A 288358-nucleotide genomic window follows, 5' to 3' on the forward strand; every position below is an offset into this window, starting at 1 on the left:
ATCCTCTTTTAGATATTTCCTAGTTCAATAAGAAAGATGCCCTGGTCATTATTATGGTCTCAGAAGCCAGCTTTGATCGCCACACTGTGACAAGACTTACTTACAGTACGTCATGAGGCCATTTCATAATGAGCACTGTACTCATTATAATTTGTTTATTACTAAGAACTTTAATAAAATCCATCAGGCAAGACTTTTACCTGAAAATCCTTTTATCCACTGTCATGTTACCCTTGAATTTTAGGCTACATTTCTTTAGTAATATTCTATAATCCAAAGTGCTCATACAATCATGCAAAGATGTGTATTGAATGTTCACTGCTTAAAATATATCTGAAGTATAAATTTTTGCTAGGCTTCTGATGTAAGAAATCTAAAAACCTTTCAAAGTCAGTGTTTTCCAAAATCTTCTGAGCATAAAAAAATTATCTGGGTTACTTGTTAAAAGTAAAGGCTCTTAGCCCAAATAAGACCTCTGTGGGAGGGGCCCTAGGAATCTATATTTTTAAATAGCACCCAGAACTGACTCATTGAAAAAAACCCTGATACTGGGAAAGATTGAAGGCAGAAGGGGATGACAGAGGATGAGATGTTTATATGGAATCATTGACTCAACAGACATGAGTTTGAGCAAACTCTGGGAGATGGTGAAGGACAGGGAAGCCTGGTCTGCTGCAGTCCATGGGGTCACAAAAAGTCAGACACAACTGAGCAAACGAACAACAAGGAATCATACAATTTGGTAATTTTGGAAATAGTGCCTTAAGAGAATGCACTTATGTGGGAGGCTATGAAAGATATCATATTAAATTATTAATAGATTTGATACCTATCTTTCAAAAGGTTGTTGGATACATGCAGAACACTTAGAAGAGTTTCTGGTGCATAGTAAGCATGAAAGTGTTAAATATTATAATTTTCCCCTTGTCCCAGGTGTAGATAAGGATTATAATTTCACAAGATCAGCCTTCAAAAATCATTAGTCTTCTCAGTCAGTGACCCAGAGCCTTGTACTTAACTGCATCCATGACTCTCCTTCTTTTTCCTCAAGTATTTGACAAATTCCTGTCTTGTTTTCATTAACTCTCCTATTTTGATTGCTTTCTTATCTCTTCTTTTAACTGAAGTGTTCCTCCTGATACTGACTTTTCCAGGAGTCATTTAATTCTTTATCTGTGCAGACAAGGAATCCTTCCTGGGAATTCTAACATTCCATTGATAACCATCAAGGTGTGTACCTTGATCCTACCCTCTAAACCCAATTTACCTGTGCCCTGAGCTTTCTGAGGATCTGTGGGTCTCACCCTCTTGAACTAATGTCACCACAATCCACAAATATTTGAACATTAATTTGGAATGTTCCATTTGCGCTGTCTGAGCCCACACCATGTACGTGACATAGAGGTTATGTTGAACTTCAGAGCAACCCAGAAGACATATTGATTTTTTTCTCTAATTCAGAGGAAATCCTTGTGCTCATTCACTGATTTATCCATAACTACAGCTTACATTCTCTTTTATATAATGCTTGATACAATCATAAGCAAGAAATAGGAAAGGCTGTATATAATCACTGTCCCTTTCCATATTACTCATTATTGCAATTTTTCCTAAGTAAAAGTATTTGCTACATAAATCAGACATGTAAAATCTATTCCACTGAGCTAAAGAAAAAAAGAAAAAGCAGCTTTGCTTCAGCTCATGTATGTTTAACCTTTGCATCTAATATCAATATTCCTAGGCTGGATTTTATAATAGAAATATCCCTTCACATGTTGTGAGGAATTCAGGTATGTATACAAATGGATTTATTCACAAAGATAATTTTTTTTTTCTTTCTAAGGAATAATTTCATTCTGAAGTGAATAGGAAAAACAATCACTTTGATTTTACCCACTGATTCTCTCCTTTCAGATTGTAATGAAATGTATCAGTGGCAAGTTTGGAAATTCCTAAATGGTCACAGAAACTACCATTACTCTGTGTTAAAAGAGGTTAAACTGCCCAAAGCCATAATTTCGAGTCTTAATTGAATGCTAGCAATTCAACCGTGAGCAGGACCCCAGAAGAATGGCGGAGTCCTCTGTAGGCTTCCCACAATGGGGATGCGTGGGTAGATGCCATCTGCAGCTCAGGGTAGGGGAACAAAAAGACATTTGAGGAAGAGGGGATTTCTTACAGATATGATATAATGGGAAAGAGCTGAAAGTCATCCATCATGACTCTGACATACCTTACACCCAACAACAGCCAAAAGCCACAAGATGTCACGTACCGCCTGCAGCGTGTCAGGCCTTCTGGCATCAGCACTTTTGTGCATCCTGCCACTTCCCCTTTCTTGCTGTCCTGGCCGGGGAGGTTCAAGAATGCCTCTGCCCATCCCACCCCAACGTTTGCTAATGCCGTCTTTATTATCACACTCCACAACAACCACTCGGGACAATTCATCTGGTGACAGAGAATGACAATCAGAGCCAAACAAGGATGCCGATGCCACCAGATGTTGTTGCATCTCATAAATTGGGTTAGCGCAACCATGCTGTTCCAGGAGGTCAGAGTAACAGGGCCCAGGCAAGGACCCATGGGTGCTCAGAAGAACTCATGGGGACAACTGCTCAGAGACACAGAGAATAAGCCCAGGTTTACTTCCTCTACTCTCAGTTTTCCTTAAAGTACTCATCTCAAATATATAAAATACGGATTGGGTTAAGAGGAGCAAGAAAAATAAATAAGCTATGGTTTCACATCACTTGTATGATGGCAACCTGTCACGTACATCAAAGTGCTTTTTCATTTAATTTAAAAGTACCACATGGCCTGAAGACACACACACACACATTTAACATTAGAATTAGTTATAGTTAAATTTCTATGATCTTCTCTTGTTGTTTAACTTCTGTAAACAATTTGTTTTTATCTCATCTTACCAACAAAATTACAAACTCTCCAAGTGCAGAGGCCATGGGTACTGGTGCCTCTTTGTCCCTCACAGGGCCTAATTCAATATTAAAGCGTAAGTTGCTTAATAACCTATTAAAAGCTTTTACTTTCATTTTGTTTTTAATATTTCCTAAGACTGTATAAGAAAATTGAAGACAACATGCAGAGTGAAGAAAGAGGTTGGAAATTATTGATTAGCTCATATCAAAAAAATATAAAGCTAAGCAGTTCAATTTTATCACTTAAATTAAGGGTATCAGTAGCCTAAAAGTCCTATGCTTGTTCAGAATGATTTTGCACGTTAACACTCTGAAAGCTGGGCTGACACTTCATATTGTAGGCTTATTTATGTTGTTTAATCGCTGAATGGTGTTTGACTTTTTATGAACCCATGTACTATATCCCGTCAGGTCTCTCTGTCCATGGAATATCCCAAGCAAGAATACTGGAGTGGGTTGCCATTTCCTTCTCCAGGGATCTTCCAGACCCAGGGATTGAACCTGAGTCTCTGGTGTCTCCTGCATTGGCAGACTCCTGGATTCTTTACCACTGAGCCACCAGGGAAGCCCAGGCTTGTTTATACCATAGTATAAGTAGCCCATCTGCGGCACATCTAGGTATATTTGTTATTAAATCATAGGAATCCATTAAATTACAAATAAAGGACAGTTCTCCAAAGCAATAACTTGTTTGAATGCAAAATAACTGGGACTCTGACTGACTGAATATAATGTAGTGTTGGGAAACAATCCTATGAAAATACCAACCCTATCCTGAAGCTGACACTTCGAGTTTACCTGGGAAAATATGCAATTGCATAGTTCAGTGTTTTCATCTCCATTCTCACATTTTTTGAATATGTCCATATTAATCACTTTCTTCCTAGGTTTTAGCTATTCTTGTTTCTTCTTTCATTTTCCACACACATACAAAGAGTTAATTTATATTGTAGTCAAGTTATTGTATCCATTTCTAAATATATTCTCTAGTTTGAGTTCCCAGAGTTGGTACAATGTTAGTATTGTATTGCATCCTGAAACAACTCTTATCTGGGGGCATTGATTCAATAAAAATATTTTATATTTATCATGGATATTAATGGTAGAGATTACCCAGTGGAAATGACAAGTTCTTACTCTGCTTGTTGGAAAATTCTGATTTAGTGCTCATTTATGAATTGTGGACCAAAATGTAGGTTGGAAAAAGGAGCAAAGCAAAATCAAACACATGATTATTAGTAAGTATTAAGAACATATTGATGTTATTCAAGTTACAAAAATAGTGTATATAACCCAGTTCTTAAAATATAAGTCAAAAAAATATGAACCTAAGGTCAAAAAAATGGATTCAATACATGTTTTCTATAAACCATATTTTCTTGTTAGAATTAAACTATAATTTAAATAACTAGATCAAATGCAAGTAAGAGGTTATGCTAAAATAATCAATATTTTAAATATTTCTTCCTTTTTGACAAGGCACTAGGAGACTGACATTTTAACTTTGTTCAGTAAGGGTTTAAGTCAGCATAAAGAGTATGAAAATGTAATTTATACATTGCATATGTGGACACTGAGGATATACTAGAGAACACAGCCCGTATATGGATATACTATCTCCTGAGCTGACTTCTCTGACATCTTATCTTTGTAACAATAATTTGGCTCCACCTTCAGCTGCCATTGCCTTTATCACTTATTGCATGATGGGATTTGTTCATTCACTTTATTGTCCCTCTCCCCCACTAAAAGTGGCCTCTAAGGGGACAGGGACTTTGATACTTAGTCCCTACAGTAAGTATTCTTACTGCTTCACATAGTGCCTGAGACTCAAAGAAAAAAAAAAGTGCAAATGTATATGAAATACACATGTTCTTTTGAAAACAGATAAAAGAAGAACACCAAGAAGACTTTTCATATGTGTAATTATGATCTTCTAACGTCAGTTGTAATGTAAAATATTTCATTCAAATTAAGTGCTTTACACAGAGTATCTTAGTATGCATTGCACAAATAGTCTTTTTCAGTAACTCATTTTCAATAAGTACTTTTCCATAGAGTGGCTGAAAAGAGAGTTTGAAAGAAGGTTATAGATAAAACATAATAAAGCTTTATGATTAAAATTTCTGAAATCCTCAAGGTATTATTCCATGACTCAAGAAATAAAGGTCCTTAAAATCAATTAAATGAAACCAAGTTCAGCATGTTGTAGTCAATACTTAGATTCCTGAATTTTATATAATGTTAACATTTGCCAAAAAGGATGCATTATTAATGCCTACATTAGATTTGCTGTGGGTAAGCAACTTCAGTGATGAATGGGGAGATTTTCTTGCATATACACTATTTTTAAAGTTTCAGTGAGTGTGCATAATTTTAGAAAAACTTACACTAAATTAAAACAATCTGAACATTTTTATGTAGTAAACACCTCTAATTCTAGTTAGCTCTAAATGTATAGATATACGAAAATGTTGATAAAAGCAGAAGGTAAATTTCCATAATGAGTGATTTCATTTGTTAAAAAGTCTTATGGGGAACTTAGGATTATACTTTGAATAAAGTAAAACAAAAAAGTAGATGATTCCAAAACTTAAAAATCTCCTTTTCTTCCCAATTATAAGAGGTACTCCCCTTTAACACACTTACTGCTGACACTATGTTTGTCTAACTTCAGCATCCAAACAACATGCATGCATGCTCAGTTGTGTCCAACTCTTTGCAACCCTATGGATTGTCATCCACCAGGCTCCTCTGTCCATGAGATGTTCCAGGCAAGAATAATGGAGTGGATTGCCATTTTCTCCTCCAGGGCATCTTCCCAATCCAGGGATGGAACCCGCATTTCCTGTGTCTCCTGAATTGGCAGACAGATTCTTTACCATTGTGCCACACGGGAAGCCCCTAGACAATTGGTAAAAGCCCAATTTTTGTACAATCCCATATCCACAGATAAAGTGTTTTTAAAGTTGTGCCTGATGTCATTCTAGGATTCTCTTTTTTGAAAGAATACCACAAAAGTGTATGTGTGTATATATATATATATATATATATATATATATATATTTCTTTTTTAACCCTGAGTTATTACTTTTCTGTTTTCCTCAGGTTTCCCACTTTATCCACTATCCAGAGTTTCACTTGAGTTCTTTTCCTCGAAAATTTCTGTTTACTGACTATTTTCTTTATTTCTGTCACCACAGTATTTATTTGCATGAAAGCACTTAGTTTCACTGCTCTCAACATTCAAATCTCTTTTTCCCTCTTGGTTTGACACTCTGCTGCTAAATTAAATTTCCTCAAATACTTCCACATCAAAGATGTTCAAAGACAACTTTCTAGAGCCCCTTTGTCTTAAGATTCCTTAACAATTGAGCCCTTACCACCATCTTCCTTTAAGGCTCTATGTGAACTCCCCACTCTGCCAAATTGGCCTAGTCTGTATTCCATTGTCTCCTCTAAATACTGTAACTGATTAAATAATTCCACTGGATTAATTAGTAGTTCTACTGAATAGACAGAAGAAGAAAAAGTTGATCTGTTAATCATTAACAAAAATTGGTCTACCTCTTTGAAGATTCTATCTTAGATACTTTAAAACATATTGGAGAATTCTGGAGCCAAGCTAACTGGAATTAGTTCTTGTCTCCACCACTTACGAACTGAGGTGAGTTACTTTATTTCCCCATCTGTAAAATGGGCTAATAATAATGGTTACCTTATAGAGTTGCTGTGTAGCTTAGAACAGTCCCTAGCATGTAGTAAAGCACTATAAGCACTATAATCTTCTCTACTATTTTAAAAGAAAAGAGTGATATATTATTCCTTTATAAACCCATATTTGCAGCTATTACTGATGTACACTGTTAATATTATTGTACTTATTGGTATGGTAGTCAAAGTGATACACCCTTTCATACATATCTAATTGCTTTATCAGTTGCTGAATATTTTCTGAAAATAGCAACTTGATATATATAAATATGCATATATATATAATTTTTTTTTTCTGGGAGACCTTAAAAGATTCTGGAAACCTAAAAATTCCTACAAGATGCCAAGCCTCAGTATATTCACTGTTCCTACATCAACCAAGTTCTTCTTGTTTCCAGGGTTATCAAGTTTCTAAAGTTTAGCATTCAACTGGTTCACTATTAATTAATACACAATTCTGATCTACTTGGGGAAACTGTAAAAAGCAATTAAGAGCAAACCAGACCCAAGAAAAAGACAGGCTTTCTTTCTCCATTTTATCTTTTCCCAGAGTTTCAATATTTTTCAATGTAGCTCCCCATGGGTGGGTTGAAAGGTGGAGCAGTTAGTAAGCAATTTATTTTGAAGTTGGTGAGGGGTAGAAAAAGGGGTTGTCATTTCTCCCTAAACCTGGCCTTCCTGTGAAGTTGCTGTTGTCTCCTTTTTCTTTGCCTCTTTACCCTGGGTGGTCTGTCTCTCCCTAAGTGATGGTAACATCAGGAAAAGCAGAAAATATGGGACAACACAGATATGTGGCTACATGACTTTGTTGCCTGATGTACAGACTCCAGATGACCATTTTATTTCATAAGTCAAATCTTTTTCTGTTGACATCTCCTCAGTGTGGTATCAAACTCTCCCCAAGTATTCTCTCAACCACCACCCCTTTAAGCGGAGCTAGTAGAACAAGCAAGGATCTGCCTGTAATTACTGCTTAATTCATGTGCATGTGGATGTTCTCATTATAATGTCATTAGCATGGGGAGGGAGTCTGGTTGCCAAAGCAACCAGGAGTGGGGCAGGTGCAGTTCAGCCTCAAATGGTTGTTTGGTCAACCTCCACCTGTATTCCTGGCTCTTATACTTCTTGTGGTTGCCAGAAGAAAACATCCTGCAGTTTTCCCTTCATTTTGGCCGTGTTTTTGGAATGTCTTGGTAACGTGTACAGTGCTTCCTGATTTTACTAAAAACTTATTTTACTTTAACTAGCCATGCTTAGGGATTTTAGCTCCCAATTGCTACATATGGCTTTTGAGCCCTTAAAACGAGAGTAGCTGAAACTGAGATGTGCCATAAGAAGCTGTAATATATGCAAAGGTCTTCAAAGAGGTTGCATGAATAAAAGAGTGTTAATTATTTCAGTTAAGTTTAAAATTTGGATTCTCTATTGAAATAGTAATATTTCAGACATCTGGGATCAAATAAAATTTATTATTAGCTTTTTTATTTTATAAACTGTCTACTAAAACATGTAAAATTACATATGTGGCTCATACGTGTGTTCCATATTATATTTTTATGGACAACACTGTTCTAGATGATAGATTTCTCTTCTAAATCTCCCCTCTGATCAGTACTGCATTCTTAATCCTTACAGACATTTACAATAACTGGCATCCACACAGAATTTCCATACCTAATTCTTCCTGGATTGCCTAGCAATTTGCTTGTTTTAGCCATCATTTCATAAATACTCTTCAGAGTTAAAGAATTCAATTTTCCCGTCAACACAGGAATTCCCTCTTAAAGCAATGCTGATGGAGGATTAACCAGGTTCTGCTCAAGTCTTTCCTTGGGGGCCCTACTTTACAGAACATCAGATAAAGAAAAACTCAAATTATAAAACTGCTTTTCCTTACATTGGCAAGAAATCAGCTGCCTTCATAGAATCTATTCACTAATCTTAGTGCTGCCCTTGGGGAAAAAGTAAAGTAAGGGTAGTTGTCTTCCACATGATAGCCTTCCATTTACTTGAAGACAACTGTCATGGTCTGCTAAGCTAAGCTTCTTTGTTAAACATTACCCACTCCCCTCAACAATTTCTCATAAGTCATGGCCTCAAGGCTCAACCATCCTTGCCGCCCTCCTCCAGACTTTCGTCATTTGTCAATGTCTCTGCAAAAATGAGGAATCCAGAAAAGAACCTCCAACTCCAAATTTGGTGCACACTGTGTAGAGACAGTAAGCCTCTTGCACCTCTTCATCCAGACACAAGAGTTTGGTTTCTTCACGCTACTTCTTTGCTTGTGTCATTACCTTCTCTTTCCCGTTGTTCACATATATTGAATTTCTCATCCACTCAACCTAATAGATCTTTTTTCACATAAACTGTTAGGAAGTCATAGCTTCTTTATCTCAGACTTCTATAACTGATCTTTTAAAAATCAAAAACCCAAGGCTTTATGTCTATATCTGTAAAATTTTGCTTGTGTGCTTTATTCCAAGGTAATTTTCCCTGGTTCTCACTCAGTACATTAGCCATGCTTCTCAGTTGTGTGCCAGTCAGAGGCATGATACACCTGCTTTTAATGCCATCTTACTACTGATAAATGTGTTGAACTAGACAGGGCCATCGTGTCCATTAATAAAGAGACTTTGTCAACTGTCTTTCTAAAATCAAGATGCACTGTGCACTATGGCGTTATCTGATCAAACTATTCTACCAGAAAAGAATAGCAGTCAATAGTCAATAACTGTTCATTGTGTGCCTACAATGGCCAGATATCTTCTAGGCAATGAGGTATGATTTGAATTCAGTGAAACAGTTCTGAGGCCTAGTGATCACCTCTTCTTTCTCTATACTTTCCCAAGCTATGTTTTTAACAACCTTTTAGGACTATATTAGAACATTTTTTCAGAGTTCATTATTGGTCTTACTAGTTTATAATTTCTGTTCAACCTTTTAACTTTTCAAATACCAAGACATCACTTGCAGCTTGCCACTTTTTTCATATCCCATCCATCCTCAAGGTGTCTTGAAGGCTATCAGTCATTATACTACAGTCATACCTGTGAGTTATTTTATTTTCCAGCAGAAGAATTGAACTGTACTTGGAGATTTATAATTACCTATAGTTCTTATTTCTTTCCCTCATCCTGGGAAAATTGTATATGCCTTAGTTATCATGGTAGCCTGGCACCTAATATAGAGACTAATTAGATGTTCAATCTTTTTTCTTTCATTTTCCAGTTTGAAAGTTATCTCTTCATCTCAGTCAAAAAGAAGGAAAACTAAGCTCAACAGGTCTTCTGCTTTCTTTCTTTTAATATTAATATTAAAGCATTTTCCCAGGCATGATCAACAAATATGTTCTTTATTTTCCAAAGGTACAACTCATTTTATATATAACTTTCATCAAAATAATGAGGTTAGATTGCAGAAGTCTTTCTCAGTTTCTGAGCTTGAATTTACTAGTAGATCATTTGGAGATTTGTATACTTGTTCTTCCATTTTATACTATATTTTTAACTGACAAAGATGTAAAAATATCATCAATTAAAATGAAAAATTACACAAATTATCACCAGATTTGTTATAGAAAAATTCCATTGAATTTCTAATTTAGAACTGATTTTTTTTTTTTGTAGCTTCTGCAGAAGCATGCATTATCCTGACATTATTAAATGGACTGATAAAATATTGCTTAACTCATTATTCATTCAATTCCTAGGCCAATTTTTGCATTAACTACATTTCATGTATTTATGTGCCACAGAGGCTGGCAATAGTTGTATGGTTATAATGGTCTAATGTTACACATTGAAATCTTTTGTATAGCCATGCTACACGGTCCCAGAGAAAAAGTTCTAAATAGGTGCTTTCGAAAAAAAGAATGACAAATTATTACTATCTATGTTGTCAAAAAGTAAGTGATTATATATAATTGGATGAATCTTGAAAGGTACTGTAAGCTATGAGTTTAGTGTTCTGAATTTATAAATGTTACATCCACACTTAGATTGTATGTAGTCATGTAATGAGAAGGCAAACTGTGAAAGAGTAATTTGACTAATTCAGTCAAAATTATCATATCAATCATTAGGATATTTCAGAAGAAAGTTTTAAGTGCCTAAATTATGGAAATAATTACTTCACTTCTCCATTGCCCTTATCCTGTGCATATGAAGAGATAATCTGATAGACTGTTTTTTTCTTATTATAAAAAGACAGCTTTTAAAATTGGGAACCACCCAATATAATCTCTGAAAACCTTTCACAATTTTTCATCTGGCTTCTTTTGATGAATATTATCTTCTCATTTTTACAGCAATTTTTCAAAAACAAAGAGCATCTTTTTTCTCAAGTTATTTGTTAGTATAATGCAAATGAAAAATTGAAGCATAATATTGTAAATTATTCTTTACAATATTGCAAAAACAGCCTTGAATTGAACTAGATCATACAGGCTTACTTAACACAGTGAAAATCTGTAAACATGAAAGAAACTAGATTCTGATGGTAATTTTATTCATGTCTCAGATTTACAATAACCTCAAATTATTTTGTTTGATTTGTTTTTCCACCAATAATTTAGTTTAATTTATCACCATAGAAAATGTGAATAGGTTATCAAAGTATTGAAATATTATTCTTTTAGGAAACCTGTCATTCTGAGATTGTTCTTATTTTTGCTCCCAATAAAAGATTTTGTTACAACCTACAAGAAAATTTTCTAACTAAAAGATAGCAATAGATTGACTAATTAAAAATTCATCCATCTGTTGGTTTGCTTGTTGCCTTGCTATTTGAAAAATGCAGATCTAAGTGGGTTGTTTTATTTATGAAGACCCTTAACTGTGAAGAGTTATGAATTCATAAGCTTGAATTATCAACACAATAAAGGTTAGCATTAAAACAAAAGTTAAATATACAGAGTGTTACATATATTTCTTTAATAGGTTTGAATTTTTAAACATGTAATTTTGGAAAATAGAGCTTTTTTAAATAAAATGCAAAACAGGTTTTAACAATTCTCCTTATGGAATTTTTATAGAAATTAGGATTTACAAACAAAAGCATCAAGTTGCATATGACCCATTCGATGTTTGCTTTGTTTATGAACAGTAGATAATTACTTTGAAGTGATTGAATATGAAGATTTAGTCTTCCTCAAGGAAGAAGTGTGAAAATTGGTACAACTAGGATTATATTATTTTAGCATTGAAAGGAACCAATGAGAAAAAAAAACTGAGGCATCAAGAGATGTAATTATTTGTCCAATATCCAAAAATCCAGAGTCTAAGATTCTTGCTTTTCTTAATATGGCATTTCTTTCACTGATGGTTTTCAATGGTAGTTTTCAATGGTAGTACCCTGAGTTAAATTGTTTAATTTTTGCTCTGCTTTGTTAAATTATAACCAGTCTCTTCATTCCATTAGTTAAGATTTTGTTATCTGTGTTTGGGAGAGAGAAATTTTGAATTATATCTTTACTTCCATGTAAATGTCAGACATAAGAAAGAAGTCTTAACTCCAAAGGCAAAGAAGCAGTTTGTGTGTGTGTGTGTGTGTGTGCGTGCGCCTGTGTGCATAAGGTATTCTTATGTGCATGCATAAAGTATTCTGCTTATGACTGAGTATAGAGCATCTCACTGAATCCCTATAACAATCCTGAAGTGGGCAATATTATTAGTTCCATTTTACAGATGAAGAAACTGAAGCTTTCACTGGAGCATCCATTTCCCGCCTCAGTTCAGTTCAGTTCAGTCGCTCAGTCGTGTCCGACTCTTTGCAACCCCATGAATCGCAGCACGCCAGGCCTCCCTGTCCATCACCATCTCCCGGAGTTCACTCAGACTCATGTCCATCTAGTCCATGATGCCATCCAGCCATCTCATCCACCGTCGTCCCTTTCTCCTCCTGCCCCCAGTGCCTCCCAGCATCAGATCCTTTTCCAATGAGTCAACTCTGCATGAGGTGGCCGAAGTACTGGAGTTTCAGCTTTAGCATCATTCCTTCCAAAATGTGATAAATGTAGAGTTCCTGTGTGTGACTTGAAGAACAGAAAACATGAGAGTTGAGATGAAGTTGAATATTGATGCACAGTTAGAGTCTTTTTACTAAATGACTCTCTTGCTTCAGCCATCAATGCATTAGTTGAATTTGGGTCTCAGTAAAGTTACAAATCACATCATGGGCAGTCACGGTTACTCTGAAATGGTCAAACATTTCAATGTTAAATCTTTCTATAAGTCTGTTATGCTACATCCATGAAGAAATAGATTTTTATACAATGTTTAATTCTGACAGTATTTTTCAAAGGTCAGAAAATTCTAAATTTTCTTTGGTTCCTGACAAAAACAGAACAGGGAAAACGTGTAAAAGCATTAGTTTCCCTGAACTTCATTTTAATCACTAATTTAAATGTTTTGAACCATCCAAATTTTAAGTACACTTGCTAATAGCTAAGCTATTTGTGTTTGTTTGGGGTTTTATTCCTTTCTATGTTGGGGGCAGTCAAATAATCATCTAAAAGGAGAAGTTAGTTTTGGAAGCATTTGGAGAAACAGGCTTCAAGCTCTTGAAATCAAAAGTAGACTACAGAGACAATGGGGAATGTGATTAGATTCTCTGTTTACAAAAGTGTGCACATTTGTCCAATTTGGTCAAAGACCATTCATTTTGGTTTGGCAGGAAGCAAATAATTGTGTAAAAAAATTTGCATTTATTCCCCAAATGGCTATTATTAATGAGACCCATAAGGAAAGTCAATATAAATCCTATGTTGTCACAGAAAAGAAGTAAACTTCTAAAATTTAGGGAAAATTTTTTACCATCAGCTAGTTGCATTTTATGGCATAGGTTAATTATAACCTGATTCACTGATGAATATATATATATATGAAAACACCACTCCATGCACAATATGACTGTCTACTGAAATTCATTTTTATGGTTATTATTTCCCAAATTAAATACCTTGAACATAAATGGAAAATGTAAGTTTTCCATGATGAAGAAAGAATTAAGGAGAAATTCAATAATATGAAGTTGAAAGAGAAAATCAATAACTTATTTTGAAGTTTCAAGAAGCAATTTTATACAGATGTCAATTTTTAGGGAGTTTATTTTTTTTCTTTAACAATCAACCATCCTTCCCTCTCTTTACATAAATTGCTTTTATTCTGAGTTAGAAGGCAAGATGGTATTACTTGAAAGCATGTTCTTTAGAGATAATGAATCTAATGGCTTGCCAAGAGTATTTCTGGGTTTCTGTGAGTTTGTGCCTATGTGTGTGCATATGTGTGTGTGATATTTGTACAGATAATCTCCAAGTACACTTTGTATTAAAATACACCAAACCAACCCAAATTGAATTCTAAAGACCAATATTATTCTTGGTATTATCTTACTAAGAAGACAATTTACTAAAAGCCTATTTCTATTCACAAGCAAGTGTAATTTGTTGCGGGTTTCCAAGAGCATTAAAATATTAATTCTAAGTACTACTTCATTTGTTCTCACCAATTAAATCAATTTGAAAATTAATCAACTGTCAAAAAAGTTCAACTCTAAGTGATATTAGATTTAAATTATGCATGTGTATTTCATCAGAACATGAAGAGCAAAACATATTACAGAATTATAAATAGGTAAATTATCTTTGAATGAGGATGTGTATAAACTGAGAATAATCAATAATATGACTTTAATTCAAAAGTTAAAGACTTTCCTACTTTTGAAACTCCTAGTTATGTGTATGCATATTTTATGAGAAATCTTTACAGTTAGATTAGTTTTTCTTTTTATACTGAGTACCAAAATAAGCACTGTTTTTGAAGATTAGCTGTGTTCAGAAAAAAGAATCACAAAATTATTTTCTTGGTAATTATTAGTTTTGCACTCAACAGGTTTAAGGCATTGGTGAATCAAACATTTACTCAAACATTCCCCATGGATTTGCCAACCATCTGTGTTAACATCCTAAATAAGCTCCAGGGTTATAAAATTATTTGCTCAGGTTTATTGGTTACACTCTTGCCCCTTGAAAAACTACTGCCTGCCTTTTCCTGGTAGACCAGAAACCCAATTGTTACAAGTGACTGTGTTCTGGGAACCACAACAAAATAGATCATTTATACATGATGATAAGCCATAATATTCAAATTTATACCTTCCATGCTTTTTACTTTTACATCTTCTTATCTCCCAAAAAACAAAAGCTAAAAATAGACACATAGTAAAAGTAAAACTTGAGTATAACTAATGCAAAAGTGAACTATAATAAATTACCATGTATTTTATATTTATATTTAGTACTATAATTTATTAAGTATTTAAAATGTTAAATATTTTCTTAATTGAAACACAGACAAATATACTTCATTTGTGTGATAAGGTGAAAATTAATCTGCTTATTTTTAGAGATTATCAGGTTTCCTAGCAATGTTATTGTAAACTTGAAGCATTTTGTTTAAAGATTCTGCAACTTTAGTTGATCAGGAAATATGTTGTTAAATTTTAGAAACTCATAATCAGAATGCAGATGGCCCCAAACAGAAGCACAGTAATTAAAGTAAGACATCTTAACCCAGGCATTCTTTCTAGAGATTGGAATTGTAATTTGTACTAATAACCTATCTAACTTTTCGGAGAAGTAATCTAATGGATAAACAGAAACATCTCAATGGCAGGACTTCATATTGTAGAACGCAACCTCCTTCCAATATTAAGACATTACATTATACAAGATACAGTCTGCGCAAAGTCACAAGCATAAGATTCCTTCAGCTACTTTCCAGTTAGCAAAAACAAGTGTTCCCAAGTAATTTTATGAAGAGATATCAGTACTTACAGGTCAGCTAAGACTCAGTCAATCCAAGAAAGGAAAAGCTAGACCCTCTGATCATTCATACTAAGAGAGAAACTATTGCACCAACCCCCGATAAAATTCAGCAAAGGAGCTTTATTCTTTGCATCAACAACCCTTGGAATGTTTGCCTTCCCAAAGTGTTTGACATCACATTGGATGCTGGGCTACAGATGTGGGAGTTTGGTGTACGTATGTGCTTGCATTTTTGCCTGTGTTTGAGAAAGCAGTTTCTGTAGAACTGTGGACCAAATCCTCCCTCTGGTAGTCTCTTATCACTAACTTTTAAAGAAGAATTAGTTACGTCTCCCCCACCCTCCCCCTGACAACACCACCACCACCCTTTTCTATCTAAATGTAATTCTGGGTCTCAGGAGGCCTTAGCACACAAAGCTTCCATCCAAGGCTGTCACTTGACTGACAGCAAAAAGGTTGCCAGGAGATGGACAGCTGTGTGTAGGTGGACATGGAAAAAACAGAAGAGCTGAGCAGATTCATTCAGAATACTGCAAGAGGAAGGTTCTAAATCACACCCTTCCAGGCTTAGCAACCATGAGAAGCTTTAAAGCCAACTAGTTTTATTTTTAATCAAAGTCAGGTTTTAAAACAAGTACCCAAGTTTATAAATAGATGGATATCTATAACATAAAAATATATATTATAAGGTGGCACAAGAACTGTTTTGCTAAAGAAAACTATAAATGGCAAGACCCAAAGCATCTTGAATTTCCTCATTGCCTTAGTTGTTCAATCTGTGCAGTTGTTTCTGCATTGTAAATTTAGTTCTCAGAGTCACTTAACCAGGGGGACCTGCTAAGCAGTACAGATACAACTAGGCATTTATCAAAGTATTTTAAAAGATAATCTGATTGAAAACTATAAAATTTCAGATGAGAAAATAGTGAGACACGTGGAGGAAATGGGGCCCAACTTTACTGAACTGTAGTCAACTGACTATTTTATGTAAGGGACTTGAATAATTTCCTGCCAATGATCAATTACCTAGGTACCTAATGTCATATAAATAGGTAGGTTAAAGCTGCTGCAGTGGGACCTCACTCTCAAAGTTCATGCATATTAGAACACCTCTCATAATCACCTGTGCATGTTTTGGTTCAAATTTAATTCAGAGCTACAAGAGATAAAGACTGAAAAGTCAGGTCATACATTTTAACCCACATGTTAATCCTGAATGTCAAGAGTGGAGCATCAAGTCTCAGGAGATAAATCCTATACTATTTATCAAGTACAAATATTCTATATAGAAGAAAGATTTATCCCACACTGGGACAACTTAGTCTCCAATCCAGCTAGAGATGCTTAAGGATGTTCTTCCAAAATGGATACATATATATGTATGGCTGAGTCCCTTCACAGTTCACCTAAAGCTACCATGACATTGTTAATCTGCGGCTATTCCCCAACACAAAATAAAAAGTTTAAAGTCTAAAAGGCAAAAATTTAAACAAGAAATGGCATGGGACTACCATTCTCTGTGTGGTAATGCCTAATTTTTAATTTTTTTCTGATTGCACCACTGAAAGAAAACCTTGGATATGTACATATAGAATTGAATAAGAAGAAAAACAAATGGTCCAATTGATATACTTTAAATGTCATTTTGAGTCAAATGATCTGTTAATAACTGAATTTCTTTTCACCTCCCTACTTCAAATAACTCATTGTTAGCCTGAATTTCAGCCAGTTTATTTGTGCAGATACAGGCATGATCTAAGAAAAAGTGATTCCACATATAACTAAGTGGATGAGGTCTGCTTAATATATTTTAAAGTTGTATATGATGTAGGTTTGTGCATAGACTCCTGAATTAGCATTTATTTCATATGAATTTTTCATTGTTTTTAAATATTCTATGTCCAAATAATGCCAATTCTAATTAAATCATGTTTATGAATCTCACTTCTGTATTATATTTTGTAAATATTTTATGTTTCTTTACCTAGGGAATTTGGTGGTGGTGGTGGTGATGATGATAGTTTAGTTGTTAAGTCATGTTGAACTCTTTGCGACCCCATGGATGGTGGCCTGCCAGGCTCCTCTGTCCTTGGGATTTTACAGGCAGGAATCCTGGGGTGGGTTGCCATTTCCTTCTCCAGGGGGTCTTCCTGACTCAGGGATCAAACGCAAGTCTCTTGTGTCTCCTGAATGGCAGGAGAATTATTATTATTATTATTATTTTACCACTGAGCCACCTGGGAAGCCCAAAATAGGCAGTTTACTAGCATACAATTGATTTTAATAAGGTTTTAATGATTTACATTAGGCCTCAAGTAATTCAGGGGGAAAAAAGTCACATACTGTTTCTTGGAGTTTTTATTGAGTTTCCCCTTTAGTCCTTTTGAATAAATAGCTAAGAGGCATAATCTTTAGGGAGAAGGTTTTCCATATTTATTAATTAAAACAAATGATTAGGTTAAACAGATAAAATATAAACATAATTTCAGAAGCAAAATTTCCTTCATAAATATGCTTATAAAAGTTCCATTAATTAAATAAACAGTGTCGACTAAGACACATACACACACACACAACCTAAAAGCTGAGAATCCTGTTTTATTTGGGGAATTACTAAGAACTATAGGCTGGGAAAGCGACCTTTTCAGAAAGCTCTGAGGAAATGTTACAAAGAGGTAAGGGAAGAGCCAGAATATATAAGAGTTTTTCTTGAAACAAACAAAAAAGCAAAAAAATGAAACATTTTGTCCAACATCAAAAGACTACTGCTAATCACAAAACCCAGACATCTTGAGTTAATCATTTTATTTTAGTGCTTTAGTGCTTTTCTATGTACGGAAAGATGCAAGATCCTGTGCAGGTTGAAATTATTCCTTTGATATGCATCTGAACTACCTAGGGCCAGTCTCCTGCTTTTTTCTTTTCTTTTCTTTTCTTTTTTGCTCTGTGCAAGACTCTCCTTTTTTAAATATAAATTTATTTATTTTAATTGGAGGCTAATTACTTTACAATATTGTAGTGGTTTTGCCATACATCAACAAGAATCCGCCACGGGTGTACATGTGTTCCCCATCCTGAAGCCCCCTCCCACCTCCCTCCCATCCCATCCCTCTGGGTCATCCCAGTGCACAAGCCCCGAGCATCCTGTATCATGCATCGAACCTGAACTGGCGATTCATTTCACATATGATAATGTACATGTTTCAATGCCATTCTCCCAAATCATCCCACCCTCTCCCTCTCCCACAGAGTCCAAAACTGTTCTATACATCTGTGTCTCTTTTGCTGTCTCTCATACAGGGTTATCGTTACCATCTTTCTAAATTCCAAATATATGTGTTATTATACTGTATTGGTGTTTTTCTTTCTGGCTTACTTCACTCTGTATAATAGGCTCCAGTTTCATCTACCTCATTAGAACTGATTCAAATGTATTCTTTTTAATGGCTGAATAATACTTTATTGTGTATATGTACCACAGCTTTCTTATCCATTCATCAAAGCAAAATTTAGGTTGCTTCCACGTGCTGGCTATTATAAACAGTACTGTGATGAACATTAGGGTACATGTATCTCTTTCAGTTCTGGTTTCCTCGGTGTGTATGCCCAGCAGTGGGATTGTGGGGTCATATGGCAGTTCTATTTCGTTTTTTAAGGAATCTCCACACTGTTCTCCATAGTGGCTGTACTAGTTTGTATTCCCACCAACAGTGTAAGAGGGTTCCCTTTTCTCCACACCCTCTCCAACATTTATTGCTTGTAGACTTTTGGATAGCAGCCATTCTGACTGGCATGAAATGGTACCTCATTGTGGTTTTGATTTGCATTTCTCTGATAATGAGTGATGTTGAGCATCTTTTCATGTGTTTGTTAGCCATTTGTATTTCTTCTTTGGAGAAATTTCTGTTTAGTTCTTTGACCCATTTTTTGATTGGTTCATTTATTTTTCTGGAATTGAGCTGCAGAAGTTGCTTGTATATTTTTGAGATTAATTCTTTGTCAGTTGCTTCATTTGCTATCATTTTCTCCCATTCTGAAGGGTGTCTTTTCACCTTGCTTAGAGTTTCCTTTGTTGTGCAGAAGATTTAATTTTAATTAGGTACCATTTGTTTATTTTTGCTTTTATTTCCAATATTCTGGGAGGTGAGTCATAGAGGATCCTGCTGTGATTTATGTCGGAGAGTGTTTTGCCTATATTCTCCTCTAGGAGTTTTATAGTTTCTGGTCTTACATTTAGATCTTTAATCTATTTTGAGTTTATTTTTGTGTATGGTGTTAAAAAGTGTTCTAGTTTCATTCTTTTACAAGTGGTTGAGCAGTTTTCCCAGCACCACTTGTTAAAGAGGTTGTCTTTACTCCATTGTATATTCTTGACTCCTTTGTCAAAGATAAGGTGTCCATAGATGCATGGATTTATCTCTGGGCTTTCTATTTTGTTCCATTGATCTATATTTCTGTCTTTGTGCCAGTACCATGCTGTGTTGATGACTGTGGCTTTGTAGTAGAGCCTGAAGTCAGGCAGATTGATTCCTCCAGTTCCATTCTTCTTTCTCAAGATTGCTTTGGCTATTCTTTTTTTTTTTTTTTTTTTTGTATTTCTATACAAATTGTGAAATTATTTGTTCTAGCTCTGTGAAAAGTACCATTGGTAGCTTGACAGGGATTGCATTGAATCTATAGATTGCTTTGGGTAGTATACTCATTTTCACTATATTGATTCCTCCTATCCACAAACACGGTATATTTCTCCATCTATTAGTGTCTTCTTTGATTTCTTTCACCAGTGCTTTATAGTTTTCTGTATATAGGTCTTTAGTTTCTTTAGGTAGATATATTCCTAAGTATTTTATTCTTTTCGTTGCAATGGTGAATGGAATTGTTTCCTTAATTTCTCCTTCTATTTTCTCATTATTAGAGTATAGGAATGCAAGGGATTTCTGTTTGTTGGCAAAGTAATGTCTCTGCTTTTCAATATACTATATAGGTTGGTCATAACTTTCTTTCCAAGGAGTAAGCGTCTTCTAATTTCATGGCTGCAGTCACCATCTGCAGTGATTTTGGAGCCCCCCAAAATAAAGTCTGACATTGTTTCCACTGTTTCCCCATCTATTTCCCATGAAGTGATGGGGCCAGATGCCATAATCTTTGTTTTCTGAATGTTGAGCTTTCAGTCAACTTTTTCACTCTCCTCTTTCACTTTCATCAAGAAGATTTTTAGTTCCTCTTCACTTTCTGCCATAAGGGTGGTGTCATCTGCATATCTGAGGTTATTGATATTTCTCCTGGAAATCTTGATTCCAGCTTGTGCTTCATCCAGCCCAGCATTTCTCATGATGTACTCTGCATATAAGTTAAATAAGTGTTGGATCTTCTCTAAATTTTTGGTAGAATTCAGCTGTGAAGCCATCTGGACCTGGGCTTTTGTTTGCTGGAAGATTTCTGATTACACTTTCAATTTCCGTGCTTGTGATGGGTCTGTTAAGATTTTCTATTTCTTCCTGGTTCCATTTTGGAAAGTTGTACTTTTCTAAGAATTTGTCCATTTCTTCCAAGTTGTCCATTTTATTGGCATATTGTTGCTGATAGTAGTCTCTTATGATCCTTTGTATTTCTGGGTTGTCTGTTGTGATTTCTCCATTTTCATTTCTAATTTTATTGATTTGATTTTTCTCCCTTTGTTTCTTGATGATTCTGGCTAATGGTTTATCAATTTTATTTATCTTCTCAAAGAACCAGCTTTTGGCTTTGTTGATTTTTGCTGTGGTCTCTTTTGTTTCTTTTGCATTTATTTCTACCCTAATTTTTAAGATTTCTTTCCTTCTACTAACCCTGAGGTTCTTCATTTCTTCCATTTCTAGTTGCTTTAGGTGTAGAGTTAGGTTATATATTTGATTTTTTTTTTTTTTCGTTTCTTGAGGTATGCCTGTATTGCTCTGAACCTTCCCCTTAGCACTGCTTTTACAGTGTCTTACAGGTTTTGGATTATTGTGTCCTGATTTTCATTCGTTTCTATACATATTTTGATTTCCTTTTTTATTTCTTCTATGATTTGTTGGTTATTCAGCAGCGTGTTGTTCAGCCTCCATATGTTGAAATTTTTTAATAGTTTTTCTCTTCTAATTGAGATCTAATCTTACTGCATTGTCGTCAGAAAAGATGCTTGGAGTGATTTTAATTTTTTTGCATTTACCAAGGCTCTATTTATGACCCAGGTTGTGATCTATCCTGGAGAAGGTTCTGTATGTGCTGAGAAAAAGGTGAAATTCATTGTTTTGGGGTGAAATGTCCTATAGATATAAATTAGGTCTAATTGGTCTATTGTATCATTTAAAGTTTGTGTTTCCTTGGTAATTTTCTGTTTAGTTGATCTATCCATAGGTGTGAGTGGGGTATTAAAGTCTCCCACTATTATTGTGTTATTGTTCATTTCCTCTTTCATACTTGTTAGCATTTGTCTTACATATTGCTGTGCTCCTATGTTCAGATCAGTCACTCAGTCGTGTCCGACTCTTTGCAACCCCATGAATCGCAGCAAGCCAGGCCTCCCTGTTCATCACCAACTCCCGGAGTTCACTCAGACTCACGTCCATCGAGTCCGTGATGCCATCCAGCCATCTCATCCTCTGTCGTCCCCTTCTCCTCCTGCCCCCAATCCCTCCCAGCATCAGGGTCTTTTCCAATGAGTCAACTCTTCGCATGAGGTGGCCAAAGTACTGGAGCTTCAGCTTTAGCATCATTCCTTCCAAAGAAATTCCAGGCTTGATCTCCTTCAGAATGGACTGGTTGGATCTCCTTGCAGTCCAAAGGACTCTCAAGAGTCTTCTCCAACACCACAGTTCAAACGCATCAATTCTTCAGCACTCAGCCTTCTTCACAGTCCAACTCTCACATCCATACATGACCACAGAAAAACCATAGCCTTGACTAGACGGGCCTTAGTCGGCAAAGTAATGTCTCTGCTTTTGAATATGCTATATAGGTGGGTCATAACTTTTCTTCCAAGGAGTAAGCATCTTTTAGTTTCATGGCTGCAGTCTCCATCTGCAGTGATTTTGGAGCCCCCCAGAATAAAGTCTGGCACTGTTTTGCATAGGAACCTGGAATGTCAGGTCCATGAATCAAGGCAAATTGGAAGTGGTCAAATAAGAGATAGCAAGGGTGAACATCGACATTCTAGGATTCAGCGAACTAAAATGGACTCCAATGGGTGAATTTAACTCAGATGACCATTACATCTACTACTGCAGGCAGGAATCCCTCAGATGAAATGGAGTAGCCATCATGGTCAACAAAAGAGTCCAAAATGCAGTACTTGGATGTAATCTCAAAAGTGACAGAATGATCTCTGTTCGTCTCCAAGGCAAACCATTCAATATCACAGTTATCCAAGTCTATGCCCCAACCAGTAATTCTGAAGAAACTGAAGTTGAACGGTTTTATGTAGACCTACAAGATCTTTTAGAACTAACACCCAAAAAAGATGTCCTTTTGATTATAGGGGACTGGAATGCAAAAGTAGGAAGTCAAGAAACACCTAGAGTAACAGGCAAATTTGGCCTTGGAATGCTGAATGAAGCAGGGCAAAGACTAATAGAGTTTTGCCAAGAAAATGCACTGGTCATAGCAAACACCCTCTTCCAACAACACAAGAGAAAACTCTACACATGGACATCACCAGATGATCAACACCAAAATCAGATTGATTCTATTCTTTGCAGCCAAAGATGGAGAAGCTCTATACGGTCAACAAAAACAAGACTGGGAGCAAACTGTGGCTCAGATCATAAACTCCTTATTGCCAAATTCAGACTCAAATTGAAGAAAGTAGGGAAAACCGCTAGACCATTCAGGTATGACCTAAATCAAATCCCTTATGATTATATAGTGGAAGTGAGAAATAGATTTAAGGGTCTAGATCTGATAGATAGAGTGCTTGATGAACTATGGACTGAGGTTTGTGACATTGTACAGGAGACAGGGATCAAGACCATCCCCATGGAAAAGAAATGCAAAAAAGCAAAATGGCTGTCTGGGGAGGCCTTACAAATAGCTGTGAAAAGAAGAGAGGTGAAAAGCAAAGGAGGAAAGCAAAGATATAAGCATGTGAATGCAGAGTTCCAAAGAATAGCAAGAAGAGATAAGAAAGCCTTCTTTAGTGATCAATGCAAAGAAATCGAGGAAAACAACAGAATGTGAAAGACTAGAGATCTCTTCAAGAAAATTAGAGATACCAAGGGAACATTTCATGCAAAGATGGGCTCGATAAAGGACAGAAATGGTATGGACCCAGAAGCAGAATATATTAAGAAGAGGTGGCAAGAATACACGGAAGCACTGTACAAAAAAGATCTTCACGACCCAGATAATCATGACAATGTGATCAGTAATCTAGAGCCAGACATCTTGGAATGTGAAGTCAAGTGGGCCTTAGAAAGCATCACTATGAACAAAGCTAGTGGAGGTGATGGAATTCCAGTTGAGCTGTTTCAAATCCTGAAAGATGATGCTGTGAAAGTGCTGCACTCAATGTGCCAGCAAATTTGGAAAACTCAGCAGTGGCCACAGGACTGGAAAAGGTCAGTTTTCATTCCAATTCCAAAGAAACGCAATGCAAAAGAATGCTCAAACTCCCGCACAATTGCACTCATCTCACACACTAGTAAAGTAATGCTCAAAATTCTCCAAGCCAGGCTTCAGCAATACATGAACCGTGAACTCCCTGATGTTCAAGCTGGTTTTAGAAAAGGCAGAGGAACCAGAGATCAAATTGCCAACATCCGCTGGATCATGGAAAAAGCAAGAGAGTTCCAGAAAAACATCTATTTCTGCTTTACGGACTATGCCAAAGCCTTTGACTGTGTGGATCACAATAAACTGTGGAAAATTCTGAAAGAGATGGGAATACCAGAGCACCTAACCTGCCTCTTGAGAAATCTGCGTGCAGGTCAGGAGGCAACAGTTAGAACTGGACGTGGAACAATAGACTGGTTCCAAATAGGAAAAGGAGTACGTCAAGGCTGTATATTGTCACCCTGCTTATTTAACTTCTATGCAGAGTACTTCATGTGAAACACTGGGCTGGAAGAAGCACAAGCTGGAATCAAGATTGCCAGGAGAAATATCAAAACCTCATATATGCAGATGGCACCACCCTTATGGCAGAAGTGAAGAGGAGCTAAAAAGCCTCTTGATTAAAGTGAAAGAGGAGAGTGAAAAAGTTGGCTTAAAGCTCAACATTCAGAAAACGAAGATCATGGCATCTGGTCCCATCACTTCATGGGAAATAGATGGGGAAACAGTAGAAATAGTCAGTTCAGTTCAGTTCAGTTGCTCAGTCGTGTCCGACTCTTTGCGACCCCATGAATCTCAGCATGCCAGGCTTCCCTGTCCATCACCATCTCCCGGAGTTCACTCACACTCATCACGTCCATCGAGTCCATGATGCCATCCAGCCATCTCATCCTGGGTCATCCCCTTCTCCTCCTGCCCCCAATCCCTCCCAGCATCAGAGTCTTTTCCAATGAGTCAACTCTTTGCATGAGGTGGCCACAGTACTGAAGCTTCAGCTTTAGCATCATTCCTTCCAAAGAAATCCCAGGGCTGATCTCCTTTAGAATGGACTACTTGGATCTCCTTGCAGTCCAAGGGACCCTCAAGAGTCTTCTCCAACACCACAGTTCAAATGCATCAATTCTTCGGCCCTCAGCCTTCTTCATAGTCCAATTCTCACATCCATATATGATCACAGGAAAAACCGTAGCCTTGACTAGACGGACCTTGGTCGGCAACGTAATGTCTCTGCTTTTGAATGTACTATCTAGGTTGGCCATAACTTTTCTTCCAAGGAGTAAGTGTCTTTTAATTTCATGGCTGCAGTCACCATCCGCAGTGATTTTGGAGCCCCCCAAAATAAAGTCTGACACTTTCCACTGTTTCCCCATCTATTTCCCATGAAGTGATGGGACCAGATGCCATGATCTTCATTTTCTGAATGTTGAGCTTTAAGCCAACTTTTTCACTCTCCTCTTTCACTTTCATCAAGAGGCTTTTTAGCTCCCCTTCACTTTCTGCCATAAGGGTGGTGTCATCTGCATATCTGAGGTTATTGATATTTCTCCCGGCAATCTCTGATTCATTTATTTCTACCATTCTATCTTCTACCTCACCAATCCTAATCCTATCTTCTACTGTTGGTTCCCTCCAGAGTGATTTTGATCTCATTTATTGCACTATTCATTATATATTGACTCTTTTTCATTTCTTCTAGGTCCTTGTTAAACCTTTCTTGCATCCTCTCAATCCTTGTCTCCAGGCTATTTATCTGTGATTCCATTTTGTTTTCAAGATTTTGGATCATTTTCACTATCATTATTCGGAATTCTTTATCAGGTAGATTCCTTATCTCTTCCTCTTTTGTTTAGTTTGGTGGGCATTTATCCTGTTCCATTACCTGCTGGGTATTTCTCTGCCTTTCCATCTTGTTTATATTGCTGTGTTTGGGGTGGCCTTTCTGTGTTCTGGCAGTTTGTGGAGTTCTCTTTATTGTGGAGTTTCCTTGCTGTGGGTGGGGTTGTATGGTTGGCTTGTCAAGGTTTCCTGGCTAGGGAGGTTTGTGTCGGTGTTCTGGTGAGTGGAGCTGGATTTCTTCTCTCTAGAGTGCAATGAAGTGTCCAGTAATGGGTTATGAGATGTCAGTGGGTTTGGTGTGACTTTGGGCAGCCTGTATGTTGAAGTTCAGGGCTATATTCCTGGGTTGCTGGAGACTTTGCATGGTATGTCTTGCTCTGGAACTTGTTGGCCCTTCGGTGGTCCTTGGTTTCAGTGTAGGTATGGAGGAGTTTGATGAGCTCCTGTTGACTAATTTTCCCTGGAGTCAGGAGTTCTCTGGTGTTCTCAGGATTTGGACTTAAGCCTCCTGCCTCTGGTTTTCAATCTTATTCTTACAGTAGCCTCAAGACTTCTCCATCCATACAGCACTGATGATAAAACATCTAGATTAAAGATGAAAAGTTTCTCCACAGTGAGGGACACCCAGAGAGGTTCACAGAGTTACATGGAGAAGAGAAGAGGGATATAGAGGTGACCAGGAGGAGAAGAGGGGGAAATCAAAAGAGGAGAGAGCAAGCTAGCCAGTAATCACTTCCTTATGTACTCTCCACAGTCTGGACCACTCAGAGATGTTCACGGAGTTACACAGAGGAGAAGAGGGAGGAAGGAGACAGAGGTGGCCAGGAGGATAAAGGGGGGAATCAAAAGTAGAGAGATCCAGCCAGTAATCAGTTCCCTAAGTGTTCTCCACAGTCCAGAACACACAAAGAGATTCACAGAGTTGGGTAGAGAAGAGAAGGGAGAGGGAGGAGATAGAGGTGACCTGGTTGAGAAAAAGGAGAGTCCAAAGCGGGAGAGAGCAGTCAAGCCAGTAATCTCATTCGCAAGTAAAAATGGGTACTGAAGATTGGATTCTTAAAGGTACAAAATTGATAACAAGTACCAAAAAACAAAGATTAAAAACCTAGAGTAGAGGTTGGATTCTCAAAAATACAATAATAAAGAAAAAAACAAACTCACAAAAATTATAAAATATATATAAAAATATATATATGAAGTTTGCTTTAAAAAATAGGGTCTTTTTTTTGCAAAGTAATAGTAGGTTATAAAAATGAAAATTAAAGGATTCGGACACGACTGAGTGACAGAACTGAACTGAACTGAAGACTTAAAAAAAAAATTTAATTTAAAAAATGATAATAGTAAAAATATATCTAGGACTTTCTCTGGAGTTGTTGTGGACAGTGTGGGGTCAGTTCATTTTCAGATAGTTCCTTGATCTGGCTTACACTTCTCAAGATCTATAGGCCCCTTCCTATGTAGTCAGTGCTAACTACAGGGTTTTGATCAATTGCACCTGTCACTTCCAAGGCGGTCCCCTTTGTTTGTTTTAGCTTCTTCTGTTTGCTGGTCTCTTCAGTGTCTAATTTGTGCCCTGACACAAGGGGGCTGTGACGGGCACTTTTTTAGGCTCACTTGTTTAGTCATGCTGTGGGGAGGGAGGAACACTGCAAACAAATAACACTGGCATGTGCTCACAGTGTCTCGGCCACACTGGGTTTGCCCCTGCTCACGGCATGTGTGCTTTCCCTGTCTACACTGCCTAGGCTCTAGGTTTCTCTGCTGGGAACTGTTTGAGACTGGCCCTGGGTTGTATGCACTTCCCAGGTCTGAGTCACTCAGGTTCAGGTACTCAGGTACTCCACAAAGGTGCAGACTCGGTTGGGCCTGTGTTTTTTCCCCTTCCTAGGTCCGAGTAGCTCAGGTGACCAGGTGCTTGGCAAGAGTGGTCGCTGCGACTTATCGCCTCCCCTGTCCCTGCCACTCAGTTTTCTGGGTGTACAACTGGTGCACCTTCTCAGGTGTGCCGTGTGTCTCTGAGCTGATCTCTGGCTATGACCCTCCCAGTGGATGTTTATTGTCCAGAATCCCAAGAAGTCTTGGTTAGCAACAAAGCCTGCTTGCAGTTTGGTAGACGATGCCTCTCTGGGGCCGCAATTGCCCTCTTCCAGCTCTAGCTGCCCTCACCTGCCTGTCTCTGGCAGGGGATAGGCCAGTCCGCAGCCAGCTAGCTCTGCTCAGTCCTTTGTTCTGTGAGCGGGCCTGGCAGTGTCTTAGGTTAGGGCTTTTCCTGGGATAGCTATCCCACAGTCTGGTTTGCTATCTCCAGTTAGTTCCCTCAGATTGCCCCCAAGGCATTCAGGCCTGGTCCTTACTCTAAGCAATGCAGCCCACGCCTCCCTGCCCAGCCCCCACTTGCTAGTGGTGGATGCAGGCTTCTGCACTGCTTCTCTGTTGGGAGTTACCATTGGGCACGTATTTTGTGGGTTTTAATTATTTATTTATTTTTCCTCCCAGTTATGTTGCCCTCTGAGGTTCCAAGGCTCGCCACAGACTCGCCAGTGAGAGTGTTTCCTGGTGTTTGGAAACTTCTCTTTAAAGACTACCTTCCCAGGACGGATCTCCATCCCTACCTCTTTTGTTTCTCTTTTTCTCTTTTATATTTTTTCCTACCTCCTTTCGAAGACAATGGGCTGCTTTTCTGGGTGCCTGATGTCCTCTGCCAGCATTCAGAAGTTGGTTTGTGGAATTTACTCAGCGTTCAAATGTTCTTTTGATGAATTTGTGGGGGAGAAAGTGGTCTTCCCATCCTACTCCTCTGCCATCTTAAGACTGCCCTCCTGCTTTTTTCTATCCTAAATCCCCCACAGGGTGTGCCCTTGGAGGCAGCTTTGTGGCTGATGACTCAATGGCCAATGACATTCATTTTTTACTGAATTGGCAGCCAACAGTGTTTTGTTCACAGTATATAGCTGACATTTTAGACATCTTTAGAATATGCAGAGATCTTTTGAAATTACAAAATAAATATTTGGAGTACCAGCATTATACAAATGTTTTAGACGCTGATGGAGGAAAAGAGATTTAGGTTTCCATACTTACATTCTCATTATACACTAAATCATACATTATATTTATGATCCTACTATTTTTCTTACATGCAGCATTTCACTGCAATTACATAGTTTTTCAGAAATAAATATTTTTTTAAAAAGGCAAGGGAGGAATGGCTGTTGCTGTACTTCCATAAAATTGGTTCTTTAACCAGAAAATTAAAATTACTTCTCTTTTAAAACAGCTTTAAAAAAGTTCCAGTTTATGCTAACCCAATATTTTTTAAATTTGTTTTTAATTGGAGGATAGTCCTATATATACTGGGGCTTCCCTGGTGGCTCAGCCAGTAACGGCTCTGCCTGCAATGTGGGAGACCCTATATATTATTATAAGTTTTTAATCATGAAACACTTTTAATTCCAAAGGCTCTTTTAATAATCACAAATCAACATGGTTATTAAACATTATAACATTTAATAGCTAAAATATTTAGTGATTGTAACTTACAGCTTTACATTGGCATTTTGAGTAAAAATGAGTGAACACCATTTCCAAGGTATTTTATCAAAGGGGTCCAAGTAAAAAGCATTTTCCATTTCTTCCAGGGCATGGCTTTGATGCCTGAAAAATAAAATAGTTTTGATGTTTGACTTATGTTCCCAGTGCAGCCAAAAACGATGCAAATGATCTGCTCTGCATTCTTCTGAAGAGAGGTGAATTGTGTCTGAAAAATATTTTGGTCTTGGCCTCTAGAGTCGCTGTGGAACTGAACTGGGTGTCTTCCCCTTTCTCCACCTCACTCTCTGCAGCTCCCAGGAGAACAAAAGTTCCCTGATGGTTTCTATTGGGTTCCAACTGGGTTCCCCCACCTCCACGTGTGGGTGCCATGCCTGCTCTGGGCTGAAAAGACAACTTTACATCTTAAACATGTGATCTTTGGCAACTGAGAAGTGTTCATTAGAGTTGAACACAAATTCAGATACAGCACCAGACAGAGTTTCAGAAAAGTCTTGACCCTTGATTGCAGAGTTCCAAAGAATAGCAAGGAGAGATAAGAAAGCCTTCCTCAGTGATCAGTGCAAAGAAATAGAGGAAAATAATAGAATGGGAAAGACTAGAGATCTCTTCAAGAAAATTAGAGATACCAAGGGAAAATTTCATGCAAAGATGGGCTCGATAAAGGACAGAAATGGTATGGACCTAAGAGAAGCAAAAGAAGAAGAGGTGGCAAGAATACACAGAACAACTGAACAAAAAAGATCTTCATAATCCAGATAATCATGATGGTGTGATCATTCGCCTAGAGCCAGACATCCTGGAATGTGAAGTCAAGTGGGCCTTCAAAAGCATCACTAGGAACAAAGCTAGTGGAGGTGATGGAATTCCAGTTGAGCTATTTCAAATCCTGGAAAATGATGCTGTGAAAATGCTGCATTCAATATGCCAGCACATTTGAAAAACTCAGCAGTGGCCACAGGACTGGAAAAGGTCAGTTTTCATTCCAATCCCAAAGAAAGGCAATGCAAAAGAATGCTCAGACTACCTCACAATTGCACTCATCTCACACGCTAGTAAAGTAATGATCAAAATTCTCCAAGCCAGGCTTTAGCGATACGCAAACCGTGAACTTCCAGAAATTCAAGCTGGTTTTAGAAAAGGCAGAAGAATCAGAGATCAAATTGCCAACATCTGCTGGATCATCAAAAAAGCAAGAGAATTCCAGAAAACATCTATTTCTGCTTTATTGACTATGCCAAAGCCTTTGACTGTGTGGATCACAATTAACTGTGGAAAATTCTGAAAGAGATGGGAATACCAGACCACTTGACTGCCTCTTGAGAAACCTATATGGAGGTCAGGAAGCAACAGTTTGAACTGGGCATGGAATAACAGACTAGTTCCAAATAGGAAAAAGAGTATGTGAAGGCTGTATCACTCTGCTTTTTTAACTTCTACACAGAGTATATCATGAGAAACGCTGGGCTGGAGGAAGTGCAAGCTGGAATCAAGACTGCCAGGAGAAATATCAATAACCTCAGATATGCAGATGGCACCACCCTTATGGCAGAAAGTGAAGAACTAAAGAGCCTCTTGATGAAAATGGCAGAGGAGAGCGAAAATGTTGGCTTTAAACCTCAACATTCAGAAAACGAAGATCATCGCATCTGGTCCCATCACTTCATGGGAAGTAGATGAGGAAACAGTGGAAACAGTAGCTGACTTTATTTTTCTGGGCTCCAAAATCACTGCAGATGGTGATTGCAGCCATGAAATTAAAAGATGCTTACTCCTTGGAAGGAAAGTTATGACCAACCTACACAGCATATTAAAAAGCAGAGACATTACTTTGCCAACAAAGGTCCATCTAGTCAAGGCTATGGTTTTTCCAGTGGTCATGTATGGATGTGAGAGTTGGACTATAAAGAAAGCTAAGTGGAGAAGAATTGATGCTTTTGAACTGTGGTGTTGCAGAAGACTCTTGAGAGTCCCTTGGACTGCAAGGAGATCCAATCAGTCCATCCTAAAGGAAATCAGTCCTGGGGTGTTCATTGGAAGGACTGATGTTGAAGCTTAAACTCCAATAATTTGGCCACCTGATTCGAAGAGCTGACTCATTTGAAAAGACGCTGATGCTGGGAAAGATTGAGGGCAGGAGGAGAAGGGGACAGCAGAGAATGAGATGGTTGGATGGCGTCACCAACTCAATGGACATGAGTTTGGGTAAACTCCGGGAGTTAGTGATGGACAGGAAGGCCTGGTGTGCTGCAGTTCATGGGGTCGCAAAGAGTCAGACACAACTGAGCTCCTGAACTGAACTGAACTCAAAACTCCCATCCTTTCTCTCTTTTTTTTAAAAAAAACTTTTTACTTTGTATTGGCATATAGCCCTTTAAAAATGTTGAGATAGTTTCAAGTGGACAGAAAATGGACTCAGCTATACACATACCTGTATCCATTCTCTCCCAAACTTCCCTCCCATCCAGGTTGCCACATAACATTGAGTGGAGCTTACTGTACTATACAGTAGAACTTTGTTGGTTTCCCATTTTAAATACAGCAGTGTCTACATGTCAATCTCAAACTCCCTAACTGACACTTCTCCCTATCGTTCCCCCTGGCAACCATGAGTTCTTCTCCAAATCTATGAGTCTGTTTCTGTTTTGTAAATAAGTTCATTTGTATCATTTCAATTTAGATTCTGCAGTAAAGGCTGTCATATGGTATTTCTCCTTCTCCATTTGACTTACTTCAGTCAGTATGACAATCTCTAGGTCCATCCGTGTTGCTGCAAATGGCATTAATCATTCTTTTAATGGCTGAGTAATAATCCCCATCCTATCTTTCTTGTCTTTTTCTGCTTCAGCGATTCTGAAGGTCTTTTCCTGTGTCTTGGTTTCTCACCCTTCTGAGCAGTCAAGACCTGAGCTCTGTGGCTCACTTTCCCCCTCGGGTGTCAAGGGCTAACAAGAAATAGTATCAAAGCCTTGACATCTAAAGATGAAATCTCCAAAAAAGTTTCCTGGGAGCTTTAGGAAGCCCGTCAACTGGTGTTTCAGGTCACTATATTTCAGGTGTTGGTGAGGTTTGGAGCACTTTTTTCTGATGAAAGTGGATATTTCATTAGAGCTTAGGTTATTTAATATCACCAACTTCTTGACTTGGTGGTAGCATTTTTGATTCCTTACACCTTGTTTCATTTAATTATTTTTGAAATATTACCTCTGAAGACAGCTGCAATCCCTAGATTCAAATCCTGTTAAATCATGTAGGGATACAAGAGTTAAGGGGCTTCCCTGGTAGCTCAGCTAGTAAAGAATCTAACTGTAATGCAGGATATCCCACTTCGATTCCTGGGTTGGGAAGATCCTCTAGAGAAGGGATAGGCTACCCACTCCAGTATTCATGGGCTTCGCTGGTGGCTCAGACAGTAAAGAATCTGTCCCACAATGCAGAAGACCTGGGTTTGATCCCTGAGTTGGGAAGGTCCCCTGGTGGAGGGGATGGCAACCCACTCCAGTATTCTGGAGAATCCCTATGGACAGAGGAGCCTTGCAGGCTACAGTCCATGGGGTTTCAAAGAGTTAGACACAACTGAGTGACTAAGCACAGCAGTCAAGTGTGAGCTGTAATAAATCAACAGTGAAAGAAAAGGGAACACTTAGAATTTATTTCCATACCTACTCCAGGAGTTGGTGAAATAAAGCCTCCTCCCCCCATGGGGAGCAAAAGATAAATCACAGAGCTTGGTTTCCTCGTGGAAGAGAAGGTTCAAGATGAACAAATGATTGCTCATTTAGTAAACAGTAATCCTTACTAATGAGATATTATTTGAAAGTAATAATAGCTACTGACCACTAGCTCAATACCATACAATCTGCTCTACAAAAGTTTTTCAATTTTCAGAAACATCATGTAATTATCTCCAGTTCACAGATAAGAAAACCATATCTCAGAGAGGTTAAAATAACTTACCCAGAGACACACAGCTAGTAAAAGAGCTGTTAGAATGCCAAAATAAGGATTTCAGTCTTGAAAATCGTGGTTCTGGCAATGACAGAAAGTCACTGGAGCACTGTTGGAAGCTCCATTTTATAGTAAACGGACTGAAGTCCAGGGAAGTCCAGCTACACTAGCTAGATACTCTGGCAGAGCATCTAGTAAAAGGCAGAGTGTATTTCTATTCTCATTCTGACCTTTTCTCTAGCCTTCCATGCACTTTCTTTCTTGTTGCTCATTTGTCCAGAGGTCTTGTTACTTTGGTAAAACTGGCCATACACTTAGAGATAGAAATTCTAAGAGACCTGGTATTATTTTAAAATGTCTTTACACATTAAAGATACTTTTGAAATTCAATCTTCTTTCAAATAAGTGTTTAAAACATACTTTGTAGCTCAAATTTCTATGGTAGGCAATAAAAAAAAGAGAAATTTTATCAAAAATTCAAATTATTGAATTATTATTTTCATTAAGCTTATAAGACTATATATTTTGACATATTTCTTATTGTACTCAAAATATTCTCAACTTCTTACAGCAGTTAGGAGGCTAGTTGTACTCGAGGCAAGACAATTTATATTAAAAGCAGGTGATTCTAGGTGATTTTGATGTAGTATTCTATTGTATGCTTGTGACTCCATTGAATGATTGATTTGTTATAAGTACTCTCAAGTATCTGAAAACTCCAAGGTGTTTTCTAATAAAGTAGGGGGTTTGCATAGAAGGTGGATGGACCAACACCATTTGGTCCATTGATGGACTAAGACCCTATCATTTTTCATTGTTGCCCTGTTTTTTTTTTTTAAGGAAGAATGATGTCTATTAGATTAGGACAATTTTCCTCTAGGTTGTCACAAGAGTAATTTGGAAGATCTCCTGGAGAAGGGAATGGCTACCCACTTCAGTATTCCTATCTGGAGAATTCCATGGACAGAGGAGCCTGGTGGGCTACTGTAGTCCATGCGGTCGCAAAGAGTAAGACACAACAGAGTGACTAACATTTCTTTTTCCTTTTTTTTTTTTTTTTAATTCTACTACAACTTTTTAATGGAAAACACTGAATAAACATAAGCATAGAAAGGATAGTGTTATGACTTCACGAGTCCCGTTATTCAGCACTTAAAAATACACCAAATTTTCCAATACTGTTTTATCTGTTTATTCCCTTATACCTTTTCTTTATTTTCCATTTTTTTTAGTTGGAATGTTTCTAGAGAAAGCCAAGCTATCATATACTTTTATCCTAAATACTTCAGTATGCAACAGCTCATTTCTGATCTTCAGCCCAGAAATGTTTTAAAGAAAAAGTTATAGTTCAGTTTTTCCGAGTTAGCCTTTCCTGTCTCTTGGGTTTCCAGATTATTGGGCTGCTTTGGGTCTTGAAAAGGGAAACGGGAAGTAAAAAGGGGACCGAAGTCACTGAATGTCCTCTAGCAAATGAAGCCTTGCTTTCAGGCAGCTGTAGCTAGAAACATTTTAAAATTCAGTGTGCATATAGGGTAGGGGGGAAGGGTTGGTTCAAGTCTTAGAAATGTTACTGTTTTTAAGAAGGCAGGCAGTCAATTTCCCATTTCAACTACCCATACATGCAAAAATCAAATCTTGCAGAGAGGCAACTAGCAACTATTGTTTCAAAAACGTTTTAAAAAGAATTCAGATTGCTCCTTTTATCTACTGCATCTGTGTATAGAATGACAGGGATCGATATTCATCTCCTTTTCCTAGAAACTCAGGGCATGAAAGAACCTAGAAATGCATTCCTTTAAAGGGCTTCGTATAGTTGTTAAATAATTTATATATATACACACACACACACGTATATCCCAAGTGTGCATTTCTTTGCTCCCTTTTACTTGTGTAAAATCAGTAGCTACAATGACTGAAATCCACTTCCTCAGACTGTGACATTTCAGCAGGTCTTTCACGGAGAAATCAGAACGTCTGCAGCCGCACGAGCTGTCCCTCCAAGCCACCAGGCGCACAAAGCTACTGCCCAGCGCCTCGCCCAGCAGCGCTCAAGGAAAAGTTGCTCATCTTATTATTCCGGGTCTAAATTTTCACAAGTGGAGACACGATGTGCTCCGAAAGCCGATGACCTGAAACCGTGGACGAGATCTCCTCTCTCCTGCACCTTGCCTTACACCCTTCCCGCTTTATCTAGGATTTTTCAGGGATAGCAGCTATTCAGGTTACCCCTGGGATACTGACTACGAATTTCTCCTTGAAACGCTTTCTGATTTCGTCTTCTGCCATCCAGCTGGCGAGAAGTGCGACAGGATTCCCGGGTCCTCTCCACGGCCTCCCGTCACAGCTCCACAAGTGTGGCCTGGGGGCTCGGGACAGGGAAGGGTGGGTGAAAAGATAGCCTACCGACATACCTACTCTCGGCGGGCTACGTGGTGCTGTCTTTGTCCGCTTGCCCTTCCGGGGGCGGGAGTAGGGGGGCTGCCGCGCATTTCCTTTCGTGGCCGGCAGGTGGCGCGGTTGGTTCACGATCAGCCGCCACCGGAGAGGAGAAAGGCGCTTCCACCCCCCGGCGGTCACCCTCCCGCTGGGACCCAGGCTTGGGAGGAAAACCCGGCCTCACCCCACGGAGAGTCAGAGGAGGGGCAGTTGGTAGGAAGGAAGAGGGGAGAAGTCGTCAGGAATCGGGGCGTCTTCCAACGTCCAGAGAGTTGCGTCGGGGGCCGGGCACCAGGCCGCCTGCTGCGTTGCGGTCTCTGGGCAGCGCTCGGTTTTCTGAGCCCGCGGCCGGGGCATCGGGGAACAAACCTGGGCCCAGTGCTGCCAGCTCCCCTGGAAGGGCCACAGGGACACTCGAGCACTCCAGCAGGGGCGGCTGCGCGGATTTCTGCGGCTCCTTGTCGCCCACAGCGTCTTCCTGGCGGCGGCGAGAAGTGTCCGGACCAGCGCAGGGGAAGCGACCCCGAGCGCCGAGCCGCAGCCAGGGCTCGGGCCAGATCCTGAGCTCGGGTGGGCGGCCCGTCTGCACTACAGTTGGTCCCCGCACTCCCTCATCAGCTCTTCGCTTCAACCCCTTGCGCCCCAGACTTGCTAGGCCCGGCTCCAGGGACTCCTCACCGGGAAGCACGCAGTCGATTCCCGGCAGTAAAGGCCACCTCCGGGCGTCTTGCCGGGGTGGGGAGTCCTGTCCGGAGCCGGGGCGGGGGTAGGGGGGAGCCTCTACGGCTGAGTGCGGAGATGCTTCCCCAGGGGACTTCTCCGTTGCTACGAAGTCTTTCGTTCAGCCCCCGGAGACAAGGACAGAGCCTTGCTTCTGGCCGAGCGCCGCGCTCGACGTTGGGGACTGATTAAGTCCAGCTTTCCAGGCAACTAGGAGCCTGGGATAAAGGAATAACCCAGTCCCAAAACTCTCCCCAAAGAGCATTTCTTATGGAGATGCTCCCCAAAGGCACGAAACGGGGCAAGGTAGCAGAGTGGCAGGGGTGGCCGCGCACCGGAGTGACTGTGCAGTCCTAGTCGGGGTGCGCGGGACGCGAACACTTCAACCCTCAGAAAAAAGCAACAGTAGAGGCAGGTCAACTTGATACTTTTTTTTTATGGCAATAAAAGAGCGTTTTCCTCCATCTCAAACCGCCCGAGGAGGGACACCGGGTGCCCAACCTTTCTTCGGACCTTCCCCCCACAACCAATTCAGAGTCTCTCAAAGCTCCTTCCGCCGCTCAGGGGCTGGAACCCTGAGAGGCGACCAGGGGACCCCGCTGTTTCCCTCCAGCGGGGGAGGGCCGTGGCAAAACTCTCCCCCTCAGTCGCGGGGAGACTGAACGCCCCGCCGAGCCCAGAGGGGGCGGGGCTCCGGGACTAGCTCTGCTCATCAGGGGCGGGGCCAGGCAGCGCCGTCTGCGCTACCATTGGCCGAGAACCCCGGACTGGCGGGTGCACGTCACGGGTCGGGCCCACCCCCTTGGCAATGTCTTCAGCCTGCTGCACTCCTAAGTTAAGCATTTATTCCACTGGGATAGAAGCGGTAGGAGCAGCGTTGGCATCGACGAACCATGGCTGGGATTTTTTATTTTGTCCTCTTTTCGTTTCTCTTTGGGATTTGCGACGCTGTCACCGGTTCCAGAGTGTATCCCGCGAATGAAGGTAAGAGCGGGGCGACCTTTCTGCGGTTTGGGACAGAGAAGCGACGATCGGCGGTTGACTGGTCCCCGGGAGTGCGAGGCCGGAGGGTGCGGGGGGATCCCGGAGCGAGCAGTGCGCCCTGACTCTGGAGAAGGGAGCTAGAGCGAGGGGGAACCGCTAAGGGACAGCGGGAAGCGGCCGGGCAGCCTGCTGCGGGGCGGTGACCCGTGCGTGTGAAGGGGTTGCCCAAGTTTGGAGCGAAAGGACGAAGTTTATCGGCATCCACAGGCGAGGGCAGCCCGTGGATGCGCCCCGAGGGGACGCACAGGAGACAACGCCAAGATAATAAATAAATAAATAAATAAATAAATAAATAAATAAAATTTGTGGACCTATTCCTACTACCACTTCCCAACTCCGCTCAGGTCGAGGGGGAAAGGAAGCCTAGAGCTCCTTGAGGGTATCGTGGTGCTCTCGGGTTCTTGCGAAAGCCTTACGAGCTCTGGTTTCTGCAAAGTTTCTCAAGCCCTGCGCTTCCCGGGACCCGGCTTCCGAGCCTCCGCCGCACAGCGGTCGTGGCGCCGCTCGGCGGGCGCCGGTGACCTGATTTCTAGCACCCGGTGTTAAACACCTTTCTCCCCATTGGGGCCCCTCGCCTGGGGGGTGCGATTGTCGGCCGAGGGGGCCTCAAGCTACTTATGTCATCCCCAGACCCGGGGAACCCGCTGGCAAGTTGAATGTACTCGAGTTTTAGCTTTTGGCCCCAAGAACTGTACCCCGCGTTAGTTTGGAGGGAACGTGCGGGACCGACTGGTTCCGTGCGGGTGCTCAGTTTTCTGCGCGTCGGTTTGGACGTGCTGGGAGGACTGTGTGTGCCTGTGTCGTGGAGGTGGGGGTTGATCATTTAGTTTCCAATGATCTCAGAGAAAGGCGAGTTGCGTGCGCGTGTGTGTTTGCGCGCGGGCGCATATGTGTGGATGTGGCTGCGCGAGTGCCCGCGTGGACGCGGACAATTGTGTGCCTGTGCTCGAGTGCCCCGATTGGGCGCGCGTGTGTTCTGGTGATGCTCGCCCTCGAGCCTGCGCGCATCCGTCTCGTCTACTCCTCCACCTCCCCACCCTCCCCCATCCACCCATCCGTCCATACGTCAGTCTGTCTGTCTCTCCTGGATCCGTCCATCCGTTCCTGTACGATCTATCGTTTCCCTATTCCGAAGGAGGGAGCCAAAAACCAACTTAGAGCTTCATCTGGGCAGCCGGTACCCAGAGCTCGCCAGACGGAGGCTCCCAGAGATTCACACACCTGCCGGCAGACACGGCTCGGCTTGGGAGGAAAGGGGCACTCTCTTACCCTCCTGGTCTCCTCCCTCCCTCAGAAGGGCCGTCTTGGTCGCTCCTGCCCCCTCGGTCCCCAGAGGCATTCCTCTGAGCCGAATCCTGGATCCCGCGTTCTCCTGACTACTTCGCACTCTTGTTAGGACGTCCCTCAAGACCTTTTTGCACCAAATGTAGAGATTCCCGCGGCCCCCCCCCCCTTGCTTTTTCTTTTGGAAGGAAAACTTGGGAAACCTAGACAAAAAAGGCGCTGATGGAGCTGTAGGCTGCTGTCGAAAGGGGGGGGGGTCACCCCCTCTCCGACCCCTCCTCCCCCTTAAAAATTAATTCATTTTGTTGCTTTTTATTCCCATCACGTTTTCTTTTCTCCCTTTTACCCTCCCTTTCTACTCCCTCCCTTTTTTTGTAAATTGGGTCTTATTGTTCCCTTTGTGTCCCTAATCCACCTTACATAAATCCAAATGGATGTAGCGGGCTTTTCTCTAGGGACCGAGAGGAGAGAAAGGAGGGGGGCGCAACTCCGGGCTGGAGCAAACCAGGGAAAGCTCTACATTTTAAAATAATTAAGAGACCCTAGGAATTCAGACTTCTCGAGAAAATCAGGAGAAAGGCTCAGTTTAACTACTTTGACGTCGGGGTGAAATGAATAGGGAGGTGGGCAGAATTCAGGAGCCGGGGGGCAAGACAGAGTTGGGGTGAGCTGGAGCAAGAATGAAGGGTTCGCATTCCCACCCCTCCCCCAGACCAAAGAGCTATCTTCGCTGATCAAATTAATAACCCAGTGGTTTCTTTGAGATAGGCCTTTCGACCCCAGGCCTGCAGCTCTCGGTGGGAAAGAGAGTGTGGAGAGTTCAGGAATTCATGGCGTCCTTTTCAATGCCCTCCGTGCCTAGGACTGTTCCAGCTTGGGCGGGGTGCGACGGCTGTGTAGTCGACGTCCGGGTCGTCCTAAGCTTGGATGCATGCTCATAGGTGTACCACAAGCACAGTAAATCTTTTCGGCAGCTCTCCTCCACATCTCAAATTTAAACCAGTGATTTCCTCCTGGAGGAAATCCTTCCTTCCAAAGGAGTCGTCTCCAATTGTCCTCAAAAAGACCTGGGAAAGCGAATACTTAAAGTGTATTTGCATCCTAAGTCCACACGTCTGCCATCCCTCCCTTCTGAAACTTTGATATTTGAAAAAACAGCGGATACCACATCCAGAGCCTATTTATTTGGTGGTGGAGGAGGGAAAAAATGGTAAGAGAGAGAGCCTTTTCATGACCCTTTGAGTACTCTCTGATAGAATTCACTTGTGGCTCTGTCACCATGATGATGAGTTATGCGGTCATCTGAAACTTGGAAAAACAAATAACTCTAGTAGATACCAGACAGAGATGAATGCAGATTTTGCTCTGGAGTGTAACTGCCTTACATAGGTATATTTATTTTTTGAATTGTACTTGAGATTCTCTATTCATCCTTTTTAGAAAATGAATCAACTGAGTCCCGGGATGGAATTTTAAATGCTAAGCAAGTTAAATAAATAAGAACCTGCAGATTTAAAGAGGGGAGAAGATCAAGTGAGTAATGATTATTTACATAAGTGAGACCGAGTTTAGGTTTTGATCAGAGCTGGATATGCACACCCTCGGCACATATGGAAACGCTCAGGCAAATGGTTTTTTGTAGTATTGGCTTTTTGCAATTGGAAATTAATCTATTTTTCTTTGGTTTTCCTTTTTTTTTTTTTTTTTGCAGTTACCTTATTGGATTCCAGATCTGTTCAGGGAGAACTTGGGTGGATAGCCAGCCCTCTGGAAGGAGGGGTAAGTTTTTCGAATTGCTCTCTGATCCACAGGGTAAAAAGGAGTGATTAGCAACTTTCTGAGAGTCCTAATGGCTTGATTCTTGTTGATTGTGGCCAGGGGGTCAGATTTCCACCATGGCCTGTGAAGTGAATTACGCTTTGTTGGAGAAATCCTATACTCCCTTTGGATAGCTCTGTCATGGCAGAACTGGAATCCAAAAGGGCAGAAAGGGGTTTCAAAACTAGGAGACTGGTGGAGGCATCGCCTTAGATGCCCGTTTAAAACTAAAACACTGACAAGAAACATGATCTGGGGACCAAATTAGAATTTATGCCTATTCCTGTGATAGCTGTGAAATCCTGACAGGGTTAATTTTAAAGCAATTGTTATGTTCCAGATGAGGAAAATGAATAAATAAAGATACCAGAGAGAAAACATTTCCAATTGTACCAGAAGCAGGTTTAGTTCTGTGTGTGAGCAGTGGGGGGCTCTGTAACTTGCTATGAGGACCTTAAATCAGCTGCTGTTCACTTGCACACTGAGAGAAAGCCTTATGAACCTGCATAGGTGTTGCACCAGGGGCAATGTCTATGCAGAAAAAAAAAAAAAGCCCCATGTTTGTGCATTGTTGGTACTAAATGTGACAGTTAAAAGTATTTGGAATCTTGGATCTTTGGGGTTCAGGGAGACTGGATTCTTAAAGTATGAGAGGGTGCATCGCTGTTCATTTCTTCTTGAATTTGCCATCACTGCCTATATCAGAAGATTCTGAGAATAGAATTAGGTCGATAGTCACATTCTCCTACCCTATCCCCTTGTCCCCAACACCTTAATAAGAGGTCAGAATGAATCAGCTTTGGAAAGAAATCAGTACAACGTGTAACTCTGGCTTCTGCCAAATTGAAATAACTCTCAAATGTTTTAAGAATTAAGCATATCATCCTACCTTTACATGCTTGATAGTCTGACTCAGTCATTTGATTAAAAGCAGTGGGGGGCGGGGTGAAAGATTAGGAGTTCTTATCAGGCAAAAATTGCAATGCCAGCGCACAGTGTGGCGCTTCACACCTAGCCATTGAATAAACAATAAAGGATTGAAAAAAAAAAAACAAAGATTCATAGAAACTTTTGGAAGATAGGTGTCACAAATAAGGCAAGAAAGCGGACATGAAAAAGGAGAATTTTAGGCTGTTTTTTCCAAAGCCAGTCTTGGCATCCATTTGAAATAAAAGGGAGATTGCCCTGCTTTCCTGTTTTTCAGCCTGAACTTGACTGCAGTTGGTTTGGTCTCTGCTGAAAAATTCTAGTCTGCCCTCAAAACCATTTTTTTTTTTTTTGAATGGGAGGGAGAGTGATTGGCAGGTCTCTGGCAGTGTAGACAGGCTGTATTCACCGCTGATTGCAGGCAATTGCCCTCATCCTTTGAATGCGAAGAAAGGTACAGCTTTATCTTGTGAGAGTCAGACTCTTGTTAATCCTATACCCTGGAAAGGTCACTGATTCAAGGAGGCTTTCCCATGCTACACCAGGGGTATTGCTCTGTAGGTTGAAAGTGTTAGAACTGCTGGCAAAACTGAGAATGAAGGTATCAGTACTTGCATTAAAAAATATAATGAGCTTTATTTTTCTTACTGATTGTTCCCAAGTTTAAAGAGAGGACATATCTAGAATGATTTTGGGCCTGACCTATTACACTCCATGTATATGCGATCTATTTAAAAGCAAGGAGTAACACATTTTTAAAGTATAGTTCATGGTCTGTCTTGTTTCTGGAAAGCTTTTATTGTAATTTAATATGCCACAGACATCTCCTTCCCCACACCCCAACTCCTGAGAACTGTTGAAAGACCATCTGATCACTTTTTCTAGACACAAAACTTCTTTTGGTTGTCTTGATATCCCTTAAAAAAAATACTGTGCATAGCTGATTATACACAACCCAGAACTTTTTATGGACAGAATGTGGACTTCTGAATATAGAATGTTCTCTTTCCCTTTCCTGAAATGCCATGTATGTGTAATGTTTTAAGTATTATTATGAAAGGTAAGAAATGAACTTGTCTGTAAGAAAATTAGTCCTTCTAAAATATATAGTAGCCTTTGAAAAATTATGTGCCAAATTATAAAGTTTAATTAATTTCTAGCTTTTGTGATAAAGAAGACATTTGCAGACTTAGAATGAAGGGATAAATTGGATATCTACCAAGTAGGAGATGGATTGGCTTTTAAAAGTTCTTTCTTTAGTGTAAAAGCATATTTGAGGGTTTTTTTTATTATTTTGAAATCTCTAATTATCCTTAGAACAGTTCACACCTTGGTTGGAAATTTGAAGTATAATTTTGACCAATAATGACATACATTTGTTTGTTGTTATTGTTATCTTTAAAAAGAAACCTTATTTGACAATACCACCAGGTCAAAAATGAGTTATGGTTTCATTTTTCCATTAGAACAGCTAAGCAGAACATGAAAATAATGGAAGGTGATGACTCCTGATGGCAACATTGTAGCAAAAACCTAATTTCTTGGCAGTATTCATTTAAAGGAGAATATTGAGTTTCTGACACTGATTGTAAAATGCAAAACGAAGGGGAGATTTGTCATTGTTCTGGTGAATTGATCAATGTGTTTAGACAATTAAGTTTGGCTGGAAAATCTGAATTAGATCTGAATTATCTGTATGAACTGTGGAGATGTCCGTATGTGCTTTCATTTACATTGATAAATGTGTTTTTCCATATTTCCTTTGTTCTGAGATGAGAAGCATGCTGAGTAGGTGTTTTTGAAGGTGGGGATCTATTTTTGGATTTACATGAATTTCCCCAAATAAGTAAATTACTGGTGATTTATTGCTTAGTGGATAAAAATAAATTTTAATCACCACAGGGCACTTATCTCTTTCAGTTCCAACTTTCATAATGGTGGCAGATGAAAGGGATGCAGAATTTTATGTATTATGGCCCTTCACATAGTAACATTTCCATCCATTAATAGTTTTCCAATGCACAGATGGGAAACCTGTTAAAAGATACATTATGATTCTATGTACTTCATTGGATTGAATGGAGCTTTAAGTGGAGCTATTATAGAATATGATTTTTTTAAACTTTTTTTCTTCTAATTATATTCGTGTGTTAGATATTTAAGCTGATTTATACCAGCTCTATACTGGCTTTATATAGATGTTAATGAAGAATTGGAGGCTGCCTACTAGTCTGGTAGGAGTCCCCAGATTATCTTGCTGCTTTTAGGATTGTTTTAAAAGCACAGCGAAAATGAAACTAGAATGCTAGTCACAGTGAATTTTAACTCAGATTATCCCACTGTGAGAATCTTTATGTTACAAAGTAGATTGAAAGAACACCCTACCATACTTTAAGTTTCTTGGGCTTTCCATCATAAATACCACTTAGTATATTTTTTTCTCAATATCCACAGACTGTTTAGAAGCAATGCATTTGTACATTCATGTTTACTTAATGTGGCTTTCTTTTAAAAATAAAAACAGTATACAAACTTTTGGACTGAATACATGCTCTTGGAAAGTGTCCTACCATTTTAAATGACAGTGTATTTGAGAAATCCAACCCTAAAGTTTACTCTCTATCTTTCCAGGATTACCAAAACTAGAATAGTGAGATTTTCTTTACCCCTTTAAAGAGTAATGACAATGCCAAAAAGAAAAGAAAAAACAAAATTGACTGCCATTTTTTTTAGGTATTAGAGAGCAAAGTTCTGACAGGAGCACCACTAATTAACTGATAATTGTCTTCCTTTGGCAAACTCTGCTCTTCCTGCTCTTAATTTGCAGGTCTCTGCTCAGTTGTTGGAACAATACACATCCCTGGTTTTTCATTTATGAGTAAATTTGAACTGTTGCCACTTGAAATTGCAGCTGTTGTAATAGGTGAATTTGAGGTTGTTAGACCACCACCAGGAACTGCCTGAGAACTCAGAAGCAATCAATCTAGTAATACCTCTGGAATTTTAGGCAAAAGAGTGAAACAATGACAAGAAAATAGCTCCTCTGTATTGTACCATCTTGATGAGGAATTGGTGCTGGGTAGTTTTCTTTCCTTTGAAACAAAAATCATCACTGTCCTATGAGGGGAAAACAGAACTGGTAAATCACTGTATGATGAAATGTTTGCACCTGATGCATTTCCTTTGGCTCTTTGCAGTGGGAGGAAGTGAGTATTATGGATGAAAAAAATACACCAATCCGAACCTACCAAGTCTGCAACGTGATGGAGCCCAGCCAGAATAACTGGCTGCGAACTGATTGGATCACCCGAGAAGGGGCTCAGAGGGTGTACATCGAGATCAAGTTCACCTTGAGGGACTGCAACAGTCTTCCGGGTGTCATGGGCACTTGCAAGGAGACGTTTAACCTGTACTACTATGAATCAGACAACGACAAAGAGCGTTTTATCCGAGAGAGCCAGTTTGCCAAAATTGACACCATCGCAGCCGATGAGAGCTTCACCCAAGTAGACATTGGCGACCGAATCATGAAGCTAAACACGGAGATCCGGGATGTGGGGCCGTTGAGCAAAAAGGGGTTCTATCTGGCTTTTCAGGATGTGGGGGCCTGCATCGCCTTGGTATCGGTCCGCGTGTTCTACAAGAAGTGTCCGCTCACCGTTCGCAATCTGGCCCAGTTTCCGGACACCGTCACAGGCGCTGATACTTCTTCTCTGGTGGAAGTTCGAGGCTCCTGTGTCAACAACTCAGAAGAGAAGGATGTGCCAAAAATGTACTGCGGGGCAGATGGTGAATGGCTGGTACCCATTGGCAACTGCCTATGCAATGCCGGGCATGAAGAGCGGAATGGAGAATGCCAAGGTAAGGAGAGCCATATTGTACTTTTCATTAGGGCTTAGTGCACGTAATTAAATCAGAGATGAGACTAAATGGAGTAAAGCCAGTAATTAGCAGCCCCTGTGGGATGTGGTGGGACAGAGGGGTCTAATGAGTAAGTGCTACAGCTCCAGGTGGCAAAGCTAAGATGATTCTAATACTGACAAAATAAATGATGCTGCTGAAATCAGCAGAAGGCCAAACACATTTGCTAACAGGCACTCAGATGTGAACCGGCTTGATGTGCCCTCTGAAATGTAAATGAACAAGCTGAAGAAAGGGCCCTGATTGATCCTTGCTTCAAGAGGACCCACACATTTTCGAACCCTCCTTCTCCTGTTGGTAAACATCTCTCCTCCTGTGGATATGTCCGTGAATGATTTCAATGTCAAATTAGGGTTTGTTGTTCCAGTTTCCTCCTGCTGATTAAAATTGAACTGTGTGAGGAAAGTCCAGTTTTTCCTGCTTTGTGGAGCAGTGTAGACATGGGTCAGCAAAGTGGAGTGACAGGGTTTCACGTGCCTTCTGTTCCATTGAGCTCCCATGATGGGGTCTCCGAGTGAACGGAATCTTGATGAAAGACCTCTTGATTTCCCTGAGGAGGTGATAAAGAGCTAGTAAGAGTCTTCTTATTGGATCTGTGGTCAGAGGCAGTAGTAAATTGTGATCCATTTTGATTATTGAGTTTTTGAAGAAATCCAGGTTTGTTTGGGTTTTTTTTTGGTCACATTAATGACTATTTATCATATTACTAAGGTGACTTCTTTTCCTCTCATTTAACCCTGTCTGCAATTCCCTCTTCCCTTATTTCCCCTTTTGGGGAGAGTTTGCAGACTTCTTATAGTAGCTTTGTTTTTGAGTAAAGGCTGGGAGTATTCCATATTTATATGGATTGCTCATATCACGTGTGAATTAAGGCTTACAAAAATCAGTTATCTCAAGACTTGTATTTTTGCTTGGTATTTATCTTCAGGGATTATCAATAGTCTGCTGCTGCCAGTCTAATTACGGTTAGTACTAAAGCACGTAACTTTGGGTCCCATCTCTGGAACAGATCAGATTAATGTTTTCTCAGGGTGATTGTTGAGCTGGAGACTACACTACCACATGGTTCATCTGATTTGGTGATTAAAGAGTCCGAAATAACTGACTGCCAAACAATTTGTCTGGCATTTCAACCATTTTAATGACAGGGTGGGATTGACTATAGAGCAATCCACTTGACCAATTGGAAATCAACAGTTATAACCTAAAGAAAGTTGCATTTAGGGTAGTTTGGTGTCATAGAGAGAGGTTATATATTTCTCCTGTCAGAGATCATAAGTGTTCTTCTTGATGTGCTATACTTATTTCTAGAAGTAGCTAACAATGAATGTCTTTTAAATGCATTGAAAATATAAAACAGGATAAAGACTGGCAACCTTTTCTGTTGACTTTGAGTGAAAAGATAAAGTTGAAAATTTAGACGTTTGAATTTCAAGGTTTTTTTTTTTTTTTTTTAACAAAGGTTAATTTCTTGCTTAGCAACTACTAGGTAAGCTGTACCAAATGGAAACCCTGAAGTATATTCCGGTGTTAATGTTAGAAAAATATGAGTGCACTGTTGGCACCTAAATTATAATCATCATAGCAGGAAGAGTGAAATGAATAGGGTAATAATACTGCTTCGCATCTTAGAGTAAATTGTTGTTCCTTCTTGATTTTTGTAAGACAAGACTTGCACATCTTAACATGTCAAAATTCTTATATATATGTTTCTTAAAAAATACATTGTCTTCCATTTTTTGCTCAGATGTTCATGTTTCTGGCATTAGTACATCTCTCTGTAACTAATGTCATTGATTTTCAATTGTCACACAGCCCAGTAACTCATACATTGCTGCACTGTGAAACTCCTTGACATCTTTACAATCCAAATTAGAAGGAAAAGAGAAAAAGATGGAGGAGGGAGTGAATGCAAAGGCAATTGAACATGGTAGTGGATGGCTTTATGGAAATAATCTTAGGAATACAGTTCTTCATCACGTGATTCATAGAAAGGTTGAGGCTGCATGGTTTAGTTCAGTCCATTTCTGAGCAAATGGCTCCTAACACAAGATTAGATATTTAATGGAAGTGGAAATTTGATTAACCTATTGTTGAGAATCTTCATTCTTTGCACTCTCTCCTGCTACCCACGTACTTTCTTTGCTACTTGTAGAAAGATTAAATCTTTCAAGAAGACACTTTTTGCACAAAACCTTGCACTGCTTGTTTTTAAACACTATCAGGTAAGAATCTCTGGTGAATTTAGGGAGGAAGAAAAAACTTGAATCACAAGAATTCTTAAATCCCAAACTTGAGTGAGATTTTTTTTAAAGAGATAAGTCAAGTCTGTAAACATCTTAAGAATAATAAGAAATGGTTGCTTCCATCTGTGCCACCATTTGGCTTCCCAGGTAGCGCTAGTGGTAAAGAACCTGCCTGCCAATGCAGGATACATAAGAGACGAGGGTTCAATGCCTGGGTTAGAAAGTTCCCCTGGAGAAGGAAATGGCAACATACTCCAGTGTTCTTGCCTGGAGAATCCCATGGATAGAAGAACCTGGGGGGCTGCAGTCCATGGGGTAGCAAAGAGTTGGACATGAGTGAAGCGACTTCACATGCATGCACACAGGCATGTGCCATCATTACTGGGGTATCAGGATTATCTAGGTAGAGCAGAAAAACATCCACATAAGGAAAAATGTCTCAGTTTGGTCACTTTAGCTGCATGACCTTGAGCATGTTTCTTAAACCCTCTGTGCCTTTGTTTGTTAATCTATAAAATGGGTTGATAATAATTGTACTTAGCTTAGAGACTTAGAGGACACAGTAATGTAAAATTGGTAAAAAAAAAAAAAAAAAAAAAAAACCACTGTTTATATCATAAAGCATTAAACTGATGTTAATGCTAGCTTCTTTTATCACTCTTACCAAGGTCATAGCTGTTGACTTTTAAGGGTGTTGAGTTGAAATGGTAAAAGGGAAGTCCATCTTCAAGCCACTCTTAGAAGTCAAGGACAAAGATAGGAAGCATTGCCTTTGCCCTAACAATGAGTAAGGATCATTTGAAAATGATATTTGGAGAGTGTCTTTTTTTTTCCCCCCTCTGCTATAGGAAAGAGAACTTTTCCTTTTGAGTGAAAGAAAAGTGATTTGGGAGCGGAACAAGAAAGACCAGGGTGTAAAGGGAGCTTAAGAAAGGATATAAAAGAGAATGGGCAAGTCTTCAGAACTCTGGCAGCAGACCCCTCCCCAATTGTCTTTTCAATGGGTCTTCTGTGGCAGGACAAATAGAAGGACAGGTGAAAGGTCACCTACTTCCTCATCCATCTTCCTTGGGGTCTGGGAGGTCAGAGTGAAGATTGATTAAGATCTTAAATGTTTGACAAAAGATCCCTGGGCAAAAATGGCCAGGGCGGGTGGGGGCCTGGGGTATGCTGTTGTTTGAATCTAACCCTGATCATCTGCCAGAATCCTCCAGAGACCTTGAAGCCAGAAGGACACTTCCTCTTGGAGTTCTTACCTCCAAGCAGTACATGCAAATGCAGACGGAGGGCAAGGAGCCCCGTCAAAAGTGTCAGGAGTGGCAGGGCGATGGCGGGCTTGCCCTCTGCAGCAGCTGCAAGTTCACCCTCCCCTAGAATAACATTTTCTGAAATGATTTGGCTCAGTCTCAGCAGGACAAAAAAAGAGTGGAAGCCACTCATTTGTCTCCTGCAGGAGAATGTCTGGCTGGCATTAGCAGTAGTTTGAACTTGCCTAGTGATGGGCTGCAGAGGATAAGAAACTGTTCCAGTTAGTCGGAGAAAGGAAAAAAAAATCCACCTCAGACATGTCTCCCTCTCCCCTAGTACGAACCCTGCCCCTCCATGAGGGAATGTTCCAGATGTTTTACAGGATTATTTTTATTGCTTCAAAAATCTTAAGCTGGAGGAAGAGACGAAAAGATTCTTTATTACCTTATTTTTTGCTTAATTAAAAAGCTGAAAAATGAAAGGGAAGTCACAGATTTACTCTGTGAAATAGTAATAAGCTGCATTTTCAGAGAGCATGTATAAAAATAATACTAATAAAAAGAAAACAGTCTTATGAAGTCACTTAAGGACAAATAATCACAACTGTGACAAAACTAAGCTGGGTAGGAATCAAACCTTGCTTAGATATATAATTTTGCTATAAATGGTTTGTGGTCCTATATACTTAGAGACCTCTATTATGGATCATTACATGTATGATGCCTTCATATCAGTAAAAGCTTCTTATTAAAAGCTCTTTTGATAAAAAACAAGGTGGAAATGCTTTGATGGCTATAAAATAGAAATATTTCATATTCATGCTCTGAAAAAAGAGAGAGATCTGTGTTTAAAAAAAATGACTACTTTGTTTTCCTAATATATTATAGAAGAACCTTAGGAGAAAGAAGTACCAGAAAGGATGCATTTAAAATATAGTTCAGAGAGATGCTGTTATATTCTTTCCACTTTTGAAATTTTTCTTCCACCTTTGAATCATGTCTTTAAGAATCAATTGCTTAAATCACATTGTTGCTTTTATCTCTGACTTTGAAGCATGGCTGTGATCACTGAAAGACGCAATTCTTTATATCCGAGAAGAGCAGGGTTTAATTATTGTCCTTTTTCTGTTATACTTTTTTATTTTCCCTTCTACATGTGACCAGGCTTCTTTTGTGAGTGAATCAGGCAATGGTCTATTTTGGATTTACTAAAGCATCACATAGGAATTATCTCAGTTAGGGATTTTTGAATCTGGTATTTAAGATTTGATGACTTATTTTAATCTAACTGAGCTGCCTTGTACTTTTCAAAAATGAATTAAGACATAATTATTCTGTTAAGACTTGAGTCTTTGGGAGAAAGACCGATTAAATGGCTTTTCAGCTACTACTGTGCAAAGCAGAGGTGGTCATGATATATATTTGACTTTCATTGAATTTTAATACTTAGGTTTTGGGGGCTTTTTTTTTTGCATTTAATTGATGAATTTAACATTACAAAAGAATTGTATGCTTCAGTCTCTTACTCCAGCTTATTTCTGATTTATCAGTCTTTATGATTTAGTAAACAACCCAAATATATCTATACAGTACATTTTAAAAAATAACTAAAACGGAGTCATCTTCTTATTCCATATTAGAGAATATAACTTTTCTCCATCCTTCATAATTGATAATATTCTGTAGTGTGAATATATCATACTTTATTTAATTTTTTCTTTGTTGATAGATAGTTCGGGGATCTTGGTTTTTTCTAGTAATATTTTTAAACCAACAGCTTAACTTGTAAATCATACATATACTTAAAAAAAAATTGACTGGTTAACCTTGCTTTGTTATTTTTCTGGCTTTTTCATGGACAAATAATTTTAATAAACCTTCTTGACCATTAGCATATATACCGAAGGAGTACAGTCCAGGACAACCAGACAAGTAACACTGCTGACAATTAAGGAGCATAGTTGCATCTCATTAAATGTTCATTGAATGAATAAATAAATAAATGCAGAAGGAATTGTGGCCTGTTTCATATTAAACATTTATTTGGTGGAGTAACATTTCGGGGAGTCAACATGATAATATCAGGATCTTAGTATGTGACATGTATTAATGAACTCCTTGTTTATAATTCCTACTTCAATTGGGTCTTAGCTATTTTCATTGTATTTATGAACCATCTCTGCACCTGGATGTTCAAAAATCTCTTTAGTCTATGTGCTAACACAATTATTAGTACGAAATGGCTAAGATCTGCCTTTGGAGTTTGAGACCTGTTTAGTTTGTAGGTGTGCTACTTAACTAGGTGGGTGATCATGGTCCCTAACTTAACCTCCCTAACTTCAAGTCTTTATTTGCAAATTGGTGACAATGATATGTTATTATGTATGAGACACACATATAAGGACGAGGGCATGGCAACCCACTCCAATATCCTTGCCTGGAGAATCCTATGGGTAGAGGAGCCTGGCAGGCTACAATCCAGGGGGGTTACAAAAAGTCAGACACGACTGAAGTGACTTGTCACACACACGCATGTATGTATACAGGTTCTAGCACTGTGCCTAGAATCATTAAGCGCCTAAGAAGTGGAAAATGTTATTGTTATTTTTGTTGTTCAGTAGAAATATGGGGACACTATGGGCTATTTGGTCATTGTTTGTCCAACAGTGGAAACTGGTTTAGGTTTTGAAGCAGTTTTTTTGCGCGGAGAGGTGAGGACAATGGTGAAAAATCCAAGTGTAGGGGGCGGTATGAAATGACTGGTCTTGTCTCTATCAGTCAGGTCCTCTGTTCCTCAGCTTACTGCAGTGGCCCTTACTGCAGTTGGGTTCCCCCAAGACCCTATCCTGTGGTCTACAGGTCAAAACTTTAATATGCTATTTGCCTTTTCCCTCCCCTTTTCTCATGAATGGAGTTTTCCAGAGGCTACCTGATATGTGATATCTCATCAAATTAAACAGAGAAGCAAATATGAGAATCCAGCCATCCTCTATTAAGCCAGACATTAACAATGGCACTCTTGTCCCTAATTTAGTTTTAGAAAATTTGTTTTTTTTTTTCATTAAAATGTGTTATTTGTGTTGACATGTAATGAGTTTAATTATCAATACTTTAAAATAAATTCATCTGAGTTCCAGTTGCTAATGGTAAGTATTGGTATCTTTAACTCACATAGTCAAAAGCACTTTGGCATCCTCAGTCTTTTTAGTGTGTAAAGGGGTCCTGAGACCCAGAAGTTTGAGAAGTGTTGCACAAAAAGTGTCAGCTTTTTGTTTCTCCGGCAGGTACAGAAAGTGTACCTGGTTGACTTTTAGAATCAAAATAGATCAGGAAGCTCTGGAAACTTTCAGAATCTCAGAGATTTAGGTAGCTTAGAAGGAGAACATTTATTCTACCCTTTAGATGTTTCTATAAAATCAGGCAGCAATTTGTAGCTCTTAGCTTTTTAAAATCGGTTTATCTGCGTCCAATAACATGCCTCAGTGCTCTCTTTAGTTTTACTGTGCTTGTGGGAAGGAATGATTAAGGAAAGCCTCAGCTGGCCCATGGGACCCTGAGAGACTGTATCTTTTTCACTGAGGGCATAAAACCTTTCTCCCTTACAGCTGGTACCTCTGGGCCATTTGCGGTGGGGGGTGGGAGCAGGTGAGGTCACTGGGTCCCATGATCTGGAGGGTAATTAACAGTCCCATGACTAAATGGACATTTTATGAATATTCAGGGTCTATTTGGGCTTCTGGGGAAACAATCAGGTTGGTGCCGCTGACAACTCCCTTTGGAGACCCAGAGCGATTTCTGGGTGAATGCGGGTCCTCAGCTGTCGGCCTAGGGTTGCTTTTTTGCCGGCAGCAGATCCCTCGTTTGCATATTCTGTATGCGCCCTCATGCAAAACAGCACACCCATTTCCCCCTTTCACAAAGGCTAGAGAGCTTCCTTTGGAAACTCCAGCCAAAATCTCCTTCTGTTTATGCAGAACCCAATGATTTAGACACCATGCAAATTAATTCGGTTTTGATTTGAATGCTTCCAGAGATTGGGGGTGGAAGGCGGAGAGTGGGGTGTTTGCACAGGGCCCCTTTTGTGCACCCCGCCGTGCCCCCCCTCCCGCCCCCGCCGCTGGCCCTCCCCCAGTGTGGCTGGTTGTCACTCCCGGGGCCCCTTGCCCCATGTGAAACAACCCAAGCTCCTGCTGCTCATTTTATTTTGACCTTTGGGAAGGAACCTAGTCTTGGTGAATCCCTTGGCTTGTCTGTTTCCTGACAATTTCAGCAGGAATCTCCCTCTTTTTTTTCTGAGGAGGGAGGAGATAGCACCGTGCAGATTATGCTAGGAATGCTTAGAAGTGGCCCAACAAAGGGCTTTCAAAAATTGTCAAGTTAAAAGATAAAATTCTTGGAGAAAGAATTGTCGGATCTCAGAAAGTTCTGAAAATATAGGTGTTAGGTCACTCATAGGCTGGAACCTATTCACCCCTTCAACAAATAGATCCTGAAAGTGTAGATTGCACAAATCATTGGTATTTTCATCATGTTGTTGTCATACATCTATGAATGAAGGCAACCAGTTGCATGCCTAAAATCAGGATTAAAATCCCTTATTTTCACTCCTGTCCCACATACATTTCTTTCAAAGTTGTATTGACACTAATTCTGTTCCTTATTCTGTATGTGTATTCGCTTTGGGTTGAATGTTGCCTTTTGAATTCCTATTTTCCCATCCCACCAATGTCTCCCAATTTACTTAACCTTTGCTTTATTCCCTCAGAATGAAAATGCCAGTACAATACATATTTAACCCTACAAACTTCACTCTCATCTTGAAAATAGTACTGTCTTCAGAAGGCCCTGATCGTGTGTATTCTATAAACTAAAAGAAGAGGACTTGCATGAAATGTTTTTGAAGTTCAATTAGTTTTGACTTCGAACTAATTTCACAGGGCAGCAAACGGGCAGAGCCAGACTTTGCAGTGTAATTAAGTGTAGGCAGGGTCAGCTAAAACAACATCTAAATGTGGAAGAGCTTTGGTTTAGCTCCACATGGCCTGACAAAATTTGATGATGCTGCTGTTCAAAGTCCATTTGGGATGGATTATTAGGATTAAAGAACAGCAGAAGGCTCTGTACTTGGTATGTTCTATTGTGTCATTAGTGGATGAGAAAATTCAGCTGCTTATCTGGCTCTTGTTTCTAAGGATGGATTTAAACAGACTCACACTTCTCAAAGGTGATCTTACTAACCTCTTCGTAATAAGTTACAGATCTCCAGTTGCTCAGAATCCTGACAATACCATTTGAAGTAAGTTGATTGATCATTATCATTTTCATGTACAGATATTTCCCACATTGGTACAAAGCTACGGTACAGTTTCTTAATTACCCAGATAATCCTGTTTGCTTGTATTTTTAAACTATGAAGTGCTGGGTAATTATTCAATTCTTAATAGAAGGCAAATGGCAATGTAAACAATAATTAGGACGTTAGACAGAGTAATGCGCTTCAAAGCAAATTGGATTTTTTTCATACTGTTCAGCATGAAGTCCCATAAAGCCAACAATTTAGAAGTAAGGCAAAAAAGGTTCCATTTGGTTCATATTTTATGGCGTTATCTCCTCATGGCTTGTTTCTGTGAATAGCAGTTTGCCCCAGTGAAGCTGGCTGTGCCCAAGCCAACTGTTTCCGTAACAATCGCTTCCCTGCTGTTTGACATTTGGCGGTGTTCTCCCAGGCCTCCAGATTGGTCCTTTGTCTGCTGCAAATCCGAGGGGTCAGGGGTTAACAGAATACTGATTTCCTCCATAATACCATGGCAGGTAAATATGGGCCAACCTCATGATCAGTTAAGACGCAGCTCAGTAAGGAATGCTTTTCTCATGGGCTTTTGTCCTTAAGACCTTCCCTGATTTGAGATGCTGAGTTTCCCAGCTCTTGCCTTCCACAGGGGCTTCTTCATTACCAAAGCTGCCATCTCTCTTTTCTATAGCTTTCTCTGTTAATAACCATTCACAGATAACAATATATCCCCAGAAATACATGACCTGAAAACTGAGCAAATCATCATGTTTGATGAATTAATTTTACAAGCATTAACAATACTTGCAACCTTATGCACTTAATTATGTCTTGCAGTCTTATCTGTACTGTGTGTTTCATTGATGAAATAATAAACTGATAGCAAAGGCAGTAGACAAAGTTCCTTTAATAATGGTGCTCTTACCCACCCTACTTTTTTTTTCCATCTAGCCATCATGGTGTGTTGCCAGTTAGAGCTATAATTAAACAAACAGTTTTATTTCATTTTCACCATTATGGAGATGTCTAAGCATTCATCAACATCAATGCTATTACCATTTTGTGTCAGTTTAATTATATCAGTGTTTATTCTTCTCCCAAGGAATATTGTAAGCTACATAGTAGGTTATATCCTAATTGTTCATGGGGGACACACGGGCTCTAGAAGTTTAAAGTGTCTTTCAAACTTTTAAACTTATTGTTACCATCAACTAATGAATGAAAAGGCCACTTTTGCATATATCACTCTCCACATTTCTGTTTGTCCAGCCTCCTTCACATTGTACCATGAACTTGATGCTTAGATTCATTTGTTTTCAGTTTTAAGTGTTTGAAAAAGACATCTCCACTTTGAAAAACAGTTTCCTTTTGAAGTGTCCAGTTTGGCAATGACTGAAGCAGCCCCCCGGGCCAATTAGCATGTTAAAAGAATGGATCAATACCTTTCTGCCTCCTCCACCCTCCTTGCTCTCTTCCAAGGGGAAAGAGTTTGGAAGAACCCTGGGAGGCTCTTGACAGATGTGCCAGGAGACTTCAAGAGGATTGTCAATTGCCCCAAGTGGGGAACATTGACAATTTGATCTAGTGCCCGACGGCTTCTCTGCTAGCCATTTGAAAATGGATGCAGGAGGAATTGACAGTGTCAGGAAAGCTCTTGCAGTTCATGTAATTATGGAGAGGATTAGAAGAAAAGTGTTGGGAGAAATAAGAGATCAATACAGGGGCACTAGTTGACTTGAACTCACCTTTAGCTGTTAAACACTACATTTTGTAACATTTAGCCTATGCACATGGAAGACTATAGGTTTTTTTTTTTTTTTTTTAAGGATTGTGTAAACCCATGCATAAGAAAAAATGATAAAACATAAGCAGCCACTGATTTTTGAGAGCAGACTCCTAGGTAATTAACAGTGTAACACTTTCAGTACTTAAGATGCAAAGGTGCTAATTAACTAATGGGAGAAATTGAGATTTCATTACTTGGTTCTCTAACGAGGTGCCAGCAAAGAAATGCAGCTGAAAGTAATATTTGAACATTCAGGTTCCTTTTAAAGCGGTTTCTTTAGGAACTGCTTCTCTGTTTATCCTAGAGTTTTCAATTAACCTAATGCAGGGCTACAGTAAAACATTATAAAAGTGTGGTATTTTTGCACTAGGAAACTCATGTTGATGGAAAAATGAGAACGTTATCATTGTGAGATTAAAAAGCTTTAAAAAAGTTTGAAACATGCCACCTGAGGGTCTCACATTGTGTCTTCCTTTAGGACAGCTACTGTACTAAGCTAAACAGACCCCATTACATCATTTATTCTAACCTTCAGGAAAGATTCTGGGCTCCTTATTTACAGAATGTTGTTGCTGTACTATTTCAGTAATTCTTAAATGGGTTCTTGATACTGCAAGAATTTTACACTCTGATTTCAGCAATTGTACTGAACCATTGTTGGATGTTTCCTTCTCTATTAGAGAAACAAAGTCATTTATTAAAGAGAAGTAATGTCTGGCCTTGTGAAAAATCACAACTATTATTGCAACTTCAAAAAATAGACATACTAAAAAGAACCCTTAGCCCCACAAAAGGATCGTTGACGTCTACTACAGATAATGATTGAGATACAGAAACCTATTGAGTTTTCCCAGTATTTTCCATTATATCTTCTGGCTGGTTATCACTGATCTACAGGAAAGCTATTGATTTTTGTATGTTTATCTTGCATCCAATCTTTTTATTGAACTGTCTTGTGAATACTAACAGGTTTTCAGTTAATTCTCTAGACTTTTTAGAGAACCAATATTTTTAGGTGCAAGCAATTATATATTTTTCCTTCTTTTTAAAAACTAGACCTCTTATTTATGATTTTCATCTTACAACATTGATCAGAATTTTTAGGCCAGAGAAAAATAATAATGTTGATTGTAAGCATCTTTATTTTATGCCAGTTTTAGTGGACATAATTTAAGCATGCTATGAGATATTTTTAAACATTTCTAAGAGAGAAGGGATTTTGAATTTTGTTAGATGACTTCAAATATCTCTTTCAGATATGTGATCTTTCTGATGTGTGTTTATGGGTGTTTATTCAATATTATGCATATTGAATATATTTGTAGATTAAAAAAAATAATCCATAAACTCTCTTTGCATCTGTGAAAAAAACCCTATCAGGTAGCAGTAAATTTTGGCTAAAATTTTCTTACATTCTATGTGTTAATTGTGATGAAGAGCCAGGGCCTTGGAATAAGAATTTAATTTTAATCTCAGCTTTGTCATTTACAGTGGTGACTACCAGCTCTAGGTACTTAACTTTAGTGCTCTATTATTTTTTCTCCTCTGTAATAGGAGAATAATGACAACTACCCCATAGGTAGGGCTTCTCTAATAGCTCAGTTGGTAAAGAATCTGACTGTAGTGTAGGAGACTCTGGTTTGATTCCTGGGTCAGGAAGGTCCACTGGCGAAAGGATAGACTACCCATTCCAGTATTCTTGGTCTTCCCTTGTTGCTTAGCTGGTAAAGAATTGGCCTGCAATGCGGGAGATCTGGGTTTGATCTCTGGGTTTGGAAGATCTTCTGGAGAAGGGAAAGACTACTCACTTCAGTATTCTGGCCTGGAGAATTGGGGTTGCAAAGAGTTGGACATGACTGAGCAACTTTCACTCACCCAGTAGGTGTCCTTAGGATTAAATAAGACAATGTAAGTCTTGCTAGGAAGTGACATCTATTCAGTGCTCAGTAAAATAGAGCAAATAGAAATTTGAGTAAATAGATTTGGGAAATTTAAGAGTAAATAGAAATTTGTATTATTTTTATTTTGAATTTTTAACAAATAACCGATTGATATTAGCCTATATTCTCTTTTCCTCTTTCTTTCTGACTATATCTCTTTCTCTCTTTCCTCTTATTCTTAGCAGATTTTAGGATTATAATTGATACATAAAGTTAAGATAGTTTTCCATCTTTTATTAGCATTGCAGAAAATGTGCAGAGACTCTAGCTTTACTCTGCAAGTTTGAAAGGTTTCACCATTAAACCTGGCTCTAAATTGTTCACTTAGGATTTGGACACTTCTTTTCTGTATATTTGCTAGACTTCGGTAAAAAAAAAAAAAAAAAAAAGCAACAGCCACAACAAGGAAACTGACTCTGAAACTTCATTCCATTGCTTTCCCAGTCACATAATGACTCTCCAGTCCATAGTGGATGTGTTCTCTGAATTTGGGCTGTTCCCCGTCTCTGCTGGGTGGAAAGCACAGATGCCACGTTGCTTTCCTCCATAATTACACTATTGAGCTTTCTCATTACTTGTGTATAACTTAAACATAGAAGTTAAAGGCAATGGGATATTCAGCCTGGAGTCAGTGCACAGGCATGGTTGGGCTAGGCGTAAATCGGGATCCTGCTTGTTAATGAGGATCTAGTTGAGACCATATTTATTATTAATCTCATTAGGAAAAGCTGCTTTCACTGCAGCACCTCTGAGTTGTGATGCTTTGCTTTTTTTTTTTTTTTTAACTGAGGGAGAAAAAATGCGAAATGACAGATTCACTGTTCTAGAAACATCTGGTGTTCCTTAGAGCCATGACTTTGACATCATAATGTGTAAATATTTTATATTGGTTTGGAGGATGGGTAAGTTTCATTTTGTTCATTTCAAATTATTCTGTGGGCCACATGGAAACAACGAGGACCAGAGGACAGGTACTGCCTCAGTATAAGGAAAGACCCATCTGATATTTTGAACTGGACCCAAGTGGATGTGATGACTTTTGAGAAGATGCGTTCTCTTTTAGAGCGGGTGTTCACACTGGCTGGATGACCCTAGGGCATTTAACTGTATATCCTTGCAGTAAGAGATTGGAGATTTTGTGTTTTTTTTTATTTTAATCTTTTAAATTTATTTATTCATTTTATTTTTTGGTTGCCCTGAGTCTTCTTTACTATGTGCAGGCTTTCTCTAGTTGCAGCAAGCAGGGGCTGCTCTTCATTGCTGTGTGTGGGCTTCTCATTGTGGTGGCTTCACTAGTTGGGGAGCACAGGCTCTCCACACGTGGGGCTCAGTAGTTGGAGTTCGCCGGCTCAGTAGTTGCAGCTCGCAGGCCCTAAAGCATGGGCTCAGTAGTGGTGTCACATGGGCTTAGTTGCTCTGTGGCACGTGGAATCTCTCCAGACCAGGGATTGAACCTATGTCCCCTGCGTTTGCAGGAGGATTCCCTGCCTGCTATGTGGGAGGCCTGGGTTCAATCCCTGGGACAGGAAGATCCCTTGGAGAAGGGAATGGCTACCCACTCCAGGATTCTTGTCTGGAGAATTCCATGGACAGAGGAGACTGGTGGGGTCAAAAAGGGTTGGGCGTGACTGAGCAAATCACACTTTCATTTTTTATTTTTTTTCCCCTTCTATCGTGTCACTGGGGAAGTCTGATCCTTGTTTCTTAAAAGGGGCACCATTGTCATTTTGGGCAGGACGATTCTTCCCTGAGTGCAATATTTATCAAGGCTTGTGAATCCATTCTGCGCATGGTGGGTATGCACTTTGCAAGGCATTTGGTGTCCTGAGGAGTCCCTGGGTAGTAAATACTAGTGGCATCCTCTAATCACTGTGACAGGCTAGATCTTCCCTTCACTTGTTCAGTTGCCTCAGATATAGATACTGATCTCAATGGCAAACTTCTGGACTAGACAAACTGTAAGATAATTTACAGCTCTTAAGATTCCAAGATAGTAGGATAGTCCTTATTACAAAGGTTGCATATTTCCTATAGGGTAGGTAGCCCAGGTTTAGGATCCTGTAGTTGTAGGAAAGATGGAAAAGCTCTTCAGACAGTCCTAGATATCAATTTCTCTGTTTTCATTTTCCTTAAACCTAAGTGTACACCATGGGGCTTCCCAGGTGGCTCAGTGGTAAAGAATCCGCCTGCCAAGCAGGAGTTGTGGGTTTGATCCCTGGGTTGGGAAGATCCCCTGGAGAAGGAAATGGTAACCCACTGCAATATTCTTGCCTGGAGAATCCCATGGAGAGAGGAGCCTGGTGAGCTATAGTTCATAGGGTTGCAGAGTCAGACATGACTGAGCGACTGAGCTCGCATGCATGCAGATGTACACCATAGCATCACAAAGTCAGATTCATCTGTTTCCCCACTAGGCACCAAGTATAGGAGGAGATGGGGATGTCTTCTGGAAGAAATTACTCACATTTTATAAAAGCGTCTGTAACGATGACCATCCACCAAGTTCTCTACTAACTTACTTAGTCCTAAAACAGCTTTATCAGGCAGGTAGAATGTTATTATCCCCATTTTACAGTTGGGAAGGCTGAGTCATGGAAGGATGCCCAAGGTTCTGTACCGCTACTCAAAATGAATTGAAACCAGGTAGACTGGCTCCAGCCTCCAAGTTGCCAACTCTGTGCCATACTTTTCCTGGGTAAGAACTGTTAGAAATCAAGAAACATCCTCCTAAGTTAACTTAACAATATGGACTCTGCTTTGCATTCTTACAAGGTAAGAAGAATATTTTAAATGCCTGAGTTATAAACTTATGTAAACAGTGTTCTGTATTTACTCCAAGATTTGTCAAATACTCCTCTGTCAATGGGTGGCCTTTGTATTATTTCAGATGGCCTGGCAAAGAGCAAAATGTGACTTTGCAATTATTAAAGCTGAAGACCTTGTCATAGAATGTATTACTGAGCAAATTATTCTTATTTTGACTCTGAATCCCAGCACAGAGGGAGGTTATAAGCATAGACCCAAGTCTACATAAGATAGACCATCATCTCCTCTTAACTGGAGGATAGCTGAACCGAATAACTTTTAATTTCTCAAAGGCAGTACAATAAATCCAAGGGCTATTTACCTGGAAAATCAATCTAAAAAGAGGATGTACTTTTAATAATCTAAATGTTGGATTTGTGCTTTTATGCTGGTTCAGGTAGCATATTATTTACAAATGTGCAGGAAAAAAATGGCAACGGAATCATTTGTAATGCAATTCATTTCTGCAGTTGGGTGCAAGGAGAAAAAAGGTGGGGTCAGCATTGCAAATGGTAGCATAGGTGGTTCCTTCAGTACCTACACAGCTATTCACCCTCCTTCCCTCGTGTTGCTACTTTGTGGCTTCAGTGGAAATGGCTCACCTTTCAACACCTAACACCAGTTGTATCCTGAATTATTCTGTTCTGCAAGTCTCAAAAATTCTTTTTTTTTTCAGAAGGGCTCCTAAATCATTTAGAACTAGGTTTTCTGTTGCTTACAACACAATGCTAATTGATAAAGGAGGTCATTAATTTAACATGAAACCAGTTTTCTATACACAAATGTTTCACATAGGAAATATAGTAGGTGGCTCAGACAGGAAAGAATCTGCCTGCAATGCCAGAGACCCTGGTTTGATCTCTGGGTCAGGAAGACACCCTGGAGAAGGGAATGGCAACCTACTCCAGTATTCTTGCCTAGAATTTCTATGGACAGGCCATGGGGTTACAAAGAGTCAAACACGACCGAGCAACTGCTGTGCTCCCTTCTTAGCCTGATGGCAAGATAGACTAGTTTGGTTTGGTTCTGTTGCTGACAGAAACCCTCTTCCATATTGTGGCTTGGTGAAGTGGGATGTCTTTCTTCTTAGAGCTAAAGAATATTCAGACTGGAAGGAAATCCTTTATTTAATTCATGCTTTTCATTTTCCAGATGAGGAAACTGAGGCTCAGATTAATAAAGTATATAATAAATTAATAAAGAGGTACAAACTTCAGTTACAAAATAAATGAGTCACAGAAATGAAATGTACTAGGTAGGGAATATTGTCAATAATAATGTAATATCTTTGCACGGTGACAGATGGTAACTAGACTTATCATGGTGATCATTTTGTGATGTATAGAAATATCCTTGTGTTGTACACCAGGATCTAATGTAACGGTTTAAGTCGATTATACTTCAAACAGGGCTTCCCTGATGGCTCAGACAGCAAAGAATCTGCCCACAGTGTGGGAGACCTGGGTTCGATTCCTGGGTTGGGAAGATCCCCTGGAGAAGGGCGTGGCAACCCACTTGCCTGGAGAATCCCCACTGACAGAGAAGCCTACAGTCAAAGAGTCGGACACGACTGAGTGACTAACACTTCCACTTTCACTTTCATAGCTGCTGGGTACCATGGGGCATTCTACTTATTGGAGTACCTAAGTATGGTTTAAAAGCATGTTGAAAGGAACTGATGAATCACAAAGTTATTGTGATCAGAAAAGAAAAAAAATCATGAGAAATTCATGCTTTTTGGAGAAAAATATGGTAATAGCATAGGCAAGTAAAAAAGACTGGCCAAATCATCTGTAACGTAACCACGTAATGAGTCATACTTACTGTTTTGGTTTCTGTGCTTCCAGGTCTTGGTGTATGCCCAGGCACGTACACTCACTGAGTTAGTGATCATATGGATGATGATAAAATACAACTTTATAACATGACTTTTAAGGGCTACAGAGATTTCTGTTACTTGGATAAGGCACACTTTCTTCACCTATTCTTTATTGTTGGGCTTTTAGGTTGCTTTTGGTGTGGTGTAGTAACATTGTGAATATCCTTAAGCAACATCTTCAAATATAGGCTTAATTATTTTCTAATAACTGTGAGTTTGAAAAATGTGCAGTTTTAGAGGCTTTGATATTGTTGAAAAAGACACAGTTTTGAGATAACATGCTTACCTAAGCTCGAAACAATGAGAACCAGCATACCTTCAGTGAGATCACGTGATAATTTCCATACAATCCTCATTAATGAAGTGAACTCCAAAGTGGAGGTAGTTTTACTCATTAGCACTTGCATGTGATAAAACTTCTCTTAAGGCTTTTGCCTACAGATGCTTTCTTTTCATCCTAAAAAAAAAGGCAATTAACTTTTAAGCTTATTTTAAACAAAGATAGGACTCATTGGCTATCTGTGATAGCTGTTTGTAACTACCCTTTAATATGAAGGATGTATGTGTTTGTGTGTGTTCAGTGTGTGTGTGTGTTCAGTCACGTCTGACTCTTTCGTGACCTAACAGAGTGTTGCCTACAGACTCCTCTGTCCATGGAATTTTCCAGGCAAGAATACTGGAGCCATTTCCTCCTCTAGGGGATCTTCCTGTCTAGGGATCGAACTCACATTTCTTGCACCTCCTGCATTGGCAGATGGATTCTTTACCATTGTGCCACCTGAGAAGCCCAGTATAAAGGATCCTCTCTGATATAAATGATTATATAGTATGGTCACCTGAAGTACATTATTGCCTCTAAACCTCCTTTAAATTTTCTCTCCTACTATCTAACGAACATAATTGCTTTTGAAACTCAGAGAATCACTGCCTTTCATAAAGGCATTGTGAAAGTGAGCTTGATGAGGCTGATTGCTTCATATAATCCCCTAGATACTGTTTTCTTATAGTTTCACAGTATGCCTTCAAGGCTTCAGCAACTGGAAAGGAAAATGACGTCATGGACTATGTGTGAGCTTTAAAGCATGTCCACTCTCAGAAACCAGCTTTTCAAATACCTGTAGGGTTGGCTAATTCTCCCTCTTTATGAGTTAAGTGCCCTGATTCACTGATTGCTGTGTCATCAATTGTTTCTGTGGCCTTAAAATTCATCTTGTTACACTCAAGAGGTTTAACACCCTTAAACTGGGCCATCCAAGTGCCTATACGAGCATTCCTTGTACTTATCTCCTAGGACCGACTTGCTTACCATGGGATATTAATTGTGCAGTTTAGTTTTAAGATAAACATTGCAAGTTATTTCTCCAATTGCATGGATGGGATATGGAAAAACATTGCATGCTTTCTTTCCCACCTTCATCAATTCCTTTTGCCTCTGTCTTTCTCAGTGAAGCATTCCTGCACACATTGGCTTTAAACTGGAAGATCCTGTCATTTGGAAATAGTGTCTCCAAGGACAGTGAAACCTTGCATGCATTTCCTCAAACCTGTAACATTCATTCTTCTTTCAGCAACTCATCTCTTAGTGATATGAAAAAATAAAAGCATGTTAGTTTTGATGGATTTTCCCCTGTTAAATGAATTATCACATTTTATTTATGAAACAAATTCTGTTCATTATAGAGCATCTGGAAAATGAGAGAAGGAAATACACACAAAGAAAACCAGAAGTCACGTTTGGCATCACCCCTGTACCTATCCTCTGGCTTCTTGCTGTCCTTGCCTCAGTGCAGAATGATGTTTCTCTGTTTGCCTGGTGGGACTTGGCTTTTCCTTTCTCCTGCCAGTCCAAGACAAGAAAGTGCTTCATTAGAATCACCTACTTCCTGGGTAGGTGATTCGTTTTGCTGTTGTAGGCTGCATTCCTGTCCTGCTTGGATTAATTATTGGCATCTTCGCGTCTGTGGTGTTGCAGCTTCCAGCCACTCCTTTCTCTTTCCAGCTCTGCATTCCAGTTCCCCAATGGGACCAGCACCTTTGGCTGGAACCCCCAAATCCTCTGTGAATGCGCTTGCTGATCCCTTCCCGTAGAGAGTTGCGCCCTATTTCTCAATCCCACAGAATCTTGTTCTGAATCATCAGAAACTTGAATGTGGGTCGCCTACCCAACTGCCAGGGTGGTACCTTCTGAAGACATTCTCTCTAGCTGCTTCTAGCTGGGAGTTCTGAGAGTTTGATGTTATCCCCAATCAAGACTTGGTTCTTCATGATATTTTGGACAAGAATTTGGTCACTTTCTTTAGATCTAGTCTCCTGGGAGTCATCTCCCTCTGCTGCCTGTGTCAGTGAAGTTTTACATGTCTGAACAGCCAACCCATCAAAGATAAGCGGCTCTATGCCATGGAAGATGTTTAAGTAGAAACTAGAGGGAGTCTTTAGTAAGAGAAGCCTCAGCAAGTATCCCACACTGGAGAGAAGGACCGGAATAACTACTCTGATCCCTTATAATTTTAAGATGATTATAATTCAACAGTAATTGCCTCTCCCACTCACAGATTCAGTAAAAACTCTCTTGTTTATTTTTCTGATCCTATGATGAGAACACAGATTGGTATAGAAGGCTTGCTGAATTCCCATTGAATGTAAAATCACATTTTTAAAAGGTCACATTCTACAAAAGGAGGAAAAAACAATGTGTTAATCAGAAGTGTGACTATTTGGTAATTTAAATTGTCTTGGCCAAAATATTTAAAATATGTATTGATCCTATTTACTTCTATCAGATATCAAGACTAAGGGAGGTTTGATTCACTAGCTATAATTTATCGCCAGTTGGATGTGTATTTGTTTTGTTTTGCATGTGGAAACTTGAGTCATCTCGAGCAGTGGCTGGATATTTTGCTATGAATAGAGAGTATTTATTGAATTTATCAATTAAGAAAAGTATCTCATAAAAATGGACAAGTACTAATAAATGAAGTGGTATTTAGGCATAATGACAAGTCTGTTCCCTCTTCTCTCTGGTCCTCCAGACCCATCCAGCCTTTATGATGTAGGCTGGATTATATAATTATAATGGGAAACGTATAGGTTGGGATTATTCATCTTCCCAACCCTGAGTGTTGATCATGTGACCCTCCCACTTTGAAATCACCCTTGACTTTTACCTCTGACCCTGCAGGGCAAGGTGGTCCAGAGTCTTTCATGTTTTCTCTATTTAATGCTTTAGTGCTGTAAGAAGCAACCTCAGGGGTTCTGTCCACAGGGTTCCACTGCCCAACAGGCCTCCTTGCCTGTCACTGTTAGACACATCCTTCAAGGCCCTCTCAAGCAGCACCTTTCCCTTTGAACTCTCCTGAGAGTTTTGATTGTGCTTCTTAATGTTGCTTATGCTTTCTATTAACATATTCTTACTTTTCACAGCACAGTGGATTAGTTAGTGAGTCAACTCCCTACTGCTTATTACCTGTTTGACTTTTCAGCAAATCAATTTACTTTTCTGTGCTTGATTTACTTATATATTAAATGCAGATAGCAATAGTGCCTCCTGCACAGGTGGTTGTATGGATTAGACATGTAAATACTTGCAAACCTGAACCATGTCTGAAACATAGTAACTACTCAGTAAAAATAAGCTCTTACTACTACTTACTACTACTACTACTACTACTAGTTGTTTCAAGGCCCAGAGCGTGGTAAGCAGCATTTTAGCTGTATTTCAGACTCCTCTTTCCTTTCAGTTTCCCCTTCAGTTTGATGCCTTTGTTCAGTGAACAACCTATACAACTGTACATGACAGTTCAGTCAGAATCTATGTTCTTCCAGGCCTGAGTGTATTTTCCATTTATCTTTGCATCTCTTCTAGTCCCTAAAATATAGTACACAGAGTTCTATTCTGTCCTGGTACTCCATATATGATGACTGAGATGAATGAATAAACAGTGTAAAAAGAAAAATGTCACTGCAGTTTTGTCTGTTTGTAAGAGGCCTATTGATTTTTAAAGCACGCTCACAGAGTGCATCGTGTCTTTTCAGTAAGAAATCACTATTTGTCACCATTTTGTTACAGTACTAGATATGTAATTGAGGGTAAATTTTCTGTGGGTTTATTTACTAGATCAAAGAGTGACTTCAACTTTCAGCACTTATTTTATTTGCCAGCATAAACTCAGGGGTTTAGTCAAGTGCCAAGAAAAGAAGTTAATCATCTGAATTATGTGGAATCTGGCAAATCACTTTTTTTCTTTGGGGGGAGGGGAGTAAAAAGGGCTTTGAGTATTTATCTCCCTTCAGCAAATCCAAATGATTATAAGAGTAAGAATAAAATTCTAGTAATTAATCTAATAGCTCTAGGCTGCTAATCATTTTGGAAAAGTTGACATTACCCAGAATATACTGGTTATCCTTATTGCCTGTCATTGATATATAATTCAATTGATTTTCACACTTTTTACATTCCAGAATGAAATACAGCTTTTGTCATGTCACTAGATTGGAATTCTTTGACAATACATTAACATGCCAAAAATAATATTACACACAAGAATAATGTAGAAATAAATTACAGGTAGAGCTGTATCCCTAAGGAGATTTTCATTTGTGTTTTAGAATAGAAGACTTATAACCCCTTTTCACACATCTATTTCATTCCAGTATGTTTTAGACTCTTAGTTCAATTCAATAAATTACTCATTTCGTGCTTGCTGTATGCTAGACACTCAGTTTTGCTGAGCAGTGTACTTACACAAAAGTCTGTGTAACTCTCAAGTACAGCATGATTTTATTTCAGAGCGCCCATACAGAGACTTTTATGCAAATGGATCCTTGAAAGTGGTCACCTTGACAGTGTTATAGAATTAATATATTGCTGCTATGACTTGAAAATTTTGGGATTGCCTTTTTAAAAATCCCTGCCTTCTTTTCAGATGTGCTTAGTACTGGATAATTGTGTGCTTTAAGATGGATTTCATTTTTGGAAATCAAATAATTTATAGACAGGATTGTGGTAGGTGAGATCAATCATGCTGTATTATATGTATTTGTTAATTCAAGAACAATGAGTGATTGCATTGTAACAAATTATTTTCATGAGTAATCCTACTATGAATACAGCTTCAAAAGAAGTGTTTGCAGCCATGGTTAATTTAGTGGAATAAGGGTGTAGTCCAGCATTCTTGGCCTTAGCTATCAATCACAATGTAACCTCTATGAGATCAGGTCTAGTTAATTCCCTCTTGAATCCTCAGAATCCTAGAACTGAGCCTGGTATATACTTGCTGTTGAAATGAATGAGTGAGTGAATGGAAACTTGCATGAATGAATGTTAACAACGGTTCACAAATGCACTCATAGGCCCTTGGGCATATAGCAGTTTATCTTGTTTATTTTATTTATTTATTTTTTTAACTTTCTGCCATTGCTTTAAATCATGTATGTTAAGGTCACCGTGCATACTTGTTGAGAATCTGGCTCTATGGTAATCTCTTTTCTTGCAGTATTTCTTTGTAGCTTTACAACCTGGTGAAGTAGTGACTATCATTATTCCTTTTTTCATAGATAAGGAAAGTAAGGCCCAGAGAAATAAAGCAACTTACCCAAAGCCACACAGCTAGTAAATGTGCAGTCTGGACTCAACCTGAGAAGTCTGGCTATTGATTTACACTCTAAACCATGATGCTATGCTTTCTTTCAATGTGTCTTTGTTTTTCTGGTTGGTTACATGTTCTCACATTATACTTTGAATCATCCTAAATTGGGATTATAGAAATCCTTTTCAGAAGTTTGATATGGTCAAATTGAAAGATTTGACCAAATTATATTTTATAATCAGTTCAGTTCAGTCACTCAGTCATGTCCGACTCTTTGCAACCCCATGGACTGCAGCATGCCAGGCTTCCCTGTCCATCACCAATGCCTGGAGCTTACTCAAACTCATGTCCAGCAAATTGGTGATGCCATCCAATCATCTCATCCTCTGTCCTCCCCTTCTCCTCCTGTCTTCAATCTTTCCTAGCATCAGGGTCTTTTCAAATGAGTCAGTTCTCCACATCAGGTAGCCAAAATATTGGAGCTTCCCGGTTCAGCATTAGTCCTTCCAATGAATATTTAGGACTAATTTCCTTTAGGATTGTCTGGTTTAATCTCCTTGCAGTCCAGGGGACTCTCAAGAGTCTTCTCCAACACCACAGTTCAAAAGCATCAATTCTTCAGTGCTCAGCTTTCTTTATGGTCCGGCTCTCACATCCATACATGAAGACTGGAAAAACCACAGCTTTGACTAGATGGACCTCTGTTGGCAAAGTAATGTCTCTGCTTTTTAGTATGCTGTCTATGTTGGTCATAGTTTTTCTTCCAAAGAGTAAGTGTCTCTTAATTTCATGGCTGCACTCACCATCTGCAGTGATTTTGGAGCCCAAGAAAATAAAGTCTGTCACTGTTTCCACTGTTTCTCCATCTATTTGCCATGAAGTGATGGGACCTGATGCCATGATCTTAGTTTCTGACTGTCAAATTTTAAGCCAATTTTTTACTCTCCTCTTTCACTTTTATCAAGAACTTTTTAATTCTTTGCTTTCTGCCATAAGGGTGGTGTCATCTGCATATCTGATAGGGATTTTCTAATTTAGGAACTAATGGGGTTTGGGGAAATAAAGGTCGAGGGTCTACTGCAGAGCAACTTTATGCAAGGAACATAATGGTTAGCTTTCAATGAAAGGGTAAACCACCAGTACATTTATTTAAAGTAATTTCTCATCTAAAGCCCAAGCTGCCCGAAAAGTCTGTAGTCTTCTTGAGGAGTACTTTAGGGTGGAAACAGTGAGCTTCAAATCTCTATTTGAAAGTATGCAGTTATCTGATCATGGGCAAGTTTCTTAACTTTCCCACATGTAGAAAATAATTAGCTGGAATAAGTGTTTTACAGGATGCCTTTTAGCTCTTTGTTGTTAAAATGTTTGATAAGGTATTAAATGCTGGTTCTATGGAGATCGGGGTGAGGGGGTAGGGAAAGTTGACAGGTTACCTGGAAAGGTTTTCAGGGAGAAGAGGAACTTGATAAAACTGAGATAATAAAGGTGGTAGGAGAGAAATGAACACCTCTTGAGCTAAGACTAGGGAATTAACTATCACGCCTCGGCCTGAGGACACTAGATTTTTGGAAGACTTTGAAGAGTGGAGGAAGGATTTGGTTTCTTCTCTTGCTCATTCACTATATAGTCCTTGATTGCCTGCTCCCTTCTAGCCATTGAGAACCACTGACTGAGCATAGAAGACTAGATATTTCCTTCAGCTAAAGGGGATGTTTCGTTGAGATGAAGATTTGTGATATTTACTCAAACCTCTGTTCTACCATTAAGGCATGAAGAAAAAAGATAAAGCCTCCCAGTAAAGTTGACCTGGAGGTTATATTTAAAGGTGGATTTGCTTTATTTAAGCAAAAGGAGAAAATGATAAATCAGGTGTTTGAAAACCAAAAAAAAAAAAAAAAAAAAAGGTACTGTTGATTTGTCATGATTGTTTTCCTTTCAGCTTTTGAGTCTGTATCCCTTAGGAGACTTTCATGTGTCTTAGAATAGAAGACTTATAACCCTTCTCACACATTTGCTTTGAGCACAACAGCTTTCTTCTCTAAGAATCATCAACCCCCTTAATCAAGTACATGTCTGTGTCCTTTATTGATACGTGTGGGAGGCAGGGGTAAGGGGTGATGACTGCTACTGTCTCCATTTCCTCATTCAAACATTCAGCGAAGGGCCACAAACAGAACGAGAAACCAATAAGGCCTTATGATTTGTTTACATATTTGGAACAAAAAATGCCAGTGTTTAGAGAAGTAGAGCTGCCAGACGATAGGATAAATAATGAATTTACTATGTGCTCAGTCATGTCCGACTTTACGGCCCCCATGTGTAGCCTGCCAGGCTTCTCTGACCAGGAGATTTTCCAGGCAAGAATACTGAAGTGGGTTGCCATTCCCTTCTCCAGGGGATCTTCCCAACCCAGGGATCGAAACTTTGTCTCCTGCATTGCAGGCAGATTCTTTACCACTGAGCCATCAAGCTTACTATAAGGTATATCCATTGTTAAACGGAACTTCCTCTTAGTTTCCATACCAAGGCCTTTTGCTTGGCTCAAATGAGATGTAGCAGACTGCTTTATTTTTATGCTGATCTCCTGGAAGCTCATAAATTGGCTCAAAGTGTTGATTCCTTAAGCAGGAACTGGAAGTTAATAACCTGCCCTTAGAATGAGAAGGGATTTGGTTAAAGCATGTGCCTACTTAGGAAATTACAGGTGGCCAACAAGCAGAATTGATTGTGGAATCTCAACTGATCCATTTTTCTTATCTTTTAATAGGATACATTTAACTATCTTGGTGACAGTCGATGGTTGTTTGAAATTTCCCTTGCAAACACTGTAATACCGTTGGTTTGTCTCAATGGGTTCCTCTCTGAAAGAGCGCTGGCTGCACCTTGAAAAAAGGAAAAGGGTCAGTGATGGCAGCTAGAGGTTCTTGCTTCCGACACCCTTTCCTTTTATTTGTTTTTTGACTGTTGCACATGGCTTGTGGAATCTTAGTTCCCCGACCAGTGATTAAAGCTGGGCCCAGTGCAGTGGAAGCTGGGAGCCCTAACCACTGGCTCAGTTGCTCAGTCGTGTCTGACTGTTTGCAACCCCCATGAGTTGTAACTCTCCAGGTTCCTCTGTACATGGAATTTCCAATGCAAGAATGCTGGCGTGGGTTGCCATTTCGTTCTCCAGGGGATCTTCCTGACCCAGGGCTCGAACTCATGTCTCCTGCATTGGTAGGTGGGTTCTTTATCACTAAGCCACCTGGGAAGCTCCCTAACCACTGGACCACCAGGAAATTCCTCTGTCACATTTTCATTGGGAAATTCTGCAGTCTCTCCTCATTCATCCATCCCTTCATTAAGCAGACATTTGTCCCCAGTCTCTACTTTGCTGACAGGACCATGGCCTTTGTTCAAACACAGAATTCTCTTTGGGTTTGAATAGCTGGTGGCTCAGCACAACTGAAGCGACTTAGCAGCAGCAGCAGCAGCAGCAGCAGCAGCAGCTGGTAAAGAATCTGCCTGCAACGTGGGAGACCTGGGTTTGATCCTCGGGTTGGGAAGATTCCCTGGAGAAGGGAAAGACTACCCACTCCAGTATTCTGGCCTGGAGAAATCCATGAACTATATATAGTCCATGGGGTCACAGAGAATTGGACATGACTGAGCGACTTTCACACTGTTGAATAGCTGCAGTGTAAAAAGTAAAAATAAAATACACGTCTAGATGAAGTGTTTTTGTCTATATCTAGATACATAAAAATTGTTTAGATCAGATATAGGTATGCTACAACTAAATGGATATAACTGTGATTGCTCTTTGTTCTTTAAAAAAAGAATAAAAGCTTTTCATATTCATCAATGAAGGAAAAGGGTATCATTAAAAACCTGCCCTGAGTTGCAAGACAAATGTACTTATTATCACTTTTCACTTTCATGCATTGGAGAAGGAAATGGCAACCCACTCCAGTATTCTTGCCTGGAGAATCCCAGGGATAGAGGAGCCTTATGGACTGCCGTCTATGGGGTCGCACAGAGTCGGACAAGGCTGAAGCGACTTAGCAGCAGCAGCAGCAGTACCAGAAATATATTTTTATATTTTTCATTTCTATCATGGTTCAATCTTGAATTAGAATGTCTTTTTTTTTCTTTTTGTGATTACTATGAAATTCCTGCCTGAGGACTGCCAAAAATCTTATCAAAAGAATACAATGCAAACTTCTTTAAAAGAGGATTCTGAGTCCCAACCATCCTGGCTCTTTAACTTTAAAAAGTACACATGGCATTTGCAAACAGAAACAAGTCTAATGCTTTGAAGAATGTAAGAAATGATTAGTGTTTCAGAGACATTGAACTAGTTAATCTGCGCTATACTAGGGTAATAAATCCCAGTATGAACACTTTCTAACTAGATTTTGGTGGTGTAGGCTTATGTAATAGAGAGTTGAATGTTAATTTTCTAATTTTGCAGTTTTTGATACTAAGTTTGGTTAGAAGGGGGCTTCCCAGGTGGCTCAGTGGTAAAGAGTCTGCCTGCCAGTGCAGGAAATTCAGAAGCAAGTTTGATCCCTGAGTTGGGAAGATCCCCTGGAGAAGGGAATGGTTACCCTCTCCAGTATTCTTGCCTGGGGAAATTCCATGACAGAAGAGCCTGGCGGGCTACAGCCCATGGGAGTTGCAGAGTCAAGAACGACTGAGCACACACATGCACATGCTTAGGCCACACTGGACTTTTCTAGTAGTTATTTTTTCTTGACCTTGCTTTCTTGAGTTGTCTTGCATGTGTGTGCTAAGTTGCTTCAGTCATGTCCTTGAAGGGACTTAGCGTGGGTTGCCACGCCCTTCTTCTGAGGATCTTCCCAACCCAGGGATTGAACCTGTGTCTCTTACATTTCCTGAGTTATCTTGAAGTGAAGTGAAAGTTGTTCAGTCATGTCCAACTCTTTGCTACTCATGGACTGTAGCCTGCCAGGCTCCTCTGTCCATGGGATTATCTCAGGCAAGAATACTAGAGTGGGTTGCCATTTCCTTCTCCAGAGGATCTTCCCAACCCAGGGACTGAACCCCGGTCTCCTGCATTGCGGGCAGATTCTTTACTGTCTGAGCCACCAGGGAAACCCTGAGTTGTCTTAGAACATACTTGCTGCAACTGAAGCAGTTGTATCTTAACTCATTCTTTTCTTAACTTGATTGTAGCTGGGTACAACAGGGCTGATCATGTGACTCCAAATTAAGATTTTTAAGTTAGTTCCCAGGACTTGGAGGTGTCAGTTCTGTCTTCAGCCACTTACAACTGACATTTGAAGGACTTCCAGGGTACCCAGGAGTGGAGGCAGGTGCTCAGAGAATTGCATTTACCCATAACACAGTGGAGTAGTGGAATCTGGGCTGAGTGTAGGATGTACTACTTTCTGGACAAAAAAAAAAAGTCTTCCTGCTGACTGCAAATGTCCTGCTATAATTCTTCCCTTCCTGGCTCCCCAAGAGCTGCGGAGTACCCAGTGGAGCTGGAAAACAGGCTTTCTCCTGTCCCCCATCCCCAAATCATAAACATCAAGCCCTCAGCCCACGTGTTGAAGGATGCTGAGCCCAGCAGCTTTTCCTAGCAGCTGCTCTCCTTCTGAGAAGGATGCCCTGGGCCCCCCGAGTCGCTGTTCCCCTGCAGGATTCTACTGTGTGAGTCACCTCCTGTCCCATCCCAGGCTCGGATCTTCACCCATCCCTAAGTCCTTCCATGCATCTGTGGTTACCTGCTGCTGCGTTGTTTCATTCTAGAACTGGCTTCCAACTGCCCTCAAATGCTTCACTGTGAACTGCCATCTCCTCCCTAATGGATGCTGCTGAACACGAAGGCAGTTGAAAGTAACAGTGTGATCAAATCCTTTCTCTTCCTGTTCTGCTGCATGAGTCAGTCTCCTGGCTTTATGTTTACACAGATCCTTAATAACAAATAACAGCTGATGGCGACTTGCTGAGACATGTACAATAAGGAAAGAAATTACGTATTAAAGATTTGGGCCGCGTCCCAATTTTTTTTTTTTTTTTTGAAAGAGGAAAAAAAAAAGGCAGGGAGGGAGAGAGTCCTGTGCTAATAGCCAGTTTGTGAAACAGTGTTCTTTTTTCAAACCTAATGAGGTCCGATTCCCACAAGTGTTTTGATTTATTACCTGCTCCTGCTGGCCTGTCTGCTTTGCGTGTTTATTATTTTGACATTCAGTTAATATCACACTTGAAATGCTTTCACTTTCTGAATCTGTTTTTCTCCCTTTTCATGAGTGGGTTTGTGGGAGGTCAAACTTCCTCCTGTGAATGTAACACTCAGGCTAAAACACATTTTCCGTTTCTGGTGCTCTGTCTTCAGATTGAGAAAACCATATTTGTGGGTTGCCCAGTTGTTGGATTGGGGTCTAAAAGCTCCGTGTGTCATAGCTGGTGAGTGGAATTTCTGCCACCTTCAGTGCTGTGAATGTGGAGCCACTGAGAGTTGGAGAGGTTATGTCCTTTGGCAGCATCTCAAATGTTGCTTTTAAGTCTGGGCTTCAAGACCAGGTACGATGACCTCTGAGATACTTTTGAGTCAGATCTGATACCAGGGGGATCTCGAAGCATTAGGTCAAAATAATTAGCTCTGCCTAAGGGATAATCAACCCCGTCTCTGCCCAGATCCAAACAGTCTTTAAACTTGTTTTAAAGGATAGGCATTCTTTGTTGGTACAAGTCAGCGCGTTTAGATGTGGAAAGGGTTGGCAGCCCTTAGGGAGGGGCGGCTGGTTCCCAGAAGTCAGAGCCTCTGGTGGAGAGAGGGAGCTGTCCACTCAGTTTCCCTGCCCCACCACGTGCTCTGCGGAGGGTGGGTGCCACCTTCACCCCTCCCTCCACAGCCCCCACATGACCCGGCAAGTTAAGTCCCTTTCCTTCCTTCCTCAAGAGACATGACATCTCAATGTTTTCATGGCTTAACATTTTAAAAAGTGATTTTTCCCTCCAGTGTCAGTATGTGATATATATTAATTATAGAAAATTTACAAAGTATAAAGTATCACGATGAAGAAAATTATAATCCCATCACTCATTGAGACCCACTAGTACTAGATTGTGTATATTCTTGAAGTATATTTTCTCCCTTTTTGGCGGGGAGGGGTGAGCGTGGAGGAGCATATGGAGATGGTTTTTAATGCTCTCTGCTTTTAATTTATTTGAGACTGCACGAGCAAATTTGGTTCTTGATCTGGTTGTGAGGGGCATATCTGATCTAGGCTAAGATCATGCCTTTAGTTGTATGAGTGAGTAAACACTGTTGGAAATTCTGGGGTGTAGCAATTTGGGGATGACGCAGAAGAACATAGAACCAGAAGGCTGGGATGCAGGAAGAAGAGTGTGGAGGTGGCCATCAAAGGGACAGAAAGTGGTGAAATGGGAGCAGCAGTGGATTTATTATAGAATCTGGAGATCAGCTTCCTGCTCTCTGGGCTGGGTAACCTCCCTAAAGCTCTATTTCCTAATCTGGGAAATGGGAGAACTCCAGCTTTTCTGGGTTGTACCGATGATTCAGTTTATTATATGAGGTACTGTTTGTGCAAGTGATTTGCAAGCAGGCACTGCAAGAATTAGATAATAATAAAAGCATCATAATAAAAAAGGTGTTCGGGCTGGCCCTGGTGATTCAAAGGGAATAAGAATAAAGTGACCAAAGGAGGTGACTGGGAGTTTTAGGCAAGTGAGCAGATAAGAGGTTTAATTGTCGGGTTTGATTTTTTTGTTGTTGTTAATGCATTTAATGGTTAATGTGGACTTTCTGTGGAGGTGGTTATCTGGCCTGCAAGTAGGTTGATTTTCTTTGCTATTCCATTCTGGTCACTCCTCCTTTTCTTGTCTGTGTATTTTTAACTCAATAAGTACATTCTCCTGTAAAGCTAATGTTTGCTCTTCCACCTATAAGACCCATATCAGAGTTTTGCTGAGGGATTATAGGCCTCCATATCGGAAATCTCCCTGCATTTACACAAGGGTGAGCTGGGCAGGCAGAGCTCTGTGTTTTAAACAACAGATAAGGTTTGTGTTGTGTGTGTAGAAGGAGGAGAGAGGGAAGAGGGAGTAATTGGGTGGGGATAGGGCCTGGGAAATGTGTCTAAACACCTTTAATATGTGGAAGAATTTCCCTGTCTCTGCTTCTGAGCTTCAGAAATGGAAGGAATATGAAAAGAAGGGCAGCCTCAAGAGCTCCCTGGCGGTTCAGATGATAAAGAATCTGCCCGCAATACAGGAGACCCGGATTCAATCCCTGGGTCCAGATGATGCCCTAAGGAGGAAATTCTCCAGTATTCTTACCTGGAGAATTCCATGGACAGAGGAGCCTGGTGGGCTGCAGTCCATGGAGTCGCCAAGTGTCAGACATGAGGGACTAATGCTTTCACTCGAGAGCTGTGGAGTCAAATTGCCTCAGTCTATACACGCTGTCCCATCCAGAGCTTAGCTATGTACAGGCAAGTTACTTCATCTTTATGTGCATCAGTTTCCTCTTTGGTAAATGGTGATAACCATAGTATCCAACTCCTAGAGCTATTGTGGGATAAGTATGCTGTTGATATATCTTCGGGACCACCTCTTGCCAGCTTTGCCTTGACTCCTCTGGAAGGATTTGAGGAATGGTCTCGAGGCAGTATGGGCTTCCAGGGTCTGTGACTCTGAGCACACACGAGTGGGGCACAGACCCTCGTGGGCCTCCCTTGTGCAGGGGGGGCTGCCCAACCTGGCGGTACATTTCTAGGCAGGGAGGAGGGTGGAGGGTCAGGGCTACATCTTGAGCAATGACCCCTCCAAACTGTGGGGCTGGGTCTTGTCCTAAATCTGGACATTATCAAGATCTGTCCAGGGACTCTTTTGAGGAATGCATGTGTACTAAGACACTTCAGTCATGTCTGACTCTCTGTGACCCCATGGACTGTAGCCCTCCAGGCTCCTCTGTCCAAGGGATTCTCCAGGCAAGAATACTGGAATGGGTTGCCATGCCCTCCTCCAGGGGATCTTCCAGACCCGGTGATCAAACTCATCTCTCTTGTGTCTCCTGCATTGGCGCACAGGTTCTTTACCACTAGGGCCACCTGGATAATACATTTGATCGTTTCAGCTGCCTCTTCCCTGCATCAAGGTTAAGTATTTCTCCTTTCTGTTCCCTTTCTCTTCACATTTTTCAAGGAGAAACTGGGCTGGTGGCTCTGCACATATGGACGTTAACCAAAGACACTTATTGAGTTGAACATGTTTTTAATAAGAATCCTCTGAACCAAGAAAAGATGGGGGCTTGTTGAGTTTACCGTAGTTTCCACACCATTCTAGATTTTTTTTCTTATGCTATTCCAAAGCAGATTAGTAGACTGGGACTTTTAACTTTTTAAAAGTGTTTCCCATTTTAAATGCGGGCATGTGTGTGTGTGTGCGTCTATTAGATATATGTGGTATATGTGTGTGTTTATATAATATATGTGTGTGTATAAAGTGAGTGTGGGTGGGTGTGGGTGTGGGGAGGTATGTGTGAATTTTTCTTGACTCTGGAACCTATTATTTACTGAGCACACAGGGGAAAGAGAAGCTTTCGAGACATGCATGGTTCTGAAATTATATTTCCTTGGTTCGAATACTGACACTAAAATTTATTACCCACACTCCAGCACTTGCTTAACTCAAATGCCTCAGTTTCCGTAGTCTAAAATAGAGGTCATACATTTTCTTATTCATCAGGTTGTCTCAAGTACTTTGCAAGATTATGCATGTAAGATTCTGAGCCATGGTCATTCAATAAATATTAGTTATTTTTAGAATGTGGCAATCCTCAATTTGCTTTACGCTTTGGCCATTTTTAACTAACTGGAACATTTGTTTGAAACTCTATTTTCTCATCTAGAAAATAAAATGGGGAAAACGGTATCTAATTCCGAGTTGTAAAGAGCATTTTGGGGGACGCACATCTAAAAGCACTCCATAGGTTTTTTTCCTTCCTCACTCCTAGCCACTTTCCTTGGCAACGTGTTTTCAGGAAATGTCACTCTCAGGAAGACGCACTTCTGTATAGAGGATATAGGCTCCCCGTTTATGTTTCCTGCCGAGGCCCTCCGGGCAGCCTGGTAGCAGTGTGTTTTGAGTGCCTTGCCAAATACTTGGTGGGAGGTTTTCCAGTATTCCTCACGCAATGTTGTCCCAGTTTCCCTGAGGAAATGGCAGCTGAGGGTTAAGTCTCACATCTCATTGTTGAGCCTCAGCTCCATCCTTTGAGTCTGTCTGACTTGTGCGCTTAACCCCTGAGTTGTCCTACTGCTGCTGAGGAAACACAGGGGAAGCCAGGAGCATGGGCATTCCCACCACTGGAACTAATGGCACTAAGTAGAGGACACATCCCTTGGTCACTTCCTTATCTTGTTTCACTGTGAGGTAATTTAAGAAGCATATGATAGCTCGTTTTCCTCCACGGCCCTAATATCCAGACCACGAGTCAGAAAATTTACCTTTTAACTTAATATATATGTCATTTATGCAGTCTAGCGCCAGTTTTCATTCATCTCAATGGTAGGTTTCACGCAGCTTAATGAATGTCCTCTGTGTGTACATGTTAGAGGGGATGCACGTCTTGCAGCTGCTTTGCCCTCAGGCCATCGTGAATGCCACGTTACTTGACAGATGGGTCTAATTTACATCATCAATTTTTATCACATTCTTTTATGAAATAGAAATTTCTATCATGGGCATGTAATTTGGTGAGTATTGAAAATAGTAAGCTCTTTCAGAAAGCTGTAAAATTACATATTTATAGACTTATGAAATTTGCCTTGTTTTTCCTCTCTCCTTCGCCATTTATCTCACGCAAATCAGACAATAGATAGGGCAGTTTGGGAAATTTAAAGAGTTATAAAATCATAATCATTATTCAAAAAACTTTGTTTTAAATCTCTGAATTGGGGAAATGTGTATCTCAGATATGAGCCTGTTTGTAGTAATTCACTGGCAATAGCCATTAAAATGTGATCAAATCAAATGCTTGAAATGCTAAGAAAGATTTTTTATGTGGCAATGGATTCAGGTTGTGTTTAGTAATCTGAATGGACCCTGAGCTGTTGTAAGTATTGAGAAGTCCAAGTACAAATTTCTTATATGTTGTGTCTTTCTAGCTTAAGTAAAGCCATTAAGATGTATTTAAATTTTATGTAGATAGTGAAGCATTTGGGAAATTCTGAAAGGTCACTCTCTAGGACTGCATTGCCTTACCTTTTCTAGTTTGCCTTTTCATTTGATATAACCTTCATTCAGAAGTGACAGTTTTACTTCGCAGGTAACAATCATCCTCATGTAAGACTAATTGTAAGTCTAACTCAGTGGGTCATGATGACGTACAGCTATATTCTTATTCTCGTTTTAGCAAAAACACCTGCAAAGAAAGGCAAACACTGGAGAAATGATCATTTAACTTACCACTTACCTTATTGACTACACATGATTACACTTTCTCAAGTTTCATGTTTCTTTCTTCCACCCAGCAGCCTGGCATTAAAGTGCACTCAGGCAGAATCTGGTGGGTTTACTACTTAAATTCTTGTGGAGTTCTGGTGCTGAGGAGGGAGGGGGCCACCTGGCAGGAGGCAGCACGGAGGAGAGACGAGAGTCTTGGCTCTGGAGCCATTCTCTCTGCATCTGATCTCCCATCCGCCACTTAATAAATATTTTATTGCCTCTTCCAGTCAAGCCTGGTTTGGGCACCTCGTTTTTCTCAATTGAAGTATATCTTTTGGGAGGCCTATTGATGACATTGAGGTTCTCAAGTTCTAGGTGGTGATGCAGAGTTTTAAAAATAATGTAACAGAATTTTATTTTTACTGTCACCTTCAATTTATGGCAGGGGATATTGGGTTTTAAGAAATTAAGCATATGACTGAATTTTCAGAAGATAAAACTGAAAATGGAATATGAGTCAGTGAAGTGTGGTAGACCCAGCTAGAGCCATGTGTTGGAGTGGGTGTTTATTGGGTATGTTGATTGGGCTTAAATCCCTGTAATAGGGGGCTTACTTGTTAAGAGTTAACCTACTGTCTTAATGTAATTTCTAGATTGGTCATTGCATAAATATTGTTACTAACTCTTTGACTCATTGTATTTTATCAACGGGACCAATCTTACAATTTAACTGCTCCCCCATCATTCACCAGAGACTCTGCTCAAAGAATACAGACATGTTGACAATCCAAGTCTCTCCCCATGCCTATTCCTCCTCAGTAATCTCCTTGGCTGTTTGAAATTCTGATCTCCTTTAGCTTTCTTCGTGCACCATCCTGTTTCTTCCACAGTGAATGTAGCATTTGATCTGTGGCAGTGGACACTGAAAATTTCAGGTGCTTGCACACACAATGGGCATAACTGGCAACAAGAGCAAATTGTGGGGGTTAAATACGATCACATATTTAAGTGCCTGGCCAAGTCCCTGGTGGTGGCCAATAAATGCCAGTTCCCTTTCTGTTATCTGTCTTGCTTTTTTAATTCAATATTTTTTCCAATTGTCTTTGAAAGATCTTTTCAAGATTCTTTCCTAAACTTTTTCTGAATCCACAACGTCTCCACTCCTGTGAATCTTTTTCTCTTTGCAGATGTTTTCTAAATCTCCACCTCTAACTGGCTGACCTCCAGACCTGTATTTCCAATTGCTTCCTGAACATCTCAATTCAAACATCTCAGATCCAGTGACCACCTAGTGACCTCATGCCCTTCTTTGCAAAACCAGCTCCTCTTCCTCTAGTCCCTATTCTGATTATGGTATCTTTTCTCTCAGGTATTTGGTCTAGAAACCTTACTACTACTTTCAATTCCACTTTTTCTATATCCTGCAACATCTCATCAGAACTGTTGGTTTGCTCCTGGATAGAGCTTTCTTCTTTTCCTCATTCAAGGACAAGTTTAGAAGTCAAGTTGCCTGCTTGAAGTTTGGCCAAGCAACGGCTGCTTGACTGACATTCACAGTAGTACACCACAGAGTCTGTGGAGTTGAGAATAGGCTAGGAATTACTGCAAAATGTGCCTGGTTAATGCTGTATGGATGAGGCCAAACCTTGTTCTATATGGAGTCTCTCACAATCTAGCTTTCAAATATATGCAGGTGCTACTATAGTTAATAAAATGGAAATTTTTTTAAAAGAGTTATTGAATGTGTAGTAGCCTTTTGTCATTGTATACCTTGAAATAATTCCTATTGAAGGTGCAAGTGTTTGGAGGTTTCATCAAATGTTATGATGTCATATTATAAAACATGGATTTCAAGGATCATTGATTTTTCACTTGTGCAGCGTCACAAATGCATAGGAAAAAGAAAAGTCAGAGATTATATGAGCTTTCAAAAATTAGATTTTGGGGAAGAGAAATCAGAACTGAAAATCTCAAAACACTTGACTCGTAAATTTAGAACTCTCATCTGTTTTCACCAAGATAGGTTTTGTGTATGTGTATGTGTCTAAGAGTTTCTGTTGAAAAGAACAAATGAAAACAGCAGCAACAACAACAAAACCCAAAAACTACATAGTTGAACAGCAAGAGGTTATTGCTGACCACAAAAAATAGACATCTTAACAGTGTAGTGCTTGTCTGTGTATGGGAAGATGCGAGAGTGTGGGCTCATCACAACTCTTCCTTAGATACATATCTTCACTGTTTTAGGTTTAGTATCCTGGTTTTCAACATCCTGACTTCCCCACAGGGCACACTGTCATTGATGGCTGATTGCTTGATAGTGGGCAACATTCCTTGTCTATTGAAATTGTAGACAACACGTTTTTGTTCTGCAGAAGAGAGGTGAAGATTTGATTATTTGAAAGTGATGGAGAACGTGTAAACCATTCAAGTGAGAACAAATGCTACACAATCTGATACGATTGAAGTGTAGGATATCTGAGGGACACATTGGGGCTGGATATGAGGTTTTTGAGTATCTCGACTCTTCTGTTGGACTTTGATGAAGTACATAGTGGGACATCTCAAAAGGTTTTAGAAGGCCATGAGATGATCAGTGTGACATTGTATTTTATTTATTACCCAAAACGGGTATTTAAAAATTACCTTGAAATCTAGATGATTACCAATGAAAGAAGTGGAAGCATAAAGTAGATATGAAAAGGAGAGAGACAGAAAAACTGAGAAACTATAGTGGAAGTAAAAAGATGTTGGTTGAGGAGTTAGGAACAATATGGTTGGAACTCTAGGTTGTGCTGGAGGTAGCCTGCTTTTGTTTACTTGGTCTGGGAGTTTAGAATGCCATCTTTGCCTTGCATTTGAAAGGTCAATTTGTTTGCCTACCACTATGCCCAAATCTTTTCATATTCTTCTATTCTTAAACCCTGAGAGGCTCCTTTCCTAGGGGTTGGTTAGTTGTATAAACTTTGAGTGGCAATGCCAGCAGCATTAACATCTTCCAAAACCAGTCTCCTAGGTGGGATGTCTTTATAGCAGATTCACAAGAAAGTTGTTCCATTGGATTAGCCTGAAGAGCTGAAGAAAAGGAAATGAGTTTTCTCAATGTCCCTTCCTATTCTCTCCCTTTCCCTCTGATTCTTGCTCTGAATCACCATGTGTTTCCACCTCACAGTGCATTTGGAGTGAATGTCAGCTCTGCAGTCTGTGACTCAAGGTCCAAACACCCTTTATTAAAAACTACATCATTTAAAACACTTTGAGGAAATTTGAGTTTTCTTTGCGGCCATAGGACTCTAATACTCTCAGTATTCTTGTATTCTCAAACCATGGGTCATGTTTTTTTTATATTCTGCCCCCTTTGATGTTTTCTTTCTTTCTTTTTTTTTTTTTTATTTAAAACTACATTTATAGGCACCCTAGCTGTTACACTGCACTGTTCTGTTTAAAACATGTGCCTGCTTTGTTAGTAAAGGAACCTTTGCCAAGAGAATTGTGTGTAGGTGGGTGTGACTAACTTAGCCAAGAGACTTATCTCTTCTCCTATCTGCCCGAGGCCTCAAGGCTGCCTTTGATATGACTTATTCTCCCCTCACCAGCCCTGCCCCTTCCAACGTTTATTACTTTTTTCTCCCCATTTTTATATCTAAACATTTTAACTTTTCAAAACGAATCAGCTCTCTGGATTCATTTTCTGGTGGGTGACCTGAACCATGAGTTTCCTATTGCTTTGAGTACCAAGTACTCAAAGCAGAACATTCAAATTTTGCCTCCCCACACCCCCCACCAAAGTTTTATCAGCAAACCTTTCTGCCTGCCTGGGTTGGGATTGTCTTGTTTCCCTTTTGGCAACTTTCAGCAGAAGCTGTAATGTTGCTAGGCTGTTTGAAGGGAAATCTGAGTCCCAGTGACCACTAAACATAGAAACAGGAAAAGGAGCCCCAAATGATCTTTATAAAGCTTTAGTTCCTTGGTGACTCAGATGGTGGAGAATCTGCTTGCAATGCTGGAGGCCCAGGTTGCATCCCTGGGTCAGGAAGATCCCCTGCAGAAGGGAATGGCAACCCATTCCAGTATTCTTGCCTGGAGAAGTACATGGACAGGGGAACCTGGTGGGCTGCAGTCCATTGGGTCACAAATTGTCAGACATGATTGAGTGACTAACACACAAACCTTGGTTCATAGAGTCAAGGGTGGTCTGGTCGTGTGTTTAGCCTTCTAGGGCTGATCATCAAGGTTTAGATGCTAAAGGCAATTCAGCTGTTCATTTATCCAGTCTGCCAATATGTCCTGAACAGCTACCGATATAAGATGCTATACTCAGTGCTAGAGATACCATTGCAAACAGAACAGGCACATTTACCACTGCTGTTGATCAGAGGATGCATTCTACAGGGGGAGATGGGCAAGGAACGTCTAAACACACAGTTTATTACTGAATGATAGTTGTGCAGAAGGTGGGGGTGAGAAGGCAGTTTGTAAGGGAAAGGCTTTTCTTGTGGCTGGTATCAGCAACCAAGACATTTCCTTTTTTTCTTATAAGCTGGAGATGACTGTTTTGCACTGTGGGCTAAGGACTGAGCTATACGACCACAAAAACTATCAGGAAAAGAGGTACCAGATCTGAAAATTCTACTCTCATCTTTTCAGTTTTCCTGGAAACCAGCTAGCTGTCTGCAGTCTCCCAATTAGGTCAGCATCAGCTCTGTGCAGAAACAGGAAATTAAAGACCTCACTTGGAAACCTACAGAACCTGCCCACACCAACGGCTGCTTAATGTCAACTCAAAACCTAAGAGCTCTTCCTTTCCTTCTGCTGCTGTTGACAGTGTCTTGTCCGTTGCATTCCTAGTTGCAGTTTGTGTCATGCTCGGGAATCCGGCCCCTAGGCAGGTTCCTTAGAGTAAGGGAGCGTCATCTTTCAGTTGCTATCAAGATGTGGCGCCTCTAAGTGGTCAGAACCCTGGACCTGATTACCATCCCCAAAGAGACCATTGTGTTCGCAGGTGGTATTGTGTCATCTGCGCTGGGAGCCATGGCCCAGTCTGCTCAGGTGGTTCTAGACATGACTCATGTAGAAGGACAGAGACAAGGGGGAAACCAAGATTTGCTCCTTATGTCACTTGTTTGGTATCTTAAGTTCACACCCAGGAATATTTTGTGACCACAGTGAAGAAAACAGTGAGTCCTTTATGTCACTCACTTGGAACCCAAGCACTGATCCCAGCTCCTCTGCCCCCACCCCAGTCCAGGTCACCGTCATCTCTTCCTGGTCTCCCTCAACAGCCTCCTTACTGGTGACCCTGCTTCTACTGGTGCTTCCTACCTCCCACCTCCCATGTATGCATGCTGCTGCTGCTAAGTCACTTCAGTCGTGTCCGACTCTGTGCAACCCCGTAGACAGCAGCCCACCAGGCTCCCCCGTCCCTGGGATTCTCCAGGCAAGAACATTGGAGTGGGTTGCCATTTCCTTCTCCAATGCACAAAAGTGAAAAGTGAAAGTGAAGTCACTCAGTCGTGTCCAACCCTCAGCGACCCCATGGACTGCAGCCGTCCAGGCTCCTCCATCCATGGGATTTTCCAGGCAAGAGTGCTGGAGTGGGGTGCCATTTCCTCCTCCAAGGGATCTTCCTGACCCACAGATTGAACCCATGTCTCTTACGTCTCCTGCATTGGCAGGTGGGTTCTTTACCACTGAACCACTGGGGAAGCCCTCAGTACACCAGCTCTAAGCCCCTTCTCCACCACTACCGCCCATCCCTTTTACTTCACCATTTTGTTCCCCTGTAATTATGTTAATATGTGCACCACTGGAGTGGGTGCTTTTTCACAGTACATACCCCCCATCCATCCTCCCCTTCCTGTGCCAGGCATATGTAGCTGCTCAACTGTACATGTGGAGTGAGTAACATTGACCCACAAGCTTTCTTTTCTTCATTCTCTTTTCTGATTTAAGTAAGTGGAAAAAAGCACACAGGGATACTCAGAAATCTCTGCTAGGAGAGGTAAGAGAAAATTCAGTAAACAGTTTAAAGTTATGGGGACTTCCCTGGTGGAGTGATTGGGACTTCAGCTTCAAATGCAGGGAGTGTGGGTTCAGTTCCTGGTCGGGGAGCTAAAATAAAGATCCCACATGCCTCTAGGCCAACCCCCGCCCCCCGAAAACCCAGACATAAAACAGGGACCATATTGTAACAAATTCAGTAAAGACTTTAAAAATGATCCACATCAAAAAAAATCTTAAAAAAAAAGAGCTTAAAGTTATGAATTTATGGGGAGAAGTTGTTTAGATAAGCCCATAACACAGCCTCTCACTCATATTCTCATGGCTGGTAAGTGGCCGAGCTCAGGTACTGAGTTCAATGGCAGAGCCCTCATCAGGCCTGGAAAGGAAGGTAAATATTCTGAACTCATCTGCTGAACAGCCTTTGAACCAAATTGTAAATTACTTTAGTGTGTATTAAAACAAGGCTTCCCTGGTGGCTCAGATGATAAAGAGTCCTCCTGCAGTGCAGGGGATATGGACTCAATCCCTGGGTCGGGAAGATACCCTGGAGAATGGAGTGGCTACCCACTCCAGTATTCTTGCCAGGAGAATCCCATGGGCAGAGGAGCCTGGTGCTTGGCAGTCAGAATCATTGTGTCTATCAGATCGCAGGAGGAGTATAGACATAGAACTTTAGAAGTTTAAAAAGAGACTTTATAAATTATGTAGTCTGGTATCCTCAGAGGAAACGGAGGCCCAGAGACCTTCAGTTGGTGAATGCTGGGACTGGAATCCAGGCCTGGTCCCCCCACAGCCTGGCCTTTGGACTCGCTTCATGCACTTCTGCATAGGCTAGGAATGAATTTCCCGTCGTGTTTCTGACATAGCAAATGTAACCTTGACATAGCCGTGAGGAGAAAAGATTCGTTTTGTTCATGGAGATGATCACCCACCTGCTGAATTTTTTTAATGCTTTCCTTTTTTTCCTCTTCTGGGAGGAGGATTTATGACTTCATTTTTTTTTTTTTTTTAACGTCTTCAAATCTGGACCTCATTCAGAATGATTCTGCCTCAGGGCTAGGAAAAAGTTTTCTATTCTAATAAATAAAATACAGCTTTTCTCCTGGTCTCAGCTTTCCAGACACAAAACTGATCTACTGTTGACAGCTGTTCCGGGGGACTTTTAATGATTTTCAACTGTTTTGTGATGTACAGAAAGAAAGTGTAATTAGTAAGGAAATTAAACTATTTCCCCAAATCCAGGTTGGCTCCAGTCTTATAAATATCTATAGAATCCTAACAAAAGGTTTGTTTCCCATGCTGCTTATAATCATTTTTAAAAGTTACTCCAGAAATTTGTTTTAGATCAATAAGGACTTTTGTCTGTCTGAAATGAATTTAGGTTATGTTGGTAAAATTCAATTCTTTTGTATTTGTCAATAAACCTGATTTGTTCTATTCCTGGCTTTAAATGGGTTAATTCTCACTGTCACCCCATCTATATGTTACACACAAGAGTTGTCCCACTCTTTCCTCATGACCCAGCACTGTGGGAACTTGTCAGCATCATAGTCTTGTTTTTGTTTTTATTAGCATCAGTTTTCATCGTGATTACCTGTGTTTGATATTTGGGATGAGATACAAACAGATTATGACTTCTGTTTCCCCTGGCATTCTTGCTGGTGATTTATAATTTATACCTGGAAGAGATTTACTGACCTAACTGATAATCCTTCCCAACATAAGATAAGCACTCATATAAGTCATCTGTGTAAGTCAGATGCACTTGAAAGGGACAAAGAATTCACCTGCAAGCACTTTTGGCGTCTTGCCCTTTCCCATGAATTCAAACTGATGACAGAGAAAGCTGAGTCTGCCAAAACACTTTCAGCCAAAGAACCTCCCAGAACCCCCGGAGGGTGGGGCCTACCTGACCTGTCACACTGTAAGGAGGACCTGGAAACTGGCCCTTACCAGCCCCACCTGCCGTACTGTAAGGACCATATCCTGTAAAGGAGGTCTGCTCTTTGTGCTTTAACTGGAGGAGATTTGATGAAAGCAAAGAGATTGTCCCAGTGCTGTGGAGCTCAGATCTGTGAACATGCAGCTTTGCTGCTTCCCTTTTGTCCGAGTGGTCCTGTGGAAAACCCAGAGGTGAGCCCAGGCCAGTTGTTAGGTCTTCGTTGCCCAGGTGGATGCACGTGGGCTCTCCCTATTAAGTTACGTATTCCTGCTAGAAATTCAAACTGATTTCTTGGGACCCTGATCTGTCAACCTGGTGTGTTCAAAAACCATTAGATAAGTGATCAAATCCATCCCATCCCCCGCCCTGCAGCTTGCAGGAATATAACTGAGTCAGTGGGACACTACCCGATTAGAAAGTATAGTGCTAGTACACTATTTTATCCTGTGGGACTCTAGTTGCTTTACAATGTTGTGTTAGTTTCTACTGTTCAGCAAAGTGAACCACCACACGTATATGTATACCCCATCTTCCTTGGATTTCCTTCCCATTTAGGTCACCACGGAGCATTGTGTAGACTTCCCTGTGCTATATAGTAAGTTCGCATTGGTTATGTATTTTCTATGTAGTAGTGTGTAAATGCCAATCCCAGTCTCCCAATTCATCGTACCTCTCTTTCCCCCTTGGTATCCATATGTTTGTTCTCTATGTCTGGGTCTCTATTTCTGCTCTCCAGATAATTTCATCCATACTATTTTTCTAAATTCTACATGTATATGTTAATCTGTGATATTTGTTTTTTGCACTATTCTGTATAATAGTGAAGTCATGGTTCCTGCTCTGATCTCTCATATTGTTCGTGAAGTGAAGGGAAGTGAAGTCGCTCAGTCGTGTCCGACTCTTTGCGACCCCATGGGCTGTAGGACTACCAGGCTCCTCTGTCCGTGGGATTTTCCAGGCAATAGTCCTGGAGTGGATTGCCATTTCCTCCTCCAGGGGATCTTCCCAACCCAGGGATCGAACCCGGGTCTCCTGCATTGTAGACAGACACTTTACCATCTGAGCCACCAGGGAAGTCCCATATTCTTTGTATGCATGTTTTTTTTGGTGCGGTATACATAGCCCATAAATTTCACGTAGTCTAAACTAGGCCTCTAGAAGGAGTTCCTTGGGATTTTGTTTTTGTTCTCCTCAGATGTGAGCAGTGTTGAAATAGTTAGACATCTATAATATTCAATTCTGGCAGATAGTTAAATAAAATCATTGATCTACTATATGCAATGCCAAAAACAAAACAACTGTTTAACCCAATCATATCCATTCTGCATAAATCCCTTTTTAGTCATGAGTACTCAGAATTTTAAAACTCCCTCAAAAAATATTCAGTACAATACAATAATATTCTAGAGGTAAATGTGACGAGACCCACAATCAAAAACCTCAGCAGAGAATTGTAATGCGTCGGTAATAACTGCAATGGTGAATCTTGTAAAGCTTCTTTTTCTTCCTCTTCTTCTGAGCTCCTCTGGCCCCGTCAACATAACAAAAAAGACGAGGGGGCACTGAGCAGTTATTACTGTAGTCATTTCAGCCACATAAATCATGATTTGTGACAATTCAGGCTGGCAAGTCGTTTGGATGACAATGACTGGCAACGCTGTCGGAGTTAATCAAATGATTATTTAACGTGTGTTTCTCTCGGTCTGGCCTTGGCTTTGGAACATATTTCATTCATTCCCTTATAACCTTTGCTTCTAAATGGAGAAACAGCAAGTGTAGGATGTACATTGAGTTAATGAGAGAATCCCTACCTGGGCTGTGATCCCCCTAAAAAGAGGGGACTTGTCTAAATCAGTCGGATAAAAACTTAGAGTGCCCACCACCATGATCTGTCCCTGGCTAGCAGTCACTAAGTCTTGTTTTATTTTCTTCTGGGTAGAACCAACTTTGTGACCAAACTCTTTTTCTTTCAGGAACACTCTGCTTAAAGGGTCACCCGTTCTTATAGACGCAGTCTTTCTACTCAAGTTCCTTCTATAAGCAGATAGTCTTGGGTTAGCTGCATAGGAAAGGCCCCCGTAAAGGATGCCCTCTACCAGAAAGCATCATTGAGACGGGAGTGTGAGCCATGGTCTGCTCCCTTCCTGAAGGCAACAGCTTCACATTTCCCAACCCTGTTGCACTTAGTGTGTGCTCAACAAATACTTGCTATCAGTGTTACTAATACTGTTATTATAAAGGCTTAACAAAAGTATTATAATAATAATAAATAAATGTTTGTTTGAACATGAATGGTCAAATGAATGTTCATACCTACTAATGGGTGACTTTTTTACGTAATGATTCAAGTGTTAAATTCAGACGCTGTAGTGTGAGGAGTGCAAGAAAACATAGCTGCTTCCTTTATTCAGTGCTCTGACCTTGTATTTGAAATCAGTGGATGTGTAATGAACCACTAGTCTTTATGTACCCCAAATATCAAGGGGCAAAGAAGGCAATAGCACAACTCATTGAAAAGGTGGTCCTTCTTAGAAATGCCAGGGGTAATCAAGTTCAGTGTTAATGGCTTCAGAGTCGCATGTCATCACTGTGATTAATGTATGATCAGTGGTGAGGATGGAGCATTATATAGTAGCATTTATTGCTGCTCTATAAACCCATATATTTTCAGTAATTTTATATTCAAGTTCAAGGCAGGGATTACGTGTTTTTAAAAACACAGTTAGGGAATTCCCTGGCATCCAGTGGTTAGGACTAAGCTTCTTCACTGTTAGGGCTCAGGTTCAGTCCCTGGTTGGAGAACTAAGATCCCACAAGCTGCATGCTCAGCAGTAAAGAATCCGCATGCCATTGCAAGAGACTCGGGTTCTATCCCTAGGTCAGGAAGATCCTTGGAGAAGGAAATGGAAAATTGCTCCAGTATTCTTGCCTGGGAAGTCCCATGGACAGAAGAGCCTGGCTGGTTATAGTCCATGGCGTTGCAAGTAGTTGGGCATGACTGTGACTAAACAATGACAACATAATGATAATAATAAAAAGTAAAAACATAATTACACCCTTTCTACATTTAGTTTATCTTCCATATTTGGTTTTCTTGATATTTTTTCTTTATATTATGGATGGTTTTTACCTTACACTTGTTTCCTTTCTTAAACTTTTGTGCACGTGTTCTCAGTTGCTCAGTCATGTCCGACTCTTTACAAACCCATGGGTGCTAGCCCGCCAGACTCCTCTGTCTGTGGAATTTTCCAGCCAAGAATACTGGAGTGGGTTGCCATTTCCTCCTCTAGGGGATCTTCCCAACCCAGGGATTGAACTCACATCTCCAGCATCTTCTGCATTCGCAGGCAAATTCTTTACCACTGAGCCACCTGGGAAGCCCCAATATAAACTTTTATATATTCGAAAAGTAAGAAATAAGAAAGACTTATCAAAATAAATCTTTCAAGTTCTGCTCAACACACTCATATGTATATCTTCAATAAATTTGGAACAATAAATTGAAAAGAAATCAATCTTTAATCTCAAATTTTACCAAAGAAAGTCACAGTTGTTGATATGTGAAATTTAGTTTGAAATAAAAAGAAAATATCCACAAAATTTGTAGAGCTCTGGGGATTAGATTGTTTCCTTGAAACAGTCTAATTGTTTTTGAAGGCAATATTGAAATCTATGATTTTTTTTTTAAACATAGCAAATGTTCAGTGTCTTAAGGGGGAGCATAAGAACAAAGGATAGAGGTGAGAATAAAGAATCTTTATTTGACAAACTACATATTAAATATGTATGTAGTAATTTGCATAGTTTGCATGCTGCCTCTATTTTAACATTGTTGTCCCCTGTAAAGTTGAAATAACTTACTTGTGTCTAGCAGTTCTCTGCTCTGATTTATTATAAATACATATTAATAACTCACATCTTAGAAAATTGTAAAGGTCAAGCTAAAGTTTCTAGCTTCAATGTGATCAATTCTGGTAGTAACCTCTAGGCTTTAAGATTAGAATAGATTCTAGTCTCTTTCAAAAATACTGAAGCCCTCCATTTGTCCTATCAGTCAAGTCACTTACATCTAAATTTGGAAGCCTAACTGCCTTTGTTGGAGCCCTTAACAGTTCTCCCCTGAGAGAGAATCCCAAACTGATACCGCCAAAGATTAGAGCTAGCAGCCTTCATCTGAGTCAGTTCCTTTACAGGTATTCAGAGGAGGGCTTCTTCTAAGCAGTTTCTGGTAGTGGAATTATGCCTTATGCTGAGTCTACTAATTAATTTTCTTCTCCTCCGTGTTTGTCTTCTTTGGAACTTCTGCTGTTCACACTGAATCCCAGCAAATTCACCGAAGAGAAATAGCTCCTCAAGTAATTAGACTGTCTGTTTTTGAGGCAGGCAGGGAAAATAATAAGTCATTTCTCTATTGCATTCTTTTTGCTTGTGTTCAATAATTTTTATGGAGTTAATTTAAATTTAGCAGGCTTTATGTGAACTTGCTTCTAGAGGATTTATTGCATCTTATGTGAAAACCGTCCACGACTGACATTTTAGAATTACCTACCTATTTATGGGATTATACTGCATTCTTTTCTCAAAAGAGCAAGTCAATTTTTGGTGTAGATTTTTCTGTCGTTTTTTCCCCCCTCTTTGTCTATTTTTATGAAAGCTAACTCCAAGGTAGGAGTGGAAACAATGGAAGGAAATAGAGGGTAGAAAATAGGACGGAACTGTGGTTTGCTGTAGATCATCTGCCTCATCAACTATTGATAGAAAAAAGAAACCTCAAAACCCAACTCAGTGATTTACTTAATTTAAAAATGTGTTTACCTATTTTTAAAATAAAATGATCTTGTCCAAATAAGCTGCCAATGCTATGAGCCAGAATTCAATCCAAGGTTTTCCATGTCATGTTAACAAGGGAAATAAAACACTGAACATGTTCTCTCACAATGGTTTTGAAATTATATCCAGTTCTATTAAAAAAGAGACAAAAACTGGAGTTTGATATATTTATTATATGTTTTTAAATGTATGGATTGTCTGCACCTTTGCAGCCTGTTACATCCTACTTTGGTATAAGTTACCCTTTTAATGAGCAGTTAATACACACTGGACATTGCACTTTACTTCATATTTATTATCTCACTTAATCAGCACATCAACCCTCAAATCAGGCTGCATCCCTTTCTTAAACCATTGGTACAAAAGAATAAACTTTCTATTAATCATCTTACCTCCCAGTAGGGTAATTTGACTAATTTGACTCAGTACTAGATTAAGGACATTTACTTTTAATTTGGTTTTCCAGGAAGGTTTTTGAAAGGCAGTGTTTGGGGTGACTGCTGCAGGGTGTATGGCTTTCTTCTGATTGGTTAGTGGTGAGGTAGTGTTCCAGGAATCATAATTATTAACTTTTTGATTCCAATCAGGCTGGGGTCTCTGGAGTTCCTGTTTCCCATCTGGGTGGGGACCTGAGTTCCTAAAGAACTCAGAGATGTCTATCCAATGGTCCTGTATAGCCCTGGAGGAGGAACCTGGGCTCTGTCTTATCTCTGAACTATTGTTCAAGTAATTTTGCTCAATTGCCTTCCCTTTGCCTCTGCATTCTATCATGTCTCAGATTAGTAGCTGCTTGGAACTCCAGGAGACACTGCAGGACAACAGATCTAGGAACCTTGGATTCCAGGCTTGATCCTGGCAGCTGCAGAAGGAGTGGAGTGGTCAAGTTATTCATCTCAAAAATGAATATGTTGCACTACATTTAATGTTGACAAAGTGTGACCCCAGATCTGACACCTGTTTTTATGGTCTAAGAGCTAAGAATGATTTTTATAGATGGCATTTGCAATTGATTTAATAATAAGGAAAACTTTCTTTGAACCCCAATTGTGTAAAATATCCCTCCAGTTAGGAATTCCATTCTCATGAGCAAATAGCACTTAATCGTTACTATTATATTTTGAATTCTATCAGTAAAAACTTGTAAAAATTTCTCAGAATTTTATCTTGTTATATGAGTACCTTCTTAATATCCTTGGTCTTCCCCTTGGCCTGCAAAGCCTAAATTATTTACTATCTAGCTCTTTACAGGGCTTCCCAGCTGGTTCAGTGTAAAGAATCTGCCTGCCGTTACAGGAGACACAGGAGACTCAGGTTCGATCCCTGGGTGGGGAAGATCCCCTGGAGGAGGAAATGGCAACCCACGCCAGTATTCTTGCCCAGAGAATCCGATGGGCAGGGCAGCCATGGTTTTGCAAAGAATCGAATGCGACTGAGCGCGCAGGAGGGCTCTTTACAGAGATGTTTGCCTACTCCTGGATTAGATGATCAGGAAATTTTCTTAAAATAGTCTATTCAAAGATGTATCAGGAAAACCAGTTGTGGAAGGCAGATGACTGGACGTTGTGGTTTTGCCACTGTTTTGCTATTTTTTAATGAAATAGAGTCAGGTGGTCCCAAAGCATAGCCCCATTTCCCTGTAACAACTGCATCTTTACCTATAGCTTTCAAAAGCATGAGAAGAGATTTATATGCCTGATTTATAGGTTCAACACACTGCCTAGGTTAGAAAAGCAACCTTGCCTTGGGCACATCTTTAACCTCTCTGCCTCAGTTTTCCCACCTGTACTGTGGGGGGATCTGTTAATGTTCACAGCTTCCTCAAAGATGGCTGGAGATTGCACAGTTTAGCAAAAATCTGAAAGCAGAAACCCTCTTTCCCACTGCTATCCACTACTAAGTCACTTCAGTTCAGTTCTGTCTCTCAGTCGTGTCCGACTCTTTGCCACCCCATGAATCGCAGCACGCCAGGCCTCCCTGTCCATCACCATCTCCCGGAGTTCACTCAGACTCATGTCCATCGAGTCTGTGATGCCATCCAGCCATCTCATCCTCGGTCGTCCCCTTCTCCTCCTGCCCCTAATCCTTCCCAGCATCAGAGCTTCCAGTGAATCAACTCTTCTCATGAGGTGGCCAAAGTGCTGGAGTTTCAGCTTTAGCAACATTCCTTCCAAAGAAATCCCAGGGCTGATCTCCTTCAGAATGGACTGGTTGGATCTCCTTGCAGTCCAAGGGACTCTCAAGAGTCTTCTCCAACACCACAGTTCAAAAGCATCAATTCTTCGGCGCTCAGCCTTCTTCACAGTCCAACTCTCACATCCATACGTGACTACTGGAAAAACCATAGCCTTGAGTAGACGGACCTTAGCCGGCAAAGTAATGTCTCTGCTTGTGAATATACTGTCTAGGTTGGTCATAACTTTTCTTTCAAGGAGTAAACGTCTTTTAATTGCATGGCTGCAGTCACCATCTGCAGTTATTTTGGAGCCCAAAAACATAAAGTTTGACACTGTTTCCACTGTTTCCCCATCTATTTCCCATGAAGTGATGGGACCGGATGCCATGATCTTCGTTTTCTGAATGTTGAACTTTAAGCCAACTTTTTCGCTCTCCTCTTTCACTTTCATCAAGAGGCTTTTTAGTTCCTCTACACTTTCTGCCATAAGGGTGGTGTCATCTGCATATCTGAGGTGATTGATATTTCTCCTGGCAATCTTGATTCCAGCTTGTGCTTTATCCAGCCCAGCGTTTCTCATGATGTACTCTGCATAGAAGTTAAATAAGCAGGGTGACAATATACAGCCTTGACGTACTCCTTTTCCTATTTGGAACCAGTCTGTTGTTCCACGTCCAGTTCTAACTGTTGCTTCCTGACCTGCATACAGATTTCTCAAGAGGCAGGTCAGGTGGTCTGGGATTCCCATCTCTTTCAGAATTTTCCACAGTTTACTGTGATCCACACAGTCACAGGCTTTGGCTTAGTCAATAAAGCAGAAATAGATGTTTTTCTGGAACTCTCTTGCTTTTTCCACGATCCAGCGGATGTTGGCAATTTGGTCTCTGATTCGTCTGCCTTTTCTAAAACCAGCTTGAACATCAGGGAGTTCATGGTTCACATATTGCTGAAGCCTGGCTTGGAGAATTTTGAGCATTACTTTGCTAGCATGTGAGATGAGTGCAATTGTGAGGTAGTTTGAGCATTCTTTGGCATTGCCTTTCTTTGGAATTGGAATGAAAACTGACCTTTTCCAGTTCTGTGGCCACTGCTGAGTTTTCCAAATTTGCTGGCATATTGAGTGCAGCACTTTCACAGCATCATCTTTCAGGATTTGAAATAGCTCAACTGAAATTCCATCACCTCCACTAGCTTTGTTCCTAGTGATGCTTTCTAAGGCCCACTTGACTTCAAATCCCAAGATGTCTGGCTCTAGATTAGTGATCACATCATCATGATTATCTGGGTCATTAAGATCTTTTTTGTACAGTTCTTCGTGTATTATTGCCACCTCTTCTTAATATCTTCTGCTTCTGTTAGGTCCATACCATTTCTGTCCTTTATCAAGCCCATCTTTGCATGAAATGTTCCCTTGGTGTCTCTAATTTTCTTGAAGAGATCTCTAGTCTTTCCCATTCTGTTCTTTTCCTCTATTTCTTTGCATTGATCGCTGAAGAAGGCTTTCTTATCTCTTCTTGCTATTCTCTGGAACTCTGCATTCAGATGCTTATATCTTTCCTTTTCTCCTCTGCTTTTTGCCTCTCTTCTTTTCACAGCTATTTGTAAGGCCTCCCCAGACAGCCATTTTGCTTTTTTGCATTTCTTTTCCATGGGCATGGTCTTGATCCCTGTCTCCTGTACAATGTCACAAACCTCATTCCATAGTTCATCAGGCACTCTATCAGATCTAGTCCCTTAAATCTATTTCTCACTTCCACTGTATAATCATAAGGGATTTAATTTAGGTCATACCTGAATGGTCTAGCGGTTTTCCCTACTTTCTTCAATTTGAGTCTGAATTTGGTAATAAGGAGTTCATAATCTGAGCCACAGTCAGGTCCTGGTCTTGGTTTTGTTGACTGTATAGAGCTTCTCCATCTTTGGCTGCAAAGAATATAATCAGTCTGATTTTGCTGTTGCCCATCTGGTGATGTCCATGTGTAGAGTCTTCTCTTGTGTTGTTGGAAGAAGGTGTTTGCTATGACCAGTGCATTTTCTTGGCAAAACTCTATTAGTCTTTGCTCTGCTTCATTCCTCATTCCAAGGCCAAATTTGCCTGTTACTCCAGGTTTTTCTTGACTTCCTACTAAGTCACTTCAGCTTCGTCCAACTCTTTGTGACCCCAAGGACTATAGCCTTCTAGGCTCCTCTGTCCATGGGATGTTCCAGGCAAGAATACTGGAGTGGGTTGCCATTTCCTTCTCCAGACAGTCTTCCCAACCCAGGGATCGAAGGCATGTCTCTTACGTCTCTTGCAGCAGCATTGGCAGGCAGGTTCTTTACTGCTAGCACCACCTGGGAAGCCCAGAAACCCTCTTTAGAGACCTCATTTTATTTTTGTTTTCATATTTTTAAACTTTTATTTTTGTATATATTTTTCTTTTCTTTTGGCTGTGCTGTGTGGCATGCAGGATCTTAGTTCCCTGACCAGGCATTGAACCCTTTGTCCCTGGCACTGGGAGCACACAGTCTTAACCACTAGACCACCAAGGAAGTCCCCGGAAGCTTTGTATGACAGATTTCTTTCCTCTTGAGAAATCCTCTTAGTCGTATAATATACAGTTTAACAAGTGAATCAATTAATCTGAAACTAACTTGGTAACAATAGCTTCCCTGGTGGCTCAGTGGGTAAAGAATCTGCCCACAGTGCAGGAGACTCGGATTCAATCCCTGAGTCAGAAAGGTCCCCTGGAGAAGGGAATAGCTACCCAATCCAGGATTCTTGCCCAGAGAATCCCATGGACAGTGAAGCCTGGTGGGCTACAATCCATGGGGTCCCAAAGATTCGGACACATCTGAGTGACTAACGCTTTCACTTTCAACTTGGTAATGGCCATTACTTAACTTTGATATATTTAAAACAAATCCCTAAGCATATTGAAGCTACTGTATATTCAGTACACAAAAGGCAGAACTTCCTGTAGTACAGGTCTCCATGCGTGCACGCTCTGTCGATTCAGTCATAGCCTATCCCTTCTCCAGCAGATCTTCCGGACCCAGAAATCTATCCGGGGTCTCCTACATTGCAGGCAGATTCTTTACCAACTGAGCTTATCAGGGAAGCCCACAGGTCTGGAAGTGTGTGCCTAATGTCCCACCCACACGATGCAGTTAGAGGGACCCACACACCTCCCAGAGTGAAATGTTCCCCCAGAATCAGTTTGTATCAACGGCTCAGATTTCCCCAAGGGAGCCACTGTTGGAATTTCAGCTTTGACCTTCTGGAGACTCCAAATTAAAATGCAAATTCGTTACCTAGGAAGGTAATTTTTAACACATTAATGTTTATTTGTTAGTACTTTAGCACAAATTAGGTTTTTTTCAAATTAGCCAGCTGCCTAAGAGCAGTGCTTAAATAGAAGTGAATCAGCCTCCCAGAGGTGGGCTTAGGGTCAGGTTGAATAAAAGTCCTTGGGTGATGGTGTTAAATCCCCCACCACAGTCAGACCCCATCATTTGCAAGAGTCGCGCACTCTCACTTGCGCACGCGCGCGCGCACGCACGCACACACACGCACACACGCACGCACACACGCACACACACACACACACACACACACACACACACACACGAGACTTCATAGTCCAGACTCTAGCTTAACATTGCCCAATAGAAATATAGTATATGGGGTTTAGTAGCCAAATTCAAAAATGTGAAATTTAAAAGGTTAAATTAAACTTAATGGTATTTTATTTAACTTAGCGGAGAAGGAAATGGCAACCCACTCCAGTGTTCTTGCCGGGAGAATCCCAGGGACGGGGGAGCCTGGTGGGCTGCCGTCTATGGGGTCGCACAGAGTCGGACACGACTGAAGCGACTTAGCAGCAGCAGCAGCATTTAACTTAGCATATCCAGAATATTGCTTCAGTGTATAATCAATATAAAAATTATTGTTATTTCTCCTTTTTGAGTACTAAAGCTTTGAATTGTGTGTGTGTGTGTGTGTGCTGAGTCCAGTCTGACTCTTTGTGACCCCATGAACTAGCCCACCAGGCTCCTCTGTCCATGGGATTTCCCAGGCAAGAATACTGGAGTGGGTTGCCATTTCCTTCTCCAGGCAATCTTCCTGACCTGGGGATCAAACCCTTATCTCTTGCCTTTGAAATCTTGTGTGTATTTCACATTTGTTTGGACCAGCCACATTTCAAGTGCCCCCGGGGCCACCTGTGGCCAGTCATTACCTTATTAAACAGGGCAGCTTTGAAGGATGTGGACCTGGAAAGTGAGTCACAGTTATGTGACTGGTGAAGGTAGCAACCGGATGGCCTGGGGGTGAACAAATAGAAGATAGTACCACCTCTGTTCCCCCAGCACTCAATTATATCAATGTCACATTTTTGCTTGAAGTCAGTCATAACTTTGTATAACTACATGAAAATTTTTAGAAGAACCTGATGTTGACCCCACCACTTAACTGTGTGACCTTGGACCGTTACCCAAAACCCTCAATTGTTTCCTTTACCACATAGAAAATGAAAAGCTTCAATCTCGCAGGATTGTTGTGAAGATTAAATGAAATAATGCATGTAAACATTATAACTGTTCAATGAATGCTTGCTATATCATCACAATTGGTATGGTCATTAGCAAGTTTTTTTAAAATAGCTTAAAATATGAACTATAAAGGCAGTCAGGTACTATAAATCTTTCTGTATTTCTCTAAAAAGGAGAAAAATGACTAAATATTTATATGTAATGACTAGTTCCTTAAATTGAGTAGTACACCTTGTGTGTCTGTGCGTTAGTCCTTTAGTCGTGTCTGACTCTTTGTGACCCCATGGACTGTAGCCTGCCAGGCTCTTCTGTCCATGGAATTCTCCAGGCAAGAACACTGGAGTGGGTAGCCATTCTCTTCTCCAGGGAATCTTCCTGACCCAGGGATCCAACCCAAGTCTCCTGCACTGAAGGCATATTCTTTATCGTCTGAGCCACCAGGGAAATCCTTACTTCCTCTATACACTAAGAAATCCTGCAGATACTACCTTGCCTTAAGAACTATTTTGTTACTGTTTTTAAAGAAAAGTAGTTATATGTAAGTGCTGTATTCCACAAGGAAACGTGTACAGAAGATTATCCTGCTACTGCATGGTACTGGGTGAGCCAATGATAGAAAAGTTTTTGTTTCTCTTCTGCACTCTCATTTATTAATATCTTCTTTTATTTAAAGACAGCAGAAAAAAATTATTAAGGCAAAGCTAAAGGAAAAGAAAGCTTTGCATGGCATATGTGAACTCATTTTCCCACAATGGCATATATGAACTGTCCAGTAAAGGACTCCTTCTACTGCACCCCATCTAGTGAATCCTCACCAGCAAGAGGGCAGAAGAAGGAAAGCATCTCTTGGGTGTGCTCTCTCCAAACACACTTACCAAGTCACTGTCCTTCAAAACTGTAGTGGAATAGTTTCCACCTAAAAGAGAATGATGGAAAAGCATAGCACATGTCAATGCTTGCTATACACGTTTCATGGAGATTTTGTTTAGAATGGAAGATGTAGTATAGATTTTAAGATGCAAATAAGCGGTGAATAAACATGGGATGTACTTACACATTCATGCACCAAATGCTGCAAGGCTATGAACCACACAGAGCAAAGAAATGTACTCAGCCATCAATTTAGAAGGTCATTTTGAGTGTAGGCAGTGAAATGGCTGTGTGCATGAAAAACTACTACTATATTTTGAGAGATCCTTTCTAAGAATCCTGAAATATTAATAACATGGTCTTAATGTAGTTGAAGACAAAAGAATGTGTTAAGGGTAGCAAGGGTTGCTGAGAGTTGTACAATGACAATTTTGTGTTTTCTACTCTTGCTTATAAAAGCAAGAGGAAAAGAGAGTAAAAATAGTGTGTTTAAAGAACAGCAGCTTTCAATATCCCCAGTAGATATAAAATTCAGTATTCTTCAAATGAATTCACAAATACTTACTCTTGGTAACATTAATATACTAGCTTCAAGGAAACAGAAAAGAAGTATAAAATTGAAAACTCATTTCTTCCTTAAATGAACATGCATATACACAACTAATTTTTGAACTTTAAGAAATTCAGGACATCCTTCAATTTTATTTTTGTCAACTAGGAATTTAATTTTCTAACTGAAAGTATTCTTATCAGAATAGACATTGCGGAAGCAGCAACGCTTTTTTTCCTTAACAAGTTTTTAAATGTGTTCTGTTTTCACGTGGCAGTGAACTAGTCATAGACCAATTTTTTGTTTTCAACATTCCACTCCCATTTTAAGTTTTTACATTTGATGCCTGATAAAAGAATGTTCACGAGGATCAGTCAGGAACGTGGAAAGCTTTCCTCCAATATCCAGATGTGAACAAATAAAAGCAATTTATCGCTTTGGCCAGTCCCAGCCTGGAGCGACCAGTTTCCACAAGTTGCCTTTGTGGGCTGTGACTGACTGAGTGACATATGACCCAGTGAGTTTGTGTCAAGTTCAAGGAACCATTGTGTTTGAAGTGGGAAGGTCAATTTGAACCCTCAGTGCTTCTTCCTGCCAAAGCTGGAGTTTTTATTTTAATCGAAAATGCAGGGTCATCTTGAAGCGTGACCAGAAAGTACTTGCATGTTGAACCTTATCTAATGATGTGATGTGTATAAACTTGAGACAGCATAAATCTCAGCCACTGGGGCAACTTGTTTTTCTAAGATGCTCCGGTCCAGTGAAAGACAAAAGCAAATAAGGGAGAGATTGATCTCCGAGCGCTTTTATTGTCGGCGCTATACACATCATAAAGTTTTGGCTCGTTAAAGGAAGTTCCATAAACAACATTAGTTAATAATGGTGAAGTCACTGTGGACCTTTCTGGAGCTTCTGCTCAACTCCCTTTCCGCTTGCCTGTTAGCAGAGCATGATTAAGAAAATACCAACAGGATGTGCTGGAGGGAGGAACAGACTTCAACTGGAAGCCATACGGATGCTTGATGGATGAGTAACGGGATGGGGAATGTGGCCATATCTCTCAGAGAATCACACAGTTCTGTGGATCTCTTTTTCTTCTGGTTTGAGTAAAATCTGCTGATTGCTGGCACGGTCCGTCTCTTGCGGTGGTCACACTGATGGAAAAGGGCCTTCTCCCAGATGATATTTTTGATAGTATGGAAATACCCAAAGTATGTGATAAATGGAAAAAAAATTGAGAGTGAATCATACTGGAAAGATTGTGAGTAACTGTCACATTTTTAATGGTACCTCTGGTCTTATAAAATAACTGTATTTTTAATGGCCTTGTCACTGTGGGTTTAATACGGATGGTGTGGGTCAATTTTTTATGTGAGGTTGAGACTGATTTGGGAGGTGATCTTGAAGGGCATAGGGGAGAGAAAAAGGGAGAGCAAGACCCTGTTAATTATTTTTTATTGTGAGGTTTCCCAGAATTATTGAGGTTTTCCACATTAGTCAGAGCAGTCCTCAGTGTCAGCATGATGTTTATAAAGATGAAGTCATGGAAAGCGTGTCAGGTGTATGAGGAACTATACGGTCCATGTTTTCCGTACCAGTCACTTGGGCTGTGTGTGCAGAGGGAGGGAGGTGTTGAAAAATGGAGGAAGGGGAAAACAGGAGGGTTTTATGAAGTTGAAAATAAACACAGAGTATCTGCTGATCTTAAAAGAACCTTACCATATTATATTCCAAAATGTTCTGTGGGTAGTATATATTACTTTCCCCTGAAATCATGATCTACGTCTTACCAACTCTTTTACGCTTGGTTGCTTATGTTGGTCTTTCACTTTGGCTGTAATTAAGAAATAATCACCTACCAATTTTTGGTTGGCATTGAGCTACACTTCCAACTGGTTGGTTCAAGACCATGCTCTTAGATTCCATAGCATGGGGCCAAAAGTATAGGCTTTAGGGGCCGAACACTTGCAGTCAAAGCTGGTCCCTGACATTTACCAGATGCGTGGTCTGGTGCCGACAATTTACTGCTCAAAGCTGGTATTCCTCATTTCTAAGGTAAGGTTAATAACAGGGCCTGTGGAAATGGAGAGCTGTAAAGATCAAACAATGTTGTGCATATAAGCATGTAGGAAGCACTTGGGTAAACTTTAGGTGTGATTTTATTGATTCAACTGGTTTTAAGAAAATTTTTTTCATAGGGCTTTGCCACCTGACCAGTCATGTTAAAGACTGTTCAAGAGTGGTTGTTATCAACGAATATTTTGGGTTGTTTTACCTGCATCTCCAGCCAAATGCTCATTGTTGTTCAGTCACTCAGCTGTGTCTGACTCTTTGCGATCCCATGGACGACAGCACGCCAGGCTTCTCTGTCCTTCACCATCTCCTAGAGCTTGCTCAAACTCATGTCCATTGAGTCAATGAGATTAGCAAAAAATATCTCCTTCTGAATCAAGGAAGTGACATCTTGCTTTGCTTTGTTAACCGGGGGTTTATATTGGTTTGTTTTTTCTGCTTCCCTTTAGCTTGCAAAATCGGATATTACAAGGCCCTCTCCACGGATGCTGCCTGTGCTAAGTGCCCGCCACACAGCTACTCTGTCTGGGAAGGTGCCACGTCGTGTACCTGTGACCGAGGCTTCTTCAGAGCAGACAATGATGCCGCCTCCATGCCCTGCACCCGTAAGTTATACACTCATCTCCCATGTCTTAGATGCCAGCAGCTTCCATTACCATCATTGGGGCACTTGTCAGCCCTTCTCGCAGGATAAGGGTGCAGGGGGGCAAATGAAATCAAACGTGCGTCTTTTCTCACTCAGAGCAGGAGAAATGCTTAGGAAAAGAATAGCTCATTCTCACTGAGTTTGTTGCCTTCAGAGTGCACAGCTGCCAACAGACTAGTTTTTGTAGCAGAGATGGTATGTTCAGGGGTTGTGAGACAGTGTAATTAGAGCTGAGATGGGAATTTATAAATGGTTTTAACATGTCATCATGGACTCTTGGGAAGTTTGACAGCTGCAGGGGAAACCGGTAAAGGATGGGGTCACGTGTGGGCAGGTGGTTTCAGTTCTGTGTGCTGACCTCATGGCTTGCGATATCATTTCCCTTCACTACTTTTCTTCTTTCCTGATAGTTTTGTGTTCATAACATTTAGGCCTGGATCCTTGTGAATGCTTGTTGAATGATGGGCACTGAACCCACGCTGGGGTAAGGAATGAATGGGGTTGGCACCTTGGGATGCGAGGGAACAGAGGACTCTTTCTCACACTGTATATGGACAGTGGTCCTGAAGGTTACTATTGCTTTCATTCATACTCTGGGATTCATAAATACTGCAATGGCTATGACCTTGACCAGAAGAGGGAGTGATGGGCCTGGGTGCCCTTGTGTTCTCATTGGCCAAGTCTGTGTTTAGAGGGTCAGAATCGAGTGGCCAGGCACAGAGGCTTTGCACAGGTTTTGGCTTTGTTTCCCAGCCCACTGTTTAGTACCCAGGTGACTGTTGGAGCCTTTTAAGTCTCAGTCTCCTCATCTGTCAAATGGAGTAATAATAGTACCTCCTTCATGGTTGCTCCTACTCAACACCTTCACGTTGTTTATATACTGTGCAAAATGCATAAAATCATGCTACTTGATAGATTTTAGTTTTACTATCACTAAGACTTCCATTATTTTGTTTCTTAACTACCATATAGTCTACCTTGGCTGGCCTGGAAATAACACTGCAGACAGGAGTATTTTCTGGTTTGGAGATATTTGGGTCAGTGGTGGGGGCATTTTCTGGCCCAGTCAAGGACCACATTTAAAAGGAGCAGGTGGAGAAACTTCAGGGCAGTCCCAAATTTGTGCTGAGATTGCCCTACCCTCAGGAGTTCCTCAGAGAAGGCAATGGCACCCCACTCCAATACTCTTGCCTGGAAAATCCCATGGACGGAGGAGCCTGGTGGGCTGCAGTCCATGAGGTCGCTAAGAGTCAGACATGACTGAGTGACTTCACTTTCACTTTTCACTTTGATGCATTGGAGAAGGAGATGGCAACCCACTCCAGTGTTCTTGCCTGGAGAATCCCAGGGACGGGGGGAGCCTGGTGGGAGGCCGTCTATGGGGTCGCACAGAGTCGGACACGACTGAAGCGACTTAGCAGCAACAGCAGCAGCAGCAGCAGGAGTTCCTTTCATAACCAGAGATGATAGTAATTATAATCATGATAACAGCAACCTTTTTATCATCACATCCAGGTAATGTATTAGACACTTTCCATTAACCTTATCATAGGGCTCACAAGATAACAAATATATGAGATAGATATTATCTTCATTTTAGAGAGTAACTGCCAGCCCCAGCATCCACCCCAGCTGAGTGATGGCTCTGCAAGACCAGAAGACTCTTGCAGAGTTTCTATTTATTTGGAGGCACTTTTACCCCTCCCCTAGCTCAAGCTCAAACTTCCAGAAGGAAGGTTATTAGGGCCAGCCTTAGGTGTGAGCACAACTGGGCAAAGATTTCCTCATTTTTCTCTGTTCCTTCCATAGACTACCTGCTTTCCTGGATGCCAGGTCGATTTGACATGCTCCAGTCCCAGCCTTTTTCTTTTACAATCTAAATATCCTTCTCTAATGTTCCATTGTGTGAGAAAGCTTAATAATAAATTCTCCTCTGTCTCCAGTTGATTCTCCAATGATTCTCCAGTTGTGATTTTAGGTCACAGTGGCAAACTCAAAGGGAAACTCTGTGGGACAACAATGTGCTAATTGCCCTCATTTTGCATCATGCAGCCCAACTCCTACTTTTCAGACAGATAATGTCTTTCTCTAGGCCAGGGCTTGACTGTGTCATGAACCTCATAAAAGTCTCCTCTGATGGCAAGACAACGTAGCTTTTTCTCACAGGTGTTTTTAGTCTTATGATTCTGATCTGTTGTCTAGCATCCTAGGGGACCATGGGCCAATCACTTAATTCCTGCAGCTTACCATGTGGGAGTTTAGGGAGACCCCAAAAGTTGGTACATGCCTGAGTTACTGGCACATTTGCCATATGTGTGGGCTTCCCTGGTGGTACAGAGGTTAAAGCGTCTGCCTGCAATGTGGGAGACCTGGGTTCGATCCCTGGGTCGGGAAATCCCCTGGAGAAGGAAATGGCAACCCACTCCAGTATTCTTGCCTGGAGAATCCCATGGACGGAGGAGCTTGGTGGGCTACAGTCCACGGGTCGCAAAGAGTTGGACATGACTGAGCGACTTTACTTTCACTTGCCATATGTGTACAAGTGGTTTCTGAACCCTTGAAATTTTATGTTTTTGTAGGAATTAAATTGTCAGCTTTACCTTAACTATACAAATAAGAAAAGGAAAATATTGATTTTAGCCTGTGGGTAGATCTGAAAGTTTTAACACTAAAGTAACTTTTGCACTTTTCAGAGACTGGTTTCATCAATGAAAGAAAAATGGCTTTTTTTGTCATTGATAAGAGACCCATGAAAGTACCAAAGCAACATGTGAGTCTCTGACATTTTCCTAATGGGATCCTTGCGTTTGTTTCATCTCTGACTCTGAGTTAAGAGGAAACATGGTACTGATGTTAACACTGCACACTTGCGAGGCTATTTAATCTTTTCAAGCCCCAGTTTCAGTTCAGTTCATTCACTCAGTCATGTCAGACTCAATGCGACCCCATGGACTATAGCACACCAGGCTTCCCTGCCCATCACCAACTCCTGGAGCTTGCTCAAATTCATGTCCATTGAGTTGGTGATGCCATCTAACTATCTCATCCTCTGTCGTCCCCTTCTCCCACTTTCAATCTTTCCCAGCATCAGGGTCTTCTCCAGTGAGTCAGTTCTTTGCATCAGGTGGCCAAAGTATTGGAGTTTCAGCTTCAGCATCAGTCCTTCCAATGAATATTCAGGACTGATTTCCTTTCAGATGGACTGGTTTGATCTCCTTGCAGTCCAAGGAACTCTCAAGAGTCTTCTCCAACACTACAGTTCAAAAGTGTCAATTCTTTGGTGCTCAGCTTTCTTTATGGTACGACTCTCACATCCATACATGATGTGATGGGTCATGGAAAAGCCATAGCTTTGACTGGATGGACCTTTGTTGGCAAAGTGATGTCTCTGCTTTTTAATATACTGTCTAGATTGGTCATAACTTTTCTTCCAAGGCACAAGTGTCTTTTAATTTCATGGCTGCAGTCACCATCTGCAGTGATTTTGGGGGCCCAAGAAAATAAAGTCTGTCACTGTTTCCATTGTTTCTCCATTGTTTTCCCATTTGCCATGAAGTGATGAGACCGGATGCCATGATCTTAGTTTTTTGAATGTTGAGTTACAAGCCAGCATCAGAGGGCAGACAGAATGAAAGCCCCAGTTTACTCATCTGTAAAATGGGATTCCTCACTGATGACCTGTGGAGTCATTTTAAAAATTAAACAAGAAGATATTTGGAAAAGTCTGGCACAAAATAGGGATATAATAATTGTTTTCTTTTCTTTTATTCCCAGCTGGTCACTCCCTTCTCCAAAATACCTCCACAGCAGATGGCCCATGCATCTCATTGCCCCTCTAAAGAAATTTTCTCACTTGACTACGGTATTAAGCTACCAATGGCTGTATAGTACTCCAGAAGCCCTGGGGGGTAGGACTCAGACATTAGTATTTTCAAAAGTTGCCCTCCTCATTCTACTGTACAGACGAGGTTGAGATCACTCCTCTGTGAAGTTAAAATTTTAAGTTTTTTTTTTATTTGATAAATATTAACTACACAAAAGACTCTTAAGATTCTTTGAGATATGGCTAATCTGTGAGGTGACCATATTTTGCTAATGGATAGACTAGTGAATTAACCAGCAGAATTAGAATCCATTCTGACCTGTTCCTCTTCCTCTAGATTTCTCCCATCCTGGTGAATAGTAGACCTGCATTATCCAGCATATTAGCCACTAGGCCTGTTTTAATTGGCACGTTGCAAAGACTCAATAGCTACATGTCGTGAGCACTGAATGGCACTGCTAGAAAATATTTCTGCCATCACAGAAAGTTCCAGTGGACAGACAGTATGGTAGCAGATTTTTTAATAGAGAAGACAGTGGGAGTTTCTCAGAGAATCTTTTGTTCAAATAACCCGTAAAATGAAGCCCTTCCCCTTTGCCCCACCCCCAGGTTTATTGGCTTCTCTTGACAAGATGTGGGGATGGAAAGGAACATAAACATCAAGGATCCTTTCAAAGTGATTTCAGCCTCTAATCAGCTCTTCCCAGTTGGTTAAGCCAGGTGACAAACCCAATTCCCTTGCGCTGACAGCCATGGTAATCAGGGACCTTCTTTTGTTCATTATGCTGTCTTTAACCCCAACATTCTTATGCAGCCCTGCGTTTAGTGATCGCTCACTGTGACGGCACACTAATGAAGAAATAAAACACACTCTCTGAGACTCATTCTTCTAGCCAAAGAAAGAGACTGCTCCACTGGCTTGTAAAATCAGGTTTTTGTTCACTTGGCGAATGATTAGACCAGGTGAATACAAGTCGTATTGGCTAATTTAGAAGGAAACGCCTAAGACGTTCTTCACACCATCAGCATTGCTGGAAACCTTCAGAGAATTTAATGGCGAATAAACTTTATCTCTTGGAGGACTTTTTGACTAAAGCCTCTGGTTAGGTGGACATAAATGGCTATGAGTGAGATAGGCAGGGTTTCAATGGAAGCATCATATAATTCAAGAAAATAATCCATTCCCATCCATCCAATCCATGGGATTCTACTCCATGCCATTAGAATAGAGTTTTAACAATGCTTCTTAAAGGTGAATGTGCATAGAAATCATGTGAAGTCACCTAAGAATTGGTTGGAGAGGTCAAGTCTGACTTTCTGCATTTCTCACAAGTCCCCGGATGCTGCCGTTGTGGTGGACTGTCTTTGTTTTGTTGTTTAGTCACTAAGTCATGTCCAACTCTTGGTGACCCCATGGACTATAACCTGCTGGGCTTCTCTGTCCATGGAATTCTCCAGGCAAGAATACTGGAGTGGGTTGCCATTTCCTTCTCCAGGGGATCTTCCTGACCCAAGGATAGAACCCAAATCTCCCGCAATGACAGACAGGTTCTTTACCGTTCAGCCACCTGGGGAGCCTGGACCGTCTTTAGGCAGTAGGACTTTAGAGCCTCCATGATGGATCGCACACGATGGGAGAGGTGCTCTTCACTGCCTGTCACTTACAGGCCATTTCTTTCGTTCAGTGCTAGCTCTAGTGGAGATATTTCAAAGGTTATGAACATTCTCCCTTAATGGAAACTGAGTACTTCCTTTGTCCCTCAGATGCAGAAAATCTCCTGGTTTGGAGTTGCATAAATCAAACACGGGCACTGTAGTCTCCACATGTTACTAGGTTACAGCCAAAGAGTGGAAATGTCAGTCTTCTCAGACACACGTATCAGTTAAAAAGTCGACAGGGTTTTTGGTGACTTTGCCAGCAAGACAGACCTCCATAATACAAGGATGCCACCTAAGCTGATGAAGGGGTTTTGATTTCATGAATCATTTCTTAGAAAAAATTTCAATGTGATTTTTAAAAATTGAAGTATAGTTGATTTACAGTGTTTTAGGTGTACAGCAAAGTGACTTGGTTCTATATCTATATTTCTTTTCAGATTCCTTTCCATTGTGAGTTTTTACAAGATACTGAATATAATTCCCAGTGCTACACTGTAGGCCCCTCTTGTTTATCTATTTTATGTATAGTCGTGTTTATCTGTTAATCCCAAATTCACAATTTATCCTTCCCTCCATTCTTTCCCCTTTGGTAACCATAAATTTGATTTCTATGTCTGTGACTCTATTTCTGTTTTGTAAATAAGTACATTTGTATCATTTTTTAAGATCCACATATAAATGGTGTTATATATTTGTCTCTCTCTGACTTATTTCATTTAGTATGATAATCTCTAGGCCTATCTGTGTTGCTGCAAATGGCATTTCATTCTTTTTTATGGGTAATATTCCATTTAAATATGTCTGTGTATATATACACACAAGTATACACAAACACATATCTTTATCCCTTCGTCTGTTTCCTTATCTTGGCTTATCATATCTTATCATGTATTATAACTTTTCAACTTAAGAGTTTTCATCTTTTCTGGAAATATGCCCAGAAGTGGGATTGCTGGATCATGTGATAACTATTTTTAGTTTTTTAAGGAACCTCCATACTATTTTCCATAGTGGCTTCACCAATGAACATTCCCACCAACAGTGCAAAAGGATTCCCTTTTCTCCACACCCTCTCCAGTATTTATTATTTGTAGATGTTTTAATGATGTCCATTCTGACCAATAAGTGTGATTTCTGTTAATGAGATTTATGTCCTTTAACTCTGCTGATCAGCAACCCCTCCCTTCCAGATCTCTTTCGCTCTTTCTGTACCTTTCCTGGTAGTCAGGAATGCAGTCTGGTGATCAGCAGTGCTAGGAGACCAGTGCAGGACCTTGATGTCTTAGTCATTCAGTTGCTTGTTCAGTGATTCTAGTGAGTCTTCTTTTCCCTCTTTGGGAGACCAAACCAGTATTAGATTTAAGGTAACTTTCTGATTCTTTCTTGTGTTTCAAAAGGTATTGAAAAAACGCCTTATAGCAGAAGCAGATTGGCTTTGTATATCTAGAACAAAATAACTAATTTGTTATTTTGCCTCTTTGACTTCTGAGCACCATTACCAGAGTGGTTTTCCATCCTTTTCAATTGGAAATCAGTTCTTGTGTTGTGGGGTCTTTATTTAACTTGTTTGATGAAACATATTAGGGCCTCATGATTGGGGACAAACCCACTCCAGGACTCTTACCTGGAAAATCCCATGGACGGAGGAGCCTGGTAAGCAATAGTCCATGGGGTCGCAAAGAGTCGGACATGACTGAGCGGCTTCACTTATTTTAGATTGCAAACACAAAGGGCCTTCACGAATCTGTCTGTAAGTGAACACCCTTGAATAATTCAATCAGCTATGCCAAACAAACAGTGATTGATTGATACTTTGATATGGCCTAAAATATTCCAAAATTGCAGCTTTTAAGACAATTTGTACTGGAGGAGCTTAATGCTAATGAGGGCAAATTTACCAAGATCTATGAGGAAAGGTCTTGATTTGAGAAAGCTTTCTGTAGGTATAGGTTATCAAGAAATTGAAACAGTCTAGCTCCAAACAGCAAAACACCACTTACTCTGTCTTTACATTTGCCTTTTCTAATTGAATTTATTGCACCACTGTATTTCCTCCAGAAAGTGTATTATTTTAAAATTACCATTTCAGTTCTGTTAGTCAAAGCCCCTCACTTCTAATGCTTTCTGACAGTTATCAACATAATGAACCGTAATGAAATGATGAGCAATCTTCAGTGGAAACCCAATGTGGATCCCAGTGGTGCTGTGTGACTATGCTGTTAACATTTGAATGCAAATTAAAATAACATCGTCCTTACTTGTTTCCAAGGTCAGGAGAAGAGAGAGATTTTTTTAAGTGCTTTAATTTTGGAAATCTCATATCCATTTTCAAGCAAGCCCTTGAAGGTTCCACTGATGTTCAGTTCAGTTCTCTACCTCCAAAGATTTACACGCTCACATCAGCTAAGGGATGTGTGGAGGGGTGTCTAACACAAAGCTTTGATGTTATAAACCATAGGATAAAAGGTAGCCTTTGGTTTCAAGTAAAGTACATTTTCCCCCACCCCAAAACATATTTCTTTTTGCTTTAGAACTACAAGTAACTAATAATATAATGATTGGAAGAAGGACATTTATGTGAAATTGATAAATGAGAGTGCAGTTAGTTCTGGTGACAGATCAGTTAGTAGCAGAGTGAGAATAAAGGCCAAATATTCCTAAAGTTCTGTCCATGAAAGTGTTTCAGAAGATCCATTGGTTGATCCGTAACCATTTCACATTTTATTATCCAGGTAATCATTTTTTTTAAGAACATATTTTTATGAAAATTCTTGTGCCTAAGATTTGGTTATTTCATGTCATTTATCAAATTTGTAATATTAGAGTGCAGTTTCATGCTACATTTCATTTGTCACAGGACAAAAACACAAATTGAGACATCAATTCTCTCCTCCCTCCATTGCCAGGTCATGAGACATGGTTTTCCAGGCAGAACATATGGTCCACTGCCTGTTAAGCCAGTTGATAGGCCAACAATGTGTCTGTCCTCTGGACCATAAAAGCTGGTCAAAGCAACCAAAGACATTTTCATGATTGAGATGCAACCTTCTATCCATTCTATTTCTAGACTGATTTTTTAGTTAGAGCTTTAGTTCAAGGTCTGATATCAGTTAGTGAGTAAAGCACATCTTTGTTTCTTCCTTTTGGGTTACCTTGTAGCATTTTGACTGTGAATAGGAAAAATTACCTCTAAAGAAATCAAGTGCATAACTCTTGTCTAAATACAAGAATATGGGGTGGACCACGGTGGTGGGGAGGAGAAGCACCAAGTGTGCTTAATGAAAAGCACTAGATGGACTGTAGGCTGATCACTTGCCATGTGGTAAAATTTTAAAAGTTCTAGGTTATTTAAGGAAGATCGGATATCATCTTATTGAATTATCTTTTGAAAATGCTCTTTTAGCCTCCATCTTATCCTCCAGCCTACTTCTGGTTATATACAGATAAATAGTCCATTGTGGACATTTTATCAGGATTAATAGTGCATTGTAGATTCAGCTGGGAAATGCAGATGTTTGAGGGACAGGATTGTGAGCCCAAGTGAAAGACTTGACTCAACTGCCAGTATCATTTAGCCAGGTTATTAAAATTTTTCCATCACCATGAATAATTAAGAATGGTTTGTTATCACCCAGGCCCTGTCATTTCTGGGTAGCATTTTTGACACTACTCATGGAAATCATACCCTGGCTGTGCACAGCATGCTTCTGTGAAACAAGGTCAATTAGACACTTTCCTGAGATCCCCTGGGGTGAGAAGCGAATACCTTCTCTGCTATCAGCATTTTGATTTTGCCGTCATAGCGAACTCTTGTTCTACAAGCCATCTACAGCTTGGCAGAAGATGGACCGAGGGGAGAGCCCTGTTGCATGGGTAGAATTGCCCCCCACCCTCCTGTGACCTTCCACCCAGGAAAGAGCCTTTAATAAAAAACCCCTGCTCTGGACTGGAATGTAGGAACTAGGCAAACAGCACATCTTAGCTAAGACCAGAGCGCCTGACAGGAAGTAATGCCAGCAAACGTCAGCCTGAAGGACAAAACAGCCAGGAGAAATGTGAGAGGTCCCAGCTGGGTCCACAGAGAATGTGTAGATACACTTCATTTTTTTTCCTTTGGATTGTGCATATCTCGGGGAATGGGATCCTTTTAGCCTTTGAATCAGGCTTTCTGATCCTATCATCGCACATTATTGACTGGGTGAATTTGGGTGAGTTGCTTCACTTCTCCTATCTTAGTTTTTGCTCATCAGATTGCTTCAGGTAACACATACTTTTCTACCAGATGTCATTATGGGGAGCAAAGGAGATTAAGGATGAGAAAGAACTTTGCAAGAGATGAATTCACACACTAGCTAATTCTAAAGGAAAATGTTCATGCTTTTTTTTTAAATTACTTTTCATGGGCTTCCTTATTGTGACTTCTTTCTGGATAACTGAGAGTTGACTGCATAGAGTGCTTCAGCCATAAACTAGTCATCTTAGAGAAAATTCAACCACAGTTAACTTGGTAAAGAAAAAGCAAACGGTTCCTGGGTGTAGAATGGAAAAAAAAAATACTAGAGATACTGAAAAATAAGTGGTAGCAAAATTTCAGTAAGGAGTGACCTTGGCTGGGACCCCAAGGTTTTTTGGGGACAGCAGTAAAGGATTGATGTGTTTGCAAGACTCAGGTTTTTAATAATGGGCTGTCCTGCTTTGGCTCTAGCCGTTGTTAAATGCATAAACTGCTGTGATAAAAGGTTATGCCCTGTGCCTACATTTCAGGAGAGGTGTCCCAGCAGCCGTCTTCATGTAAACTTACCACAGCAGAAAAGGCTGAGAGAAGGCAATTAGCAGTGACAACATATACAGCTGTCAGGGAGAATGCACGACTTTGAGTCACAACTTACACACCCCAACTGTTTATTCTGCCTTATAACCTGTCTTGCAGCTGGAGAGAGATTAACAAAGGCTGATCTGAAGGGTTAGAGGGTTTTACAGCTAAGGCACTGAAGTCTTATGGACCGTCAAAAAGTTGTCTATGATTAATGAAGCCTTATGGGACTCAAGACCCAAGGCATCTCTTCTTCAGAAGCTGTCTTGCACTGGTTGCCTCGGTGTATCAGAAGGGTGACAGGAGTGCTTCAAAACTGATCACTTACGAATTGCATTTCTGTCTGTGCTCTGGAAGAATGTTTCTTTCCATATCCAGAGTTAATTTCATGACACAGGCATTGAATTTTCATACTCTTCATGGGGTTCTTCAAGCAAGAATACTGAAGTGGCTTGCCATTCCCTTATCCAGTGGACCATGTTTTATCAGAACTCTCCACCATAACCTTCACAGTCTTGGGTGGCCCTGCATGGCATGGCTCATAGCTTCACTGAATTACACAAAGCTGTGATCCATGTTATCATTTTGGTTATCTTTTTGTGATTGTGGCTAAGCACTGAAGAATTGATGCTTGCTAACTGTAGTGTTGGAGAAGACTCTTGAGAGTCCCTTGGATTGCAAGGAGATCAAACCAGTCCATCCTAAAGGAAATCAGTCCTGAATATTCATTGGAAGGACTGATGCTAAAGCTGAGGCTCCAATACTTTGGCCATCTGATGCGAAGAGCTGGCTTATTGGAAAAAAACTCTGATGCTGAGCAAGATTGAATGCAGATGAAGAAGAGAGCAACAGAGAATGAGATGGTTAGATGCCATCACTGACTCACGAGGCATGAGTTTGAGCAAACTTTGGGAAATAGTGAGGGACAGGGAGCCCTGGAATGCTGCAGTGCATGGGGTCGCAAAGAGTCGGACACGACTGAGTGACTGAACAACAACAACACTGAATTCTAAAATGGTGATTAAAAATCAGTTCAGTGTGGAAAGTCTATGATAGATTTGGAAATTGCTTTATACAAGAGACTGGCTCCTTTGATGTCCTATCAGCTATCTGCCAGCCCTGGTTGTGGACTTCTTAAAAAAAAAACCTTTTAGCACGTGATTGCCTTTTTTTCTTCATCAGCTTTTGTGATGTGATATACCAGAGTGCCATGGTGATGACACTTCTGAGGAATAAGCTGCACTGGGCTTAAGGAATCTTCATTCATTCATTTATTTGTTCAGCAGATTCTCCATAAGCACCTAGTACACCTTTGACTTCTTTCTAAGGGCTGGGGGACTCTCACAAATCAGAAAAAAAGATTATTGTTCTCATGGAGCTTCTGTTCTAATGGGAATATAAATGATACATAAGATAATGTAAAATTCTTACAAGAAAGAGGGGAAAAAAAGAGCATATCATAGGGTAAAACAGGAAAGGGAAGGATTTCACTTTGCAGGGAGTGGTCAGGCCCGAGGAACTGAGATTTGAGTTGAGACCCAGGGGGCAAGGAAGAAGCCAGGGGACAGAATTCCAGGTACAGCTACCAAGTCTAAAGAATTTGAGTTGCATGTTTAAAATTTTGTTAACAATGTGAGTTTTAAAATGACTTATTTTAAACCTCTTGGTCCTGGAGTCTGTTGGCATTTTAATTTCAGTTGTTGTAAGAAACAGAAATTTCAGGTTTTTGTGGCACATTACACCATGTGTCCATATAGATTTAAATACTTTGGCAGGACCTACTTTTTTTTTTTTTAAGATTTTTGATGTAGATCATTTTCTCAAGTCTTTATTGAATTTGTTGCAATATTGCTTCTGTTTTTATGTTTGTTTTTTTTTGGTTCACCAGGCATGTGGGATCCTAGCTCCCCAACCAGGAATCAAACCTGCATGCCCTGCATTGGAAGGCAAAGTCTTAACCATTGAACTGCCAGGCCAGAGAGGTCCCTGGCAGTACATACTTTTAAATGCATTTCTCAAAGCAGGTGTCCATCTTTGCTGAAATTTCAGTTTTCTGAAGTGAAATTTCAGAACAAAGAAGTGAATTTTACCTTATTTGTGACTTTGGAGTAAGGTATGTAAGGTGCCCAGTGGCAGTTTCTCTGGCCTAGATTTTCCATGGGATGGTTTACACCAAACGCCTAGTTCACACTGGAGGCATTTTTTGGCTTTGGGTTTAGTGTTGGCTGACCTTTTTGAATGATTTTTTTAAGGTTCCTATAGACTTCATGTGAATGTCTAAACATCAGGTTGCCTAAACGGTCTACTTTAAACCCTGGCATACACCAACAAGCATATTTTCTGAACTACTCAGGAATTTCACTCAGGAATTTCTAATCCATAAGAGGGAAGAATTATGTTTTGTGGAATTACTAGAATTTTCTTTGATGCTTGGAATATTGCCCTTCTTAAATGTCACATTCACTTAATTCCTCTAGATAGTGTGAAAACTTGTCTTTTCCCAGAGGAAGGTATGTGGTAGGTTAAGGAAGATCAAAATTTCTTTTATGATGTAACATGATATGACGCAGTAGCCCTTTGCTTCTGCTGTAATTTGGCTTTGGTTTCCTGGGAACTTCACGCTGTCAAACTCCTGTCAGCTGAATGCAAGTTGACATCCCACTAGAAAATGATAATTACCCACTGTAGCACCTTCCACTAGTACCTGCTGTGCGATACAGAAAGTATTTCACACCAGCAAAGCAAATGGATGTTCGTTAAATTTATCCACAGTGGCAAGAAATACAGGGGCCATTGCTTTTAGAGCAATGAGAAAACCGAAACATAAACCATAATACATACTGCACTTTATTCCTTTGTTAGTCATAAAATGTAAGTGTAATTTGGACTTTAGAAGCTATGGTTGTTATCTGACCTGTGCGTGCATATGAGCTCAATTGTTCAGTTGTGTCTGATTCTTTGCGACCCCATGAACTATATAGCCCACCAGGCTCCTCTGTCCATGGATTCTACAGGCAAGAATACTGGAGAGAGTTGCCATTTTCTTCTCGACCTCCTCTCCTCCTCCTCTTCTTGACCCAGACATCAAGCTCAAGTCTCTTATGCCTCCTGCATTGGCAGGCAGGTTCTTTACCACTACCAAGATCTGACAGGCCTTGTATAAGTGTGTAAATCATGAGTGCAATCTCCTTAGATTAGTTCAGACTATGCTTGAAGTCCCTAGAATTCTATGCCAAATCATTGGTGATAATCTTTCTAGGAAGAGGATATTTGCTCCCATCAAATTCTCTGTAGCAGGGCTTGGTAAACTATGGCTTGAAAATCAAATTCAACTGCCCTTGTTTTTGCAAATCAAATGTTCTTGGACACAGACATACCCATTTTTTAGGTATTGTCTGTGGTTGCTCTCAAGAGCCATGCAGAGTTGAACATTTGCCAGAGAGACCATATAGCCCATAAAGCCTAAAATACTGACTATCTATCTGACCCTTTACAGAGAAGCTTGCTGAACACTGTTATCAAGGGTTAGTAAGTTAAGGATTATTGCATTTGACTTTTGCTTCTTTCTGTTAGTTCACCTATTACCCATGCCACTAAATTATTTTTAAAATGTGAAAGGCATTCTAAACATGAGAACTTTGAAATAGCTAAGCATGCCAGACCCATTCTTTGATGAAGAAAGATAGAACCTTAGGCTTATATATGAATATTAAGCAGGTTTTACAAAAAGAGCCAAAAATGTAAAGGGAAGATATTTATTATCCCTTTAAATATGGTTCAGTACTTGATTGATTTGTATTTAAAATTGTCTTAATTTTGCTTGTAAAAGTAAAGTTGAAAGAAAAAAAACATAATTCTATAAAAGCTAATAAGGAAAAGGCCCATGAAATTAACTTGCTTCAGAGATAAAGTTTGCCATAGTTCCTTGCTTGAAGAAATCATCACCTGAAATCAAGATGGAAAAAGAAAGGTCATAAAAAACAATGTCAAGTTAACAAAGCTTAGATTGACAGAGCCCACATTTTAAATTTCCAGTTATACTGGCTGGTTATGGAGCTATAAAAACAAGAAGAGGGCAGGATGCTTACATTTCCATTCTCCTGAGGCTCACATTACCCATATTTACCTTTCTTGAGTCTCTTCCTTCCCTCTTTAATTCCATGCCCCTTCCCCTCCCTATCCAGGGAGGTATCACAATGCATCAGAATATTTCTTTTTCTTCCTTCTTCTAGAGCAGGTAAGTAAAACTGGACACAATAGGTATTTCTCGAATAATTGTGTGGCTCCACAGTCCTTCCCAACAGACGTCACCACCTCTATATGATGCATAGCCCTTCCTACTTGTTCAGAGTGGTTTTAAATTGTAGCAAAGAGAAACTTGAATTAGACTAGCTACATTGAGATGCTCCATTACAGGGCTTAATGGTAATGAGTCTGTATGTGAAAAGCTGGCTAATACAGGCTTAGCCCAGAAAAGCCTGTATTAATTCACAGGCTTAAAATAACATTGTAGGTGGAGGGACAGAAGATGCATTAGAGGACCTTGTTTCCAGCCAGTCATTCGTGACTCCTCAAACAGCTATTGAGCTTGCTATGAACTAGGGATAATAGGAAACACCAGGAAATGATGAAGACATCAATTCTGCTCTCATACAAACTGTAATAGAAACAGATACCAAATGCATGTATGGTTCAGTTCAGTCACTCAGTCGTGGCCAACTCTTTGCGATTCCAAGAACTGCACCATGCCAGGCCTCCCTGTCCATCACCAACTTCCGGAGTCCACCCAAACTCATGTCCATTGAGTTGGTGATGCCATCCAACCATCTCATTCTCTGTCATCCCCTTCTCCTCCTACCTTCAATCTTTCCCAGCATCAGGGTCTTTTCAAATGAGTCAGCTCTTTGCATTAGGTGGCCAAAGTATTGGAGTTTCAGCTTCAGCATCAGTCCTTCCAATGAACACCCAGGACTGATCTCCTTTAGGATGGGCTAGTTTGATCTCCTTGCAGTCCAAGGGACTCTCAAGAGTCTTCTCCAACACCACAGTTCAAAAGCATCAATTCTTCGGTGCTCAACTTTCTTTATAGTCCAACTCTCATATCCATACATGACCAATGGAAAAAACATAGCCTTGACTAGACGGACCTTTGTTGACAAAGTAATGTCTCTGCTTTTTAATATGCTGTGTAGGTTGGTCATAACTTTCCTTCCAAGGAGTAAGTGTCTTTTAATTTCATTTCTGCAATCACCATCTGCAGTGATTTTGGAGCCCAGAAAAATAAAGTCTGCCACTGTTTCCACTGTTTCCCCATCTATTTGCCATGAAGTGATGGGACCAGAGGCCATGGTCTTAGTTTTCTGAATGTTGAGTTTTAAGCCAACTTTTTCACTCTCCTCTTCACTTCCATTGAGAGGCTCTTTAGTTCTTTATTTACTGCCATAAGGGTGGTGTCATCTGCATTTCTGAAAGTGAAAGTGAAGTTACTCAGTCATGTCTGACTCTTTGCAACCCTGTGGACTATAGCTCGCCAGGCTCCTTCATCCATGGGATTCTCTAGGCAAGAATACTGCCTTTTCCTTCTCCAGGGGATCATCCCAACTGAGAGATCGAACCCAGGTCTCCTGCATTGCAGGCAGATGATTCAAACTCTGAGCCATCAGGGAAGCCCTCTGCATTTCTGAGGTTATTGATATTTCTCCCGGCAATCTTGATTCCAGCCTGTGCTTCTTCCAGCCCAGAATTTCTCATGATGTACTCTGCATATAAGTTAAATAAGCAAGATGACAATATACAGCCTTGAAATACTCCTTTTCCTATTAGGAACCAGTCTGTGGTTCCATGTCCAGTTCTAACTGTTGCTTCCTGACCTGCATACAGATTTCTCAAGAGGCAGGTCAGGTGGTCTGGTATTCCCATCTCTTTCAGAATTTTCCACAGTTTATTGTGATCCACACAGTCAAAGGCTTTGGCATAGTCAATAAAGTAGAAATAGATGTTTTTCTGGAACTCTCTTGCTTTTTCCACGATCCAGCAGATGTTGGCAATTTGATCTCTGCTTCCTCTGCCTTTTCTAAAACCAATTTGAACAAGACCTTTTTATCCTTCCATGTTCAAAGAGAACCAGAAATATTGATAGCTGCCCTGAAACAGGAAAGAATATAACCAGGATAACTGCCAGTCCTGCATTCAGGCCAGTAGTGGGGCAGTTTGGGAAGACATAAAACATTATAATTCACAATGACCTACAGCTCCCTGATATTGGTGTGTGTTTAGATATGACATCAATATAGAGACTAGAAAATTAAATAGTGTGATTATCTCTCTTAATTATAAATCTCATATATATAATTGGAGACATTAAGAGGTGGGCATATTTCTGATGAGAAAGGCAATCATTTGTCAGAAATTCAATTATTCCTAAATATCTAGATATGCTCTTACCAAACCAAACATGTGCCTGCTTACCTGACCCACAGCAAAGCAAATCTACTGACACAAAGCTGTGGTGAAAGAAAGTACAGCATTTATAACCAGGCACCAAGTGAGCAGAATGGAGAGCTAACACTCAAAAACACTGAGGGAAGAGTTTCTCAAGACAGTATAAGGGAGAGGGTCTTGGGGTATGTGATCAGCTCATACTCAGTTCTCTGATTGGTTGATGGTGAGGTAACAGGGTAATGTATCCAGAATCTCAGTCATCGATCTTCTGATTCAAATTGGTCTGAGGTCTAGTGCTTATGGTCTCCATGCAGTTAACTTCTTCTACCTGATGAGGGTTTGTATCTGCAGAACTCAAGGTTATGGTTTAGGAAAGTATTCCACTTTTGAGGAGGAACACATGAAGATGTGGAATGAAGATACGGAGCCAAAGCAACCACAACACCCAGTTGTGGATGTGACTAGTGATGGAAGTAAAGTCCAATGTTATAAAGAGCAATACTGCATAGGAACCTGGAGCGTTAGGTCCATAAATCAAGGGAAATTGGAAGTGGTCAAACAGGAGATGGCAAGAGTGAACACTGACACTTTAGGAATCAGTGAACTAAAATATGGATGTGAGAGTTGGACTGTGCAGAAAGCTGAGCACTCAAGAATTGATGCTTTTGAACTGTGGTGTTGGAGAAGACTCTTGAGAGTCCCTTGGACTGCCAGGAGATCCAACCAGTCGATTCTAAAGGAGATTAGCCCTGGGTGTTCTTTGGAAGGAATGATGCTAAAGCTGAAACTCCAGTACTTTGGGCACCTCATGAAAAGAGTGGACTCACTGGAAAAGACTCTGATGCTGTGAGGGATTGGGGGCAGGAGGAGAAGGGGATGACAGAGGATAAGATGGCTGGATGACATCACTGACTCGGTGGACATGAATTTGAGTGAACTCCGGGAGTTGGTGATGGACAGGGAGGCCTGGCGTGCTGCGATTCATGGGGTTGCAAAGAGTCAGACACGACTGAGTGACTGAAATGAACTGAAGTGAACTAAAATGGACTGGAATGGATGAATTTAATTCAGATGACCATTATATCTACTATGGGCAAGAATCCCTTAGAAAAAATGGAGTAGCCATTATAGTCAACAAAAGAGTCTGAAATGCAGTACTTGGATGCAGTCTCAAAAATGACAGAATGATCTGTTTGTTTCCAAGACAAACCATTCAGTATCACAGTAATCCAAGTCTATGCCCCAACTAGTAACACTGAAGAAGCTGAAGTTGAATGAAGACCTACAAGACCTCTTAGAAGTAACACCCCAAAATGATGTCCTTTTCATTATAGGGGACTAGAATGCAAAAGTCAGAAGTCAAGAAATACCTGGATTAACAGGCAAATTTGGCCTTCGAGTACAAAATGAAGCAGGGCAAAGGCTAATAGAGTTCTGCCATAGCAAACACCCTCTTCCACAACACAAGAGAAGACTTTACACATGGACATCACCAGATGGTCAATACCAAAATCAGATTGATTATATTCTTTGCAGCCAAAGATGGAGAAGCTCTATACAGTCAGCAAAAACAAGACCGGGAACTGACTGTGGCTCAGATCATGAACTCCTTATTGTCAAATTCAGACTTAAACTGAAGAAAGTAGGGACAGCCACTAGACCATTCATGTATGACCTAAATCAAAATCTGTTATGATTATGCAGTAGAAGTGAGAAATAGATTCCAGGGATTAGATCTGATAGAGTGCCTTTAGAACTATGGACTAAGGTTTGTGATATTGTACAGGAGGCCGGGATCAAGACCATCCCCAAGAAAAAGAAATGCAAAAAGGCACAATGGTTGTCTGAGGAGGCCTTACAAATAGCTGTGAAAAGAAGAGAAGCAAAAGGCAAAGGGGAAAAGGAAAGATATACCCATTTGAATGCAGAGTTCCAAAGAATAGCAAGAAGAGATAAGTAAGCCTTCCCCAGTGATCAATCCAAAGACCTAGAGGAAATCAATAGAATGGGAAAGACTAGAGATCTCTTCAAGAAAATTAGAGATACCAAGGGAACATTTCATGAAAAGATGGGTGCAATAAAGGACAGAAATATTATGGACATAACAGAAACAGAAGATATTAAGAAGAGGTGGCAAGAATACACAGAAGAACTATACAAAAAAGATCTTCACAACCCAGATAATCACGATGGTGTGATCACTCACCCAGAGCCAGACATCCTGGAATGCAAAGTCAAGCGGGCCTTAGGAAGCATCACTACGAACAAAGCTAGTAGAGGTAATGGAATTCCAGTTGAGCTATTTCAGATCCTAAAGGATGATGCTATGAAAGTGCTGCACTCAATATTTCAGCAAATTTGGAAAACTCATCAGGGCACAGAACTGGAAAAGGTCAGTTTTCATTCCAATCCCAAAGAAAGGCAATGCCAAAGAATGCTCAAACTACCACACAATTGCACTCACCTCACACGCTATTGCCCATTTATTGGTGGCTTAGACGGTAAAAGCATCTGCATACACTGTGGAAGACCCGGGTTCAATCCCTGGGTTGGGAAGATCCCCTGAAGAAGGAAATGGCAACCCACTCCAGTACTCTTGCCTGGATAGAGGAGCTTGGTAGGCTACAGTCCATGGGGTTGCCAAGAGTTGGACACAACTGAGCAACTTCACTTACACTTTCACACACTAGCAAAGTAATGCTCAAAATTCTCCCAGCCAGGCTTCAACAGTACGTGATCTGTGAACTTCCAGATGTTCATGCTGGATTTAGAAAAGGCAGAGGAACCAGAAATCAAATTGCCAACATCTGTTGGATCATCGAAAAAAGCAAGAGATGTTTCAAAAAACATCTATTTCTGCTTTATTGACTATGCCAAAGCCTTTAGCTGTGTGGATCACAACAAACTGTGGAAAATTCTTCAAAAGATTTGAGTACCAGACCACCTGACCTGACTCCTGAGAAATCTGTGTGGAGGTCAGGAAACAACAATTAGAACTGGACATGGAACAACAGACTGATTCTAAATCGGTAAAGGAGTACATCAAGTCTGTATATTGTCACCCTGCTTATTTAACATATATGCAGAGTACATCATGAGAAACTCTGGGCTGGAAGTAGCACAAGCTGGAATCAAGATTGCCGGGAGAAATATCAATAACCTCAGATATGCAGATGACACCACCCTTGTGGCAGAAAGTGAAGAAGAACTGAAGAGCCTCTTGATGGAAGTGAAAGAGGAGAATGAAGAAGTTGGCTTAAAACTCAACATTGAGAAAACTGAGATCATGGGATCTGGTCCCATCACTTCATCACAAATAGATGGGAAAACAATGACAGACTTTATTTTGGGGGGCTCCAAAATCACTGCAGATGGTGACTGCAGCCATGAAATTAAAAGACACTTGTGCCTTGGAAGAAAAGTTATGACTAATCTAGACAGCATATTAAAAAGCAGAGACATTACTTTGGCACCAAAGGTCCATCCAGTCAAAGTTATGGCTTTTCCATTATGGCTTTTTTCATGATCCATCACATCACGTGACATGTGAAAGTCATACCATAAAGAAAGTTGAGTGGCGAAGAACTGATGCTTTTGAACTATGGTGTTGGATAAGACTTTTGAGAGTCCCTTGGACTACAAAGAGATCAAACCAGTCCATCCTAAAGGAAATCATCCCTGAATATTCACTGGAAGGACTGATGCTGAAGCTAAAACTCCAATAATTTGGCCATCTGATGTGAAGAACTGGCTCATTTGAAAAGATGATGATGCTGGGAAAGATTGAAGGTGGGAAGAAAACGGGGTGACAGAAGATGAGATGGCTGGATGGCATCACCAGCTCAGTGGACATGAGTTTGAGTAAACTCTGGGAGTTGGTGATGGACAGGGAGGCCTGGGGTGCTGCAGTCCATGGGGGTCACAAAGAGTCAGACACGACTCAGTGACTGAACTGAACTGAGGAGGAACTAAACTTCTTTGACTTTGTTTTATGGCCAAATGATTATTATTTTTTCTTGCTTGACTGTTTTCCTTTGTTTCTGTGCGTTCTCTCTTCTCTGATTAGATTTGCTGTTTGGAACTTGAGGGAGGCTCAGGAGGCTGGCTAAAACTTTCCTATAAACTGCATGCTGGGGCCACAGGGATCTGTCCATAGTTCCTGCTCGGTTTTAGTGCTTATAGAAAAAAAAGACAAGATAATGTAAACTTTAAGTATGTAAAAAATGTAAGTTTTTTTCCCTTCTGGATGCCTTGTTTTTATTGAGAACTATTCATGTTGCTAAGGATGCTTATTTTTTACTCTTTAGTCATCTCTATAGGTAATTATTTTAAGATGCTGCTGTTAAGGATGACTGTTTGGCCCAGACTGACTTTTGGCTGTATTAAAGTCCATGCTTTTTTCTCATTTTCTTGAGAATAATGTGCCTTCCTTTCTGAGGAAGAGACGATCTTTCCCTATATATGAAAACACACATGATGTATTTACCATCTTATCGTTGGCAAGAATTTTCAAAAAAAGAGAAAACACAGATACAATACAACCACCATAATGATTTTAATTTATAAAATTCCTTTTCCAGGTGTCTTTCCCCAAGCTTATGTAGGCCAACAATCATATTGGGTACGCATTTCTTTTATTTCATTCCCCCCACCTTAAATCTCCAGTTATAGTCCAATTTTCAAATTTCTGCTACTGTGCCACCATGGAGCCATCACTCCTTGTGGCAACAAAACATGAAACAAATGCAGTACAAATTCGCCAAACCATTCATGGAGGCAGCGTTGAACTTCTGAGCTTGCTTATTAGTTCTGTCCTCCTTTGAGCACCTGCTCCAGGGTAGATTCTTTAAGAATCACTGCCCAAAGGAAGAAGGCTGTTCCGGACTGTGTCTTGTTTTCATGCCAGCCCTCCATGTTGAAACCCTGCAGCATCTTTTTTTTTTTTTTTTTTTTCACGTGGCAGTGTTATATCTCTGAGTCCTGTGACCATTTAGTTTTCTGCTCCATTTCTTCTCTGTTTAGACACTGCCATGTCCCGTCCTACATACTAATTACTGACTTTTTGCTTCTGCAGTGCTTGATTCATTGTGTCACATTTTCCCATGTGAAAGTGGACTAGGAACCTTGGCAAGGGGGTTAATGGATTTAAGAGTCACTCTTATTTAACCCTGAAAGTCACAGCAAAATAAGAACCAGTGGCTTGACCCATTTTATGAACCAAGCTGTGGTCATCTTTAGCAGCAGACTAGCAATCAGTTTCACTAGGATGGCAAGAAACATCTCAGAATTTGAACAAAATTGAAGATACTTGGTCCTTTTTCCTGTCTTTGCCTTTCAAACTTTGGTAGAAGCTCCTGATTTTGTTGTTATTTTATCTTTAATGTGGAAATAACCCCACTGTGTGGGAGTTAGTACTTTGGGATTTTAGTCGAACTCTGTTACTAATTAGATTGCACGAACTTTCAGTATTATCAGCTCCACTTTCTGGCTCTCAATTTCCTCATCTATAAAATGAAACTATTCAGCCAAATGATCTTTAACATCTTATCTGGCCCTAAGTGTCTGTTATTTCAAATAGCTCTAATCATGTTATTCAAAAAAAACATTAACGCTCACTCTACTAAGGACCAAAGAGATAAATTTAAAATCTAAATGAGAAAGAAATTTGTGCATTTTTTTCTGAAGACTTCTGTGGGGGCAGTCTTGTCCTTTAACACAAATTTTACGGCACTGTTTTTCCTTTAAGGTTCTTAGGATGGGGATCAAGTCTTAACACTAAGAGAGAGAGGTTGTCAGTAATTAGTCTCCAAGGGAAATTGGGAGGTCCTGCCTACCCTGTTGCGGTCTTCAATTAAGTTGTATGAGAAGAAAAGGAGATGAATTATTTTGTTCAATATTACTACCAAAATCCTTTAGCCATTTGTCACTGTGAACTCAGTAATACTGGGTATTTACTCCTCCTTCATAAAGTTACCTCATCCAATTCTCTGCCAATGGCTAGTCTGGGACTGTATATTCCATTATGATTGACTAGATAAGGAAGCCTGCCAGTTACTTCCTTTTAACTTTCTTTTCCTGAGTAACAAGGACAGATTTCCCTGAAAGCAATGATTACAAGTAAATTAGCAGTAGAATAGAAACAATAAGCAAGAAGTCTCAATTTTTCATTGATACTTACTTCGGCTCTTTTCTTTGAAGACCAAAATTGGAAAGAGGGAAGCAAAAAGAGAACTTCCCAGTTGTTGCAGTGAATCAATATTTTTCATTAGAGCGTGGCAGGCATCTTTTAGACCTTTAGAGTCAGGTCAGATCAGGAAAATCCCCTCTTTTCTCTCCTATCCTGATTCTTCTCCCTGAAGACAACTTGTTTCATAACATCTTGGCCTAGAGACTAATCTACAGTAAGAATCGAGAGGGTTCTGTGCTCTTATTTATTGTTACTATTTTTAAACGAAGTACTATGTTGTTTGCAATCAGTTCTGTTTCAAAAGAATCATGACCACCAGATATATTTTGGAAACCTTTGATGTCAGTAGAAATGAGAAGGACCTGGTGCAGCCCTGGTCAGCTGAAGATCAGGCCATGGAGATTTGGGCACCTTTGCACAATCCTGCTGTGGAGTTGAGAATTCTCAACAACTGTACCTTTGACTTCTCTGCAGCCAGGCTAAACCAGTTCCTACTAATTACCCACAAATAGTTTAACTCTCAACTACTGTGTCGGATGGAAGAGGGATATCTATGCCATTCAGTTAATTTTATTCCATATTGATAACACACTGTACTTAGGAATCATCATTTATCTTCAAAAGTGGTATATAACTAGTAGTTTACCAGAGTGCCACAGCAGCCCTGGGAACTAGAAACACAACTGTGTACACATCTTTCAAATGATAAGAGTAAGGCTAGACAAGTTATGAGAAAAATAGCCAGGTCACTTCAGAGAGAAAGCCGTTTGGAGCCTGTTTGATATAGAGTTACTTTACTTCTCTGGTCAGTGCTGCATTTGTTTATACAGAAAAGAGAATGACACTCACACAGACAGCCTCCTGTCATATTGCTCTTTTAAATGATTTTTGCTGGCTTAATTTGCTTTGGGCTTTCTTTGCTAAATGGGCTCATCTTATTTCTTATAGCTGCAGAAAAGAATATAAGTTCTGAGAGATTCCAAAAGGCTCGTTTCAGTTCTTGGTTTGATAGTGTGGTTTGTTTTTTTTTTTTTTCCTCCAGGCCCACCATCTGCTCCTCTCAACTTGATTTCAAATGTCAATGAGACTTCTGTGAACTTGGAATGGAGCAGTCCTCAGAACACGGGGGGCCGCCAGGACATTTCCTACAATGTTGTGTGCAAGAAGTGTGGAGCAGGTGACTCCAGCAAGTGCCGACCCTGTGGAAGTGGGGTCCACTACACCCCACAGCAGAACGGCCTGAAGACCACCAAGGTCTCCATCACTGACCTCCTGGCTCATACCAACTACACGTTTGAAATCTGGGCAGTGAATGGTGTGTCCAAGTATAACCCTAGCCCAGACCAATCCGTGTCAGTCACTGTGACCACCAACCAAGCAGGTAGGAATCACATCCACTTTATTGTCGGATCTAAATATAGAGAAAGAGCTTATGTTGATATCTGTGCTTGTTGCTTAAGTCCTGCCCTTGAAGAAGAACTACAGGGATCTAATCGTAAATGTGTGAGTTGTGTTATAATACAAACAATACTTAGAAGGATGTTTATTCATTCAGCAGATTTTTTTTTTGGTACCAACTGTATAGCATGCATTGTACTAGGTGGTGGAGATTAAATGAAGTCTAGGACACTGGTTGAAAACAGATGATGGTGAATTGGGTCATTCTGTGCTGGACTTCTCATGTAAGGGATGTGTCTTGGCCTTTTTAATCACAAAGTCATGGTTGGATATCAGTGCATTTACAATTTACTGCAATTTAGGAATACAAAATTGATTTTTAGCAAGGCAGAGTGCTACACTTTGTTGTATTTTCCAACAAAAACATTAGCAGCTGTAGTTTTGATTTTTTTTTTTTTAATATTGACATAGGTCTTTGTTAGAATTACCCTATAAGCCTGTGAACAATGAATGGTTTAATGGGGAGCTTGATCTGTGTGGTTGACAAAATTTTCCTTCAAACACATCCTGCTTTTGGAGCCACTTTCATAGTTACATTCACACTGGACAGGTGGGAGAGAAGAGTTAATTTGCCTCATTTCCTGCACACTTTCTCTTCTAATGCAGATGACTAGAAAACAGATTCTGTTCCTAGGGTGTTTCTGCTGAGTTCATTTCAGAACTGTTATCCAGTCTTGAATATCAGATTTTCCAAAGTGTGAATGAGAATCTAGATTTCTAGGCTCTGCTCCTGGCCCAGTTACTCCCATTCTTCCCACAAAGCAGTCTCCACACTTTATCATACTAATTTTCCATTCTGGATTTCTACCACATGTTTCACATTGCTGGCTCCCTGTTATTTATTTCTGGGGATTTAAAGGGGTGGAGGAAGAAAGGACCATGGTTTATTCTTTTGTGAAGCTATTAAGAACAACACACTTCACTGGGAAAGGATTATAAATTGCTAACAACCCTATTGCCTTTTGCTGCACTTCTCTCTAAAATGAATGTTTCAGTAAGTGCACTCAATAGTTAAGTAAAATATATCTGTACTAATTGATTCTATAGTGAGAACTATTCCAGTATTCCAATCCCAAGCCATTCTTTTCTCACTTTCCCCTGAACTCTCTAGAATAAATAAAAAGTTAAGAATGGGGCGGGAAGGAGGGAATGGGATTTTGAACTGGCTCTGGAATTGCAGACCTTCCCGGAAGGCAGTTTCAGTTACACAGATGTGATGAGTCTTTTAATATATGTGGTGTGAACAGGTCCTCTGGTTCTGTGTTTGCCTTTTATTTCTGCACTTTTAGGATATGAGCACTGTATGGTCACCAGTTTTATTTCTTTACAATGGGTAGTATGATTTAGGAGGTTTTGATAGCGTCACAAGAATTCTGAATGGCAGCCTTTTGTTAGTTGGCTTTTGGAAGAAGGCAATGGAAACATTGCACAGTGATCCTCAGAAACCTAGGGAGGATCTCAGACATCCAGGGAGCCGGGAAGGTGGTCTGCGAACCCCTGGGGAATCTGTTTTATGATTCAGTCAGTATGTTCCGCGCCCCCATACCCTTCCGGCTTCCCGCCAGTACATCTTGACTTTAGGACTTCCCCAGTGGCTCAGATGGTAAAGCGTCTGTCTACAATGCGGGAGACCTGGGTTCGATCCCTGGGTCGGGAAGATCCGCTGGAGAAGGAAACGGCAACCCACTCCAGCACTCTTGCCTGGAAAATCATGGACAGAGGAGCCTGGTAAGCTACAGTCCATGGGGTTGCAAAGAGTCGGACACAACTGAGCGACTTCACTTACTTACTTACTTTGTGTTCTTAACGGGATTAATACTAGGAAGGAACTTTTTGAAGCCTCAGCTGTACAAGGTGAAATCATTCTGTTTGGTGGAGGGCAGCCTTTAGGAGATGTGCTGAGGACAGGCTTGGCTCCCACAGATTTTGTGGGGAGACTTCTCTGTGTACCTAAGGATTCAAGCCAAGGGATTATGTCAACCCCTACCAAGCCAGGAGGCACAAAGCACAGAAGGAAGACCAGCCAAAAATCCTCCAAAAAAGGAAAATGTGCAGAAATGTTATGCGAGAGAAGGAAACAAAGTCAAAGTTTTATTAAAAATATAGGTGTAATTCTTTTAGATCTAGGAAAAAGGTGAACAGGAAATTCCTCTGACACAGTGAGATTTTCTCTGCCACGGCAAGCAGTCCTGCCAGACGGTTTGCTGAATAGGACAAAATTCTAGCTCCTTATTTTAATTTTCGTGAAGGGTAATGGTGGGAAGAGGTTCAAAATTAAAAAGAAATTTTTCAGTAAGGAGAGACCTCCTATGTGGCCGGCCAGAGAGCTTCCACTTAGCAGAGAGTTGTCTGTGTGCACAGCATTGCCTCATTATGCTGCCGCGATTTGGCATTTACTAATTCAGAATCATCGGGATGGTTTATCTTTGATTAACAAACCCTTTCTTCATAGTAGTGTAGATTAATAATGTAGGTCAAAAATTCCGGGTGAATGTAGCAGCCATAAACTCTATCAAAGTTCCCCTATGCATATTTACTTACTCACAATTATATTCTAATTGCTGTCATTCTGATCATTTCATTAAATTAAATTCCTTAGGGACCTCTATAGGCAGTGATGTCTCACTCTATAAGGAATACATTGAATGTTAGCTTTAACCACCTGGAGTCCACCAAGTTTCATGGATTCTGCAATTTGTCCTGTTTTCACAGGGTTCTTTCTCTCACTGGTAAGATATTTAGAAACAAACAAACATAAAACCTAGAATTCCTGGTTTTATCATCACCATCACTGAGACTGTCACAGTTGAACAGCACTGTGAAGGTGAAATTCACCTAAGCTCGTGTCAGAGCCAGTGCTTGAACCCAGGGAGAATCATGCTTCCAAAAGGAAAAAGTTGCTTTCTTTAAAATTAACAGATAGCTGGCTTTTGTGAGACCAGATTCTGAGTATCTGAGCCTAGAGATGACGGTCTAATTGGGCTTTGATCTTGTAGCTGTGAATGTGGTGTAGTTGTGAAAGTAGCTGGGATATAGAGTGTGAATGGATCGGTGTTCTCATGTGGTTATTTAAGCCATCCTAACCCCAGTCTTACAGTTGGTGTCTTAAGGGGCTAATAGCACCCTTTTCCTCCCCTCCTGAGTTCAAACCCAATTGAAATAAAAGGCAGGACAAGACAAAGGGAATTCAAAAGTGCCAGCTTTATTGCTGATGAGCTGATGAAAGGATGTGAGCTTTGTATCTGTGGCCAAACGAACTGACTCTGGTGACACTTACCCTGTGTCACCCAGGGACAGGGTAGCCCAGTTGGCTGACTGCCGACTCCCTGCCAGGACAAAGCCTGCTCTGCTCAGGTCGCCCAAACGGATGCTCTGCCAGGAGGCAGATCAGAGAGCAGCAAGGGATGACCTGAGCATATAAGACTTCTCCCAAATTCTCTTCCTCCATTACCCCACCCCCTGCCTCATGCCAAGAAGATGAAGGAAAATTGAGAAGAGGAGCCAGAATGTGGCAGCTGCTGAAGTGGTCCCACAGGTAAAAATCACACAAGAAAATGGACATTCTCCCTCCCTACACTCCATTGCATTCATGGGGTCGCAAAGAGTCGGACACGACTGAGCGACTGAACTGAACTGAACACTCCATTGCAGTCCAAAAGGAACAAGATGAGATTTCCCTTGAAGACTCATGTTTTCCTTCCTCCATCTTGCATCCTCTGGTAACTGTTCCGTCTTTTGTTTAGGAAGAGATGGTTTTGATGCTTATGAAAAATGCATAATCTGACTGCTGGGTGATTTGTTTTCTAGATGACTTTCCTTTACTTTTACTTAAGTGGACCATCTGAGGGAAATGAATACAGAATGTGTCCCTAGGAGAGAGAAATGCTGTATAAATGAAACGAGGTTTTCCTGACCAAGCAACAGAAATGTGGATGTTTATGCTAAAAATTCCATGATGGCAACCAGCAGTAGACCTGAATATTAGCACCAAACCAGTTTCCACTCTGCACCCCTGAAACCCCCACCAGTCTCCCAGCTCTGGGGCTGGACTATGCTCTAGGTTGTTTTGTTTAAGTTCTGGTGAAGCTCTATGGCTCATATTCTCTACTAACCCCACAGTGTATCCAAGACACCTATACTTTTGACTTTTACTTTGCCTATGCTTCTGTTCTAGATGCCCTTTACAAGGAAATACATCTGATAACCTCTCTAAGGCACAACTGCCCTGTCCTGGTGACAAAACATCTCTTAACACTGGATTTGGATGAATTCCGATACTCAGTAGATTGCGTAATCATTTGAACCTAGCTAATCTCTAAGATCCTTTCTAATTCTAAAATTCTGTGATTCCAAAAATTGTAGCCATAAGCAATGGGCTTGAAGAAAGAAAGTTTAGTTTCCCTATGATGTTTCAAAACTGGCTCTTAAGACCATTCCAAGAGAGGGAAAGCATTCCAAAAGTGCTTCAGCTGAATTGTCAGGATGCATCTCAATCTTGCCTCTCCTCAGTCCTTCCAAGCTGTCTGTGCCACAGGTATAGGTGTTCCACGTCCCTCCCCCAGACATTTGGCAAACATCAGGAGACGTTTTTCAGTTGTCAAAGCTAGGAGCGGGGAGAGGCTTATTGCATCTACAACATTAAGTCCAGGGATGCTATTAAACATCCTATAATGCAAATGATACCGCCCTCCGCCCAACAAAGAATTATCTGGTCTGAACAGTCCATGGTGCCAAGACTGAGAAACTCTGGTCTATGGTATATTTGAGAAACAGATTTCATGACTTCATAGCAAGGTCCACCTTTTGGCATTCCATCGCCGACCTGTCTTTGCTGGGTTCCATCACTCTGTGCTGGGAATGCAGGGCTCTCAGCGCTGTTGTCAGAGGAGAGCCCATTATAAAAGGCCCTTTGGGGGCCTCCTGTAAAGAATCCTAGGGGCTTTGCCATCAGATGAATTGGTGCTGCTTGTCAGACTGGCCTTGTTCTCTAGGATGGACCGTTACGAAAACTGTAAGAAAACTCCACATCGATGATAAAGTGACAGGAACCTCATTATAATGCCAGTGCACAGCACCCATACGAGTGCACAGCACAGATATTCAGCACCCATCTGTTGATTAACACATTTATTTACAGTAAAAACAACCAGTGAGCCCTCTTTTGTCAAGTAGTGATAAAGTTAATAAAACCAAAATAATGAGTAGAGAAAAGAAAATAACCAACTACGAGAGGCCTACTGTCTCTTATTACTCAACTGCTCTGTTCCCATTCTGTTTCTTGGCCGTCTTTTAATTAGACATATTATGTTATTTGAGTGAGATAATGGGGAGCAGTGGGAATTCTCATCCCCACTGGGTATAATTGCTACCTGTCTTACAGATAGTGAGAGCTCAGCTTTAAGGAGATGGTGGAAGAAAGGGAAACATCTTAGAGCAATTGTGTGAGGCAGTGTGCTCCAGGCATGGTGGAGTGGAACAGGTTTTGTGGGGTCTGAAGCCTAGACAATTTTTGTGTGATTTCATGGGAAGAATCTACAGAATTGCACATATCAAATGAAGAAGAGCTTTGGAAAGAGCCCTTGCAAGCTTTCTTAATTTCAGTGTGTAAAATCCTGCCTCTTAGATGCATGCAGTTGTCTGATAAAGGGGCTCTTGTGTAAGCATGCCTAGACATGCAAACAAACAGGAAGAAAGTAGAGATTTCAGAAAGTCCAGTTTGGCTTAATAGGTAAGGTGATGAAGTGTGTCATACTGGAGTGGTTCTGGCCTATTGTTTGGGGTGAGGGATAGTTCTGTGTAGGCCTCATCTGTGGTTTAAGATCAAATTAACAAGCAGAAAACACAGTCCTGGTGATTGTGGGAATGGCTGTTGTTGTTCAGTTGCTGAGTCATGTCCAACTCTTTGTGACTGCATGAACTGCTACACACCAGGCTTCCCTGTCCTTCATTATCTCCTGGAGTTAGTGTTCTAGAGCAGGGTTTGGCAAACCAGAGCCCAAATCTTGATCCCCCACTTTGAAACCCCTTAAGAATCTTTTTTTTCAAGGGCTGAGAATAATAAATAATCATAATAATGTTTTGTGAAATTTGGAAACTATAAAACATTCAAATGTGAGTGTCCATAAAGAAATTTTGTTGAAACAAAGGTACACTGCCTTGTGTGTGTGCTGCCTAAGGCTGCTTTTCCAGAAGCACAACAGAGTGGAGTTCCCTTGGTAGAGATGCCTGTGAACATATTTGCCATCTAGATCTTTCCAGAAAAAGTCTATTGATCCCTGCTCCAGAGGACTAAATCAAGAGGATAGGACTTTGCAAGTATACAACTCTGCATTGTAAAGCAAAAGCAGCCACAAACAATATGTAAATGAATGGGTGTGGCTGTGTCTCCCCCCCCATCCAGCTTGGAACTTAATTTACAATGTCAAGCAGTGGCCCAGAACCAATCTTTGCATTGGAAGGTAATTGACTTTTTGAGTCCACATTCTACTTTTTTAATTTTTTTTTTTTTTGGCTGTGCTGGGTCTTCATTGTGGCATATGGGCTTTCTGTAGCTGTGGTGAGCAGACTTACTTGCCCCATGGCATGTGGGATCTTAATTCCCTCACCAGGGATTGAACCTAGGTTCCCTGCACTGAAAGGCAGATTCTTTTTTTTTTTTTTTTTAACTTTTTATTTTGTATTGGAGTATAGCCCATTAACAATGTTGTGATAGTTTCAGGTGAACAGAGAAGGGATTCAGCCATACATATACATATACTTGTATCTGCATGTGCATTGACGCAAAGTCCCTTCAGTCATGTCTGACTGTGCAACCCTATGGACTGTAGCCTGCCAGGCTCCTCTGTCCATGGGACTGTCCAGGCAAGAGTACTGAAGTGGGTTGCCATGCCCTCCTGTGTTTCTTTCTTTGAACCTGCATTGGCAGACAGGTTCTTTACTACTAGCCACACCTGGGAAGTCCATACATGTATCCGTTCTCTCCCAAACTCTACTCCCATCCAGGCTGCCACATAACATTGAGCAGAGTTCCATGTGCTGTACAGCAGGAGCTTGTTGGTTATCCATTTTAAATATAACAGTATATATGTATTCATCCCAAACAAAGGCAGATTCTTAACCACTAGACCACCAGGGAAGTCCCAGCATCCATATTCTTAACCGTTATCCACATCATATCATCTTGTTTCATCCTCACATGTTTATGGTGAAGACTAAATGTGAAATCACACGCCCAGCTTCTAGCAGATATTCAATTAATTTTGCCTTAAAAGAAGTTTAAAATCATTATTTGGAAATCTTAATTCAAATCTCTACCCCTCTGCTGTAGTTGAAAAGGACCAGTGAGAGATACTGAAATACTGGTGTCATTTGTCAGAAACGTCTCTAGCAAAGGATGAGGTGGATTAACATTTAGGTTCATCTCACATTTGAAACATTACTTTGCTGACTAAAGTCCGTCTAGTCAAGGCTGTGGTTTTTCCTGTGGTCATGTATGGATGTGAGAGTTGGACTGTGAAGAAGGCTGAGCGCCGAAGAATTGATGCTTTTGAACTGTGGTGTTGGAGAAGACTCTTGAGAGTCCCTTGGACTGTAGGGAGATCCAACCAGTCCATTCTGAAGGAGATCAACCCTAAGATTTCCTTGGAAGGAATGATGGTAAAGCTGAAGCTCCAGTACTTTGGCCACCTCATGCGAAGAGTTGACTCATTGGAAAAGACTTTGATGCTGGGAGGGATTGGGGGCAGGAGAAGAAGGGGACAACAGAGGATGAGGTGGCTGGATGGCATCACTGACTCGATGGACATGAGTCTGAGTGGACTCCGGGAGTTGGTGATGGACAGGGAGGCCTGGCGTGCTGCGATTCATGGGGTCACAAAGAGTTGGACATGACTGAGCAACTGAACCTGAACCGAACCGATGGTATTTAGCAGGACAACCTCTTTTCTAGAGGTTTTGACTCTATGAACAAGATTTCACAAAAACAATTAGAATTTCAAACAGGCCTTTGCTTTCTTGTACCACAAATCTTTCCCCACTGACACTCAGGTTTAAATACTGAACGTGGCATGTGGTGGACTATTCTGAGAAGGCAGTGTTCCGGTTTTCTTGAAAACATGCATTCTTGGCACTGTTGTATGGTTCCTAGATGCTGGCAGCATTTTAAAAAAATAATCATCTTTGCTGATTTTTAAGGTTGCTCCCTCACTGGGATGACATCTTGTTTGTCTTTGATCTCAAGTCAATGATGTTTTTTCTTTTTCTTACTCCTAAGAAATGTAAACGGAAAAAATCACTTGATGAAACTAGTGAAATCTATAAGTCAGAAATCTTCCTAAAGGCACATTTCAAAATTTTTCAAACAAATTATAAATCAATTTTATTGAGAACTTTTGCTGAAAAATTGGTTATACATCCTCAGTGGTTGGTATGCAATCTGTAGGACCTCTAAGGTGGAAGCTGGCTGGGGAGTCCTTTCTGTACCAGGGTCATTGTAGCCCTAAACAAGCACACAGTGGGCTTCAGAGAAGCCTGGCTGTGGTTTTCTCATTAACATTTCTGATCCAACCAAGGGCTTCTGGTTTAGTCCATAATGCCTAGGAACTGTACTTTTTAAAACACGCAATACAGTTTTTTTTTAAGGGAACAATCTCTTGATTCTAACTTTATACATAAAATAATTTCAGGTCTGTGGAATATTGTTGCCACAAGCAAGCTCACTAATTATGATCATAATGAAGAATAACATAAACTAATAGGGTAGACAATGTTACAGCTTCTTGCATGTGGCATGAGAGTCCATGAATTTGTATTCAAGGTGGAAGCCACAAGTCCTGGTGAGGAGAAAAAAATAGAAGCCTTCCAAAGGAACCTCCTAAATTATCCAGCTTCAAGGTTGACTGAACAGAACAGACAAACAGTATGTCTATAGAGTTGAGAGGTAATTACTGCATATAAGTAAAAATTGGGTTGCATTTTTAAAGAGATGAATATTTCACTCTAAGAAAATGAAAGTTTTATTTATATATCCAGAACCAAGAACATTATTTTTCCTGATTTTCTTTTCCCCTTCTGTCCTACCTAAGCATACACACATGTTCATTTGTGAGAACGAAAATCCTTTCACCAGCATTCACTAAACACTCGACAGTCTTAATGCTGATGGGCTTTCCATTCTTCAGTGCTATATGCTTGTTGCTTTGGACAGTACCGCCAACTTTTACACCCTATGGAGAAACCATCAAGAGATATGGAAATAAGCACCCTACTGAGATGAGAAATAAACAGCACAGGGCGAGCAAAGGTTTTGGACGGGCTTCTAAATTATCTAGTTGTGACTCCCACTGGCTGAATGAATGTCTCCTCAGAGGAGCCAGAAGAGACTCTAGCGTCCAGCTTGCAATTAAGCATCAATAAAGAGATCCAGAGAAACTTTTATCAAGGCTTCCATTAACCCCATACTGATGTCTTTAAAGAGTTTTTTTTTTTTTTTTTCTTTAAACATTGGGAAAACCAAGAGCTGTGCTGCAGAACTAATCCTGAATGGAGACATCTTAAATCTTCAGGGACTAATTAAAACACCTGTCTCTGTCACCCTCCTGTACAGACCTTCTCTGAAACTCAGTGTCTGGGTGCTGTTTTCAGGCTGGTATACAGTAAGAGGGCGTTTTATGTGTTGTCTTCAGTTAGATTCATGAGGGTTTTGTTTTTTTCTTTATACTTTAATCTGTCGAGATAGGCAAACCTTACCTAGCTATTTCTATAAGTATTAATCCCTCTCTTTCTTCTTTTTAATGGATCTTCTCCCACTGCCTACTTTTCTCACCCCCAACACATACACAGGTGCATATGTGCACACACGTGTGTGCACACACCAACAAACATTTGGTTTTCTCCTTAGCTTGAGCCTAAAATACAAAATGTTTCCATGCATGCATACTAAGTTGATTTAGTCGTGTCCAACTGTTTGTGAACCTATAAACTGTAGCCCGCTAGGCTCCTCTGTTCATGGGCATTCTCCAGGCAAGAATACTGGAGTGGGTTGCCATGCCCTCCTCCAGGGGATCTTCCCGACCCAGGGATCAAATTTGCGTCTGCTACATCTTCTGCATTGGCAGGCAGGTACTTTACTACTAATGCCACCTGGGAAGCCCCAAACATTTCCATAGGTTGCCCCAAAACTGCAGTGACAGGAAAAGAGAGTTGATCCCAGACATCATTTGTCTCATGAAGCCATGGCTTTCACTGGGAAACGTCCCTAATGGTGTGGTCCCACATGTGGAGGTTAGTACCCAGAGTGCTGGAACCTCTGAACATTCAACAGAATGGCTGCCAGTATAGACTCATAGCTGAAAAAACAGCTCTGACATTAAATTCCTTCTTTCCCTCTTCTGATAGATTGGTCTGCCTATGCTCGAGGAGTTCTCTGGTGGCTCTCCTGTGCTTTAGGTGCTTTATGACAAAACGCGGGAGCTACTTTCTAAAACAGAATCTATCTAAGATAGCTTATAGCGAAAAATGATAGGAATGTACTATCACTCTTGGAATGGCTTCCCAGGCAGCTCAGCTGGTAAAGAATCCACCTGCAATGCTGGAGACCTGGGTTCAGTCCCTGGGTTTCGAAGATCCCCTGGAAGAAGGCATAGCAACCCACTCCTATGTTCTTGTCTGAGGAATTCCCAGCCGACAGAAGAGCCTGGTAGCTATGGTCCCTCGGGTTACAAAACGCTGGACACGACAGCAACTAGCACACATACCTTGGAAGGGAAGGGAAGGGAGGGAACACGAGGAAGGGTGAGCCACTCCTTTTTGCCTGGCATCTTCCTACTGAGCATCTATGCACATGAATTTCTCAGGCAGTTTGGTCAAAAAGACTCTTTGACAAAGGCTGTGGAGTTGGTGTTTGTAAAGTTTCTTATCTGGGACCTTTTGTCCGTGTTATGTGCACATGTTGTTCAGTGGCTAAGTTGTGTCTGACTCTTTACGATCTCATGGACAGCATCTCCTCTGTCCTCCATATCTTCCGGAGTTTGCTCAAACTCACGTCCATTTAGTTGGTGATGCTCTCTAACCATCTCATCCTCTGCCATCCCCTTCTCCTTTTGTCCTCAATCTTTCCCAGCATCAGGGTCTTTTCCAGTGAGTCGGCTCTTCACATCAGGTGGCCAAAGTATTGAAGCTTCAGCTTCAGCATTGGTTCTTTCCATGGATATTCAGGTTGATTTCTTTTAGGAATGACTGGTTTGATCTCCTTTCAGTCCAAGGGACTCTCAAGAGTCTCCTCCAGTACCATAATTCGAAAGCCTCAATTCTTCTTTACAGTCCAACTCTCAAATCTGTACATGACTGCTGAAAAAACCGTGGTTTTGACTATATGGACCTTTGTTGGCAAAGTGATGTCTGTGCTTCTTAATATACTGTCTAGTTTGTCATAGCTTTTCTTCCAAGGAACAGACTTCTTTTAATTTCATGGCTGTGGTCACTGTCCACAGTGATTTTTGGAGCCCAAGAAAATAAAATCTGTCACTGCTTCCACTTTTGCGCAGACAACACTTAAATGTGTAGCTTCCACTTTACAGTGGGTGCTAAATAGGGACCTGTCTCTAACAGGTTTGCAGTATGTAACAGGGTTGGATAACATCCATCCATTAGAACAAACACTGAAAGGGGCAAGCTCACAGTGGCTCCCTGGAGAGTTGCTGTTGTCTAGATAACGCACTGCAAGCCATAAATCTGCCTCCTGAACCACCCTCCTCCTTTTTTTAGCATAGTAAGTGTGTATTTTGAGCATAATAGTGTGAAAGTGGATGAGAGCACAGCTTCCTCCATGTCCTTTTATCAAAGCCAGGGCAAACATATAAACAGGCCTGTGATTTTGAATATGCAACAAGCTGAAAGCTTAATCAAATGTTCCTTCCATTAAGATAATCAAAGACTTTATTTTTCTTTTTTCATATGAAGGTTGCAGGTGATCCTAAGGGTTGCTGGAGGAGCCCTTGTCTGCACTGAAACCTGCTGAAACTGATCCTGTTCTAGAGGGCAAGATTTTAGGAAACTTTCTTGGAGGGTGCTTTTGGAGACTTGGGAGTTCTTATTGCTAACAGTATCTCATTTCTTCCCATTTAAAATAGGAGCAGGATGGCCATTACAGTATGTAATCAGGATTTTTATTGCTTTGTTTTTCACTGAAAGCAGAAAGTACAAGTATAGCAGAATCTTGCCCTATGAACATTGAGTGTCATTTTGTAACCAGAACAGTGGTCATAGGTTTTAAAACACGTCAGTTGTGCTCACAGCCCTCCTTGTATACATCATTGCTGGTTAGTCGGCTCATTAAGGTGTGACTCTAAGAGACTGGTTATATATTTAAGGAATCTTGATATAATGTAAAAATGTATTGTTTGGGGAGCTTGATAAATGGGAAGCATCTCACTGTTAACTTTTCAAGGATATAACCTTAACTGTGTAGGTTCTTTGAATGCTGGCTTTCACTCTTTCTCATCTCTCTCTTTCTCTTTTCTTTCTCCCTTCTGATTTTAGAACACACATAAAATAAAATCCGTAAAACAGCCCCTAGTGTACTGGAGCCCTGTTCCAGTATCTTTCTTAGAGACCCTGCCATGGGACTATTTCTGGGTGAGATGTTGTTCTAATAAGGTCTTTTCGGTATTTATAGATTGACTTCTGGGTGAAGCTAGTAATATTGAAATTTACACTTTAGCAAGTTATGTTAGAAAGGCCCCAATGAGATGCTGTGAACCTTCTAGCTAAAAAAAAAAAAAATCAGGTCCTAAATACATTCTTTGTTATTCTTTATGACTACAAAAGTCATCTTGGATTCTCAAGCACAAATCCAGTTGGAGACGTCCATTGGCCTTAATAACATTTTAAAGTCTCACGTCTCAGTTGTTCTCAGCCTCAGTCTTATAATGCCTATAGGAATTTAAACTCTGGCACATACAGTTTGGTTTCTGGCTGATACCCCAAAATTAAAAAAAATAATTTTGTAGTTGCCAATTCCCAAGCTTAAAATTCCTATTCATAAATTATGCTCCTTTTTCTAATCTCTATCATAGCTTTGAAAAAAAAAGGCCAAAAGAGATAGAGTTTCAGATATGAGGACTGCAAGAATATCATGTCATGGCTACATTTTTTGAGAACACAGCATGTGGTGACCATTTGTATAGGAAGCATTTTCACATGGTGCTCGCTGTAATTTAACCCAAAGTGTGTATCACTACTCTCCTCTTACCAGTCACTTCTTTGTGCTTCTCTACATAGCCATCAAGAAACTGGGTAAGAATGATTTCACTATAAATAAAATGTAGGCTTCCTTCAGTTTAGTTCAGTCACTCAGTTGTGTCCCACTCTTTGCAACCCCATGGACTGCAGCACGCCAGTCCTCCCTGTTCATCAACAACTCCCAGAGTTTACTCAAAGTCATGTCCACTGAGTCAGTGATGCCATCCAACCATCTCATCCTCTGTTGTCTCCTCCTTCTCCTACCTTCAATCTTTCCAAACATCAGGATCTTTTTAAATGAGTCACCTCTTCACATGAGATGGCCAAATTATTGGAGTTTCAACTTCAGCATCAGTCCTTCCAATGAACAGCCAGGACTGATCTCCTTTAGGATGGACTGGTTGGATCTCCTTGCAGTCCAACAGACTCTCAAGAGTCTTCTCCAACACCACAGTTCAAAAGCATCAATTCTTCAGTGCTCAGCTTTCTGTATAATCCAATTCTCACATCCATACATGACTACTGGAAAAACTATGGCCTTGGCTAGATAGACCTTTTTTGGCAAAGTAATGTCTCTGCTTTTTAATATGCTGTCTAGGTTGGTCATAACTTTCCTGCCAAGGAGTAAGCGTCTTTTGATTTCATGGCTGAAGTCACCATCTGCAGTGATTTTGGAGCCCAAAAAATAAAGTCAGCCACTGTTTCCCCAACTATTTCCCATGAAGTGATGGGACCGGATGCCATGATCTTCGTTTTCTGAATGTTCACTCTCCTCTTTCACTTTCATGAAGAGGCTTTTTAGTTCTTCTTCACTTTCTGCCATCAGGGTGGTGCATCTGCATATCTGAGGTTATTGATATTTCTCCTGGCAATTTTGATTCCAGCCAGTGTTTCTTCCAGCCCAGCGTTTCTCATGATGTACTCTGCATAGAAGTTAAATAAGCAGGGTGACTATATATAGCCCTGACCTACTCCTTTTCCTATTTGGAACCAGTCTGTTGTTCCATGCTCAGGTCTAACTGTTGCTTCCTAATCTGCATACAGATTTCTCAAGAGGCAGGTCAGGTGGTCTGGTATTCCCATCTCTTTCAGAATTTTCCACAGTTTATTGTGATCCACACAGTCAAAGGCTTTGGCATAGTCAATAAAGCAGAAATAGATGTTTTTCTGGCACTCTCTTACTTTTTCAATGATCCAATGGATGTTGGCAATTTGATCTCTGGTTCCTCTGCTTTTTCTAAAACCAGCTTAAATTTCTGGAAGTTCATGGTTCATGTATTGCTGAAGCCTGGCTTGGAGAATTTTGAGCATTACTTTACTAGCGTGTGAGATGAGTGCAATTGTGTGGTAGTTTGAGCATTTTTTGGCATTGCCTTTCTTTGGGATTGGAATGAAAACTGATCTTTTCCAGTCCTGTGGCCACTGCTGAGTTTTCAAAATTTGCTAGCATATTGAGTGCAGCACTTTCACAGCATCATCTTTTACAATTTGAAGGAACTCAACTGGAATTCCATCACCTCCACTAGCTTTGTTCATAGTGATGCTTCCTAAGGTCCACATGACTTCACATTCCAGGATGTCTGGCTCTAGGTGAGTGATCACACCGTCGTGATTATCTGGGTTGTGAAGATCTTTTTTTTGTATAGATTTTTTGTGTATTCTTGCCACCTCTCCTTAATATCTTCTGCTTCTGTTAGGTCCATACCATTTCTGTCCTTTATTGAGCCCATCTTTGCAGGAAATGTTCCCTTGGTATCTTTAATTTTCTTGAAGAGATCTCTACTCGTTCCCATTCTATTCTTTATTTGCACTAATCACTGAGGCTTTCTTCTCTCTCCTTTCTATTCTTTGAAACTCTGCATTCAAATGAGTATATCTTTCCTTTTCTTCTTTGCTTTTTGCTTTTCTTCTTTTCACAGCTATTTGTAAGCCCTCCTCAGACAGCCATTTTCCTTTTTTGCATTTCTTTTTCTTGCGGATGGTCTTGATCCCTGTCTCCTGTACAATGTCACAAACTTCTGTCCATAGTTCTTTAGGCACTCTATCAGATCTAATCCCCGGAATCTATTTCTCACTTCCACTGTATAATCCTAAAGGATTTGATTTAGGTCATACATGAATGGTCTAGTGGTTTTCCCTACTTTCTTCAGTTTAAGTCTGAATTCGACAATAAGGAGTTCATGATCTGAACCACAGTCAGCTCCCAGTCTTGTTTTTGCTGACTGTGTAGAGCTTCTTCATCTTTGGCTGCAAAGAATATAGTCAATCTGATTTTGGTGATATCCATGTGTAGAATCTTCTCTTGTGTTTTTGCAAGACCGTGTTTGCTATGACCAGTGTGTTCTCTTGGCAGAACTCGATTAGCCTTTGTCCTGCTTCATTCTGTATTCCAAGGCCAAATTTGCCTGTTACTCTAGATGTTTCTTGACTTCTTACTTTTGCATTCTGGTCCCCTATAATGAAAAGGACACCTTTTTTGGGTGTTAGTTCTAGAAAGTCTTGTAGGTCTTCATAGAACCATTCAACATAAGCTTCTTCAGCATTACTGGTTGGAGCATAGACTTGGATTACCATGATATTGAATGGTTTGCCTTGGAAACCAAGGGAGATCATTCTGTCGTTTTTGGGATTACATCCAAGTATTGCATTTTGGACTCTTCTGTTCACCATGATGGCTATTCCATTTCTTCTAAGGGATCCCTGCCTGCAGTAGTAGATATAATGGTCATCTGAGTTAAATTCACCCATTCCAGTCCATTTTAGTTTGCTGATTCTTAAAATGTTGGCGTTCACTCTTGCCATCTCCTGTTTGACCACTTCCAGTTTGCCTTGATTCATGGACCTAACATTCCAGGTTCCTATGCAATATTGCTCTTTACAGCATCAGACCTTGCTTCTATAACCAGTCACATCCACAACTGGGTATTGTTTTTGCATTGGCTCTGTCTCTTCATTCTTTCTGGAGTTATTTCTCCACTGATCTCCAGTAGCCTATTGGACACCTACCCATCTGGGTAGTTCATCTTTCAGTGTCCTATCTTTTTGCCTTTTTATATTGTTCATTAGAGAAGGCAGTGGCAACCCCCTCCAGTACTCTTGTCTGGAAAATCCCATGGACAGAGGAGCCTGGTGTGCTGCAGTCCATGGGGCTGTGAAGAGTCGGACACAACTGAGTGACTTCACTTTCACTTTTCACTTTGATGCATTGGAGAAGGAAATGGCAACCCACTCCAGTGTTCTTGCCTGGAGAATCCCGGGGATGGTGGGGCCTGCTGGGCTGCCATCTATTGGGTTACACAGAGTCGGACATGACTGAAGCGACTTAGCAGCAGCAGCAGCAGCAGCATACTGTTCATGGGGTTCTCAAGGCAAGAATCCTGGAATGGTTTGCCATTCCCTTCTCCAGTGGACCACATTTTGTCAGAACTCTCCACCATGACCTGTCTGTCTCGGGTGGCCCTACGCAGCATAGCTCCTAGTTTCATTGATTTAGACAAGGCTGTGGTCCATGTGATTAGATTAGTTAGTTGTCTGTGATTGTGGTTTCAGTCTGTCTGTCCTCTGATGCGCTCTCTCAGTGCCTCCCATCTTACTGGGGTTTCTGTGACCTTGGACGTTGGGTATCTCCTCTTGGTCGCTTGCCTTAGGTAGTACTAAACCCCAATTTCTCAGCATGCTGTGGTTCATGGATCTTGTTCCCTGAGTTTTGATTTTCTGCGTTCAGAACCTTCCCAGACTTCCATACCATGATCCATATAATGAAAGCAGACTGAAAATAAGATGGAGAGGCTCAGGTCTTCACCTGATTGGTCTTCCTTCTGTTTTTCTCTGTCTCTCTCTCTTTCCACTCGTAACTGCAATCTACTCTACAAGTAGAATGGTCTGTGACCATTACTATTCAATATTTAGTTGTTCTTTCAACCAAGCAACATTTGGAGCTAGATTTGCAACCAGAATCATATTGCGATGTTTCCTCTGCCTGTCTCAGCCTGTCACTGATCATCTATAGCCTATAATTTCATGCTCCGCTTTATTCTTTGTCAGATAGTTTTCATTTCTGTTTCTTTCTCTTTTCTGCCTATGCGTTTCAAAATGCAATAACAGAAAGAAAGATGAGTTATTAAAAAAGTGGTTTCAAAGATAAAAATAACAATGACTGCTGAAAATGCTTACCATCTATGGAGTTTATATCATCAATTTAGGGCCACCATGACTTTTTCTTTTTTGAACAGCTCATGTGGTCTTTTAAAGTAACTATTAGGAAAAATAGGTATCTTGTTCCAACTGTATATGTGATGGGGAATAGGGTGATGGCTCAGGAGATGACTAATGGAACTCTGGACCTTTCTGTCTTTAGGTCACCTTCCTCTATCTGGACTATATCATAAGTGGTCCAAGGCCTGATCATCTGGCAGCCATTGAGTGACTGTGGTAATGGAATTGGTCTCAGTCCAGGTCTTAGTCGACAGGTGTTCACATCATAAGTGACACTAATTGACTTCCTATCTTTCGACTGGGAAGACAGTGGACCATCACTGAGACGGCGATGGGGAAGGAGTTATTCATGATATATTCAGGCTCCATTGAAAGCCAAGGACTTCAGTTCCTTGAGCTGGCACCAACCTGGCACCTTGCAAATATTATACTTGTCTCTTTCGAGTTTCATTAACCTCAGAAAAAAAAAAATAGGAATCTAATTTGAAAAGATTTGCATTAACTCAGAATGGTGAGCACTGCTTTTTTGAGGTTACATGAGCCTCATGTGTTGATGCTTTTTCTCTTTATTTTGTATTATATTAATTAGATGTCTTCTATGAAAATTATATGTAAGGACAAAAAAGAGAGAGAAATTGGATTCTTAGCTTCTATGATAAAGCAGTTAGGTTCTCTGCTTTTATTTTGCTATTTTTTCTTTGTTTTGTGGTTGATTACCAGCTTACTTATTCATAACAAATGATATGGATGATGCCCTTTGATGGAGAATTTAATAAGCCTATCTTCAGTGCCCTTGTGAAATGGAAACCAATGTGAAAAAGTAACTTGAGGCTTTTATTAACATAAATTTCAAAGCACAAAATTCAAGGGGCTTCATCCAGTCCGTACCCTTTTCTGTTGTTCCAGGTATCTGTGTCATAATTTATTCACTCTCACTGGGGCCATGACCTAGGGAGATTATTAGTATCATTAGTATTGTACGTGTGAAGTCACATCAATTCTGTCTGACTCTTTGCAACCCTGTGGACTATAGCTCTCAAATCTCCTCTGTCCATTGAATTCTCCGGGCAAGAATACTGGAGTAGGTTGCCATTTTCCTCTCCAGGAGATATTCCCGACCCAGGGATCCAACGCACATCTCTTCTTTAACACTAGCGCCACCTGAGAAGCCCATCATTAGTATTATTAATACTAGGTTTCCTAGGTTTATCTAAGGGCATTTTGTTGTTGTTGTTTTTAACTACACAGATGATTTGAATGTCCCTGTAGCAAGTAGCAAAGCCACCCTCCTGAATTAGTTATCACACTTAAAAAGTCAAGATGACAACAGCCACAGAGGACCTATTTATTGAAGCAGACAGACTCTTAGCAGAATGATCAATGTCTTACCTCCTTCTGAAAGGCTTTTCAGGCATACGTGGGAAATCGTCAAGCGTCTATCTGATAGAGAGTGATGAACAAGGCTTGTTATTGGTCAGTGTCTGGAGTAGGCTTTTAAGCATTTCTGCCTGTAAATGTAGAAACCTGAGTGTGAAAGTAAAAGGCAAGAGCAAAGATTTACTGGGTGCATCTATCATCCTGGCTTTTAGAGTCCTTGTGATTAATACATCTTTAATTGGGGACGGATCCAGATGCCTTGGATGTCAGAAAGCTTAATGTTACAGCATTGTCTCATTGGTTCCTAACACAGCAGGACGATTAGCAGCTGTCTGAGTAACGAAAGAACCTGAAGCCCACAGCACAGCTTTTATTTTCCAGATTTGGGATGCCTGAAGCTCTCCAGTGGGGTTGACAGCTAAAGAAACAGAAGCCTTGGTTCACAGCAGATTATCCTTTTCCACTCTCTATGCTATACTTCTGCTCAACAGGAGAACACTTTTCCTTGACACCATCCTTCGGATTCCAGATTAATTTTGGAGGGCATTGTTGGTCATAGAGGAGAATATATTGCCTAGGGCTCTTTGTTTTATCTAAGCAAGAAATCTATAAAGGAATTTCAACTAAGAGTTTATAACAAGACACTTTCCAACATACTGAGATGCAATGAGAAGGTTCTTCCTAGAGGTGTTGAGAGAAAAAAAAAAGTATTTATTTAATTTTTTCTGTTGCTTCTAGCTTTACACCGTTCTCTTGTCTTAAAATGGTGTCTTGCTCAGGCAAATTCTTATACATCGCCTTCCGGTGGAAAGACTTGTGTTCCTGTTTGCCTCAAGCTGGCATTCTAACTTAACAGGAAATATACACTGAATCCTGCTGTGTTTCCGTTGGCAAGTGTTGGACTATCCTTGACAGAACCTGCCAACAAATTTCTTAGTAAGCAAACAGAAAGTACAACAAGCAGCTCTCAGACCAAACAGAAGACACACGTGCTACATAAGAGACACTTGGATTCCCCTGAAGTCATCTCCAGTTAATTCTGGGGATGTGGCTTTGGTTTCCCATTGAGACATCCCTCACTTATAATTCTACAGCTCATCATATGACTCTCCCTGTAGGAATGCTAATTCAAGATAGTTATTTTAAAAAGAAAAATAGGCCTTTAAAGAACACATTTACTTTACTGTGAAAGTGTTAGTTTCTCAGTCATGCCCGACTCTTTGCAACCCCATGGATGGTAGCATGCCAGGCTCCTCTGTCCATGGAATTCTCTAGGCAAGAATACTGGAGTGAGTAAGTCAATACCTTCTCCAGGAGATCTTCCTGACCCAGGGATCGAACCTAGATCCCCTGCATTGAAGGCATATATATTTTTTTTACCACTTACCAGCCACCAGGGAAGTCCCTTTACTTTCAAGGACAGTTGTTGTTGTATGGCTCAGGTATTCAACATAGTGATTAAAAAGTTATAAAAGCCCTAATTTGCAAAAACTTGAATCTTTTATGGAACTTTTAGTTTTTTCTTTTTTAACCTCAAAGTGTTAACTACAAATTGTGAATGGATCTGTTATTAATTTTAATATTCCAACTTTTATACTCTTAGCTAGCACTTTTGTTTTTTTAACCTTTTTATTGTGAAATATATATGCATATAGAAAAATAGACAAGACAAATGTATCATCAATAAATTATCACAAAGCAAATACCTATGTGGCCAGTAAGCAGGTCAAAGAATAGAACACCACCAACCTTCTTGAAATGTGCTTCCCTTTTGCTTCTACTTCTTCCCTGACTTCAAATACTATTATTTCATTTTGTAATTAAATTTTCACTTTCAGCTGATTCTCTTCTTAGCTCTGTAGGTAGTTCTAATATGAGGGGATTAATCACCCAAAGCTTTATACTTTGTCTATTAACAAATGTCATATACCTAATTTATCTCTGGATTTCTGGCATCCAGCTGTGTACATAGATGGCCCTGAGCCTAACATATACCAGACCTAAGATTTGCCCTGTTACTGATGCAGCAGATACTATGGAAGAAGATGGCATTTAGCCATCGAATCCCTAATTTCTTATCAGTGAAAGGAGGGGAGAGACTAGAACTAGGGGATTTCATAGATCAGTGAGTGAAACTGGGCTCCTAGAACCTGACTTTTGAATTCACCACATAAGCTATAACTTGTAACAAGTTGTTCAAACTCTCTTTACCTTATTTTTCTAATCTGTAAAATGGGAATAATAGTGGTACTTGCCTCAGAGGGTATTTGTGAGATATATGAATTAATCCATTCAAGAGATTTAAAACAATGCTTGGCACATAGTATTAAATAGTTGTACCATAAATACTAGTTCTGTGTGTATGTTTTTACAGACATGTGATAGGGAGAGAGGATTACAATACTTTTGAGTCAGGCAGACTTGGGTTTAAAAATCTCACTTTACATCTTTGGTTGCATCATTTCATTACTCTGTGCTCCAGGAGTTTCCAAATAGAAAATCAAAGGCGCTGATGATAACTATGGATTTCAGAGAGTTGCAAAGATTAAATGATGTTGAATATGTCAAAGTGCCTCGCTGCTGCTGCTTCTGCTGCTAAGTTGCTTCAGTCGTGTCCGACTCTGTGCGACCCCATAGATGGCAGCTTACCAGGCTCCCCCATCCCTGGGATTCTCCAGGCAAGAACACTGGAGTAGGTTGCCATTTCCTTCTCCAGTGCATGAAGGTGAAAAATGAAAGTGAAGTCGCTCAGTCGTGTCTGACTCTTAGCAACCCCATGGATTGCAGCCTACCAGGCTCCTCCATCCATGGGATTTTCCAGGCAAGAGTACTGGAGTGGGGTACCGTTGCCTTCTCCGAAAGTGCCTTGCAGAGGAGGCCAAAAGCATCTTTTTGCTCATGTGCCCATTCTTCTCTGTTTAACTCTGATTCACATGGCCCAAATCTTTACTTGTGTGAGCTGTCAACTATGCAATGAAGACTACACTTTTTTTTCTAAAAGGAAAACTAAACCAAGCCATTTTGAGAACTCTGCTGTCTTTTCCCATTTCATATTAAAGCAAGCTCAGGTGAATCTTTTAGCCTAGCATTTCGTGATTCTACAGACTTCAGTCTGTTCAGAGACCAGGGGCTGTGCTTATGTCTTGCATTCCTGCAAAACTGCAGTCTTTTCCTGGCATTGCTGATGCCATGCAGCACTCAGCCAGTGTCGCACAAATGAGTGACTCTCTTATCACTATTAGTGCCCAGGAGCTGGAGTTTCCAAGAGGGAGGCCATTCAGGCAGCTTTCAACTGCAGCTCCATCTTCTGTCGGCCATGATACTCCTATACTTTATTTTAGGTAGTTATTATATAATGTTATTATAGCTCTTCCTCGACTTACAGTGGGGTTTCTCCCCAGTTAACCCATTGTAAGCTGAAAATACATTGAATACACCTAACATACCAAACATCATAGTTCAGCCTTGCTGATCCTCAATGTTCTCAGAACACTTATATTGGGCACAATCATCTAACACAAGGCCTGTTTTATAATAAAGTGTTGATTGACTCATGTAATTATATTGAATACTGAAAGTGAAAAACAGAACTGTTCTTTGAGTTCATCTACCAGCCCAGGGAAAGAACAAAATCCAGAATTCAAAGTATGGTTTCAACAGAATGCACATCATTTTCACAGCATCATAAAGTCAAAAAATTATAAATCAAACCAGAACTATCATAAATCTCAGGCCATCTGTATTTGAAAATGCCCCCTGTTTTTCCTGAATGGCTCCAACTTTAACAGAATGGGCTGTTGTCATCCCAGATGTCAGGTAGCAGGTTAACACAATAGAAAATTATTTCCTACTCAGGCCATATGCAGTTGGTGGTAAAGAGGGGAACAGTCAATGGGGCACTTCTGAGATGGACTCGGGCACCAACATGGAGCTGGCAGATGGTGGGTCAGAGAGGATGGAGGGTCCCAAGGGGAGTCACCACTTCCACCCACACTCCATTGCCCAGAATTCAGACATATGAACCATCCTACACATGAAGAAGTCTAAGAAATGTAGTCCTTGTCTTAGCAGCTCCATCCCAGACACAGTTATTTACTGGGGGAGCTCCCATGTTTGTGCAGTTAGCCAGAGGCCAATCTGAAGACCTTCAGCTTCTGTATTTGTGTGTGTGTGTGTGTGTGTGTGTGTGTGTGTGCATGCGCACGACTGTCACTTCAGTCATGTCCAACTCTCTTCGACTCTTTGGACTGTAGTCCACCAGGCTCTTCTGTCCATGGGATTTCCCAGGCCAGAATGCTAGAGTGGGTTGCCATGCCCCCTCCAGGGGATCTTCCCAACCCAGGGATCGAACTCTTGCCCCTTTTGTCACCTGCATTAGCAGGCAGGTTCTTTACCACTAGCACCACCTGAAAGGTTCCAACTTCTGTGTGCAAACACTTAATGTGGAGCTAAGAATTGTATCACATTCCATTATTTAAAATTTGGGTAATAGCTCTCTATAAAAAATTTGTCTGAGACAATCTGCGACTCATTTCTCTACAGAAATAAGTAAAGTCTGAGTTAAACACTTTGTAAAGTCTTGCTCTTAAATCACTTAGTTAAAGTGCCATTGCTGCTGCTGCTAAGTCACGTCAGTCGTGTCCGACTCTGTGCGACCCCACAGACGGAAGCCCAACAGGCTCCTCTGTCCCCGGGATTCTCCAGGCAAGAACACTGGAGTGGGTTGCCATTTCCTCCTCCAATGCATGAAAGTGAACAGTGAAAGTAAAGTCGCTCAGTCATGTCTGACTCTTAGCGACACCATGGACTCAGTCCATGGGATTTCCCAGGCAAGAGTACTGGAGTGGGGTGCCATTGTGTTCCCCAAATCAGATCCTGACCATCCCTGGAAGTATGAGTCTGTTATATCCTTAGGTAAATGTTACTGTACTCTGCTTTATTTTATTTGTTTAAAATAGGTTCTGTGTGTACTGACCTTGGAAATCATTTTATGTGAAAAAAGGGCATCCCTCATACATTTTAAGTATAAGCTTAATTAATATTAATATTTCCATATTTAAATATAAATGAACTTCATTTAATTCAGTCTTCTGAAGACTTTAATTGAGAATTTGGCTCCATGTCTCTTGTTGAATAGGAAAATAATTCTATATCAATTTTGGCATAATCAAGTTTCTCCATACCTTTTGTCTGTTTGTTTTTCAATTCTTGACTATGAGAAAATGTGCTTAGGTGGTTATTAATGATACAGCAACTATAAGCTATGGGGTCCAAAACTGACTTCTTACAACATCATTGATGGTCAAGGGAGGGTGGATAGGGATTCAGTCATTAATGATTTAGAGGGCTAACTAACCCAGCTGATTGACTGAATGTAGCTCAAACAAGAAAATGTGTCTAGGAAAGCACTCTGTGCGCTGTTGAGCACTGTAAACTACTACAGTATAATATAAAAAAATAAAACCTGCTCAGTGGTGTTTGGTACCGTACGTAGCTATAGTGCAAAACTCAGAGGAGGAATCCTTTCCTTCCTTTAGTGAGATGTGGAAGACAGCAATTAATATCAGCACCCGAGTTCTTAGCATCTCTGTGACGGCAAAGCCCTTAATCACAAGGATATCATTAGTACTTTGAAGCATTTAATTTTGATGCTTGACAGCATTTTAAAATGCACCAACCTTTGATAAAAAGCAAATCAGAGCTGAGGCGTTAAAATGAGAAAGAAAGAGGGAACAAAAACCACCTTAAGCTCCAAGTAATTCATTTTGAATATGCTATTTGTATTAAGCAGAGATACGTATAAGCTGTGGGTTTATTTTTCTTATCAGGGAAAGACCTCCTTAAGTAAACATCTCCTCTTTAAATTCAGATCCTGGGGAGGGACACAAAACCCTGCTGAGGTTAAGACGTTATCTCCCTCCAAAACATGGGCTTTGAGAACCACTGTCATCCTTTACTTTAGGTTTCCTAAGGTCCATAAAGGGCTGTTTCCAGTCTTCTTTGTACACAGGCTGGAATCTTTTTGTTGCTTCTGTTTATTTCCTGCCTTACTCCTTCCTCCCCTGCCCTAATTAGAGCCAGTCGTGAAATGCAGTGTGTCTGTTTCAGCTATTCCCCTACCCAAAGTCCCCCAAACTGTTTTTAATTCAATGCTTGTGATGCGGGGCCCCACAAATGAAGGCTGACTCCCTCCTCCCTTTCTTTTCCCCATGTCTCTTTTTCTCTTCTCCATCCTATTTGGATGTCACAAGGACCAAACTGCTGCAGTAAAATGACTTGTAGGTGTTTGATGGCAAGTCATTGAGGAAGTGAATAAAAGAAAATTGCAGCATTCACATCAGTGGGGTGCAGGAAGAACTGCTGAGCTTTGAACCAAAGAAGGTTAAATTTACCATTTTCCTAAAAGAAGCAACCTCTGTTTGACATCAAAGCACCTCCTGTAATTCTTCATTGTGAGACGCACCCCTGTTAGAAAGTCGTGATGGAGCCCGGAATCTATGCTGTGTCTGTTTATCCAAAACACACACAGAGATAAAACCCACCTGTACCTCCCAGATGCGCTGTGGTCTGCTCTCAAACCAAATGTAATCACAGGTACATAGCCCAGGCGGATTCTATGCCAAAAGCATTTGCAGTTTCTCAGGGGTATGTGAAATTTTGTTTGAGGGGAAGAGAATTTATCATGGCTTCCTAGTGGAAAGCTCAGACCATTCAAACTCAAGCTTCAGTGAAAGTTTCCTTTGATCCTCTTGGGTTGTTGCTCCAGCTTTAAAAAGTGATGTTTTCCTACCATTTTACTTGTTTCCAGTCTCTTTCACACACATAATCTTGCTGCCTCCACCCTAATTGCAGAGGGCTCCCTACTCTGTTCCCTTGACTTCATCAACAAAGATGTTCTTTTCCTGTGGTTTCAAGGATAGATACAGCACTAAGGGCAGCCCCTGGCGGGGACTTTGCTTACACTAGTGTGTCTTGGAAAAGGCTGTGATACTGGAGAAGAATGAAGGCAAAGAGGGAAGGGAACAGCAGAATATGAGATGGTTAGATAGCATCACCAACTCAATGGTCATGAATTTGAGCAAACTCTGGGAGATAGTGAAGGACAGAGGAGCCTGGCATGCTGCAGTCCTTGGGGTTGTAAACAGTCAGACAGGACTTAGGACTGAACTACAAACACTGTCTCTTTGGAGGTAACTCTGGTCTTGTCAAACTAGAGAGCTATTGGGGCTCTTTCTGGATTTAGGTTTCTAACTTGAAGGGAATTTAACACCACTCACCTTTGTAGATGAGAAGTCTGGAAAACTATTTACACATGCCCTCCAGATACAGAGGAGAAATATCGAACAGATTATCAACATCCTTATCCAGGGAAAGAGCAGTTTCTTAAAATGCCGTCTGTAACAGGTGTAGCACAAACTAGTTTTCATGTTAACTTACTTTTGAATGACATTTTACAGCCTGTATATTCAACAAAAGTTCAGCAGCGTTGTAAACCCCTTAGGAAACAGAGGCTCCATTTAAAATTAGAATTGTCATTTGCCTCACTCATAATTGTCAATATCTTTGTTAACCTAAATAGCAAAACTGAACCCACAAAAGGTCATCTGAAACAGGTGCAGATATTAAGTTGTTTTAAGGATGACTTACTTTGGATACATTATATCTAGAAAATATTTTGCTGGTTACAAAGAGGTTTTTTTTTTTTTTTAAGATGTGTTTCAACATTTAGTTTACTTTTATTCCTTTGACAAATTTATTGAGCACGGCTGTATGCCAGATAAGATCTTGAATAGTGGACATATAAAGATAAGCCTTGTGTGCATAGGGCATACTTTCTAAAAACTGACATGCCTGCATCTGGGAAGAAGGGGTTTTACAAATGGGTGAACAGAGGTGAGGAAATTTAAGTAACTTGTCCAAGGTGGCAGCTAGTAAATTTCAAACCTGGAATTTTATCCAATATTCTTTTTTAATTCATTGATTCCCACCCCCACCTCACCAAATTAGTAAAATGAGGACTTCATCTGGATCAGAAGGCTTTTTCTTCTTCACCTCATTTCACATGTCCTTAGATGAGCCCCTGCAGAGCCAAGGTGCTGCTGATTTCCTGAATTTTCCAGTCACGTGTACAGCTCTGTTGCCCAACAAATCAATCTTGACCACAATTCCTGAGCCTAAATCGAAATCCTCTGTGGTTCTCTGTAATCCACAATGCAGCCCTCCACATTCTGGCTTCTTATCCCACTTACTGCCTGGCCAAGTGTTTAAAGTTTTTAAACATAAATGCCAACTTAGGTCTACTTTAAATTAAGTTCCACAAGCAAAGACTTACAGGACTTGTGTAGAATGACTGCACGAGGATTGAATGGTTGTATCAGCATGATTTGTAAGTAAAAGAAGAAGGAATGGATGCCATGTTTTGGACTCAAAACTACTGAAATCCCCTTGAGAGTGCTACGAAAAGGTGGTCTCAGACACTTTCATCTCAAGACAGGTAAATGGACATTGAAAATTCTGCTTCAAAAATTTAAAAATTAAGGGCTTCATTAAATTAGGTCACAAATCTTTCTTTAGAAAATACTCTTTTGGAGTTCTTGCCTTTGTGATTTTTGCCTCCATCTGTCATCATTCTCTAACTATACTACTGTTAACTAGCATGACCAGCTCTTCTGGTTGTGTGCTATGTCAAAATATTAGCCATTAAAGGAAGCCTGCTTATGTCCAGGGGCACAAGAGTTTCCTTAAAGCAAACATCTCTTTTATGAAGGAAGTCTGTGGGTAGAGAGGAATGCCTTTCAGTCTAAGATGTGCCTTTTCCTTTTAACGAGCCTACTTACATCAATCCTCAGCTTCCTCTCAGCTCCTTACTCTTCTGCAGGCGTATGGTGCGTCTGAGGACATAGTATGATGAGGAAGTCCCCACCTCTTGGTTCTCCCCATTGCCATGAGGAAACTTGGATAAGAATGTTAGCAGGAACTGTTTCTTCAGTTCTAGAAAACGGACTCTCTAGGTTGGCAATAAAGAGTGCCTTCTTTGTGAGTATGTGTGCATGTTCATTTGCTCATTTGTGTCCAATTCTTTGTAACTGTAGTCCACCAGGGTCCTCTGTCCATGGGATTTCCCAGGCAACAATGCTGGAGTCAATTGCCATTTCCTCCTCCAGGGGATCTTCCTGACCCAGGTATCGAACCTGCGTCTCCTGCATTGCAGGCATATTCTTTATAGCTGAGCCACTGGGGAAGCCTGTCTTCTCTGTAAGACTATTAAAAAATTCTCCATCATTTTTTTTTTTCAGTTAAGAAGCTAATGGATAAGATAGCACTTAATTGGATACCAAAGACTGTATTTAATTTAGTTTTGTTTGCCCTTTTCCATCTTGGCCGTGTTTCATTGGTGCTCCTGAAGTTTGTGCTTGGTGGATGAATGAGTATGGAGGAAGAGCCAAGTCTGCCTTCCTTCCTTAGGTTTGGGAATGTAAACTGGCCCACTGGGAGGCAAGCAGGACCTTTTTTCTGCATGGTCTTTGACCGAAATTCACAGTGTGATTGGCAGCCTTCTTTTGTACTAAGGTGTTGATTTGTCAAAGCTACTAGTAAACCAGGTATTTGGGATGAGCGTTCAAGCTATTATCTTTATTATCTCCTTTTTTAATTCTGTCAGCTAAGGGAAGAACTCTGAGGTTTTAGGACTCAGAATCTGAAACACTTCTAAACTGACTAGAGTTTGGCTGTGTTTACCAGCTTGTGGACATCAACCAATGGTGGCATCAGAGATGATTTTTGGGGAAAACCTAGATTGAATGTTGTGTAGTTCTGAGTTTCCCTGTGTGAAAATTTTCAGTTCTCTCTCAGTTCTTCTGATTTCCCCAAGGTCAAAATCCCAAATTGGTGTCAGGATTACCCTTAATACGTCTCAAACACTGGCTAATCTCTTTTTCTTTGGCAAAGCATTGAGATGCAAGAGCATTTAGGTTTGTTTTTTTTTTTTTAAATATTGTGTTAATTACACTATTATTGCATATTGTTATGGATGCATTATTTATATTTCTGTGGTTACCTGTCATTAATTGCAAGTGATAACTGTGGTGAGAAGTTGTCTTTTGAGAGATAAAGTGTATCGTTTTAAGAAAAATGTTGCTTAAATCATAGTCCAAGTTGCAGAGGGAGGGATGTGGCAGCAACTACATGGGTGGCATGAGAAGACTGGTGCTTGGGAACCACTGGGGAAGGAAAATGATTGAGAAATGCCATTGCCGAATGCCTCCTCCAGGGAAATGAGCCACAAGCAGGCACACAGGCATGGTGATGGCTTCCAGATGTAGCGTTGGAGGCTGTATTGGAAGCAGGCTAGGACAGGCGAGGAAAGAACCCTTATGTGGCTTGTAACATGGAGGACATCCAAGTTGCCTCTTCTCTCCAAAGTGGCAGTGTGACAAACCCCAGTTTGTCCCAAACTGATGTTCTTCTTGCTGGAGAAGCTCTCTCCCAGGGAGAGGAATGGCTGCCCTATTTACTATTACCATACGCTTTCCTGTTTTAGGACTGATTCTCAATCTCAGTTGGTTATGGGTTGCTTTTGTCACCATGGCGTGATAAAAATGCTCTTCTGAAAAACATCTGTTCAGAAAGAATTCAGACTTTACAGCCACACAACATCATATTTTTTGTCAATTACCACGATTTATTCTTCTTTCCTCTTTAATCTCATCGTCCTCCATTATTACTACAGCTGAGTCAGCAGGCACTCTCCTGGTTTACTTTCACGTTTGTGCCTATGAATTCTCCAGGCGGAGTTGCATTAGGATTATTCTATTAGTTAACACGATGATATTGTTAACAGCCTGCCTGAGATTTTGTGAGCGCTCCAGTGAAGCTCATATTCCCTTTGAATGGGCACAGGAACACTGCCGCTCCAACTCTCGAATTGGAAATCACGTTCATTTCCCACATACAGTAAGTAGTTCAGGGATAACCCAGCCAGAGAGAAACCATCTTAGTTAATCAGTGCACTCACTCCAAGGGCAGCCAGGCAATTCTTTCCCGAGAAATCTGTCGATTATCAGGCTCTGACCCAGAACATTTCTGAGCATAAGTTCACATTATAACTTTATGATTTTCCTCCCTCCTGCTTTCTTTCTAACAGCCTCACTTTTCTATTTCATTTCCCCATCCTGACTATCGGAGTTGAAAGAGCCCCTTTTTATGGAGTAGATGCTAAAGTGCTCTGTTAGGCAATATATTTATTACCTGGAGTGAAATGGCTTTTCACAGCCAGGCAACTGTCCTAAACTCCTTGCTGCCTCTACATTTAAGAAAATCACTCCTTGCTTTGCGCTAGACAATGGCTCTGTGTCAAGCAGTAAAGGAAGAGAGAGAGAAAGTGTGTGTGCGTGTGTGTGTCTGTTGGGGCAGGGAACCTTAATACAGCTAATGAGCACATTTCCGGTTTTCATTTTCTTCAGATGTTCAGTGGTTTCCATATGTCTGCTGCATGCAACTCTGTTCACTCAGTTTGGTATTACTAACCTTGGGTTGCCTTTGATGGAGGACATGTGTGTTCACTGTATCGAAGCTTTATGCCTGAGATCCAATCTGGAATAGCTTTGGGAACGGATTGAGGGAGAAGAAGAAATGGGGAAGAGTGTGTATGTGTGTGTGTGTTCATGCGTGGCACACGCGCACTACCATCTCCAGACACCTCTAAAAGAGATGCCAGGCTGTTAGATGGCTGCTTCCAAGAGGTACTCTGCTGAATGAGCTTTAGCAGGAAGATTCCCTTGTGTGACATGTGACTCTGGTGGGTCTGGTTGTGTCCCTTGCCACCGGCGAACCTGTCAGATATGGTCGGGTGGGTTTGCAGCCAGCTCCATTCCACTTGCAGATCATTTATTTTACTTTTTCTCTTTCTTCCCCTCTGAGTTAGGATTTGGAAGTTGTGTGTATTGGGGAAGGGCAGGAAGATGACCCAGCACAGCTCTGTGGTTCCTCAGTGGTCATTTTTGGATGTTTGTTTTCATGTTGTTGTTGTTGTTGTTGTCCTGTCGCCAAGTTGTGTCTGATTCTTTGCAACTCCATGGACTGTAGGACGCCAGGCTTCCCTATCCCTTACCATCTCCCAGAGTTTGTTCAAGTTCATGTGCAGCTTGTTTTCATATATATTCACAATTCAAGAATGAATAAAAAATATACGTTTGATTTAGGACGACCCCTAATCTCTGGTTCTGCAGACCAGCTTTGTTAGATAAGATTGCGCATTTCGTGAATGCTCCCTCTTTTCCTTGGAGGCAGAGCTTGATGACAACTGGCTGGAAATGTGACAATTACAGTGCCGAAGCAAGGGGTTAGTCAGCATGGGCTGATAAATTTCAAAGCTGTGTTTTCTCCCCAACTATGATAAAACACCCAGTGGAGGACAGTTTTTTTTGTCCTTCTTAGTGGAAAGGTTTTCTACTCAACCTGCAAAAGCAGTATTTCAACTCTTGTAAAATAGTTGGAAAATGCCATCCATGTCCTGAGACTATTGTGGCTTTATTTGTATAGTTATGTTCAAACTGGAAACTCTTTACTATAATTAAGCGGTACTTTTATTTATATTGGAAAGTACGTAAATTATTTGCCTTCTGGCATTCCCTGCAGTACCCTTGGAAGAGTTACACTGTCTCTTGCTTGTATAAAAAAAAAAAAATTAAAGATCAGTAAGACAACACTCGATACTTTGGAGGTGGGATGAGATGTAGTTCCTCTGAGCTTAAGAGGAGATTTTCTAAAAGCTTTTATGGCTTGCAAAAAAATAAACAAGCAGATACAGTAGAGTATCGGTTGGGGGCTCAGCTGAATCCGACTCTTTGCAGTCCTGTGGATTGTTTGTAGCCTGCCACGCTCCTCTGTCCATGGAGTTCTTCAGGCAAGAATACTGGAGTGGGTAGCTACGAGGGAATCTTCCCGACACAGGATTCACACCTGGGTCTCCTGCATGGCAGGCAGATTCTTTACCATCTGAGCCACCAAGGAAACAAGCAGATAGCATTCTCTATTGTTGTTTAGTCGCTCAGTCATGTCCCACTCCTTGTGACCCCATGGACTGTAGCCCACCAGGCTCCTTTTTCAGTGGGATTTCCCAGGCAACAATACGGGCGTGGGTTGCTATTTCCTTCTCCAGGGGCTCTTCCTGACCCAGGGATCCAACCTACGTCTCCAGCATTGCAGGCAAATTCTTTTCTGCTGAGCCACTAGGGAAGCCCCAGCATCCTCTACACTATAGCCTTTCTGAGGAATGGCTACAGAAGCTGTAGAGGTGACCCTGTAGGATTGTGAACTTGCTAGACTTTACTTTAGAGATTGTCTTTCAAAGACAGATCATATGCCCCCCAAATGCTGGAGAGAACCATAAAATGGGATGTGTTTGAACTGGGGATGAGGATAATAGGGATCTGGAGGAAGGTAAGTCAATATTTCACAGTTTTCTAAGATAAGATGATATTATTGGCTGATGCCACCAGTTTTTTCCCACTAATGTAAGATATTGTCTTTTCCTTTTTTTGGTCTCAATAGCACCCTCATCCATTGCTTTGGTCCAGGCTAAAGAAGTTACAAGATACAGTGTCGCTCTGGCTTGGCTGGAACCAGATCGGCCCAACGGGGTGATCTTGGAGTATGAAGTCAAGTATTATGAGAAGGTATTACTTGAATGAACAAGGTTCTTCTCCTTTCTCCCTGCTACCCCTCCTCCTTTTTACCCTCCTTCCCTCTTCCTTCCTTCCTTCTTCTCTTTTTCTCTATAGCTTTTGGCCAGTTACAAATTCTGGAATACTAGTAAATCTCAAAGCCAAATGTATTTGGCTTTCCAGTCAAGTCCAATTGTGAATTTTATGCATTAAGTTGCTAATCTTAAAAAATAGAAAAAATACATTATATTCTAATATAACTGTATTTTTTCTTACTAGTCATGAAAGTCAAGATAGCTAACAAGGTCTAATCTATAAACCTTCTATCAGGGAGAATGACTCATAAAAGTTGAAATAATGATCTGTTTAAGTAGATTACTGCTATTCAGAATCAAGGTGTGGATTTTGATGACTTTTAATAGAAAATCGGGGAAAGAAAATTACATTCTGCAGCCTCTTAAAGTTATAGAAAGACATTATTTTTGCAAATAACTCACCTCTTAAAGGATAGAATTCTGAAGAGAGCTGTCTGCATTCAAGGTTGTCGAGAAAATGAACAATTGTCTTCTCTTTCCATTTTAAAGATAATCACTTATTGGTTTCCTTAATAAAAGCAGGAAAAGGACAAGCTTTTTTTTTCCCCATTGAAACCAGATTATAACATTTTTGACATTTTCTAGATGGAAAATAGAAAACAGAAAAGGGACCTTCTTACAGGTGTTATTTCTGTTAAATTGCTGGGTGTGGAGTGAGTAAAGCCACCGACCATCATCTAATGTTCTTTTCAAAAAAAAAGATCTGGATATGGGCAATGTCAATAGCGATCATACCTGAACTTCACATTTCTTTTAACATCTAAGTCACAATAGTGCTTCTAACATTGAACCGAATATAGTGTTTAGAGTTCATCAATCTCCATTTACTTTCAGCCTCTGAGTGGACTGGTTCAGCTGCTTTAATATTGTGTCTAGAGTAAGTGGAGGATTTATTTTGCCACCTTCCTTCATCTTATCCTCTTGTAATGTAGGATCAGAATGAACGAAGCTATCGGATCGTCAGGACGGCCGCCAGGAACACAGATATCAAAGGCCTGAACCCTCTGACTTCCTATGTTTTCCATGTCCGAGCCAGGACAGCAGCTGGCTATGGAGATTTCAGCGAGCCCCTGGAAGTCACAACCAACACAGGTAATGAGTTCTGAGATTCTTTGTACAATCCAGGGCAAATCCTATTCTGTTGAAATCTAAGAGACTGTACGAAATTTTTGGTTAGGCAAACATTTTGTTTCAGAGGCTATTGCTTAAAATTAGATAGCCAGTATCTGTAACATAGAACACCTCTTGGTATTTGGAAAAGACCATTTATCATACCAGTATCTGATCTGTTTTTTCACATGATTGAGAAATATCTTCTTTTTCTCTTGTGCTAAGCCTTTTATAAACTGTGAAAAACAGGATTGTCAGACTGACTAATTGACAGTTGCATAACTATCTTACATTAAGCTGGGGAGTTTTCTCCCTGGGACGATGAGAGAAGGCACCAAGTTTTTTTTTTTTTTCCTCTCCTGTTTATTTCTAGGAATCTGTTCAAAACAAGTCAGATCTTTTTTTATTATTATTATTTTTTTAAGGCCCTCTAGACAACTACATCAATCTTTCAACATTATGAGTTGTACCAACTGGATGATTGAATCAAAATGTTAATAGAGGGCATACCTATGAATAAGCAATTTACATAACTCCCCTTCATAATTAACAAACCAAAACTGAGCCTAGTAGATAAGAAGCTACTGGGACAGAATTCCCTACACCAGTTCTAGAAAATGATTTTATTCACAAATTATTAAATAAAATAAGAAAAAAAAAGAGAAAATTCAGAATTAAATCTGAAGAGGTTTGACATCCTTTGAGATTATCCTGGAAGGCTTCAAGAAGGAAGTGGCTTTTGAGATGGGCAATAATAGGTAGGTTTTTTACTAGTTGGGGTGTGTGTAGGGGGAGAGAGGAGCATTCAAAAATATTGTCCTTTTGGAAATTTCCAAATGTCTTTCTCACTAAGGAATTCATCAGATCCTTGAGTTAGAGTTTAGGTTGAGAGTAGAAAGGAAAAGAAGAAAAGGCAACGAGCGGAAATATTAACCATAGGCTTTCATAAGAATTTTCTGGTTGAAGTTTTTCATGCAATTATAAAAAGAGTGTTTTTGTCTCATTAAGAATGTCTTAGAAAATGCTGTTGCCTGAATACTTCATGAAGAGCAGAGTAGGCTGTGAGCCTTTCAAATGGTTTCAGAGTAGAAACTTGTGACAGTCAGAAGTTCTAACTCTCAGGACCTCACCAAGGTGACGCTTGTGTAACTGTCTTTGCCAGTGCCTTCCAGGATCATCGGAGACGGGGCCAACTCCACTGTCCTGCTTGTCTCCGTCTCGGGCAGCGTGGTGCTGGTGGTTATTCTCATCGCAGCTTTTGTCATCAGCAGGAGGTAAGCACTAAAGCCACTCACTGCCCCCACCCTCTTCCCAGTTTTTCTGAGGGAGCTTTTTGTCTCCTCCACACAAAGCAGAGTCTTTTGATTAGCATCATAAACACAGCATTTGCATTGCCAACTCGCTCCTCTTTGCTTTGATCTCCCTACACCCCTGCTGGAGCTGTGGGCCTTGGTGGCAGCCCTCACTGCAGAGAGTCCTAGAGAGACCCAGCTAATTTCAGGGAACCAAACTGAAAGCAGGCCATTGGGAGCTTTCTAGATTCTCTAGGCTGAAAGGTGTTATATTTATACCTCTCTTAAGCCTGGATTGATGGCCAAAGGCCAAAAAAACCCAGAAAACTTGGGCCTCAACTTTGAGTTCTGCCATCTGTCACCTGTGTTACTTCACCTCTCTGAGGCTTTGTTTCCTTTTTGTGAAATAGGGTAATAAAATACCTGTCTCTAAGAGCTATTGACAGGAGAGTTTTGATAGGCAAAATAGATAATCCAGCACACAAGTGCTGGTTTAACAAGATACTGGTTCATAATAACAGTAACCAAAGCAAGAAAGCAGGTACTATTCTCCATCTTCCCTTAGGGAAAGCCAGAGACTTTTCCAGAGAGTACCCTTTGAGCGCTTTGTGGGCATGGCATTGTTCTTGGAAAAGGATCTAAAACAGCAATTACTTACTCCGAGAGTTTGCAGTCTAACTTGGTACTTGAAAAACAATCTAGAAAAGAGAACTAGAACGAGTTTGACAGCATATTGTTTTTTGACCCAGTTTTTCTTACCTTGTCATCATCTCCACCTACTTTTAACACTGCCTGGAGCCTCCAGAAGAATGGGAGAGGTTTTGGGGGCCCCCCACTCCAGTACTCTTGCCTGGAAAATCCCATGGACAGAGGAGCCTGGTGGGCTGCAGTCCATAGGGTCTCTAAGAGTCGGACACGACTGAGCGACTTCACTTTCACTTTTCACTTTCATGCACTGGAGAAGGAAATGGCAGCCCACTCCACTGTTCTTGCCTGGAGAATCTCAGGGATGGCGGAGCCTGGTGGGCTGCCATCTATGGGTTCGCACAGAGTCGAACATGACTGAAGCGACTTAGCAGCAGCAGCAGCCCGTCTTCAGTGTGTGTCCACATCTAGGCCTTCTTTGTCTCACATGTGGGAACCTTCCCCTTCTCCAACCTTCACCCTCCCTATGCCATCAACTGTTTTATAAGGTGGGGCTTTTAAGAAAAAATGTAGAACCCAGGATGTCAAAATGATCATCTTAATTATAAATCTTTTCATGTTACAGAAGAGGAAGCTGATACTCAGAAAACTGTAGTCCTTGTCCAGAATCACCCTGTTGCTTTAGCAGTAGATCTGTTGCTGAAGCACCACAGTCATGCTTGGCCTCAGGCCACTGTCTGCTGGCACTGTCTCTTTCTGCCTCTTTGGTTGGCCAGCTCACTGATATCAGAACACTGCCTTTGGCTATTTCCACTGGCCTGGGCCAGCCACCATGATTTTCTCTCACTTTATGGTACACTATAATTAGGACGATGACCATACATCTTCGTTTGCCTGGGTGGTTTGAGTTGTCACACGTATTTATTAATATCATGTATCTATTCTCACTCTCCAGAATGTCCTGGAATATAGAGCTCGATCATCATCACGCTCACATAGTACAGAAAAGCTCCTTATTGAGTGTGGGCACCTGCGTTTGTCATTATGACTGTTTTTTCTGATGCAAAGTCTGTTGGAGTACAGCACTGAATTTTGAAGAAGTTAAATCCACCACATTCAGTCCTATTGCTGTCATACACTACACACATACAGACATACATCTAGACATGCCCACTGCCCTCTATATAGTAGTACACCTTAGACTTTGGAAATTTCACCTTGGCCTGAACAGAATCTGAATTCCCAGAGTTCTTTCCTCCCCATGCTTTTGGTTTTGTAAGTCATTCAAGATGGACCTCTTTCTTGTCCATTTGCCATTTGACTTTGTGCATATACACATGTCGGGCTCATAAACACATGAAAATTACACACCTTAATCTCCGTCCATCTGACAGCAGGCCTGATAGAGCAGGATGAGGAGTATATTGAAAGTACATCAGCATTTGCTTTCGGTGTTATATATTCCTGCGTTTGAAATTTTTACAGTGTATATATAAACTTCTGTCATTGGAAAATAAAGATGTTGAATGGGTTGCCATTCCCTTCTCCAGGAAATCTTCCTGACCCAGGGATTGAATTTGGGTCTCCAGCATTGCAGGCAGATTCTTTACTGTTTGAGCCACCAGGGAAGCCCTTTTACTTTCATTACATATTTCTATATTTGAAGTTTTTACATTGTATTTAAACTGCTTGTGTCGTTGGAAAATAAAGACGTTTAAAAGTCCAAAAGAGGAATAAAATCATTCATTACTGCCACCTCAAAAAAATTCTTAACTGAAATTCAACTCCCCAGAATGCTCAGAACCATTGGAGATAACACTTGCTTATAGAAAGTAGAAAGGGAATGACAGAGGATGAGATGGTCGGACGGCATCACCGAATCAATGGACGGGAGTTTGAGCAAATTCCAGGAGATGGCGAAGGACAGGGAAGCCTGGCGTGCTGCAGTCCATGGGGTGGCAAAGAGTCAGACATGACTGGGCAACTGAACAGCAACAGATCTCATCTTGAGTCTTAACCAAGATTTTGGTTGGGAGAATTCTCTAGTTGTAGTCTAGATTTCCTTTAGCATGACTTTCTTTGTTTGTTTTTTGCATTTTAAGTTGCCCTAAATACAGCAGTCAGACAGGAGTAATTAGAAATAGTTTGCCTCATTATAAATGTGTTTTTTTCCCCATGTTCTTCTTTGACAAAAGAAAAAAAAAAGAAAAAGGAAAAGCAGATGAAAATGTAATGCAGGAAGACAAGTTTATTAAAATCTGTAGCTATAGAAAATATCATCACAAGCTTGATGACTTAATTTCCTTTCTGCTTTTATTGAACACTTTATTATTTAAGGCAGGATTGATCGAATTTCCAATTATGAGTCCCCACCTTAGAGAATTGAGCCTGTCAAGTTACCTAGCCATGATTCCTGTACCTTCTTCCCCATTTAAAAAAAATAAGTCACTTTCCAAGGCTGATAAACACTGCTTGGTGATTGGTCCTCAATGGATCACTTTTTAGAAAATGAAATGTCAACCCTTTGGCCTCCTATTGATTCTTCTTTAGTGTCAGACATAAAGCTGTCAAGGAAAGGCTGCCTGGAGCCAGGTAGCTGACAGGCTTTGCAGTGGCGGGTGCACACTCAGCTGATTTTTTTCCGCGTGCAGGCTGTGTGCTCTGTCATGATGACCGTAGATGTTTGAATGGAATAAGATCGGGTGAAGAGAAAGGAGACAGGTATAGTGCAGACCAAAATCTGGTCCATGCTTTTAGTGAGAGTACAAATGGAAGATGGTAAATGGTATGCCTAAAACCCACGCTGCAGTCAGCCATATGGGAAAGGAACAGATAAAATATCCTTGCCTGGAAAAGGATGGGGCTGCTTCTTCCCTCCTAGAACCACAGATGCAAAGTGAAAGTGTCAGTTGATCTGACGCTTTGTGATCCCATGGACTGTAACTTGGCAGACTACTCTGTTCATGGAATTCGCCAGGCAAGAACACTGGAGTGGGTGGCCATTCCCTTCTCCAAGAGCTCTTCCCAACCCAGGGATCAAACCTGGGTCTCCTGCATTGCGGACAGATTCTTTACCATCTGAGTCACCAGGGAAGCCCTGGATGGTCGATAGCAATTTGGATGCAAGAGATATTACCGCTGATATGGTGACTCCCTTTACCTTTGTGTCTCCTAAGATGACAGGGGAGGTTAAAGATGTAAATGAGCAGAGACCCACACAGTGACAAAAATTTTAGTCCTCATGATTAGCTCAAAGAAAAATGCTAGTTTTTGTCATTAAAAAAAAAAATGTCCTCAGGCTCATAGCCAGCGTCCTGCTAGTTTTTTTTTTTTTTTTAAGTATATAACAATTGTTTTTTATTTCACTTTATTTATTTTATACTGAGAACCCTGACCTTTAGGCAAATCAGAGTTAATCTCTGATTTCTTCAATGAGAAGATCCACTTTTTCTTTTGACCAACTTGGAAATGTAAAATTTGGGGATCTCAGTGAAATCATCAGACTTCAAAGTTTATAAATTTTATTTATTTAAAATGATATACGGAATACATTGACTTAGACCTATTATATGTTTTTACCATCCACATTATGTTGAGGAAATTAACTTACATTTTTTATAAGCATCTTTGATCAGTGTCTTCCTGTGTCACTTATCATATAAGTTATAAGTTAAGGATTCTGTCAGCTTTTCAGAGCATGTAATTATATCTACCATCTGGGGTTGTTAGAAGTGCAGCATTTCTTATATTTATGTGATGTTGTTCCTAGAAATCTTCTCCTAGACCGCATATGTACATTGGCAACATGGCACCATTTCTTTATACTCCTGTAGGTGTACATTTGTGGTTGCCACAATGTAACTACTTTATTGCTTTTAAAATTGATTTTTAACTGTTAGCAATGACATCATAAAATGCAGTGATAAGGTCATAACCTCAGGATTAATGATCCTAGTGACTGACTGTGTTAAATTCCTCTGACAACTCCCCCCACCCTTTCCTATTAATAACTTCATCAGTTTACCTCCAGAAGTGTCCTGAATAGTCTTAATTTAGGTTGCTTTAGGTAGTGTGTCTCCCCCAAATAGTATTTTGTTGTTGTTGTTGTTTAGCATGTATGAGAAACACTTTTAAGAAAGGACTAGAATGCAAGACGAGCTCTTCTCTTCTAAAGGACAGTTTGGTGATGAGACACAAGTATTGCCTAATAACCAGCCATAGGTGGCTTTTATACTGATCTGATCATTGCTAGTGCTGCTGGGTTTCTAGCTATGTTAGGGTTATAAAGTACCCCTCTTACCTGAATTAAAGAAAAATAGTGAATTGATTTTTTTTTTTTTTTTTTGGTTGCCCTGGGTCTTCGTTGCTGTGCACAGACTTTCTCTAGTTACAGAGTGGGGGCCACCCTTTGGTTGCATTGCTCGGGCTTCTCATTGCGCTGGCTTTCCTTGTTGCAGCACATAGGCTCTAGGCACAGGGCCTTCAGTGGTTGCAGGACGTGGGCTCAGTAGTTGTGGTACATGGGCTTAACTGCTCCCAGGCATGTGAGATCTTCCCGGACCAGGGACGGAATCTGGGTCCCCTGCATTGGCAGGTGGATTCTTATCCTATGTACCGCCAAGGAAGTTCAGTAATGAATTGATGTTAAGAAAAAAATGAAATGGCTGTGGCACAATTTGTAAAGGAGGGACACGGATGGCTCGGTACGAAATTGCTGGCATCTTGTATATTAAGAATTTGAGGCCTGGAGAAGAGGTTAAACAGTTAACTACAGAAGGTCACACAGCTAGTTAGTTAGTTGCTTGATCAGAACAGGAGTCCATCTCTCCTGACTTCCAATATTGCATCTAGATAGATTATGTTAATGTCTTTTGAACCGGAAAATAGACCTACATCAAATGCTAACATTGACAGTTGTAGCGAACCAGAGCTTCAGGAGTCTCCTCCATGATGTGATGTTGGTACATTTGTGTTCTGTGATTTGATGTGTTTCTAATGCATGCTATTAAGAAGTCAGACTTTGCAAGTTGGTGTTGTATTCTGTAGGTTACAGTTTTCTACTTTGGAGCTGAAACTCTTTTCATAATGCTAAAACAGTTACCATTCAGTCTCTATCTCTCTCTCCTGGTGTCCTAATTGGAATATTATGATCACATAAGAATGAATACACTTAAATGTTAGCCTAAATTGGCTCTGATGAAGTCATGTAAATTTCTACAATTAGGGGGCAGATGGTACTGTGGGAACATTTCTAAACAACTTGTGTGCAATCGTACGGTTCACTTCCACCCATTTCAAAATGTTGCTTGTGAAGAGCATTTAGCCATCATTTGGTGCAGGAACAATGACAGCTTAAGGAAGGGGAGAAAGAAGGATGACTTCGATGAATCTTCGTGGGTGATGCCATTAAACGCTGGAAAGGGTCCTCCTGGAGCCATGCTAGTTATTACATTGCTTTATCTTCTTTAATTTGCACTTTAGCTGAATAAATTACTTACCTTTTGCTAATTAGTTTTGGAACAGTGAACCCCATCAATCAAATCTGTCGACTTGATCAGGGAAGTTAGTATTTTCACAAAAGTGGGGTGTGTATCGGGCCCTGCCACACTTCCCTCCACTATTTTGTTGGTTTTATGGGATAGTCGCGGGGCCAGGAGCAACATGTTGGTTGTGGGGGCAGCACCGGGGGCTCTACCGTTCCTGGACATTGTCTGTTGATGCCCCCATTCCAGTGGGCTTATTCACAGCTTTCAAAGTTTCACCTGCAGACAAATCCCTTTAACTTAGTTGAAAGGTTGTGTATTTCCTTCTGGAGCATTCACTCACAAACCACTCCCCTCTTTACCAATTTTTTGTTTGTTTGTTTGTTTTAATCAGCTTGCCCATATCTCAATAATTAGAAAATCTTCCACAAAGGTTCCCTTCTGTCATTCAGGTGATCTGCCTCTGATGTCAATTTCGCACCCTTTTAGATGGTGTGGTTTCCTGTGGGCTGGCTGACCCAGTGATAAGCTCCAGTGGGCTTTCTTTCTCTGGACAATAACGGACACATTGTCCTACCCTGAACGGAAGGAGAAAGGGTCATCAGCTGACAAAGGGAGAGCAGGACTCAGGCTTTTTAGTTTTCAAGGTATTATTAAGTAGCTAATAGGCTACAATTAGCCTCTGAACAGTAATCCTTGTGTTTCTTTGTCAGCATTCCTTGTACTCCACTGGAGACTTTTCCAAGTACACTCCAAGTAAAGTTTCTTTAAAAATACACCTTCTCTTCTAATTTACTTCCTCCTCCTGTGTTTAGAAGTATGAGGAAGGGACGATCAGGTCAACCTTATAATGAATGATTCTTGCCGTTTTGCGTTTCCTCTGGCTTTGCACAGATTTCATGAATGTGTTGGTGGAAATCAGCATTCCTAGGCTTCTTGAGACTGTTCTTTTCTTCTGGTATCTATCAGGGTTTTTGACGAACTCACTGACAATTTAAAGTTGGGAGAAAAGCTTCCTTGCACAATGCATTTTTTTTTTTCTTTTTCTTTAAAGGAAAGAAATTCGGATCAGTATTCTTGATGTAAAGTGGTTTAAAAGATATACTTGTAATTTTAGATAATGCTTTTAGGAGCTCTGATAAGATATAATCTCCCGGGCTGGCAGGGCCCTATCGCACCCTTGGGACCTAGCCACGCGTTTCCCTGATATAAAATGTTTCCATAGACCCTGACCTAACACTCTTGTATTTCCTTTAAAAGGAGAGGAAAGGGGGGGAGGCTTGGAGGGAACTACATCTTTCATACAAGCGTCTGATTTCAGGTTGTTTAAACCTGTTTAGCTTCTTTGATGAAGTGATGGCTTTTGAGAGCAAGTGGAATCCAATTTAAGTGGATTTACTGATATGAAATGTGCTATTACTTATAATTAACTCTCACCAGATATCATCATGTAACTTCATCTCCACTATGAGAGGCAGTGAGCTGGATGTGGCAGATACACTCCTATATTTGCTGGAGAGTCATGGGTGAATGATTTGCCCCTCTGCCTCCATCGTTCTCATCTGTACAGTGGGACTGAGCATGTGTCTGTCTGCCAGCCTGCTTTCATAGAATTGTTGAGAAGATGCAATGAGATAATAGATGTGAAGGTTCTTTTAAAGGTTAAATGCAAAGTGAAAATGCAAGCTGTTATTTAAGACTGAACGACTTGCCTTCGAGGTGAACTCTAGTAACTTCTCGAGGTCTGAGGTCTGTGTTTACTAAGCTGGTCCCTGCTTTGCAAACAGTTAGGGGAGGAGATAATATGTGTAATGAGAGCACTTTGAAAAGTTAAATGCAGTGTAAAAAGGCAAGGTATTATTATTTGCCAGGGAATTATACACGCAGAGAAACATCTGTAGGCTCCGAGGGTCTGATTGCAGAGCTGGTTCCTGCATTGCTGATAATTTGGAGAGGAATGTGGGTGAGGAGCTGGGATATGTGACTGTGATTGGGCTGTTCTCTGGTCTGTGTGGCCCCCTTTCTTCTATGATCGTCCGGCCCTTCTCAGCTTGTTCAAGGTGCAGGGGTTCAGGTTATCGGATTCAGATAGGACCACACTGCTTCGACCCTCCGTGGCCATCAGGGAATCCTTTGTCACCACAGAGCTTCAGTTTCCACATATGTAAGAGTCTTGACTGACCTCATCTTTAAAGAGCTAAGAAAATTACAAGATGATTATAAACTGCAATGTAAACTTGACATTTTTGGCTGAAACATAAATGCACATATTTTATTCACTAATGTGGTCTCATTTCCCAACTTTAGAGAGCTCTAACATCAACTGAGTTGATTTTCCAGTTTATTTAATATATATAACTGTAGACACAGGGCTTCCCAGGTGGCACTAGTGGTAAAGGACCCACCTACCAATGCAGGAGACCTAAGAGATGTGGGTTCGATCCCTGGGTCGAGAAGATCCTTTGGAAGAGGGCATGGCAACCCATTCCAGTATTCTTGCCTGGAAAATCCCATGGACAGAGGAGCCTAACAGGCTACAATCCATAGGGTTGCAAAGAGTTGGACAGGACTAAGAGAACTTAGCATGCACACAGGGACACATGTGTACATGTATAATGTATCAAGATTAAAGCTTTACATATACTCAACTTTTCTTTTTCCCAAGACTTTTTATAACCAAGTCAGATATCACTCCTATGGGACATTGAGAGTAGAATGCCAACTGTAAGACCATATACTGTTTTTTAGAAAAAAGAATTAGCTACAAATGGAAACTTATTTTTACTCTTGCAGTATTGTCTACAAACTCTTAAGGAATATAATCCAGTATGAAGCAAATATTTACCTCTTAAATTGTCATTAATAATTTAGGAATTTGTATGCAGCAATTGAAGCCAATAACCACAAAACTATTGTTTTAAGGATATCATATAACATGATGATGAGATAATGAGGGTGTGTGTGTGTGTGTGTGTGTGTGTGTGTGTGTGTGTGTGGAAGTGGTTATTGTGGTGAAAGCAACAGGGCTTACTGTTGCTTATCCCATACTGACCATTATTGCCTTGTGCAGAATTCACCAAGGGAAACTTATTTTTTATTTAACTTTTTATTTTGTTTTGTAGTATAGCCGATTAACAATGTTGGGACAGCTTCAGGTGGACAGCAAAGGGACTCAGCCATATATATGTTTCATTCTCCCCCAAACTCCCCTCTTATCCAGGCTGCCACATAATATTGAGCAGAGTTCCCTGTGCTATACAGTAGGACCTTGTTAGTTAGCCATTTTCAATGTAGCACTATTTACATGTCAATACCAAACTTAGAGAAACTAAATGGGGAAATTATATGTGGGGAAATTAGCCAGTAAATTATAATCTATCTACAATACAATAAATTTCTCCTGAAGATTTAAAATTCTAATTATATTATAAAATATTTGCTTTATCACCTCAGTTTAATACTGTGGTTAAGAGTAGAGACTCTGGACTCTGCTTGTATTTGAAACCATTGTTTACTATTAATATCAAGGTGACAAGTTATTCACCCTATTATTTTACCTCCCATAAACCTCAGTTTTCTCATCTGTGAAATGTGTATACTACCTGACTTATCGTAGCAAAGAACTTGTGGTTTACAGCTTCTGAAAATATATATATTTTTTATCTTTTAATAGACGGAGTAAATACAGTAAAGCAAAGCAAGAAGCAGACGAAGAGAAACATTTGAACCAAGGTACAGAAAATTGGGATAAAAGTAATTTTATTTTTAGAGCATTTCTTGTGTTTTCAGTTTAGAAATGTCTAAATAATATTCGTTTGGCTATTAATATTATTTTCTGTTCATGGAATTATCCAAATAATATACTTCAGCATATCTAACTAAAATAGGTGATTGGTGTTTAAGGTGAGATTAAAGATGGAGATTGGAGGATTTCCTTAAATGCTTTTTCCCCTTATTTTACCCTCCACCCTGAAAAAGTTTTGGTAGCTGGCTCAGTTTTGTAGCTTGGTGGCAAGATTTAACAGGTAACAATTTTTCTGAAGTAAAAATTTTGGGGACAAATACAATAAGGAATTGAACACACATGGCAGAATTTGTGCTATGGAAATTGAGACTGTATTTCTTTAGTAGACTTTAGTTATTTTGATGTTCCAAGTGGCTCCAAAGAGTAAATGCAAAGAATTGAATGACTTGAGGAAGATAGAAGACTCTGAAATGGACAGTGGTTAGTGACTCTTCAGGAGTACCATCCACTAGAACTTGCTGATGTGATGGTAGGTCTTTATCTGCACCATCCAATTCATTAGCCAGTGACCACACACTGTAGGATACTTGAAAATTAGCTAGTCGTGAATGAGGAAGTAAATTTTTAATTTCATTTAATTTTAACTAATTTTCATTTAAATAGTACCAAGTGGTTAATAGCTACCTTGTTAGCAGGGGGCAAGGCAGGAAGAATAATCTTGAGAAAGATTTTTTTGGCTAGAGCACACCAAGTGATGAAGGGTCATGGAATATCCAGTAATTTTCCCTTTGTTCATCTTGTTCCTTTGCTAAAAGCACACTTTCTCATTTGCATGTAGTATATAGTTTTAATAACAAAAATGATATAATTTTTTTTTTTTTTGAGATGAGGACAAAACTGACAATCTTAGGAAATCAAAGGGATTGGGCCAACCTGTATCCTGTAACTCTCAGTGCCCCAAAGCTCCAGGAGCTCCAGAAGGGAAAGGCAAGGTGTGAATGCCAGTGGAAAGTTCCCACTAATTTCTAATGCATCTTGTCCCAGACGTTTCTGGCTGCCTAGGTGCTCACATTTCTGAATTCAGCTTACAAGTGACTGTAGGGTGTGGCTGAATTACCCTTCCTGGTATTCAAAGCATTCATGATTCAGCTACAGTATTTTCTTCAACAGAAGTGTCCAGGTGAAATTCAGTGTCTTAACTTACAGCACCTTCTTTCCAAAACTGAATAAAAGTGGAACTCCAGTATAGAGTTTGCATTTTCAAATCCACTAGTAGATTAATTATCCCTCTTGTCCATTTAACCTAGGCTTATTTTGTTTACTGCTATCAATTGTTGGTGGATATGGGGCAAAATGTGATACCTTGTAGCCCGACCGTTCGAAACAGTTTCTGAATCTTCCCTAAGGGAAGAAAGCTGGAGATGGTGCATAGGACTTGAGCAGCTGATTGGGACAATATATTTTTTAAGTCATTTTTGTTGCTTTCAATTATTTATTTATTGGCTGTGCCACGTGGCTTGCGGAAGTCTTAGTTCTCCAACCAGAGATCAAACCCTCACTCCCTGCACTGGAAGCGTGGAGTCCTAACCACTGGACCACCAGGGAAGTCCCCAGGACAACAATGTTTAGCTAACACATTCCAAATTCCCTTGTGGAGACTCTCTTTCCCTCCGCAGGATAGGTGGTTTTTAAAATGTCATCCTTGAAATGTGAAGGCATTCCAGGAACTCTGTAGAGCTACAGCCTCTTACGTAGCAAACAATTCTTGTTTACCTGCTAACAAAACATAGAGCGAGACTTTAAACATTTTCCTATGCTATTTTTTTCATGCTAAGAAAACTTTTCCTGTGCCGAGTATTTTTAGATCCAGAGAATTTCAGTTTATCAGTGGTTCCTGAAAAGTGTTCAGGCTTCCCAGGTGGCACTAGTGGTAAAGAACCCACCTGCTAATGCAGAAGATGTAAGAGACGCAGGTTCGATCCCTGGGTCAGGAAGATCCCCTGGAGGAGGGTATGGCAACCCACTCCAGTATTTTTGCTTGGAGAATCCCATAGACCGAGGAGCCTGGCTGGCTACAGTCTGTAGTGTCACAAAGGTCAGACATGACTAAAGCAACTTAGCATGCACTCATAGAAGTGTTCTGTCAATCTTTTGCATGTCTGTTACTCAGGTGTTAGAACTTACGTGGATCCCTTTACGTATGAAGATCCCAATCAAGCAGTTCGAGAATTTGCCAAAGAAATCGATGCATCCTGCATTAAGATTGAAAAAGTCATAGGAGTTGGTAAGTCTGTATCTATAAGTCTGATTTCTTTGTGAATATTAAATATAGATATATGTGGATTATATAAAGGCTTATGAATATACTGTGTGTGTCTATATATGTAAATAGCTGTGTACCTGAAGTTTCCTTAATCTACATAAAACACCAGCACAGTGCTCAGTGTGTAATAAACACTCCACAAGTGCTATTATTCTTTTACTTTTAATGTGTTTCTGGTTCAGAGTCAATTCTTTTTCTCTCTCAAAGGTGAATTTGGTGAAGTATGCAGTGGGCGTCTCAAAGTGCCTGGCAAAAGAGAAATCTATGTGGCTATCAAGACACTGAAAGCTGGATATACAGACAAGCAGAGAAGGGACTTCTTAAGCGAGGCCAGCATCATGGGACAGTTTGATCACCCGAATATCATTCACTTGGAAGGAGTTGTCACCAAATGTACGTGGGTCGCTCCCTTTACAAAGCCAAGTTAGAAGTTACTGGCAAATTAAACACACATTTTCTTTCCAGGGAAATGACAGATGGAACAGACCCACTGATTGCTAATAGGAGGAAATCAGTGCAGGACAAGTCATTAATCTTGTAGTCAGTTCTAAATGGGTCTGTGCTGTAGGCTGATACTCTATTTCCAAAGCAGCTTGTGTGAGATTTTAGCGAAATTAATATTGCAGATTTTTAGTATGCCTCACCATCTTTCAAATGTTTGCTAGACCAAACTGATTGTCACAGGGTAGGCGCAAGCAGATGGTAAGCAAAATAAATTTTAAGTACTTTTCCTATAAAACACTAGAGAACTTCGCCACACCTTGTGCTCGAAGCTTTGGTTCCAGATGCGAGGAGTGCATCCTGGAAATCTGTTATATTGGGGGATTTGCTTGTCTGCTCGGCCTGATTTATGGCAGTTGCAGTTCAGCACCTATTTCCAGTAACACCTGGTTGAACCTTCCTTTTTTTAGTCCATTAGCATTCGCTGAGCCCGTGAACCACGCTTCAGTTAAAATACGACACAGCTCAACAGATGCATTTTGCGAAGCAAACCCTGAATACATCTGTAAGGCTGGCTAAGACCCACTTATAAAGCACCACATGAACAAGGCAGGTGAAATGGTTCCTATTGAAGATGGCTATATTCCAGAAGTCTTAGTACCTACTACAGTTACTACAAGTCAAGGATCATGTAAGCCTGGGGCTATGTCTCCCAGGAAGCCAGTATACCATTTGATTCCAGGTGCCTGGGAAAAGCGTCCTCCATCAACCGGTGCAGAGTGGTGGCTGCAGTGGGTGAAAGTGGGGGCGATTTAAAGAGTATATACATTGGACATTAGGTCTGGGGCAAAGAGGTCAATAACGTGCAAGGGTACACAATCTTTAGGCAGGGAAAATAAGGAATTACTAGAAAGTCGCGGCAAATATACATTCATTTAAAGGTCCTCATACTTCATCCATCAGATTTCTGGAAAACTCACTGAAACACTTTCCTGGACTGCATCCTCAGAGGTTTGATTCAGTGGTTAGGGGCCCATGAGCTCACAATCTAAAGAGCTCAAGGTCAGCCACGCTGTAGTCCCGGGGAGTCTTTGAGCCTCTTTGGCCTCGTGACCAGAGATTTGCACACCATCTTCTGCTGGTAAATTGTGAGGTCTTGACCGGTTGCTCAAGCTCTCAGTTTCCTCATCTGTAAAATAGACACAAAAATAGAACTTGCATTATAAGGTTGTTTTGAATGAAATATTTAGAGTGTATAGCATAATGCTTATATAGCCAATTAAAAAAAAAAAAAAAAAACAAGTGTTAACTGGTACTGTTATGTCTTAAGAAGTACATCTTTCCCTCAGCTTTGGAATCCTTCAAAAAAGGAACCTTGGTGCTAAGGGTATATAATTTTCCACCTAAGGTGAAGGCTATAATTAGCATAGAATAGCTCTATTTGCTTTTTAAGATTAGTTTTACAGACAGGATTTTTTTTTTTTTTTTTTTTTTTTGTAGCCTGTGGCCTCTGGGCTTGCCCGGAGCCCTTCACTTCTTTAATTAAAAGATAACATTCCCTTTAAATACTTCTGCAGGTCCATTTTCTCACAAGGAGGCTCTGTTCAGCTTGGGGTGTTTTTCCTGGGGCAGACAGTGATTTTTGTAGCACCTCTGCAGAACAGAGAAGAAACAGGGGATCTTTGTGCTAAAATCCCACCGCGCCTCTCTAAAACCCGTAGCTATTACAGCTGTAACTGTTATAAATGACTGGATGCATTTGCATAATGCAGTTGTCAATGAATTAAAATGATTTAAAATTTCCACCAGAGGAGCTATCCCCTTCCCGCACTCCTCCCCTCCCACCTCTCCCTTCCCCACGGCAGCCCTGCCTGTTCTGGGGATGGGTATGCCTCCACCCAGGAGTCCAACCAGGACCCATTTTATAAGCCCCTCTGTGCCGATGCAGACACTCATCTTTATTTGTCTTGTAGCGCTCCTAGATTCTGACAAATGGATACTTTTAATAAACAGGAAAAGGAATGTAGAAAAATTGTGAAGATGATGCCAACTGTCAGATTAGGGAGGTAGGTGTAAGGGTGAAAAGGCGAAGTGAGAGTCTGAGTTCCTTGAGTAAGTCTGTAAATGGTCAGAGACTATAAATTCTCACCACTAGCCCCTCTCTTTAGAACCTTGTGCTCTCTTCCCCACATTTCCAGAGGGGCCTGGTGAAACGGAAGTAGGTATTAATGTACCGCCAGGGGAATCACCCTTTCTCATGAGTTGACAAAGCAGCATTTGATTGAGGCAGGTTCATTAAAACTCATTTAGAGGCATTTGTTCTGTGTGGTCATGGATATAGAGGGGCAGTGAGTCTAAGGACTCAGGGCTTCCTATTTATATGAGGGAGGATGGCAAGGCAGTCAGGGACCTCTCCCAGCAGCCAAGGGAAAAGAGATTAGAAGTGGTTTTATTCATCCTTTACACCGAGATTCCTGCTGCTTCTGTCTGCTTTCCTTCATCCCTTGTAAATAAAATGTCCAGGGTGTTGTTTCCTAATTCAACATGTTTGCCTTAGAAAGATTTCTTCTGCACAACACCCAATGCATAACCAAAAAACAAATTGATAAATAGGGCTTCACTGATATTAAAACCTTCTGCTCTTCTAAAATTTGGCCTTTGAAATGAAGACATATTCCCTTTCCCTATGCCAGTAGAGAGTCTAATTTGATAGGGTTAGGGTGAAAATGTATCCGTTTAGAATAATTCTGGGCACTTTCTGGCAATGACACACCCCAGTCCAGCTTCCATGATTAAGTCACAACCACAAGGACAACAATGAGTATTTTTGATAAGTCAAAAATTAGTTTGATTTATCAAACTAATATTTTATTTTCCTCCCAGGGACTCTCTTTTATTCTCTTTGCTTTACCCTTGCTGCTGCTGCTGCTGTTGCTAAGTCGCTTCAGTCATGTCCGACTCTGTGCGACCCCATAGACAGCAGCCCACCAGGCTCCCCCGTCCCTGGGATTCTCCAGGCAAGAACACTGGAGTGGGTTGCCATTTCCTTCTCCAGTGCATGAAAGTGAAAAGTGAAAGCGAAGTCGCTCAGTCATGTCCGACTCCTAGCTACACCATGGACTGCAGCCCACCAGGCTGCTCTGTCCATGGGATTTTCCAGGCAAGAGTACTGGAGTGGGGTGCCATTGCCTTCTCCAGCTTTACCCCAGCCTTAGTAAAATATCAAAGATTTACTTTTGATTCCCTCTTCAATCCCATAAAAGAAAAACTGAAAGTGAAAGTCACTCAGTCATGTCTGAGTCTTTGTGACCCTACAAATAACTTTAGAAAGAAGGAACTTAAGACCTTGAGTCCATTGCCAGGGATTAAGAAACTAAAGAACCATCCTTATTTCCTAAGGTCCTCAGAAAGAAAACGAAAGAGAAATGAAAGTGTGTCCCCACATCTCCAAACCTTAAAATCATTTTGATTTCTTTGCTTACAAAGGGGACTGGGATGCTGCTAGGAGGAAACCACTTATTGACCCTTTCCTGTGATGTTGTTGCTGCTGCTGAGGTTGGCATCTTAAAGAAGCAGATAGACAATGTATTGATAGATAGGACAAGGGAAAAGAAAGGATATATTCCCTGACCTGAGTGAGGCAGGGGGGAAAGCTAAGATTGTACATGCTTGAGCTTTAAGATGAGTTCCAGGTAATGAAATATTCAGCATAGCTACTGCTCCTGGAAACTTGGGTTTCTCTAAATAAGTAAAAAAAAAAAAACAACCACCAAAAAACAGCTTTTCTCTGTTTATTGATTCCTTTAGCATTGCACAATTATCTCTTCTGGGGGCAAAATTAATTAATTATCCTAAAGATTTTTTTTTTCCTTTAAATGGATCATTTATCTTCTTCTCCATTTGGTTGAGAGAGCAAATACTCATCACATGCCCCTGGGTACTGGAGGCCACTTTAGTTAAAGACCTTGTCAACAAGCCACCCAAAGGGTTAACCTTCCAGATGGAATTTAAACCTACTCGTCCTTTTAATATTTCATTCCTAGCTCCCCACAGCTGAGGCATAAGCTTGGCTTGTTTTAATTAAATTAGATCGCACAAGACAGGTGTCTTGGCAGGAAAATTGTGCACAGCCCATTTTTATCTCATTAACTGCAGTGCTCATCAAGGGTTTTGTGTTTTTCTTTCTGGAAACTCTAGGTAAACCAGTAATGATCATAACAGAGTACATGGAGAATGGCTCCTTGGATGCATTCCTCAGGGTATGTAACTACTTTATATTAAACCCAAGAATGTTGGTATTTAGAAAACTCTAACACACTCTGAATGTGTGTTCTGTTTGGTTGTACACAGACCTTTTTTAATGGGGCAGAGGAAGAAGAGGAGAAATAGAGAATGATGTGATTTTTAAAGGCTCTTTACTAGTCCATGTTCAAGGAGGGTAGCATTTGATTTATTTTTGTATTGTGGGCTGTTGGAGCCGTAGATTCATGACCGTTGGATAATTTCCATCTATCACAGGAAGCAAACCCAGCTCCTTGCTCATACTCTACTCATGAATTAGTGACTTTGGTCCAAAAGGCCCGGAAATCGTATTGAATTTCACTGCACAGCGGATACAGATATCAAAAAAGATCCAAGTAATAAGTGCTTCATGAAGATTAATTAGGCTTAATGTTAATGAGATTGTACCACTCCTTTCCTCTGCAGAAGAATGATGGCAGGTTTACGGTCATTCAGCTGGTGGGCATGCTTCGTGGCATTGGGTCTGGGATGAAGTATTTATCTGATATGAGCTATGTCCATCGAGACCTGGCTGCACGGAATATTCTGGTCAATAGCAACTTGGTCTGCAAAGTGTCTGATTTTGGCATGTCTCGAGTGCTAGAGGATGATCCGGAAGCAGCATATACCACCAGGGTAAGAAGGATTTGTGACCTCTGAGCTTTGACTCTAATGAAACTGTTTCTCTCACTTGATGTTTAAGTCCTTTATGATATTTACAAGTTACTTCATCCTTCAGAGCCTCTTCATAGCCATGCATCCATTTTAAAACCACATTTCCAAGAGAAATTTTGAAATACGCTCTAGATGTATGATCACAATTTAGAGCATCACATTATTGTATTTTTTCACACTTAATCTACTTTGCTCCCTTCCTTTCTTCCAGTTAGTTTGGTTTAGATTTTATACGTGCTTCCTTTCCATTATATTTTTTTTTAAAAATCTTATTTTAAACAAGACAGAACAATGTTTCTAGTCAGCTGCCTACCGAATCTGAGAATGTATATACAGGATTTATAAAACATTTACACTATACAAGGTTTCCCAGTATCTAATGGCCTGCATTTTACTACTAGTAGATAAGCTGGGATTAAGGCATGGTGAAGAGTTATCAGTATACAGTTAATGGCTTTGCTATCTTAGCTGGACAATCTGAATATAAGATACTAATGGAATAAACACAGAATCATAAAAGTTATTGGCCATTAGGGCTGACACTGTTAAAATCAACATGAAGCAGACCAGCCATTTTCTTCCTTTAATGCTAACCATTTTGCATCTGTAATAGTAAGCATTAGGGTTTTTTTGGTATAGTTTGGTGTGTGTGTGTGCATGTTTCCTGGTAGTGTTGCATTTCTATGGCTGTAGTTTTGATTCTTACACATACCTTCTCAAAAATTCTAAGTCCATTCATTCAGGAAAGAATACAGCTTTGTCAATGCTAAAGACTTCCACGCAACCCCCTACCCCCCCGCCTAGTAGTTGGAGAAAGGAAAGTGCAAAGAAGCTTCTTGAATGATACATTTATATAGCAAAAATATTTAAGGAAGGCAGCACAAGTGTCTCACTGCATGGAACAAGCATAAATGTAATAACAGTGTAAAGTATAGCGAATCAATGAAATTTATGGTACAGTTTATTGCCCTCTTTAGTAGCCCTAATGAAGCAAAGAAGACTTTTAAATGATGTCCTCTTGAACAGTTTAAGGGTCTGAATTAAAGTTGAATTAATTTCCCCAGATGGAACCCTAAGAAATTTGAAACTCCATTAAAAATACCTTGCACATAAGCATAATCAAGAAGAGACATTTGAGACTTTTAAACTTTTGGGGGGTAATATTCAATTGCTTTACCATTTTTGCAGGTGTCTTTTTAGAAAATTAAATAATCAAAATCCTGCCCTCCCTCCATTAAAATCAGTAATGGCTCTAGCATCTGGTACTATTTGATTTTCTCTAAGAGCCTGTTCAACATATTATCTTCTAGCTAAGTTAGGCATGTTTCTTATGTTCTGTCAGAGTTGGATGACAGTGGAGTATATAGAAATATTCACATTTAAATTCCTTAGTTCATGATTTCTGAAGCAGTACTAAGTATTGGTTTTGTGCTGCTGGGTAAGAGAATCCAACAAGAAGTCAAAATTACTGTCAGCTGCACATTCATTGGTATACACCACAGATAATGTGTATTTTGTAAAACTTAAAATATCCTTTCTACTACAGTATTGCCTTAAGCAGAGCCCAGATAATAGGTTGGCTTTTAAAAAAATAATTAAGGAGATTAGTTGTTTACTTCCCCATAACTTAAGGAAACACATGAGAACTGTCTCAACCTGGAACATTTTAGTTAGAATAAACAAGTAAGTATCTTTTGATTATTTGGAAAGCTATCTCAGGAATGCTGTTGTCCTGCTTGGCACACAGTAATAACATTCAGAAACTAAAAGGGCACATCAGTGTACTTGGGGAATAATCTAGAGCTTGGATGTTCACAGGGTGGCAAGATTCCTATCCGGTGGACTGCACCAGAAGCAATTGCCTATCGTAAATTCACATCTGCAAGTGATGTATGGAGCTACGGGATCGTTATGTGGGAAGTGATGTCCTATGGAGAGAGACCTTATTGGGACATGTCCAATCAAGATGTGAGTCTTTATGTTCTGAAAGATACGGTTTTTGAGATGCAGGAAGTTTCATATTAATGAGCTTCCCTGGTGGCTCAGAGGGTAAAGCGTTCTGCCTGCAATGCAGGAGACCTGGGTTCAATCCCTGTGTCAGGAAGATCCCCTGGAGAAGGAAATGGCAACCAACTCCAGTACTCTTGCCTGGAAAATCCCATGGACAGAGAAGCCTGGTAGACTATAGTCCATGGGATCGCAGAGTCAGACACGACTGAGCGACTTCACTTTTCACTTTCATGTTACCACATGATAAGTAAGTGTTGAGTGTGAACTGATACATTAAACTCCAGGGTCTTAATACAAATGTGTCTATTAATCTAACTAAAACTTATGGTCATTGATTTCAAGGACTACAAAGCCTAAATAGTATATTGTGGGAGATAGATTGATAGACAGATAGATGCCTAGCTCAACTGATTAGTGATATGGAACAGTATTTTTACTTGGTTAGCTTTCAAGTTCATACTGAAACAAAATTAAACTTTGAGTGTTAAGAAAATGCAGGGATATATGAAAAACACATTTCACACTCAGTGAAATTGACATGAAAGTTTTACTGGAAGAAAACTGTGAATATTTTAAAGCTGGCAAAATTATAATTAGAGCTTGCCCCTTGAGGACTCTAAAATAAAGCTTCACTAAATGACCCTTTGTAAATTTGCACATCCCTTTAAATGTACCATCTGGACTACTTCGTATGGGAGTATCCACAGTGCCTGCAATTTTAGAAAAGCATTCAATAATGACACTAATAAGATTCCAGAGTAATAGAATTTAATTACAAACATCTCCAGTGAGAAAAAAAAAAAAACAAAAACCTAGACCAGGGGGGTCTTCTTAGGACACTTACTAGCTATTTCTAGGAAAGTATTAGTTCTAGAAGGGTTGGAAATCAGAACAAAATAAAATGGTAATTTTTAAAACTTTCCTAATATTTTTGGGTGAGGTGAAATATTAGCATCTAGTGTGTTTACGAATGGGTGATACTCAATTCATTAATAAAAACTATTTTAGAAAAAGTTTTGTGTTTTTTTTTTTTAAATTTTCTCTGAAGTGGAATGTTACCTGACCATTTGCCTTGTCTTGAAACAACAGGATGTTGCAAAACCTTGACAATTAAGTGAAAAACCAGGTGCACTCAAGAAGTAGGATGCTGGTTGCTTAATCAACAGAAGAATGTTTAGAGCAATACAGAAGCTGATGTACTGTGTGTCCAATGGGGCAAAAAGAATTCTCTGACCAGATTAAGAGGAATGGTAGTGTTGGCACTGTAGTACCTATAAATTATAAAGGAAGGTTCATGACAAATAGGAAGAAAGACAACAGCTAGCATAACTGATAGATAATTACAGACTGGAGACAGACTCAGTTCAGTTCAGTTCAGTCACTCAGTCGTGTCTGACTCGTTGAGACCCCGTGAACTGCAGCATGCCAGCCCTCCCTGTCCATCACCACCTGCCAGAGCTTGCTCAAATTCATGTCCATCGAGTCGGTGATGCCATCCAACCATCTCATCCTCTGTTGTCCCCTTCTCCTCCTGCCCTCAATCTTTCCCAGCATCAGGGTCTTTTCTAGTGAGTCAGTTCTTCACATCAGGTGGCCAGAGTATCGGAGCTTCAGCTTCAGCATCAGTCCTTCCAATGAATAATCAGGACTGATTTCCTTTAGGATTGAATGATTTGATCTTGCAGTCCAAGGAACTCTGAAGGGTCTTCTCCAACACCACAGTTCAAAAGCATTAGTTCATGGGCTCTCAGCTTTCTTTATAGTCCAACTCTCACAGAGACAGACTACGAAAGTGAGCAGTGTGTAATCTACTGTTTGATGTGATTATGAAGACACCTTCAACTACCTTTCTTGTGGTAACATTTGGCTTTGAGTAAGAGACATGCAGAGAAACAAAGGCCAACAACCTAGAAGAAGGGGTTTGTTGTTGTTTAGTCACCAGGTTGTGTCTGACTGTTTTGCAACCCCATGGATCGTAGCCTGCCAGGCTCCTCTGTCTACGGATAGGCAAGAATACTAGAGTAGGTTGCAATTTCCTTCTCAAGGGGATCGTCCCAACCCAGGGAACTAATCTGCATCTCCTGCATTGGCAGCTGGATTCTTTGCTACTGAGCCACCAGAGAAACCCTCAAAGAGGGAATAGTGTCTGTATTTACTTATTTAATTATTGTATGTTTTAAGCTTGTGTTTATTTCAGTTGAGAGCAGCAGCCAAGTGCTCATAAAAGCAGAATATCTAAAGATGTCATTTTTCCTACCCTAAATAAATATTTTAAGACTTAGTTTTGACAGTTTCTATATTATATTAAAACAATTTCATTGTTTTAAAGTTTTAGTTGTCTGCCTTTATCCATGTAAAAGCATCTGAAGCCAATTCACCCACACAAATATTATTGATCTATTATTCACATGTATTTCTCTCTGTGTTGGAGTCTGTGTAGAACAGCAATCAATAGGAAATGTAACTGGAGAATTACTTTCATGGGAGAATTCATTTGGCATATGGTGAATGGAGTCAAAGAAACTGTTAAAAATATGTTAAATTTATCAAGTTTTTCATCAAATTTGTTTTAATCATCTCTCTCCCCCCAGCCCCAAACATTTAGCAATAAACTGAGAAAATATGCTCTGTTCACCCACAAGCCATCTTCCAAGCTGGCAGTGGATAGGAAGCTAGTGAAAGAATACTAAGCAGCCTGAGGGTTTATAACAAACTGTGTTCACCTGGCGTCAGCCCAGTGTTGCTTACATTCCCATCAATTCAATGTAAAATGTTTTCATCAAGTCGAGAGTCAACACCATGCACCTGGAAAGATAAAAGAAAGTCAAAGGATCAAACTGACCTAATGTCATGGCCAGAAATAAATAGAAGCATGTTCAGTAAATTAGCATATAGAAGTCTGCTTTAGAAGGAGTAAATTAAGATTAATATGGTAGGTTGGCAAAAATACATGGGAGAAAAGGATTCAGAGCGCTTAATAAATCAGAAGATAATTGTTACACGGAAACAGTATCCTGGTTAAAAAGAACCACAGAATACTGCTGTATAGAAACTGGACCCAACTGAACTGATTATTTTCTGTTGAAGGCTGATCATTGAGAAGTAATAGACGTACCACAGGGGAACTCGTGGCTGCAGCCAAAGCCAGTTTCACTAGGAACTATCATTTTGGGCGAGCAGGGGAGGACTGATTTAAAAACAAATAAAACTTTTAAACATCCTCAAACAAAAGTACCTCCAGAATCATATAGAATACTAATAAACAAAGCTGATGAGTAGCCAAGAAATTAAGAAGTAATTCCCCTTTTTAACTTTGGCAGGAGGCTTACCATATTGTTACTGGGAATCACACCCTGAAGAACAGGGGTTTAGAGAAAAGTCAATGAGAAAAATATTGTAATATCTGTGAAGACAATTAGAAAAGTCAGAATTATGGGTGGCAATTGTCACCTACCATTATAACTGCCTTCCTTAGATGTGTCAGGGTCCCCTTAAAATATAAACCCCCTAAGAAGGTTTTCTAAATTATTATTTTTATATTTTTTAATCTAGCTATTAGCACCTTTAGCAGGATCAGCTGAGACCAAGAAAGAGACACAGAATTGATGAATTATGTATTTTGGTCTTCCCAAAGTAAAAATGGTGGGGCATCTGGAGGGTTGAAGAATATGCTAAGTCAGAAAAGTAGTGTCTTCTGAACTGGAAGATGGGCCCTGGTATTGACCCATCAGCTGTCTGAGCAAGAGGACACAGACATGGGGCTTCCCTCGAGGTCCAGAGTTTAAGATATGCTTCAAGGGGTGTGGGTTCCATCCCTGGTCAGGGAACTAAAATTCTGAATCTCATGCAGTGTGGCCAAAAAAAAATAAAAGAGGACACAGGCTTAAAGTGACGCAAAAGGACTTGCATTTTGGAGACATCCTAAGGAATGTCTTTAAAGCCTTTAACTAAGCTAGAATCTCTTTTGCTAAGAGCATTTAGCTGATAGAAGAACAGAGAAGGTCATTGCCCTTGGGTCTCTGGGGGCCAGACCAACACCATGTGGTTGGTCTGATTGGGTTCTAACCACCTTGGAACCCTGATGCATCTTCCCTTTGAGTTCCTGATGGGCATTGCCTGCCCTCATAGCAACGGCTGGCTTCCCTGCCCTGCTGCCAGCAATTCTCAGGTCCAGCTCTGGCTTCTCTGAAAGAATTGGAGCCATTCCCATGCTCAAGCTTGCTGGCAGCTTAATGGACAGGGGACTTGCTGAGCAGGAGGGTAAACCTCTAACAACAGATTGCCTGGCAAACTAACATACCATTCTGTGGGTTGTTTTTTTTTTTTTTTTTTTGCTAGGTGATTAAAGCCATCGAGGAAGGCTATCGGCTGCCCCCTCCAATGGACTGTCCCATCGCGCTCCACCAGCTGATGCTAGACTGCTGGCAGAAGGAGAGGAGCGACAGGCCAAAATTTGGGCAGATTGTCAACATGTTGGACAAACTCATCCGCAATCCCAACAGCTTGAAGAGGACAGGGACCGAGAGCTCCAGGTCAGCCCTGCTTCTTAATGTGACGTATGAAAGAATACCTCAGTGGTGGCACACAAGTGGTAACTCACTTTAATTTCTGGCTTTTAGTCAGAGGCCAAGTCACAGCCGTCTGCAGCCTGGGTGGCTTCTTCTTCCTTGAGTGGAGTATTTCAGGTAGTTTTCCGTTCGTCATTTTGAAGAGCCTTGTACCTGTCAGGCCTCAAACAAAAGTCAGAAAAACAAATGTTTTAAAAAAAACAACAAAGGAAAAGCTCAAGTGCTTATTTTGTGAGTGGAACTGAAAACTTAAGAGGGATGAAATGTATTTTTGGAAGATAGGCTACTAGATGCTATATTTTGAAAGGGGAAGAAACATAGGAACAAAAAATAAGGATTCCAAGACAGCTCTAAGTTGAGTTAATAAAATGTGAATTGAGGCAAGAGATTCACTGGTTTTGGTTCTTAAAGTTGCTCTTTTTTGAGTCTTTCAAGAGGAGAAGGAAACAGGATCAAGTTACAAACATGCAGATGAATATTTGAGAAAATAGTTGCTTCACTGGAAGGGGCCTCCCTGGTGACTCATAGGTAAATAATCCACCTGCAGTGCAGGAGCCACACAAGAGGCAAGTTCGATCCCTGCATCAGGAAGATCCCTGGAGAAGGGCGTGGCAACCCACTCCATTATTCTTGCCTGGGGAGTCTCACGGACAGAGGAGCCTGGCAGGCTACAGTCCGTAGGGTGGCAAAGAGTCAGACATGGTTAAAGCGACTTAACACACATATATGCACTTCATTGGAAAGAGCAGAAAAGAAGCATTTCAGTCCAGAGAGAAGATAAAGATACTGCAAGTGACCTAAAATAAAATCTCCCATCATTTCTGGCCTATTTTTGGTTCTTCTCTTCCCCAAGAGGATGAAAATAGATGATGCTAAGACCTCTTTTCCAGGTGTAGCTAGTTTCTTCTGTTCCAAGGTAAACCTCCCCCAACTTTTAGATCTCCAGCTCCCGATCCCATGTATTTTGTCTGAAGGTCCAAGTCCAGCTCTTTGGTACTTGAGGCTTCTCCTGGTAGCATGCTAACTCCGTATAGTGCTTTGCGCCAAAAGGCAGAACAAATTGAGTTATTGGATACACTTTTCTCACTTCTGAATTTTTCTCATTGATAGTACTTACAGAGCTTTGATACTTCTTCCTGCTTGCTGATAATGGGATGTAGTATAGCGTGGTATGTGATTCAGCACAAAATTAGGCAAATGTCACGGTGTTCCACACAGAGCACAAAGGCTTCCAGAATAAACTTGAGAATGACCCTTAGAATTAATTAAGACTGAGTAAGGATATTTTCATTCTAAGGTCATTTTAACCTTGCCAGGTACCTAGTGCCTCCATGTTGCTCTTCTACTGCTCTTGGTTAAAGTTAGAAGTAAATGCAAACTATTTTTTTTGTCCATTAACAAACATTCCTGGTAAACATTCAACACTAATGTCTCAAACTCTATGTGGCCATATTTGTTACTGGCTCAAAATTGAGGAAAAAATGAAATCTTGATTATTCTTACCATAAAAATCTGCAGAATATTACTTGAAAAATTTGATTTAATTAATATAGTGGACAAAGAGAAAGGTCATAAACAAGCTATTATTTGGACAGAACTGATTGATAAAACAAGTTTTTGTTAATATATAAAATAGAGGTAATACAAATCAAAACAACTTAGGGAAAAATTAAAATAAAAATGGATTGGATTAATTCTACTATGTAGAAAGTTAGGCCATTAGATAGGCTTGATTTTTTTTTTTAACAAGAAAAGGATTGTTTTGGTTGAAAATTCAGGATGATAATATAATTCTGATTTAGATGTTCATGTTCAAGGACAAGGAACAGGATGAAAATCAGATCAAAATGTTAAGAGCAACCACATTCTATAATTTCTATGGAAAGGAAGTTTAAGAAAATAGAATTTAATAAGTAGCAAGACTGCTATGCAGGAAATTATAGTGAAGGTGTATAAAATACCCTATTAATGTTTATCCTATGTTTAAGTAGTTTGATGATCAAGATGACTATAATTTACTTAATAAATATTTTCCATGAATTAGGTTATTTATTGTTTATGAATCTCATGAAGGATGACAGATCACTTACCTTGAACTCTAGTTGCTCTTGATGGTGATCTAATGTAAAACACCTGGCCCGAGAAATGCGTCAACTAATAAATAAGTTAATAAGAAGTGCTTAGAATTTGTTGAAATCATTCCTTAGGAGCCCCAGCAAAGGAAGACGAGAAGCACATTCCACAATCCAAACAGTGATCAAAGTGGCCATTCTTCCTGCCAGTCTTGGCACACGTGCTGGTCAGGCTGGGTTGATTAAAGAGGGGATTAACTCCCTGCTGTCCCGTTTGTTTGAATGAACTGAGCCTGCCTGCGAACCTGGCTGGAAACATGCCGGACTTGAACTCTCAGTGTTCTCTCTGCTTCCATCAAGTCTGGCAGGTTGCAAGCTCTCAGTTTTCCTTACTTATCCTTCACTAAGGTTTCCATAGCTGCTGAACTAAAGTCTGTGATATTCTGTCCTGGCAGGGACTGTCTGCAAAGACTGAGCCAGTTTCACCAACAAGGGCCGCCCCCACCCCCCACCCCCACAACCTTTGCCCCAGGCTAGGTTGTTAAAAGACCTGTTCTGATCCTTAATGCATTAAGAGGTCCACATAAAACAAATGCAGGAAACGAAGTTCAAAACAAGTAGGGTGATTGAGACCTGCTTTTGCAGCTTTATGAAATTAGGGTTGAAAAATAACATGATGACGTTTGTTGCTGGTGATTCTATCTAAAGTCTGTTCTTGGTACTTTGGTTCCCCTCCCCAGTCTTGGATCATCTGACTTCTGAGTCATGCCACCTCACTGATAAGTTGTCTGTCTATACTTTCTCGCTCCATTTCCAGACCTAACACAGCCTTGCTGGATCCAAGTTCCCCTGAGTTCTCCGCCGTGGTATCAGTAGGCGATTGGCTCCAAGCCATTAAAATGGACCGGTATAAGGATAACTTCACTGCTGCTGGTTATACCACGCTAGAGGCTGTAGTGCACATGAACCAGGAGTAAGTACTCAGCGATGTAACACAAAGGGTAAATCTAGATTTAATAGTATTTTCCTTTTCTTTTTTTTTTTTTTTTTTTGCTTTGAGCTGCATAATCATCCTACTCATTTTTTTTTTTTAAAGAAAACTGGAATGCCTTTCATTTTGATTGATTGAGTATAATTTTGCACAGCCTTTATAAGGCACCTACATTGTTGCATTCAATTGCTTAATTAAACATTTTAATACACCTGCCTTGTTGTGCTGTATTAATTGTGGCTGATTCAAATGTGTGTCTGCATGAAGCCCGGAAGAGATTCTCAGCCCTCATCATACCTTCCTCTCCCTCTTTTTTTCTCCCCCTACTTACAGTGACCTGGCCAGGATTGGCATCACAGCTGTCACACACCAGAATAAGGTCTTGAGCAGCGTCCAGGCAATGAGAACCCAAATGCAGCAGATACACGGCAGAATGGTTCCAGTCTGAGCCAGTATTAAATAAACTCAAAACTCTTGAAATTAGTTTACCTCATCCATGCACTTTAATTGAAGGACTGCACTTTTTTTACTTCGTCTTCGCCCTCTGAAATTAAAGGAAAAAAAAAATCTGCAGCGTTGCTTGGTGTACAGATTGCTGAAACCGCGGGGCTTACAGAAATGACAACCGTCATTTGAATTAGACTTGGAACAAATTGTTTCTCAGAAGTACATCCGTCCATCACTAATCTGTAAATTACATGTACCTATATAAATAGACCACCGCCTCCGAGTTTCAATGCCGTATTTGCTGCCAGACGCTGAGCTTCTCTGAGACATCCTCGATCGTCTCTTCATTTGGAATTACAACCGTAGTATTTTTTTTGTGGCATAAACTACAGTCCATCCTTCTTTCACTGGAATGAAGACCGTGCCCAGGACCATTTTTTGAAAGGACCCAGTTGTGACTTTTAAGGCTTGGTTCGTACAGTGGATAAAACCTAAGTGAACGTCATGTGATTCATCAGTGTTGCTGCCCTGTGCTCTGGCCACTTGGTGGATTGTGACGACATGAGGGGCTGGAGAGAAGAGCAAAGTGTATTTTAAAATAATAATAATAATAAATCCCAAACACCATACCCCCTTCCTGGGCAAACCAGGGGCTTTGGGCCCGAGGCTGTGCCATATAAGTCTTATTTGGGAACTCTACAAACTTATCATAACTACCTTATGGATAGTGGATTGTGACAATCTTGTGTAGGGAATTTTCATACTTTCCTCCTTTAAAGAAGCAAGCCCAAATCTACAAGGTAAGACAAAAGAACCAGCAATGAGTCTTTCTCTAGTGAAAGTGTTTTTTTAACTTTATCTTATTTGAAACACTGAGCAGTAAATATCTGTCATGCCTATCAGGTAGTTTGGGTTGAGATTTCAATGGGAGAGGAGACCCAAAGTAATATGGCTTCTCTCCTGTTCTTCCAGGAAGAAGTGAAATAGAAACCATATGAGGTCAGGACAACATCTAGACTTCCATTGGCTGTGCTTTCTTTCATACTGTGTGGGTCCTCTTGCCCTTTGGTGGCCTTCATTCCTGCCACAAATGGTTATTGAGCATCTTTTGGGTACTGGGTAATAACCTCTAACCTTATTGACCTGCATGTGTTCCATTCTTTGGAGAATTTTTTTTTCAATTGAGGGGTTCTGGAAGATCTTTTCCATTGGTTTCATTTCCTGGTTTTATTTATTTATTTATTTTTGAGTATTTGACTTGTAACATACCCTTTTTAAAATTTAATTTTTTATTTTAAACTTTAGATTGGAGTATAGTTGATTTACAGTGTTGTATTAGTTTCAGATATACCAAAAAATGATTCAGTTATATGTATACATGTGTCCATCTATTTTCACATTCTTTTCCATTATGGTTTATCACAGGATGATCAATATAGTTCCCTGTGCTATATAGTAGGTCTTTGTTGGTTATCTATTTTATATATGCATCCGTTCAGTTCAGTCGCTCAGTCGTGTCTGACTCTTTGTGACCCCATGAATTGCAGCAAGCCAGGCCTCCCTGTCCATCACCAACTCTCAGAGTTCACTCAAACTCATGTCCATTGAGTCAGTGATGCCATCCAGCCATCTCATCTGCTGTCATCCCCTTCTCCTCCTTCCCCCAATCCCTCCCAGCATCAGAGTCTTTTCCAGTGAGTCAACTCTTCCCATCAGGTGGTTAAAGTACTGGAGTTTCAGCTTTACCATCAGTCCTTCCAGAGAACACCCAGGACTGATCTCCTTTAGAATGGACTGGTTGGATCTCCTTGCAGTCCAAGGGACTCTCAAGAGTCTTCTCCAACCCCACAGTTCAAAAGCATCAATTCTTCGGCACTCAGCTTTCTTCACAGTCCAACTTTCACATCTATACATGACCACTGGAAAAACCATAGCCTTGACTAGATGGACCTTTGTTGGCAAAGTAATGTCTCTGCTTTTTAATATGCTAGCTAGGTTGGTCATAACTTTCCTTCCAAGTAATAAGCGTCTTTTAATTTCATGGCTGCAGTCACCATCTGCAGTGATTTTGGAGCCCAAAAAATAAAGTCTGCCACTGTTTCCACTGTTTTCCCATCTATTTCCCTTGAAGTGATGGGACCAGAGGCCATGATCTTCGTTTTCTGAATGTTGAGCTTTAAGCCAACTTTTTCACTCTCCTCTTTCACTTTCATCAAGAGGCTTTTTAATTCCTCTTCACTTTCTGCCATAAGGGTGGTGTCATCTGCATACCTGAGGTGACTGATATTTCTTCCGGCAATCTTGATTCCAGCTGGTGCTTCTTCCAGCCCAGCGTTTCTCATGATGTACTCTGCATAGAAGTTAAATAAGCAGGGTGACAAATACAGCCTTGACGGACTCCTTTTCCTATTTGGAACATGCTCAGTTACTCAGTCGTGTCTGACTCTAAGCGACCTTATGGAGTACAGTCTGCTAGGCTCCTCTGTCCCTGGAATTTTGCAGGCAAGAATACTGGAGTTGCCATTTCCTCCTCCAGGGGGTCTTCCTGCCCCAGGGATCAATCCTGAGTCTCCTGTGTCTCCTGCATCGGCAGGCGGATTCTTCACCACTAAGCCACCTGGATAGTACTGTGTATATGTTAATACCAAATTCCTAATTTATCCTTTCCCCACGTTTTCCCTTTGGTAACCATGAGCTTGTTTACAAAGTCTGTGAGTCTGTTTCTGTTTTGTAAATAAGTTCATTGGCATCATTAATTTTAGATTATATATATAAGCAATATCATATGATATGTGTCATATTTTAGATTCCACACATAAGTGATATCATATGGTATTTTTCTTTCTTTCTTTTTTTTTTTTTGAAAAGCACTTAACATTTAATGAATTTCCCAGCATGTGGCTTCAAGCCACCAGGACACAAGCCCCACCTATACTCTTGGTCTTCTCCTCAGCTCTTCTACTGAAGAATTTGGCCTTCACGATGACAGGCTGCTTTGGGAGCTTTCCTTTCCCCAGAACTTTGTAGTAACCTGATCACACCACATCGATGATAGGAGCAGCTCCTCTCTTGTTCTTGGCAGCATTTACTCGTGTCTGCTCACTAACCAAGGTCCACAATTTATCAAGGTTGACAGTCGGGCAGAAACTCTGGTTGCTCTTTAAGTGGTAATGCCTCATACCAACTTTCCCAAGGTACCCTGGGTGATATTTGTCGAAGTTGATCCTGTGATGATGCATGCCACCAGCATCACCTCGGCCTTCCGGGTGTTTCCGGTGTTTGCCGATGCGACCATGGCCGTGGCTCACGTGGCCCCTAAGTTTCTGGGTCTTCCTTAGTCTGGATGGCATGTCGGCAGCCTAGACGAAAGAGGGTATTTTTCTTTCTCTGTCTGACTTACTTCCATGTTGCTGCAAATGGCATTATTTCATTCTTTTTATGACCAAATAGTGTTTCATTGTATATATTTATCCATTCCTCGAGAGGTCATGGACCTTTAGGTTGCTTCTACACCTTAGCTATTGCCACCAGTGCTGCTATGAAGATTGGGGTGCATGTTTCTTTTTGGAGTGTGGTTTTCTCCAAACACGTGCCCAGCCATGTTCCTGTCCTGCTCCAGTGCCCCCGATACCGAACTAGATCAGCTGGGAGAGACCTGTCTAGATGGCAACAGTGAGACTTGGAAGTCACCTTGACTGACTCATTATTAGCAACTGAAAAATCAGACTTTTCACCCATCAAGCCCAGTAGCCTTAGGTACCTGTGCTTTAATTCCGGAATTTTCTTCTTAAAACACGTGAATTCAAATGATTATATTCATTCCTAGAAGCAAATAGCCTAACTTTTTTAACTGGACCGATTTTAACTTTCTAAACTCTTCCCTTTTATCACTTTTAAACAAGAGCTTAGTTGATTTTAATGACCTTCCCCCTGCCCTTGGTTTTATCCCGAAAGAGCAAGAAATGTTAAATTTGATGCTGTCAAATCATGACAGTTTAGTAAAAACCTTTTTGCAACATTAGTTGTAAAAGCTTTTCTGTTCAGAAGGAATGTGAAATTTGTTTTTTAAACTACTCCAAGAATTTTTGTTTTATCACCACTTTTGCTGAAGTTTAGGAGTTCTGGATATTCATGTTAAGAGTTGACAAATGTGAGGGAGATCACTTGCTTTTTTAAAAAGAAATTGTATACTTCTTTCCTTCTGTAAAGCTGTGGGGTATTATGTTTTCAATTCCCATAGTCCGATTCAAATAAGGTGGCATTATAGTGTTATCCTATGAGTAAAAAGAGAGTGTTACCTTTCATACATTGAATAATTAAAAGTTTTGCTTTCTTACAGTCAACAGCTTAAGACTTGATGTATTTTTCTAAACATAGTCAAAACAGAATATTTTTATATTTTTGAACTTTTTCTTTTGTATTGGAGTATAACTGACTAACAATATTGTGATAGTTTCAGGTGAACAGTGAAGGGACTCAGCCATACACATATATGTATCCATTCTCCCCCCAAAACCCCCTCCCATCCAGGCTGCCACATAACATTGAGTAGAGTTCCATGTGCTATACAATAGGACCTTGTTTGTTATCCATTTTAGATATAGCAGTGTGTACATGACTGTCCCAAACTCCTAACTATCCCTTCCCTGCTGGCAACCAACCCTAAGTTCGTTTTCTTAATCTGTGAGTCTCTTTCAAAGCAGAATATTAAAAAAAAAAAAAAAAGAGAGAGTGTGCCAATTCTAAAATATCCTAACATGTTAATGCTATATACTGTGTTGGAGTGGATTTGTTACATTTCAGCAGGTATATTGGCAATGTTCAGATGGGAACTGAGAGGAAAGTAGAGTATGAAATTCATTCAAAGGTTGCCCTCTGAATCTTAATTTTGACACATTGTCTAAATTTGAATCCAGGCCAATGGAAGGACCCCAAAATGGCTAACATAATATCCAGTAACAGTAAAAGTGGAACTCCACTGTTTCCAGGAAGCTACCCACATTGGAAGAGAGACTGAGGACAATAGGAGTTTGTATTATTTCTCAGGGTGTGGAGCCAGATTCTGGCATCCAGACAGCTTAGATTCCAAAGCCAACCGCGATGTTGACACCACGATGTTGACACTGCGAAGTTTCTTTATAACTCTGTTCCTCCACCTGTAAATTAGAGATAATGACACTTCAATAGAAACACCTTTCCCAACACATGGTAGTGTTGTATATATGTCATGCTCAGATGCAGAACACACTGAACATCATAGAAGAAAAGTGTATTCTTCCTCCAAGGTGTCCCAAGTGTTATTCACCTGTCTTTCACTTGTGAAGCCAAATGTTTTGTTGCAACAGGCCACAGCAGAGTGAAATGAAGTTCAGTGGTAGGGAATCATCCAGGTGAAGCTTGTTCACTTTCAGTGGGTTTATGAGGGTTTGGGGGTAAGTGCATATCTATACAAAAGGTGGAAGATCACTCCTGTATTATTCAGCCTTAAAATATATGAAATCGTTATTTTATAATTGGAAAGAGTAAAATGGGCAAGACCCTAGTGCAATGAAAAGAACTGGTTGGTAAAGACACTTTGATGTCTTCATGAATGACTCAAAGGAACAATGCTTTTGTTTATTTAGTCACCATGAAAGTCACATCTTTCACTCCTGATCCCACACAGACCCCATGCTTTGTCTGGTCTCTGTTCAAGCAATTCTCCACCATAAAGAGGTTGCTTGAATTCAAAGAAGAAAAGGTTTATTTTTCTCCCTCTCATTCTGACATCAACTAGATATAAGTCTCCACGTTCCCACACTTCTCATTTCCAAATCCTGTCCTTTTCATATTCATATACACACTGAGTTTCCAGATAGCCTACTTAATATTACAAATATATTTATATCTAGGTATTTAGTGAAGAAGGAAGTTGGCAGACGCAAAGGAGATAAATGTGTTTTTGAGACAACTCTCGCCTTGAAGGGTGGGGTTTCTAGGAGCAAAAGAGAATCACCTTAAAAACATGTGCATATCCCTATGGAGTTTGTTATTCTCCATTACAGTCTTTAAAGTCAAATTTGAGTCCACTTTGTCCTTCATGTAAATAAATACATATCTGTCTGACAGAGTTACTGGCTTCCAGAGAAAAAACAGTATGAAAAATAAATCTGATCCTTTTTCTTTCATTTTTTTTCATAATTGTCAAAAATGAATGATGTTGATAAGTGGCTTGGCAGTTATGCTCTTACCCACATTTATAACTTTAAGAAGTAATATCTATCTGAAAATTTTATAATAAGATTTTGTTATTCTTTCTCCAAATAAAGTATTTTCTGCAAGTTTAAATAATGGTCATTTACCACCAAGAAACTCAGTTTTATGTATCTCCCTCCTACAATAAACATGCACATATACAAAACAAGCGGATAAATGGGTTTGATAAAACAAGGGCAATTATCTGTCATGAGATACATTTTGGTCTTAATTTTGCTGTACACTTGAGGCCAGCAACAGCTTAACATGACCACTGTGTTTATAGTCCAATTAGCAGTCTTGTTGGAAAGTTATCAAAAGAAAAGAAGAGGAATTGTTTCTTTTGGTTTGAGTCAATTCTTTGACGACTGAGAGGAGAGTGGTTCCATTGCATTGTGCCAGCCTCATTGGAACCTAGGTTGATAGGGCAGCTGTGGCTTATTAGCTCTTGGTGGGCTTCAGTCTCAAGACCTCCCTCACTGTACCCATGGCCCTGGGTCTCCTCTCTCCACCTGTTATGTGCAGATTGCATGGATCCTTTACTAATCAGATATTTCATTAGAAGTTACTTTCTGTTTATGAAAAATACCTAATGCTTTTTATTTCACGGTTGGCATTTTTTTTTCAATCATATTGTTGAATATTGATGGATTGGGATATTTCCAGATGTGTCCCAGAATACACCAGTTTCCTCTTTGGAAAGACTGGGACTTTTTAGAATGATACAATGTGTACTCTTTCACTAACTCTAAGTCCTTCTTGCACAAATGAACCATAACAGGTCAGAATTTTTATTGCAAAGTAAAACTGTTCCCATAGTGGGTAAAGCCTGGCTGTAGACGCAGACTGGGTAGGTTCTAATTCCAGCTCCGCTACTTCTGAATGTATGAGCACAAGCAGGTTGTTTAGCTTCTCTGTGGTTCCATGTCCTCATCCATATAGTAGGAAAATGAATAGTATCTTACTCAGAGTTGTAATGATTAAGATGTTAATAAACTTTGTTGTTGTTGTTATTTTATTTTATTTATCATTTGTCAGAAGAGGAAAGTGAGAATTTATGGTCTCCCTCCTGAACTCCTTACCTAGTCATTTCTGTATTTACATGGATTGACAACTGGCTGGCAAGATCAGTTGCTGTTTTGTCTGAAGTCTTGTTCTTTTCTCTACAGGGAGTAGATTCTGCTATCTTGGTCTCACAGCCCTTCCTGTTGATTACAAAGCCCACAAGAGCAAACAGAACACCCCCTCCTCAATTCCTCCTGAACGTATTTCTTCTGCTTCTACTATGACAGTTCTGGAGCAAAGACACTGATGAAATGATACTCATTGATGAGAAGAATATGTTTCTGACTTTCAAATTCTCTTTCCCGGTGAAAGAAACAGCAAATATTCAAGCTTCAGCATCTGTTCTCCCATTGCACTGAGGAATCTCCTGTCTGGCAGCACCAACTCTGCAGAGCCCTTGTTCCTGAACTCCTTCGGTTTTATTTATATGTATTTCCATATCTCATTCCTGTACGTCCCTGCTGCATTGGTGTGGCAGCAAATGACTGAAGGCTACAGGTTTTACCATGGACACCAGGTCAGGTGCCACCACGCAGAACAAAGCCAGTTCCCATGAGCTGCCTATGATATGCATTGCTGAAGTAACGTTATACCCAGGGTGTGCCATCACAGTGATATAAATATATTTTTTTCCTAGACTAACTATGAGCTGACTATCTCTTTTGATGTGTGTACATAGGTGTGCCTGTGTGTACGCGTGTGTATGTGTGTATGAGTATATAACCTCATGCTTAGAACTGCCTGTGAATGTTGTGGAATGCTACCCATGGAGGGGTCTGGTTTGCCACCTGTTCTGAGATGAAGAGCCACATGAGACAGTGGGCCTGGAGACCATGCCCCGTCCCCTTAGAACGACAGCCAGGAAGCATTAAATGTCCTGTATCTATACGTGTATTTTGTAGCAGCCACCCTAACCTTAATAAGTCATCCTACAGCTTTGGACAGAGGCATTTTCACCTTAGCGGTGGAGTGATTTTAGAATTTAAATCCATGCAGGTGACAACCCAGCATTGAAATCACAAATTCTGATTGAACTCCTCATCTGAATCACCAGTTGCTTGGTGGAGGGAGAGAAGGGGATGGAATTTGTCTGGTACCCCCCAGTGGAATACAAGTAGCCTTTGTTTTCCTGCATAAATGGACTTGTTGAATGCGAACAAATATATGCAATTCATATACTTTCGGAGATGAACGTAGATGTGTGTGTCAGCTTCGAGATGATGTGTCCTGGATTAATACTTTGTCTCCCAGTGTCACAGAAAGATACATGCCAGTGACTCTTGAGGTTAGCATAGTTGGGATGAAACGGCCTCAAGCAACTTCAGGTTCCCAGTGTACACGGAAAGTTCTGCTGTTGTGAATATGCAGCTAACTTCTCTGGCCCTCAAAGGTGCATCAGCCTCCTGGAATCTGAGGTCCAGTGTGTGAAGATTCAGTTTTGGTCTGATACATATACCAAACTCCAGCCAACATACTGCCATTTTTCATAATCGGAGTGGCTGCCTTGCTTATTCTAAGCTATGGTTGCAGAAACTGCGGCCATTTGTATAAGCTATAACATCAAATCAGGGAAAAAATGGGGAAAAAATTCTGAACCCTATGTTGTTGAATAAGTAGAGAAAATCATCAATAAATATTTATTGCATTCTGACAGGGTGTATGGCATTGTATTCTCATAACTATGCCAGAGTGACAAAGTTAATTCACCCCTTTGGGGGGACTTTAATATATTTTTAAAGGGATGTGCCTATGCATTGATGCCTGAAAAAAATATGTATAAAGAAATGAGGTTGAATCTCTGAGCGGGTTTTCCTTCCCCAGAGGCCAGGTCAGGAGACCAACTTCAGGGGCTATATCTGGCCCCAAGAGTGAATGCTGCCCTAATAAGTGCAGATGCTAAGTCATGCTCAGATGCTAAATCATTAGGCAGCATTAAGCTGTTCCCCTGCACCAAATTAAGTAGCTTCACGATGTGTTTGCTGGCCCCAAATTATTTTTAACAATCTTAAGAATGAAATGCTTTGGTATGTTTTACAAAGTTATTTTAAAGAAAGGTTATGCTCGCTACATTGCTGGTGTGTGTGTTTTTGAGACCTCTTGTATTCAATCTGTGAAGGATATGTGTATTAATCCATACACACTTATAGCCTCAATATTTGTCTGAAGACACTTAAATTCTGACAAGTAAAGGAAAGTTCTAGAAGCAATATTTTCACTTCTTAAACATTCTCCAAACAACATCAAGCATTGATACACACTGAAGAGTGCATTTATTTTTTTGTATCACTCCAAGTATGTTGGAATATGCAAGGACTGTGGTTAAAATTAGAATGTATAAGGCATATTATAATTTAGTTCATACTGAAGAAATTACAGAACAATGCTTGGTTCATACATTTTCCAAAATTTGAACAATCTCTTGAGTTAGACATAGAGATTTTCTATTTTGTTTTAATTTGTCAAGGTATTTTTCTTCCCTTCATGAACTTTAGGTACACATAACTTATGTCATTTATTTATGGTCTTTTATACCTAGTTTGTAAATTGTAAAATAGCAAACTAAATGCAAAGAGTTTGCATTTGAATATAATAAAGTAGTTGCCGTATACAAACCTGGAATCTAGTTGTCTCTTTTCAACCATTTTTACTGCATGCATGATGTTTCTAAATTAATTACTTGCTGGTTGTCATTTGGTTAGAACACAAAATCTTCAATTCTAAGCATACTTATTTAGAAAATAAAAAAGCATTTTGACATCTAAATGGCCCTTGCGCTTGAGAACAACTTATTAGAAATCTAACTTAGATTCCGTAAGATCCTATATCCTATTTAATTAAGACCAAACTTTGCTTGGAATTCAGGCTGCAACTTTTACTCATCATACTAGGGCATGGGTCCTAATTTCCCTGTGCCCATTTTTTTTTTTTTTTGTAGGATGGCAATTACAATGCCAAGAGCTTTTATAAAGACTAAATATATTAAAATGTTAGCACAGTGTCTAGCATCTAGCTAGAACTCAATAAACAGTAGCTTTGATGAGGAGGCGCTAGTGATATAAATTGTCTTTAAAATTCCCAGTTCTGCACCCTCTCTAGTACCATTGCTACTGATCCAAGTGACCAGCTATGCATCCTTACCACAGGGCTTTAATCCAGAATCCACAGACCCTTGGGGCTTCCCTGATAGCTCGGTTGGTAAAGAATCCACCTGCAGTGCAGTAGACCCCAGTTCAATTCCTGGATTGCGAAGATCCCCTGGAGAAGGGATAGGCTACCCACTCCAGTATTCTTGGACTTTGCTTGTGGCTCAGCTGGTAAAGAATCCTCCTGCAATGCAGGATACCTGGGTTTGATCCCTGGGTTGCAAAGATCCTCTGGAGAAGACAAAGTCTACGTCTACCCACTCTAGTATTCTGGCATAGAGAATTCCGTGGACTATATAGTCCATGAGGTTGCAAAGAGTCAGACACAACTGAGCAACATTCACATAGACCCTTGAGGTTACACCACTGGAGCTCCAAGTTTCCAAAAGTTTTCCTAAAACATGGTGCAGATTTAATGATTATATGTGTGTTATGATGGGGAGAAAGTTCATAAATTTCAACAAATTGGTGTGGAACATAAGAATATGAAAGTCCACAGTTTTAAGAATGAATGTTCTCCTCATGATATTATTTCATTCAACAAGCTACCATTGACTAAGCCTCTGTTAACTGAAAATCAGACTCAAAGACTTATTATAATAAATTAAAATCCTGAGTGAAGCTGGCTTCAGAGAGCAGGGGTGTATGTGCCTTTTAGTGTTAACAGTGACATTTTAAAACATGGGCTTTGAAATGAAAAGCATCTGGGCTATGTCTGGCTACTTTGTGTTTATTTCTTACTGAAACACCTATCTAGAATCAGCTGTATTGAAATGTAGAGCAATTGGGAATGTATTTGTGATTGTAAAGAGACTAGGCTTGACATTTCCTCCACAACTTATTTAACAGGATAGAAAAGCAACTGGTAATAGAAGATAGGTCTCCTCTATATGGAAACAAGGGCTTCCCTGACGGCTCAGTGGCTAAGTAATCTGCCAGCAATACAGGAGACACAGGAAATGAGGTTCAGCCTCTGGGTCGAGAAGATTTCCTAGAGGAGGAAAATGGCAACCCATTCCAGTGTTCTTGCCTGGAAAATCCCACGGACCAAGGGTCGCAAAGAGTTGGACATGAAAGTGACTACATAGGCATATGGAGATAGAACAATATAGGTAAATAGACATTTTATGAGAAAATGGTTCATGAAGTTATGGAGACTGCAAAGTTCCACAGTCTGCAAACTGGATATCCAGAAAGGCCAGAGGTATAATTCAGCCCAAACTCAAAGGCCTGAGAACCAGTTGAGCCAATGGTGTAAATTTATGTCCAAGGGCAGGAGAAAATGAGATGAAATGTCTCTGCCGAAAGAGTGAGGCTGGGAAAAGAGAAAGGTGGGGATTCCTCCATCCATATCCTGACATATTAGATGATACCCACCCATACTGGGGAGGACATACTGAGTCCACTGATTCAAATGTTAATCTCAACTGAAAACACCCTCACAGACACACCCAGAAATGATGTTTAATCTGGGCACCCTGTGGCATGTCAGTCTGACACATAAACTTAACCATCACATCATCAATATTTTCCCTTACATTTTCTAGAATGAGCTAGTAGAGTGCCACATGTAATCTTAATAATTTCAAGATTAATTTCAGTGTAAGTGTGATGTGGGATCTTACATTATTTGATGGTAATGCATGCTAACTTCTGACCCCTATTTTTCATGCTGGACACACTTAAGTTTGATTTCCAGCTCACATCACAGCCTAGAGAAGATTCAGAGGACTTTCCTGGCAACTTTCCAAGCAGTGACTCAGGAATCCAAACTGTTCCTCTCCTGTGAGGCTGCCACACATGATGTCCAAGGCCACCACATAAGGGGAAGAGAATGTGGAAGCTGGTGCTGCAGACTGTATGGTCAGATATGGAAAGGGCTTGTATTCCTGCTTCACTGACCAAAACCCAATCACATGGACCTAATCTCTTTGGAGGCTGGGCAGCGTGCATAGGAAGAGGAACTAAAACAGTTGAGCAGGTTGCCAGGTTCTATCATGAGTACAGGAGCCCCATGCACCTAGTGGGGGTAAGGGAAAACTTCTGTAGAAGTCAAGTTCATCTAAAGGCGTTGTTTGTCTCCCATAAATGTGCCTGTAGCCATTTCCCAGAGATGCAGACAAGCACAAGCAATGTTCAGACTTGTTACAACATTTGCATTCTCACCCTTGTCAACCTAGATGCTTTAAGGATTGTATTTTCCTTTCTGCATCACAGATCTGTACTTAAACAACTTTGGCTACCTACAACCTCCTGTTTGTACACAAAAGTGCCTGCCTTTTAGAGTTTAAATTGCCTTAGCCACTCAGTTTCCCTAGGAAGAAAGGGGGGACATAGAATAAACTCTAATCCAAGCAACAATTTTGAGGTGTTATTTTTTTCCTCCAAATAAAGATACAACTATTGCACAAAACCACCTTAACCCCTTGATGTCTCCCAGATGGTCAAGACCCTGAAGGCTTGTTCTGAGACTTCTGAAGAATTAGAGCTAAAGTGCAATCTTAGAGGAACATTTAAACATTTGTGAACACTTAAACCATGTGCTAGCCATGTACTGAACTCTGTTTATTTATATATAATAGCTTATGACAGACAGAAGCACTCAGGCCCATTTTATGGATGAAAACACTAAGGCATAAGTTTATTGGACCACTAGTCTGAGGCCACCCCGCTAATAAAGGTTGGAAGTTAGACAGGTAATTGAACTCCAGAGATTGCTTGCCGCCTCTATTCCACCACCATACCTTTTGATAAACCCGGGTTGCCCCCTCCTGTGTAATTAATCAATTTGTCCAGTGGGTATGTTCCATTTGATGATGTTACACACCATTGTGAGCAGGTATATTAGTTGGTACATTCTTCCCTAAACACCACTTGCCTATTCTGGTGCCAGATGGCTTACTTTTGTGTGGTTTGTCATGTTAATTATTTTTGATAAGCTCTAGTGAATCAAACTATACCTTAAGAACAGTGTTCACCTTCCACACTGTGTTTTGTGAGAATTAATTTCCAAAGTCTGAAGTGAAAGTGTTAGTCATTCAGTCATGTCCGACTCTGAGACCCCATGGACTATAATACACCAGGGTCTTCTGTCCATGGAATTCTCCAGGCAAGAGTACTAAAGTGGGTTGTCATTTCCTACTTCAGGGGATCTTCCCAACCCAGGGATTGAACCCACGTCGTCCACATCGCAGGCAGATTCTTTATCATTTGAGCCACCAGGGAAGCCCTTAAGTACAGTGTTTGCCATTGTGTTTCCTGATAATTAATTTCCATTGTTTCCTTTTCACTAAAAGCAGAGTGTAATCTACTATTGCTAAGATACCACCTGTGATATATCGTGGGGGAGGAAGTGGTGATTTTCTTTAATTATAAAAGCTATGGACAACATTTCGCCAATGCCATTCTTCATTTTGAAGATGGCCTCTGACAAAGAGGCTAGTTACTAACTAAATAGGAAAAAAAGAGATGAGTCCAAAGATGAGAGAAAAATTAACCAAAGGAGAGACTGAGCATGATGGAATAAAAAAGTGCACAGACTTTATGTGGACCCTATCTGTGAAACCTTGGACAAATCCCTTAACCCCCTTGAAACTCAGTTTACTCATCTTTAAAATGAGAGCCTTCTTTGTCAGGGTGATCCCTTCTTTGTCAGGGTCTTGTGAGAATTCAGTGTAATCAGTTCTAAAGAAAATTCTAGTGGATGTTTACATGAGCCAATCAGACCATGTGAACGAGCCATGTTTTCCAAATGTGACACCATAGAGAGTACATAAGTATTTAGATAAATCATTAGGTTGATAAAATGTTGATGAGTATTATTAAATAAATGGTAGCTTGGTGCCAGAAGAATTCTATGATCAAATAAGATTGGAAAACAGTAATGTATTTCACTAATCCCTTTTGGAGATTCATAAAGCATTTTAACTTAATACATTAAAGACTCTAAGAAGTCCCATGGGAAAGAAACCAATTTTGCCTGTTTAAGCTTTTTCCAAACACATTTGAAAATAAAACCCTCTTAATATCTTCTTGTTGATAAGATGGTTGGATAGCATCACTGATTCAATGGCCATGAACTTGGACATGAATTTGGTTGAACTCTGGGAGATGGTGAGGGACAGGGAGGGCTGGCGTGCTGTAGTCCATGGGGTTGCAAGGAGTCTGACATGACTTAGCAATTAAACAACAATAGTATCTCCATAGAATGAAAATTATTGGAAACACAATTTAGACATCTAGAAAACTGAAGGAGAGGACCACAGATGCATCCCACATTGCACGACTTTGAATTCTTGTAGCTTGACTCCCAGCTCATGGTGCATCTACCTCCATACCCCCTAACACAGAGTCCAGGGACTTACTTGGATTTTCAGCTGCACAGAGATTTTCCTTTTGCTCATTGGTGGTCTAGGGGCTACAGTTCTGGCTGGGGTAGAGCCAGTTCTTGTGTGAGGTGGAAGCATAAGTTGGAGAGATTGTGTTATTGGAAAGTGTGAATTTTGAGCCTTGATTTGGGAACCTATGTAGGAGGTTTTAAGTCATGAAATGACTATTGTGAGCCAGTCATGATCTGGGCTAAATCTCTGAATTCTTGTCATAATAAAGAACCAAATGAATTTTGACAATGAAAAAATACCCCACACACTTAAATCAACAACCTAATTAAGTCTTGTAGCTATGTTGTGGGCTTTAGCCTCAGTGATTTTACCCTTCCCCTTTGGAGGAAGTGCCTTGAGCCACTGACTGCTCCCAGTTGAATGGGTAATAGACCCCTGACATATCTTGTTTCTGGCAAACTCCTTGGATATAATTCTTTGTTTACAACACTGCTGTAGAAAACTTCATGAATGCTTAGAAGAAAATAGAATTAGGACTTAAGGACCCAGTTAAAATCAACTTAGTAGAACATAGACATTGCTTTGTGTAGAGCTGGAAAAGATAGCCATGAGAGAAAGCAACTTTAACATGCACCCAGAGAAACTATATATTATACCCATAATGTGTAAGAGGCAATTATGGCTTAGTAATCTGCAATGTATCACTACCTAGCAATCAGATTGACATATTCTAATGAGACCCATGTTGTTTGTAATCAGACTGGCATTGCTTATTCAGATCTCTATTCCATAAGATGCACTTTTAAATGGCTCAGATTGCACCAGATGCTATAAGAAATAGCATTCTATTTTATTCCATTACTAGCATTTTTCCCTTTTCCAATTAGCATAATTTAAAATCAGCCAGAGGCAAATGTGAGGGGCTGGAAAGTTGCAAAGAAGTTCAAGAACAACTGGATAGAAAAAAGGCAAGAAGACATACATGCATATGTTTTTCTGTGGATAAGAGAACATTGCAATTAATAGAGTTCTTATTCTTTAAATTCCCCAGAATTTATTTCTGTGACTTATTGAAATATTAGAGTCTCTCAGGAAGCTAATTGCCCTATAGGTTCTTCTTGCTTATGCATTATCTTATGGATGACATAATAGAATCACCCCCTCATTTACTATTCAGTTAAGGTTTAATTGAGTTCATCTTTCTCCACCTCAAAATGGCCAGAAACCTGGAGAATCAAAACAAATTCTCATTTGTAAAATGAGAAGATCCTTGTAAATTGCCTCTTTTATAACTTAGGTCTTGGCTATTTATAAAATATCTGAAGTTAAAACCTGAGCTAACATAATAAACACTTTCCCTGGTGTAATCATTAGAGAAGGAAATGGCAACCCACTCCAGTGTTCTTGCCTGGAGAATCCCAGGGACGGAGGAGCCTGGTGGGCTGCCGTCTATGGGGTCACACAGAGTCAGACACGACTGAAGCAACTTAGCAGCTGGTGTAATCAGCCATGATGCTAGAAACAATAGTTTTAAATATGTTTTTAAAATAAAGATTGGCATCTGATGTTGGAAGACTACATTTCCAATGATATGTCTTCCCAGGATCTTCGAATCACCCTTGCTATACAGTGTAAACTCCCTCGGCTGTTCCTTGGGCTTTTGCTGGTAGTTCAACCAGAATTCATTCTCCCTTGGTTCTCTTCCTAATAGCACCTAACACGAGGTCTATGACCTCTCTTTATGTCATCTGAGTGGGATTGACTCATCCTTGGGCTTCCCAGGTGGTTCAATGGTAAAAAAACATGCCTGCCAATGCAGGAGACATTTGAGACACTAGTTCAGTCCCTAAATTGGGAAGATCCCCTGAAGGAGGAAATGGCAACCCACTCCAGCATTCTTGCCTGGGAAATCCCATTGACAGAGGAGTCTTCCTGTCTACAGTCCATGTGGTCACAAAGAGTAGGACACGACTGAGAAGCTAAGGATGGACCCATGACCTATCCCCAGAGGATCTGAATCAGAATAAACCCTTAACACAAGGACTGGTTCAGGGGATGTCCAAACAAAGTGAAACTTGAGACTCCTTTTCCATAGCAAGAGAAGCCATCTTTCTGGAACCCTACCCACTCCCACCCCCACATGAAGAAAAAGTACTATGTTCTCTGAGATCATGAGAAAAGTCATCTTCAGTATGGTGACACACATAGGTGAAAAGAATCTCAAAGAAACCAAGCTGGATCCAGCTTTCCTGGAGCTGGTTCATACCAGCTAGCTCATGAGAGCCAACTGCTAAATTTTCAGGGATCTTGTGAGTTGGTTAACATTATGTTTGTAGCTTAAAACATAAACTGGCTACAGTGGAAGTATTCTCACCATGGAACTTGGCAAACATTAAAAATTAGGGCTACTGATTCTTTTTCTCCTTCCCTTTTTTCTCCTCTTTCCTCTTCTTCCTCGTCCTCCTCACTTCCAGATCCTGGTTAAGCACTTACTAGCTTTCCATAGGCTGTATCTCCAACTGAATCATGCCTGAAAGCTTGGCTTACTTTGGTGCTTTTCAGATCAGAAGTCTAGAGTCTCTCTTTATTGGCAAGTCAGTTTGACCCAGATGGTTTTTGGTTACTGCTCACCAAAGTCATATCCACCTGACCTGCAAAGTTCTCCATGATCACAAGAGCTAACATTTATGAAGACTGTGCTAAGGACCAAGAAGTGTGCTAGGCTCAAATTTAGCTCAAATTAGACATCCATTCCTACAAAATAAAATGGTACTTTTATTACTTCTGATTCAAATGTGAAGAAACTAAGCCTTAAGTTATAAGCACCACTTGTCGAAGTTTCAAAAAGACCTACTCAGAGTTTTCCAAATGCACCAAGCATTTTTACACCTTAGTGCCTCCCCTATGCTGTTTATTCTCTTAATAGACCATGTCCACCTGGTTAATACCTATCATTCTTCAAGTTTCTGAGTCAGTGCCTCACAGAGGTCTTCTTTATCCTCTTAGTCTGAGCTACATGACACCCTACATCACCTTGAGCCTATCTTGCTGGGAATGTTTTTAACAATGCCAAGTACTTAATTGATTTCCCTCTTGGTTCCCCTACTAGACTCTAAGATGAACAGAATCTTAGAAATCTTTTCTTTTTACTGCCTATATCTTCGTGCCTGCTAACATGGCTCTCCACAAGGTACCTGGTTAACTAATGCTGGCTGAGTGACTTGAGGGAATGAAACAATGAATTTATGTCATGTGTTTTGCTGCACTGAAATTCAAGAAAAGAAGAAATCTTCTGTCATTACCCTGAATACATACTCTTATGCTTAATATGAGAATCACGAGAAAGCTATCAAAACTCTTTGTCTTTTTCATTTTCCTCATGTTCAGTATCACCATGTTTCATCATCAGGCATTGTCTGTCTACGTATTGGGCAGGTAGAAGCATGTGTTGAGAAGATTAGAAAGATCATTGGCTTTTGTATCAAATAGACTGGACATCAATTCTAGCCCCATCATTTACTACCTGGGTCATCTTAGGCAACTTGTATGCTTTCTTTATATGTAAAATGGGACTGATGTCCAACATTTAAGGTTCCTATATGAAAGTAAATAGTTGTTAAGTGGCCAGATGCATGGTAATAGACACTTACGAAATAGCAACTCTATCTTATTGCCCATGACTTTAGTAACGTAATGCATATATTTCCTCCCTGCCCACGAGACTATCACCTAAGATTTGGTATCTGAGCTCTGTTTACTTCGTTTGGATATTGCAAACTAACTACTGCGTCCTATTTTTTTGATTTTCACTCACTAAGTAGTGTCTGACTGTTTGCAATACATGGACTGCAGCACACCAGGATTCCCTGTCCCTCGCTATCTCCCAAGAGTTTATTCAAACTCCTGTCCTTTGAGTGGTGATGCTCTCTAACCGTCTCATCCTCTGCTGCCACCTTCTGCTCCTGCCCTTGATCTTTCCCAGCATCAGAGTCTTTTCCAATGAGCTGGCTCTTCTCATCAGATGGTCAAAATATTGGAGCTTCGCATTAATCCTTTTGATGAATATTCCAGGTTGATTTCCTTTAAGTTTGATTGGTTTGATCTCATTGCTGTACGAGGGACTCTCAAGAGTCTTCTCCAGCATCACATTTCGAAAGCATCAATTCTTCAGCATTCAACCTTCTTTATGGTCCAACTCTCACATCCATACATGACCTGGAAAAACCATAGCTTTGACTACAAGGATCTTTGTTGGCAAAATAATGTCTATTTTTTAATGCTGGGTCTTGGTTTGTTATTACTTTCCTTCCAGGGAGCAAGCGTCTTTGAATTTCATGGCTGCAGTCACCATCCACAATAATTTTGGAGCCCAAGAAAATAAAATCTGTCACTGTTTCCACTTTTCCTGTGAATACTAATTATAATCATAAATAACAATAGCCACAAATATTACTATATCCCAAGGGGCACTAGAGTCTTTTAAAGCTGAAAGTCTATTATTTATAGGTTTGTAAGAAGTTTCTTATTTTAGGGTAAGGCTATGATTTATCTCTAAATCCATTTCTTCTTCTTTTTTTTTCCTTTTCATTAGATCCTGTGTGTGGCTGCATTTCACTGCACCTTGCTCACAAGAGATTAGAATGTGAGACCAGACCATGACATGAGTGAGGTATACTTTGTTGTGTTTTTGTATTTCATTTTGGAAAAAACACTTTGACAGTGTTTTTAAAAATGCTAGGCATGTCTTAGTAACTGTTGTCCTACATGTGTTGTTATTTAAGAATGAATATACAAGGCTTTGGAAAATATCCCCTTGACTCCAGGGTATGTCACAACTAAGACATCAGGCCAGACCTTACATGTTAGGTGGTCATTTTGCCCTGAACAAAGGGTTAATTGCTGTCAGTTATCCTGTAAGGAGGAAGTTCTAGGTCTGGATATGAACTGGCCTTGGACTGGTGAGGAAGACATTTTTCTTTTATGGGTCCCCAGGTGGGAAAGTGAAGGTGGTCCCAGACTCTAGGCATGGGAATGTTTGGAGCATTTCCAGCGGGGAGAATTAGTGAGCCCTTGTACAAGAAGGCACGTTGAGGGATAGAATGGGTGTTGACCTAAGAAGCAGAGCTAAGGAAGATTTGGGGCATGTGAGATGCTAGCAGTTGTGTTATTTCCTATAAACCTAAACCTCAATTAAACTGGGAGTAAATCACATCATCCCTAATCACTTCCCAATTGTAATGCGGGAAGTTGGGTTGAGCAGTAAGCTCATAATAAAACCAAGGGGATGGCAGTGGGGACCTATAGTCAAAAATAGTTGCCCAGGAAATTCCTTTGAAGTCCAGTGGTTAGGATTCCACACTTCCACTGCAGGGGACACGGGTTCGATCCTGGTCAGAGAACTCAGATCCAGGATGCCAAGTGGTGTGAACAACAACAACAACAAAAATAGCTGCGCAGAAGAGGACTGCTATTGTGGGGACTGTCAGAGCACAGGAGCAGATGTAGGTGAGGAAGCTAACAGATTTACTCTGGAGCACGTGGGAGACAAGATGCTGAGAAACACCCAGAAAACTTTGAGGAGGTTATCTGCCAGGAGTTGGTTCAGATCCTAACAGTCTGGACATGAAAAGAAAATGCAACATCATTTTGTAGCCACAGGCAGGTAAGGCTGATGTCTTATGAGTCATACATAAATTTTTTATTTAATTTCTACAACAATCAGGTTACAAGTATTATTTCTATCAATATCTTATAGCTAGATAGCTATAATACTGATAATTAAATTCAAATTTTAGCTATTTATGAAGTGGCCCCACTGAGATTTTCACTGTATCCATCTGCCACTGAAAATGGTGCTCTCTCTGTAAGATCATCATGCCTCTTGAAGGAGTGAAATAGAAGTGAAATGTGATTCACTGGTTAATTTCCTGTGGCATTTCCACAAAGCAAACCCATGAGAGTATTGTTTTGCATTTGTTTCAGCCATTCTTTTGGTATAAATTATCTCTCATTATTATCTATGAATGTTTGATGGAGGAGTGGGATGTAGAGGAAGTTTGTATTTTCATAAGAACCAGTAATGTTTCACTTCTTCAGTAAGACTTTTAATTCTCTGGTTGATGGCCTGAAATTGATTTTCCACCAGCTGTTGACCAGTGTGATAGAAAATCTACTTAGTGTAATAGGTACTCTCTCCTTGAGCTGTTGAAAAAGAATATTGTACAGTTTCGATACTTGATCTAGCCCCAATTCTGCCACAAAGAGCTTTATGAGTGCAAGTATGTCACTCATGACTCCTTATTCTAAAACCAGGATTTGTGCTTCTGAATCCCTTTCTGCTCTAAAATTCAATGTATAATTTAACTTTCTGGGTTCCTACGTATGCATTTCTGAATTCCAGAATGTTTATACACCGACAGAAAAGAAAGGCAGCGTTGATATTTAGCAGATACACACTGGTATTACTGTAGCAGTTGTATATTTAAGTACTTTTCATGCTAGTTGGCACATGGCTTCTGTTCTTAGGCACCCTGAGTGGCTCACATTACCCCAGCTGTACATATTATCCCCTTACGCAGTCTCACAATCACTGAGTCAAGGTATTTCATGGAAGTTTATTTTTTGAAAGGTTTAGAAATACTTTTGCATGTATAAAGTAACAGTAACTCTGAATAGAGTATGTGGACATACATTTAAAAAAGACACCTAAGATAGAGAAAAGCAATGGCTCTCACTAAACACCAATAAGAATGGCATGAAAACTTAACACCATATTAGACATGCATAGTCTTCTGTGTAATTCTGTCTTTTCTTTCTTTTTTTCCAAACTCCTTTTTCTTTCTTCTTTTTACACCATCCAAAAGTTAAAGAAATTAATATTTTCAGACTTTTTCTGAATCTTTTTGCTAGACTTGTCAACAGCACAGAGTTTTGAATGGAAAGATACCTTTCATTTAAAAAATTAGACTTTCAGTACTTTGAGACTGAAAACACATAGATGAAAACATTTCTTGCGCTATTAAATGACCTCAAGTGCTTCTTTTATTCATTTCTTTATTCAAAAATGAACAGAATGGTCTGTGGTGTTTTGGATGGTAAAAAGAATGAGACACTCACAATGCAAGGTCTTTTACTGACCTGTAGTCACTGTTCCTTGCAAAAGGTAATCTAATAATCCTCTATTCTATTTAAGGACTATAGGAGCTGCACATTTCTAGACATTTTAAATGATTTGCTCAATGACCCTTCATGCCCTTCTGATCCAAGCATTGTTATTACTCTTGCTTGATGGGAATTTAGGTGGACTGAAGTTGAGTGAGATCTTGGATGCTAATATATGCCCTGCTGATGTGTGGTTTTCTTTTAGTTATAAGTCGGCCAATACATTGTCCAAGAAAGTCCCCCCAAAATACAAGTGCATGGCTCTGAGTTTTGTTTTTTTTTTTGATTGATGTGAGTAACTTTCAGAAAGCTCTCCGAAGTTCTTTGAGGATCTATTGCTGTTCTTGACAGAGTTTTGTAGTTGATTGCTTTGAAGCCTACTTATCTTCCTTAGCTGATTGAAGATGTTGCTGATGTGCTTTTTTTAATTAGTTTGTGAAGTGGGTGGAGTTGGAACAAAGTCAATCTCATCTTGCTAAAATCCAATCAATGCTAGTTGACTGAATGACTTTAGTTTATTTAGCTGATTGACCCTGGACTTCTTCAGAAGTTGTTTTCTCTTATTTTCAATTTTGATGATTAAAAAAATGATTTAATTACAGAAGTCACCTTTATGTTGCTAATATGTTGGCATGAAATTTACTCTACTTTTCCACCTTATGTATAACACATAAGGCACAGGAAGATCCTCTGCTAAATTCAATATTTGCTGTTCAAAACTACAAATGAGACAACACATCTTTCTCATTTGGCTTTTAATTTCTCTTACTGTGCAGACAAGTATTTATAGAAAGAAAAGATTGCCCAAACCTTTGCAAAAATATTTACAGTGCACTAACTTTTGTTGCAATTTTCATTAAGGTTTTTACAATGCAATGTTTTGCAAATCCTTTCACTGGTTAAACTTTTCTTACTGAAATAATGAATAGAAAAATGGTGGCTCCCATTTATTTGGAGAAGAATTATTGTGACTGCCTGCCTGGGCATCAGGCTGAAATGCTTACAAAACCATTTCACGTCTCAAACAACAACCAACCAAATTTTATTTCTGTCAAAATAATAGAAACAAATGGTTCCAAAGCAGAAATGCTGCTAGTAAACATTTTCATCAGAATCAAGCACTGTGACTATTAAAATTCATCCAAATTAAATGTTTATTTCTGAAACAAATACCTTCTTTGTAAAATATTTGCCAGCAAAGACCCGACTAACCCTGTAGGAAGAGTTTGCTTATGTGGAAGACCTATGATTCATGAAAGCTTAATCAGAGAAAACTCCAGTAAATGTTTCTTTCAAAGGAAATGTTAAGCCTGAATTTTTAAGGTGATAGTGAAAACTCATTCAAAAGTTTTATTTTTAAAATGCCATTTTTAAGAAATTCTACAAGCTGACTTGTGAAGAACATGGACAGGTCACTGTTAATTAAATGTACAAAGAGATCCAAGCTAAGTCCCAAACTGGATTCAGGTCCTTGTTTCATTTTGATTGGTTTGGTCCTGGGGTGTCTGAATGAAACAGAGGAACAGGTAAAAAAAAAATGGAATGGATGGATTGGTGTCTATCTCCCCGGCTCAGCCTCAAGGACTGATTTTGAGATCATAGCAGACGATGAAAGCTGCCTTAACTCATAATCTGCTTATAAGTTATCTTAAAATGCCAAGCACATTTCAGACTTCTATGTATGCCTTATAAACTAATATGTCAATGGTAGAAATAAGTTACATGGTTGAATTCAAGAGCTAAGTGTATGACAGTCCATTCACCCACCATGAGGTCAAAGCAAACCACATGTTTAAAACCATGTCAATGGATGTGGACATATTCTCCTGTCATGAGGGAGTGGGGTAAGTGAATAAATGTTTCCTGAACAATATTATAATGTACCACAAGTGGTTAAGCCAGAAAGTAAGGGTATGTGTTCATGAAGTAGTCATGAGTGTTGATCCAAACAGTGCCATGGTCCATTGTGCAGCTTTGGCATCCAGGGTTTAGAGTTGCCACCAGTGGAGAATTGATGAGCATGGTGGAATAGTATTTCTCCAGGGGATTCTTGGCTATAGTCAATGGCCAGGTGCCTTGCTAAGACATTAAAGCAGTGAAGCAAGGAGTGTGTTTGCTGCTGAGTTCACACCAGAGGCTACTACCCCTAGAGAACCTAAGAAATACCTGGGAGAGTGACTTTCAATGGGGCTCAACTTCCAAACAAGCAGGGGAATTATACAGATTAATTTGTATTTATTTCCTTTGAAGATCGTTGTTTCATAAATGAATTGGAAGATTCACTCCACTTACTAGATAATTACAAAATAAAGCCCCAATATGGATAAAGTCTTATATCCATATTGTGAAGATAAGAGGACATATTTTGCCCATGACCACATTTATGTATAGGATGGCCTATACAACTTGTTTTTAGACAATGAAATGGATATGTCCAGTGGTGTTTTTTAGGAAACAATAAAAAACAAAACAAAACAAGGAAGCATTTGAAGGTATACCATGTAGTTTTGCCATTTAACCTTAAAAGATAAAAAACTTCTATTTGTGGAAGTAGTTCATAGTCCTACCTGCACACACGTCTGCCATTGTTTTCCTACTAAAACACGCAAATGGACATTGTCACATCATGGTGACTACAAGAATGAGCATGGGGGTTGTGGGCAGCAGATGGCTAATTTCTTACCAAGCCTATTTTCTCTTCTTCTTGAATATACAGTTATATTACATTTTACAAGTTCCTTGAGGGTAGCTGTGGCCGTTTGACCGAGTTCTGGGCTTCCCAAGTGGTGCTGTGGTAAAGAAACTCCTTGCCAATGCAGCATATGTAAGAGATGGCTGTTTGATCCCTAGGTAGGGAAGATTCCCCGGGAGAAGGGCATGGCAACCTACTCCAGTACTGCCTGGAGAGTCCCATGGATAGAGGAGCCTGGCGGGCTACAGTCCCTAGGGACACAATGAGTCGGACACAGCACGCACGGCTAGTTCTAGCCAATGGAATGTGAACAGAAATGATAATATGTCACTCCTAACACTGACCCATAAAAAAACTCCCATTCTGATATTCCATCTTTTCCTTTCCAGGGTTTGATGCAGACACAAATGCCAGTTGTGGAATCCATATACTGAAGATACTAAACCCATCAGAGGGAAGGATATTGAGTCTTTGAGCTACCACTTGGTACCCACTCATCAAGACTTTATTTGCGCCTGTGACCATAAGTAATTTATTTGTTTTCCACTCACGTCAATTTCTTCACTGTCCACCCTAGAGGAAAATAGAAATGATTACATACAATCATGTTGGAGTGGTTTAATTTCACATATCTTTTTCTTTCATTTACCCATTTAACAGGGGCTGTATCACTCGCTGTTGGGGTCTACATTTGAAATGGTTGCAAAGGCAGAGGGGGTCCCAGAATGAACTGAAGCTGTGTGAGTGGCTTGTGGGAGAACCGGTGAGGCAGGCTCCTCAGGAATTTTTGCACCAAAGCCCAGAAACCCTGGGAACAGGAATGGAGAGGGTGAGGAGCAGGACACGCTTGACCAGGAAATAAGGGTTTGATCTCTGGCTCCAGCTTAGACTTTGTTGCTTCTGGTCTGGATTTTAATAACATCATATATTCTGTACAACATACTTCAGCAATATACATATATTCAATAACATGATTTCTGTATGTACAGTCTATAATATAGATTTCTGGTTTTCAGTAATATCTGAAAGATCATTCTTTGTAAGCTATCAGGGTCCAGGGAATACTACTTTTCACAGCATTCCTAATATATTTAACTCCTGTAGTAGATCATAATACTTCCTAACTCAATAAAATTGTTTTTAGTAATAATTTATGACTTTCAGATTTTAATTTAGAATTTCATACAATAATCATTCTTGATCTGCCTTCATTCATTAGGAAAACAATTAAAAATATTCAATGTAATGATATTACTAAAATTAAAATTCAGAAAGATTTTGAGTACATCAACTAAAATTTGCATCTACCAGGCAAAATCCATAATTTGTGCTTTATCCTATTTTTAAATTTCAAACACAAAAAGTTCCAGTGGTCATCTATAATGATAAAATTGAAGTAATTAAAATTCTGTCTGTTCAATCATCTTGTTGTTATTATTTCGAACCTATCATTTAATGCAGGAATATGTAGCAATCAGGGAATTGAAGACACAAGGAACAGTCTTAGTGAGTTGGACCAATTCCAAACACTTCCAAACTCTTCAAATGAAATTCCATGTTGAATCTGTGTGTTTGGAGATTGACTGTAAAACTAGGAGTTCTCTGAATTAACTTTTCTGTAGCTACCATGTTTATTAAAGGATAAGTAAAAGAACTTGCTAACTTGGAGCTTATATTATTATTATTGCTAATGTTATTGTTTTATTATTATTGTTAAAACTCTACAATGACTGCAGCAGTTGTGCAGAACTTAGCTCAACTGAAGATGCTTTTCAGGAAGCAGTAGTTTAGCACTGTTGAAATTGCCAGTGCATAGTGATAGTATCGGAGAAGGCAATGGCAGCCCACTCCAGTACTCTTGCCTGGAAAATTCCATGGACGGAGGAGCCTGGTAGGCTACAGTCCATGGGGTCTCGAAGAGTTGGACACAACTGAGCGAATTCACTTTCACTTTTCACTTTCATGCGTTGGAGAAGGAAATGGCAACCCACTCCAGTGCTCTTGCCTGGAGAATCCCAGGGACGGGGAAATCTGGGGGGCTTCCATCTATAGGGTCGCACAGAGTCGGACACGACTGAAGTGACTTAGCAGCAGCAGCAGCAGCAGTGATAGTATACAGCAGATTGAGTAGTTCCCTGGTGGTCTAGTGGTAGGAGTCAGGGCTTTCACTGCCAGTGGCCTGGGTTCAACCATGGGTTCAATCCCTGGTCAGGGAACTGAGATCCCACAAGCTGTGCAGTGTGGCTAAAAAGAAAAAAGTTTAAAAAGCAGATTGATTTCTAATTGGTTTTATTGTTTTTAATGTCTGCAGGCAATGCCCCCTTGTATTGCCTTTGCCAAATCTGAATCAATCCCGTTTTTCTGCGGTTCCTACTCCACTGTGGTCATGGGAAATCCTATAATGAAGCAAAATCCAGACAGCAAAGATTCTTTCCTCTTGTTTATAGACTCAGTTTTGTTACTTAGAGTGTTCCCAAGGAACCTGGTGGGTGATGACTGGGGTGGACAAGGGGAAGTGACACCCAGTGGGAGAGGCAGGTGAGTTCACAGAACTCAGCAGGGCCATGTGCCTGCCAGACAGAGCAACACTGCTGGTTTCCCAGAAATGCTTTGCTGGTAGAGGGGAGGCTTTGCAGAGGTAGGGCCTTGGACTAACCACTTAGGGCAAGACCCAGTACTTCTGGATCTACCCCAAAACGGGTAAGACAGACAGAAAGAAGGTCTGTTCTCAGAGAACACACAGCCTAAGTAAAGCAAATGTCACATTAGTAAACATCATAATAGAGAGGAATTTAATATTGTGCATGATAAGTAGAATGCTAGGCAAATGTGTATGAAAGGTTCAGGAAAGTTTCCTGGGAGAAATGACACCTGAACTGACTCTTAAGAGTGGGAGTCAGTGACCTGCTGAACTTGTGCTGTTGTGGCTTCAGATGTGGGTCTTGGGTTGATAAGATATTTGGAGATGAGGGGGCTCCCAAAGATCCTTTTAAATGAAAGAATATTATAATAACCGAGATTTATTGAGCAGTCACAATGTGCCAAGTAGATTGCCCAGTGATTTATACTCATCATCTCCTTTTATTCTCAGTGCATTCCCTGGGATATGTGCTGTTATCATCCTCATTTTACCAAGGGGGGAAACTGAGGCTTTGTGCAACTAGGCAGTTTGCCAAAGGTTGTAAACTACTGAGTGACAAAGACTGGATTTGAATACAGTCTGACTTCACAGTCTAGGATTTCATTTTGCAATCAACTCCAAACACAAACACAGGAAGGAACCTGGATCAATGTTCACTTGAAGCCCTTGGCTCCCCAGTCCCCATACACTGTGTATAAGACTGGCATCGATCTAGTGGGACAGCCCCTGCAAGTTTTCAGCTGAGCTAGGGTTGATGAATGTGACCATTTGATGCGTAAGATCCAGGCTTTGTGTTCAAATTTCATCTCTGTTTCCTCTTGACCATATGACCTTGGCTAAGTCATTTTACCCTTTCAGAACTCAGCTTCCTCATCCATAACATGGGGCTACTAAGACCTAGGTTTCAGAATTGCTCCGAAGGTTACCTGCAAGTAGGAGAACTAGATCTTGACACATAGTAGGTACGTTTCCCATGATACTCTGACATACGGCAGAATTAACTCAACAGGGCGTATCACAACTGGTTTCTGGAGAAAATGAAGCTTGCATTCAATTTCATACTTCCACCGTGACATATTTTGAATCCTAAGTGAAAAACCCCAGGATCACTTTTTATTTTAAACAACAAACACCTGTCATTGCTCAAATTAGAAACACTTGCTGAACCATGCTACAAAATATTTATAAATTCACAAATATGTTTTAATTGCTGCTAAGTAAAATGAATTCAGCTCTAGTTTTTTCACTTCATGAAAAATGTGCCTTCATTCCTTTTCCCTCAGTCCTTAATAGAGTGGTTAAATATTGGATATGTGCAGCCAACTGTATGCTACAGTAAGTCCCCTACATACCAACCTTCAAGTTGTGAACTTCCAAAATGCAAATTTGTGTTCTCATATCCAATTACATAAGTTAGCCATATGTCTGGTGTGCATTATCACATGCGTGCTTCCACAGGTGGTTGTGCTTCTGTATACAGTACAGTTCTGTATAGAGTTAAGTAATACAGTATCTTTATTTCAAACCCAGGATATTCAGAAGCAGGTGTAAAAGCAGCAGTGATGTTGCTGATACTTTTCAAGGTACTGTATAGTAAAATTAAATTTTTTTTGTGTGTGTGTGTTTTATGTATTGTTTGTGTGAAAAGTATTATACCCCTATTACATACAGTACAATACTATATAGCTGATTGTATTAATTGGGTACCTGAGCTAACTTTGTTGGACTTAAGAACAAATTGGACTTACAAAGGCACTCTTCGAACAGGACTCGTTTATATGCAGAGGACTTCCTGTATTCGTGATAAAGGAAAGTTCGGGGCTTGGAAGCAAAGGGAGTTGAAAGTGTTGGAGACAGATGGCTTCATGTGAAACAGCCCTTAACATTTCAGACAAAAATGAGGCAAAGGCAGTACATCTCTATTTCACCTTGTGACTTCTACCCATGGTGGGGAATCCATCACCTAATTTGTATAATGTGTTTTCCTTTTACTTAAATAACCAGTCTGAAAATATCTATGCCTTTACTCATAATTTTTGTTTTTTCCTAGAGTCCAGGGGAATAATAATAGCAGTTTTATCTAAAAGAATAAATAATGCATTCTACTTTCACTGGCGATGGCTTTTCAGAAATTGTATCCCTGACCCGATTTGCTCATAGACTTTTCAACATTAAGATGTTGAGTGTTATTTCCATTTAATTTAACATAATTTCTGGCAGGAGAGTGATAAACTGAGAGCATTCAGGTCAAATTCCACCTACACATATGTTTTATTTGGTGTTTGAAAACTTTTGAGTAAATATTTTTTTTCAATTGGAAGATTTCATTCAAAGTATGTGAAAAAATTGAAATATTTTGCATAAAATCTGGATTTCTCTCTCTCTTAACAAAAACAGAATATTAAGCAAATCAGAGCCATTATACCCTATGGCTGCTGCTGCTAAGTCGCTTCAGTCGTGTCCGACTCTGTGCGACCCCATAGACGGCAGCCCACCAGGCTCCCCCATCCCTGGGATTCTCTAGGCAAGAATACTGGAGTGGGTTGCCATTTCCTTCTCCAATGCAAGAAAGTGAAAAGTGAAAGTGAAGTAGCTCAGTCGTGTCCGACTCAGTCGTGTCCGACTCAGTCGTGTCCGACTGAGCGACCCCATGGACTGCAGCCTACCAGGCTCCTCCGTCCATGGGATTTTCCAGGCAAGAGTACTGGAGTGGGATACCCTATGGCAGTGGTTCTCAAAGTGTAATGGTTCTCAGAGTACAGTGGCTACATCAGCTTAACCCAGAAGTGCAAATTCACAGCCCTTGCAAACCTACTAGGTGAGGAGTTCTGGGGTTCGGCCCAGCAACCTGTCTCTTAATCACCCTCCAGGTTACCCTGATGCAGACCAAGTGTGAGACCCTCTGCTCTATAGCAGCAGTCCACGGAGTTCCTTGGAAGCAGATATTTTCTTGCTGGTCTTTGCTGTTCCAGCTGGCTGTGGACCCTGTTGTAGAACTGATGAGTGTGCCTGTCTGACATTCTTAGAAACAGTTTCCCCGGTCCCTGGGGTCAGTCAGCTTCATGGCTGTATGATCTGTGCAGGCACAGGGCCCCACTCTCAGAGTCCTGAGTTTCCTTCTGTGCTCTGCTGTTCTGTCTTGACATTCTTAATCCTTCTATCTTTGATTCTGTGTTTTTTATATGAAGTGTGATGGGACAATGGAACATGCTTGTGGGCAGAGAAGATACTCTAGTTGGCAGTATGTATGGGCTCAGGTGGTTGGACGCAGAGGGGTGATGGGCAGCTTATGTGCTGTGCAATTGACCTTGGTGTCCACTGCCTACATGCATGCTCAGAGCAGTCTAGGGTACTGTGGATCCTCAAAGGAGTGATGAGATTAACAGCCTTTTGGCTACATAACAATTGGGACAGGAACTCCTGGTGCTCAAGCTGTAAATTTTGTCCGTAAATTACTACAGAGCAGTAGTGTATCCATGGACATCGCAACAAAACATATTATGAGTTATTAGAATTCTTCAAAAATGTTAGAATCTCTGTGGTTGAAAACTTCTGCACCATTGCAAAACAAAAATTCAGAAACTTAGAAATTAAATTTAAAAATTATCACATTAGATAGAAAAGAGTGCTATTTTCATATGAAGCTTTAAATGAATCATCTGTTAACAAGAAAACAATTTTATGGTGAATATTTTGCTGTAAGTAACAATATAGTAGTATAATGCATAAAATAGGCTTTTGAATTATATACAAACCATGAAGCCATTTTTAGTTTCTTAATGCCCTCTGGGACTTCCCAGGTGGCTCAGCGGGTAAAGCATCTACCTGCAATGCAGGAGAAGCAGACAGCTGTGACTTTGATCCCTGGGTTGGGAAGATCCCCTGGAGGAGGGCTTGGCGACCCACTCCAGTATTCTTGCCTGAAGAATCCCATGGACAAAGGAGTCTTGTGGGCTACAGTCTATAGGGTCACAAAGAGTTGGACACAACTGAAGGAACTGAGAATGCCCGCATGCATATGAGCCCTGCAAGTTACATAAAATGTCAGAGCAAACATTAATATGCCATTGTATAAATTTACACTTAAATTCAGGCAAATGGCAAGAAGATTCAGGCAAATCCACAGAATGGGTGTGTATGAAGAGTTAAATCTTTTTACAAAAATTGTTTCTCAAGAATCATCAATCTAGATATTTTAAAATTTTGTCTTTCAAAATACATTTTCAAAAATTTATCCCAATATTGTGAAGCATATAAAGTACTCTTAACAGCTGTAATAATAGTTGTATCAGCATAAAGTCCTCTTCAAAGTCAAAAATTATTTTTAAAATCTGCTATATTTTATTTGCCAAAAATGGTTGCTTTCAATTTTATTGATTGAGAATAAAGTTGCTAAAAGTATAAATTTGATCTAATAAATAAATAGGCAAAAAAGAGCCAGAAAAATTTCATGATCCATCAAGATACCATAAAGTATTGGCTTTATTAGTATTGCTATTTATTATATAAACATATGACACCAAAATTTATTTTAAAAATTTTATGTATTTATTTAGATGCTATTTATTTTTGGCTGTGCTGGGTCTTTGTTGCTTTGTGTGGGCTTTCTCTCGTTGCAGGGAACAGGGGTTGCTCTTTGTTGCGGTGCATGGGCTTCACACTGCGGTGGCTTTTCCTTTCGTGGAACTTAGGCTACAAACGTGCAGGCTCAGGAGTTTCAGCGTGTGTTCTCTAGGGTGTGCAGCTTTCAGCAGTTGTAGCACACAAGCTCGGTATTTGCAGCACATGGGCTCCAGAGTTGCATCTCGTGGGTTTTAGAGTGTGGGCTCAGTAGTTGTTGTACAGGCTTAGTTGTTCTGCAGCATGTGGAATCTTCCCAGACCAGGGAATCAAACCCAAATCCTCTGCATCGGCAGGGGTACCACCAGGGAAGTCCCCTCATTTTTTTTTTTTTTTTACAATTTACAAGTTTATGTTATTTCTTATGTATTACTGCTATCCCTATTACAATTCATAGTAATAAAATATTTTTAAAGATAGAAGTTTATATTTTATTTTCTTAAACATCATTTCCCCCTGCTTTTTGAACAAGAAGTCCTGAATTTTGATTTTACAGTTTTCATAACTAAGTAGCTGTTCTTAGCTGGGACATCTGAGGTCACCACCTTTAGGAGTAAACATAATACATACGAATGACAACAAAGTCAGAAGTGAAGTGAAAGTGAAAGTTGCTCAATTTTGTCCTACTCTTTGCGACCCCATGGACTATACAGTCCATGGAATTCTCCAGGCCAGAATACTGGAGTAGGTAGCCTTTCCCTTCTCCAGGGGGTCTTCCCAACCCAGGGATCGAACCCAGGTCTCCCTCATTGCAGGCAGATTCTTTACCAGCTGAGCCACAAGGGAAGCCCAACAATACTGGAGTGGGCCCCCTATCCCTTCTCTAGGGGATATTCCCAACCCAGGAATGGAACCAGGGTGTCCTCCATTGCAGGTGTTTTCTTTACCAGGTAAGCTATCAGAGAAGCCCAAAGTCAGAAGATCCACTTTGAAAATGCACTATAAGACACTCTGTTAGGTATTCTGAGTTTTCAGTATTCCAAAGTGAAACAGTGTTGAGACTGTTTTGGAGTGGGAAAGACCAAATAAACATGAAGAATAGTAATATAGGAACACTGACTCCATCATGGATGGAGAAAAAATTAAAAAGGAAATTTGGGGGACATTGGGAAATTTGAATGGGACCAGATATTAGATGTCCCTGAATCAATATTTAACTTATTGTGATAACAGTAGTGTGGTTATGTAGGAAAATGTTCTTTTAGGAAAAAATGAAATTTTTAGGGTTAAGAATGCTTCTTAAATGGTTAAACAAGAAGGACGATGGGAAGGAGGTTTTAGGAACAAGGGAATATGGCTACATGTTAATGGTTGATGAATCTAGGTGAAACGTATTCTGTGTTGATTGTATTGTTTTATTTCTTTGAAGGTTGAATTTTCCAGGTTAAAAAATAATGGAGAAAATAAGCATATGACAAAGTATAAGGGGGCTTTCTGGGAAGTTGGTAATGCTGTTTATTTAATTAGACATGGGTGGTTGTTGCAAGAATGCCTTCAGTTCCTAATAAACCACCTAGCTATTTATTTATGGTTTGCTTACATTTTTATGTATATGCTATTTTTCAATTAAAATGTTTTAAAATGATACTTTATAACTAAGCAAGCAATACCCAAATGTGATGTATTGTTCTATTGCTGAGTGAACATATGTCAGCGCTTTGGAAGTGTGAGAGTTTTGCCAGTTAATCAGATGATCACTTTCTTTTGTTTGTTTTGCACATCAGATTCCAAATTTCACATTCAAAATTTAAATCAACAGTTTAGTATGGAAGAGGAGTAAAAGGAATATGAGGAAATGTAACTAGAAACAATTTTCACAAGAGTGGATCACGGTCTTCTGCAGCTCGAAGCTGATGATTCTGAGGAAAAACAAAATTCAGCCCTAAAGTAAATATTGCTTAGAAAGTGTTTAGGAAGTGAGAAACTTGGCTATCTTTGTCTTCAAGAGAAATCTGCCTCTGGTGTTTATTTTTCATTAAATTAGGACAAAGGAAAAAATTGATTATTCCTATTTTGATTCTTCTTATTTCAATCATTGGTACATTTAATATATTCTTGTTACTTCTCCTGGGCACCTCTAATAACAGTTCTATTTTTTTTCTTTTTTCTTGACTAAGGGAGCAAAACTTTTCTGTTTGCTCTAAACAATGACTGGAAGAGAAGCATTCAATTTATATACTGGTAAGATGGAAACAAGGATTAGAATAGCATCTCTGACCTTCTCCTGTCTAAAATGACATAATCCCACTAGCATCACCAAACTTGGAGCCTAGCATATGTGCCAGGTACCATGTAACAGCTCACAAGTGACCAAATCGGTCTTGATTTGATCCTCCCAATGGCCTTCTGAGATGAGACTTATTACTTCCATTGGTGACTGCACACATTTTCCCCAAGTTCAACCAGAAGGTAGTGACTGAGTCAGAATTTAATTTGGGATTTGTTATGCTCCCCAAGCCTGTGCTCTAACCATTACACTGTGTGGTCCTAGCCAACTGAAATAACTTATGCCACTCACTGGGACATACAAGCGATTGCTCTCTTGAGTTTGGGGATCTGGTGTCTGCTTTTCATGCTTCTAATGAAAGAGGTAAAACACAGAATAGTTGAATTTTAAAGTAGAGGCTGTCTCGAACAAGAGGGGAAAAAGAATACGCTCACCGTGGTTACCTGGCTCAAGCTCTTGCTTCTAATGAGATCAGATCTCCCTACTCAGCTCATGTGAGCACTTCAGAATGCCAAAAGGAGAAACAAGAAAATGGTGTTTTTCATGAATAGAAAAATGCATCTGGCTGATGGACTTTTTTTTTTTTTTTTACCTTCATTTTCATACTTAAATCACTAAATTAATGCAATTTCCTGGTTCCTTTTCCTAATTAAATTATTTTCTCTTATACCCAGCCAACCAAGCTTACCAAGAGAGTTTATGGACATTATCATTTTGGTTTTTTGAAACAAATCATTTTGCTCCATTTTAGAATAGTTTAATGAAACTCACACTGCAAAGGCAATCAGCTTCTATCTCTCCCCTAGCTCTTCCTTTCTCTTTAAGGAACTGACAAACATATATAAATAAACCTCAAGATTTCACTTATAAATGAACAAAGCCAGGTTAAGATTTTTTTTTTTCCTGTAAAAAAATCACATGGAAAAGGTATGCACTCTTCCTGCTTTGTATAAGTTCCAAATCAGCATCAATCAGCCTGTCTTGATTTGGTATCAAACCCCAGAAATGTGACTGGCAAAATTTAAATAGATTTCAGGACTAGCTAAAAAGGGACAGTTGGTGGTGGATAAAAAACAGTTAATCTTTTGAAGGCAGCATCTGAGAGCGTTTGCTAAGATCAGGCGACCCTCACACAGCCAGCAACCTCGGGTCTCATTAGACCTTTCTTTCTGGCATGAAAGGCCTCTGCCTTCATTTCATGACACTGTCCATGGACCAGTTTTCTGCAATACACAAAACAGATATGTTTTTCTTCTAGGTCTGGCAAACAAGTCTTGTCTTTCATTATAAAGACAAGTTTATTGATGTTGAGACAAGCCGAGTTCCTACTTCCACTTGTGTTTGAATTCCTGAGCCGTGGCTGAACCTCTCTGGAAAGCAGCATGCAATCACTATCAGCTGGTAGTTCAGACCTGATTCTTTGGAGTTCAAGCTTCTTTCTAATATCTAAAGACATAGAACAAATAATAAGTCCATCAGTGTTTGATAAAATGGCTTTTACTTAAGAGTAATGGGTGGAGTAGCTGAAAATATTTTCAGCTATTGTCTGAAATTGAAATGGCAGATATTGTTATCAATTTAAACCATCTTCGTAGTGTTAGAAATACATTTAGTATTTATTCTCTTTCCTGATTTCTCCTTTTAGAAGGACTCCAACCCCATTATTGTTGGGAGTAGACACAAATCTTTTTGGACTGCCATCCTGAGTCATATTTATGATAGACAGGACTAAAATTTCTTGAGGGTCATCTTTACATGCTCCTCTTGGAAGACACCTTAACTAAACTACACTTGGGAAATTGGTCAAGACCCTCCCCTGTACAATGTGCAGCCAAGCTGCCTCATAGGCCCTCAAAAGCTCTTTGGAGAGGGGTAAGATCTGTTTGTTTCCCAAGATAAGAATCTCTTCAGGATCAGTCGTACAGTTTTCTTTCCTAGTAGGATGCCAAGGTAGAAATGAGGGCCCAACTCATAGAGGGAACATGCCTCAGATAATAAAGACCATACATGACAAACCTACAGCTAACACTGTTCTCAATGGTGCAAAACTGAAAGCATTTACTCTAAGATCAGGAACAAGGCAAGCATGTCCACTCTCACCACTTTTATTCAATGTAGTTTTGGAAGTCCTAGCCATAGCAACCAGAGAAGAAAAAGAGGTAAAGGGAATCCAAATTGGAAAGGAAGAAGTTAAACTGTTTCTGTTTGTAGACGACATGATACTCTATGTAGAAGATCTTAATGATGCTACCAGAAAACTACTAGAGCTGGTAGAGTTGCAGGTTACAAAGTTAATACACAAAAATTAGGGTCCAGCTATTAGGCAGTCATTCATTGCAGCCAATACTAAAAGAACTCTGTAAAACATGGTACTGTCTTTCTTTACTACAATTACATCATGTAATGATTGTAAATAACATTAACAAATAAAATTTAATACAAAATTTAGTAGAAACCATGGACCTGACATGAGTCTCTAAATTCTCTCTAACCAAATTCAGTCATTTTTCAGCAAATATTTGTTTAGTGTGCCAACGTGAAGAAAACTGCCTTAAAATTTGCCTGAACCTTGCTCTGATGACCAATCTACCTCATCAGAGGCAACAGTGAACAGTGATTGATGCTAAACACTGAATACAAGAAGCAGATGTTAGAAGCAGAGATGACTGAGGCTTACAAATAAACAGTGACTAATTAACCCTACGTGATTTAGACTAGGCCACCTGGCTATTGTAGAGATTATGAAATGGAGGCAGAGGGGAAGTAAAAGGATGAACTCAAGAGCCTCAAAGAGCAAAGTGTGAGATGTCATTTAGGGATCCCTCTCTGGTTGACAAACTACACTTGGAAATTACACAGGGACACCAGGAGCACAAGGGGAAACATGGCGCCATGAAACTGTGCTTCTGTCTTGACTTGTTTGTTAAACATGCATATAATTGCATGGTGATTGGTGACAGCAAAAATAAATTTATCTTTGGAGTCTTAGGCTACTGCTGATGAAAGGAGCTTGGAGGATTACCTGGCATAGTTGTCTCACTTCAACATTTATAGAAGTAGCAACTGGGATTCAAGATGTCCTCTGTATAAGATCATGTCTCCCATGAGTAGCAGACTCTGTTAGAACCTGTATTTCTCTCATTCTTCTTTTAGAATCTGATCATCCAGATATAACTAAAACTTGGCACAAATGAAAATGGTAAATGTCCATATGCAAAGCCTCAGACAAAGCCTGTAAATATTTGTGAAATTATACTTACTCTGGCTTTTCCCAGGGTTACATTTGATAATCTTTTTGATGGATTATATGCAGATGTGTGATTATATAGATAAATGGGAAAAGGAAAAGGGAAAAATGCACAGGGTGGGTATAGTTTTTTGTAACTCTTCTGAATGTCAAACTCAGATTCTGACAATAGAAGCAGAAGAAGAAATGCTAAGATTTTCCAAAAGGGAGCTTTTCTTAAAAATTTTTTTTCATAGCCATAACACTAAAAATGATATAACTGATCCTGTAGAAGCTTTTAAAAGTGTAGTCAATTAAAAACATACTCCCTACTAAGTAGGAAAACTAGATATCATTACCAGTGGGGGTTGGTCAGGTCAATCTGGTACTGGTTAGGCTATCTCGTATGGAAGCCCTGCACATGATATTCTTTTCAGATGGAGAGACAAACTGCAGATGGATATAATGTATTCCTTACCATAGTACCTCACTCACTCATCTTAGACTATTATATACATGCATATGTATATATACATATAAAGTAGCGAAGTCTGCCATCCTTACCTCCAAACTGATGAGATTAGTTTTCATTCAGATTTTTTTTTAAAAGATCATGCCAACACACTTCTTATCAGATGCATTCATTTGGGTCTCTTTGTTTCTAATCAGTTATATGGGCAGATTCATTCAGAAAATGTAGAATGATTGAGTTACAGATTGATGAAATGACTAAATGGGTAAAGTGATACTGCCAAGAAGTGCTTAAAAAGTGGTATTAACCTTATCTGACTTCCTGGTAGTTATTTAGTAAATGTTAGTCAAATGCATACAATTAAACAGAGTCTAGAGATGATAAGGTGATTCAAGGATTTATCCCCTTCTGTATTGCCTCTAGCTATTTAGATAGAGGTAGAAAATAAGAGTGAATAAAAAACTGACAGTGGGAGGCAATCAGAAGAATTTCTGATGAAAATTTACCTCTGAACTCTAAATAAAGGCAAGGTTGATTGTGTATCATCAAACTCATCACCCAGAGAGTTTTATGCAAATACAATGCAGTGCTTCATCTTAAGACACCATGAAAATTGGGTCTCCACAAGCCAAGAGTTTTATAGCCATTTAAGATTTCAACAGCTAGTTGGTTAGTGTTTTTCTTTTTTAAAAACATTTTGTCTCTAACTGCTCATCTTTACTTGTTCAAGTGAGGAAGAAAATGGAGCAAAAAAAAAAAAAAACCAAAAAACAAAACTTACATCAAATAAAATCAGTTCAGTTCAGTTCAGTCGCTCAGTCGTGTCCGACTCTTTGCGACCCCATGAATTGCAGCACACCAGGCCTCCCTGTCCATCACCAACTCCTGGAATTCACCCAAACTGTTATCCATGCAGTTGGTGATGCCATCCACCCATCTCATCCTCTGTCGTCCCCTTCTCCTCCTGCCCCCGATCCTTTCCGGCATCAGAGTCTTTTCCAATGAGTCAACTCCTCACATGAGGAGTTCTCAAAGTACTGGAGTTTCAGCTTTAGCATCAGACCTTCCAAAGAACACTGAGGACTGATTTCCTTTAGAAAGGATTGGTTGGATCTCCTTGCAGTTCAAGGGACTCTCAAGAGTCTTCTCCAACACCACACTTCAAAAGCATCAATTCTTCAGTGCTCAGCTTTCATCACAGTCCAACTCTCACATCCATACATGACCACTGGAAAAACCATAGTCTTGACCAGACGGACCTTTGTTGGCAAAGTAATGTCTCTGCTTTTCAATATGCCATCTAGGTTGGTCATAACTTTCCTTCCAAGGAGTAAGTGTCTTTTAATTTCATGGCTGCAATCACCATCTGCAGTGATTTTGGAGCTCCAAAAAATAAAGGCTGACACTGTTTCTACTCTTTCCCCATCTATTTCCCATGAAGTGATGGGACCGGATGCAGTGATCTTCGTTTTCTGAATGTTTAGCTTTAAGCCAAATTTTTAACTCTCCTCTTTCACTTTCATCAAGAGGCTTTTTAATTCCTCTTCACTTTCCGCCATAAGGGTGGTGTCATCTGCATATCTGAAGTTATTAATATTTCTCCTGGCAATCTTGATTCCAGCTTGTGCTTCTTCTAGCCCAGCGTTTCTCATGATGTACTCTGCATAGAAGTTAAATAAGCAGGGTAACAATATACAGCCTTGACGTACTTTTCCTATTTGGAACCAGTCTGTTGTTCCCTGTCCAGTTCTAACTGTTGCTTCTTGACTTGCATACAGATTTCTCAAGAGGCAGGTCAGGTGGTCTGGTATTTCCATCTCTTTTAGAATTTTCCACAGTTTTTTGTGATCCACACAAAGGCTTTGGCATAGTCAATAAAGCAGAAATAGATGTTTTTCTGGAACTCTCTTGCTTTTTCAATGATCCAGCAGATGTTTGCAATTTGATCTCTGATTCTTCTGCCTTTTCTAAAAGCAGCTTGAACATCTGGAAGTTCTTGGTTCATGTATTGCTGAAGCCTGGCTTAGAGAATTTTGAGCATTACTTTACTAGTGTGTGAGATGAGTGCAATTGTGTGGTAGTTTGAGCATTCTTTGGCATTGCCTTTCTTTGGGATTGGAATGAAAACTGATCTTTTCCAGTCCTGTGGCCACTGCTGAGTTTTCCAAATTTGCTGGCATATTGAGTGCAGCACTTTCACAGCATCATCTTTCAGGATTTGAAATAGCTCTACTGGAATTCCATCACCTCCACTAGCTTTGTTCATAGTGATGCTTTCTAAGGCCCACCTGACTTCACATTCCAGGATGCATGGCTCTAGGTGAGTGATCATACCATCGTGATTATCTTGGTCGTCAAGATCTTTTTTGTACAGTTCTTCTGTATATTCTTGCCACCTCTTCTTAATATCTTCTGCTTCTGTTAGGTCCATACCATTTCTGTCCTTTATAGAGCCCATCTTTGCATGAAATATTCCCTTGGTATCTCTAATTTTTTTGAAGAGATCTCTAGTCTTTCCCATTCTGTTGTTTTCCTCTATTTCTTTGCATTGATCACTGAGGAAGGCTTTCTTATCTCTTCTTGCTATTCTTTGGAACTCTGCATTCAGATGCTTACATCTTTCTTTTTCTCCTCTGCTTTTGGCTTCTCTTCTTTTCACAGCTATTTGTAAGGCTTCCCCAGACAGCCATTTTGGTTTTTGCATTTCTTTTTCTTGGGAATGATCTTGATCCCTGTCTCCTGTACGATGTCATGAACCTCCGTCCATAGTTCATCAGGCACTCCCTCTGTCAGATCTAGTCCCTTAAATCTATTTCTCAGTTCCTCTGTATAATCATAAGGGATTTGATTTAGGTCATACCTGAATGGTCTAGTGGTTTTCCCTACTTCCTTCAATTTAAGTCTGAATTTGGCAATAAGGAGTTCATGATCTGAGACATAGTCAGCTCCCGGTCTTGTTTTTGCTGACTGTATAGAGCTTCTCCATCTTTGGCTGCAAAGAATATAATCAATCTGATTTCAGTGTTGACCATCTGGTGATGTCCATGTGTAGAGTCTTGTCTTGTGTTATTGGAAGAGTTTTTGCTATGACCTATGTGTTCTCTTTGCAAAACTCTATTAGCCTTTGCCCTGCTTCATTCTGCATTCCAAGGCCAAATTTGCCTGTTACCCCAGGTGTTTCTTGACTTCCTATTTTTGAATTCCAGTCCCCTATAATGAAAAGGACATCTTTTTTGGATGTTAGTTGTAAAAGGTCTTGGGGATCTTCACAGAACCATTCAACTTCAGCTTCTTTAGCGTTACTGGTTGGAGCAGAGTCTTGGATTACTGTGATATTAAATGGTTTGTCTTGGGAACGAATCTCATTCTGTCGTTTTTGAGATTGCATCCAAGTACTGCATTATGGACTTTTTTGTTGACCATGATGGCTACTCCATTTCTTCTAAGGGATTCCTGCCCACAGTAGTACATATAATGGTCATCTAAGTTAAATTCACCCATTCCAGTCCATTTTAGTTCACTGATTCCTATAATGTCAATGTTCACTCTTGCCATCTCCTGTTTGATTACTTCCTGTTTGCCTTGATTCATGGACCTAACATTCCAGGTTCCTATGCAAGATGCAAGAACTGGAGTGGATTGCCATTTCCTTCTCCAGGGGATCTTCCCAACCCAGGGATCAAACCTGGTTCTCCCGCACTGCAGACAGATGCTTTACTGTCTGAGCCACCAGGGAAGCCTCAAATAAAATGGTGAGATCCAATTCAATTTAGGAAGTACACTCTAAGTAACTACTACCTACAAGGCCTGTGCTAAATCCTTGAATTTTGAGTCTAGCCATTTTTACAGACTTTTATGTTGTTCTTAGCTCCTAACCCTGAGAATGTTCAGATTCTAGCAGCACCCTCTCTTCCACTATGTCACGAATAAGTAGTCTTAAGAAGGGTCCTTAGTCTATTTTAAGGTTTGTTTTTTTTTGGGGGGGGGGCAGGGGTGGTGCTGTTGTAATATATTTAGTGAAGAGTGGTTTAGGAGCTCTGCTGACACATGTCACATTGAACTTGAATTTCCCGTATAATAGAAAATTAAGTGCAAAATAAAAAATTTACACTGAAATTATTCTTGATAAAAATTTGTTAAGCCTCTGCTCTTCACCATCTAAATGTTATCCATATGTATGTTGTCCTCAGGAGATACTTGTTCCAAACATTGTGCAGGAAAGAAAGTTTAGTAATCATGGAACCAGAGGCTACCCAGGTGGCTCAGTGGTAAAGAATCTGCCTGCCAATGCAGGAGATACAAGAGACTTGGGTTCAATCCTTTGGTCGGAAAGATTCCAAGAGACAAAAATGGCAACCCACTTCAGTATTCTTGCCTGGAAAGTTCCATGGACAGAGAAGCCTGGTGGGCTACAGTCCATAGGGTTGTAAAGAGTTGGACACAACTAAGCATGCAAGCTCACTGTCTCACATGGAACGATTAGTAATTGAAGAGTGAAGAAACAAGGTGCTGATTGAAGTAGGGCTTATATGAATGTAAAGACAAAATAGAGAGGGGTTAGGACACGACTGAGCAACTTCACTTTCACTTTTGTGCATTGCAGAAAGAAATGGCAACCCACTCCAGTGTTCTTGCCTGGAGAATCCCAGGCATGGGGGAGCCTGGTGGGCTGCCGTCTATTGGGTCGCACAGAGTCGGACACGACTGAAGTGACTTAGCAGCAGCAGCAGCAGCAGAGACTGACTTCCCCGGTGGCTTTAGGGCTAAAGAACCTGCCTGCCAACCCAGGAGACGTAAAAGACTCAGGTTCAATCCCTGGGACAGGAAGATTTCCTGGAGTAGGAAATGGCAACCTACTCCAGTATTTTTGCCTGGAGAATCCCATGGACAGAGGAACCTGGTGGGTACCATCCACAGGGTTGCAAAGAGTCAGACGTGACTGAAGCAACTTGGCACACTTGTGATTGGCCAGACAAGAGACAAAGCAGAATCTGAATCACAATTTTAGGTCCAGATTATTTCAAGAGTCTCTCAATAAGTTTCCCCTCTTTCCTCTTACCTTCTCCGAGTTATCCTAAGCTTTCAAGTTATTCCCCTTTAAAACTATTTTCTTTAAGTTATATATTACTTACAATCTTGAAAACTTCCAGTGAGTAAAATACAAACACTTTTCTTACAACACCCCATGGGTATTCTCATAACATTGATTTTCCCATCCTCACCTTCATACTTCTGCAAAGCTCTTCTCTTTCCCATTACTCTATGTCCATTTTTAGGCTCCCTCAAAAGAATGAATATTGAAGGAAGTGGATCCAAACCCAGATTTTTGTCATTTCCTGGTCACTCAGCATCATATCTCTCTTCACTCTTCTTCTCTCCACCAACTCTGTCTTGGCAGTTTTCAGGATGAATCCTTGCACTTAAGTCTCGAATTACACCCTCTCATTATTACCATTGTTAATTACTCCACATACTCTTTACCTAAATATTAGATATGCAGAGACAAGTTTGTCCTTCTGGTGTTTAGCTACTTGCATAACCCTATTATTATACGGATTGTCAACATACAGGGAGATGCATTGTATTTGTTAGAAATCTGCGTTAGATGTCAAGCCTTGATTTAATTTGTAGGTACCTTACCTTTCTGAAACAATGCTGTTCTGCTCTTAAAATACACCACACACACACCTGAATTAACATGGCTGATTCCTGGCAAATAGGGGTGTTGCTCCAAAGTGGGTGATTCACCCCCTGTTAACTTACTAGCATGACCTAATCAAATGAGTTTGTTCCTTGTAAAATAGGAATCACTTCTACAATCAGAGTGGAGCACCAAGAATAGGAAAAATGTTGAAGGACTGAGTGCAATCTTCCTTAGGGCATAGATTCTGTAGAACTCAGAACAAAATAGGAAGTTAGAAGACACGGTTTTTAGTGAGGGTATAAAATAGAAGCCTAGAAAGAGAAAATCAAATTTTTTGAAAGAAAGATAATGAGCCACCGCTGCTGCTGCTGCTGCTGCTGCTGCTAAGTCGCTTCAGTCGTGTCTGACTCTGTGCGATGGCATAGACGGCAGCCCACCAGGCTCTGCCGTTGCTGAGATTCTCCAGACAAGAACACTGGAGTGGGTTGCATTTCCTTCTCCAATGCATGAAAGTGAAAAGTGAAAGTGAAGTCACTCAGTCGTGTCCGACTCTTCGCAACCCCATGGACTGCAGCCCACCAGGCTCCTCTATCCATGGGAAAACTACTACATTCCAATTCGAATGACTGAAAACAATTGCTTACAGTAGCAAATGCTGGTGAGGCTGTGGAGCAACTGGAATGCTCATACATGGCTGTTGGGGATGTGAAATAGTATGACCATTTTAGAAAGTTTTTCAGTTGAAGATATACTTCTCATGTAACTCAGAATACCATTCTTAGGAATTTACCCAAGTGAAATGAAAACTTGATATTCATATAGAATCCTGTACATGAAAGTTTATAACAGTTCTATGCCTCATCACCAAATGATGGAAAAATTCCAACTATCTTGCAGTGCATGAGTAAACAATCTATGATACATCAGTATAGTGGGAAACTACACAGCAATAAAAAGGAATGGACTACTGACACATAGAACAGCTTGGCTGGATCTCAAAGTCACCATACTGGGTGAAATAAGACAGCAGTTTCAGGAGACTATATATTGTATGATTCTTTTTACATGAAAATCTCAAAAGGTTAAAAGTGTAGTGACAGAGAACAGATCAGAGGTTGCCAGGGAGTAGAGGTGGAGGAAGGGTTGATTTTAAAGAAACAGCATGTGGGAATTTTTGGATGTGCAAGAGCTGTTTTGTATCCTGATTATTGTCATGTTTTAAATGGAGTGTTTAAATGTCATGTTTTTAAAGGAATCTATGCATGTGTTAAAATTCATAAAACTGTGCTTCTGAAAAAGACAATTTTACTGTATATTAATTATAAACTCAATTTTAATAAAGAGGTAGGAAGATGGACAGAAGAGAATATCAAGCATTCTTTCTTTAAAATTTAAGAACAATTTTTACAAAAGAATGTGGTGCCAAGGGGATTTCTTTCTATTGGACAAAGAAGTCAAAGAAACTACTGAATTCCTAGCAGAAGCTGCTAGGAATTCATCATTTTATTTTTCAACTTGGAATAAAACTACTTTTCTGATCTACAAAGTGCACAATTGCAAGAGGAATTTATGTTTATATTATGATAGAAACCACAGAACAGCCACATTTCCCTCCTCATTTGCGTATTCACTGCTTGAAGGAGAGCCTTGACTCAAATGTAGACCTATAAAAAAATATAACCTGAAGAAAGTTGAAAGTTTAAGTCAACATATTATCTTTGCGAATGATATTTGCTAATGAGAAACCATTGGCTTCTTTAACAGAAAATTTTCTCTTCCAACCTTTTCCTGGATTTGAGAGTGCTTACCATGGAAAGAGACCGGAGCAAAGTAAGAGGGTTCCTCTATTTTTTTTTTTTTTTTGGCTTCACTCTTTGGCTTTTGCTATTTATACCTATTATTCCCAAGAATTTATGGGCTTAATCAGCAGCCAAGAGACACAGCTTTGTTGCTTACTGGGCTTGTTGTGACTTTAAGTAGACTTCCCTGTAGTTCAAACGGTAAAGAGTCTGCCTGCCATGCAGGAGACCAGGGTTCGATTCCTGGGTTGGGAAGTTCCTCTGGAGAAGGGAATGGCAATCCACTCCAGTATTCTTGCCTGGAGAATTCCATGGACAGAGAAGCCTGGTGGGCTACAGTCCACGGGGTCACAAAGATTTGGACACGACTGAGCGACTAACACACACACATTTCAAATATTCATCAATTCACATAACAAGGTAGTTCCTTTATGATTTTTGTACAGCATCATCCTTTTCACTGTGTGCATGGCTGTGATTTTATTATTAGGCTATAAGTTTATCAGATCCTTATTGTAAGTTCTCCATACCAAGAGTTTACCATGGTGTACGTTTCTCCTTTGTGATTTTTTTTCTTAACATGGGGGAGTGTTTGATTACTAAACTAACTTAATTTTCTGTTCATTTAACAATCGGATGCTTTTGAACAGAACTTGGCATTTCACAGTTCTAATAATGGCTGTACTTCTGTCTTCTGAAATCTATTGTCTTTACACAAGTCTAAAGTTGTTATAAAACACAACACAGCAGAGCAAAGCGAAAGTATCTGTGGCAGAATATGAGCACTAGAACAGGAGTCAGCAAACTGACTTGTAGGCTGACTGCCTGTTTTCATAAATAAAGTTTTATTGGAACACAGTCACACCCATTTATTTGTATATTACCATTGTTTATTTTATGGTCCAATGGTAGATCTGGGTAGTTGTGAGAGAGACTATATAACACACAAAGCCTCAAATATTTACTTACTGGCTCTTTTCAGAAAAAGTGTACTGAGTCCCAGACAAGGCATTTATCTTAACCAGTTGTTCATTTTTGTTATGACAGACTTTATCTTAATGATTTAAAATACTAATTACATATAAATGAAATCTCAGTTCACTCATTTTGAAACACCTTGAGAGGACATTAAATGGAATTTGAAATTAAGCATTGGACTGATACTTTGAGATGCTACTTATCAAAGCCTGAATGTGTTAGTGCTAGGGCTGAAATCCACATGCTGTATTCACAAACCTGAAACATCAAAGGTCCCTGCTACCCCTAGCCCTGCTAAAAAAAAAAAGTGGAAAAAGCATAACAGAATAATGGGCATTTGAGTAATAACAGTGTGCTACATAACACTTAACCTGGAAGACATACATATTTTTTTAACCCTAAATCGTAGCATATCTTTTTAAAATAACAACCCTTCCATCTAAGAAGCATAAATTGGAGACTATTAATGAAAGGAATTTTGGGCATTTAAGGCTGTCACTCAGGAATTAAAAGTCTTTAGGGTTTCCTTTGTTGAGTGGATTTCTGCCAACAGGAAAAAACAAAAAACAATATGGATGGAACCAGTTTACCCATCCTTGTCTATTTAAGGTAAAGAGTGGATTAAACCCCAGTTTTCATTAGTTCCAAAACCTCATCTGATTGATGTCAGGAGATACAGTCTATTTAAGTCTTCCATCCCCCTAAAATATCTTTGGTTTCTCAGATTTGCTTATAAAGTCCACACATCAATCCGGGGCATTGCTGCTCACAAGCTGTAATACCCAGTGCCAATTGCCTGCAGCCCAAACTTTGGATGATGTTGTGAACTTGCCTCATTCAGGCAAGACTTCCCTTCTGTCATCTTGTTGCTGCTGTGGTATCACGACTGATGTCTGGGAGACCCACTCCTGCTGTTACAGGAGGATAGCTGCCTATAAATCCTCCTCCATAACTATGATGCACGCACTACTGGGTAACTTTCCAGGCTGGCTCCAGGACTACCTGCACACCCTACTAGGGACATCCTTTTTCTCTCTTCTGTGACCCTTAGGCCTAACATTATCTGGCTGATGTATGAACATGTGGTGAGTACCTACAGTACTTTTCTTGTCTTTCCTGTAATCTAGCCTCAGTTAGGCTTATTCTAAGAATCAGGAATGCATGTTTGACTCTCTATTAAGAACAGAGTGCAGTCTTGGTTCCCCCCAGGGGAACGCCTTTGCTGTTTTCCAGTTGCCCAGTCTTGTCCCACTCTCTGAGACCTTTGCATCTTTGTGAATTAGAGGCAAGCAGATTCTTGGGGGAGGGATCCAACCAATTCTACTCTCATCAAAATGCAAGTCTTAAGCTCCAGTGGATTCTTTAAGGTAGGAGCTGTTATTGAGTTCTTTGACCACCAGGTTTGAACACCATAGCTTCTCCATTCAAATATGAGTGAAGTAAAAATACTGTTGCACTCTAGGCGGTGGTGGTGGTTTAGTCGCTAAATCATGTCCAGCTCTTGCAACCCTATGGACTATAGCTTGCTCACCTCTTCTGTCCATGGGATTTTGCAGGCCAGAATACTGGAGTGGGTTGCCATTTCCTACTCCAGGGGATCTTCCTGACACAGGGATCAAACCCACATCTCTTGCATTGCAGACGGTCCTCTGCATTGCAGTCAGATTCTTTACTACTGAGCCACCAGGGAAGCATGTTTGAGCCCCATAGATTCTCCATTCAAGCATGAGTGAAATAAAAATGCTGTTGAACAAGTAGAGGCAAAAAATTACATAAGTTCCTTTTTTACTTTACAATTATAAAAATCTAGAGTTAAATTTGGTCTCAGAACCATCTGTACTAGAATCATCTGAGCATTCTAAAAATACTGCTTACTATCATGTTCCCTAACAATCCAGGGTGGGACCTAAGAACTTATTAGTGAGAAATGATAGCAGTAAACAGCAAGAGTACACTTTAGATGTATCTATGTATTATTAGCAACTCTTTATACACATGCATGTTTGCTGGAAAACTGCATATAATTAATTCTATAACATATACCTGATTTTTTTCAATCAATCCTTTAATTTACTATAAATCTATGTCCATAGGGGATCAGTTCATAGCTAAATTTGACCATCTTGGAACATTGCTTTTAGCAATATTCCCACCAAAAGGAGTATCTTAAATTGAAACTTGATACAGGTATATATCAGTTTAGTTCAATTTAGTTGCTCAGTCGTGTCCGCCTCTTTGCGACAGGCTTCCCTGTCCATCACTAACTCCCAGAGCCTACTCAAACTCATGTCCATCACATTGGTGATGCCACCTAACCATCTCATCCTTTGTTGCCCTCTTCTTCTCTTGCCTTCAATCTTTCCCAGCATCAGGGTCTTTTCCAGTGAGTCAGTTCTTCACATCAGGTGGCCAAAGTATTGGAGTTTCAGCTTCAGCATTACTCCTTCCAATGAATATTCAGGACTGATTTCCTTTAGGATTGACTAGTTGGATCTGCTTGCAGTCCAAGCAACTCTTAAGATTCTTCTATCAACAAACATCTAAATGTTTTAAAAACACCCACCTGAAAGAACATTCTTCAGATTTCAATTATCCAATTGGTTTATGCCAAAGATCCCCTGGAAAAGTGAACAGCTACCCACTCTAGTATGCTTGCCTGGAAAATTTCATGGACAGATGAGCCTGGCAGGCTACAATCCATGGGGTTGCAAACAGCTGGAGACAACTGAATGACTTTCACTTCAGTTCAGGATAGAGATACTGAGTAGGAGGTTCATAGATGCACAGAAAATGGGACTAAGAGTAGTAATTTTCCAATAAACCTTTATGTACTTAAAAGTAGTGGGCATGTGGGGTTGGTCTGAAAGCTGAGATACAGACTGCTACAAACCCCAAGCAATGCTGTAGTCTTTTTCTTTTCTCTGATTGTTTTGTGGTCCGATGTATTCTAACCCAAAGGAACTGAGAGTGAAAAAAATAAAAGAGAACGTTGGAAGCAATCTACTTGTCAAAAGCAAAGCACAGATTTAAGATACAGCAACCATAAACTCTGAATCAGGGTCCTGGGAAGTTCATCTCCTTCGTTGTGATATCACATATAATATATCATTAAAATCTCTCCATATATTTGGGATACCTGGCGTTAAGGAGTTGGAAGAAACAGCCTAAAACTTATCTCACCTCCTGCAGTTTTCACTGGATTGTTGTTTTGGTAGGCAGAGAATTGGACACCAGTGTACTGAAAAATGTAAATTTATATTCATAAATATAACAATAAAAATAATAAATATTTAAACGTGTAACATTTATTTCATGTTTTGATCACCTACCAAAGAACTGCTTTAAGGCAATCTGTCTGCTATATTGTGTTATAGTATCTCATTTTTTTAAAAATTGAAGTATGATGCTTAGTAGCTCAGTTGTATCTGATTGTCTATGCTTAGAAGATCAGTTATATCTGACTTTCTGTGACCCCATGGACTGTAGCCTGCCAGGCTCCTCTGTCCATGAAATTCTCCAGATAAGAATACTGGAGTGGGTAGTCATTCTCTTCTCCAAGGGACCCTCCTGACCCAGGAATGGAACCCAGGGTCTCCTGAACTGCAGGCAGATTCTTTACTGTCTGTGCCACCAGCAAAGCCCAACTGAAGTATAGTTGATCTAAAATATTGTATTTTATTTTATTTTTTTAAATGCTTTTCCTTCTCCCTCTATAGCATCACCTTTTCTCTTCTTCTTCTTCTTTTTTTTTTTTTTCTGGCTCCTTCCATCTGCCTCTCCTTTTCCCTCATTTGTCACTCTAGTATAGATTTGTGCCTGAAACTAGGTCATGAGACTGTCAAGATGTCAGCTTCAAATTTAGTTTTCAATTCCCTGTCTTTAAACCACTTTATATTTTGGGAATGATTTCCTTTACTTTGTGGTTAGATGGAGCAATTTGAATACCCTTTCTATTGCACATGAGTTTTCCTTTATATATACCTGCTTAGATGGCTTCTTATAAGTTATTATGCATTGGTAATCACACATTATCACATCTGGGTTGTCTTAAAAACGTTCAGGTCTTGACAAATTAAGGGAAAAAAAGGGAAAAGTATTTTACAAAAAGAACATGAAGTTAATTTTTGTCACCACATTTACAAAACAGTTCCACTAACCGAATACAACCTACTTCTTACAAATGCAATTACGGTTATGCCTCATTGAGGGAAAAGATTTTTAAATATTAAAAGTAAAGCAAGCCACAGAAAACTCAAGTGTCCTCCCCTAGGAACAAATAGTAAAATCTGGTGTTCATTAAAATACTTGAATGTTAATGGAAGAAAAAAATGTCAACCTTATGTCTCCATTTCTTTGGACCAAGACAGTGTGGTTTCTCAGTTTTCTCAAGGCCTGGCCAGCTTAGGATATGGTGAGACTCTTTGGAGACAGGAAATGTGAGGTTGGATGTAGCAGAGCACAAATCCGTGAAATGGTTTGGGGCTTCCTTGCACTGTGTGTCTCCTTGACCTTCCCTATGGCGAGTATAGAAAGGCACAAGGAACCCACTTCCTTTCTTGGGTCTCTCTCTGTTGCCAGAGATCTCATTGCCATTGAAGTGGGAAAAAAGGTCTACAAAAAAAGCCAAAATATGACAAGACCAAATGTGGAGTTTTGAGGACATATAAGAATCAAGATTGCTGGGAGAAATATCAATAACCTCAGATATGCAGATGACACCACCCTTATGGCAGAAAGTGAAGAGGAACTAAAAAGCCTCTTGATGAAAGTGAAAGAGGAGAGTGCAAAAATTGGCTTAAAGCTCAATATTCAGAAAACGAAGATCATGGCATCCAGTCCCATCACTTCATGGGAAATAGGTAGGGAAACAGTGGAAACAGTGTCAGACTTTATTTTGGGGGGCTCCAAAATCACTGCAGATGGTGATTGCAGCCATGAAATTAAAAGACGCTTACTCCTTGGAAGAAAAGTTATGACCAAGCTAGATAGTATATTGAAAAGCAGAGACATTACTTTGCCAACTAAGGTCCATCTAGTCAAGGCTATGGTTTTTCCTGTGGTCATGTATGGACTGTGAAGAAGGCTGAGCGCTGAAGAATTGATGCTTTTGAACTGTGGTGTTGGAGAAGACTCTTGAGAGTCCCTTGGACTGCAAGGAGATCCAACCAGTCCATTCTGAAGGAGATCAGCCCTGGGATTTCTTTGGAAGGAATGATGCTAAAGCTGAAACTCCAGGACTTTGGCCACCTCATGCGAAGAGTTGACTCATTGGAAAAGAGTCTGATGCTGGGAAGGATTGGGGGCAGGAGGAGAAGGGGATGACCCAGGATGAGATGGCTGGATGGCATCACCGACTCGATGGACGCGAGTCTGACTGAACTCCAGGAGTTGGTGATGGACAGGGAGGCCTGGTGTGCTGCGATTCATGGGGTCGCAAAGAGTCGGACATGACTGAGCGACTGAACTGAACTGAACTGAGGTTGACAAGGAAGACATCGCAAGAATCAACAGCATCATAAAGAAAGTGGCCCTCCCTTCCTCTCCCTCAAACTGTCCTCATCCCACCCTGTCCCCCCCAACCCCCAACATACTCATTTTCTCGTCCTCTCCTCCAGCTAGACCCTTAGCCAAAACAGAACAGTCCACAGGCATCTGCCTGGATTTCTTCACTTTAATTGGCATTCCAACAGTAAGAGCCATTTTTGTTATAGGGTTCCCTTCTCTTTTACATCTTAATTTTATTTTCAATGCAAATAGCTCCTAGAAGATCAAAAGCCTGTCAGCTATTAATACTTCAGAATAAATTAATTGAATCACATTGCCTTCTGTATGATTCCTAGATAAAGGCAGTTGTGCTAAAGAACTAAGACCGCTGTAGGGTAGGGAGGGAATTTGTCAGAGAGAACTCTGGCTGGAGGGAGGGTAGAAGAGGTCTCTGTAGGTAATAGAATCTGAGGCTGGAGATAGTTTGCTGGTTCTGGGTACCTAGAGATGTCTGGAGCAGAGAAAAAAAGGTGGGTAGGAGGCTGTCAAGGTCAATACTGGATTATTTGAAATGTTTGCCCCTGGCCATGAAAGAGAGGAAAAGCTCCCAGCCTGATGGCCTCCAGGAAAAGAGCTGGAAGAGTTTTGTGAAAGACAGTCAACAGCAAAATGTCTGACTTGCCAATTAGGTGAAAGGCAGTGATAACTTCATTCCGTGTTCACTGATATATTTGTTGGTAGTTCTCTATCCTTCCAAACTGATGTATGTGTGTGCCAAATTCTAGCATATATTATGTGCTAAAGAAAGGCTAGTCATCATTAGTAGTAAAGTTTTTAAAATTATAAAAGATCTCTTATTGTGTTTAAAATTTGAGTTAATTTTTAAATACATAACACATAAAGAGAACATATAAGCTCAAGAACTAATTGGGAAATAAAATATATACACATAAATAAAATAATTACTTTATTATTAAAGCAATGTGAGTTTGCTCAGTCATGTCTGACTCTTTGCTACCCCATGGACTCAAACCCACCAGGCTCCTCTGTCCATGGAATTTTCCAGGCTAGAATACTGGAGTGCATTGTCTTTTCCTTCTCCAGGGGATCTTCCTGACCCAAGGATAGCACCCACATCTCCTGTGTCTCCTACATTGTAGGCAGATTCTTTGAAAAAGTGAAGTCGCTCATTGTCCGACTCTGCGACCCCATGGACTGTAGCCTACCAGGTTTCTCTGTCCATGGGATTTTCCAGGCAATAGTACTGGAGTGGATTGCCGTTTCCTTCTCCAGGGGATCTTCCCAACGCAGCGCTCAAACCCAGGTCTCCCGCATTGTAGACAGACGCCTTACCGTCTCAGCTACCAGAGAAGTATAGAAATAGCTATAGATAAAAATATAGTGGTTAATACAAAAAAATTTTCCAAAAAGGAACTCATCCTACAATGATGTTTTATATTCTTTTTTTTTCCCACAAAGTATTTAGTAGGGTAAATGGTAGATAGAGGCACACATTATTTTTAAAATCGGAAAAGCATTTTATTATGTAAAGTGACATATTTAGCAAATCAATTTTTTATGTACTCTTAGGTGTTCTAGTTTTTTTAAATATTACAAACAACGTTGAACTAAACTTCTATGTTTTTATATTTTTATTCTAAAACCTTCATAATGAGCTAAACATTGTACCAAAGGCAGAAGAAAAAGCCTAAATTTCTCTATTAAAAAAATACTATTGAAAAAACAGTAGAAACAAACTCAATTTTAAAAGATTTTTAAAAGACAAATGACTAACAGATTTGCAACATAAGTAATAAAAGTATATATCCTCAATATAAAAAGCATATTCATGAATCAAATATATGACTCTCCTAAAAGAAATATGGGAGAAGACCTTACACATGCAGGTAATTAAAAAAATCAAGCTGCTAATAATGAGATGCCTTCTTTTTGCCAAAGAGCAAACATTTTTAAAATGATTCTTAGGGTCAATGAGGGAATGGAGAAATAAATATTTTTACATTTGCCCCTTTCTCTTTCTACATGTTTTCCATATAGTTACATTTATTCTTGTCCTTACATATCATATGTATTCAAACTACTCCTAATTATGTCCATCAGGTTGCTGGGCTTCACAGCCATACACAGATAATGCCTACTTGAGCTATCTCCTTCATTATCTGACAAATATCTGAAAATTTATAGATCCAAACAGCACTTTTAATTTTCTTCCCAAACCTGGACCTCTCCCAATCTTTATTCATCCAGGGGTCCTAGTCTCAGAGTAGAATTATTCTTCATACTTTTCTTTCTCTCCACATTCAGTATTACCAAGTCATGTCTGCTGCTGCTGCTGCTAAGTCGCTTCAGTCGTGTCTGACTCTGTGTGACCCCGTAGACTGCTCATCTCCAAATATGTTACCAATCAGCCACTTCTTTGCAGTTCTATCAAGATGGCCCCAGTCCAGGCCACCTTCCACTCTTTCCTGAATTACAGCAGGAGCTTCTTAACTGCTCCCTTACATTCCTTTTCTGCTTGCCTACTGATTTTCCACTGGGCGATCAAAATGATATTTTTCAAGTGTAATTAGATCATGTTTCTTCCACATGAAACTCTTCAGTGGCTTTTCATTACTCTTCCATTAAATTCAGACATTTGGAATCTGGAAGAGCACATAGTAGGCACACAGAAATATTTATTTGAATGAATGGAACCCAAGGCCCTCAGTGGCTATTATCCACTGCTGGAGGCTTACTTGAGGTAATCTTTTGTCCTCTGTCCCTTTCCTCTTCTTTCCTCCTCTTCCACTTCCCCTCAGGGTCCTGAAATGTGCCAAGTTCTTGCCTGGGTCAGGAGAGGTGTTACTTCCTCCGCAAGGCCTTCTCTAAATGTCTTGCCTAAGGTAGATTCACTCTGTGATCTGATCCTATCTCATGCTCCACAAAACTTAGCCTGTGTTTACTGTCTAATTATGAGATAGTTTCATCATGAGGTCTCTAGGGCAGTGATATTAGCTCTATTTGGTTCCAATTATATTCTTTTTTTGTTTAAACTGAGATTAAGTTGTTGTAAGACAGCACATTGTTGTTTTAGTTTCATGTGTACAGTAATGTGATTCAGTTATATATGTGCATGCGTGTGTGCTCAGTCTCTAAGTCATGTCCAACTTTTTGTGACCCTATGGACTGTAGTTTGCCAGGTTCCTCTGTCCAGGAATTTAGGGAGTTAGAAGATGTGGTTTTCAGTAGTATAAAGTGGAACCTTAGAAAGAGAAAATTAAATTTTTTGAAAGAAAGATAATGAGCCACTACTACATACCAATTCAAATGACTAAAAATAAATACCTAAATAGCAGATGCAGTGAGGCTGTAGAGCAACTGGAATGCTCATACATGGATGCCTGTTGGGGATGTGAAATAGTACAACCATTTTGAAAACAGTTTTTCAGTTGAACATACACTTCTCACATAACTCAGAATCCATCCCATTCTTAGGAATTTACCCAAGTGAAATGAAAACTTAATATTCATATAGAATCCTGTACATGCTGGGAAAGATTGAAGGCAGGAGGAGAAGGGGACGACAGAGGATGAGATGGTTGGTTGGCATCACCGACTCAATGGACATGGGTTTGGGTGGACTCTGGGAGTTGGTGATGGACAGGGAGGCCTGGTGTGCTGCGGTTCATGGGGTCTCGAAGAGTCGGACACGACTAAGCGACTGAATTGGACTGAGCTGAACATGAGTGTATACAGCAGTTCTATGCATCATCGCCAAATGATGGACAAATTCCAACTATCTTGCAGTGCATGAGTAAACAATCTATGATGCATCAATATATTGGGAAACTACTCAGCAATAAAAAGGAATGGACTACTGACTCATAGAACGTCTTGGCTGAATCTCAAAGTCACTATACTGAGTGAAATAAGACAGCAGTTTCAAAAGACTATATACTGCATGATTCTTTTCATATGAAAGTCTCAAAAGGTTAAAAGTGTAGTGACAGAGAACAGATCAGAGGTTGCCAAGGAGTAGAGGTGGAGGAAGGGTTGATTTTAAAGAAACAGCATGTGGGAATTTTTGGGTGTGCAAGAGCTGTTTTGTATCCTGATTGTTGTCACATTTACATAAATCTACACGTGTGTTAAAATTCACAGCACTGTGCATCTGAAAAAGACAATTTTACTGTAATTTAATTATAAATTCAATTTTAATAAAGAGGTAGGAAGACAGACTGAAAAGAATATCAAATATTCTTTCTTTAAAATTTAAGAACAATTTTTACAAAAGAAATCAGTGCCAAAGGGATTTCTTTCTATTGCACAAAGAAGCCAAAAACCTACTGAATCCGTACCAGACAAGCTGTTAGGAACTTTCCAGGCAAATATACCGAAATGGGTTTCCATTTCCTACTCCAGGGAATCTTCCCAGTCCAGGGATTGAACCGACGTCTCCTGCATCTCCTGAACTGGCAGGCGGATTCTTTACCACTGAGCCACCTGGGAAGTCCAGGATATATATATGCGTGTATTTATATATTCTTTTTTGGATCCTTTTTCATTATGGTTTACCACAGGATAATGAATATAGTTCCCTGTGCCATATAGTAGGAACTTGCTGTTTATCTATTTTGTATATAGTGAGTGAGTGAGTGAGTGAGTGAAGTTGCTCAGTCGTGTCTGACTCTTTGCGACCCCATGGACTGTAGCCTACCAGACTCCTCCCTATATAGTAGTATCTGCTAATCCAAAACTCTAATTCATCCCTTTCTCCCAACACCCTTTTTCTTTGGTAACCAGAAGTTTGTTTTCTGTGTCTGTGAGTCTATTTCTGCTTTATAAATAAGTTCATTTGTATCATTTTCTTTTGGATTCCACATACAAGTGATACCATGTGATATTTGTCTTTCTCTGACTTACTTCACTTAGTGTGATAATTTCTAAGTCCATCCATGTTGCTGCAAATGACATTATTTCATTCTTTTTTATGGCTGAGTAATATTTCATGTGTGTATATATGTATGTGTATACAATGGAATACTACTCAGCCATAAAAAGGAATGAAATACCATAACTTTCTTCATCCATGCTTACATGGCTTGGCTATTATTTATAATGTTGCTAGGAACATTGGGGTACATTTATCTTTTCAACTTAGAGTTTTTAATCTGTCCCAAATATATGCCCAGGAATGAGATTGTTGGATCATATAGTAGCTCTATTTTTAGGTTGTGAAGGAATTTTTGTACAGTTCTCCATAGTGGATGTACTAGTTCACATTCCACCTACAGTGTAGGAGGGTTCCCTTTTCTCTGCACTCTCTCTAGCACTTATTGTTTATAGAATACTTGATGATGGCCATTCTGACCAGTGTGAGGTGATATTCCATTGTAGTTTTTATTTGCCTTTCTCTTGTAATTAGTGATATTGAAGATTTTTCATATTCTTGTTCCAACTGTATTTTTCATGCTTCCTGTAATAGTGCAAATTGTAAGCCAAGAAAGAAAAAGGGAAGAAAATCATAGAAGTTAATAAGTTAGCACATTTTGAAAATTATTTTCTGTGCTGGGCACTCTTACTTTGAAAGAAATAATTACATAAATACAGATAAATCATACATGGCACAACACTTCCTGATTCCCTGTGAGTTGCAATGATATGTATAAGCTTATATTCTCTCCTTGAATCTTCCTAGTCACCTCACATAGAAGTCTACTTCTTATTTCAGATGTGAGAAAATTGGGTGGGTCTTGTGAGTGCTAAGTTGCTTCAGTTGTGTCCGACTCTTTGAGACCCCATAGACTATAGCCCACCAGGCTCCTCCGTCCATGAGATTTCCCAGGCAAGAATACTGGAGTGGGTCGCCATGCTCCCCTCTAGGGGATCATCTCAATCCAGGGATAGAACCCACATCTTTTACATCTCCTGCTTTGGCAGGTGTGTTCTTTACCACTAGCACCACCTGGGAGTCCAGGCTGGGGCTTAAAGAGGTTAAATAAGTACCAGAGTCTGGACCCAAATGCAGGTCCAGTTTATCCAATAATCGTCTTTCTGTCTTTAGTTAGGAGAGCCTTTGGCATCATGCCATTTACAAAGGAGCTTCCACTCCTATATGGCTAATCTTGACCTGAGATTCTGCCCAGTTGGAGTGAGAACTTCTCTTTTTCCAGACTCCAGAGTTGGATGAGGAAATAGGCACAGACATTCCTCATGGAGAAAAGAGCTACAATGAAGCTACTCTCATGTTCTCTCCTGATAGTGTCCATAACTAGAGTGACCTTCCATCCTGGTTGGCTAGAGCTGTCTCTGTTCTCTCCGGTTGTATCATCATTCATAGTGACTATCCCTGAGTGGACTCTGCATCACTTGGTGACTCTGTTCCCCAACTGTCCTGGGTGACTAGTAGCTGGTCTTCTAGCCTCCACTCCCCACTTTGCTTCTTATTTATTTTCAGTGCCTTGCTTTCTGTGCTCTAATGCATCAGCTTTCCCAGATGATGGGCAGGTTCCCAAATGATCTGCCTGAAAATCCACTCTTAAGTGAGGTCAGAGGCCAGCCCCTTTCAGAGAGAACTGTGAAGTGCTGGGACCTGAGGCTCAGTACCTGCTGTCTTGCCTACTCAACATGCAGCTGATACTGCCTGTGCACTCACGGAGAAGAAGGCTCAACACAGTTTCCAGCAGCCACTCCAGACCAGATCATCTTTCACCTGGGTTTTCCCATAGATGAATAGCCTTAAAGATGCTTCTGGAACTTCAGGGAGGACAAATGCACTCCCTGACTCCCTTGTCCATGGGGACTGCTTGGTGTCTTCAGTGGGGAAGATTTATTCACTCTGTCAGGCTCTCACAGAGAGGGCAGGAATTCTTGCGCTGCATCTCAGTTTCTTGTATTTTCTAGTTCAACCCCCTGCTCTGTATGTGGTTTTGAAATGATAATGAGCCACTGGTTTTTTTCCCTGGTTCACAGATTCTTGTTTCTCACAGGATGAATAGTGTGTCTCCTGATTCATCATCTTAGGAAGATGAATGCCACGCGTCCCAACAACATAACAGCATCTTTCCTGCCTCCTAGCTCCCACATAGCCATCAGCGGATAGACGGCGGGCAGCTTGGATTTATTTTTTGCTGCATTCAATCAGGCACATAACACCATGGCGAGAATGTCAGTTTATTGCAGCTCAAGGTGAATTTCTTTCTTCTCAAGGTAATGACACAAAAGTTCCCCAGGGGGCAGCTCCTCAGAGGCTGGCTTGATTGTATTTTTCCATAAATGAGCTTTCAGGGGAATGTCAGGCTCTGTCTTGATAGAGCTGGCTGGATTGGTGATGGGATTGGATATTGTCACCCCATGCTCTCTTCCAGGGCAAGGCTGGATTGATTGCATTATTTAGCGTAAGCATAACCCAAAAAAGCAAAGCGCTTGACTTTCAGACTTTTCCTTCAAAGGGGGAGAGTTGATGGCATTTCACTTAAAAAGGAGGGGAGTGACAACTGAATATCCAAGCAATGGTCTGTTCTCTGTTCTAGATGGATTTCATTCTTATTTTCCATGCGATTTCATTCATTCATGATGCTGAGCAAATGCTTTTGCCAGGATGGCTCTTCTCTCTGGGTGGGAGGCTGGTGACATTTGCAAGAAGGAGGAGTAAGAAGCGAAGGCAGCAGTGGTTTTTAACTAGGACTCAGTGGAACTGGAGATTTCCTGGGGGATCAGCAGAGGAGTCTGGAAAACAATTTCAGAATGTCTGATATTTTACTTGCCTAGCAAAATCAGCCCTTTTCTTTTTCTTTATGATAAAACATACTAGAAGAAAGATCTCCTAAATGTTAGGTTAACTAAAGTATATAGGGCCTGCAGAATCTCATAATAAAAAATATATATAAATTGAAAAGAAGTCTTCCCAATATGGACACATGGTATTTAATATTTAGAGATATTCTTAGGAAAAACAAACAAACAAAAAACCCTGATGTCTAAAGTGACTCTTGTAAATATATTCGAACTAGTAACCAAAAGGTCTCACCCCAAGAGTAAGGCTTTGACATCTGTATCAGGAAAAATCTAGTTCTTCCCTACTATGTAGGGAAAAACCCAGTTCTTTCTTCCTGCTTTTTCTTTCCTTTACTTCTAACACTTGTGGTCACTGGATGTGTGCAGGCTTTCCCCTGCCGACAAGACCGTGTCCCGAGACTTAGTTCAGTTCTGACACCATCTATCTGGATTGGATCCCACAGGTTAAGGGCGCAGTCTTATAAAACTGCTCCCAACTTCAGATACCAGTCATGAACAGTAGGCCTCCAGGTTACCCACAACTGTTGTCCACTGGCTACAAATCAGTTCCCCAATGCCCTCTGCTCAGGTTTGATTAATTTACTAGAGAGGCTCCTAGGTCTCAGGGAAACTTATTTATGTTTGCCCATTTATTAAAGGATATGATTCCCAGGTGGCTGTAGTGGTAAAGAACTCGCCTGCCAGTGCAGGAGACATGAGACACACAGGTTCAATCCTGGGTCAGGAAAATCCTCTGGAGTAGGAAATGGCAACTCACTCCAGTATTCTTGTCTGGATAATCCCACAGACAGAGAAGCCTCATGGGTTATAGTCCATGGGGTTGCAGAGTCAGACATGACTAAAGTGACTTAGTGTGTGCACACCCACACACACCCCCACACGTGATTAAGGATACAGATAAACAGCCAGATGAACCGCCTGGGAGAGTTCTGGGCACAAGAGCTTCTGTCCCCATGAAGTTGGCGTTCATCACCCTCCCAGTACGTGGATGTTTTCACCAACCAGGAAGCTCCTAAACCCCATAGTATTTTATGAGAATTTTATGGAGGCTTCATCAAGTAGGTATGATGGACCATTTTCAATCCTTCTCCCTTCTCAGAGGAATGAGGATCAGGGCTGAAAATACCAAGCTTCTAATTATGGTTTTTTTCCAATCGCCAACCCTTCTCTAGGATCCCACTAAGTGTCATGTCATTAGGACAAAAGACACTCCAATCACCCCCTGAAATTATAAGGGGACCCTGTGTTAGTGAAGGAGGAAACAGACAGAACTGACTCCATCTTCAAAGCAGGACTCCATCTTGGCCCGGACTGTGGACTTTGAGCTATATGCCCAGTATCTATGGAAACTACATGTCAACTGGAAAACCAAACTCCCCATGGAAGGGCCCCAGGGCTCGAATCTAGACTCTCCATCACCTAAAAGAATACCCTAATTATCTGTGTAACCAAATAGAATCATAAATTCTATTATGCTTATTGGGGTATGACCACAAGCCTATTGATTATTGTCCATGGTTAACTACTTAGGCCTAAGGCGTATGAATCACGGGTTAACTTTGATTGTACCTTTCTTTTCCTTTGTTCAGACTAGTTTCAGAGAATTTGGGGAAGTGGGTTTGAGCATGTACACTTAGGGTATATAACATTTTCACATAAACTGGTCGGGGTCCTTGGCTAAGAGGAGACTCTGCCTTGGGCCCGCTGGTGTAATAAACTGCACTCCACTATCTGCATTGTCCTGAGTGAGTTTGTTTCCTGGAACGCGTGGCTACAACATTAGGATCAGAGATTCGGATCAGAGACCAGAACATCTTTCCTATTATATCACAGCCTAGATGACCTCGCTCCTTGACTCCCTCACCTAAGAAAACTTTTGTGAGAGAGAGAGCTTACTTGCTTATTTGCTGGATGGTCCTACAGTATCACTGAACAGGTGGTGGGTGAGGCCGATGGTGATGGGGCAGGATGAGGCTGGAGAGCGGACAATACAGAACCAGTCATTCTACTGGTCATTCTACCAGTCATTTCTCTCTCTGCTCCATTTCCATCCCCATCATCAACTTCAAGTAACTGAGATACCTCTAGGGATCAGGCAGAGCATGGGCACAAGGAGAGTCCATGAAACACCACTCCTAGACACGCTGCCCTGCTCTTCACTAAGGGGAAGCTCCCAATGGACAAGGAAAAGGTCCTGAGTGTTGCAATCCAGTTCCCATAAAAATACCTCGGAAGCAGATCTCTCCAAACTTCTTTTGAAGCTCCTTCCTTTAGACACAATGGTGGCTTTTTCTTGGCTGAAATTCTAAGAAATCTCCAAAATGAATGAGAAAACCCTTTAAATCACCTTGCAATTCACAGCTTGTTTCTCCTGGTTCTATAAGTTTATTGTATTATTTTTAGAATGTTTACTTAAAAAGTGTGTAGAGCTGGCGGTGCAGGATCTCAGAATCTTTTCTTAGAACACAGCTATGTCTTCTATCACCAGGGGGCCGCTGGCAGGAGGCTAAAAATAGTCCACGGAGCGCTTCCCTCCACCAGAAGGATTGTTTATTTGCCAGAAGAGAGAAAACAGAAACTCACACTGCACCTTCTCCGTGAATTCCTTCTGAAAGCAAGCAAATGTTTCACTCCAGAGATGAAAGTTCTTTGCCTTAAAATGAGGGCTCGTGAAGAGTCGGCACCTTCTGTCTCTGAGAAGTTGAAGATGAATGAGTGTTCTGATCTTGGAACACACTTGCTCTAGAACTTCAGCAGCTTGCCATTGCTTGTAGGTTGGGGGCTGGATATCCTACAGTTAGTATTTGAGTCTCTTTTTAATCAGCCCCCCATCACCCTGCATTATCTCTCTGTTTCCGAGTTTTCAGCTTCAGACTCATCTCTTTAATATCCTCTGTACCCCGGTGTTTGCCTGGTCCTTTGATCATACTACTCTCTCTACTAAAGGTTTGACTCTTATTAGCCAATCTGGTTCTTGTCTTTCCAGAAAGGGCACCAAACTTCCCTCTTGGAGAAGCCCCCTCACTGACTGCCCAAGTTATGGAAAGCTTTCTGGACTCCTGCAGGATTCAGAGTCCATGGCAGTCTGCTGTTTTTGACACTTAGCAAATGAGAGTCTTATACAGGTTTTTATCTTTTGATGTGTGCCAGTTTTATTTTCTCAGTATCTTGAAAACCTCTGGGAATAGTGACAGTAGGTTTTAGTGTCTATGTCCAATATAGCGATCGACAAACAGTAGGTGCTTAATTAGTGTTTGATTTAGGGATTCTTGTTCTATTTCCACAGAGTTGAATGCGCTTATAAGTATTAAGAGTTGAATGCTCTTATAAGTATTAAGAGTTGAATGCTCTTATACTCCAAACCAGGGGCAGAGTTCCCCAGGGTTTTTGCAAAGTGGTGTTTGATAAAGACTCCTTCCCCTAAAATGCTTGCAAGGGGGAAGTGGTGGGTATTATGGGAAGGAAGGTCCCCTCTGTGGTTTAAAAGAAAAAAGAAAGAAACTGCTTTGTACAATGTCCTTATTGAGTCACAAGACCCTTGAACAAATGAAAGGTGCTGAGAAATACTGCAGTAAAGAAATCTGTTTTATTTTGTTGAATCTATCACTTCCCAGATTAATTTGACCATGGAACTCTTTTTACTCATTTTTTTTTTCTGAGAAGTAATGACATGGAGCATTCAGAAACACTAGATGTCTTAGCTCAAGGTGCTCTAACAAAATACTATAAACTGGCTGGCTTTAAACAACAGAAAATTATTTCTCACAGTTCAGGAGGCTGGAAGTCCAAGATCAAGCTTCCAGCATGGTTGGGTTCACATAAAGAGCCTTCTTATTGGCTTGTAAGTGTCTGACTTCTCACTATGTCCTCACCTGGAAGAGAGAGAGGAGAGCTCTGGTCTCTCTTCCTCTCTTTTTAAGGCCACTAATTTCACTCTCATGACTTCATTTAGATCTAATTGTCTCCCAAAGACCCCACCTTCAAATACCATCATTAGGGGGTAAAGTTTCAGCATATGAACTAAGGGGAAGGAGGGGGTAGCAAACTTTTAGTCCAGAACACAGAGCTTCTGTTGAACACAGTTTGAACAGAAGTAGCATCTTTCTTTCTGGCTTCCCACCTACCGTATCTCTAAGCCACACTTTCAATGAGATGTTCTAACCTGTGACTATCTCTTGGGTAATTGGGCTTCAACATACCATGCAGAGTTGATTATTTTGCCCAATTTGCACTAGAACAAACTCCTCCCATTTCTTATGTTCTGTTTTGCACTCTTTTAGGTAAGTCCAAATGAGGATGATCGGGAGACTAATCAGTATTTCTGGGAATGAACTACTAGACCTAACACGATTAGACAAATTCTTCTGCCTCTGCTTTAGCCAGCTAGGTGAATATTTTAGAGATTTTCTAGTCTATTTAGATTTGTAAAAAAAAGTACATGAATTAACTAAGAAATTCAAAAGTGAGTGATGCACCCACAAGTTGGGGTAAAGTTAGAACTAAATACAAGTCTTCTGGCTGCCAGGTAAGTGAACTTCACAACTTAGATTTCTCAATCAGGTGGCGTCTCCTAAGACTTGAATTTTCCTTGTTCTTGTGAAATCAGCTGAGATCAACTCAAAGAGAAAAAAAGGTTGCTTCTCATTTCTTGACTTTTCTGGGTTACGTATAACCAGACCTTTCCATTCTTTCTTGCAGGGAATACTTTTTCTTCACCTCTCCAGTCCAGCCAGCCCCATCTGGGTATTTTCAAGTCAATGTCCTTTGAAAAATGTGGCACTTGAGACAAAACCCAGCTCTCCAGATGTGACCTGACTTGACAAAGTGCAGTACGGCTCTCCCCCCTTAATCCGGCCCCACTTCTTCTCTTGCTGCAGAAGGGTGTTAGCACTCTCAGCGGTCCCAGATTCTTTTGATCATGCCCTTGCCTGCCTCCAGACCTACTTACCATCTCTAAGCCCTTCCACTATTTAGTTTCTCTCTAGTTTCACTCATGTCATCTTTTGTTACACCGTTGGCTTTTGTCCTTCTATCAGACAAACCTGCCTGGCTTTCAGGTAAGTGGACGTTCACATATACCTCTGACTTAATCAATCATGTGACCAACACTTGCTTCTGCTTCACTTTTTAAAAACTTCCTGACCTCTGGCAGTCGTTACTTCCCTCAAATCATCATTTTCTCTTTCTATATACCACAGGAGGACTCATTCCTTTTTCAGGTCTTTTTTCAAGTCCACGTTCTCTGAAAATCCTCTAGACCATGCTTTCCTAGCTCCTGTGTATGTGTGTGCGTGCTCAGTCACTCAGTCATGTCTGACTCTTTGCAACCCCATGGACTGTAGCCTGCCAGGCTCCTGTGTCCCTGGGATCTTCCAGGCCAGAATGCTGGAGTGGCTTGCCATTTCCTTCTCCAAAGCATTGAACCTGTGTCTCCCATGTCTCCTGCTTTGGCAGATAGGTGGATTCTTTACCACTGAGCCACCTGGGAAGCACTCCTTTGCAAAAGTATGTCCTTTTTGTTTTCTCTATACATGTTCAGCATTAGGGCAACGCCCTTTGTGCGCCTTGTAATGTTTGGTGTTGGTTTCTATCACTTGTGTCTGTAAGTCGTCTTTCTCTCTTGTAGCAGCAATGATTGCAATGGTGTGCATTTGTGCATCGATTGATTTGCCACAAAGCACTTACACGTACACCAGATCATCTGACTCACCTCAGTCCTCTACAGGGAAGCAAACATTATCACCCTTTTTATTTTCAGATGAGGACAATGAGCCTCAGCCAGGTGACATAACTTGCTCAAGGGCTAATAAATAATCTCTGATTCAGAGATAACTTCCCCCACTGGACACTGAAGTAAAGTGTGTCTGAGTAGACAGTGAGATCAGAAGATGTCCAACCTTTCATGATAACCTTTGATTTTGAAGTTTTCAGCCAGAGGCAGCACTCTTCTCCCTCCTCTCCCCTGGTCTGGTGGATCTGCTCATCCTGGGAAGTACTGGTATCTCAGGTTTTTTTTTGTTGTTGTTTGTTTGTCTGTTTTTTTGTTCTCATCACCTCTCCTTCATTTTGCTCCTTTTTCTGTATTTTTAAATTCCATGTTCTTTAATAGACAAGTAGGTTAGTATTATATGTAAGAATCAACATTTTAAAAATCCCTTGTGAGACATTCATTAAAAATGAAAACAATCTTCTGTTGCACAAGTTCTAGCATTTTCTACTCCTGAACAGAGCAGGTTAAGGATTAGCTGATGTTTTCTAGTAGGGAGGCAAAATAATGTGAACATAAGGTGAAGAACTAATTGATAATATATGGAAAAAAATAATAACTGTGAGGCAACACCATTTTGCCTCTCTACTCCATTGCAGTAGACAAGAGAATCAACTTCAACAAAACTTTTTGAGTCCTTCCTATAGGTTGGTGGCATTCTAGGAAGTTCGGACTAAGGAGTAAACAATACAGACAAAATTACTGATTTCATAGAGCTCACATTCTTTAAGTGTGAAGACAGTACAAATAAATGGTATATTTCAGATAGTGGTAAATACTGGCAGAAAATCACATAGTCTGATCACATAGTCTGATGTGATGGAACACACAGCTCAAGCGTGGGGCACTGCAGTGTGCTCACAAAGGTCTCCCTAAGGCGGTGGCATCTAAGTTGAGATTTGCATAGTAAGACCTAGGCAGCTCAGTAAAGATTGGGGTCTGATTGTTTTTGGAAGAAAGGCAAAAAGACTACAAGGGAGGAAGGAACTGTGTTTGAGCTTAGAAAGAAGGCTGACAAGGCTAGCATGTCTCGAGTCAGGGGAATAAGGAAAGGAAACTGCAAGTTTACATAGACATCATGTAGATCAAGGGAGCCATTGGAGGATTTAATGGAGAGAGAGATGATGTCATCTGATCTACATTTTAGAAAGGTCACATTAGCTACTTTGTGTACAGAGGGGATTGTTGGGAGGCAAGAATGGAAGCAGTGAGGTTATTACATTAATATTAATCCCAGTGAAAGAGGATGGTAGGTTTCACCAGATATTAAGGATGATACAAATATAGAGAAATTTATGATATATGTTTCAAATGAAAATGATTCAATAGGCTCATGGATCTTGCATGGAGGTGAGAAAAAGTGAAATTGAGGCTGACATCTTTATTTCAATACTAAGTAGAAATATTGGTGAGTGTTGTGGACAGTAGCTGAACAGAATTTGAGGTGACCCTCAATATAACTGTTACATCATTCATCGCCCAGGGCACTCCCGTTGACAAGCTTCATGGATGAGAATGTCTCAGACATTTTAAATAAATACTTTCTATTCTTTCTTTATAATAAAAATTATGTTATTTCATTGCAAATTTGTCAGGAACGATCATAAAAAGCATAAAAAAACCTCCAAATGATAGAACTAAAGAGTATTAAGTGTACACAATGAGTCATATACAAGGAGCTGAACTATATAATGAGTTGTGTCTCACTAGTGGGGCTCACCCAGTGATGGGATATGCAGTTGTTTCCCTTGGTGGGGACCTTAGGCTTCTTGGCATTTAAGCAGAAGCGAGGTCCATTTCTCACATGGCTGGGGAGGAAGCTGATCTGATGGCAGGAATGGTTAGAAGATAATCAAGTGTTTGAAAGTATGACCTAGAATATTGAAAAAGATACCACAATTTTCTTAGAATTTCACTGAGTGTTTCAGAATCTTGTTTTGACATGACTTTCTCCAAGTTTTTTTATGATGACTTTAGCCACTGTTATGATGCTTTAAGAAGTGTAGATGAGGCATTTCTTCTAGAAAATATACTAAGAAGGAGGTGTCCTCTAGCCTAGTTGCATATATCAGTCAGGATCTGTGACAAAAATATACAGCACATTGCACTAGAATTTTTCAAGACTTGTAATAAAAGGACTGGGCTTCACTGGTGACTCAGATGGTAAGGAATCCACCTGCAATGCAGGAGACTTGGATTTGATCCCTGGGTCGGGAAGGTCCCCTGGAGGAGGGAATGGCAACCCATTCCAGTATTCTTGCCTGGAGAGTCCCATGGACAGAGAAGCCTAGTGGGCTACAGTCCACAGCGTTGCAAAGAGTAGGACACAGCTGAGCAACTAACACTCACAATAAAAGGACTGTTGATAAAGACCCAACCTATGATGCTGAAATGCCCCAAGACTTGCAGTGGTATTAAACTCTTAATTGTCTGCGGGAGCAAGGTATGACAAAAGGGCTTCCAAACCTGAAAGGAACCAGAAATGTGAAAAAAGTTCCCTACAAAGAAGCTATAGAGGTCACAGCCACCTCCACAGTGAACCCTAGTAGGGAGGGAGCAAACAAGGAAGAAATATTCCAATCTTCCTTTTTCTGTTCTTTGATCCACAGGGTCTTTCATTGGCTGATCCTCAAATAGGAGCCAGAGGCTCAAGGATCCAGGCCTTATCCTCCTGGGGCCCGGGGCAAGACAGAGAAGAGTAGAAAATGGATTTGGGGGTGAAATTAATGTTTGTCCCTCCAAGGTCACTTTTGGGTCTATGAATTCAGATTTATATTCATTCTTCTGTCAGTTTTATTTGCCCCCTTTCACATGCTAAGCACACACATAGTAATAACAGGTGTAATCACTGTTGAGATAGACAGCAGTTGACTATTGATTTGGAGAGACCAGCAGGTAGCCAGTGGTCATGGATGTGCAAAACTTTGTTTCTAAATGCACAGACTGAAAGAAAACATGCAAAAAAGCAGATTCAATTTCAAACCACATTGTCAGAGTAATTTAATCTGAGTCAGTGAGAAGCTGATGTGTAAATATGACAAGAAGGGTGTGGGGCCCATCACCCATCACTATTTCTCATCCTCTTCTATTTCTTTGACGTTCAAGAAATGCTTTAGGCATTGAATCAGCAAGAATTTGGAGCCAGCCAGGACCTAGAATGAATGGAGGCTGGCCCAGCTAAAGAATTAAGAATTCCACTCCACAGGGCTTCATCTTCATCCCTGCTTAGCTCGTAGGTGCAGCCTAAATCTTCCCAGCTTCTTCCCTCTTATCTAACTGCACAGTGGTTATTAAACAAGTTGTGGATCTCTTCCACATCCTCTTCAATATCAGCACTTTGAAAACTACACAATATGAGCCTTAATGAAGATGGCATGCCTCAGAATGACTTAGAACTGAAAATATGACTATATCAAAAGTCTTTAGAAGGCAAGATTTTAATGGCTGAATAATATGCTGGAACAGAGGAGTAATTTCTTCTCGAATGCTAGGATGAATTATTTATGCTTTGACAATATTATGTGTCTCTAAAGCAGCTTTTAGTTATTCGCCACTTCTGGCTACAGCTGATCCTGCTGCCCATTCTTGTAATTACATTAACCTCTTGACTTTACATGACAAGCTTTTCCTGTGTGCTGCGATCAATAGCCTATAACGACACCTCTTTAATAAGGCCATAGTTATACTTTGGTTCAGATACAATTAACTTTTGTCCCCCTTTTCTTTTTGGTGGGGTATGGAATAAAATGTCTTACTTTAACATCTGAAACAAAGAAAATCATTTTGATGGAAAAACTCATAAAAACATGCAGATCCTATGGGAAGGGGTGATTCCAATGATAAATTGGCAAATTGAAGATCCATTTCAGCAAGCAAAAGGGGTTAGAAATCTCGGGAGAAGCCATGAATTTCAAAGCCTTAAATTTGTGCGGTGGCTTTTACATCTCTGTTTTGATAAACTTTTTACTTTCAGTAGGATTAAAGGCACTGTGGACCACCTACTTTCCTACTCAAGCTATATCAATTAATTATAGAGTGTGTGTGTAAATAGAGAAAGCATAATGTTAAATGTTGAAACACCTTTGAGGTCAGCTAGTTAAATCTTTCTCTTTGACAAAGAAAAATTGAGAGAAGTAGATATAGCAGGTGTGTGTTAGAGCCTGCCAGCTCAGGAAAGCAGATTTTGTGTGTTCAGTTGCATTGCTTCCTTTAAATCAGCCTTTATGGGAATATTTACACCATGGAAGTTGGCAAACATTATGAACCAGTGCTTTTCCCTAACTATGCAGGTAGTTAAACACTTACCTGCATATCTATATCTATGTCTACGTGTGTGCATGCTAAGTCACTTTGGACGTGTCCAACTCTTTGTGACCCCATGGACTGTATAGCCCGCCAGGCTCCTCTGTCCATGGGATTTTCTAGGCAAGAATATTGGAGTGGGTTGCCATGCCCTCCTCCAGGAGATCTCCTTGCCCAGGCATTGAACCTGGGTCTCTTATATCTCCTACATTGTCAGGCAGGTTCTTTACTTCTAGATGGACCTGGGATCTAGAATCTCTATCTCTATCTCTGTCTATCTCTCACACACATATATATGATTATGTGTTATGTTGGTATTCCATCTATACTTCTCATAGCAAACAATCTCAAAAACTTTCCCAGATATTTTTGTGATTACACTTTAACTTTTGTCTATTTATTTGTTTATTGCTTTATATGAACACACACAAATATACACACCCAAGTTAGGAATCCACACAGACTTGCAGGGAGCTGCACTTTAGATCATACTGCAGTTTGCCCAAAAGACTTTTGAGCCTCTAGGTCACTTTGAGAAACTCAAAGGAAAGCTCATGAAAATCAAGTCTACAAAGGTAAGCATGATGTCAAAGCTGCAACAGACACATTAAGGGTTTGGGATGTGAACTGAACATAAACCAACATAAATATATGCCAAGGGGGGACGTGGAAAGATGGATTGGAAGTTTGAGATTAGCAGATACTAACTACTACGTACAAGGTCGATCCCTGGTGGCTCAGATGGTAAAGAATCCACCATCAATGCAAGGACCCGGGTTCAATCCCTGGGTCAGGAAGATCCCCTGGAGAAGGGAATGGCTACCTACTCAAGTATTCTTGCCTAGAGAATCCCATGAACAGAGAAGCCTGGCAGGCTATAGTGCGTGGGGCTGCAAGGAGTCAGACATGACTGAGCGACTAACACTTTCACTTTCAGGTAAACAACAAGGTCCTACTGTAGAGCACAGGGAACTATCTTCAATATCCTGTGATAAACCAAAATGGAAAAGAATATGAAAATGTATATATATGAACGTATATATATAAAATGTATATAACTGAATCACTTTGCTGTGATTAATAGAAATTAACACAACATTGTAAATGAACTATACTTAAGTAAAATATATTTTTTAAAAAAGAACTGTTATAATTAGTTCTAGATCATCAAATGAGAAAACTGAAGGTCATAAGAAGGCCATCAGTTATCGAAGGCCACAGAGAAGAATGAGAACTTTTACCCTAACTCCACGTCTCTAAGCCCAAAGCTTCCCCCATCACTTTACACTGTCTTGAAATCCTATCTGAAAATCCTGATCCTCACACTAACTTGGAGACTGGCAAACCACAGAGGAGGAAGTGGCAGAGGGGCAGAGATGAGGAAGAGGCAGCTGAGCCTTGGCGTCTCCCATGTCTTCCTCCCTTTTATCAAAAAGTAAAGTACATTCTATGTTAACCTCAGCACATGCTGAAAGGTTCCCATTTCTTAAAATTTCCTCATTAGGGAAAAAAAAACCCATAGTGCTGTGCTGTGTTTAGTTGCTTGAGTTGTGTCCGACTCTTTGCGATCCTATGGACTGTAGCTGGCCCCATAGTAGTAATTCCCAATTTAAGTATGTGTAAGAATCACTTAAGGGGATTTGATTCAATGGTTTGAGGACTGGGGCACAGATATTTGAATATTTAATGAACACTCCAGTACATGTTGATGTATGTACTCCCATTTCCCACTGAGACAGAAGCAGCTCCAGTCCTAGGACATTGTAAATTTTCTCTCATAGTTTCTCTTAGTAGTAGCTACACTCTACTTCCCTTCTGCTATTTCTGCACCCACTCGAGATATTGCTTTTTTTTTTCATACTAAATTTGCTGATCATGTAATATGTGTGGCATCAAGAATCTATATTATGTAGATCACTTTCCTGCAATATAGCAAGTCTGACACTGTCATAAAAGAAAATTAGAGTCATCTGACAGGGTTGAAGCAGTCACCAGCTATTTCTTAAGGTGATTTTAAAACCAGCTGCATTATCTATAGGGAACAGTGGATGGGTCCTAAATTATTACTATCGGTAATGGTGAATTTTATTTTATTATTTCTAAGATATATGGCTCTGATAATATAGTGCGGAAGATAGTAACAGACTTTGTGCCTTTACAGCACCAAAGAATTGGAGAGAAAATTAATTCAGTTCACGTCTAAAACCTTTAATGTTTCAAACATGTCTGGATGTGGCCGTGACCATCATGCCCATCTTTGTAGAGTTGATTCTCATGAACTTTCTTTTGAGTTTCTCAAAGCGATCTGTATGCCAGAAAGTCTTTTGAGAAATCTGCAATCTAAAGTAAAGCTGTCTGCAGGTCTGTGAGTGTATGTATTCATCTCATAGATTTGTTCCAAGAACTAAGGAAGATCTACAGAATATAAAAAGTTAACCTCAGGTAGTTGGGTACAGGGACATGTCAAGTTTCCCATGGCTTAATTCTGGGACTGCTTCATTTGCTCTGAAATGAGTGTATAAGGAATCTCTGTGTTGTGGTCAAGAGTTTAAAGGTCTGAGTGAAAGATATGAGCTGTAGATGAAATGTGGATAAAGGTAAAGTGAAGCATGAAGGCAGAATAAGTGATGTAATTTTAAGTACACATGTTATTATAGATGGCAATTTTGGAACACTTGCCATGGTAAGAACTTTATAGAAATAATCCCATTTGCTTCAAAAAAATCCCATTGAGTATGTACTATTATAATTGCTACTTCCAGATGAGAAACTGAATGAATGATGTTTGCCCAAAGCCATACAGTATGTGGGCTTCCCAGGTGGCACTAGTGGTAAAGAACCTGCCTGCCAATGCCGGAGACGTAAGGGATGTGGGTTTGATCCTTGGGTCAGGGAGATACCCTGGAGGAGGGCAGGGCAACCGACTCCAGTATTCTTACCTGGAGAATTCCAAGGACAGAGGAGTCTGGTGGGCCACAGTCCATAGAGCTACAAAGAGTAGGACATGACTGAAGCGACTTAGCATGTATGCACATGCATGCTTACAGCTTGTAAATGGGAATCCTATTTGGATCCATCAAAAGTAGCAGGGCAGTTAGGCTGGCAATGGGATTAGATTAACCCAGTACCAGCTTCTCTACGGGTACGTCTTGGACTTCCCTGGTGGCTCAGATGGTAAAGCGTCTGTCTACAATGCAGGAGACCCAGTTTCAATCCCTGGGTCGGGAAGACCCCCCTGGAGAAGGAAATGGCAATCCACTCCAGTACTATTGCCTGGAAAATCCCATGGACAGAGGAGCCTGATAGACTACAGTCCATGGGGTCGCAAAGAGTCGGACACGACTGTGTGACTAATCACTCACATGTCTTGGGCCTTAGGATCACATGGGCCTGATGGTTAGGAAATATAGAGTGTGAGTAATGTAAATTCTTCCCTTGCTTCCTGGAATAGCCAGAAACCATAACATAGGGGGGGTAGTTTGTTAATACTCAGTAAGTCCAAATAAACACAATTTCCTTTTCATTAAGAGCTTTTAAGAACTAGATTGGATTAATAATAATGATTACATAATCTGCTTTTGGAGGGAGTTTTTAAAGTGCTAGACATTTTATTGGTTAGAATTGTTGTAATACAATCTGCTCAGAAGACGAGTAGGGGGATGTGTTAGAGCACTTTCTTAGGGCTTTCAGATTAATAAAAGCTTCTTTTGGTTTAGTTCAGCAGGGAATAGCCAGTTTTTGTGAGGACACAGTATCTAATAAAGTAGTAAAAGTTTACACTTAGCATTAAAGTCTAGGGATGGTTCTTTTTTTTTTTTTTTCTTTTTATGGGTGGTCTGTAGGAGCCAGAAGAACAAGTCTTCAGATCCATCAGGATGGAGCACACATATTGCAAAAGAATTTTTACCTTTCCAATGGATCTAAATCACACAGAAACAAAATGTGAGCCCTTTCATGTGGATGGAACTTGAGGGTCTGATATCAGTCTACAAAATAACACTTCACCAAAAGGATTCAGATTCTTTCAGATCCAATACAAATTCTCCTGAAACATCTGGATCCATTTCCAAATGACACACTCGTCGGTTAATGAAATTGCCAGATGTGATGACTTGCCAAAATATTGAGATGCTTTTGTTAGTGAGTCTCCACTTTAAGGGAGCACATGATAGAGGTAGAATCATCATTCTGATCTTATCCTTGTAAACAAATTGACATTTGCAAGTTTTGCAGGCAGATTGCACTCTTTGAACAATTTATACCAAAAGGGGTTCTCTGCTTCCTAGGTAAGGTAGAGAAAACTCTGGTTTTAAAGTATCTTTTGAACATTCACAATTTGGTTTTTTCCATTCTACAGAAGTTATTTATGCCTTCCTGTCCCATCACATGTTCCAAACCTACCTCTTGATCATTAATGTATGAATCAAAAGAAAAAAATCTGCCGGAGATGTCTAAATTCAGATATGTCTAGTTTTAATCTTGTTTTCTACCTTAGTTTCAATTGTGAACATTGTGAAACAATTTCTCTCTGCTACAGAGAGGCAAATATTTCCTTCCTGAAGGGTGAATCACTCAGAAAATAAGAAATTCTACCCTGTTGCTCTTTTTTAAAGTTTAATTCCTTCCTTAATGAGGATATCTGACCCCTATAACCCCTCTTCCCATTCTAAAAGTACACCCTCAAACCCAAATAAATAACTTCAACCATCAAAGAGCTCAGAAACAAAATGCTTTTTGAAAAACAATGGTGACTATGCCTTGAGACTTACTTACTGTACCAAATAACTTTAACACAATCCCTCTAAAACCAAGCAAGTTGTTAAGACAGTGATGCAGGCAGATTAGCACAGACTTTAAAAGCAGCTTCCTTAAAAGATCCCTGAATGGACCCAGAGAAGGCTAAATAATAGATGAAATTTCAAGAAACCAGGGAATTCCTTATTTTGACCTCTACCTAGAATAATAAGAAACAAAAGAATGGGAGAAACAAATAATGACAAATGACATGAAGATGAGGCAATGGTAATACATTCTTGCCTGCTGCAAGAAAGAGGTTTGTCTATCCCGGAAACCAGAGCAGACTGCTTTCCTGGGGTGGGAGGAGTGGCTTGTCTTTGTCACACTGGGGAGATTTCTTCATGTCTTTGAAGCAGAAATGTGTTAACTCTATCTTGCTTGTTAGATGAGCTCCTTCAGTTTCAGGGGTAGGAGTCTCTCCTTTTAGGATGGAGGTGATACCAGCATAGAAAATGATACCCAAATTAAACCAGGAAAGGCCTGTTATTCAGTAAAGAGAAACTGGAAGGCTGGGTTCTAGCCAAAGGTTGGCAATTGACTTAAGGACTTAAGGGCCAAAATAATTTGTGGTTTGCCGTACAATGTAGCTTTACAAAGATTGAGCCTTGTCTAAGGGCCAGAAAATCAAGAAACCTGTGTTCCATACCCCAAGGGTGCTATTTCCCCAACTGCAAATTGTTATGTTTGGATCTCGGTGTCTTAACATTTGTTTCTCTTACTCTATCCCATTCCATTTTCTTCGAACTTTTCGGACAGGTGGTATTTCCAATTTTTTCTTTCTCTTTTGTAGCACTGCATGCATTTCCCTCTTTCGTGGTGGTGTTGCATTGTGTGTTAGTTCGGGTCGGAGGTTGACTAGACGTGTATCTTTCAGATGAAATCTCTAGTGGCCGGGATCACCTTTTATGTTCTGTTCTGCAGTTTCCAACATTTAAAAGGCTGAGAAGTGTAGGACTTTTCCTGTTCTTAGTTGGATACCTTAAACCTCTACAGGACAGATTTTTTCAGAGTGAAAAAAAAAACCTTGATATGATTCATCACTTACTCTAATACTAATATCTAGTTTGCTATAGTCAATCATTAATTCAAGCTTAAACTGAAGGTCCAAATATTTCTTTAATACTCAGCCTGATATTCAAATAGTGAGACAAGAACACCTTCTTCCATTGCTCTTTTTAAATCTAAGGTAGTTGGAGGTTTTCAGATAAAAAAGAATTTCAGAATAAGTACATTGCATTTTTTTCTTCCTTACCTCAGATCAAAACAATTCATTCTTCTAATTATTTTTTCTGCACTTCTCTCATTTTGCCTGGACATCTCTTACAGACTTTGAAAACTGAAGTTTGGTATTTTCACATTTTTAAAATGCTAAATGTTCCATAGAGGACTTCACATAAAGAACAAGTCATCTTTCTTTAGAAACATGGATAATCATTTTCTTTTCAGACAGCTGTCTCAAAAGGCCTTGCTATTACATACCTTGCAAGTTGAAGAAATAACATTTCTACGAAAATAAATGACCAAAGCCACTTCAGAAAGCAGCAAACTTCAAACAACTTAGTAATTTGTAGACCCCTCTGACATCCCAAGTGCATAATGGATTCACGAAGACATTGAAGACTAAGTAAATTAACTATGAAGTCACAACTCTATTTAAACATTTCCCTCTAAAATCTTTATTTTTTTTGGAAAATATATTTGCTGATAAATATTCCCCAAGAAACCACTGTGGTTTTCATTTCTGTCCCTGGTAGTCCATCGATCCCAAAGATGCAGTTGATAAAATACACAGGCTTACGGCCAAATTTAGCCCTTGTGAGTCATAGAGTCCTATTAAAAAAATAACTCAGATAATCTGGGAGTTACCTTGAAATAACATCCTGGAAAGGGTATTTTCTGCTTAGGTTATAGGCACTGGAAAAAAAAAATCTGTGGTGTATCTAAATGTGAACGATTTGATGCGTCTATTCTGGTGATGGGACCACTTTATTGAGTACTGTCACCCACATTGGATTTATGGGCTCTAGCAGAGAGCTGGGGACTGTAAATTCTGAGGCCTGCTTATTAGAACCCAGGAGCATTTGACAATGCACATAATTAATGATCATTTGCTAAAAGTATTTTGGGAGATTTTATTCAAACAAAGTAAAAAAGAAACACATTAAATATTAGTCCTCTTATATATTATAGGACATTACATCCATTTGTGTGCCCATAAATCATTTAGCTATGAATACTTAAGAAGAGCAAGAAAGTGATACCAGTGTACTCTCTGAGATAATATTGTCTTAGTATTTGATTACAGGCACAGTGTCCTTAATGGACAGATTCCTGCTCCATATCCAATGTCCAGTTGGAGCTGGAGTACTAAGAAACGGTAACAGGAGGATTTTAGAGCAGGATCAACTAAAGTTCAGGGGTGTGAACTTGTTGATGAAATAAAACTTTTACTACCCTTGTTAGAAGACTCTCTCTGTCTCTCTTGTTGTATTGCCTTCCAGTGATCAGTTTTGTTGCTTCAGTGTGGGTGTTTTGTGTATGTGTGTATGTGTGTACTTTTGGGGAGGGAAGCAATTAAAAATATTTGACCTGGTTTTACCATCTTTTTATTGGGTCAAAGAAAGATAGAAGGGCAATGGTTGCTTCTGCAAGAACTGGAGGAATAAACCTGCCTTTTAAAACAAATAGATTTATTCTTTCTGAACAGCTACAAAAAAGTCCTTTCAATGTGAGTTAAACCAGAGCTGAATCTCTGTCTCCACACATAGGGTAAAGTACACAGCTTAAGAAGAAGAAGAAGAAGAAGAAAGAGGAGAAAGAGGAAAGGAGGAGGAGAAGGGGAAAACAGAAGTCCATTCAGTCAGTGAGTCAGTTCAGTTGCTCAGTCGTGTTCGAGTCTTTGCAACCCCATGAATTGCAGCACCCCAGGCCTCCCTGTCCATCACCATCTCCCGGAGTTCACTCAAACTCACGTCCATCGAGTCGGTGATGTCATCCAGCCATCTCATCCTCTGTTGTCCCCTTTGCCTCCTGCTCCCAATCCCTCCCAGCACCAGAGTCTTTTCCAATGAGTCAACTCTTCACATGAGGTGGCCAAAGTACTGGAGTTTCAGCTTTAGCATCATTCCTTCCAAAGAACACCCAGGGCTGATCTCCTTTAGAATGGACTGGTTCGATCTCCTTGCAGTCCAAGGGACTCTCAAGAGTCTTCTCCAACACCACACTTCAAAAGCATCAATTCTTCAGTGCTCAGCTTTCTTCACAGTCCAACTCTCGCATCCGTACATGACCACTGGAAAAATCATAGCCTTGACTAGACAGACCTTTGTTGGCAAAGTAATGTCTCTGTTTTTAAATATACTATCTAGGTTGGTCATAACTTTTCTTCCAAGGAGTAAGTGTCTTTTAATTTCATGGCTGCAATCACCATCTGCAGTGATTTTGGAGCCCAAAAAGACAAAGTCTGACACTATTTCCACTGTTTCCCCATCTATCAAAACAGAAGTATTGTCTGTGAAATTCAGACACCCAATGCAGGGTTTGTGGAGGGATGTGCAGTCAAGGGGCTTGTTTTAAGTGCTGACTGCCATGGACATATCATGTGATTGGAGACAAACCACTTCAACTTTCTGGCCTCAGTGTGCAGTTCTACAAAAAATGAAGGAAAATTAATCATTAAGATCACTCAGGACTTCCTAATTGCAAATATTTATGACCCCAAATTGAAATTTTCAGGAAACACATGATCACACAAAAATTGTGGACTTTTTCTTTTTTTTGGTCTAAATGATCCAGAACTGTTTTATGTCTCTGGTTCAGTACACTCAGGCATGCTATGTCTGGCTCTCACTGTATATCATTCCTAGGTGCTAAGTCTAAGCACTTACTGTCTTCCTGGAAAGGAAAAAGGGTCTGAAAGAAAATTATTTGAGGTCACACAAGCAAACTTTAAGAGAGCTTTGAAAAAATCTTTTAAAAATTTGAGCTAAATGCCAATTTTTACAATTTGGCAGAAGGAAAAATAAAGATTTCAAGTACTTGCTGAGATAAGTTGGTACACATAACTTGCTGAGCAAACGGACTTTTTTTGAGAGATTGTTGTTGATATTTCTTGTCAGTTTTTGGTTGCCAAAAGTAGGAAATTTGGAACTCAGGACTACAACTCAAATTTAATTGTATTCACAAGCTTTAAATTTTATGGTGATTTAGTCATAATTGTTCAAATGAAAGTTATGAGAATAAAGCTATACCATTTAAGAACTTTAAATGAAGTAACAAATAAGTCACTTTGTCAAGTTTCATACCGATTATTTAAAGAGGATCTATACATATGAATGTTTTTGTCAGTGTTTGGTACTGCTCTTCCTAGAACAGTCTTTAGCCTCTCAGCATGATTTTAACAAGTGAGTTAAGGGGCTGGCCAAGTGAAGTATTTTTCATTTTTACTTTTGAAATTCAGTTTATTTTTGGTATAGAAAAATTATTTTACTTTTTTTCTGGCTGCCTAGAATGTCTACACTAAATAAAAAGTGGAAAAAGATGAGAAATGCATTTCAGATCAGCACTTTACTCATGATTGTGAGATCTTGAATCCACTGTAACTTATTAAATTAAAATTGTCACTATTAGATTTAGATAAAAAGACTCACTTCCTTAGAAAATGGCACCTTTGAAATAGATGTTCTCTCATCATGTCTTGTTTACATTTGGCCAAGTTGAAGAAAAAAATGGCCAATGGCACACTGTTTTGAGTTGCAAGGGATTCTTTGGGGGTGGAGGAGGGGCAATGGGCACTAACTCTCATCAGAAGTTGGCAGATGAACCAACAGCTGAGCTTTTTCTTCTCTAGGGCAGTATTGAGGTTTTAGTTTCCAACTGTGTCTTCATGAAAGCCAAAGGAAAAAAGGCACAATATATTTTAAATAATGCAGCCCAAGCCATTTGGAGCAACTAGAGATTTACAAGAGAAGACAGAAAGAAAATTTCTCTACTGGTGCAATTGGAAAAAAGCTATAGTCCATTTGGTTACTCTGTTTCCATCTCTTAGATACCAAAGAGGCACTGCTGCTGCTGCTGCTAAGTCACTTCAGTCGTGTCTGACTCTGTGTGACCCCATAGACGGCAGCCTACCAGGCTCCGCCGTCCCTGGGGTTCTCCAGGCAAGAACACTGGAGTGGGTTGCCATTTCCTTCTCCAGTGCATGAAAGTGAAAAGTGAGAGTGAAGTCACTCAGTCGTGTCCGACTCTTAGCGAACCCATGGACTGCAGCACACCAGGCTCCTCCATCCATGGGATTTTCCAGGCAAGAGTACTGGAGTGGGGTGCCATTGCCTTCTCCAAAAGAGGCACTAAGAGGAGGCAATTTGAGGTATAGACCAGAGGGGAAAATGTTAATATCTGTCTAATCACAGGTGAGTATATGGCCATTTGCTATATTAATGTCTATGTCTTTCTGAATGTTTGAGGATTTTTATAATTTTAAAAAAAGCAAGTATAAATTAGGAACCAAGCCTTGTGTTTCAAATTCCTATTACCTTCCTCTTTAGCTGTGGTAGCTTTGTGGTGTTGTTCAGTCGCTCAGTCATGTCTGACTCTTTGCAATAGCGCATGCCAGGCTTTGGAGCAGTGATTTAATTTCTCAGAGCCTCAGCTCCCTCATTAACATAATATGAATAATAATACCCATCAGAGGGGTTGATCTGAGGATCCTAAACAATGCCTGAGGATCCTAAACAATACCAACTAAACAATGCCTGACCAGAGGCTGGTTTCTCATTTGGTAGCAATTGACACTCAATTCTAAATAAAAACTCAGCTGAGAAAAGTAGTCTCTAAGGAACTTTTCTTGGAAGTGATGCTCTGTATCTTTATACATGTTCTTCTAGATCTTTATATTTATTTCTGGATTAAGTCAGATCACCAGAGATCTGTGTCTCGGTACCGTAACATTTATATGGGGGGCTGTTAAGATGTTCATTCTCCACTGTCCTTGTGAAAGATGCCATGGGCTTTCACTGAGTAATGCTGTTCAAATCGTCCCATAAAACTTCTGTGTGCTCCCTTTAAGCTTGTTGTGGGGATGTGGTTCACTGCATGATACTGAACTCTTCAATGACCCCCAAGGGAGACATTCCTGTCTGATCTCAACAATCACAAATAATTGTTTCTTCTGAGTTACTTGTTTTGCTCTTAAAATATTATGAATTGTTAAAGTGATTGGGTTTACCTTTGGGGCTGGTAGCTAGGAAATTTGAAGTCAAGTTAATGACTTACCTAGAGCAGCTGGACAGATTCTTATGATATGGCTTTGTATTCATCTTCTTTCAAAGCCCATGTTACTCCTGTACTCTTGTTTTCTTTTTTTCCACTTATTTTAAATTTATGATATGTATTTCAGATGTTCTCATAAGTCATTTTAAGTTATTTGGCAGGAGCAAATAACTAGGTGGTATATAAATAAATCAACAAATAATATATAGCAATCATTATTATTGATAATAATAGAAATTGCAACTAAACAGAAAGGAGAATGAAGGCAAAAAATGTTTCTGAAAAAGATGACTGGTGTCACAGCAAGGCTGAATATTTTTAAATATTCTTAAGTAACAGCATCATATACTGGGTTCACTGAGAAAAATAGTTAATTTTTAAAATATTTATGAAGTTCATGATATATGCCAGGTGCCATTATAAGCTGCCATGAGAAGACCAAGGTGACAATTTCAGAATAGCCTATAGGACAGGAAATTGATTTTAGAAACTGGAATTAGGGTGTAAGCATAACAGAGGACCATTAGTGTGGAAAATGGTAGAAAAGAAGAGTTGGGTTATATTGATTTGGAAGGAAAAGGAACAATGAAAACACAAAATGAAGAGGAGACACAAATTATGTTGTTATATGGAGAGAAAAAGGCTGGGCTCCATCATGATGCCCAAGGAAGAGATCTTGTCTGAAGTGTGGCTGCAGGAGCTTGAGTAAGGATGGTGGTCTCTGTGAAACAGTTTGGAGGAGGACTGTAGCTGGGAAGCTAGTTTAAGACCAAAACGTGGCTAAGATTGGAAATCCTTGGACCTCAAAGTATAATCTCTCCTGGACACATAGAAGATGGCAGCCATTTCCCATCAGAGATAAGGTACACCACCCAGGGGACAGTGGTATCTCGACTGTTCCCTATTATTTCTTAATATTTCGATGAGAACTAGGAGAGTATTATAAAGGCCTTGCCTTAACTTTTGCCATGCAAATTCTGAGCTAGTTTATGTTATTCCATAATCTGAAGTTGATGTCTCAAATATCCCCTTCAGTTCAGTTCAGTTCAGTTCATTCGCACAGTCGTGTCCGACTCTTTGCGACCCCATGAATCGCAGCATGCCAGGCCTCCCTGTCCATCACCAACTCCCGGAGTTCACTCAGACTCACGTCCATTGAGTCAGTGATGCCATCCAGCTATCTCATCCTCTGTCATCCCCTTTTCCTCCTGCCCCTAATCCCTCCCAGCATCATAGACTTTTCCAATGAGTCAACTCTTTGCATGAGGTAGCCAAAGAGCTGGAGTTTCAGCTTTAGCATCATTCCTTCCAAAGAACACCCAGGGCTGATCTCCTTTAGAATGGACTGGTTCGATCTCCTTGCAGTCCAAGGGACTCTCAAGAGTCTTCTCCAACACCACAGTTCAAAAGCAGCAATTCTTCGGCACTCAGCTTTCTTCACAGTCCAAATAGCACATCCATACATGACCACTGGAAAAATCATAGCCTTGACTAGATGGACCTTTGTTGGCAAAGTAATGTCACTGCTTTTCAATATGCTGTCTAGGTTGATCATAACTTTTCTTCCAAGGTGTAAGCGTCTTTTAATTTCATGGCTGCAATCACCATCTGCAGTGATTTTGGAGCCCAAGAAAACAAAGTCTGACACTATTTCTACTGTTCCCCCATTTATTTCCACTGTTTCCCCATCTATTTACCATGAAGTGATGGGACCAGATGCCATGATCTTGGTGTTCTGAATGTTGAGCTTTAAGGCAACTTTTTCACTCTCTTCTTTCACTTTCATCGAGAGGCTTTTTAGTTCCTCTTCACTTTCTGCCATAAGGGTGGTGTCATCTGCATATCTGAGGTTATTGATATTTCTTCTGGCAATCTTGATTCCAGCTTGTGCTTCTTTCAGCCCAGCGTTTCTCATGATGTACTCTGCATAGAAGTTAAATAAGCAGGGTGACAATACACAGCCTTGACGTACTCCTTCTCCTATTTGGAACCAGTCTGTTGTTCCACATCCAGTTCTAACTGTTGCTTCCTGACCTGCATATAGGTTCCTCAAGAAGCAGGTCAGGTGGTCTGGTATTCCCATCTCTTTCAGAATTTTCCACAGTTAATTGTGATCCACATAGTCAAAGGCTTTGGCATAGTCAATAAAGCAGAAATAGATGTTTTTCTGGAACTCTCTTGCTTTTTCCATGATCCAGTGGATATTGGCAATTTGATCTCTGGTTCCTCTGCTTTTTCTAAAACCAGCTTGAACATTTGGAAGTTCACGGTTCATGTATTGCTGAAGCCTGGCTTGGAGAATTTTGAGCATTACTTTAGTAGCATATGAGATGAGTGCAATTGTGTGATAGTTTGAGCATTCTCTGGCATTGCCTTTCTTTGGGATTGGAATGAAAACTGAGACCTAAATCAAATCCCTTATGATTATACAGTGGAAGTGAGAAATAGATTTAAGGGACTAGATCTGATAGACAGAGTGCCTGATGAACTATGGACAGAGGTTTGTGACATTGTGCAGGAGACAGGGATCAAGACCGTCCCCATGGAAAAGAAATGCAAAAAAGCAGAATGGCTGTCTGGGGAGGCCTTACAAATAGCTGTGAAAAGAAGAGAAGCCAAAAGCAGAAGAGAAAAAGAAAGATGTAAGCATCTGAATGCAGAGTTCCAAAGAATAGCAAGAAGAGATAAGAAAGCCTTCTTCAGCAATCAATGCAAAGAAATAGAGGAAAACAACAGAATGGGAAAGACTAGAGATTTCTTCAAGAAATTAGAGATACCAAGGGAACATTTCATGCAAAGATGGGCTTGATAAAGGACAGAAATGGTATGGACCTAACAGAAGCAGAAGATATTAAGAAGAGGTGGCAAGAATACATGGAAGAACTGTACAAAAAAAATCTTCATGACCAAGATAATCACGATGGTGTGATCACTCACCTAGAGCCATGCATCCTGGAATGTGAAGTCAAGTGGGCCTTAGAAAGCATCACTACGAACAAAGCTAGTGGAGGCAATGGAATTCCAGTTGAGCTGTTTCAAATCCTAAAAGATGATGCTGTGAAAGTGTTGCACTCAATATGCCAACAAATTTGGAAATATCCCCTTAACACCATCTTACTTCAGAGTTAAGGAGAGTTCTAAGTACTTTTAAAGGTTTTTTTTTTTTTTTAAGATTCATTTTTATTTTAAATTGGTTGATACCTGACAGCCTTTCAGATGATCTGGGCTAATTTGAGGATATATTGGGCCTCAGGAAGAAGTCACAGGCAAAAACTGGGGAAAGCCCTCGTGTTTTATACTGTTTTATAAACTTTTCACTTTCTATATATCTTTTACTTTTTATATATCTTTCAGTATTATAAACAATATGATCTTTACTGGCTCAAGGTATAAATATCATCCCCTCTATATGTTTTTAAATTACTTGCTTCTTTGCTTACCTGAACTATTCACCTGGAATATAGTACTTTATTTATGAAGCCTACCACCTCAAAATTTTCCGAGAGTACTGGGGCCTATTTAGTTGAAAGGGATTTCATGCTTTGTACAGTGTTGAAGAAAGTAGGAGGTTGAGAAGGAGGAGGAAAAGGAAGAGAGAATAAGAACAGGATTTGTTGTGTCTTGGAACCCCAAGAGTGTTTCTTTTAAAGATTGGTCATAAGCATCTGTAGATGAGGCTTCCCTGCTGCCTTACCTCACTCTCTTTATCCTTTCTGAGGGCACAGCAGTAATCCACTTTAGGTACACGTTTGGAGCTCCCTAGCTCATACTTCACTGCTCAGCTCTTGTGCGCCAAAGGCTACCAATGTGCCAGCCTAACATTCTCTCTTTCCTGACCCTAGCTCTTGAGTGCTACCCTGGTCCATTCTGACATGACTCTTCTATGTCGCATCTCTGTGAGTAGGGATTGCAAGTCTTGGATTATCCTTTCCCAAAGACTTGGGACTCTTTATTCAGATTGATGTGCTTCTCCATAATGACTGACTTTTCATGGCAGAGGTCTCAAGAAAAGGTAGTCTTGACTGAGCCATGCAAGATTTTGTTAGACATTTTGTCCTAGACAAAAAGAATCTATTCATCCTACTTTCATATAATGACAAATCAGACTTTTAGGAGACTTTGTTTTGAATAAAGGTCTTCTCCAAGGTGACTGGCCACCATACCTGGATATAAGAGAAGCTGGCATAATTCTCCATCTTTTTATTTTCCTTTTTTTCTTATTTTGGCTGTGCTGGCTTTTCGTTGTGACACACAGTTTTTCTCTAGTTGTGGCACATGGGCTTAGTTGTCCACAGCATGTGGGACCTTAGTTGCCCAGTCAAGGATCAAACCCATATCCCTTGCCTTGGAAGGTGGACTCTTAGTCACTGGACTACTGGGGAAGTACTGTCCAACATCTTTCTCACTTGGTACCCCCATCCTGTTATATAAATCATTGAAGCAGCTGGAGCTATTTATGTCCATCTCAAAGATATAGAAACTGAGATTCAGAAAGCTTAATGATGTTCAAGGTCACACATTAATACATTTGATACCTCAATATAGTGTTGTTAGCTAAAGACAGGGACCTCAGCAGGGCAGGGGATTGTAAATCTTATTTACAGTAATATTGAGTAACAGAGAATGTATGCTGGTTAGACAGTTTTGTATTAATGGAATTTTTAATGAATATGCATATGGATGTGTTTCTATAGAAATGTGGTTTTACAGTAGTAGAATATAAAAAGAGAATGGAAGATTTATTCCGGAAACATTCTCTAAACAAGAGCTTGCCCTTTATAGCAAAAGAATGAGAATTTATAACAAACCAGTGGTCTTTTTTCTAGAGTTTTTGAAAGTTGGCATTCACAGACAGAAAGATTAAGAGGGAAAGAATCTCAGAGAATCTCTAGATTGTGAAACATTGAGTTTATGTGACATGAACTATAGAAGATGTTTAAAAGTGATAAGAGAATGCCACAAATACAGAAGGCAAAGCCTCCCTGGAGAGTGCCATCAACTGCTAGAATTAGACTCCTTGCCAACACCTCTCAAACTGATGGGTTTTTACTCACGTTTTATAGCAGAATTAGTTTTTTTCCATGAACTAATGAAACCAAACGCCTTATACTACATGAGTGAGGAAGAATTCTGCAGGCATTGTTTTTGTCACCTGCTGAGACTGGGAAGGCAAGGCTTGGTTATATTGAAACAAATCAAGGCTGCTCACAACAGCAACCTACTAGAAGATGATGGAGTGGGACAGGAAGGGTGAAGATAGAGGCAGAAAAGATGACAAAGTAGTCTATGTATCCTTTTATTAAGTTCAAAATTAACCACATATAAAATACAAAAGAGCAAGGTCTATAGCCACGTGAATCAATTAAACTGTTCAAGAAGAAAAATAAGGCAAGGATAGAAGTCCAGCCTGGAATGGGATGACCAGAGAAGTAACAAGAAACTGATGGATTTGAAGGCTGAGTTAAGAACTCAACAAGTCCTCAGCATATTATTCTTATCAGCTTCTTGGTGATACTCTTGGAGCTGGGAACATAATCTTAAAGGGACAAAACCATGGACACAGTAGGACTATACCCAGGTTGAATTCCTTTATTCTGAACCTTTTATCCTCCTGGGCACCAGAGAACCTTCATCAACTCTCCAAGCATGAGAACTGCCAAAAATTTAAGAAGAGATTAGAAAGGGCTTGACTCAAGTACCCAGATGAATCATCAAAGAGAATTCAACATCAGCTTATCCTCAGAGGCATTTCAAAAAGTTCCTGAGACAAAGGCCAGATGGTACACTACATTATGGAAGGAAATTATTCAGTCAACAAATATTCATTAAGTACTTAGAATGTGTCAGGTACTGTGCTCAATGTTTTGTATAAGACAAGACAGATAAAATTCTTAACTAATAGTTTATAGTCTAGAGAAGTTCATATATTAAATGAATAAAATGATTGTTATAATAAGTGGTATGAAATAAAAGATGAGAATATTCTAAATTTGTTTGGGGATGATGCCCTAAGGGGTGATTTTACAAGTTAAGACTTGAAGCTGGCAGAGAGAAAAAAGGAGTCAGCCAAATCCAGGAAGGATATTTCAAGTAGAGGAAACAAACCAGGCAAAGACACTGGTCCAGGAAAGTGTTTGGTATATTTGAGGAACTTCAGTAAGTCCTCTTTGACTAGAGGTCAGGAAGAATGGCATGACACGAAGCTCTTGGAAGTCTGAAGCCAGATCATGTGGTGTTTTGGGGCCATTTCTAATGGTTTTAAGAAGTGGAGTGAAGGTGATTTTACTTGTGTTTTATAAAGATCATTGCTGAATGGGAAAAAACAAGACCAGAAGCCATCAGACCAACTAAGAGACCATGATGATGAATAAGTTGATGGCTTGGATTATGCTGAAAGCAGTAGAAATGGAAAGAATTGAATTGAAATGCATCATGAAGTTAAAATTGACATACTCTTTTCATATTGCTAATTTAGGGACTGGGAAGGAAAGGAAGAGATGAAATAAAGGATACTGAGAAATACCAACCAGAGAGATGAAAGGAAGAGCAATAGCAAGTGATGTCATAGACATCATGAGAAAAATGCTTCAAAACCCAGGAATGAGCAGAAATTTAAAAGATGAGATTTAAAAACATCAATTGGGAGTTTGGGATTGACAGTTAAACACTATTTAAAGTGGAGGAGGGGATGGCAACCCGCTTCAGTATTCTTGCCTGGAGAATCCCATCAACAAGAGAGCCTGATGGGGTACAGCCCATGAGGTCCCAAAGAGTCAGACACGAATGAAGCGACTTAGCAGGCACACACACATATTTAAAATAGATAACCAACAAGGACCTAATGGATAGCACAGATAATTCTGCTCATTTTTTTGTAATGACCTAAATAGGAAAAGAATTTTAAAAAGAAGAGATATATGTATATGTATAACTGAATCATTTTGTTATACACCTGAAATTAACACAACATTGTAAATAAACAATAATCCAATACAAAGTAAAAAGTAAAAAAATAATATCTATCAGTTCGGTAGCTCAGTTGTGTCCAACTCTTTGTGACCCCATGAACTGCAGCACGCCAGGCCTCCGTGTCCATCACCAAATCCCAGAGTTTACTCAAACTCATGTCCATCGAGTCAGTGATGCCATCCAACCGTCTCATCTTCTATCCTCCCCTTCTCTTCCTGCCCTTAATCTTTCCCAGCATCAGGGCCTTTTCAAATAAGTTAACTCTTCACATCAGGTGGCCAAAGCATTGGAATTTTAGTTTCAACATCAATCCTTCCAATGAACACCCAGGACTGACCTCCTTTAAGATGGACTGGTTGGATCCCCTTGCAGTTCATGGGACTCTCAAGGGTCTTCTCCAACACCACACTTCAAAAGCATCAATTCTTCGGTGCTCAGCTTTCTTTATAGTCCAACTCTCACATCCATACATGACCTCTGGAAAAACCATAGTTTGACTAGATGGACCTTTGTTGACAAAGTAATGTCTCTGCTTTTTAATATGCTGTCTATGTTGGTCATAACTTTCTTTCCAAGGAGTAAGCATCTTTTAATTTCATGGCTGCAATCACCATCTGCAATGGTTTTGGAGCCCAGAAAAATAAAGTCAGCCACTGTTTCCACTGTTTCCCCATCTGTTTCCCATGAAGTGATGGGACCAGATGCCATGATCTTAGTTTTCTGAATGTTGAGCTTTAAGCCAACTTTTTCACTCTCCTCTTTCACTTTCATCAGGAGGCTCTTTAGTTCTTCTTCACTTTCTGCCATAAGGGTGGTGTCATCTGCATATCTGAGGTTATTGATATTTCTCCTGGCAATCTTGATTCCAGCTTTTGCTTCCTCCTATGGAGTATGTCAAATTAGACGTCATCCATGAATTTAGCAAAAGCAGGTTTCTGGAAAATTAGTGACCGAGGATTGGGTTCTCACCAAAGTGACTGAAATGGCAAGAAAGGATAAGAGGTGAAATCACAGCTTCTGAGAAGTTTGACTTCTTTTTCTAGATGAGTGTTCCTCATTTGATGTCTAGAGAGCTAAACTGATATGCTCCATATCTCCACATTAAGCAGAAGGGGATCAAACTGAACAAATTTCAACTTCAGATTCTCTAACTCATTGAAGAGGGCTAGCCTTTGAGTGGCCTTCCCTAGTAGCTCACTTGGTAAAGAATCCACCCACAATGCAGGAGACCCCAGTTTGATTCCCGAGTCAGGAAGATCCCCTGGAGAAGGGATAGGTTCCCCACTCCAGGATTCTTGGGCTTCTCTGGTGGCTCAGATGTTAAAGAATCTGCTTGCAATGAGGAGACCTGGTTTCAATCTCTGGGTTGGGAATATCCCCTGGAGGAGGGCATGGCAACCCACTCCAGTATTCTTGCCTGGAGGATCCCAACCACACAGTATTACTCTGTCCAGTACAGTAGTTACTAACTATATAGGGCTATTTACATTTAAATAAAGTAAAAATTTAAAATTCAGTTGCTCAATTGTACTAGCTATATCTCGTGTTCAGTCATTATACATTTCTGCATTTTGAACAATACAGATGTAGAGTATTTCCATAAGTAAAGAAAATTTGATTGAATAGCTTAGATATAATTTATCATTCAAATTTTGGCAATTTTGAAAGTGAATGGGGACATTTATTCATAGTCATGCCAGAACAATAGGCTCAAGTCATGATTCTTTTGGGAAAACCAAGACATAGGAACACTTCAACTTCATTGAATATATTGAGAACTTTACTTCTAATCTTTATCACTTCATTGGCAAGAAAATGTTCTTAATATCTCCAGGCCTATATGTAGCTGTGGTAGGTAGCCTCTCACATGGTCTCCAGCAAATCCTTACTCTTAAGCATTCATAGCCCTTTGAGTGTGGGCTGGTCCTGTTGACTCTAACAAATAAAATATGGTGAAAGTGATGGGGTGTCATTTCCTAGATTAAGTTACAAAAAGATCATGGCTTTCATCTTCAACACACTCTCCTGTGTTCTTGCTCTGAAGAAAGACAGCTGCCATACTATGGTATGACAGTGGAGAGGCTTATATGGAAAGGAACTGAATGAGGTGGGTCTTCGGCCAACAGCCAACAAGAAACTGATGCCCTCGGTCCAAAAGCTGGCAAAGAACTAAGAATTGCCAACACCAGGTGACTGAGCTTGGAGGCAGATTCTCCTCAAATCAAACTTTAGATAAGACTGCAATCTGTCTAAGAGACCTTGAGTTAGAAGGACTCAGCTAGGGTGCATGGGACTGGGAATGTGATAAATGTTTTCTCTTTTGTAGTACTAAGTTTTGAGGTAATTGGTTACATAGCAGAAGAGAACTAACATACCTGGGGTACTCAAGGTGTCATTTTAACAAATGGGTGGGTGGGTGTTGATATTTAGGCATTTGATATGCAAGCATCTCCCTCAAACTCAATCCTTCTTTCTCTTCCTTTTTACTTTTCTTCTACAGTTTGGAAAGGGCAGAATGTAGCTTGATTGCATCACGATAAGCCTTCAATTTATGCTAAGTGAAAAAAGTGAATACAAAATAATATAAGACAGGCAAGATTTTCTTCCTTCAACACATATGCAGTTGATGGCCAATCTTTGGGGAGAATAGCACTTTAGCATGAACAACAAAACAGGTCAGAGAATTCTATGGAAAAGTATTTTTAAAATAGTGCCATTTGCAGGAACATGGCACTTGTGGATGGAAATAGAGATTATCATACTAAATGAAGTCAGCCCAGCAGAGAAAGACAAATGCCATAAGATATCACTGGTATGTGGAATCTGAAAGAAAAAGATACAAATTAACTTATTTACAAAACAGGAAACAAATTCATGGCTGTCAAAGGGGAAGAAGTAGGAGGAATATACTAGGAGGATGGGATTAACATACATACACATTTTAAATATACATATTTTTTATATAAAATAATAACCAATAAGGTCTTACTCTATAGCACAGGGAACTATAATCAGTATTTTGTAATAACCTATTAGGGGAACTGGTTCCAAATCAGGAAAGGAGTATGTCAAGGCTGTATACTGTCACCCTGCTTATTTAACTTATATGCAGAGTACATCATGAGAAACACTGGGCTGGAAGAAGTACAAGCTGGAATCAAGATTCCCAGAAGAAATATCAATAACCTCAGATATGCAGATGACACCACCCTTATGACAGAAACTGAAGAAGAATTAGAGAGCCTCTTGATGAAAATGAAAGAGGAGAGTGAAAAAGTTGGCTTAAAACTCAACATTCAGGAAACGAAGATCATGACATCTGCTTCCATCACTTCATGGCAAACAGACAGGGAAACAATGGAAATAGTGACAGACTTCATTTATTTGGGCTCCAAAATCATTGCAGATGGTGACTGCAGCCATTAAATTAACAGATGCTTTCTCCTTGGAAGAAAAGCTATGACCAACCTAGACAGCATATTTAAAAGCAGAGACATTACTTTTTCAACAAAGGTCTGTGTAGTCAAAGCTATGGCTTTTCCATTAGTCATGTATGGATGTGACAGCTGGACTATAAAGACAGCTGAACTCTGAAGAATTGGTGTTTTTGAACTGTGGTGTTGGGTAAGACTCTTGAGAGTCCCTTGGACTGCAAGGAGATCCAACCAGTCCATCCTAAAGGAAATCAGTCCTGAGTGTTCACTGGAAGGACTGATGCTGAAGGTGAAACTGGAATGCTTTGGCCACCTGATGTGAAGAACTGACTTATTTGAAAAGAGCCTGATGCTGGGAAAGATTGAAGGTGGGAAGAGAAGAGGATGACAGAGGATGAGATGGTTAGATGGAACACCAACTCAATGGACATGAATTTGAGTAAGCTCTGGGAGTTGGTGATGGACAGAGAGGCCTGATGTGCTGCAGTCCATGAGGTTACAAAGAGTCCAACATGAATGAGAGACTCAACTGAACTGAACTGATAAAGGGGAAAGAATCTGAAAAAAATAGATGCATACATATGTATACACACATATATATGCTGCTGCTGCCGCTGCTAAGTCGCTTCAGTCATGTCCAACTCTGTGCAACCACATAGATGACAGCCCACGAGGCTCCTCTGTTCCTGGGATTCCCCAGGCAAGAATACTGGAGTGGGTTGCCATTTCCTTCTCCAACACACACACACATATGTGTATGTATGTATATATATATACATATATATATGTGTGTGTATATATATATATATATATATATGAGTATCTGTGAGTGTCCAGGAGTCTCCAGTGGAGGCATGGGGCAACGGTGGCATGCTGCAGGGTTGGGAGCACTGACTGTGCAGTGCTAACATGGGACTTCTTGAATGAGGTCACCTTATCTTCATTACCTCCACCATAGCTTGTCCTCAGGTCAAACAACAGGAAGGAACCACAGCCCTGCCCATCAGCAGAAATTGGATTAACTCAGATGACCATTATATTTACTACTGTGGTCAAGAATGCCTTAGAAGAAGAGGAGTAGCCATCATAATCAACAAGAGTCCAAAATGCAGTACTTGGATGCAATCTCAAAAATGACAGAATGATCTCTGTTTGTTTCCAAGGCAAACCATTCAATATCACGGTAATCCAAGTCTATGCCCTGACCAGTAACACTGAAGAAGCTGAAGTTGAACAGTTCTATGAAGACCTATAAGACCTTTTAGAATTAACACCCAAAAAAGATGTCTTTTTCATTATAGGGGACTGGTGTGCAAATGTAGGAAGTCAAGAGATACCTGGAATAACAGGCAAATTTGATTTTTGAGTACAAAATGAAGCAGGTCAAAGGCTAACAGTTTTACCAAGAGAATGCACTGGTCATAGCAAACACCCTCTTCCAACAACACAAGAGAAGACTCTACACATGGACATCCCCAGATGGTCAACATTGAAATCAGATTGATTATATTCTTTGCAGCCAAAGATGGAGAAGCTCTATACAGTCAACAAAAACAAGACCAGGAGCTGACTGTGACTCAGATCATGAACTCCTTATTGCCAAATTCAGACTGAAATTTAAGACAACGGGGGAAACCACTAGACCATTCAGGTATGACCTAAGTCAAATCCTTTACGATTATACAGTGGAAGCAACAAATAGATTCAAGGGATTAGATCTGATAGAGTGCCTGAAGAACTACGGATGGAGATACATGACATTGTACAAGAGGCAGTGATCAAGACCATCCCGAGAAAAAGAAATGCAAAAAGGCACAGTGGTTGTCTGTGGAGGCATTACAAATAACTGAAAAGAAGAGAAGCTAAAGGCAAACGAGAAAAGGAAAGATATACCCATTTGAATGCACAACTCCAGAGAATAGCAAGGAGAGATAAGAAAGCCTTCCTCAGTGATCAATGCAAAGAAATAGAGGAAAACAATGGAATGAGAAAGACTAGAGATCTCTTCAAGAAAATTAGAGAAGGCAATGGCAACCCACTCCAGTACTCTTGCCTGGAAAATCCCATGGACAGAGGAGCCTGATAGGCTGCAGTCTACAGGGTCGCGAAGAGTCTGACACGACTGAGCGACTTCACTTTCACTTTTCACTTTCATGCAATGGAGAAGGAAATGGCAACCTACTCCAGTGTTCTTGCCTGGAGAATCCCAGGGATGGCGGAACCTGGTGGCCTGCGTCTATGGGGTCACACAGAGTCGGACATGACTGAAGCGACGTAGCAGCAGCAGCAGCAAGGGAATATTTCATGCAAAGATGGGCACAATAAAGGACAGAAATGGTATGGACTTAAAAGAAGCAGAAGATACTAAGAAACGGTGGCAAGAATACACAGAAGAACTATACAAAAAAAGACCGTCATGACCCAGATAACCACAATGATGTGATCACTCACCCAGAGCCAGGCATCCTTGAATGGGAAGTCAAGCAAGCCTTAGAAAGCATCACTACAAACAAAGCTAGTGGAAGTGATGGTATTGCAGTTGGGCCATTTCAAATCCTAAAAGATGATGCTGTGAAAGTGCTGCACTCAATATGCCAGCAAATTTGGAAAACTCAGCAGTGGCCCCAGGACTGGAAAAGGTAAGTTTTCATTCCAATCCCAAAGAAAGGCAATGCCAAAGAATGCTCAAACTACCACACAATTGCACTCATCTCACACGCTAGTAAAGTAATGCTCAAAATTCTCCAAGCCAGGCTTCAGTATTATGTGAATCATGAACTTCCAGATACTCAAGCTGGTTTTAGAAAAGCCAGAGGAATCAGAGATCAAATTACCAACATCTGTTGTATCATCGGAAAAGCAAGAGAGTTACAGAAAAACATCTATTTCTGCTTTATTGGCTATACCAAAGCCTTTGACTGTGTGGATCACAACAAACTGTGGAAAATTCTTAAAGAGATTGGTATACCAGGCCGTCTTACCTGCCCTCCTGAGAAATCTGTAGGTGGGTCAAGAAGCAACAGTTAGAACTGGACATGGAACTTCAGACTAGTTCCAAATTGGTAAAGAAGTACATCAAGGCTGTATATTGTCACCATGCTTATTTAACTTATATGCAGAGTACATCCTGCGAATGCTAGAATGGATGAAGCACAAACTGGAATCAAGATATCTGGGAGAAATATCAATAACCTCAGATATGCAGATGACACCACCCTTATGGCAGAAAGTGAAGAGGAACTGAAGAGCCTCTTGATGAAAGTGAAAGAGGAGAGTGAAAAGTTGGCTTAAAACTCAACTTTCAGAAAACAAAGATGATGACATCTAGTCCCATCACTTCATGGCAAATAGATGAGGGAACAATGGAAATAGTGATAGACTTTATTCTTTTGGGCTCCAAAATCATTGCAGATGGTGACTGCAGCCATGAAATTAAAAGGTGCTTGCTCCTTGGAAGAAAAGCTATGACCAACCTAGACAGCATATTAAAAAGCAGAGGCATTACTTTGCCAACAAAGGTCAACAAAGGTCTTTATAGTCAAAGCTACGGTTTTTCCAGTGTCATGTATGGGAGTGAGAGTTGGACTATAAAGAAAGCTGAGCACCACAGAAATACTATTTTTGAACTGTATTGGTGGAGGAGTCTTGAGAGTCCCTCGGACTGCAAGGAGATCCAACCAGTCCATCCTAAAGGAAATCAGTCCTGAGTATTCTTTGAAAGGACTGATGCTGAAGCTGAAACTGCAATACTCTGGCCACCTGATGCGAAGAACTGACTTATTTGAAAAGAGCCTGTTGCTGGGCAAGATTGAAAGTGGGAGGAGAAGGGGATGATAGGATTAGATGACTAGCTGGTATTATTGATTGGATGGACATGAGATTGAATAAGCTCTGGGATTTGGTGAAGGACAGGGAAGCCTGGTGTGCTGAAGTCCATGGGGTTGCAAAGAGTTAGACATGAGTGAGAGACGAACTGAACTGTTTTATATACATATGTATATATATATATATATATACACATATATATATATAAAAAACTGGATCACTATGCTGTATACCTGAAACTAACACAACATTGTAAATCAGCTATATTTCAATAAAATATAATAATACAAGGAGATTCTTTACCATCTAAGTCACCAGGGAAGCTCTCAGTAATAGATATACAAATAAAAAAGCAACCCATTTTCTTGGAGTCTGTGTTTTCTCCTTTCTGTGACATCTATATTGCTCTTGTTTCCCTTGTCATTATTCCATGCCTTTTGGAGGCCATGAACAATTGAATTGTGAATACAGGTCTTTTATTCCAGGATCCTTAGGGCTCATTAAACGAGATTGTTAGTGAGCACGGCCACCTGTCTGAGTCTCAGAGGCTCCATCATCAATATGAATGCAGTAAACCTTGATGGAGCTCTGGTCTCGTCTAAGAGCATCTCCGGCAACTTTCATGTACACATTTGCTCTGTGACCATGAGAGTAATTCTGCACTGTCTTTTAAATGTTCCTTTGAAATTGTAACAAATGCCCAGAAAGTCTTAATTAAATCCATTAGAATAGAAGTTGCATAATTTCATTAATGCAAGGGGTGGCACTGGCAAAATTACTTCACATAACCATTTTTTGAAGGTAAATTAATGTAAATAGTATGAAAATAGATTCTCAAGGGAAATGTTGTGAAATTTGGAATTAGGACTCAGAAAATAAGTCTCCTCAGGGAGCCTATGCCCATTCAATGTGACTATCATGGGGGCTGAGGATAAAGGTAGATCTTTAGTACCAAGAGACTAAATATAAGTAGACATTCCAAGAGAGGAAAATAAAATGCACCAAGAGAAGGAAAAACATTTATGACGCTACTTAGAAAAGCAGTCAGCAGTCATCTGATGTGGTCAGGACAATAAACACCTAGTCTAACAGCTATGGCCTGAATCACTGTGAAAATTAACCACCTACTTCTAATACTCCAGGGGCAGCGCTATTACCATAGGTGGCATCACAAAAATAACATTTCAAATAGAGGCTTGCAAAATATTGTTTACTAAGGACCCTTTGGCATCTAAATTAAAGCCCCTGAGCTGCCTTCCATATTGTCCTTTTATAATACTCTTTTTGTTATGGATGAGGAAGCTCAGAGACTTAGAAAAGTCCTGGGGAGGGAAACATGGAAAATCTCCAGGGATCCTAGAGCTATTTGGGGGGAAATAGAAAATAATGAGACGGTAGGATGGCATCACCCACTCAATGGACATGAGTTTGAGCAAACTCCAGGAGACGGTGAAGGACAGTGAAGCCTGGCATGCTGCAGTCCATGCATGGGATTACAGAGAGTCAGGTGTGACTGAACAATTTTTTAAGAAAACTGGGCAATCTGAGACATACCTTTGCAAAACAGGCAAAGAAAACTTATATAAAGTGTAGCAATATGACTCAAAAATAGTTTGATGGTTATGGTCAATATATTAATTCAAGATGAGAGATGTTACCAAGAATGTTATGGGACCAGAGGTCATATCAATACTAATTTCAGGTATAAAATAAAAAGACAGGAAATTCATTTTAGAGGTGAGAGTTGGGGAACTCCATGGATTTCTCTGGCTCGCCAATTGCTCTGTATATTTAAAACATTTTTGCCAGCACACACTAAAACATCCCTGTTCCATCTTTAGCTTATCCTGTGCTCATGCTCAGTTGCTTCTGATTCTTGAGATCCCATAACTGTAGTCTTCCAGGTCCCTCTGTCCATGGGATTCTCCAGGCGAGAATAGTGGAGTGGGTTGCCATTCCCTTCTCCAGGGAATCTTCTCAACCCAGGGACTGAACTTGCATCTCCCATGTCTCCTGCATTGAAGGTGGTTTCTTTACCTGCTGAGCCATCAGAGAAGCCCTGGCTTATCCTGTATTACTTGGCTAAACTTCTCTCTTTCTCCTCTCTAATTCACATTGTATTCTTCCTTTAGCTTTTCAAGAAACAACATTTTCTGTGAATTCTAACCTCCCTCTTTCCTGCTTATGCTAGACTAATGATCACGGAGTCCTTGAGGTCAAACCGCCTTGTTGGGTAGTGTACACAAATGTGTAACTAACATTATCGGTATGACTGTGTATATGTCTGCATTTGTTCATTGCTCTTCAACTAAACTGTAAGCTGCCAAGAGGACAGGAAGTGTGCTTTCCACTTCTCTGTGCCTGACTTCTGCTCTATCAGCGTGTCCAAATGCTACAAAGACACTTGTAATACTGACCAGGATGGTTTATCCATTGATGAAGCACCTTGGGGCAAAATGAGTTGAGTTTGAGATGAATGTGATTTACAGTAGTGGTTTAAGCTCTAAAACCCAATAAAGGCAACCTTGTTCTGAACTGCCAGTTGAGAATACTTAGGATATCAAGTTGCTATTAAGAGCATGAAATAGTTATGGGTGGAAATTATGATGATTAATAGCTTATAGTCATTGGATACAATCCTGCAAAAATATAAACGTACCTTTAATAAACAGAGTGCTTACTATCTGTTGGGTTCTATCACATTTCACTCCCAGAGACCTGCCTGAGTGTTACTAGCCCTAATTTGCAAATATAGGAGATGGGCTCAGAGCAGTGATGGGAGACAGAGTTCAGAGTAGGTGACAGAACATAGATCAGAAAGCAATACTCAACTTCAGCTCCATCAGATCAAAATTCCCTCCTGGGTACTAATTTTTCCAAGACCAATAATTTTTCTTGGTCAGGTTGAAATAATGAAAAGAGATATAAGTTGAACACTTAGGAGACTCTTTCCCATATCACACTGGTCACTCATAATACTGGTGAAAAAATATGATAATAAACATTGATATATTAAAAAAAAAGAAGGGAAAACAAACAGAGACCTGGGGATTAAAGAAAGCAT

The 288358-nt window shown here is 40.2% G+C and overlaps 1 protein-coding gene and 1 pseudogene across 2 annotated transcripts; one reads left to right on the forward strand and one right to left on the reverse strand.

Annotated features, from left to right (window-relative positions):
• Nucleotides 1–37377: 37377 nt before the first annotated feature.
• Nucleotides 37378–200325, forward strand: EPHA4 (EPH receptor A4). Of its 2 annotated transcripts, none has more exons than XM_040228232.1 (18): nucleotides 37378–37524; nucleotides 40580–40647; nucleotides 44811–45474; nucleotides 103157–103312; nucleotides 127319–127657; nucleotides 160117–160241; nucleotides 161257–161416; nucleotides 162597–162708; nucleotides 172528–172586; nucleotides 174770–174883; nucleotides 175130–175315; nucleotides 179561–179622; nucleotides 180071–180280; nucleotides 182138–182287; nucleotides 186668–186861; nucleotides 189787–189970; nucleotides 190294–191207; nucleotides 197811–200325. In XM_040228232.1, exons 1-16 carry the CDS (start codon nucleotides 37434–37436, stop codon nucleotides 189944–189946), a joined length of 2850 nt encoding a protein of 949 aa, XP_040084166.1. In that variant the 5' UTR covers nucleotides 37378–37433; the 3' UTR covers nucleotides 189947–189970; nucleotides 190294–191207; nucleotides 197811–200325. The 2 variants fall into 2 exon arrangements, with proteins under 2 accessions (XP_040084166.1, XP_040084165.1); XM_040228231.1 differs by having other exon boundaries at nucleotides 189787–189942.
• On the reverse strand, nucleotides 193257–193774 carry LOC120854320 (annotated as a pseudogene).
• Nucleotides 200326–288358: the final 88033 nt, after the last annotated feature.

This window comes from Oryx dammah, unplaced genomic scaffold, assembly GCF_014754425.2.
Source record: "Oryx dammah isolate SB20612 unplaced genomic scaffold, SCBI_Odam_1.1 HiC_scaffold_27, whole genome shotgun sequence".
Classification (NCBI taxonomy): Eukaryota; Metazoa; Chordata; class Mammalia; order Artiodactyla; family Bovidae; genus Oryx; species Oryx dammah.

Bases quoted from the DNA above. Each gene is read 5' to 3' on its own strand.
- EPHA4 (XM_040228231.1), top strand. From the start codon at position 37,434: ATGGCTGGGATTTTTTATTTTGTCCTCTTTTCGTTTCTCTTTGGGATT. The intron at 160,242-161,256 runs GTATTACTTGAA...CTTGTAATGTAG, and splicing joins AAGTCAAGTATTATGAGAAG to GATCAGAATGAACGAAGCTA. The intron at 172,587-174,769 runs GTACAGAAAATT...TCTGTTACTCAG, and splicing joins AGAGAAACATTTGAACCAAG to GTGTTAGAACTTACGTGGAT.